The following is a 255,170-nucleotide window of genomic DNA, read 5'->3' as shown; positions in this document are numbered from 1 at the left end:
CTAATTGCGTATATGGTTTAATAAACCAGACCTAAGCCATAGTCCATCAGTTTTTCTTTTCTCCGCTGACTCACTCAATTTGAGATCATCTGCCCTGGAACTGGAATAGATACTCATACCTTATATAAGAGCATATTGGTCCTTTTAGCGGACTGTTGGCTCCTTTGTACAAGAGACAAGGAAAACCTTTTTCTTTTCAGCGAGTCCTTCTGTTAGTAATATATACATCACATTTTGTAAATCTATAGACATACCTACTATTAAATATTTGATAAGAGTCGATTATAAGGTGATGGCAGAAGACTTGACTAAAGGCCAGTCTGAAGCTGTATTCCTGCATAAAATGTATAGAAACTAAATGAATATAAAAGTCACACTGCAGTTTTAGTTCTGGTCTTTTTGCTTGCAAGGACAGCAGGTCATGGACCACTTTGCTTTGAAAATCACTACATTGGGCCAGCATGGTGTTCTCTAAATAGGCAATAAAAGTCTCTACTAGGACTGTTAGCCCATTGATCCCTACTGGTAGAATCCTGAGCATAGCAGGTATGCTTATCACCCTCCTCTAACAACCTACTACGGGTGATGAAGTCCACTCCCTCGTCTACCTGTCACCTGGGTCCCATCCCCTCTCGCCTTCTTTGATCTGTCTCCCTCACTGTTTGCTCCTATTTAGCTCACCTCTTCAACTTGTCTCTCTCCACTGGCATCATCCCCTCCTCCTTTAAACATGCTCTTATCTCTCCTATTCTTTAAAAAGAAAAAAAAAAACTAATTTTGATCCCACCTCACTCACTCACTCCAGCCCCATTTCACTTCTTCCCTTTGCCTCTAAACTACTCAAGCAGATTGTGTGCAACCACCTCACCAGTCACCTCTTGGACAATTCCCTCTTTGACCCTCTCCAATCAGGTTTCTGCCCCCTCCACTCCACTGAAACTACCCTGGCCGCAGTAACCAATGATCTCCTCTCTGCTAAATCCAGGGGTTACTTCTCCCTGCTTATCCTTTTGGACCTCTCTGAGGCCTTTGACACCGTGGACCACCCCCTATTTCTGCAGACCCTTCTTTCTCTTGGCCTCTCTGGCACTGTCCTCAATTGGTTCACATCATACCTTGCCAACCGCTCCTGCTGTTACCACTCCTGACTCCCCCTCCAACCTTTACGCTGCTCTTTTTTTCACTGTACACTACCTCCTTGGGCACTCTCATCTCTTCATTTGGTCTCCAGTACCACCTCTATGCCGATGACATTGAACTCTACATCTCTTCTCCTGACCCCCCGCCCCATCTCTCTCGTGTTTCTGAATGACTTTCTGCCATCTCCTCTTGGATGTCTTCATGTTTTCTCAAAATCAACATTGTTAAAACTGAACTTATTTATTTCCCACCTTTTTATAAATCCTTTAACAACCTTGATCTCTCCATCACCATTGATAAAACCACCATCTCTCCTGTCCCCCCAAACTCCGCTGCCTGGTTGTCACCCTTGACTCCCCCCTCTCTTTTGCCCCCAACATTCGATCTCTTGCCCAATCCTGTTTCCAACTTCGGAATATTGCCTGCATTCGGCCCTTCCTTTCTCAAGATGCCGCCAAAACTATTATCCACGCTCTCATAATTTCCCGTCTCACTCCCATCTTGACCCCCTTCGCTCTATTCTCAAAGCGGCTGCGAGACTTATCTTTTTTTCACCCCGCTTTTCCTCTGCCTCGGTCTGCACTGGCTCCCTTTCCCTTACAGAATTCTCTTCAAACTCCTCACCATTACCTACAAGGCCCTCTCCCATTCCACAGCCCCTTATATCTCTAACCTTCTCTCCATTCACACTCCTGCCCGTTCCATGCATTCGGCCAATGATCGTTGACCTCCCTCACTCCATCTGTCTAAGTTTCAAAACCCATCTCTTCCTCAAAGCCTACCAGCTATCCACCTAATCTTTTCCAGCCTTGTTCTCCTCCCACTTCCCTGTCTTCTCTTGCACCTGATCCCCTCCACTAACTCCTCTTGTGCCTGATGTCTATTTCCCCTCCCTTTAGTATATAAGCTCCTACGAGCAGGACCCTCTTCCCTTCTGTCATCACCATTTCTTCTCCAATGTCACTGTACTTGCTATTATTGGAGCTTTTATAGTCTAAGTTCAACTTGTTTTGCTCTGTCTTACCCTGTACTGTTTTGGTCTACTGTTTTGTTTGTTTTTTGTAGTGGTATGGCTCTGCAGCAACTTTGTGGCGCCATATAAATAAAAAATAATATTAATCATTTACCACCAGGACACATCAGATCTTTAGGGCCTCTGCTTTCCATATTCTCGGAGGGGCCATTCTCTTGGGTAGAGACATGCTTTCTGCATAGCTAGAAGAACCAGCCTCCCAGGCTGAGTTCTTTCATAGCTTAAATAGCCTTGCTCCTCATTAAGGACATTTGTTTTAGACCCAATTGTTCACAAATTACAATGTGTGTATGCCCAAAATTGCTGCTGATCCTGATTAATATCTGATGGAGAGCCATCCTCTATATAGCTCCACTAATTTTGCAGAGATGTACAGAGAACTCAGTCACATCAGTCCCTGCCCCACTGGAGCTTACAGTCTAAATTCCCACACACTGAAAGACACAGGTTAATTGGCTACTATTAAAATTGACCTACCAGTATGTTTTTGGAGTGTGGGAGGAAACCGGAACACCCGGAGGAAACCCACACAAACATGGGGAGAACATACAAGCGCCACACAGCTAAGGTCATGGTTGGGAATCAAACCCAGTGATGTGAGGCTGAAGGGCACCACTGTGACTTGGTGATTAGCACATTTGATTCACTCATCTCCTGACCGTGTGCTATTTCGCTACATTGAGAACTTGCAACTGACAAGCCAAACATCCATATGGGCCAGTGTATGGCCAGCTTAAACATCCACTGATGTCTCTGGGTGAGAAATCCTAGATAGTCATTAGTGGTAAGTATGCTGGGAAGTGTAACTTCTCCCCTAGTCATCAGCAGGAAGTGAAAATTGCTTTTGCACAATTATTAAAAAAAACATTTCAGGTCTCTGTATAGTTCAATAACATTTCATTTAACCCTTTATGTGACTAGAGATGAGTAATTCAACAGTGTTTGAAATTCACTTTATATAGGCAAAATTGACATCCTCAAACAAGCAACTTTAATAAAGTCTTTAGATTTACGTTTTTGCCAGCTACTAGAGATGAGTGAAATTACAGCGACATTTGAGTTTTGCAGGGGAAAGGGCTGTTTCACAAAGGTGGGATGTACTGCAGTACAATCTTTGAGTTCCACTTTAGCGTCACCATTTCACATAATTTATAGTCTATGAATAGAGCTGGGATGATGGTCCATTCATTCTGCTGTTTGAGGGAGTACTGTGAATATTTAAGGTCAAATTCTGCCGACCATTGGCTGGATTCATGTTTGAATCCAATCATGTAGCGTATCTTGTGTGAAATAGCCTTGCGCATGCTCCGAAGCATACTGCCTATGAACGGAATTGTGTGCAATATATGTCTGAACGCAAATCGCACGGCTGCCTACGGCGTGAAGGGTGGGAGGGGGTGGACTAATGTAGGTCATGTACAGTGGAGGCGTGTCAATGCAGATGTGGCATATTCATGTCCTGGGTTTCTCATAACTATGCCTGGTCTCAGAAATATCATTTGCCCCAGCCACAGGGCTGGTGTAAGTGCCAACTGATAGTGGTAGCGAACATAGTATAAATTTTGTTTTAAAAACTACTCGTATGCGTGTCACTAGCTAGTACAGAACATGTGTATGCAAGTAAGAAACTATTAAAACAGTGTATGTACAGTGCATGTTAAAAGCATCTTGATTTATATCAAATGTAAAAAATAATTCTTTTAAAATCCATATTTACATGAATGATACTGTTAATAGTAGTCCATTTATTTTATAATAGAATATTTTTTGTATGTGTACTGATGTGACCTTATATTGCACATAGGTTTGCGGGGACTGCAATCTTTTCTGTCTACGTTACCCAAGTACCATTTAGGCAGAGCAATACTTACAACCAAATTTAAATTGAAATGCATCTCGACAGCCACTACAATTTGTATACGGTCAGAACTACACTCACGTCCGGTGCTGTTTTTTTGGGGTTTTTTTTTTTCTTTTATTAAAAAACGCAATTTGCATGCCGCATATGTGCAAAATGTTGAGGGATGAGTGGAATACTTGGCAGAACAGTTTGAAATTTCACTACTCTCCGGTTCCAACACAACAAAAAAAAAAAAAATGTCCATTTGACTTTGGAAAGTTAAAACATCTTATCAATGTCCCAATAGCACAATGTTCAGTTCCTCTATTCCCTGCAGCTCTGCTAAGTGAGTGGTTTTCAGGAAAAGAACAAACGGTAATAAAACACAGCTGTAGCTCTAGACCAGTAAATTACACTGTAATGATGTTTGATACCAGCAGAGGTCACTTATGGTCAAAACAGCCAAAACGTATCATTATATCAAATGGAAATGTGTGAGTGGACTGGAAAAATTGTTCTGATATTGTAACTCTCATTCTGTGGTATGTTAGAACATTCTGCTGTAAAGTTCTATTGTTCTTGCACAGGTATGTCATAGTATACCACATAGATCCACACCTAGGACAGCATGAGTGCCAGGGGCAGCACCCTGCTCACTTTGTACATAAGTGGGTTTTTGTACATTAATAGTTTACCATTTGATTTAAGCTGAATTACTAACTGATTCAAATTTACTTTCATTTAAACATATATGCTGAGGATTATTTGCCTGTGAAGTGCTATGGCAATGGAGCGGTTAGAGGGTGGAGTGAAACAAAAAAAAAGTGGGCTAGGGAACTTAAAGTGGCCCTGGATACAATTCTGAAAGTGGACAACTCAAAATTAGGAGGAGTTGGCACACCTTTTGTTCTAGTCACATCAGTGGTAGGCAGCTTAATCCAACAGCAGGGAGTTGCCAGGTTTAGCAGTAATTTTAGAACTGTTTCTAATGGGCAGCACAGTGGCGTAGTGGTTAGCATTTCTGCCTCACAGCAATGGGGCCATGAGTTCTATTCCCGACAATGGTCTTATCTGTGTGGAGTTTGTATGTTTTGCCTGTGTTTACATGGGTTTCCTCTGGGCGCTCCGGTTTCCTACCACACTCCAAAAACATTCTAGTAGGTTAATTGGCTGCTCTCAAATTGTCCCGTGTGTGTGTGTGTGTATATATATATATATATATATATATATATATATATATATATATATATATATATATATATATATATATATATATATATATATATATATATATATATATATATATATATATATATATGTGTATATGTGTATATGTTAGGGAATCTAGACTGTAAGCTCCAATGGAGCAGGGACTGTTGTGAGTCAGTTCTCTGTACAGCGCTGCGCAATTAATGGCAGCTAGATAAATAGCTGCTGCTAATGCGCTCTCCCGGTGGTTCTAAAGTGTCTCTAGCAGTACAACATAGCCCCAACCATGGGGGTGGAGATGCCCTTAACTGCAAGAAGAAGATCCACCCTCCCACTGCATCTCTTCAGTGGTTTTCAGAGATAAAAAATAAAAAAAAAACACATACTTTTATATAGGCCTATATCTGGGATTACTGGTAAACGCTAATATTAACAGTAAAATGTTGTTTGTTTTTTACTCATTTGTTACTCCCATGAATGCGCTATGCAAGATTTATTGCAAGACAAAGCGGGTTTTACATGATAATGTGCCCAGTATTCGTGATAGATATAAAATACAGAGAGCATTCTTGTGACTGCCATACAATGCAGAGCGCGTCCTCGTGACCAATCTACAATACAGAGAGCTCTTTAGTGACCGATACACAATGTAGAGTGCTCCCTAGTGCCCACCATGAAATACAGAGATTGTCCTTGCCACTGCCATATAATGCAGAGAGCATCACAGTGACCGCCACACAGTCCAGATACTGTCCTTGTGACCACCATACAATGCAGAGATTGCAGGAGCTACAGGTTTATTTACTTACAAAACTTCAAGTGCAGGTTCCATGAAATGTACTCTAGGACTCTGACCCACATGCAGATTTGGATCAGAAAGTTAAGGGTGTTAATATCCAAGATTCAGAGTTCCCTTGGTTGTGTAGTGATCTCACTTGAGAAATGGCAATGTTGCATGGACTGCTGGCAGTCACACTGTCCTCAGTCATATGACCATGTGGTCGTGATTTATTGGCCTTCGGGAGCAGCATAATTGAATGCCAGCAGTGAGGCCCCAAAAGATTTAATTTCCAATATAGCAGCTGTGCCGGCATGGGCCCCCAGACAGGATGGGCAATGGACATGTGTCCCCCGCTGTTCCCCCTACGAGTGACCCTGCTTGGGACTGGTATGCAATGTAGACAGCATCCTATTGAACACTTAACAATACAGAGGGCACCCTAGTGACTGATATACATTGGATATAGTTCCCGAGGGCACCCTAGTGACTGATATACATTGGAGATAGTTCCTTAGTGACTGATAATAAACACACAGAGCAACCTAGTGACTGCCATAGAATATAGAAATATAGAAAGCATCCAAGTGATCAATCTCCAATACAGAAACCACTCTAATGACCAATATATAATGCAGAGGTCGTCCTTCCAACTGACATATAATACACATAACATGCTAGTGACCATCATGCAATACAAAAAGCATCCTAGTGATTACCATATAATACAGAAGGCATCCTAGTGACTACCATACAATACAGAGAGCATTCTAGTTACTACCATACAATACACAGAGTATCTTAGTGACTGCTATATAATACAGAGAACATCCTAATGATTGCCATAAAATACAGAAAGCATCCTAGTGATTGCCATACAATATAGAGAACATACTAGTCACTGCCAATCAATGCAGAGAGCATCCTAGTGACTGCCATACAATACAGAGGACATTCTAGTGACTACCATAAAAAGTATCTTAGTGATCCAAATGCCCAGCCTGTCTCAGATACAGCAATCTGAACAGCTGACCGTGACTGGCGTCACCTTAGTTACTTAGCAATGAATACTAATAATAATTATCTATCCCTAAAATATATGTTGGCACCTCAGAGAATCTCTCACCTCTGCTCTGCTTGAGTAGCTAGATGGTTTACAAGTTTGGGGCGTCAAACTCCTCTGAGATGCTTATCTATCCGGGGCCTGGCTAGTTTCAAGACTCATGGTCAATTGCACAGGTCACTTAAGTCAGTCAATAAAGCATACTTTGAGAGGTTACATAAATTGCATATATTTTCTGCGCTATATATGCAATAATTCCATAGTACCTCTAGAAATACCCCAGGAAGAGGCCGACAGAAACTCTGTTGGGATTGTTGACAAACACAGATCAATAAAAGCCCCAGCACTCTAATTGTAGATACCACACGTCCTGTCCCTCTGACTGAATGCTGCAAAACCAGCAAAATCTCGTACACATAGAAGTCTGTTATACCACAGGAAGGATGCACACATCACACATCATTCAGTATTACAGACATATTTATCACTTATACAAGCAAAAAATATTAAATCATATAACATTCCTAGACATGTACAATATATTTTTATGTCTGGAATTCGTTTTGTACAACAAGTATGACTACTAACTTCATGGAGTGAACAAAAAGTTATTTTTTTTCTGGTGCATTTTGTCAGGCCATAGGCCAAGGATACTGAAGTGGAGCAAACACTAACCGGTATTAGCACTACTGATCTAACAGGCGCGGAGTCTAACGTGCCCCTGGTGTTCACCAGTGACCCCCGCAAGGAGGTTTGGACTTCGCTGCACAGGGCACGCAGGTCGCGGTCCTATTAGTCAGTCACCAGTGTAGTGTAGAAGGGCCAGACTGTCTGGGTCACAGCAATCAGGAATATCAGGTACAGAGGGAAATCCATAGGAATAGTCGCCAAGCCGAGGTCACAGTACAGTATGGGTCACACAGATGAGTAGAATGGTCGCCAAGCCGGGGTCACAACAGGTAAACAGCAAAAGCAGGATACTCAGAAGAATGGAGAACACGGAAGCCAGGAACACTGGTGGTGAACCTGTTACTCTGGCACCCTAATGGCGCCAGAGACAGGTTTAAATAATGGTCATGATGCACTGATTGGCGGAGAGGAGGAGGCGGTGATTGGAGAAGGCAGCGGCGTCCCGTTGCCTAGCAACTGAACGAAGGGCAGGGCGCATGCGCCCGAAAATACAGCGGAAGCCGGAAGCTGCCACCGGGAGGTCAGACGCCCGTTCCCCGTCTGACAGAAGATCAGCGGGGACGGCGTCTGACACAAATATTTTGTTGTTGTTGATCTAATATTGTTATACTTTGTAAACAAGTTATTGTCTATCAATATTGCATTAGATTTAATTATGTTACGTGTACATTGCAGTCATTGTTTCTACATATAGGTGATAATATGTACTGTATGCTTTAGTTTCACTTTCCTGTGTAATTATTACAAGTGTTTGCATTTCCCATTGAGTACAGTTGGCTTAATTAATCCTTTTAGCATTATATGCAGTGTATAGTAAGATTTTGTATTACATATGGACATGATTGTCTGATAAGGAGGGCAGGGTGGTCCCTGAAATGTTATTTAGATGTGAGCATCCCGTCTATTGTTTTTTGTCCTGTGGATGAACAGGAAGGAAGCATAGTAGTGGTGTTTTGATGTGTAATTTTATTAGTTTACCATTATCACTATCACCAGAGCTGTTTCCATTGGGCAAGGCACAGTCAACTAGACGAGAGTAAGTCATTACCGATTGTTACAGATTTGATATGAATACTGATGTTTGCACAGTCTAGAAAACAGAGCAGAGAGTAATGGTGTTCACCAGAAATTCCAGGTAGGTGGAAACCGTTAGAGTGCTTTAAAATCACATGAAGACATTTCAAGTTGGTCATGAGGAAGGGATGTAATGCAGCTTATGTATTACTGTGCCATGACAAAAATGGGTTCAACTTAATTATGTAGTTGTGAGTTATATATAGGAGACATGGCCAGTGTACAATACAGAGCCCAGTCATTGCTAACCAATGTACAATACAGAGTTGGGTATCTGGTGGCCAGTGTACAATGAACAGCACAGTCCTTTGTGGCCAGTGTAATATACAGAACCCAGTCAGTCCCTGATGACCATGTGTTAAATATATTGCCTAGTCCCTGGTGTCCAATGTACAATTTAAACTCCAATCCAGATTGACCAAGTGTACAATACATTACTGATAGCCAGTGTAGAATTTGTAGCCCGGTTCCTGGTGGCCTAATACAGCCCAAGTCCTGATGGTCTGATATGCCTTGTAGACTCCAGTCAATGGTGGTACAATGCATAGCTCATTCCCTGGTGGCTAATGGTAGCCTAATACAATTCAGTACAGGGCAGGGAAGTGATCAAGGTCAGCCAATCATAAAACAGGTGCATAGAAATCGGCTTCCTGTCCCCACTGAGCTCCACTGTCAAAGTTCAATGAGGGAAAGGAGCAGCTCTGTGACTGTCAAGCTTTGAACCCAGGGCTATAGCTTCTGTGGACTGCTGCTCTGCTGACTGAGCTATTCTGGATGCTGGACAGGTCCTTTACTTCACTCTGTGTTCTAGCTCCGTTTCATTGATCTCCTGATGTTCCAGCTTGTTATGGCTCCTCCCCTTTGACTTCCTATAAAAGGCTGTTCCCGTCTTCCTTGCCAGATAATTGTGCCTCTGCTTGTAATCTAGTTCATGTTCCTGCATTCTGCATCAGTTATCAACTACTCGTGTACAGCCCTCTGCTAGTCCTTAACTGCGCCTCTTCCTGAACCCTTACTGTGTACCAAACCCGGCTATTGTTGACCATTCTTTATTATCTTGTGGCCTTCCTTCTTTACTGCTACTGGACTCCTATTCAGTCTCCGGATCATTACTGTGACCCAGCAGGAGCACTCATTCACTGATCAGCAATAGTGGTGAGGAAGGGGGCTCTGATGGAGTTTCCCAATCTCTACCTAACCATGAGATTTAATAAGCCATCGGGACATAAGACTAAAATGCAAACACTCCCATACAAATCAGAAGAGTTGGCACATATGTACTGTATATGGCCACTTTCTATTAAGTGGAATAGGAAATGATGCGCTAGAAGAAGAAATTACACCAACAGATCCAAATTTGCAGTAAATATGTAGTTTATAAAGGCATTTGGTTCTCTTTTCTCGGTTGCTAAACACATGAGTGATAGAGGTTAAGTAACAAACCAACAGTTAATTGAATTATTATGGTTTTTTTCCAAGCAATTAACCCGCATACTTCCAGGTGATACCAGTTCAACAATTGCTATGCATGGAATGCTCACTTGCAATTTCTAACTTAATAACATTGAGATGCAAAATCTCTGGATTGGGTAATGCTCAAAAGTTTAATTTACATACAGGTTTTTTTATATATATTTTAAAAATGTTCATTTGGTCATTATTCATTTAGTCAGCATTGGCAACCATTTGATTAGAATGTAGGCAGTTATATATTTTAATTAAATAAGCTTCACCACATTCTGAAGAGCTACAGGGAGACAAAATAGAAATGTATTACCCTATAAACATCGCTGGTACGGAGATTTACAGTATGTCTGGTCTGCCTCAACGTATAATGTTTTTGTTAAGTGGTAGATAATACGCCTGGCCACTGTCAATCAGGGATTTAATTGTGAAATGTTGGATGTCACACACAGAGCTGAACTTGACACACAATGCTTTGTTATCACTGTCTTTATCTAAATACACATACAAAGGATGTCACTGATGAAGCACATAGACAATGACAGCAAGTTGATAGTACAATTTGCATTTATAAAGGGACTAGGTGAAAATTCTGGTATAATGTGTTTAGGTTCATTAAGTCTTCTTTCCTTCTTTTCACTCTTATATTATTATTTCACACTTTGGCACTATGTAGTCATACTTACATTATTGTTATAGTGAGCTGCATTGTTTTGTTTTAGTTTATAATACCCATAGAGGTGGTAATGGCGCTATAGCTGTCTATAAGGAATATTTAGCCTTTAGCCTGTAATTATACAGTTAACATGTCTATCAACGTAATTAGCAACAATACAATTATTCTTATTATCTTTTATTTATAAAGTGCTGACATATTAGGCAGCTCTGTACATTGAGGGGCTCAGGAGACAAACAAATGACATACAATGACATGAAACAGAAAGTAAATATACGCTGTTATTGTGGTGTAAACAATAAAGCCCCTTTCTGATGTCTGTGGGGAGTCAGTGTCACAAGTTATATAGAACTATATATATATATATATATATATATATATATATATATACACACACACACAAACATTTACAGCTCTCCCTCCGCTGATACAATAACGACCCCCGAGAATATGCTTACAGCACAGCTTATTATTCACACTGTGGTACCTTTCTCCGGGGACCTTCCTGCAACTATCTACAATTTTGTATTACAATTTGCTGTCCGTTCATTGGATCCCAGAGATACAGGATCCAGCATTTATTGACATGTGGCATATTGTATAACTGTAACTTAATCAGTGAAGTACATCTATAGGCTGTGATAACACAGGCTTGTGAGGTATAGAAACACAGACAGAAGGATGATTGAAATGATCTCTGCCTTGTACATAATCCTACTTTCTGTTAGCACAGCATTTTTAATGGCCTGAATTTTTGTGATAATCTGCGTTTTCTAAACCAGACATGTAAGATTGTAAGCTGGCGAGCAGGGCCTTCTTACACCCCTGTGTGTCTGCATTACCCAGTATTGTTATATTACTGTGTTTATTCCCAATTATAAATCTCTACGGAATTTGCTGACGCTATATAAATAAGTGTTGATGATGATATTATTAGTACACCAGACTCTGAAATGGCAAACATGGATAACGTTTATGCCCTACACTTTGGCTAATGACAGATATCTTGCTAATGTTGACATTTGTCGCTTTACATAGCTATTCCCAAGGAATAAAGCTTTCTGACTCCTGTTGACTAATTATGTTATAGACGGTGGTAGTCAGTTTCACGATACTGACTACCCAATGGGGAGAGATAGGAGGGGGGCAGAGGCTGTAGAGATTAGAGGGACATTGAGAAGGAGGGGGCAGAGGAAGCACAGGAAGGGTTAGGGGAGGAAGATCAAGGCAGGTAGAAATATTTGTCCCATTATGAAAACTGGGTTTAATCCATCACATAGTCCCCACCTATGAGCTCATTTTAGGTAGTCAGGTGGCCAGAACTACTCTAAGATGGCAATTATGGGGCCAAGACTGCGATGTTGTGAATGCCCTTTTATGGGGTCCTTAAAGAGGTCTTTGCCCCACTGTAGAAAGCACTTCTCAAGCATAAAGAGGAGAATAAAACAAAAATAGCTGAGGAGAGGAGGGCTGCAGCTGGCACAGGGGGTGTTCTTGTGGAGTTTACTTCATACGAGGAGGAGCTGCGTCAAATCCTTCCCCCTGAAATAATTGAGGGGGTGATTGTGCAGGACACAGATGCCCATCCAGTACAACAGCAATCTGGTGACTGTTTTTTTTAAAAATATATACATTTTAATAAAAATAAAAAAATGCCATGCACCATGTTTTCTAATTTATTTATTTTTTATTTTTACGCCAACATGTTTAAATGCTGCTATATAAATGAAGCAAGTTTCTTCATTTTCTTCTTCTTTCTCATTTAACAGAGTCTTCACAAAGGATAAGTCCTCCTCCTTCAATCAGCGATGCTTCCCAGGAAGGGCAAGCTGGTGACTGTGACCTGTGTGATTGGTGACATTCCGGCAGCTATAGAGCCAGAACCGCCGGCATCGCTCTTTAATTGTCGGCATTATGACTGTCAACATTGTGAATGTCGACCATCACACTGTCGAATTTTTCATCTGTCACCAGAATGGAAGTGTCTGCATTTAGCCTGCTGATATTCTCATGTCGACAGGATAACTGGTGACATTTTCATTGTCGGAAAATTGAACACATCCCGAATAGAAATAGCATAATCAATAGCCATTTTCCAGCTACAACAGTCCAAGTATTTGGAGACACCAACTAGGCACATGTCACAATTTGTGACACATTTGAGGCATGGGTACCACACAAACATTGAAAGCAACATTGCTTTATATAGAATTGCTTCAGCTATTCAACAAATTTGAGCCATATCCACAGTTGAAGCATTACACACCACAGTGAGGGAGGTCAATGCAAACGTGCTACGGATGAGTTCACAAATTCATGAGGACATAAATTAATATGTTAATGCTCTTTTTTTTTTGTGCAATTTCTTTGTTAGGCTACCATTTATGCCGTCAGCAATATAGTGTGCATATTGCTGTGCTGGTGAATTTTACATTATTTGCTACTTGATCTTACAGATAAGAAAAAAAATAATTTTCTCAATTGCAAAAATTTATTTGTGATACTTAAACATCAGTTGTATTGTGGACAAATATAACTGACTGTTTATTCTAAAAATACATCACATATTTGTATGTCATTTAGCAAACAATATTCAAGGGTGCAAATGAAAAGGGGAACACCTCCCTCTGCTCAAAGAATCTTTATTCTAAAACTCATATTAGATTGCATTGCTAGCACCAGGGCCGGACTGGGACTAAAAATCAGCCCTGGCATTTATAGCACACAGGCCCATGTGTTGTGAGCTCCATGCACTATATTGTTGCGCACTGATGCTGGCGCAGTGCGCGTTGCTGGTGCAGTACAATATGATGTAGTATGAGTAGTGTGTGTGACAGGGGTATTTATTTCTCCTAATGACCCTCAGCATTACATTGTTAGCACCCCAATTACATCAATAAATACCATGACAATACATTCTTAGTGCCCAAATTAGAGCAATAAATAACCCCGCACACACTCATATCACATCAATCACCCCCACATTACAGCAACCGGCATCACACCCCACATTACAACAACCGGCATCACCCCCCACATTACAGCGTCCAGCATCACCTCCCACATTACAGCACCCAGCATCGCCTCCCACATTACAGCATCCAGCATGACCCCCCACATTACAGCATCCGGCATCACCTCCCACATTACAGCATCCAGCATCACCCCCCACATTACAGCGTCCAGCATCACCCCCCACATTACAGCATCCAGCATCACCCCCCACATTACAGCATCCAGCATCACCCCCCACATTACAGCATCCAGCATCACCCCCCACATTACAGCATCCGGCATCAACCCCCCACATTACAGCAACCAGCATCAACCCCACATTACAGCAATACCCTCTCCTACTTATTAACAATACTAAGCCCCAAACACACTAGAACATTGCCACCACCACGCCACCCCATACTACAGCAATACCTCCAATTATACAGGCGCCACTGTAGGAAACCAATGTTTTGCTTTTTTCAAATCTGCCACAAGATAGCAACAACAGAATACATACACACATATAGGTAACAGGTACCCTTTTCCCTCAATTAAATAGTAATGGCAGAATTTTCATCAATCATTCCACATGAAATAAAACTCTAACATATATCTAAAAAAAAAACACATAACTATTGAATGATCATTTGAACCCACACGGCCACATTAAAAGTATTTCCATCTACAGCAAAATGTCAGAGAAAAATATTTTTTTTTAGTAACTGGATATGCGTCTTTTTTCTATTCATTTTAAATAACACAGTATATAAATTAAGGGGGATATTGGAGGTGGGAGAGAGATAATTGAATGTGATCCATCAGTTTGATTAGATAGGAAACATTTAGATTATTTACCTGGAGACGTCTACCCCCTTGACTCACAGGCAGGGCCGACAAGAGGATTTTTGGGCCCAGATACAGCAACTTCTTTGGGCTCCCATCATATTCAACAATAAAAGACTTGCCTTTGGCAGAAGTTCATATTATGCCACACCATAGTCCCCAAATAACATTATGCCATAGTAGTGCCCACAAATCATTAGTAGTGCCCAGACAAAAACTCATTCACAAATAAAAATTGGTACAGCATATCAGATACTGAGTGTGTAAGTCCCAGGAGCAGCTTAATACACCATTTACAATGCAAACATAAATAGATATATTGACACAATCAGATAAAATGTATGACAAGCAATGTTTTTTCCTCTTAATTAAAAATCTTTGTACAGATAAATATGCAAGAAACATTACAGCGCAATAATGAGCAATACATAGTGTTTTAAACGTCATTGGATACACAGTAGTGCAACCAGTTCAAGAAAGGATGGTGAAAAACACATTGCACACGAGAAAATATTTGAACTTACCTGATTATGGCATCCTGTATTCTGTTCTCCTACTGGGTGCGCTGGGCGAGAAGGGATCAGCAGCTGTCAGCTCACACAGGTAGTCGGGAGCAGGAACAGAGGGCAGTGTTCGAAGCGGAAATTTAGAAGTGGGGGTATGGAAAATATAAGTGAATTGAGTATAAAGGCTTGATTTTTTATTTTTTTTAACACTTGTCCCCTCTGTGCATTCCCATTCTTCATTACTACTTGTGTTTTATGATGGCTGTATCCCTGACATTCCCATTCTTAAGATGTCTCTCCCTTTACACTTTCTTTTACCTATGCCGCTGCACCATCTTCTCCTTTGTCCCTCTCACTTAACCCCCTGCACCACCTTCTCCCCTGGCTCTCTCACACGTCTTCCTGCAACACCTTCTCCCCTGGCACTCTCACACGTCTTCCTGCACTGTCTACCCCCCTGGCACTCACACGTCTTCCTACACCCCCTGGCTCTCTGACACGTCTTCCTGCACCTTCTACCCCCTGGCTCACTCACCCCTCTTCCTGCACCCCCAACATCCCTGGCTCTCTCACCCCTTTTCCTGCACCCCCTACCTCCCTGGCTCTCTCACCCCTCTTCCTGCACCCCCTACCTCCCTGGCTCTCTCACCCCTCTTCCTGCACACCCTTCCCCCCTGGCTCTCTCACCCCTTCTTCCAGTGCCCCCTACCCCCTGGCTCTCTCACCCCTTCTTCCAATGCTCCCTACCCCCTGGCTCTCTCACCCCTCTTCCAGCACTCCCTGGCTCTCTCACCCCCTCTCCCAGCACCCCCTACCCCCTGGCTCTCTCACCCTCTACCCCCTGGCTCTCTCACCCCCTCTCCCAGCACTCCCTACCCCCTGGCTCTCTCACAGCACCCCCTACCCTTTGGCTCTCTCATCCCCTTTCCCAGCACCCCCTTCGGCTCTCTCATCCCCTCCCAGCACCCCCTTAGGCTCTCTCATCCCCTCTCCCAGCACCCCCTTCCCCTTTGGCTCTCTCATCCCCTCTCCCAGCACCCCCTTCGGCTCTCTCATCCCCTCTCCCAGCACCCCCTTCTCCTTTGGCTCTCTCATCCCCTCTCCCAGCACCCCCTTCGGCTCTCTCATCCCCTCTCCCAGCACCCCCTTCCCCTTTGGCTCTCTCATCCCCTCTCCCAGCACCCCCTTCGGCTCTCTCATCCCCTCTCCCAGCACCCCCTTCGGATCTCTCATCCCCTCTCCCAGCACCCCCTTCCCCTTTGGATCTCTCATCCCCTCTCCCAGCACCCCCTTCCTCTTTGGATCTCTCATCCCCTCTCCCAGCACCCCCTGGCTCTCTCACCCCTTGTCCCAGCACCCCCTTCCCCTTTGGCTTTCACCCCCTCTCCCAGCACCCCCTTGCTATCTTACCCACTCTCCCAGCAGCCCTTACCCCCTGGCTCTCTCACACTGGTGATCCCCAAGCGCAACCCGCGGCACCCCCGTGAACCCCCCCACGAAAATCACGGCACCCTCATGACCCCCCTCCCCCCCCCCCGAGATTCGTGGCCCCCATTCAGAAAAAAAAAATCTGGAAACTGTCCAGATTGCTTGTAAGTGCAACGGGGGAGGGAGCGCAACAGAGGTAGCTGGTTCCCGGGGAGGAACCAGCTATCATGAAGACAGGAGGAGTCGGGTCGGCCCATATAGCCATCGGCCCTTCTGGCATTTGCCAGAAGTGCCAGATGGCCAGTCCGGCCCTGGCTAGCACATTACACAAATTGCCAAAGATTGACAATATTATTGTTAAAATCTTTCATGTAAAGTAGTTTGCTATTAATCGGTCTCTAGTCGGCCTCCCCCTCTGTAGTCTGGTACACAGACACCTGCTTGTTCACTGTCTACTGCAATAGTGAATGGACTATGTTTTGTAAAGCCAGATTGTGCAGTAGACAGCAAACCAGCACAATATCGGACACCTTTGCAGGGGCGTAGAGAAGCACACCACCAGATTTAGGCACCTCAATCACCTGAAATGAGACATATATGTTAGCTTACTTTCAAAGCACATCTACAACAGGTAGCTCATGTGAGACATATGAAACAAGAATCAGGTTGTATCAAAATATGACTTTTACATACCCAAAAGTCATCCCTCAGGCATTTCTCCACTCTCCAACGTGACATAGAGGGCTGATGCCTCAGGATATAGGTGTCGTGACATGAACCAGGATAACCTGCCAAAACACTCATTATACGCATGTTAGCACCACAAACCACCTGCACATTCAAGGAATATAATCATCATCATCAACATTTATTTATATAGCACCAGCAAATTCCGTAGCGCTTTACAATTGGGAACAAACATTAATAAAACAATGCTAAGTAATACATACAGACAGAACAGAGAACCCCGCTAGCAGGCTTACAATCTATATAATAATGGTAGTGGTGGCAGTTAATGAAAACCTCTGCCCTGTGGAGAGGTGGTCTCAGCCTAATATGGGTATAATCTATAGCTCCCAAGACATTAGTTCTAAAAGCCTATATAGAGCTACCTCTAGCTCACGCCACTATGACTCCTGGCTGGGGATGCAGATACATGTATACAACACTTTTTAGGGCACTTAACACCGACAAAAGTGCTTGGAAAATGTCACCTACCACTCTTGAGGTCATAGACTGGAAGGAGCCTGTGGACATAAAGTGGACAGCACGCAGTAAGTTGTGCAGCCCGATTATTGCATTGTGATGGTTCTGGCTCTAAACCAATTCTCATCTGCTCATAAAGCATCAGAAGGTTAGTGCGGATGAGGCTAAACAGTTGCACTACCTCCTGATCAGACAGGGAGTCTAGGTTGAAACGAACATCAAAAACAAGTGTTGTGCGTGGTCTGCGTGGCCTCCGCAGACATGGGGCAGATGTTTATCCACATCCTCCTCCTTCCTTTTTGTCTCCATCGCATGAAAATCTGCACACATGCAGTAGATTCTTTAATCTCACCTCTCACAACCACCACTTTTGTTTTGGATGGCGGTTTGGCAAACCAAAGCTTAGTCAATCTGGCTCTTTGCATGTTCATCATTGTTAAAATCAAGATGGCAATCTGTAAAGTGGTGATTTTAAAAATGTTCATTCTGCCCACTTTAATGGCGGTTACCCCTTTAGTGAATGTGGCGGCTTTAATACCGCCGGGAAAACCGCCAAAATCCGCCCACTGGATCAATCGGCCCTTTAGTAAATATATCCAATAATGGCCATACTGGAACCTAACTAGGCCTTGTAAACCTCTGCTCCATAATGTCCCTCCTGATCTAATGTAACATACAAGGGGACCTGATAGGGTCGGTTTTAACTTTGCAATAGAGGTGGCTGTGCAGGTTACCCAACTCTAAACATAGAAGGAATGTTCAGGTCCTGAGATCTGCTCAGAACATGATAGTGGCCACAGCAAAAAAACTAAAAAAAAAAACCTTTGTTGGCGCACAGCAGTAATGACTATATCTAAATCAATGTCTGTGCAATGGTTTAAGCAGCTGTATAAAGGAGACTGTAATCCTCCACATGTGAATATAACACCTAAAAAAAAAAAAAAAAAGAATACAGCGCTATATAAAACAAAACAAGCTCTAAATATGAAAATGTATACATTGAAAAAGTCTCTCAGGAATCATCAGTATCACTATAAATAGATTTAGTATAATCACATGTAATGCATAAAATAACAAACATAATACATCACAAATATAAAGCAATGAAAACTATCACTAAATAATTTTAAAAAAAACTAAATACTATCACATGAGCAAATATTGCTATGTAAATCCTACAAACAACATAAATCAGGCAACAATTCTTATAATTCAGGAAATAAATATCCCCACAGTAATAAAAAAAATCAGTCAGTATATATTCTAATAGTAAATGTGTAGCGGCTACACATAGGAGCTGGAATATAAAAATCCCACTAATTGCACTGAGAAAAAAAGTAAATTGAATGTCATAAAGATGTTTGTAACCTCCAATAAAACGCCCAAGTTCTTAATGTGGCCACAAAAATAAGCAGACTCTTCGACTGTCAATGATCTGAATAAATAGCTTCCACAAATAATGGCATAGGCAAAACGAGGGGGGTTTCTAGTGCTTGGAAACCCCCTCCCCGTCTGGGGTACTGTATGCTTGAGGTGGCTGGACCCTGTCCCAGGACCAGCCACTTTGCAGCTTATGTGCAGATCGTTTCTGTCTGCACGTTCACAGCCATCTCTCCCCAACAAGTAATGAAAGCAGCAAGAACAGGTAGGAGAGAGCAGGACAGTCTGTCAACTATTCTGACACACTCAATCAGGACTTTGTCTTGGTTGAAGGGACAGTTGGGAGGTATGCCTCACTTCACACAGCTCTGCTCGAAAAGGGAGAGCTGCGTGCCCCTAACAGTAGTGCACGCAGCATTGCCCGTGTATATGATGGGGATAGTAAGAGTTGGAGAGCAGCCAAGCACTGTATAAAATTATAGCTACGCCCCCATACATGCTGGCCACGCCCACTGGCGGTGTGGCATGAAAGCCCCTCTACAAATCCTGCGTTTGCCCCTGAATGGAATAGTGGATTGCTAGATGGTCAATAGTTGACCGCAAGCAATTGAAATCCTCATATGTTGGTGTTTTAATCATGTGCACTGAACGGCTGCATAATACGAATAGCAGTACGGAGTCTGGTGGTTGTTAAAGCAAGATCTTCCAACAAAGCAGGTAGATCTGTTGTGGAAAACCTACTCTCCAAATACTGGGAACAATGCCGACACTGAAACCACTCCAAGGAGTGAGAGCACAGTCACAGTGATGGATTGTAGTGAGCAGCTGTAGTGTATCAATCGTTTCCACCTAGATGAAGAAATCTGCTTTTCACAATGGGTGACAAATGAACAAACTAGGAATCCAGATTCAGCAACAAAGTCCTTGTCTGATAGAAATAAACATGTAGTTTTTGCGACGCGTTTCATTACATGAAGTAACTTCCTTAGAGGGATGCTTTAGCCATGTTGGATGAATTATGGGAGGAAAATAATTTACCCCATGGGAAGAATATTCCCATTTTTGACATTTTAGGCACCATAAGGTACATGGTAAAACTAATCAGCATTGAGGATTCGGGTCCAATCGTGCCCGACGGTGATGTGTGCATGGAGTTGTATTCTCCCCATGTTCCCTTCATGTGCTCTGGTTTCCTCCTAATGCCCAAATATACTTTGGTAGGTTAATTATCTTCTGACTAAATTGGCCCTGGGGTGTGTATGTGTACATGCGGCAGGGAAGGTTAGGTCATAAGCTCCACTGGAGCAGAGACTAAATAAAAATAAATGACAGTGTTGCATAATTTTTTGGTGCTGTGTCACGATTCTAACAGATTTAGTGGAATTTTTTTCCGCCAACCTCTATTAGCACTGGCAGCAACAAAGGCGCCAAGTCTAATGGACCACCAGTTTTCACCACTAAACCTCGCAAGATGGTTTGGGCTTCACTGCTGGTGGGTTCGCAGCCCTATGCCCTGCCCCCAGGTGTGACAAAACTGGTCAACATAGCCAGGCCTCGTACACGGATTGTAGAGTGCCAAGTCGAACAACAGGAGGGAGTGTTAGAACAAGCTGGGTCAGCACCACAGGCAGAAGGGTGGCCATGAATGGTCCGGGTCAGAAATCACAGGAATAAGCCACATGATACACAGGAATGCTGGAGTACAGGTATGAAGCCTAAAACTCGGGCACAGAGTAAGTTTAAATAGGGTGAACAGATGGAATTGGGTGGGCTTCTGATGTCAGCAGTCATATGACCACAAGCTGCATATAGTGGAGCAGCAGTGCAGGAACCGAGAGTGGAGTGTGGAGTGTCGATGGAGCACAGTGTATATATATTAGACTCCAGCTCTATGGGTGCTGTGGATGCTTGTGCACCACCATATTTGTGCTGCCGCTGCAAAGTTAGGTAGGCCGTTTGTTGTTAATCTGTTGGAAAAATATCCAACTAGTGAGTCGCTAACTATACGGCTCCTTAATTGGTTTGTGTCACCACCGGGAAGTGTTCTTTTAGAAGTGCGCGTCTGCCTTTGAAGTGTGATGCTATGAACATATTAATCTCTTTCCTAATTGGAGTAGGAAAGGCTATATGGTACTTCAACAGAGCAGAGGTGACAAGACCCATACGCAGGGCCGGACTGGGACTAAAAATCAGCCCTGGCATTTAATACACACAGGCCCACCTGCTGTGGGCTCCATGCACAATATTGTTGCACACTGAAGTGGCGTTGCTGGTGCAGTCCAACATGAAGCATCAGCACAAACTTGTGTATCACACTTTGTCCTCTGCCCACCCTGATCAATTCCCTTGTTGTGCAAATCACCTGCAGCACAATGAAAATGCACCAAACCCTAATCTTTTAAAATATATAGTTAAAATACAATGTATAATGTTTCCATGCTACTTCCCCCTGAACCATATAAGACAGTAATTGTTTTGAGACGTAATGGCCATAGTAATTTATTGAATCATAACATACTATAAGCCACAGCATAAAACGTAAGTCTTTTAAATAACATAAGTATTTTAAATAACGTAAGAATTATAAACATAAGAATTTAAAATAACGTAACTATTTTAAATAACGTAAGAATTGTAAATAAAATAAGTATTTTAAATAACAAGTAAAACAAATATTGCACAGAACTGCATGCAACTACCTATTTACTACAATGTAAACAAACCAAAAGTCAGCAGATCCTCCATCATGACCCCTTCCACCAGGTACAAGAGGCTCAGCTATTTAACTTCCCACATCCTTTATGACTGCTGTCACCTTTGCTGTAACTTTTATTCGGTATATTTAACAGACTGAATTATTTTAAAATTTGAAGTTAATTTCAAAGAGGTTTTTGGGGAAATCACATGTTAAGAATAAGCTTATGCAATATCTAAAGGATACAACATTGTATTGAATTATATAGCAGTATAGTTATTTCTTCTGTTCTCTCCATTATGGGCGAGGAGTGATATAAATGTTGTATCCTTTACATATAACTGAAGCTTATTTTTAACCTTCTGACTTCCCCCCATATAAAAGCTAACCCCTAAAATCCCTGCAAAAACTCTGTGCATGGCGAGCTTTTAAGGAATAAGTTTACTTCGCAGCACTTCACTCCTTTCTGCAACTCTGTCTATTATGCCTTCCACATCAAGACTCATGAGAATGTATTTTTCTGTAGCCATCAGCATGAAAGAGTCCAAATGGTCCTGGGATACAGTATTCCTCAGTCTATTCTTGATAAACCTCAAGGTGAAGTTTCTCTCACAAGCAACTTGTGTGAATGATAGAGTCAGTATGTATTTGTAGGCCAGACCAATCACATTATAGGCATCTGCTAATAAATTGTATCGCCGTAGAATTTGATAGCAACGAATGGCACAGTTCTTACATGTCGCACATGGCTTATTCATCAGCTCCATTTCTATGTCAACACCTTCTTCACTCTGGTCTTCTGCAGGGATTTCTGTTGCCACTCGAACAGTATATTCTTCTAGCGCTGATGTCTTTAATTTTTCCCAGTGCAAAGCCAGATTAGTTAATTCACAGCGCAAATTTTCTGCTGTGGCGTTTTCAAATTTGATCAAGACTTTACTTAAGTCTTCCATTGCTGTGTTCTGAAGTCCTTGTTCTCTTATGATGAAAAAGTTCCTAGGGTCCAGACAAGCATAATCAGCGTACAGTGATCCACTGGCGAGAAAACGTCGATTTATGCTCTCAGTGATTATGTCAAGGATCACATTGTGTACTTGGATTTTATATGCTGTAATAGCATCACATATAACTTCATCTTGAGCAGACTCACCAGGCATGGTTTTTTTCTTCCTTAACCTTTTTTGAGGTAGAGTGGTCTGTACTTCAAGGTCACAGTCTTCAAGATCTTGCAGCTTGTGATTTGCCCACATTACAAAATTATCTGCAGTGTTCTTAACCCCATCAAAATCTCTTACAAGTTTTCTAAGATTTTCCTGTGTCCCAGACACCATGTGATGAGCTTTTAATATGTCCAAACCACTTGTTTGTAGATATTTTGACAATGGTGTTGTCAATTCAAATATACGAAGAAAAATTTGAGCTGTGAGAATGGTCTCGTATTTAAGAAGAGATTCCATAAATGTTCTTGCTTTTAGGCGCACTTCAGCTTTAGATTTTGGGTGCTCTTTAATCTTTGCCAATGTGACAACAAGGTCAATGTACAAAGCAGAATCAGGTTGTGAAAATGAGCCAAATACTTTTCTAAGTGCTGCATCTTTAGACCACCAGCGAGTTTCACCAATCACAGAGAGTCTTCGTTGGTGAGGGTCCTGACTGACACTTGGCCATGTATTCATGCGTTGAAAAGAGTCCCGAATAAATACTGCAACATCATTAATTAAAGCAAATAACGAGGCACTTTCAACAACACCTATTGTGGTATGTGCCAGTACTAAATTCAGTACATGCGCATAACACCAGACATGAACTTGGTGTGGTGATTCAGTTGACAACCATGTAGAGAAGCCTTTATATTGTCCTTGCATGTTTGCTGCGCCATCAGTAGAACTGCCAGTGCAATTATTTATGTTTATTTTGCATTTCTGTAGAACTTGCTTTACCAAGTTAAGAAAGTATTGAAGATTCACAATCTACCACTGCAAGGAGCTTCTCATGAATTTGATCTGTTACATAACGAACAATTACTGAACACTGTTCTTTTGATGTGATATCCTGAGTGGTGTCAATTTGTGCTGTGAACATCCCAGCTTCTCTAACATCACTTGCCACAGTCTCTTGAATAAGCTGTCGTATAGTTTCTATAACTTTGTTAAGAGTTGTTTTGGAGAGAAAAGTTATAAACGACCCTCTGCCCTTTCCTCTTGAATGCAACTTCTTGCTTTTTGCTATGCAATCGCTGATGTGTTCTCGTAGACAAGCATCGTACATGCTGAACAGTAAAACAAACTCTAAAAAATTGCCGTGATCGACAGAAATGTCCTCTAAAGTGTATGCAGCCTCAAATTTGTTTCCCCTATAGCTAAGTCCACGTTTAACAATCACTTTTATAATGTCTAGCACACGCTCCAATATCTGACGTCTTTTTTTGACTTGTTCTCTGTGTACAGACATTTGATTGCAAAGCAGTAAGTTATTGATATCTGCACTGCTGGCATTCAAAAAGTAAGCTTCAGCGCAGGATCTGTGCAGTACACTTTTTTCGTGTTCTTCAATTCTTTGATGAATATGTCTCATGTCTGTCATTCCTTCAATGAATGGATTTGTTACAGAAGTCTTTGAAAATGCCAGACAGACAGAGCAAAATACAGCGTTTTGGACCTCACAGTATGTCAGCCACTTGCGGATTGATCCATCTTTGCGAAGGACAGCTTTCTTTATGATATGATCACTTATATTTTGTTTTGGGTGATAACTAAAAAATAAAGCTAGTTGACTTGTTTTCGGCCGAACAAAGTAATTGAATGGAGACTGTGACTCTAAAGCTTGTGTACATGGAGAGCTACTGGTTTCCAAAAAAAATTGCCTTTCTTCACCCTCTTGTTCTGGAAAGGATTCCTTCATGACAACACTGACATCTTGTTCGGGTACTAGATCATATGTTAGTGCGGCAATTTGGTGCTCACACACAGATATAACTGACTGTTCCTTCTGTTGACTGGTGCTTGGGGATTCAGGAATACATAACTGAGTTTCACTTTCTTGATCAATTTGCATTTCTGAAACATTTTCTTCCGTGGATGTTTTCCCAGGAATAGTGTGACCTTGTTGATGACGACTGAACATATCAGTTATTTTAACGCATTTTTCGGCATCAGCTTCAAGAGTCTTCTTTTTCTTCTCCCTGATTTTTTCAGCTCCACCTTTTCGTTTTGGTTTGGAGTCCATACTTTCTTCCAACAGGGTACAAAAACTCTTCAAGGGAGACAATTTTGGGTTTATTTTTAATATTGTTGATAAATTAACCAATGAATTGTGTAAATTGTGAGATTTCAGTATATATATATATATATATATATATATATATATATATATATATATATATATATCTCACCTGACAAAGGAGCAAAGGCCACTAATTTTGTTAGATGCTCTTCTATTTTTGCTCAACTTTCAGTCCAATGCCTCCACTCAATGCTATGCTGTGCCTTATGAAAGGTATATTGACTGCTGTCTGTCTCTGGGATAATGGTGTCCCTCCTCTTCACTGATGGGAGATTCCTTCATGAAAACAAGTTAAGTGCATCAGCGAGTCTACTTTTGTACCAACATGCTAAAATTTTATTCCTTTGTGTGGGATATACAGAGCCAGATTAAGGGGGGGTCACAAGGGTACGTGCCCTGGGTCCCCCGCTTTCATGGGGCTGAGACTAAGGATTTACAATGCTGCAGCTCATTCCGGGGCCCTGACCTTAACTGTGAGTAGATGGCAGAAAATATTATAAAATACTAAGAGACTTTCCTTGCAACACTCATTCCTTGAACTTATCCAAAGATACCAGAAAGAGTAAAAATCCAATCAAAGCTTACAAAACCTCAACAAAGAAGAGAATACACCACTTTAACTTGTCCTGACCAATAAGCCTAAAATGTAACAAACATTACATAAATTAACTACTAATACAAGACTAAATGAGATTTGTCAACATATTAGTAATTTAAATTGACTATTTTTTTAGAATACATTTTAACACTCTAATCCATTCGGTCAGCCCATCCACTAAAAAATTGCATCTGTTCAATTTAGCCATCCACCAGAGAAACCAGAATTAAAACAGATTCAACCAAAAAAATGTACACAAAATATTTAGAAATCAAGTTTACCAAATAAAACTGGCTGATAAGTGAAGACAATAGCTAAAATAATATTTATCCAAATAATCCAGAGCATCTGAATTTGCAACACATAGAACAAAAAAGGTTAAGCAAACTGCGCTGAAGATGATTAATAAAAAGCATATAATAGATTATAAAAAAAAAAAAAACAATATACATACAGATGGCCAATTAGACATTCAGGGATACGTACAAAACGTTAAATTCATTTAATATTATAAATTAATACACAGTCACAACAAAATCATAAAATAACGGATAATAAAAAGACATTTCATTGCAGAGATTAATACGGACATATCAATAGGACACAAGAAAAGTAAAAAAATTAAAATAACCATCCTCAGCATAAATGGGTAACACATTTGAAAAACAATCGAAAGAACTGTCAGATACATGTAGTTGGACACGAACTAACCAAACCTATTCTGAAAATGTTTTGAGCACAGTCACAGATTAACAAGTACCAAGCAGTTTGCTACATTTACAAAAGCGGACTGTTCTGACTGCGTGAGACAACATAAAATGACTACAGTAAACCCAGGGCCTGATTAAGGGTTTTAGTCACCGTAGGGAAATACACCAACAGCGCCTCCCCCCCAATGTATAGGAATACTCCTAAATATAAATATTCTAAAATATTCTCCAGCATTCAATTTACATTGATTAGACAGTTGTCTCTTACCTGTTCTTGCTCTTCTCTCTTGCTGCTTTGTTGTCTTCTCGCTGACTTCTGGAAATTTGGAGTCCTGTACTGAAAATGCAAAAAATGTATTAAATTACAAAATGTTAACAAATCCAGAATGATTAGGTTCTTTAATTAAAAAAAACACCACCCCATTATTGCCCGATAACACTACCCCATTGTACAGGCATATACAAGTAATATCTGAACATTTGTGGTCAATAAAATATTAACCTCTACCAGCCCCATCTCACTGGTATTTAATATAATAGTGATAGTTGAACAGCCATGTAACTGCCACAAAAAAAAAATATCATGTCCCCCAAAACTGCCATATTTTTTAAATACCACCCAAGATATTGCATTAACCCTGCAGACATTTTCATCCCCTCTCCCCCCCCCCCTGCAGACATTTCATTAACCCTGTAGACATTTTCAGCCCCTCTCTCCCCCCTTCAGACATTTTCAGCCCCACCCTAACCCAAGACATTTCATTAACCCTCCAGGCATTTTCAGCCCCACCCCTGCAGACATTTCATTAACCCTGTAGACATTTTCAGCCCCTCTCTCCCCCCCCCCCCTTCAGACATTTTCAGCCCCACCCTAACCCAAGACATTTCATTAACCCTGTAGACATTTTCAGCCCCACTCCTCCCCCCCTTCAAACATTATCGGGTCCGCTTCCCCCCCCCCATCACATATTATCGGGTCCTGTCCTACCCCCCCTCCTGGCAGAGATAATCGGATTCTGTCCTCTCCCCCCCCCCCTTTTAAACATTATCGGGTCCTCTTCCCCCTCCCTTCACGTATTATCGGGTCCTGTCCTCTCTCCCCCCCCCCTTCAGAGATTATCGGGTCCTCTTCCCCCCCCCTTCAGAGATTATCGGGTCCTCTTTCCCCCCCCTTCAGAGATTATCGGGTCCTCTTTCCCCCCCCCCTTCTGAGATTATCGGGTCCTCTTTCCCCCCCCCCCTTCAGAGATTATCGGGTCCTCTTTCCCCCCCCCTTCAGAGATTATCGGGTCCTCTTTCCCCCCCCCCTTCAGAGATTATCGGGTCCTCTTTCCCCCCCCCCCTTCAGAGATTATCAGGTACTGTCCTCCCCCGTTCAGCGATTGACCCTCCATGCAGAGACTCCCCCTCGTTGGACCCATTTTGGCTGTGGAAAAAAAAAATGTACTCACCTCTGCAGCCTCCGGGAACCTGTGCGCCCTCTGATACAGTCCTACGCGGCCGCGCATAACGTTCTGACGTTACATCGCGCGGCCGCAAACCTGAAGCGCGGCCCCGCCCACAGAGCCGTCATGATGTGTGACGTCATGACGGCTCCACCGCAAGTAGGATTTTTTTTTTTTTTTATTTAATTAGCACAATGGTGATTGCAGGTAGCCGGACCGGCCCACGGTGCCATCGGCCCTTCTGGCATTTGCCAGAAGTGCCCGATGGCCAGTCCGGCCCTGCCCATACGTGATAGTCAACTTCTTGGCAAGCACTCTGCAGTTTGCTACCAACGACAGGAGACTGAAGTGAGGCTGGGAAGCCCATTGGCACAGGCAGGGGCGGATCTAGAAAACTACTGTACCCGGGGCGATTTAGGCCCCACCCCTTTCTAACAGTTTAGGCTGCCGACGGCTGCACAGTATGTGCAGGTCCGTCCAGCCGTGACAGGCAGGGACAGTGTGCTGCCCGGCTGCTCTGATTGTCACAATCAGAGCAGCCGGGCAGAACACTGTCCCTGCCTGTCACGGCTGGACGGACCTGCACATACTGTGCAGCCGTCGGCAGCAAGTGTCTGCTAGGGGGGGCGATCGCCCCCTCCTGGATCCGCCACTGGGCACAGGGAGGATAATGCTGCACACCTTTATATTGTCACTAGAGTGCTCTCTGCATTGTAAATTAGAAAAGCAAGCTGGGACTTGTAGTTTCACAACACCTGCAGAGCCACAGGTAAGCCAGGCCTGCCCTACACCTAGGTTTTACATTACTATAGAATATTGAATAAGTTTACAAAATGCCTGAATGCATTATGTGTTGTTGGCAACAGGTGCACTTTGAAAAGCCAATTCATCATATCAAGGTGCATTGCATAACATTTAATAGGAAACTGCAGCAAAGGCTACAGACATTAGAGTCCCACTAGTAACAATACGCAAGTTATAAATTCACTTTTGTATGGGAAAAAAAACACTTTCATGATGTAGTCAATAATTCCACATTATTTTCTCCTTTCATCCCTCAGTTAATGGTGAATTGTTTAAACTTTCTGCAAAGTGAATTTTCCTTTGGACAGCAACAGGTTTTATAACCTTGTCAGTTCTGTGACCTTGATGAGAAAAGTCCTCTCACTGCTATGAAAGTCACTTCTCCAGGCAGTGATTTAAATTCAGCCTGACTGTTCTCTTAAAATGTTCATGCATAAGAGAGTGAGATGAAAATATCCACCTTGCAGCAGCTAAGAGCCTTTCTGTCTGAGGTTTGGATAAGCTTTGGATGTGGAGCCCCTGAGAACTAGATCATGAATAATTCATTGTGGGTGGTCTTATCACATGAATGAGGATTGTCATTGGGTTGAAGCAGACCGACTCTCCCTTCAGTGGGTGCTCAATGAGAATGCAGCAGATAGACTCACTGCAGGCGAGAGAACCTAACAGCTAAGCAGTGCCACCGATGCACTGACCCCAGGGGGCAGATCATCAATGAAATAGAGCAAATTCCACTGCACACAGAGACTTTATTCCTTATCCTCTGCTGAGTGCAACAAAAAAAGAGAAGAATGATATACACTGGATTGGTCACAGGTAAGTCTGACACTTGTCTTTTCTGAAAGCACATAACACAGTACTGGATTTACAGCTCAATGTAATTCATTTTCCTAAATGGATAGAATCATATGATTCACAGGGTTCTATGACAAGTCACTATACAAGGTTGTCCTTGCTTGAGGACAGGTGAAATATTCTGGTTAGCTGATGCTCTGATTGACACACCTGCTGATAAGCAGTGATACTGACGGCTACATTGTAACCTGTTGAGACATCCTACACTGATTAATCAGATAGTGCCACCTTTTGTAGTTTGATGAGGGTGATTAACCCATTCTTTGCCAGACCACAATGCTTTCAGATAGCTGCCATGCCTTTTGGAAACAGGAAACAGGATTAAGTCTAATTCCATCAACCTGTTGTTTTACTGACAAGACTTGCTGTCTTACATTGATATCATTTCACGCTTGCTTTGTATCTGACTTTAAGCACAGTGAGTGGGATTGAAACCTAGAGACTGTGAGGGATAATAATGATTTGCTGTTCCCGCTTAGATCACATCTCGCATGCCAAGGAAAGCATTAAGGGTGGTCTGTTATTGACTGAGAGCTGTAACTGAGACTCTACCCCATTGACCTGTATAGTGACCTCCAGCCTTATAGTTGTACACCTGCATCAGTTGGTCTATGTGCATTTGTTCATGATTAACTCTTGTGCTGCCAGGGGCTGTGCACTGCATTGCTCAGATAAAATACAAATTGCAGTTGTTACATATAAAAAAAAAAGCAACTGCAACACAATTAGGCAGGAGATTTCAACAGATCTCATAGTGGGATCTATATTTAGCCTAATAGAATATGTGACAACATGACTCCTTTTCACCGCGTGATACTATTGATTCTGCTTTTTACATTTATTTTCCCAAATACAATAAGCCCAGGTAAAAGTGGAGTTAGGTCTCATTCCTCAGTCTGGCACATTAGTACTTTGTTCCCTTAAAGTTCTTGTACATGGACACAGGACTGTGCTCTCCGCAGCCCTCTCTGTGAACTTTAACAGGACTAATACAGGACTCATTTGTTAACTAAGGCTCATAGATGGTTTTGGTAACATTTAATTCTGACAAGCTCTGAGAAAAGGAGAAAATACAATTTTAAGAGGCACTAGATTGGCAGGTATGTAATAGTGTAAATAATATGGTATAAATATTATGCAATATCACATAAACTTACATACATAGTATAGAAACTGTGATCAACATCATCTTGCTGTTATTTGAAAATATACTAAATTCAATATACTTATAAGCAGGTCATAGGGTTAGGCTCTTATTAACTCAGTTATATTCATATAGGCAGCAAACTTATTTTCCTTGAAAATATCGGTAGTTTACAGTTGCTTAATCTATGGATCACTTGCTTATTTGGGTTGATAATTATTGTCTTATTGTTAATGATCCATGTGCTCGGTGTAAAGTATGGATCGTAAGGAGTGATTAACCCAGGGGTCACCAGCTCAGCATTTTTTTGCTATGATCATATGAATCCTGTGAGAATGTTATGAATTGATTGATGATCCCATGCTTATGTCAGAGGTCTTTAAACATAAACTGTGTGGGAGATGGCAGAGAGATTTCCTACGCTCAGTCAGTATTTTAAGGGAGCATTTTACAGAATGCTTATGCCAACATGTGTTACAGATCACACTTTGGTGTGGTGGGGTTCTAAACACCAAATGATACTGCTAATCCAAAATATAGTACAACCTGAACACGACATAAATACTGTGGAAGTGTAATTACATTTATTAGAGACAATAATAATTCCAAGTGGAATTTTAGAGATGGCAGTATGAAAAATGTAATGGGAATGTAAGTGAATGGAATATGACAGTTTTACAATGAAGGCAGTAGGAGAAGTGGCGGTATGACATACCACCGTATACACCCCCACTTCTACCACTGTATATACTGTATATATAATGTAAGTGACTGGAATGGGATAGTGTTACAATGAAGGCAGTAGGAGAAGTGGCGGTATAACATACCACCGTATACACCCCCACTTCCACCACTGTATATACTGTATATATAATGTAAGTGACTGGAATGTGATAGTGTTACAATGAAGGTAGTAGGAGAAGTGGTGGTATGACATACCACCGTATACACCCCCACTTCTACCACTGATTGTCGGGACAAGAGAAAACAAAAAATCAGTGGTGGTAGTGGGGGGTGTATACAGTGGTATGTCATACCGCCACTTCTCCTACTGCCTTCATTGTAACACTATCACATTCCAGTCACTTATATTATATATACAGTATATACAGTGGTAGAAGTGGGGGTGTATACGATGGTATGTCATACCGTCACTTCTCCTACTGCCTTCATTGTAACACTATCACATTCCAGTCACTTACATTATATATACAGTATATACAGTGGTAGAAGTGGGGGTGTATACGGTGGTATGTCATACCGTCACTTCTCCTACTGCCTTCATTGTAACACTATCACATTCCAGTCACTTACATTATATATACAGTATATACAGTGGTAGAAGTGGGGTGTATACGGTGGTATGTCATACTGTCACTTCTCCTACTGCCTTCATTGTAACACTATCACATTCCAGTCACTTACATTATATATACAGTATATACAGTGGTAGAAGTGGGGGTGTATACGGTGATATGTCATACCGCCACTTCTCCTACTGCCTTCATTGTAACACTATCACATTCCAGTCACTTACATTATATATACAGTATATACAGTGGTAGAAGTGGGGGTGTATACGGTGGTATGTCATACCGTCACTTCTCCTACTGCCTTCATTGTAACACTATCACATTCCAGTCACTTACATTATATATACAGTATATACAGTGGTAGAAGTGGGGTGTATACGGTGGTATGTTATACTGTCACTTCTCCTACTGCCTTCATTGTAACACTATCACATTCCAGTCACTTACATTATATATACAGTATATACAGTGGTAGAAGTGGGGGTGTATACGGTGATATGTCATACCGCCACTTCTCCTACTGCCTTCATTGTAACACTATCACATTCCAGTCACTTACATTATATATACAGTATATACAGTGGTAGAAGTGGGGGTGTATACGGTGGTATGTCATACCGTCACTTCTCCTACTGCCTTCATTGTAACACTATCACATTCCAGTCACTTACATTATATATGCAGTATATACAGTGGTGGAAATGGGGGTGTATGCGGTGGTATGTCAATGTTATTGCTCATATAGAACTGGGCTGGCACAAGCACTGTGGGAGTTGCCCCCCCCATCTCCACTGCTTCTTACCTTAGCAGATGCTGGGGGTGGCATCCTCTCCTCCTGGTACTGGCCGTGTGACATCATAGACAAGCTTCACCCTCCTAGCGTAACACTGACACTGAGGAGCAGCATCCTGCAATCCCACAGGTAAGGAGCTGCCAGCTGCTGAAACATCGTTTAGGGGAGCAGCATGGGCATTAGAAACACTGGCTCTGGGTACAAGAAATTCAATTGCACACTCTGTTTGAAGGTAATGAGGTTATATACTTAACATGGTCTGTAGGCCCCTCTTGTATACAGGTTACATCAGGCTGCACGGGAGTAGTCTGGCTCCCAACCTCCATCCCCAATACTGTCTGATCCTTATATCTGTGCACGAGGATGAGGGCAGGGGTGTGTTTGCCCTTCTGTCCACATGCAGCCAGATCCAGTGGGCGCACTGGTGTCACTATCTCTTGGCTGGGGGATTTTATCTTTAAATCCCCCAGCCAGTCTGTCTTCCAGGGGCTCAGACCCCAGGTGGACCACCAGGTGTTTGCTTTTCATTTTTAAATACATGGAAAATACATTTTAAACTGATAAATCCATATATTTGTAACTGCCCAGAGCCAGAAATAAGCCCAGTGCCTGCAATTACCAGACACTAGCACTGTACCTGTACTTACCCAATCTTCTCTTGGGCTCCTGTCCTGTGTACAATAGTGACAGGGAGGCACTAAACCAATGGATTATGAGCATTTACAGCCTGGGGCAAATAAAATCTGTTGTTAAGCTCATTAGGTTTATAGGGATGAAATGGGGATGAAGGCAGCCGTTCTCACCTCCCAGGCCCTCATCCTTGATCTAAATAGAGCAGAGCATGGGCCTCTTGTGCAATAGGCACATGCCCCGGACCACGCATGCTCACATGTGCCAGTCATCATCATCATCTTCACTGTATGATGTTGCACTAGTCCCCCAGCACCCAAGACACACGTCTCCTTATAGGTATGTCATACTTGCCAACTTTTCCTCATTGGCTTCAGGGAGATCCTGGGGGAGATGGGCATGGGGGGGCGGGGCTTGATGAATCACATCATTTTGGGGCTAAGATGACGCGATATTTGTGTCATTAAGCCCCGCCACTTATCTTTTGTGGGGGACTAGAACTGGGAGGTTGCCCTGTTCTCCTGGGAGGTCTCCCAGAAATGCGGGAGTCTCCCAGACATTTTGGGAGAGTAGGCAACTATGCGTTAAAGAAAAGCAGCTAATGAATCTCTAGAGACTGAAGTGTCTTTTACATTTCTGTCTCCATTACCGAAGTCATGTTGTCTTATCTGTCAGCCTTTGATTAAATCTTGGTCTCCATGAAAATGGCCACCTCCATAGGCATCAATACATGGACATGGGAGACAATTTCTGAACTGTGTCATCATGCCACAGATAACGAAGCCAAACACGTCTTGTACTGGCTCAGCATCAGGGAGAATGCCAGACTCTTCAGGGAGTGAGGGAGATCACCCCTATTTCAGGGAGTCTCCCTGACATTCAGGGAGAGTTGGCAAGTATGAGGTATATATCTGATTTCAGTCAGTCTTACCATACTCGTCTTATGCGTATGTCCATGTCTACACAAGCCAATGATTATGAACACAAAACTGCACCCTCAAACGATTGTGTAAAAGAATCGCTTTAATTGGCATTGAATTTTGTTCATAGTATTTATGTGGTGAATTATGTGTTAAGTGTTTTACACTTCTAGTCTGCTAAGCAGAAAATAATTCTTAAATCTAATGTCTCCATTTGCAGGTAAAACAGGATTGTTAAACGCACACATAATATTATGTGAAACAATAAATCTAGAAGAAATAAGATAGTATGTAATGAAAAGTCTCTCAGGGTGAACATTTCTCAATGTAAAAGAATACAAGAATGACAAATAGATTGATTTAATTGTAAATGAATGTAGTACAAACATCGATGAAAGCAAGTAGTTGTGTGCAGCACTTAGATTTTCAATTTGTATCAGCACAGGTTTACCTTTTCAAAATGACTCTAGGAAACAGCAAAAATAACTTTACAAATGAATAAATTTGAGCCTTTAAGGCTTAAAGAAATGTAAAATATGAGGTTATATTTACTTTTATTTAACACTATGGGGCATATTCAATTAGGTTTCTGGTCCGCGGGAACGCGCCGGAACGGGCTGCAAAGTCAATCCACGGTACAATCCACTGTTCCTCCCCCTACCCTCTCCCTGTAGGAGTCCCTCAGGGCTCCGTCCTCGGCCCTCTACTCTTCTCGCTCTACACTTCCTCCCTTGGTGCTCTCATCTCCTCCTTCGGTCTTCAATATCACCTTTATGCTGACGACATTCATCTCTACACCTCTTCTCCTGATCTTTCTCCCACCCTCCTCTCTCGTGTATCTGACTGCCTCTCCGCCATCTCCTCCTGGATGTCCAAGCGTTTTCTCAAAATCAATATCTCTAAGACGGAACTCATTGTCTTTCCTCTGTCCAGACTCCCATCCCGCCACGACCTCTCTATTGTCATCAACAACACCACCATCTCCTCTGTCACCCAACTCCGCTGCCTGGGTGTCACCCTCGACTCCTCTCTCTCTTTTGCCCCCCATATTCATGCTCTTGCCCAAGCCTGTCGCTTCCAACTACGCAACATCGCCCGCACCCGTCCCTTTCTCTCTCAGGATGCCACTAAGACTATCATCCACGCACTCATCATCTCCCGCCTGGATTACTGCAACCTTCTCCTCACCGGCCTCCCCCACTCCCATCTGTCTCCCCTCCGCTCTATACTCAATGCGGCCGCGAGACTCATCTTCCTCTCACGCCGCTCCTCCTTTTCCTCCCCTCTCTGCCTTGCCTTACACTAGATCCCCTTCCCCTACAGAATCCTTTTCAAACTCCTCACGACCACTTACAAGGCTCTCCCCCAGTCTACTGCCCCTTACATCTCTAACCTCCTCTCCATTCACACTCCTGCCTGCTCCCTGCGCTTGGCCAATGATCGACGCCTCTCCTCAACTCTTATCACCTCTTCCCACTCCAGAATCCAAGACTTTTCCCGCGCTGCCCCCCTTCACTGGAATGAACTCCCTCGTTCCATCCGCCTCTCTCCTACTCTGTGCTCCTTCAAACGTGCACTGAAAACTCACCTCTTTCTCAAAGCATACCAACCATCCACATAACCCCGCCACTCGCTCTCAACTCGCCCTCCCCCTTGCCTCATTTGGCTTCCCCTGTGCCTGTTCTGTTTTCCCTCCCTTAGGATGTAAGCTCACTTGAGCAGGGCCCTCTTCCCTCATGTCTCCCTACCTGTTCTTCTGCTCCGTTTTTTGCATCAGCCAGCCTGGTATATTTGTTTATTGTTTTGTACTGTTTCACCCTGTATAGTCGACTGTTTTGTACTGTGCACGGCGCCGCGAAAACCTTGTGGCGCCTAACAAATAACGGATAATAATAAAGGATAATAATACTGCAATAACGTGGATTTTTGTGCGCACCCCATAGGGTTACGTAGGAAAATCCGCGTTATTGCGGTACCGTATTACCGTCAATACTGCACAGGTTCCGCAGTGATGCGCATTACTGCGGACCGGAAACTTGAATATGCCCCTATATTTGGCTACTCTCATGGAATGTCCGGGAGACAACTGAATTTTGAGTGCTCCCAGACTCCAGGGAGAGTAGGCCACCCTCCCAGATCCCACTTCTCTTTATTGTGAAGTGAGCGGGACTAGATGCGGATCACGTCATCCCAGAACAGAGGGCAGGGCCTGATGATGCATCCCACTATTGCCCCATGGACCTCTGTCTGGGTTCTCCCTAGTGGAAAGGAGGGGGGTCCAAAAAGTAGATAAGTTTAACACATGCCTGTTACCTGCACACAGTGAGACAGACATTTTGTGGGCTGAACCAATATTCAGCCTAACAATTCACTAGTTACATCACTAAAGGCATAAGGCAAAAACTTGTAGTATATAAAATGTATAATGTTATATATATAATGTAATCATGCTATATTGATACAGCAACCATTTTCTATAGCAATTCAACATTTATGAAAATGCAGCCTCATCAATTTTATAGGAGTAGGTGCCTTAAGAGTATTTGGCCAGTAAGTGCCTTAGTAGCATCACTGAATACTATTATTTGATAGGCTGCATTCACATAAATTTTGATTCGCAAAACAAAATGGCTGCCTTCACTATGTATTTGTTACAGGTGCACTTTAGTATATAACTTTGTTGTGAAATAAAGCAGTGCATTGTGTGAGGCAGCAACATTCTACTACTGTTCCACTGATACTACTTAAAATTGTGGCTATAGGTGGGAAGCCTCTGGTTTTGAAAGTATACCTGTATGAATATGTTTATTTTTAAAAAGGATAACAGAGAGCAAGAATCGGGCCAAAGTAACATAAATACCTAGGTTGTTAAATACTGAAGAAAAAGAATTGAATTTAGCAGGAATTAATTTAGCATTATGGATTATGAATTATTAGCCAATGGGCATAAGGGGTTAGGGAGGGGTTATGCTAGAGAAGGCTAATAAGTGCTGTATGGGTCGGTTGGCTTTCTCTGCCTACTGGAAGGTTCTGTTGAGTACGGCCTGACTGGACTTGTTGGTAAGTATGTTTGGATTTCTGAATTGATGAGCCTTTTTTCATCATTTTTTTTCTCAATTTTCCATTTATTTTTTCCCTCTTCTACATATATTTCTTTCTTGTCTCTCTTCTTTTTCATTTATTTATCCTTTCCCTTTCTTTCCCTTGTCTATTTGACTCATTTATTTCATTTCATCACACTTTTTTTATCTCTTCATTTATTGTTTTTTCTCTGGCCAAACTTGTGTTTTTATTAGCTTATGCCCCTGTTTGTTTATCTGTTGCTCCTGTCAGATTAGGCCCCGCTCCCCACATTAATAAATTATGTTACACCCCAAGTGACCCAAGGTGCCTCCTCACCGCCTCCTAGAGGCTTTCTGGGGTTTCTCTGTAGTAAATCAGTGGAGCATTGGAGCACCCAGTCAACTGACACAGAAAACTGTCCCTCTCACCTCTGATTGTCCCCCCTTCCCTGTGGGCATAGAGCACATAGTCGCGGGGGGCTGTGAATTTGAGATACATCCCTGTTGCTCTCCCCTGACTACCAGCATTGGTGTTAGTGGGAAGCAAGGTCAGACAGTCCATAAACTATGTGACCCAGCGGACACCCCACACCTTAGCTTGACTGCACAGCCCACTAATTTCTCCAATGTTGAAGTTGGTAATCCAGCTTTAGCTACAAGTAGACAGTCATCCATTAAGGTGCAGGATGTCTCCCAATTACAGATTAGCTTTTTTGCCCCCTCCCCCTTTGCTCAACATTCTCGGACTTTAACTGTTAGTGGCCACTCACCTCATGCTTCAGTAGGATCTCTGACCTTTGGCCAGCTGCAATGGGTAATGCCTAGCTGAACCTTGCTTCCCCAATTGCCAAAATATCATCCCCTGTCTCTGCGATTGCCCTTCTTAGCACACCGCGCCGGGAGCTAGTCCTGGCTCGATTGATACATCTAAGGATGGGTTTGCCCCAGCGTCAGCTGAGGAAATTTCATTGGCAAATTTATCCCATTCCTTGCAAAATAATTTCCCATGGCTTGCTGGCACTGCTGCTATAGGCCCCTCCTTTTCTGATTTTACACACCCCTTTTTATGTTGGCTGAGTATTGGATCTGGGTGGCCCCAATGTAGCCTGGGCTTTAAACGTTTTACACTTCTTCATTTCCCCTTTCCAGCACTTTGGTTTTCCCCTTTTTACCAACACCTTTCAGTCCTTTGGTACTTATATTAGCAACACTGCATTTACTGCCAATCCGGATACAGGCTCTGGCAATTTGCAAAACACAATGGGAGCTTTTGGATTAGGGTATAGCCAAGTCCAGGGCCCTTGTTTAATCTTAGAATGCTGCAGTTTGCCCCTTCTTCGCCTGCAGCATCTTCTTTGACTTCAGTAAGTCCAAGTTTATTGCAGGCCTCTGGCTTTCCACCCCTTGGTTCCTTGGCCATTAATACTATGCCATTTATTCTCGGTGGAGCAGGTATGGAGATTGGTTATGCGTCCACCCTTGCTGCTCCTCCGGGCACTAGCGATGCTGTTGGTTCCCTGATACCCCTTGATGAACTGAAGTCGGGGCAGAATGTTTTGTCGGGGTCCCATGCTATTGTTACTTCTGCAAGGCCCATGGTGTCTTGGAGCGCTGCTCCTAAGACAGCAAGTGTTGTTTCTGTTTCCTCTGTGACAGGTTCTACAGGACGTGAATCATCTCGCCACAGGAGTCATCGGTTGGCGGGTATGGAAACAGTGGTTTCAGCTAGGCAGAGGACGACATCCCAAGCTATTCACGAGGAGCTGAGGGAGATTTGTACATCTGGAGAGCATGTTGTTGATGTGGTTTGTGAACACGATAGCCTGGGGTTGGGCTCTTCATCAGAGAGTGATGGTTCGTTTGAGTCCAAAAACAGAAATTAAATACTGATACGTTTTCTGGAGAAGAAGCTTGGTGATTACTGCTGTGGTGCAGAGGTTTTAGGGGAAGGCCCATTGGGTAATGTGGGTGATGATGTTGTGTGCTGTGCAAATACAGCAGTCCTTATGGACATCAGAAGTAAAGTGCATGATGATTAAATGCTTGCCATTGGAATGTCTAGTGTCTGGTGCCTTTTTTGAGTGCTTTATCTCCTTTCTCCATTGGTGTATAGTTGCTGCTACTGGGCATCAGGGTGTGGCCCATTATTTAGATGAATTTTTCTTCATTGGTCCTATGGGGTTTGTTAGAAACAGGAAGCAACTGCTGTTTTCATTTTGGCTGCTACAGTGTTGTTGCCAGCCAGGGTGTGATCACATGAACTCCACTCACCTGCAGCTCAATCTGACACCTGACCTGATTGGCTACTACTGCTTTAAATACCTGCCGGTTATAGCGTTCACACCCTTGCTTCTTTGTGCTCCTGTTCCTGAGTATATTCTGCTCCTGTCTGGTACTCTGTTTTGACCTCTGCCTGCGACCTGACTACCTCCTGATCGCTGCCTGGACAGACCTTTTGCTCGTGACCCCGACTACGTATATTGCTGCCTGGACCCCTTGCCTGTTGTTGACTTAGCCGCCCAGCTGCAGGATCGTGGTGCCCGCTATCTGCTCCATCCACTGACGGATCCAGGGGAGGCGATAGGGGGGGGGGGTTGCCCCGAACAGGGATGTTCTGTTTGCATGTGCGGTCCGTGTCTGCAGAGACAAGTATGCTGCCTGGTCGCTTTCAGAGCATACCTTGCCTGCTTGTCTCGGCAGACACGGACCCCTTAATAGAATGCGGCTGCAGACAGAACATCCCTGCTAGCAGGGGGCAATTGCCCCGGCACCCCATACTGTTAAAAGTTTTAAAAAAGGGGGCGGGGACGAAATCGCCTACCCTAAAATAAAAATTTAGATCCGCCCCTGGCTCCATCGGACACACTTGTGTCAGTGGTGTTTCACCATCCAGATTGACAGCTTGATCTGGATCCGGCACCTTCCCTTGCACTGTGTTGATCCCAGCTCCATTGTCTACTCTCCATTGCCAAACTGTTATACTGGTGGAGTTTGGTACTACATCCTATTGCAATTCAATATATTCTGGTCCAGGTGCATCCTGCATCCCTGTTGCCATATAGATCTCTGCTCAGCATCTCGCTGCCAAGTTCTTTGTGGTGCCCACCTACCTGAGTTATGTTATCAATACTTGAGATTAAGTCCTGGGGACAACCAAGTACCAGTGAACATATCTGGTTCCATGGGAAAGGGGGTTGCTAAAGGTGAATCTCTCGTCAACAACAGGTTCTGATAACTTAACTCGTAGGTTTATTCGTGACAGGGTCTATTGTGCGTCAGTTAGTATTGTTTTCCACTCAGTCTTTATTCACTGTTCTGGGAGTGCCAGTCGCGCCACGTAAGACTAAGGGCTCGACTGTTAAACTTTCTTACTTGGATATTGAAGTTAATACAGTGACTGGATGTTGCAGATTGTTAGGCTTTACGAGGACATTAGGGTGGATTTGGCTATGTGGCATCTTTACTTGCAACAATTCAATGGTGGGCTTCTCCTCCTGACTCTTAAGAGTCAGGCTTTGGGACGTTGAGTGGTGGCATCAGCAGAGGCTTATGAGGAATCTTCTTCTATTGGAATTGTTTCCAATTGCTGTAGCGGTCGAATTGTGGGGTGATTGCTTGCAAGATAAGAGCATTATTTTTTGTTGCGATAATTTAGTGGTGGTCCAAGCCATTAATAATCAAAAGTCCACTTCTCCTCCCACGTTTAGGTTGCTAAGACATCTGGTATATATATGTTTGTGCTTCAATATTGTTTTTAAAGTGAGGCATGAGCTGGGTTTAAATAATGTGATAGCTGATGCTCTGTCGCATTTTGATTGGACGAAGTTCCGTTATTTAGCGTCAGCGGCTAATGTTTTGGGGTCCCATGCCCCAAATTTTTTTGCCAGATTATCAGGCCTGGATAGAATATCTGGTTGGGCATGCAGGGGTCCCGTCTACTTTGAGAAAGTATAAGGAGGCCTGGCCATCTTGGTAAGGTATCTGTTCCAAGGGTGATTTCAGAGGTAAGATCAGAGCAACGTGTTTTGATTTTTGTTTGGAATGGTTTTGCTTCTGGTAGGTCTAAGGGCTTCATGGTGTCAACCCTGGCGGCCATTTCTTTCTTTTTTCAGTTGAAGGGGTACTGTGATGTTACCAAATCTTATCTGGTTCGCAAAGCCTTAAAAGGTTGGACCAGGCTCTCTCCAGCTGGGGAGGCTAAGAGGAGCCCCATTGATGGGGAGGCTTTTGGTTCGCTTGTTATGGGTTGTTTCAGAGATAGCTATTTGATATGTTTGAGGTTTCTTTGTTTCGTTTGGCTTTTTCAATGGGTTTCTTCAGAGCTTTTAGAATTGGGGAATTGGCTGCTTCTTCAAAGTGGGCATCGGGTTCAGGTATCTGATATATATAAGCCTAGCGGCGTGTATTAGAGTGTGTGTGTGTGTGTGTGGAAAAAACTATTTTCTCAGAAAGGTATACTCATCCAATTGGCCTGAAATTTGGTATACTGACATTATTTGACAAAAAAATTATAATAGTGAAGTCAGTTAACTTCCATCATCCCCCCCTTCACCCCGTGGGAGGGGTAGTAAAGGCTAAATTTACCAGTTCAGGGCTCAAACTCTTGACCGTGTGGGTATTTATTTACCAGAGCCTGTGTTTGGTCATGGACAATTGTATGTCGCATTTTCACGAGTACGGAGAAGCAGTGATGTGAAAGTGCAGGTTATGAATACTGCCCTTCAAGGAAGACTGATTGAGCACAGCGATAAGGTGTTTAGCAGAAACGTTGTGTATCGAGAGGTTTTAGAACAGTAAGACGATGGAGATTAAGGATGTGGCGATGAAGATGAAGGATGAGGTGATGGAGAAGAATGATGAGCTTGTGACATGTGGACAAAACCACGTTAAAAAAAGGCGCTTATGTTGGGAAGTAACGCTCTTCCCCTGAGGAGGCCTGGTCTAGCCCCAAATGCATGACAAGAACCTTTTTAACACCTTAAGTAGCTTGATTTGACTAGAATGCATGAGTATCATGCACGGGTTAACTTGTACTTCATAAGAATGTGGTTGCCAGAGGTGATTGTTTAGTTTGTAAGATCCACAGGTCTAAAACCGACCTGCACAGTATAGGCCGTTTGATCGCTTTGCCAACACAGGAACGATGTCACAGTTTGCCCAATGCAGTTAGCATCAGTATATTTAGATATGGATCCTTTAACCGTTAATTGGCTGAGGCATGATGATGGGTCTCCTTAAACTAAATTCCAACTTAAGGCGGTTTTCCAGAAATGTGTAATTAAGCTTGGTTTGCAGGTTGCTGATTAGGGTACTCACACTTTTAGGATAGGTGCTGCTACTGTTGCAGCTTCAGAAGGTTGTTCAGTTCAAGCTATTATGGCTTTGAGCAGGTGGAAATCGCGTTGTTTGAAGAGATATATTAGGTTGTCTGTGCCCTAGGGCTATTTTCTGTTCCGAGCGAGGCTGACCAATGACACACACGTTACTTGCTTTGTTCAAAGAAGGCATGGATGGATATGAGTAATTTTTCCTATAATTGGGGGCCTGATTGGCTTGTGGCTCTCTGAGGTTTTACCACCATATGGGTCATCTTGTGCGTGCGTGTTTCTGGCTATGTTCTCTGTGTTTTCATTATTTGTTCATATGTGGCTTTGGCCTTCTGCTAATGTCTTCTTTACCTCTATGTTTTAGGTCCACAGCAGGATGACAGGACGATGTGGCAGGTGGGCCATTCCTTTACATTTTGGGCCTATAAGAGTAGTCCTGCTCACAGCTAGAGCATTTTCCCTCAGGTTAGTTTAATCCAGTGGTTGGGTTTTATGGGGCTTTGTTGGGTTGCCCTTTTAGATATTCTTTTTGATAATGAGGCCAAATTTGGGCATCCTCATATTTTAGTGATTCACTTGGGGGGTAATGACCTGGGTGAATTGAAGGAATTGGACCTCATTAAGCACATTAACTCGGATGTTGAGGTGATTAGATCCCGATGGCCTTTGGTTCATTTAGTATGATCAGATTTTATCCCTAGACTACAGTGGAAAGGTGTTGCTAATCCAATTGGTCTAGACAAGGTTCATTCTAATGAAGCATTGGAAAGTTTTCTTTATAGGTTTTCGGGGTTCATTGGTTAGTTATCCAGCCATTAGGCCTAAATTCCCGCAGTTCTATAAGGCAGATGGGGTTTATTTTTCCAAGACAGGTTTGGCTTATTTCATTGAGCAAATTTTTCAGCTTCTTGTTAGGCTTTGAGAGATCATGGTAGTAGCGGGCTTAGGCTCCTAGTGTGGGGGAACCTAGCTGTGGTGGAAAGCAGTCCAATTAGCAGCCATAATGACATTCGGGTGGCATGTTGGGCACGGAGGTTCAGGTAGTTATACTACTCCTTGGGGAGTTATGGGGCACCACCTGATTGGGTGGGCTTCAGATAATGACCTAAAACAGGGTAGAGTTGGGCTCTACTACCTAGAAGTGTCTGAATATTTTAGTGCAATAATTTTATGGTTTATGGATATGACTGTAGGCGGATTCGTCTTGCCACCACTTCAATTCAATTTAATTTTCAATAACATTTGTGACTTTCCTTACACTAAACAAGAGTATTGTGTCTTTATTTTATGCAAAAGATATTAATATTCATTAATGTGCTGTGGGCTGCATACTTCCCAACTGTCCCTATTTTTGCAGGATGTCCAGATTCACGTCCCGCAAAAGGAGTGAGGATTAATGGGCAAGCGGGTGGGTCTTTGACCAAATATGGCAATTTGTGGGCGGAGTTTGTGTGTAGCTGGGCGAAGTTTCTGTGTCAGGAGTGAGCTTATTTTGTCCCGCTTTCTGGATCCTGAATGTTGGGAGCTATAGGGCTATATTGCTTCACTGTGAAGCTCATAAAGTGAAAGTAATGAAAGACAACTATCAGTTTGGTTTAATAAATTGTTGTGATCATGTGAAAAAATTTCCAGTTCTTACAGTTTGCGCAACAAGAAAAAAGTGACAAATATTAAGCGCTATTAAACAAATAATGTTAATTTTTATGAGGGCAAATAACCTTTTTTACTCTCTTGGTGACAAATAACACTCAGTTTTCAGTCTTACACACAATATAAGACAGGTCCATGTGACTTGGTATATCTGCCAAGAGCAAATGCATATTCAGTTTTATAGAAGTTTTATAGTAGAAAACAAAATAATTACTTATTATAAATATATTATTATGCTTTTAATAATCCACTAGGTTTACAAACATTGCAATTTTTTTGTGATAGCAACAGGCCTGATTAAGGGTTCAGGCTGCCCTAAGCTAATATGTATCTAGCTACCCCTCTAACGCCCCATGCCTGGCTGAAACACAGTAGGTAAAAATAAACGATTCTTTAATTTAAATCTGCCCCCCCCCCCCCCCCACCAGTGATTATGTTCCCATGTTTTCGAAACTTAGCTCTACTTAGCAAAATCAGAACTGTATAGCAGAACAGAGGGTGAAGAGATGTTGAGGGGGGAGAGGGACTGTCTCACCTGCACCTGTTGCTGTCCTTGTCTCTCCTAAATGCTTAACCTCAAGTACCCGCCAGTGAGGACTCGTTGCCTTCAGTCTTTTTGTCAAGTAGAGTATGTCAAGATGAAAACATTACTGCCTTCTTCTGTCATGGTTTCTTTTTACTTTGGAGAATAACTGTTCGCTTATATTTTTAAATGACTTTCAGTTTATACCTCTCTCTGTCACAATTTTGCACCGGCCAAAATTTTGCACCCTCTCCCCCCAGAAAATGCAGGTGACTGACATGAATTATGCACATTGTGACCATTTTGTTGCAGCGATATTGGGGGGAATTTTTTTTTTTTTATGGGAGTAAAAACTTTCAGCGAAATCCTTTTACAGGTCAATGCTTTCATGGACGATGTTCATTTTGAGGATATTTGGCCTCTATGTGGGGCTGTTTTATTGTTAGATTTTTTTTTTTTACTTAGAATTTCCCTTTTAAAATGGTATATTAAAAGGACTTATAGCAACAATTTAACATTAATTTACCACCACAGATGCCACGTTCTGCTCTATTTGTCTTAAAAATATAAAATTAGAAGCTTTTCATAAGAAGAAAGCATATATATATATATAATGTGTTAACCTGTGCATGATACTCATGCATTCTAGTCAAATCAAGCTACTTAAGGTGTTAAAAAGGTTCTTGTCATGCATTTGGGCCTAGCCCAGGCCTCCTCAGGGGAAGAGCGTTACTTCCCGACGCAAGCGCCCTTTTTTAACGTGGTTTTGTCACCACCTCATCATTTTTCTCCATCACCTCATCCTTCATCTTCATCGCCACTTCCCTCATCAAGCTACTTAAGGTGTTAAAACTCCCCACTGTCACCCCCGGCAACCACTAACCACTCCCAACTGTCACTTCTCCTTCAAGAAATATATAGGTCAGTGTATAACTCTGCCCAGCAGGTGGCGCTGCAGCTTGGTTGTTTTTTTTTTCACACACGCCACTAGGCATTTATATAGTAGATATATATGAGTAGCAGATCATCATCATCTATTTATATAGCACCACTATTTCCACAGCGCTGTACACACACTCATATCAGTCCCTGCCCCATTGGCGCTCACAGTCTATATTCCCTAATATATACACACACCCATTGACAGAGAGAGAGACTAGGGTCAATTTGACAGCAGACAATTAACCTACCAGTATGTTTCTGGAGTGTGGGAGGAAACCGGAGCACCCGGATAAAACCCACGCAAACACGGGGAGAACATACAAACTTCACACAGATAAGGCCATGGTCAGGAATCAAACTCATGACCCCAGTGCTGTGAGGCAGAAGTGTTAACCACTAAGCTGCCCACAGATTTAATATGTAAAATATCGCCCCCCCCCCAACACCACAACACATTTTGAAAGGCAAATGTGCTCCTTGCCCTTTGATAAATATGTTCCCTAGTCTAATATCATTTTTTTTTTGTGATGAATACATTAATCATTTTCATCCTGTGAAACACCCAGTCATTAGTATTACCACCATATAGGGCAGGGGTCAGGGAACTTTTTTACCTTTTACCCCAAAATATATTTAGATACGCCGACGTTACCCCCTTGATTTGAAAGGAAGGAAATCATATATTATTAATTATTGGAATTCAAAATTTTATTGAATCTATTCAAAATTTCTTTGAAAGCTTCAACTTCAAAACTCCAGGTTTTGGAGAAATGATGTTGCTTCATTTTTGATACGAGAGCATCAATATTAGGGCATTTTGATGTCAGAGTAATTTGGATACAGTCTTCAGCATCCAATTCCAATCGATTTCTCTGGTTTGTTTTTATGTTTGTTAGAGTGGAAAATCCTTGTTCGCACAGGTAGGTTGTTGCAAAAGGCAACAACTTTTTGACGGCCTCCTCATGTGTAATTTTGAATGCCTTTGCAGCTATTGACATCCAAAAATATGACAGATCTGCTTTGTTTTCAAATGCAATACTTGCTTCATTATTGCATCGAAGCTCAAGAAGTGCCTCTGCCAACCTTTGAGGCTTTTCTGGTACAACAGCAATTTCACATTTAAAGGGGTCTACAATCCAACTGACAGCATGTGAATCGGCAGCATTACCCCCAGGAATTTCATTTTTACCCCATTTGGGGTAATTTACCCCTGTTCCCTGACCATTGATATAGGGAGTATATAGTAAACGTCCCGGATATTGGATGGCGCCTCTGTTGCACATAATGTTCCACACCAGTGCACGTTACTAATGATAACCTCCCCAGTATCAGACATTAACATATGTTACTATAATGAGAGCGATTCTAAACTTATGCTTCTAAAAACTTCGTAACAGAGGCTTCTTTTGTCTGTGGGGACCATTGTCCGGGTAATCTCATGTTTGGAGAGGCTGCTTCCCTACCTTTCATCTTTTATCCTATTTCACAGCTGACCTCGGGGAGCATCAATAAAGGCATGCACTGTTTTACAATTTCATGTGGCTTTTTATTTGTGAAGAGACTTAAACTGATCTGTTCGGTGATGCCTTTTATGCAAAGAATTCAGTCTCCACTTTGTCTCCTGAATAAGATTATAATGCTGCAATGATTTCCACTGTCATAATATATATAAATGTTATGTTGATACACGTTGATTTTTATACTGTATTGTAGGGTTATTTTCAACCTTCTCCATGCTAAATTGTCAGCTCTTCAGGGCAGAGCCCTGTATCTTAGTGCTTCCACATATTTCACATGTTGTCCCCATTACACTGACTACAAAAATAACTCAATTATTGATTACATATGTATTCCCCCTCCCACCCCTATGCAGCTTTTGGCTGCAATTACAGCAGTGACTATATTTAGACAAATCTGTACCAGCTTTGTACATTTGGACACTGCAATTTTCACTCCGTCTTCTTTGCAATATTGCCTGTGTTCCATCAGGTTGGATGGTTACCATTATTCCACAGATTCTTGATGGGATTAAGGTCTGAGCTTCGTGCTACTCTGGGAGATTGATTTCTTTATTTATAATTGGAACACTCAACTGTATTTTTTGCCATATGCTTTGTGGTCATCCTTCTACTGGAATATACCGTATTTCCCCATGTATAAGACGCACCTTTTCCCCAAATATTTGGGGGTCTAAAAGCTGGGTGCGTCTTATACAGTGGCAGTGGTATTTACCTATTTACCTCCGATCACCCAGGGATGCAGAATGACATGGCTGACAGAGACTCAGCTTCCCGCACCCTCGCTCTAGTCTCTTCACCAAAAGTAACATGAGGTTGGGCCCCAAATTAAGGTGCGTCTTATACATGGGTAAATACGGTAAATCTTCTCCCAAGTCTTGCAGAATACAGTAGGATTTTTTCGAGGAGGTGTCTATATTTTGCTCCCACCATTATGTCCTGTATTTTCACAAGTGTCCCAGTCTCTGATGCAGACAAGTATTAGGCTAAGTCACTATGTTTGCCAGTTTCTGGGATTATGAGCAGTGTCAGGCTTGTGCCAAGCAAAGCGCCCAGAGTAGACACCAAAAAGTTAATTCTTGATCTCACCGACCATAGAATCTTCCTGGTAATGTTGGCCTGTCACGTCTTTCCTTCAACAGTTGTTTTCTTTTGCCAGCCTTGCTTCCATAAAGTACAGATTTGTGATGTACTAGGGCTGTTATTGCCCCAAAGACCATATCTCCCATCTCTCTCATGAAAGACTGTAACGTTGTCACAGTTGCCAGAGGCCTCTTGGTGGCCTTCCTATCCAGTGTTCTCCTTACACAGATGCTCAGTTTTGGAAAGTGTAGGCAAATTCCCAGTTGTGCCAGCTTATATCCATTACTTTATGATGGACTTGACAGTGGTCTGGGTGCTATGAGATCTTCAAACTCTTCTTATTTTCTTCCTGATTTGTGTTATTCAAAAACCTTTTCTCTGATCTGCTTTGAATGTTCTGAACCCGCCCCCCCCTTCCCAAGTGTGTACCTGCATCCACTCTAGTGTTTTTATCACACTAAATTAAAAACTATGGGGTTTATTTAATAAGCGGCGATGAGCCAAAAATCTGGAGAAAACAGCTGTTTTTTTTCCAAAGAATGGCCAAGAAAACTATTTGTTTAATTTAGAAAGGATTTAAAACAGGAGAAATCAGAGATTTTAAACTGTCACTGCGGTCCATGTAGACTTCTATGGGGACTGCGATGTGACTCAATTTAACAAGCTTTTCTTTGCACCATCAGCCTTAAATAAAACTACTGCCGAGATGGTGTTAGCTTACCTTTTTAATGGAGTCCATTGGACGCCACCAAAGAAGACGCTCCCCATCCATCGCTATGCACATGCGTGACCTCATCCACGCCTGCGCAGTAGCCACACAGGGGCCAGAGACTCAATTTACTGACAGCACTAGTCTGCCAGTGAAGAAGAGTTTAGTAAGTTTGGGAGGTGGGGGGGAAGGGGGTTCACCAGTGCTCGCCAATAAGCCCTCGCTTGATAAATTCAAGTGGCAGAGCATTTTGTATCACTGTGGTATGCAGCAATGCAAAATGATTCTCACTGCCGTCCACTAATGATAAATTGACCCCGATGTCTTTATTTCTATTCATTAAAAGATTTTTTTGTCAGACTCCTTCATGTATGTATGTTTATTTATTTTTTTTGTCCCAATTGAAATAGAAATAAAATAATGTAATAAACAGAACTGGAAAAGTGTTAAAATTTAAAAAGAGGGGAGAAGAAATTTCAATCCTTAGGCTGTCAGTTTGAGAGTTTCTATATTTTAAAAAATAGTGACTCCTACACAGAACTCTCTTTTTTATTTTTATTTTATTTTGTTGTTTTTTATTGTTTTTCTCTTCAAGATTTTGGAAATGCACTATCAACTGTGGGGCATTTTCTTACAGACGGGTGTATGTATATGGAGATAAATGTAAACACTTTTTAATAGTGCACAGATGGACTCCATTCAATTAATTTAGTGACGTCTGAAGACAACTGTTTGCTCCAGGGTTTACAGCCTTGTATCTTAGCATCCTAGTGTGAATACTTACGTAATCACGTTATTTTTTTGCTTTTTATTTCTAATTAAGACAACGCTTTAAGGGCTCATTTACAGGTAGACACATTTGCACTCCGAACATACGTAGGAAAAGATGTACCTAAAAATAAAAAGATGTGTATATGTTCAGTGAGGTGCATCTGAAGATATATCCAATTCTAAAACAACAAGTCAGACATAATAACTAGTATGTGTATACGTATGTCCGACGATTCAGTATAGAAAGCCATCATCAACAGCGCTTCTCAGTTATTATAATTTCCCAAGTATCAGCCTCTGGGGCCTATTTATGTAAGGGAGAAAAGCCCTTCTTCAGGTGAAGATAGAGTTTGTACCGAATTTAGGGCTTCTCCCCTTTTACCAGAGTCCCTGGGTTGGTGTTAGCTGTCACCGCGTATCGCCGACAAGGCATTGGGAAGCCTATTTACCAAGAACATCAGCAGTACAAATACTGACATTGCCAACCTACGGCTTTCGCCATCTCAAGATGGAGATAGCTGGGTGTCAGTACCGGAAAAAATACCTTACTATTTAAATAAACCAATTATTCCTTATATATATCTTATATATATATATATATATATATATATATATATATATATATATATTTATACATTTTAATGAAAGTGGAACTGCAAGCCCAAGTCCCAGCTTCCAGTTCTAATGTGCATGCGTCATCCAACACTGGTGGGTCATGCATTCATAGAGGCGCCCTGAGCTGGCTGGCGAAGCGGCAAGATGCTGCCAGCCAGTATTGCCAGGGAGCGGTATATCACTGTGCTGCGCCAGCAAAATTTCCTTCTCAAATTTGGGTGAAACAGCACTAAACAGCAAAACAAATTGTAGGTTAATGCCGGGGCACAGTAAATAGACTACTATGTCTGTAAATGTTTCCTCAATAAATGTTCATTTGTTAACAGCATATTGTTATTCGGAATTATGTTTAATAAGCTTTGGTACTTTATGGGGGGAATTCCGTTGCTGGTGATGTGCCGTCGGTCATGGCAGTGTCTGGCTGCACATTTTGCCGAACAATAAGGTACAGAATCTCTGCTCATTTTCTCCTCGCATTCCTATGGGACTCCAGGGAAAATGAGCAGATATTTGAGAAAAAATTCTGGCGCAATGTGTCTCCGCGTGCTGTTCCGTAGACACATCCGGATTGAATTCCCCCTTATGTGTCAGTTGCAGGTACATTTTATACATGTTGCATATATGTAAAGGGTCCCTGGTTTACTTACATTGTGGAAAGTATGAGACATGCTAGATAAATGTATGACTCATAATTTCTTACAATCCATCTGCTCTAAAGAGCTTGCAATCTAATTAAAATAATAGTTTGCAAAGTATGACAAAATACTCCCTAACATTAATGCAGCATTGCCTTATAATGAATATAAATAAAATATCTCGTTTTACTACATCCTTTCTGATATCCTAGGAGCCACTCACAGAGATGCATTCTTAATCTATGGATCTTAATACGGTTTTGTTTTTCTTTTTTCCCAGCAGTGACCTATAAGATCCTGTCTGCTAAATCCCTTCCTACCTCCAAATGAGCAGACATTGGAATTAGACACAGGACTAAGAACGTCGGCTGCTCTCTACAACACTGGTACAGCGGAGACACAGGGTTTATTTCAACCGAAAACATCTAGGAGGCCGATGTGGTTTTAACACAAATGGCTGTTAAACTTTATATACTGCTGCTGATCATCTGTGGGATTACAGTCTGTGAAAAAACCCTTTCTAATGACAAGGGACTGGCACCCTTGGATTTTGGATATGTTCCCACTGGAAGTTATGATACCAACGCGTACCATGAACCAGGGCCCATAGGGTTACTATTTCATATAGTGCAAGGATTCCTGTATATTGTACAGCCAAATGCATTCCCTCAAGGTAAGTGCCCCTAATTGCATTATTTATTATAGCTGATCCTACTTCAGATGTCACAATGAATTTATGCGCCTTTGTGATCTCTTGGGAGTGAGTTGAATAATCGACAGGACTTTCATTCAGTCATAGTTGTTAGATGCCTTGTTCATAGCACTAATAATAGCTGTGTGTTTTGCAGTCTGACAGTGATGCTGGTGGCTACAGTAGCAGGTGAATGTAGCTTCTACCAGTTCTTCTCTTGACGCCAAGTCTGTGCCAGCACGCACATAGACATGAAGGGGCATATTGTGCTGGCCACATTGGGCATCTGAAATCCATGAGTCCGAATGTGGAGAGACTCAACTTACCCAAATATATTTGTTTCAGGGAAAACTATCACATATATGCTTTTTACGTGTACAGTATATATTAGGCCAGTGGTTGCCAAATTGCCGCCGTTGCTCCCTGGGGTGCCGTGGCGATCTTACACGGGTGTCGTGGCCAGGGCCAGTGGTAAGCAAGGCCGGGATTACTTAGTAATTATTGTGGCTTAGGGGTGCTTTGAAAAAATTATGGAGACCCTTAGGGTGCCTCGAACTGAGAAAGTTTGGGATCCATAGCCAGTAAAAATACGGGCAAAAGTTATTTTGCACAGAAAACTTTGTGGTTATTGGTTTCCAATTCTGCCTATGAATTGGATGGCTACAGTGGACAGATATGACCATACAGGCCAAGCAAGCAGTTACTTGGGGGCATGTAAGTGCAGACAGTAAATAACACACAGACACGTAGAGGTTATATATGATGATTTACACGCACAGTCGAAAACATTCCAATCCTTCTCTGACCTCACTTTTATTTTGGGGTCATTCATGCGGTACGTCATGACAGCATTAATAAGTAATCTGCAAATATTACGTTCTATAATATATTATTCCAACAAGATTGCAGTGTATCGTTTATCTAATTATTGAGAAATATGTATGACAGAATCTATGCACTTCAGACCATCATAGAGAAAGGAGAATATCTGTTAGGAAACCAATGGAGACCTACTTTTAAAATGATTCTGTTGAAAATATACCACTTCTGAGCGTCTATTGTTCAGTATTATGTTCCCTTAAGGTACACAATAGGCATGGAACCACGGGTAAGAGCTGGACAAGCTGAACTTGATCTGACTCGAATAGGCCCCCTGGACAATGTATACAATGTACACAGTATTTGACTAGTGCTCCCATCATTTTGTAATGAAACACTAGAATATTCAATCTACCTTATACCTCCGTTTGGGTGCTAAGTGAGAGTGAATGGTTGAATGATCCCTGCCCATCATATAAATTTGGGTCCTTCCGGAGTTAGAACTATGGAAAAAAAGATTTCTAGTGAGAAAAATCGGGGAGCCCTATGACAAAACTAGAACAAGCCGAATACAAGGCCGGACAGACATTTCATAAGCGTTTTGATCGTACTTAGGGATCTTCTATTTTAGTTATCAGCTCTATTATGGCACGTTCAATATTTGATGAGCTCAGAGTATGTATCCTAGTACTTGAGCTTACTTACAGGTAATAAAAGGTGTGATATCAAAAAGGTGAATTTCAATAACTGAAATCACTGAGTCCATATTAATTCAGACTTTTCTTTGTGTTCTCAGCATCAACAATATACTGAGTACTGGTTTACTGTACCTTTAGGCTTCTAGTGTGATTAATGAAAATTATGCACATCTGCTTTATGCCTTGAATTAATGATATGTTCCCTGAAAAAAGTAGGATCACTTTGACAACTTGTTCAAAGACAACATTCCACTTAATTTACAAAACTTATATTTTGTGTTTTGTTCTTAGTACCATACAATTCCAAAAGAAGATGACAATCCACAATAATAATAATAATAATTATAATAATAATAAAAAACTCTCACCAAAATTCTGGGTCAGACACACATTAATGAACACGGTTTCAACCCGTCTTGCATCCCTTTACAACGCACTTTGGTCTCGGGTATATCCTGGGTTTCCACCTTTCACACTGGACCTGTGTCTTCAAGTTGAGTCATTAAAAGGGGACAGCAGAGGCTCATAGAGATGACGTAGCAGAGGCTAATGAGCTGCTTTTAACAGAACTGGGGTTGAATAACCTGGGAACACATTTCATACTGCAGCATATCCGGCTCCAACGCGGGAAGAACCCTGGTCGTGGACCCGGGTCGCATGACCAAGGCTGGCCCATTCACACCGACATACTACCTGGGTTATTCCCAGGTCCATGCCTCTGTGTGAGAAGGGTATTGTTGAATGTTCCCTTAACCACTGGGTTAAATTAAAATGCACAAAATTCTAGTAGTGTTATAATAAACAAGCAATGAGAGAAACACAACTACAAATGAGAAGACAATTACCTCATGTAAGCACCTTGTTTAATTGTTTACACTGTTTGAATTTGCACTTTAGGAACAACAGATTTAAAGCATCTAGTGTTCATATTTACTTCTCAATTAAATAGCAGTAGGGTTTAATGATTTTTTTTTTCCCGTAATCTTAATCCAATTGGCCGTACTAATGATTCAGTTTATTACACTGACCCCAAATCTCATTCATAGATAAATGCATTTCATGTAAAGAAGTTCAAGCTGTTGGAATTAATTTGCTAGATAATTAAAAGAGTTTATTTTGAAGATCCCTTTACAATTCCGTGGAAATTAGGTCAATAGCAGAAACCTTTTTATTAAGGCTAAGAGGGACATCTAAGGGGTTTTAGTTTAAGGCTGGTGCATCCATAATCATTGTTCTTAGTTGTTCAAAAATTATAACAGCCCCCCCCCCCACACACCCACACACACACACACACACACATGTACACACACTTTTGTTTATAAATATTTACTAAAATTTACTAACGTACATCATTATGTAGAGAACACTTAGTAAGTAAATATAATTCATGAACTTCATTGGAATAATGCCTCCAGTGACCACATTGTGATGAGACTTCAAAGTAGGGCTGGGCTATGCCTCTGACTTAGGTGCCGACTCCAAGACCTGGATCTGGAGTGGAGCTGATCAGTTTTGATTTTTTTTTCCAGCTATGCTCCAGAGCTGGAATAGAGCTGGTGCTGAAACCAGAATGGAACAGGGCTCTGGAATGTGACACTAAAGTTTAGAACAAAAATCAATGTATGTGAGCAGCCGTGAGATGGATCAGGGGTTTCTGGAGCTGCAGTGAGATGGAGCAGCAGTGAGATGGATCAGGGGTTTCTGGAGCTGCAGTGAGATGGAGCTGCAGTGAGATGGATCAGGGGTTTCTGGAACAGCAGCGAGATGGATCAGGGGTTTCTGGAACAGCAGCGAGATGGATCAGGGGTTTCTGGAGCACCCATGAGATGGATCAGGGGTTTCTGGAGCACCCATGAGATTGATTAGGAGTGTCTGGAGCAGCTACAAGATGGATTAGAGGTTTCTGCAGCAGTTGTGAGATGGAACTGACAGTTTGTATTGGCTTACAAACCATCCTGCATTCGGAGCTAGGCAAATAGAGCCAGTTAGGAGCCGGAAAATCTGGAGCTCTTCTAACACTACTTTGATGTGTGTGGAGATAGTCAATTTGTTCATTTTTCCACATCGGGGGAACTTGTGAGTGAAGGTGAGCCATTGATTTAGTTGGGAATGGAAATGTGACCAAACACAACCTTTTCTTATTTCCTTCTCCACAAAGAAATGAGTACATCATCTATGCAGATTATAATGAAGTCCCCAGTATGGTAGAAATGCAATGGGTTATTATAACTTGGCAGTATTGTTCACCTGTTAAACAAAATCAGTGCCCTATTATTAAACCGCAAGAGCCAGAAATATGGCATTATAATTTTTCCCACTATTAAAGTTCAATTAATGGTCTATTTAATATAATGAAAATAACATAGAAGGTTTTGTCAAAGTAAGCGTTTGGGGAAAAAAAACAAACAAATAAAACATTGAATGAACCATGCAGTGTCAAAAGTTATATTTAAATATCAATCAAGGAATCGCTCCAGAATACATATATTTAATTATGATATAATATATATTAGAACCATACCATCTTTCACTTGTAATTTTCACTGTCAGATTGCTTCCCTAAGTGGAGCCCTGAGAGCTGCAGACTGAAACCATTGTTCCTGGAACTGCTCCATTTCAGTAGTAGAGCGCCCACAAGACTTTTAGAGAGTTGCAGAGGTGGGAGGGGAGGGGAAAGGGCGGGGGGGGGGGGGAATTGGGAGGTTAGTGGGAGGACAGATAAGACGTTTCAATGATTGCAGCCTCTATGGCTCCAGTGAGAGGTGACATGGGTAGTGTGATTTATTTTGTGTTCACCTTACCTGGGAGTACATATTTAACAGTGTATTCTCAAACAATCATTTCTTCTTTCATGAATATACCATTAATAAGATGATATTTAAACTTTGTTTTATTTATTTTTTATTTATTCCACCCAAGGTCAGCTAAACTATAAAATGTAAATAAGTGAGTCCTTTCTCTAGTATTATGTAATTTATTTTCTAAATACCACATATATTTCTACTCTCAACCCACAACTTTGTTATCCAACCAAACATATAGTCAACATTTTGGTGCATGGTATAGGTTGCACAAGTCACACACCCAAGGTCATTTGAAGGTCTACCAGTCTCATAGCTGAACACTTCTTTCTTCTCAGTATAAGATGAATAGCCTGGAAACATGATTTGCACACATACTGTAATAACCACAAGGATACTGTTGCGTATGACACGACATCTGTATATTACATAACAGTTATTTATAGAGTGCCTACATATTCCGCCCCCATTCTGCAAGAGCTCACCAGTTCTCTTGTCACAACAAGTAATTGCTGGGCCAAAACTACCATTATGTATTACTGGCAGGCATCCTTCTATAGATCAACACTACTGCATATGTGGATCGCTTGGAGATTTAAGTCATGCGATTTAATTAGCTAATCCTTTAATCTTTTTTTTTTTTTTCCCTACCATATGTCAGTCAATTTATTCTCTGCAAAGATGAATATGTTCAATGCTCTGCACGCTTTTTATTTCATGTAATTGCTTGTATATTAAAGCGTATGTTAACCTTTTAAGTACTAGAGTATTTAAAATGAGGTTGGGATTCATCCTGCTCTTGTCTTCCTAAAAAACTAAAGAGGGATGGGAAAGAGAAGCCAGTTCTAGAGAAATATGCTGTTAAATGTTCAAGGCTATCAAGCTGGGTGGTCACATTGGTAATAAATAAAAATATTTCTTGCTCATCCTCTGAAATGAGGTTAAAGATTAGTCTTCAAACTCTATATGGAAATTCTGAGCTTCAAAAGAAAATATATTCTACTCAGCGCAGTAATTTTTTTACCATTTCATATGTGTATTTATTATAGAGATGTTCACTGACCACCCTTTTGGATTTGGGTCTCGGTTAACTTCGTGTTTTGGCTTTGGCAAAACCGCCCTTGCGTGTTTTGGTTTTGGATCCCGATTTGTTTTATAAAATACCTATTTTTTTGACTAGCATCACATATTCTTGCTTTTTTCCCCCCTACATTATAATTAACCTCAATAACACTAATTTGAAGTCCTTTGCAGTCAATTTTGACCACCTCACAGATCACAATATTATTTACAAACACTTTCAAACAAAGATTGCAGCAGTTCTTGCACGTGATAAGAAGAAGGCCATTGTCATGCCTGGGCCTAAGACCAAAAAATCCACCTCTTATGTGTGGAATTATTTTTACCCAAATCCTGACAACAGTTGTCTAGCAATTTGTAGTGTTTGTAAAGCCACAGTCAGTAGAGGTAGGGACCTTAACCATCTAGGAACCTCATCCATGTTACACCATTTTAAGCAAGTTCATGGCAAGCTGTTGGGAAAATCAGAAACTTATGCTAATAAAATAACAACAATCAGTCCATCATCAGCAAGTCTCTTCTTTCAGCTAGATCCTGATGCCTGCAATCTACACCCACAACATCGTCTTCATCAATATCCTCAGTAGCAATCGGTGTTAGTACTGCATCCACGTTGCTAAGGCAAGATGACTCCTCCACTATCCTGGATTCCTCAGAAGAATTCTTGAGCGTTAGTCCCCCGGCTGCTGCTGCTGGTGGTGAATCTTCATCCCAGAAGCAGACCAAGAAGAAGACTACTAGTAGTTTACAACAATTGACTGTTAAACAATCCTTTGCAAGAAGAAACAAGTATGAAAGCTGTCACCCAATGGCAAAGCGGATCACAGACACCATGGCAACTATGCTAGTATTAGATCTGCGTCCAATATCCACTATTAATGCAGCTGGTTTTAGACAGTTACTTGAGGTCTTATGTCCCCATTACCAAATTCCATCACAACACCAATTCACTAGAAAAGCTATTCCTCAGCTCTACAGGAAGGATTGTAAAAATTTAATTATTGGGCTACAAAATGCCATTCTACCCACCGTACACTTAACCACAGATATGTGGACAAGTGCAACTGGGCAAACTAAAGATTAAATGATTGTAACAGGCCACTGGGTTGATGATTCACCTTCACCAGCAGGGACAGCAGCAGCATGTACCCAATACCGTGGTATTTTTCAGAGGCAGGCTACTCTGTGTATCATCTGCTTCACTAAGAGGCATATTATTATTAGTAGTAGTATTATTAGTATTATTATTTTTATCGTAGATTTGTAGGGCACCACAGCGCTCCACAGCGCTGTAGAGTAGGGAAGATAAGGACATACGTAAAACAAGAACAGACAAGGCAGACAAAATGAATGGAGACATGAAAACAAAGGGCACGGAGGACCCCGCTCATTAGTGAGACACAAGAGGAGCGAGTGTGGCTCAGAGTGGAGATTGGGATAGTTGTGAGGTTGCATTAGTGTGAATAGTGTTATCGATGATAAGGTCACCTCTAAAAAAAAAAGATGGAATTTCAAAAAGCATCTAAAGATTTAAAGGCTGTGGGAAAGTCTAATTGAGCATGGTAGGGAATTCCATAAGGGGGGAGCAGCACGGGAGAACTATGCACTAGGTGGGAGAGAGAGGTTGTTATCAGTGATGAGACAAGGCGCAGGTCAGAGTTAATACCACTGACAATCTGTTTGAAAAACTAAGGGATGTCATTGCAGCATGGCTTATACTGCTTGGACTCTCCTGAGGATATGTGATTTTTGAGAACACCACCAATATTGTTAGAGCATTACGGCGGGGGAAATTCCATCACATTCCCTGTTTTGCAAACACAATCAACTTGGTGGTACAGAACTTTTTTAAAAAAAATGACAATGACATGCAGGAGATGCTGTCTGTGTCCTGAAATATTTAGGGTCATTTTTGGGATTCTACAACAGCATGTAGGAGAATGCAGCAGCTGCAAGAACAATAGAATTTAGGGGGAATGTACTTTAGTCCAGTGCAGTGGAGAATACTTTCCGTGTTGTGCAAGGTGCTGAAACCGGTCGAAGTAGTCATCTGTGATGAGATTGTAGACTCTGTTAGCTTGAGTCAAGGGGTTCCCATAATTAAACTTTTTGAAAAGCAGCCAGATAAATTAAATGAGAAAATGAAACAAAGCAATTCCGCTAATTATGTTTGGACTTGTAGATTATTATTATTATTATTATTATTATTTTTATTATTATTATTAATTTTTATTTATAGGGCGCCACTAGGTATCCGTAGCGCCGTACAGGGACAGACAGAAGCACGATACAGGGTGAGACAGCACGGTACAGTTAACAAAAAGCACAGTAACTCAGAAGCTCAATGTACAGCTAGATGAGAGGTGAGAGCCCCCAGCGGGGTAGAAGGGCAGGAGCACCTCACGGAAGAGACAAGGAGCTGGAGAGCAGAGTTAAGGTGGTGGAGAACAGAGGGAAAGGAGGCCCTGCTCAAAGGAGCGTACAATCTAAGGGGAGGGTAGGACGGACAGAGACGCAGAGGTAGGAGGATGGAATGGGGAGAACGGAGGCTGAGACGGATAGGGGGGGAGAGGAGAAAGAAAAGGAGGGGGACAGGAGGGAGGGCAGGAGTGGGAGGGGGGTAGGCGGAGACTGGGAGGAGGACAATTAGATGGAGGACTGGAGGGCTTTAAGGAAAAGGTGGGTTTTTAAGGCCCGTTTGAAGCTGGACAAGTTGGGGGAAGTTCTGATGGAGCGGGGGAGCTGGTTCCAGTGGAGGGGGGCAGCGCGGGAGAAGTCTTGGATGCGAGCATGGGAGGAGGTAACCAGGATGGAGGAGAGGCGGCGGTCGTTAGCCGAACACAGAGGGCGGGATGGACCGTGAATGGAGATAAGGTTGGAGATGTAGGGAGCAGTGGAGTTGGAGAGGGCCTTGAAAGTAAGAGTGAGGAGCTTGAACACGATTCTGTAGGGGATGGGGAGCCAGTGGAGGGATTGGTAGAGGGGGGAGACAGAAGAGGATTAAGAGTAAGATTAAGTACTTTATTAGCTTCACCAGGATCCAAGAGTTATCAACATCTTGAAATAGGATCATTACATTTGGCAACTGTGCTTGATTCTAGGTTTAAGAGTTATATCTTTTATTTCTTTCCAACTGACCCAGATCTCAAGAGATGTAATGAGCTCCTTGTCAGCAAGCTGACAGCTCAAGTGGTACATGACACAATGACGTCTCCTCCTTCAGCTTCTATGGAAATTGCTGCTAGGAAAAAAATAAGCTTTCCCAAGACACCCAGTGGTGATGCAGATGAGTTTGCACAACATTTTGACATTCGGTCTGGTCTAAAAGAAGTGCCCAAAAATCGTGACATCTCTTCTGTAAAATGAACTACAAATTCCATGAGGAAGGCCATTACCGGCAATTACATCAAAATACACAAACTTCTGTGCTGGTGGATTCCAGTGGGGATGAATTAGTATTGTTCAAGGATGATGTACACACTGATGAGGGTGAATATGATGACAGTGTAGATTGCAGGTGCTGAGATCTAGCTGAGAGAAGGGAGCTTGCTGATGCTGGTATGCTTGGTAATATTTTGGGTAGAATGGCATGTTGGCAATTTTATGTTTTTCTACATAAAACTGTCACCTTTATTAGACAGGTGTTTTTTTCTTTACAAAGGTACAAGGTTTTAATTTACATTTTTGTTTCCCTGACTTAAAAACACTATGCACTTGAACATAGACTTTAGCACATGAGGTAGAGGGATTAGTATCCTCATGACTGAGACTGGAGAGTGACAAGAACAATGCCACCCCTCCTGTTTCTGTGCAAGCTATGGCACAGTAGAATGTCACTGGAGACTTAAGAACACCGACAGCCCTATTATTACAATTTCTGTTTCAGCACTGAACCCTGCCACATCTCCTGCTTCTGAGTGACCTATGGTACAGTAAAATGTAACTGCAGATTTAGACCAAGCCTGCCAGCACTAGTATTTCTATTTCAGCAATGACAATTAGCAATGGAGCTCTCCTCTTTGTGTGTAACCTATATAACACTGTACAATTTGACTGCAAATTCAGAATACCAAGCCTGCTAGCCCTAGTATTTCTATTTCAGCAATGTCAATTAGCAATGGTGCAATGTCTTTGTGTGTTACCTATATAACACAGCACAGTACATTATGTGACTGTAGATTTAGAAGACCAAGCCTGCCAGACCTATTAATTCTATTTCAGCAATGACAATTAGTAATGGAGCACTGGAGCTCTCCTGAATGTCACTGGAGACTTTGAAGAACACTGTGACCCCTCCTCTTTCTTTTCTATCTTTTCTACCTATGATGCTGCCTAACTGCTCTAGAGACTGCCAAGAACTGTGCCACCCTTTCTGTGTCCCTCTGTAAAATGCGCTGGATCGCCGTGGAGGCCGGTACTTATGGAATCCAAAACTCACAAGATCCAATGATGTAACAATGACGGTTTGCCTCGTTTTCAATTCTGAGGGCGCGCGAAAGTACCAAGCCGGTATTTGGATCTGCTAGGTTCGGGTGTGTTCGGTTCTCGGGGAACCAAGTCTGTTCATCTCTAATTTATTTTTGATGATTGTGTCATAATTATTCCTTTTAATGAGAATCTCCTCATCCACTAAATGCAGTAGAACAATTTCACCCAACTGGAAAATTATCCTAAAAATTAATAGAACAAGTGCTTGCTTGGCACTACCTAGTAATAACTTTTGAAGCAAGCATCTCTCAGGCATGAGTCCACACTTGCTAATCGTATCAAAGAGGCTGAATGAAAGTTATTAGGACATATAACTGTAAACCATTGCTTTATTCAGCAATCCTCTATATGAAACCACCCCAGTCTTGTACTATAACTACTATACACAGGGGTAAACATATGATCCTGGAAACTGTTATGGTTGGGATGGATGCAAACATGTTACCAGTTTGTTGAAGAAAGGGATAACAATGCATCTGCTCCAGAGCTGATTTATTTGATAGTAGCCAGGATTAATCTAGTGGTTGCATGGGGTCTGACAACTCTCGTATATATTTGCAGGTCTAGATGTAGTACATTTAACTCTTTAGTAGGAGACTTGGCAACACTCTGCCCAAAATCATCCACTCATGCAGAAAATCTCTATAATACTGTCTCCTCCCAGGGCAGGTCATTTGCAGGAGGCCGTATTACACTAGTGGAGCCCCCACATTCTTAAAGAACCAGGCAAGGTAGCAATTATACTTCACCTTGGCAGGAGGTTGTTTCACTCATCAGGGACATCACAGGAATGACTGGTGGGTAGGGCAGCAATAGCTAAAGCCTGACAGAAACCACTGTCTTAGGGAAGAGCACCAGGGATGGTATGTCTGTTGTTTCTATATAGTAATATTTGTAATTATTTGAGGCAAATTCCCTATTGCAAATCAATTATCGACTTGTACGTTTATTTCTATTCATTTTGCATTTACCCTGGGTAGGAATTGAAGTCATTTGTGAAATATTGCACATGTGTATGTAACTTTGGCTTTCTTAAGTCTCCACCCCCCCACAGTTTTCACATATTTTTAATATCTACTCAAGAAGGACATTTTATTAGTTACTTATATTGGATTGCATTCCACAAAGAAAATATTTTCCTTTAACTATGTGATAGCCAACCCATCTTCCAAAAGTTGAGTGTCATTTCGTCTGTATCCATCCATGGAAACGCTTCAATGTATCTTCTGTTGTCCCAAGTCATTGTCTACACTCTTCTTATTTGTTCAAGTTTCCATCTACTACAGTACGTTGAATAGAAGAGAAAATCTATAGTAAACCTTTTAAAGATGTGTTGTGATAGGTATGGCTTCTATATTTATGAATGTGGCCTATACCTTTTACTTGACCCACAAAAGCCAGCCCTTGTTTCATTTTAGGTGCCAAATACTATAGATCAGAAATAGCATGTGCATTTTTAGAATTGGGAGAACCAGGACCACACTCTTGGAGTAATCCCTAATAACACTATCCCCTCTCAGGACAGGTCATGGATATCCTTTCTTTGGGTCTTTTGACAATAGATCTCGATATCCAATATGTCCTGCAGCATGGGCAAGGCTGGATTTTACTAGCTGAACCCTTACCTTCATAAAAGCAAGACAACAGCTATACTTTACCTTGGCAGGAGGAACAGCTAGTTCTCATTCCTACATAGCACACTGTGACAGTCATTTATCCGTGAGAGGTTGCAGGTGATAGGAGAGCTGAATAGGTAGTAAATAACGTAAAATCCTTGCTATCTCTTCTGCATCAAGATCATGTAGTAATTAAAGTTGTCAGGAGACCTGCAGAGCGCTATACTTTATATCTTACCACTGCAGTTTCTTGGACTCCGATACTATCTATGGTGAGCAGACAGATATTCTTAAAGACGATGGGTCAATTCAGAGTAACAGAATTGATTACTGGCAAAGAGCATGCATCAACAATCACATTTTACCGACTTTTAACATGTGAAGAAATATTGAGCGTACCTTCATTCAGCACAATAATATCTGTGCTTTATTCTATCCCCGTGGCAGCAAAATGTGATTTTTCAAACGGGTGTCTGATACAGTAGTTGAAACTATTAGTACTGTATGATTAAATAGAATGAGGAATGTTTGAATCTTAATACCAACTTGTTTGTTAATATCTACAGTCATCAGACTCATGAAGGCAAAGCATATATGTATACTATTATCCTCATTTCCAGATCCTTCTTTATTTATAATCAATAGGTATACGAGGTATGTCTGTTAAATAATGAGACTGATTAAATAACTCACCTTAATTTATTGCTATTACATATTTAATGTTTGTCCCCTTCAATATACTCCCCGTTTGCACTAATACATCGCTGTAGTCTTGTTTTCCACTGGTGGAAGGCATGGAGCAAATCAATTTCTGTCACTTGTTTCAACATATCTGTCGTTTTCTTCTTTACAGCATCAACTGACTCAAAATGTGTCCCTTTAAGCACTGAATTAACTTTTGGAAAAAGATAAAAATCGGAAGGTGCTAAATCGGGCGACTATGGAGGATGATCAAGTGTAGTAATGTGTTCGTTGGTCAAAAATTGCTTCACAGAAAGTGCTGTGTGAGCAGGCGCATTGTCCTGGTGAGGAAAGAAACCATTTTTCCACAGTTGCAGCCGTTTCTTTCTGACTCTTTCTCTCAGCTTTTGCAAAACTGCCTTATAATAGTGCTGATTAACTGTTGTGCTTTCTGGAACACATTCTTCCAAAATTACACCCTTGATATCGAAAAAACCAATGAGCATTGCTTTGAATTTTGACTTGCTTTGACAAGCTTTTTTCATTCTTATTCTTGGTGATGACGGTGTTTTCCAGTGCATTAACTGTCTTTTGGTTTCAAGATGGTGCTGGAAGATCCAGATCTCTTCACAAGTGATTACTTTATGATACAGGTTTGGATCTGTGTCAAGTTGCTGCAGAATGTCAACACAACATTCCTTGCAACATTCTTTTTGCTCTGGTGTGAGAAACCTTGGGGCCATCTTTGTACAAAATTTCGTCATGTTAAGATCCTCACGCAAAATTTTCCATACGGTGTCTTTGTCAATGTTCACAGATTCAGCTATCATTCGAACAATCTGATTTTTTTTTCTACATTTTCTTCGGGTTCTTGAAGTGCAAGGTCATCCAGGGTGTTCATCATCTTCGACATTCTCATGTTCCTCGCTAAATCTTTTGTGCCACTCAAACACACGCGCATGAGACAGGCAATCATTCCCATAGGCCATAGTAAGCATTTGAAAAACATTCTGTTGGTGTTTTGTGCAATTTTACTAAAGATTCCAAATTGACACGTTGTTCAACTTTTAAACTTACCATTTTTTCGGCACTCTACAGAAAACACAACCAAACTAAATGACGACTCACAATCAACTGAACGTCATAGAGTGTTGCAGCTTGTCATGCAGGTTCAGACTGTTTCAAGGTTACTACGTATGCAGTTATAACCGGTTCTGACTGCTCTGTTTACTAGGTGGAATCACAGTCTTGTTATTTAATAGACATACCTCATATATTATTTTAAATATATTCATTCCACTGTATGTAATTAAAACTGGGTTCCCGCTCCCCTGGAGTCACATGATGTGGGAGACTGTTTATTTGGTGCATTACGGAACTCGTTGTATATAATAATATATACTTATTGAAGGTTATAGTGGGATCTGCAAGGGCCCAGTGGTGTTTTACTGCAAAGCCTTGGGTATCGAGTCTGCGGACTGTAGAGAGCCAGTGTCTGAAACCCTCACAGTAGTTTCAGGAATCCAAGCACCACAGTGGAATTCAGTGAACTCTGGCTGCAGTTTTTTCCAGGCTGTGTCCAGTGGCGTACCCACCATAGATGAAGTGCACATGGGCCCATGAGTCAAGGGGGCCATTTACTTCTCGGTCCACCTTGCATCCAGAGTTGTATAGCCATTATCCAGTGATTCCTTTGTCACTCCTCTTGTGGTCTCAGATGGACCGGGGGAAGGATCTTCCGAGTACCACCAGGTTCCAAAAGTCCCTGTCACAGTCACTTTAACTGCAACACCACAGACTTTGTGGTGTGTGTGGCTCTCTTAACAGTGCTGACGTGCTCAGAGCAGATGAAAGACGGGCTGGCTAATGGCAGTGAGCCTCACATGCTTGCTCCTCACCACTTGAATGGCAGTAGGCACCCCTCTGTCTGTGACTGAGGATTGAATGCTGTAGCCTGCGAATTGGTCAGACAGGACTTCAAAGTCAGACAGCTCAAGGTGGAGTCACTATATATTCTTCCCTTTGTTGACTCTTAGCATTGAATATAGAGATGAGTGAGGGGTCAATGAGGGAGTGATTATGATGATAGGAGGTTCATGATAAATTCTGGCAGAGGTTAATGAGGATGGGGATTAGTTATAATGCAGATGAGGGTTAATGTTATGGTCATGACTGCAGCAGAGAGACTGCCATGGGTCCCACTGTATTGGATAGGCAAGAAGAATTTTGCATGGTAAACAGGATAGTAGGATTCCAAGTAGAGGTAAGGGAGGTACTGCGAGGGGAGGCGGCAGAAGTGAGAAGGAATGGAAGGGGACAAGAAGGAGGTGATCTGCGCATGCCCAGCAGGGGCTGGAATATATAAATGCACTCCCATGTACCCACACACTGTAGGAAACTTTATCTGGCACAGTACGGAGCCTTGTTTTATATATTGAGATATATGTAGAAAACAAATATACTCCCTTGGTAGTCTAGTGAAGTTTATAAGTGGCCGGCAGCATTTGGGTGCAGGAGGACAGGCACTCTCTTCTGCCACTATAGTAGCTGAATCTGCAATGGGATGTATTTAAACTACCATGAGCTTCACCACACACGTTTTTGGGGGTTTGCTGGTTTTTAGCACTTATTCATTACTGTTTACTCCAAGCTTGACACTTGTCAAAGTCAGTCACTCACTCAACGGGTAACATGGTGTAGCCAGTTGTATGATTGTAACTACTGCCACAACCAGACTCCTTCACTCACACCTGGAACTAATCACATTTCTTGGGCAATATGTAGCTGCTGCAGCGCCTCTTTACTGCGATACCTTTAGATCAGATCTGTGTGGTTGCTGGTAGGGCTCAATCTAGAATAGCCAAGGAATAAAGTGTCATCACAGTGATATAGAAAATAATACCACTAGACGCAGAGTCAGATGAGAAGCAAATCCTTCTTTATTGTGTGAATACACGGATGCCTAGTTCATACAGGAATAGACATACAACTAGGAGTGTACCTTCAGTTTATATAGCCCACTGCCTGCCACCTATCCAAGCTTTACTAGTTATAATCAATTTCCAAAGTGAACGAAGCATGCATTAGTACAATATTGTGAACTTGTACCTGTGACACATTAATCCTATGATAACAAATTGTTTTACTTTTATTGACTATTCAGAAGTACATATTCCCAGACACAGAACAATTGTTAACCATTGTAAACATTGCCAGATTTATTAAGAAAAATAAAGCAAGAAAATGAGTAACTTTGAACCTTGGCAAAACCATGTTGCAATGCAAGGGGTGCAAATGAGTTTATTTTAAATACTGTCTGTTTTTCATGTAGGATGCAAATACTTGATAGCTTTATTTTTACACTGACATTAAAAGTTGATCTAGGACATGCCCTACCCCAACTATAAATATGTCCCCACATTTTGAATTTACCTCCCCCTCCAATGCAACATGGTTTTGCCAAAGTTCAAAGTTACTAATTTTTTGGCTTTACTTTCCTTAATGAATTAGGCCCTATATCTACAGATTAAGTAAATATTACCATGGACTTCTTATAATGCTAACTTATTCCACCTAATATGGCTTATACATAGAGCATCTTTGCTGTAGATAAGAGGTTCTTTGTTCAGGTCCTTCATGACCAGAGTTCTCCCTTCAAGCATGAATACATCACAATACATACAGTCATGTAGCAGGAAGAAGCATATGTCTGACATCTTTTAACTCACAGAAGGGACATCAGCGGTCATAAGTTCATCATGTCTGTAGTACATTTGATAAGAGTACGATATAAAATAATGTTTCTAACCATCACCTATTTTCATTCAGCTTCCACAGCCCATATTTCTCTTACAACAGAAAGGCAGCAGTCTGAAATCAGGGGACTCAGCATTCAATTGGCACTTCCAGCACTTAATCTGAGCTGGGAGGTTTCATTTTCAATTCGGTTTATCCATCCACAGGGATTAGACTGGACACTTTACTTTAGCCATATTGACAGGGGGGAATTTGCACCATTGTCCACGGCTATCAGAGGCCAGGGAACTCGGCCTTCTCTTGACACTTCTAGCATTTAGTCTGGGCTGGGACTTCTAATATTTTAGATCTCCCACCCAAACTTACTTTTAAAGCTATTTTTGAGATTAATATATTTTTCCATGGAAATATCTTTTAGAGTTAGTATTTTACAATAAAACCACTATAAAGGGTTTATACAAATCAATTTATACAGCTGATATTGCTGACGATACATTTGATGTACTACTAGGGTAGGCTCAATAATGAATGCTCCACAGCCCTCTGTAAACAGTAATAATGATTAGTTCCTGGGCCATCCTGCTCCTGCCACTGTTCTGCAGCATGTGTACCTCTTGCTATGCTCAGAGAGGAAGTGTGATTAGACACAATTCTTCTCTAAACATCTTTTAAAACCGGAGCTCTAGAATGACGGTCTACATGCACAGCAATCGGGGACATTAGTTTGATTAATGTGTCTGTGATCACGCTGTCTTGTCAGAGGGGTCAGACCGATCCGAGGATAGATCCTGCAGCCATATTAGACTCATAATCTAAGTCTAATCCCAAATTTGCGGTAAACCGGTTTATGTGGAGGCTCTGAACAAGAAGATGGTACAGCATAATGGGTCATAGCATTTTACTTGCAGCACTGCCTATGTTGTGGATGCTAGGTAACGGGAGCTAGGCCAAGGGCAGGCACAGGATTTCTAGTGGATGGGTTTCCAAATACTTGCAATAAAGAAAACTTGCAGTATCTAGTTTCCATTTACATTCATACAGGTAAAGACATTCATGTATATTTAATAATCTCCATCTCCACGCAGAGGAATATGGCAGTGGTGCCATGGTGGGGGGCATACAGCTGAGACAACACTGAATAGATCTACACAATGTGCTGCATGTGCAAATGTAAAAAGCCCAGGCCCAGGCCTCCCCAAGCCCCTGGCATCTTGCTTCCAGATCGGCAGTGGCGGATCCAGGGGGGGAGCAGGGACAGCACACTGTCACTGCCGAGCGGACCTGCACATAGTGTGCAGCCGCCGGCAGCCTTAGAAATCAGAAAGGGGGCGGGGCCTAAATCCCCCACCCCCCCCTAAGATCGCCCGGGGTAAACCAATTGTCTAGATCTGCCCCTGCAGATCGGACTCTTTGCTGTAGTAGCAAGTGTCCAGCTGCCACCAAGTGGTGTAGCATCTACTAAGTTGCCCCTTCCTGAGGACAATCAAACAAAGGGCATGACCCACAAATAGTGCAATAGATATGCTAGACCTCCCTCCAATCCCTTCCTCTCTCTTGATCAAGAATTCATAAGAAATTGGTTATGTTGATGAGAAGTTGGTTTATTGATGATGGTGGTGAGTTGAACTCATTATCAAATCCTGTATTCTCATTAATAACTGCCATCTTTATTATTAACCCCCATGAGCTTTATCATTCACCCCCAAAGATATAACTAACCCCCATCCTCATTAAACCCCATCAGCACAATAAACCCCTACCAGTTGGCTCCTTGCTGGGGCTTGATTATTGATGGAACTCATTCGGATGATAGTATTAGATACTGTCATCCGAACTCATTCGGATGACAGTATCTAATACTATAACATTTGGACCTACTCCATTATTTTAACTTGTTCTTCTGCTATAATGTACTGCTCATTTGTCACCTACTTATTTTATATACTTATGAGAAATAGACCTGATTGATAACTCATATTATATATGATGTAACGTTCAAGACCAGCACTGTGCAACAAGAGAATTGAAGGGATTTCTGTGTTACATTCATACTACAGCAGCCACTGTAAATAAACTACTCTCAATTATGAGGTGGCTTCTGTTTAATTATTTATAACACACAGTTAAATATAGTACAGAGGACATGAGCAGATAAAAAAAACAATCCTGAAACAGTATGTTAATAAACCAATTTCCATACAGCAGTTTGGAGATGAGCGAAAGTGTCCTGTGGAATATTTGTTTTGTTTCCTATATCCCCAGGCCAAGCTGTTTAAAAGTCCAACTTTCCCTGGCCCAGTTGTAGAAATGTTCGAAATTTTCAAACAGATTCAATGGCCACAAACATGTCCGTGCTATAGGTTGACCCCGATTTCTAATTTATGTTTTTAAAATTGCAATTTCATTCGAGGTTTGCTGCTCACGTTAAGAAATATTTAAACACTGTTTTAAATAACATTTTTAAATAAAAAGTTTTTTAACATTCAAGAGGAAATAGAAGCATTGAATTGTCTCTGACATTAAAACAAAGTATGCTACAAACTAAATATGACCAAATTCATAATAAATCATATTTTTATCATTTCATATTTTTATCATTTCATCATCATACATCATAAAAATGCATAAAAAGTAATAAAATGGAAAAAGAAACTTAGCAGAGCAATTACAATAAATTCTGATATATCATTTCAGAACGTGAATCAAGTAGACCTGAAATGATTCATCTTATGAGATAATTGACACTTACTTCTGGTCACAGTCTATGGGGTCTATTTGAGAGCTAAAATGTCTTTATAAACACAGGCAAAAGACTCTTTCGTTCGCAGCCCATAGGGTTGCGTATGAAAATCCACATTATTGCGGTACCGCAATACCGGCAATAGTGTGCGCGTTACCGCGGACCGGTATCCTAATTGAATATGCCCCATAGTGTGAAATGGCCAGTGCCCATTTCACGGAACGGCAAAGCAAAAGCGAGAATATATTGGTGGAACTTCCCACCTCTGCGTAACGCGCTGTTCTGTTACAAAATTCGATTTACTTGAACATTCACCAAAACTTCGCTCATCTCTATTGCTCTAAAATAAATATGATTTATAAGCTTATTGAATAGAAACAGATACTAAGAATGTCATCTAACAAACAAACTATAAAAATTGAACTTTACTGTATAGTTTTACTGAAAATATCCAGGGATATAAATTCCCAAGGACAACTCTTTAAAATCTGGGGCTGTCCATGAAGATTAAGACATTTCTTTATTAACTCTAAAGATGTACATTAATTCTGCAAAATAACTGCGAAGTCTCCAGTAGATAAACCATCACGAGCAAAATCTGATACAACCATCCCAAGATCCTATTTATTTGCAGTTCTGTTACCATCAAAGTGAATATACAGCTACTTCTGTATCTATAGCAACCAGGTGTTCATCTCAGTCAAATAATGTTAATCCCAGATTAATTTGTCAGCAGGAAGTGAGCCACAAATCAGCAGCTTTGTCTCCCATTTTATCCAAAATGCACAAAGAATGGGATTAGGGAAACAAACACGGCGACATTTGTGGCTCTTCCATAGACAGATGAGTTTGCTAGTTGTGTTCCCTGTGCCAGCTCCTTTGTGTAAGACGGGGTTAATCATGCAGTGTTGTGTGTTTACTGGAGCATGGCCGCTGTTTTTATTAAGTAACTCTCTGCTGAATTTCTGGTACTAATTAATGCATTGCTTTGGTACTTCCAGAATATTAATACATTCCAATAGCAGCCATTGCATAAGTCTGTATTTCCCAAATCTAATTTCAATAACCTTGGCTGAATCAAAAAAATGGAGTTGAAGGATTTGTTCAACAAGTGTCACTAACAGTGATCAAAGTGGGAAATTAGAAGTGCTGGTATGGAAAATCAAGTGAATGGCCGGGGGGCTTAGGGCCGCCTTGGAACCCCAGGAGCTTTAGTGATTACGATAGTATGTAATTCATTTTAGATGATTTTAGTACTCCTGAAAGTGTAAAAGTGTAAATGCGTGACATAATGTGAGAACGCAGATGTGTGTAATGCAAAAACACATTTTTATATGAATATCCCAAGATAGAGTATTTGCTCAAAAGTAAAAATTATAAATACTTTAGACTTGTGCAGCTGCAGGATGCCGTTTCTGCCAACCATGCTTTAATAGACTTCCCCCTTTGGCCAGTGTAAAGAAGTTCCTGATAGATTTGTTACACTTCTACACCCCCCCCCCCATATCTTCCATTGCTTCCATGCTTTGCCAGCATCGTCTGCAAACATGCTCTGCAAGCAAAGAAGAGCATCTGCTGGAAAGGAAGTGGGGAGCATACTGCCCCACTTCGAGCACTGGTTACTAACAGCCACAGTGCTGCCACGTTTGAAGTAGAAATGTGATGTGGGACATGATAGGACTGGGCCACGTAGCACTCCCTACCTTTCACACCCCTGGGGGTAAATGTATCAAGCTAAGAGTTATCTGGTGGGTTTGAAAAACCAATCAGATTCTAGCTATCATTTATTTAGTACATTCTACAAAATGATAGCTAGAATCTACTTTTTTAAAACTTGCCGGAAAACTCTCAGCTTGATACATTTACTCCCTAGAGCGAGCTTCATTGGGCAGTGTCCGTTGATACTGGACAGACTCTTTAAAGTTTTACTTAATTCCGAGCAAACTGTTGTAATTGGGAATTACCAGCAGACCACTGTTTCATAAGTCAAATGGCGCTTTGGAGATGCATAATATGCTATTGTTTAGATTTATATATGACAGCACTCCTTACTGTAAGATATATGGATATTAGAAGTCAGGGCCAGTTCATGAATTGTGGGCACCCTAGACATTCCCCCTCTCAGTCAACAAAACGGCTCCCCTTGTCTAGACGTCACCTCGTCACCCTCTTCTTATCTAGTGTGGACTGGAGGCGGGGCTCTGCTATTCTCTGGAGTACGGTGTTGGGACTTCATAGCTTCAAGAGCCAGACCTCCAGCCCATTACAAACATGGAGAAACAGCAGCCGCTAGCTTCACCACATGTAAGGGCAGCCGGCGCTCAGTGTGTTGGCACTCCAGTGATTATTATGAAACCGAATGAGTGACATACATCATTCATTCAGTGCTATAGGCACCACCTACACCCTGTGCCCTAGACAGCTGCCTAGATTTGCCTAGTGATAGTGCCCTTGCACAGAAGAGTTATATAACCATATAATACATACTGGCCAACATGGGCAAGATGTTTCCCGGGAGGTCCAGCGTGCACATGGGTGTGTGGAGGCTGGGCTCGAAGAATCGCGTCATTAGTCGTCCCCCCAAAACGAATACCACTACTATGGACTGTTATGCACGTCTAGTTGCTATCCAATAACGATTGTCGATTGCCGAAATGTGGTTCTAAAGCACAATGTGATTTAATAGCCAAAAGTAGCAGAATAACAATCAGAATAAAATAAGTACAGCCGTTACTTATCGCAGGCGCCCTGGATCCAGTGTACAGTAATACAGGTCTGAAGGCTGTGGTCAAGTAGACTGTCCACTAGGTCCAGAGCCCCTGCTTATATACAGTCAGTGAATGCAGTAAAACAATGCAGATGATGTGGCTTGTTTCTATAGGTCCAGGCTTCAGGAGGGTCTAGTGTAATGTAGGTCATAGGCCAGTTCAAACGAAAATATCCAAAGGTGGGGGTCAGCTCTCCAGGGGATGCACTTCGATTTTTCCGCCAAGAATCCAGTTTAAACTAGTCTATTTACATTACACAGACAATATCATTTTAAACATTTATTCCCTATCATCGATAACTAGAGTATGCAATGTGCGATCCTTTCAGCAAATGAACCGGACAACTGCGGATAAATAGGGGATTAAAATGATGCTAAACATATGTTTCCTGTAACCTGAACCTTTAATTTCACTAACGTGTATATAACTTATAATATTAACCGTAAACATTGCTACATTTCGACATAAATAACTATGTGTTGCAACTACTATTAGTGTGTACTAATTTCAAATGTGTATGTTCGTGTGAATGCGTGTAAATGTGTAAAACCTGTTATTGCCACGTGTCGCAGCTGTATTCACTTCTCCACGCCGTAGCGCGCTCTACGCATAATTTTCAGACAAAGACGATCAAGTTGTTAGATATTAATTGAAATGATTATCCAATTAGTTGACTTCGACAGGATCAATAAAAACAGGGGGCAAGGCCACGATGGCGCGTCAATTACGTCACTAAGCCCCCCCCCCCCCCGGGTTTAGTTTACACAACCGGCCAGGATCAGGGAGAATTGCCTGCTCCCCCGGGAGTCCGGGAAGACTCCCAGAAATTCAGGAGTCTCCCGGTAGGCAACTATGATATAAAAGCACAAGGCTGTAAGTCTGTGAATTTATGAAGGTCACAGAAATCTGAGGTGCTTTCTAATACCTATAATTTACACTAGAGAGTGCATTACGTCTTACAATGCACAAATGTTTGTAAATGCACACTGAAAAAATGACATCAGGGGGTAAATGTATGAAAGTCCGATTTCTGCAAGTCGCCGGAAATCGGCGACTTTGCAGTGAAAATTTAAAGGGGCGATGGCTTGTAAAGGCAAACTTTACAAGCCATCGCCCCACAAGCTTTTGTTTATTATACCAGCCCCTAGTGGCAGCCATCATTTTGCCTTCGGGCGTGGGTGGAAGAACATGGAGGGATAGATGAGCACAAAGTCAGGGGAAAAACAAGAATAAAACTGCTAATTGCTGTTAATTAATCAGAAACACTTGATTGTTGTGATTAAGACGAAGGACAGAGGAGCAAGAGCCAGCCAAAAACCATGTAAATTTATGACTCAATGGATCAATAAAATCACAACGAATAATTAAATTAATGTGATTAATTATTATATGAGTACTTGAGGGCATGTGATAAAGGGAGAGAGCGATGAGCTAAGGCCCAGCATATTATTGCTAAATGTAAAAAGGATATTTATCAATTGATGTGAACAATGTCTGGCAGTGAATTAAAGGGATAAAGGATAAAAACAAACCAATTTTTTGGGCTTGTCAATACTATAAGACAAATTTCTTATTTCCTCACATTATTTTTCTTTCATAAATAATTAGCATTTAGGGAATGAACAATGAGAAAGTATATACTATTCTACATTGTGATGAAATTGGTTTAAAATAAAACAAAAAACTGTTTTTTGAAACCAAAGGAGAACCCAGGTATTATTAGCTGGTTAATTGAAAATGGATACACTGTCAGCTCCTAGCCAAGAGATTCTGCAGTCTCTAAATTAGGATACAAGCAATATACATATATATAGCAGCACTAATAAATGTGTGTCCACATATTTGTTAGAGTGATAATACATTAATTGTTTTGATATCGGTCTTGTGCAAAATATGTGGATACACATTCATTAGCACTGCCACCTATATGTCTATTGCTTATATTCAAGTTGAAACTTGTATATTTTATAAAGCAGTTAGAGGCAGTGTCGGAGTTTAGCAAATAGCTGAAGCCTGTAACAGACACAAACTATGACTTACCACTGGAACCTGGAATATATTACATAATAAATAATAATATCTGAATAATTCTGCATACTCACACAATTGTCAGAAAATATACCTAATAATTTAGCCAGTGGGCAAGTATACTACATGCAAAGCAAATTATTTGCCCCTTTATCCCCCACTTCACAAGGACATTGTACTTTGGCGGTACTAATGCATGATAATTATCAGTGTAGTATTGTTTCAGCAAATGACTATTCTTTAAGTCAGGTAATGGAACAAATAAATAAATTATATATAAGAAATAATAACTTGAGGGCACAGCAAACTTTATCCTAATTCTTAAAGCTAATTCCAGCGTGTCACTGCATTGGTTTTCCAAATCTACTCATTTTAAAAAATGTTGAAACAGTGTTTTGTGCACTGTGGGTAGTGCTACTATATAAGCACACAACTGTGTGTTCCATCTTAGTACTCTTTACTGCAAAGAGTAACTATATGAAGCTGAGAGATTCTGGCAGGTTTAAAAAGTGGAGATGTTGCCTATAGCAACCAAACAGATACTAGTTATCATTTATTTAGTGCATTCTAAAAAATGACAGGTAGAATCTGATTGGTTGCTATAGGCAACATCTCCACTTTTCAAACTCGCCGAAAACTCGCAGCTTGATACATTTAGCCCCAAGTGTTTCATAAAGCTAATTCTTCTGTAGCATTAGGTATTGTTTTCTAAATCTAATACAGAAATGGTTCCTGAGTGTGCTGTATAGGTGTAGGACCTAAGACTACTGTATAAAATACTTCTCAACCTTTAAAGTTGGAGAATTGGGATATTGTGTGTGTGCGGCTTCACCCAAGAAGGGTCATGGGCACATTGCTCCAACCCCCCTGGGGTATGTCCATTGTCCCAGTGGAAGGTGTGTTGGCACCCGTTCGTTGCTGCTCTACTATGCCCAACCTTTCCACCATGGGAAAAAGCTGTCCATGGGGGGGAACAGAGCCCTCAAATTGGGACAAATGGGAGATATGCTATATAAGCAAACAGCTGGTTGTTGCATCTTCCTCTTCAATCCAAGGGTTCCAAAAAGCAAATTCCTCCTTGCAAGCTAGCTGCCTTTTCTTGTACAAGACAATAAGATATGCATTCACTCATATGGATTAAGAAACCTAGGGGTATATTTACTAAACTGCGAATTTGAAAAAGTGGAGATGTTGCCTATGGCAACCAATCAGATTCTAGTTGTCATTTTGTAGAATGTACTAAATAAATAACTAGAATCTGATAGGTTGCTATAGGCAACATCTCCAGTTTTTCAAACCTGCAGTTTAGTAAATCTAGCCCCTAGTCTAATCACGCTTTCCCATTTGTCACCATTAGGTTTCATCACACTTGAAATTTGCAAGTCAGCTATTCTGTAGTCCCTCTTTTCCCTACCTCGTTGTGTGTTCACCTATTGTGGTGGCAGCTAGAAGAATATTGTCATATTTCAGTGATACTGCAGTGCAAGGCTTTACTGCTGTCATAGATTACTTTAACAGGAGCATCCGAGTAGTACAACTGGAAGTAGTACACCTGCCACTAGGAGGATCGTTATGAAAGTTTCATAAGCAAAGGTCTCTTTTTTGTCAAACTGAGTGCCCACTGTGGTGGTGCATCTCCTGAAACTTCTCATCCATCACCTTCTAGCTCTAAGTATAAGCCTGTCACCTCAGACACGGGCACATCAAAGAATTAGAAGAAGAAAACGGATGCTGAAGAACCAATTGGGTTTTTACAGAATCCTGTGGAAAGTCTCAGGTGTCCATGAGTTGTACATCTGACATTTCTGACTTCTGAAACTGTACAGCCTCCTGCACTCACTCCCCAATTGTATTAATAAGTTGCAATTGTGAGTACGCTTAATGAATTAGAAATGGAGGATGCTACTTTGGAAGTTCCTCCTATACTGGAGCTTGAAGAGGATAATGGTGGTGATGATGATGTATGTGTTGAGTTTTAACAAGTTGATGAGGATGATGTTGATTCTGTTGAAGAACTAAAACAGCCTCCAGTACCAGCACATGCCCTATATAAGCACATTGTCATACCTGGTCAAAAGACAAACAGATCCACCTTTTGCACGTAGAACTTTCTACCCCAACTCAGACAACATATCTAAAGGTATCTTTAGCCTTTGTAAGGGACTCCTACCTGTTACATAATTTACAGCAAGTTCATTCCAGGGGGTAAATGTATCAAGCTGAGAGTTTTCCAATGGGTTTGAAAAGTGGAGATGTTCCCTATAGCAACCAATCAGATTCTAGCTGTCATTTTGTAGAATGTACTAAATTTACTAAATAAATGATAGCTTTAATCTGATTGGTTTTTCAAACCCGCCAGAAAACTCTCAGCTTGATACATTTACCCACAGGCGATATGCACAAGCAAAAAATATATATAGTGACAGTCAGTCCAGCAAAAACTAGCAGCAGCATCTGCAGATGCCTAACTTCAGCATTAACAACACCATCCTCATTCTCATTATTATCAAGTCCTGCAAAGTCGCATTTGTAAATATACTCTCCTAAAGCAACCATGTGTTCCCAAAAGCTTGGGCTTCAGAGCTGCTGTTGTAAAACCGGAACCTCCATGGGAGAAGGGAACATCTAAAACTAAGCATTGTCTACATGTGAGGGTCATGTTATAACTTTTAAACAATTAACTGCAAGATGAATCCAGTATTATAGTCAGCATCATGTTGCACAACAGATCACTAAAGTCATTGCTATTATGTTACCAATGTGTGACATTAACTCTTCAGGTTTCACAGATTAGTTGAGGTCAGATGTCCACACTACTAAATTCCATCTCAATTACATTTCTCTCAAACTGCAATTCCTCAGCTGCACAGGGTGGTTAAAGACAAAGTCAGGATGCCCCAACTATCCACGGAATATTTGGACAAACGATACTGGTTAAACTAAGAATTACTCGACCATGACAGCCCATTGGATAGGTGTGTTGGCTTAAACAACAGGAGCAGCAGCAGCGCCTCAAGCATGCTCCTATCAGTCTAGTACTAGCACACAACTGGTCATTAACAAGTAAGATACATCATTTATCTATGTCCTTACTAAGACGTATACTGGTGTCAAGGTGTTGGAAAATCTCAAGAATGTCTTAGCAAAATGGCTCACCCCCTTGGACTCTCCTCCTTAAGATACGTCATTTATTGGAGCAAACATTAAAAAATTAAAGGATAATGGAGCAAACATTGTCTGTGCCTTACAACTGAGCAAATTTCAACACATACCATGTTGTGCAAATACAATAAACTTGGTGTTCCTAAAGTTTCTAAAAAATAAAGATTTGTGCAGGAAATCCTTGTTGTGACCCATAAAATTTCTTTCCATTTTTGTCATTCAGCAGCCACATGCAGAACACTGTAAGAGCTGCAACACATATATAACCTGCCTTGCCAACAACTGCTTCAGTGACTCGAAGAACAGCGACAAGCTATCGGGAGCTACACAGCAGGCCTGGACCAAAGAGTTGGCAGCATATTGAAATATGATCACTAGCTTTTGGCAGCTATGTTTGATCTTAGATTTAAGACACATGTAATGTCTTCATTTCCAATAGACACAGATATAAGGAAATGCAAAAAGCTCCTTATGAACCCGTTGTTAGTTCAAGTGGGACATAATGTACAAGATGAGATGTTCCGCAGGTAAAAAACTGAATTATAGTAAGAATCGCACTGATGATGATGAGTCGGCACAGCATTCACTCGTCAAAGATTAGAACATCTCGTCATGCTTAAAAAAGATGCCCCAATATCTCAAAAGCAGACGCTCTCTGTTGCTTGAGTTTTAGAAGATTATTTTAATGATAATATAAAAGTTGGGGCGAAAATAAGTCTCTTTGAAACCTCTTGTACAGACTGGTTATGGTCTCGGCCTCCACTGCAATAGACCCTACTCGCATATATTCAAAGGTTATGGCCCTTAAATGCTAATAGCTTTGCATAGAGATGAGAGTACATTGGTGGTCTTGAGCATGAATCCTATACATTATATTGGAAAGTAGTTCCACATCCGAAAACTAGGTAAGGCAGCGTATGTCAAAATAGATGGCATTATCAATAATAATATCTTACTTTGTGTACTAGTAGAAGTAGAGAACTTTTTATTCAATAGTTGTAGGAAAGGATTATATCTGAGTCTTCTACTAATGCAAAGGATACTCATGGCCTGTTCTATGAGAGGAGGGTAGAATCCAGAGATGTGTATTCAGAGTTTGTACTTCAAAGAAAGATAAAATGCCTGCCACTGGTTCTTGTATGGATGTCGTGTTCTTCCAGATGTTGACTGTGATGTCCAACATAGTAGTTCAAAAGTGTGCCAGCCCACCAGTGTGATGGACTGATGAGAACAACACGGCTAATTCTTTAAGCTGATGTGTTCCACACACTAACATTATGTACTTTCTGAAACATAATTTACAGGTTGGGTGTATTGGAACTACACAACTTGATAACTAAAGCTGTTCTAGAACATATGGCTATGGACACTGTTTTATTCATTTCATTAATATTTAGCCCTCGCCTAGACCTCTTCTATAGCAGAATATAATGAAAGGAAAACATTGTTTATTATTTAAATACATATTTTTCCCCAAACTAAAATATTTTTTAATTATTGTCACGAACGCCCAGCCTGTCCCAGATACAGTAATCTGAACAGCTGGCATTGACTGGTGTTACCTTAGTTAATTAACAATGAATACACCTTTTCTGCCACCACAAAGGATTTATTATGGTGTCTTTACGTTCACCAGAACCATTTATTAATGTTTCACTATTAAATCACATACATATGTAGCATTGCTTCATAAGCTCACAAAGAATCACGGAGAGTATGCTAGATAAAATATGTTTAATCTGAAAAATGTATTTACAAAAAGGTAATAAACAGACATACAATAGGTTGCACAAATGAGATTCAGAAAATAAAACAAGAAATAAAACCAGAATCCCTACTTACAAGTTCAGGAATTGGCGTGTGAGGAATACACATTGAAAAGAATAGCACATTTCAGTTGTGGTAGACCCTCCTCAAAGAAATGGACAATCTGATGTCTGAAACAAGGGATTTTTAAACCAGATCGTGTTGGCTCTTTACCCCCCACCTTAGGAATTTAGTTTGTCAGTAAAGACAGATTGATCTCCCAAATGTCACAGAGCTTTCTGAAGTAAATTATCTATCACTTAGATATATGTTTGGGCACCTCAGAGAATCTCTCACCTCTGCTCTTTCTGCCTGGCTGAGTCCAACTTCTCTGTATACACAAACTACTCCCAGATCTGTCTCTGGACCTGGCTACTTTCAAAAAAACATTGACACTTTGCCTAGGTCAGACTCAGGTCAGTTAACAAAATACACTTTTTGGCAGGTTACATAAAATATTCACAGTGTTATACAAAGATTCAACAGAAAATAACAATCAGTCATTAGATATACTACATTTCGTCACAATTAGGATTTTTTTTGTTTTTTATAATCTCTTTTTATGCATTTTTTTTCTACCAAATGGAACTGCATTCCCAAGCCACAGCTTTCAGTTCCGCTGCCCATGTGTGAGCCGGAGCTAGCGTTGAAGCTCATGATAAACTGAGCACTGGTAACATACAGCCTTATATAACCAAATCATTTACTATTACAAGTTTCACAAATATTATATATGAAGTGAAGGCTGCAACCATTGTCCCTTTACTAATATGAATTAATTAATACCTGAATAAGGGTCATCTGACTCTTTATGTCACCTGAACTTTTTGTATTTGGTTTATTTTATCTGTATTTGGTAAAAGCTAGAATAGGTTTGTTAAACCATAGGGTCAGACAGGCCCATTTTCCACTTTTGGCCACCAGCCCATTGTACTCATATGCAGTTTATAAAGTTGGACACAAAGACGCTAAAAAAGTTACAAAAAATGTTACTGGACTCCTCGGACATAAGTGACCCCCACTGGGACAAAATGAGAGCAATGTATGTAAGGGAAATGTTTGCTCTATTTTATTTTTAAAAAAGGAAATAAATAATAAATACATAAAGAAACTATTCTATATACAGGACCTGCATTTGAAGTAGTATGCAGAGCTGCATGTAATTCAACATACTTGCAACTCCGTATACTATGTAAAACTGCGTATGGTAGAGTAAGATATGCCTAAAAGCTATCATACGCTTAAAGCATATCATGTGGTAGAGCAAAGACAAGCATCGTGATCAACTTGATGGCGATGACTGGAATGTTACTGCTACTTGTTTTAGATAAATAACGCCTATACCCCCCCCCCAAATAAACATACTACCAGCTCTAGTCGGGGGAGCAACAGTGTGGGGTCTCCCTGTTTGAATGTCCACCAGCCCTAGCCTGTTCAGCACGGGCTGAACTCCCTAAGGGAATGGGGCCAGCAAATAACAATAAGCCCTCCACATGTTGAAATCGTTAGAACTCATTATACAACTCTGGTGTGGTGGGTGTACAGGGGCAAACGCAGGATTTGTAGAGGGGGGTTTCCACACCATACCGCCAGTGGGCGTGACAAGCATGCATGGGGGCGTGACTATAACTTTAGACAGTGTTTGGCTGCTCTCTAACTCTTCCTATCCCCATAATATACATGGGCACTACTGTTAGGTGAACGCAGCTCTGCCTTTTCAAGCAGAGCCATGTGAAGTGGGGGCAGGGTCCAACCACCTCAATTATACAGTGCCCCAGGCTTGGAGGGGGGTTTCCAGGCACTAGGAAGCCCCATCTCGGTTTGCCTATGGTGTAGGGTAATTACTAGTTAATAAATAGAAATATTTAGTTTCTTGCTGGTGCACAACTGGTCCAAGCAAACCCTGATATGCCTAAAGTGTTTGGGTCTGCTGCCACTTGTAGAATTACAAGTGTCAGCATAGCCATGGCTGCCAGAGCATGCTGTCATGTAGAACTACAAGCACCAGCATGGTACTGGGACCAGTAGAGCACCAGTAAATATCCAGTACACACAGTATAAACACACACACACACACACGTTACTTAGAGAATCCTATATTACAAAGAAAAACTCCTTACAACCTCATTAACCATTTTTTAGCGCACAATCCAAATTCCCTAGGGGAATGGGGTCCCCCAAAAATTGCGGCTTTATTTACTAAAATTGCTCATGGATATTTTTTTTACATTTGTGGTAATGTTTATGTTACACACTAGTATGACTATATAACTGAATATTACATTAATATGGATATTTTAAGAAAACATTTTTGAATCCTTGCAGCTGAATGAAATGTTTATTAACATACATACATTACATACATTGAGGGCAATGTCTATCCCCACAGCAGTGTAAACAAGACTTTACATGAAACACATATAGCAATGATATTACCGTTATAGGTCTATAACTCATTCTTTGGTATAACAAGAAGATGTATTATGTACACAGAGGTTGAGAAGACCTATTTGTTTCTATACCTCTTGGTTATGAATTGTGTGTGAGTAACGGCAGAGCACCTGAGCCTGCCAGATGTAACTCACAGACTGCACACAAAATGTGAAGCTATGCCCAAGTCATTACTCTGCCAGATGGTGTAGTATGTGCCAGCTCATCCGTCTGAACAATGATCTGTATTGTGAGCAGACATCACACAACATGGAGCCTAACATGACAGGAAGCATAGTAACCAAATTCTTCTCAAAGAATATATATATATATATATATATATATATTATACTTACAGATGTGGAATCTCCTGGTATTCAAAGCTCCTTAAGTAAATAGCTTGTGCTGCTCGGTGATGCACACAGACATAATCACTGAGCGCTACCTCCTACAGTCACCGAGAGGAGCCCTGCATCCAAAGAAATGAGAAGGGGAATGTCAAACACACAGATATAATGACTAAATGCTACTACTTAAAGCCACTGTTAGGAGCGCTGCCATACAGCGTAATGATGAGAGGAATGTCATACATATAGACTGGTTCACTCAGCACCTCCTCCGTCAGTCACTTTGAGGAGCACTGCCAGTGGTAAACTGGCAATATAAAACTAAGTGGTCTAATGAGCAGTGCAAAGTCAGAATTACCTATGTAGTCTTAGGGCTAGATTTACTAAACTGCGGGTTTGAAAAAGTGGAGATGTTGCCTATAGCAACCAATCAGATTCTAGCTGTCATTTATTAAGTGCACTCTACAAAATGACAGCTAGAATCTGATTGGTTGCTATAGGCAACATCTCCACTTTTTCAAACCCGCAGTTTAGTAAATATACCCCTTAGTCACTTTCCAGGCATTTTGAACACATGTAAAATACTCTAAAATTGAACGAATCGACTTATGGCACAATTCCCCTCTCTGCATTGAAAAAATATTGTGCTGTTCTATTTACAACATAGCACTTTGTATTCTTTTTACCTTCCCATTCAATTAATTGAATGGTTTTGAAATCAATACGTAAAAAGAAAAACACATAAAAAAGTTCACCTTCTATTGGGAAGCATTTTTCATGCTTTGATGGGAATGCATGAACAATACATGTGTGAAGGTGCCAAGATGTCAGCTCCCAAGTTCATTGTATGCAGTAAAGCTTTCATGCCCACAGATTATATTACCACTGCCATGCCCAGAGTATACCGTTGTGTCTCCCATGCCCAAAATATATACTATGGGCCTGATTCATTAAGGAATGTAAAAGCCAATAAGTGCCAAATTTTGTATAAAGTATATGTATTTCATGGGGGGAGGGGTTAAAGTATTTTTATAATTATATTATTAGCAGGTGTTTTATTTTTAATCTGTGCGTTCCGATGGGACATTACATATACATATGTAGTGTGTGTTTGTGTGTGTGTGTGTGTGTGTGTGTATATATATGTATGTATGTATATATATAGGGAGTGATGAAGCACGGCAGTCTCACACAGCTTGGCTGAACCATTTCACTCTGTTTATTGGCAGATGTCAGGATGGCTTAAACTGTTTTAGTGGTGGTTACAGTAGACATATCCAGTGAAAGCATCTTAATTCTCCCACAACCCTAAATCTGGCTAAATAGTAGTTCCCTCACTACTAGCCGGCCACTAACTGGCATTGGTGACCCTACCCACAAATACAAGATGTGTTTTTATCCTCCACCCCAGCACTACTAACAAATCATTATACAACAAACCAATTACTAATCCCATGTGGAACACCTGTGTGTATATGTGCTGAAAGAGGAGCCCAGGAAAAATGTAACCCTATGTGCAGCTGGCTCCTGCAGACTGCCTGGGTTTGTGCCTCTTTCCCAATAGGAGAGGTGTGTGACAAATAAGACTCTTTGCCACAATATCTTCCATGCTCTCAGTACATAATACAGGTAACATATCCACAGTATACACTACTGCTCTAAAGTATATATAATACATCCATACTTGCCAACTTTTATTACCTCCTCTCCAGGAGATTCTGAATGGGAAGTCAGGTGGTAAGTGTGGGAAGGGGCATGGTGACATGACTGCATCACCGTGGTCCGTGGTCTGCCCATCTGTAATGCCGAGATTCACAGCATCACATAGTGGTGGGGGGGGCATGGTGACGCAAACTGCATCATTAAGACCCTTCCGCCGGGATCCAGGAGGGTACCTACCAGGCACGGGCTGACAGGTTTCAGCCTGGGGGGCGCACAGGTGGCCGCTTTCCATGACACGGGATGCGGCCGCCTGTAAAAATCGTCGATATTGCACCCGGGGAGGCGGCCGGCAGGCCTTAACAGCGGTGAGTCTGAGCGGCCCGGTGGGCCGATGCCCCCCGGCCCAGCCCGCCCCTGATACCTACTCTTCCGAGAGTCTCCTAGACATTCCTAGAGGGTAGGCAAGTACAAGGCATCACAAGCCCCTGTATATAGTAGTGCTGTCATGCCCTCCGTATACAGTGCAGCTGTCACACACGCAGTATAAGGTGATACTCCCATGCACACACTATACAGTGCACCTTTCATGCCCAGTTGCATGTCTCATTATATAATAAAGGTTCACATGCCCCTCTATACAATAAATCTCCATCATGGGACCCATTTACAGTAAAGCTCCTATGCTCTCAGTATAGATTACAACTACCATGTCATGGAATTAATCACCCACCCATTGTGCTGCTAAGAAAGGGCCACGTACAGCATTGAGCTGTTATCAAAATGTAGTGTAATACTTAACTTGTGCTCTAGCTGCTGTTCATTCACTGCCTCCAATTTTCCACGAGCGAATCTGAGGCAGCCAGAGCACTAATACCTTATAACAGAGCAGGATACTAATGGCCTCTGACTGTCAGCACCCAGTGACTCCTTTCCTGTTTAGTAGCAGGGCCAAGGCAGAGGGTGAAGTCTTTGCACAGTCTTAATAAGAAACACTGCTCTCTTGCTTTGCCCCTCAGAAGGAATACGTGCTGCCGCTTGTGTGTCCCGCTGTCTCTTGTCTGTCTCTGCTCATCTCTAATCAGACCCACCCCTCTCTGACCCCATGTCTCATATCATGTTGTCACACTGTTTGTCTGTCCCTTTATTTCATTGTATACCCATTGTCTGTACTTCTCTGCCCCTCATGACTCTTGTCTGCTCCGTGTGGCCTAATTATTTACACTTGTCTGTCCCCCGTTGTCTTTGCCTACCCTTTTCTCTGTCTCTTCTGCATATACCCCATGTTTCATAGATACTGTATATATCCTTCTTTCTTTCACTGCCGGTGGCCTTGCCTACCTCACCCAATGTTTCATGTATTTGCCTGCCTGTGCCCTTGTAGGTCTTAACTCTCTGCCCCCCATAAACTCTTGTCTGTCCCCACCTAACTGCTTATCAATATTTGACCCATGTCTGTTGTTGTCCTTGTGTGCTTATCAAATCCTTAATAATATCAAGCCGCTCATTACTACATATTTAGTTTTTTTTGAATGAGAAGAAACAATGAGGGCAACTTACAACATGCACCTGACACACCACAAAAAGCGTGTTAAGTTACATGAAGGCATGTTACATGACGGCACCTTACATGACGGCACGTTACACGACGACACGTTACATGGTGACACATTACATGGTGGCAAGTTATATAATGACACATTACACGACGACAAGTTACACAACTGCAAGTTACACAGTGACGCACTACACGGTGACAAGTTACATGATGACAAGTTACATGACGGCAATTTACACAATGACACATTACACGGTGACAAGTTAAACAGTGGCATGTTAGATGATGACATGTTACATGGTGACACGTTACATGAATGGACATAAGGAACAGGTCACAGCTAACCAACCACTGACTAAACCAAAATCTTTAGAAACAATAATGGATTGAAATGCAGCTAAATGTTGTATGATAATTAGGATTGTTCACTGACCCTCATGTTTTGGTTTTGGATCTGTATTAACTTCGTGTTTTGATTTTGTTTTGGCAAAACCGCCATCACAAGTTTTGGTTTTGATCTATAATTTTTTGAAAAAATTGATAATAAATGCTAAAATCACATAATGTTTTGTTTTTCTTTGTTTTTGTCTTTTTTTGTTCAATAACACTAATTTCCAGTAATTTCCAGTCAATTTTGACCACCTGACAGGTTGCAATATTATTTTCATCCAGTTTAGGCCAAACACTGCAACGAGCTGGCTGGTTACTAAGCGACAGAGCTATGGCACAAACACATGGCAGTTTATATCACATCTAGGAAACATTGCCACACAGCAGTGGCAGAAAAGAAAAGTGGTGCAAGATGGAATTGTATTTGGGGACTCCCACCCACCCTTATGTTGGATTGCCATAATATTACTGATGGGCAGCAGATTAGACAAGGTTATAAAGTCGACAGTATAATGACAGCAACAGTATTATTAATACAACAATTGAAATGTAGACAGTATTTATTAGGTTGATAATTCAAATGTAGACATTATTATCCCTAACTCTAAACCTGTCTCTATATCTCTAGACTTGTCGCTAACCCTGTCCCTATTCCTGTCCCTAGACCTTTCCCTAGACCTATCCCTATCCCTAGCCCTATCCTTAAGCATATTCCTAACCCTTTAATAATACTGTCCACATTTGAATAGTCTACCTAATCATACTGTCCACCATGTGAATTGACCTAATAATACTGTTTCTGTGTGAGCAATGGCACTGGAAACTGGAGAGTGACTAGAACCCGGTTAATGATACAAAGTACATAAAATATATGTTACAATGTACATACATAAAACACATGAAACAGAAAGTAAAGGTGTTCCTGCCCAAATGAGCTTACAATCTCAGAGACATAGAAATGATTTCCGACTTCTGAATTAATGATGGCAGCAATCACCCCATCAAGAGACAGTTGTGATTTTTGCTGTATAATGTGCAGTGCCACCTACTCAGGGAGGTTTGAAAGCTTAAGATTCAACACCATTTATTGAAAGTAGTACAAGCTAGTTCCATTTTACAGAGCAATTACTACTCTATCTCTCTCCCTCTCTGTATACTGTTATATCTACCTCCCTCTCTCTTTGCCTCTCTCCCTCTGCCTCTCTACCTCCCTCTCTCTGTACTGTTATATCTACCTAGCTCTCTCTACCTCTCTCCCTCTGCCTCTCTACCTCCCTCTCTCTGTACTGTTATATCTACCTCTCTCTCTCTACCTCTCTACCTCCCTCTCTCTGTACTGTTATATATACCTCTCTCTCTTTACCTCTCTCCCTCTGCCTCTCTACCGCCCTCTATCTGAACTGTTATATCTACCTCTCTCTCTCTGCCTCTCTACCTCCCTCTCTCTGTACTGTTATATCTACCTCTCTCCCCCTGCCTCTCTACCGCACTCTCTCTGCCTCTCTCCATCCCTCTCTCTGTACTGTTATATCTACCTCCCTCTCTCCCTCTGCCTCTCTACCTCCCTCTCTCTGTACTGTTATATCTACCTATCTCTCTCTACCTCTCTTCCTCTGCCTCTCTCTCTCCCTCTCTCTGTACTGTTATATCTACCTATCTCTCTCTACCTCTCTCCCTCTGCCTCTCTACCGTCCTCTATCTGTACTGTTATATCTACCTCTCTCTTTACCTCTCTCCCTCTGCCTCAACTACCGCCCTCTATCTGAACTGTTATATCTACCTCTCTCTCTCTCTGCCTCTCTACCTCCCTCTCTCTGTACTGTTATATCTACCTCTCTCTCTCTACCTCTCTCCCCCTGCCTCTCTACCGTCCTCTATCTGTACTGTTATATCTACCTCTCTCTCTCTTTACTTCTCTCCCTCTGCCTCTCTACCGCCCTCTATCTGAACTGTTATATCTACCTCTCTCTCTCTGCCTCTCTACCTCCCTCTCTCTGTACTGTTATATCTACCTATCTCTCTCTACCTCTCTCCCTCTGCCTCTCTACCGTCCTCTATCTGTACTGTTTTATCTACCTCTCTCTCTCTTTACCTCTCTCCCTCTGCCTCTCTATCACCCTCTCTCTGTACTGTTATATCTACCTCTCTCTCTCTTTACTTCTCTCCCTCTGCCTCTCTACCGCCCTCTATCTGAACTGTTATATCTACCTCTCTCTCTCTGCCTCTCTACCTCCCTCTCTCTGTACTGTTATATCTACCTATCTCTCTCTACCTCTCTCCCTCTACCTCTCTACCGTCCTCTATCTGTACTGTTATATCTACCTCTCTCTCTCTCTACCTCTCTCCCTCTGCCTCTCTACCGCCCTCTATCTCGCTTTCTCCGTTCTCTTATTCTTTCACACTCCTCAGTCCCCTCCACCCCCATGCCACAATTACAGACATCCATCGAGGTCAGGCCTCGCCGTTTGAATTCTTTTATATGTAACCCTCATCTCCACGCTTGAAGAGCTAGCAGATATGTACTAGTTACGTCAGGATCTGCTTAACGACCCTCCTCAGTGAATTTGTTCTTTGATTATTATGTCCTGAGATTGTAGAGTTGTGTCCATTGTACTGGGGGTTGTGAACCAAGTTTCCTAGGCCAGTGAATGGTTACAAACGTCAGGGTCTATTCATTAATATGTGACGATAGGGCTGATTTTTGTTTTATAGCCATATATTATTACTAAGATCTTTCCGTGGCAGCTGACCGTTGCTCAGCTGTCTCAGCGACACTGGATCAGAGCAGTTATCCAGTTTACGCAGAGCGGGCTGATTAAGGGTTGAGGCTGCTAGGCTAATACACTCGTAGGGCTCCCTCGTCTTTCATGTCTGGCTAAAGGTAAAAACAAACTCGCCCGTAATTTAAAATCATGCCTCCTTCACCCTCTAAACATTAGTAAACACTAATGTTTACTTTTCTGTGTTTTCAAAACACAGCTCCTGTTGGCTTTTTAAATGGGTCACTGCAATATTTGGAACTCATTTAGTTTTCATTAAAATCTGAACTGTATAGCAGAAGAGAGGCATGAAATAGCGCTACTGAGGGTGAAACCATGAAAGTAGAGGAGGGAGGTCTGTCACATCTGCACTTGTACATCAAAGACCATAAGAAAAGTTTTTTTTTCACAAAAACATTTATTACGATATAATGAATGTCTACAGTACATAAAATGCATTTTTACAGTTGCTCCTGATTGCAAACACATGTTCTAGCATTCTTGTCATCACTAGTAATCGCCTGTAGCTGGTGCAAGAGATACAACAGAAAACTCGTACCTTTGAGATACCCAAAACTTGAATCGGACATTACTGAGTGCGCTTGAGCTTGGCACACCCTTACTGTACATTGACTACCTACATACCCTTACCCCTTCCCATTCCACCACTGAAATTGTAGGCTGTAGTAAGGGTTTTTTGCGCTCAAGGATGAAGTGTATGTTGGTGCTTTCACTGGCATATGATCCAGTTCTGGGCTAGCGCAAAGCGATTTTACACAAAATACAGCATGTATTGGCATTTATGCCCCTTAATGAATCAGTCCCATTGTCTATCCCGTTTACACTTTTTTCTTTCATGTGTTCTTTTTAATCTGACAAATTTTGGTTTCAGTTCCACTAATTAAAAAAATAAATGAAATTGTAAAAAATAGCTAAAAATATTTTAAAAAAATATTAGCAAAATATTGGCCATTAAATCATTGCTTTATTCTAAGAATGAAGTATTTTTTCATTCAATTTATTCTGCTACCTTCATCCTGAGATGGTGATAATAGAAAAAGGATTGCAGCAATACTTTAACAAAAGTTGTTAAATAGCCTTTCCTATGCTTTGCACGGTACCGGTTTCTAATATGAAGCTGGTACCATACATCACTTCATGAGAGGCAGTAGACGCAGAGAGAATGGCAAACACCTTCAAAATAGTGGTGTTAGGGCAATGCGGCAGGAGAAGAGCAGCAGGAAAGAAGCCAATTAGGAGGTGTGAATAACTAGCAATATGCCCCATAATCAGTAATTGCTACTGGACCTTACTACGAGCATATTGCTAAGCATCACTACTACTGGCATTTTACTGGGCATTGCTGCTGGCATTTTACTAGACATCACTACTACTGACAAACTACTGGGCATTACTGTTGACATATTTTCTGAACATTACATCATTATTGCTGGGAAATTACTGGGCAATAGTGTTGGCATACTGTACATTACTATATTGCTGAGGACTAACTAAGCAATAAACATAATAGTAGGTTAATTGGCTATCAAATTGACCCTAGTCTCTCTCTCTCTTTCTCCCCCCCCTCTGTCTGTGTGTGTATATTAGGGAATTTAGATTGTAAGCTTCAATGGGGCAGGGACTGATGTGAGTGAGTTCTCTGTACAGCGCTGCGGAATCGGTGGCGCTATATAAATAAATGATGATGATGATGGTGGTAGCATATTACCTAGCACTGCTTTTTGGTGCATCACTGGACACTTTTACATGTTTTTCTACTGTCCATTTTTGTTGTCATATTACTGGGTATCACTACTGTGGACATTTTACTGAGCATTACATAACATATTACTGTACATTTTTACACCCTGCATATTAGTTGACACTAATATTTGCATGTTACTGGCTATTACTGCTTTCTTCTTTTTAGGTATTATTGTTGACTAACTACCGCCCCATTTCATTTCTCCCTTATTACTCTAAATAACTTGAGTGGGTTGTCTGCCACTGCCCCACCAGGCAACTCTTGGACAACTCCCTCCTTGACCCTCTCCAATCCGGCTTCCACCCCCTCAACTCTACTGAAACCGCCCTGGCCCACTGCCTGGGTGTCACCTTTGACTCCTCCCTCTCTTTTGCCCCTACATTCAATCTCTTGCTTAATCCTGTCGCTTTCAACTATGCAATATCGCCCGCATGCGGCCCTTCCTATCTCAGGATGCCACCAAAACTATTATCCATGCAATCATCATTTCCCGTCTTGATTACTGCAAACTTCTCCTCACAGGCCTCCCCCACTCCCACCTCGCCCCCCTTTGCTTTATACTCAACACGACAGCAAGACATATCTTTCTTTCACGCCACACTTCTTCTGCCTCCCCTCATCTTCCTCTCACGCCGCTCCTCCTCTGCCTCCCCTCTCTGACTTGCCTTACACTGGCTCCCCTTCCCCTACAGAATCATTTTTAATTTCCTCACCCTCACCTACAAGGCTCTCTCACACGTCACTGCCCCTTCAATCTCCAACCCCCTCTCCATTCACACTCCCTCTCGCTCCCTGCGATTGGTTAATGACCATCGCCTCTCTACTACTTTGATCACCTCATCCCACGCCAGAATCTAAGATTTCTCCTGGGCTTCCCGCCTCCTCTGGAACAACCTCCCACATGCCATCCGACTGTCCCCTAATCTGTGCTCCTTCAAATGGGCACTCAAAACTCATTTGTTCCTCAAAGCCTACCAGCCATCCACCTAATCATCTTCATGATTGATCTCCTCACCTCTTTCTTCCCCTGTCCCTGTACTTGCTCCTCTTGCGCGTGATCCCCTCCACTAACTCCCCTTGTACCAGCAGTCTGTTTGCCCTCCCTTTAGTATGTAGCTCTTATGAGCAGGGCTCTCTTACCTCCTGTCTCTATATCATTTCTTCTCCTCCAACTTCACTGTACTAGCTATCTTGAAGCTATTGGAGTCTTGGTTTTACTAGTTTATTGTTCTACTGCTTTACTCTGTAAGGTCAACTGTTTGTACTCTGTGCGGCAATCTTGTGGCACTTTTTAAATAAAGGATAATAATAATAATAATAATAATTACTGGACATTACCTCTGACACATTACCTACCTTACAATTTTGGAGCACTCCAAATTGAGATAGACTGTGAAAGAGGAAATGGCCATGTCAAAATGACCTAGTGCTAGGTCTCTCCTTACCCCCCTCCCTTCAAAACACTCATTCATTGCTGTGCACATCAGTAGTAGGTGCGTGCGGAACCCGTTCACCGCTGCTTCATAAGCAGAGCAGTAGTGAATGGCCCATACCTCCCAACTTGAGGGCTCTGTACCAGGACTGCTGGACAGTGCCCTCAAATCATAACTGTCTCATGGAAATCGGGACCGTTGGAAGTTATAACATTACTAGGAATTACCTTTGGCACATTACTGCACATTGCTACAATAGGCATTTTACTGGACATTACTGCTAGCATATTACTAAACAAGAATGTTGGCATATTACTGGGAAGTACTGTTGGAAAATACTTGGTATTACTACGGCATATTACAGGGCTCTGCATTTACTTGCACCAGCTACTGCACAGTTTATTGGTCATCACTACAATTTGTAGGGCTGTGCTTTTTGTTACATATATTACTGGGTATTACAACTGCTGTACTTTTACAGGGCTTAACACTGGGTATTACTACTGCTCTATCTTTTTTTAGGGTGTCTCTGATTCATTAAGAAACGTAAGTAAAATCAATCTGCGTATGCGCAAAACCAAGACTTACGCCAGAGAATGCAACTGCATGTAATTCAAACTTATATGCAAATTACACTTCTGATTGCCTACAATTTGACTGTGAAACGGGGAGGGAATGGGACTAACATAGGCAATGTACACAAAGGGCGTGCCGAGGCCAAGTGCACGCACATGCGCCCATTTCAAGCTCTGGGCATCTCGCGGGTACATGCTTTTTAGCCGTATTAGTTGCACCAGCTACAGCGCAGATGTGAGAGCCAATTGATAGTGATGATGGATGTGTATGAATGCCACATGTGTTTGCAATTAAGAGTAACTGTATAAATTAATTTTATATACAGTATACCTTAAGAACATGTATTTCATGTAAAAAAAAAAAAAGAGGAATTTTTTCCCCCCAATATTTATAACTACTGATTATATTATTGACAGGTATATTTAACAGTTCAGTTTCTGTGTGTTCTGATTGGACTTTATATATATATATACATATGCATTCATATTCTGCAGTACTTTGTGTCTGTCTGCATGCAGCAAATGCCGTATAAGCAGAGCGCACTTATATCTGTATTCAACTGGAAATGTTTTTTTCAGGTATGCTTGTACTTGGATACGGGCGTACGTGTGTGGTGGATTCAAGGCCTGATATTACTGATGCTGGAAACATGACTTGGCATATATAAATACTGTCCTTATTACTAGGCTTATATAATATGACAGAGTTTATTAACAGGCACTTTCCTACTGCTTTGTATGACATTATGCATTGTATATTTGCAACCAGAACTATCTCTGTACTGTATACTTGTCTTTATATTGTACTGTATATTGCATACATTCATCCGTGTAGGGCATCAGTGGTAGGGAGCGAAGGAATTCCACACACTACAAGTGTACAGACACCACTAATATCTATGTCCACCACTGGTTGATGCCAACATTTCTTCAACTCATCACCAACTACTGGAAATTGGTAAAAGTGTTGCTTAATTTGGCTTCCACTCCTACGTACAATAGGAACAAGGTGGATGTTTATTACTCAAAGCAAAAATGCTGAACTGCACCTATCTCTTTCATCCCCCCCCAACATGTTATAATGACAAAGTTGTTAGAGTAACGCTACGTGTCTTAAATTGTATATCTGTTGGTACTCTGATGGCCTTAAATTAATATTACCAGTCATGTTGATGCCAGTCAGCGGCAGCAGACATCACACTGAAGACACAGTTCTCCTGCTATTGCACAGAAGCCTCACAATATGTTTGTATATTCGGTGTTTGACTTGTGCCTCCAAGCCTACCTGCACCCAGAGCGGCTGCCTTCTCTGACTACCTCTTGGTCCAGCCCTGGCTGCAGTCTCATGAATGTTGGTTCAAACCAAAAAAAATGCTGATTCTGCATCTGAAATTAGAGTTTGATGTAAGTCAACTTGTGGCACTTAAACGTACGCATGCATACCAACATGCGGCCGTATATAGAGTTGGGGATAGCATAGATGGGTGGCCCTTTGCGCTTGCTGAGGGGCCACGCATAAGTTGAGTAAAGAAAGGACGTGGAGATATAAGTCAACCACGACCCTTATAGATTTGTCTGATGTTGACTTAGAAATCATTTTAGGCTGCGTATTTGTGAACGTCCTATAGACATGGCAACTTTCTATGTTGATGGCGACATTAATTCATGCACTCATCATCTCCCGCATCGACTATTGCAATTCCCTCCTTACTGGTCTTCCCAAAGTCAGACTTGAACCCCTACAATCTATTTTGCACGCAGCGGCTAGATTGATTTTCCTTACTAACCGTTTTTCCTCTGCTGAGCCACTCTGTCAGTCTCTACATTGGCTGCCTGTATTTCAACGAATCCAATATAAAATTCTTCTACTAACATACAAGGCCATCAACAAAATTGCACCAACATTTCCTCACTGGTCTCGAAATATCTCCCTACTCGAAACCTCCGTTCTGCACAAGATCTACGTCTCTCCTCCACTCTCATCACATCCTCCCATTCTCGGTTACAGGATTTTTTTTCCGGGCGGCACCCACTTTGTGGAATTCCCTCCCACGCACAGTAAGACTTTCCTCTAGTCTTCAAACCTTCAAGCGTTCACTGAAAACCCACCTCTTCAGACAAGGTTATGATATTCCTCAACCACCTTCTTAATTTCCCTAGATTATCCTATCACCACCCTCTACACAGCTAACGCAAGACAACAACCCTCTGACCAACATTGCCACACACACAGCCCACTCAATACTTTTACCTTTGCGTTCTAGCTGGTCCATTGTGCAATATGATGTAGCACATGCCCTTGTGTTTCTAACTCCCATTGTCCTATAGATTGTAAGCTTGCGAGCAGGGTTCTCTTACCTCTCTGTCTGTATGTATTACCCAGTATTGTTTTGTTAATGTTTGTTCCCAATTGTAAAGCGTTACGGAATTTGCTGGCGCTATATAAATAAATGTTGATGATGATGATAGATTACAAAATACACAGGTTCAACCGCAATTTTGTGGCCGTATTTTTATGCATATGTTTGTCCTGCGTTTTATGGCCCACTGTAAATAAGGCCCTCTGAGTTCAAATTATTTGTGGGAACATTTTACATCTATCTTTTTTAATACCTTAATATCCTTTAAATTTTTTTGGACAAGTTAGTATTTTAGCTATCATTGGGTATACTGTATTTAAAATTGATAGGAATAATGTTTCTGTTACATAGTATACGAACAACAGGCCATGGGGCTTCATTCTCATTCTAGAAATATCTAACATGTACAAAGCGCAACAGCTGGTTTGAAGTTAAGCTCCCTATTAATAGACTACACAAGTACTGATCTAATCAGGTTATGTCTGGTCAAGCTCCTTTGTATTGTGTTGATGCTCAATAGTTGCTTCAGACAGAGCGGTTTTTGTTCACTGCTCGGCTTTGATCTGATCTAAACCTGTTATGAAGCATACGCTCGTGTTCCGTTCTATTATCCATCGCTGGACTTCTGTGTCATTCTAAACACTGCATATGGTTCACAAAACTGTATGTTTTTGAATAGACATTTAAAGGAAAAAATAGTTTACAGTGTAAGCCTGTTATTAATGTAATGTTATCTCTCATGAATCTTTATTACAACATGAAACTTCTTTCGATACACACTGCTGGTTTCCAATTGCTTTATCTATGGACCTATAGGAGATGCTGTATAAAAAAAAGCATGTTTACCTGAATGACTAGGGGCCTGGTTCATTAAGGAACTTAAATTAAGAAGTTTCTTATTTAAGTCTCCTGGACAAAACCATGTTACAATGCAAGGGGTGAAAATTAGTTTTCTGTTTTGCACATAAGTTAAATACTGACTGTTTTTTCATGTAGCACACAAATATCAACTTTAAATTTCAGTGTACAAATAAGCTATCAAGTATTTGTGTGCTACATGAAAAAACAGGCAGTATTTAACTTATGTGCAAAACAGAAAACTAATTTTCACCCCTTGCATTGTAACATGGTTTTTTCCAGGAGACTTAAATAACAAACTTCTTAATTTAAGTTCCTTAATGAATCAGGCCCTAGGTATTTAAATATAATAACTCCAAGGGCCCACTATATGGTAGATAATAACATGTTTTATGTTCATTAGGGCAAATACTAGATGCCAGTTAAGTCCCTAGAGACATCTAGACGATGTCTTCACCTACAGCAACCGCTGTTTCCTTGGAGCGCGATGTGCTCGCCGGTACTTGAATGCCCCCAGCCCTTAATTTGGAGTCATAGAGACTTATCTTATAGCCAGCTTTGTGTGGAAGAATAGGAGACAGTGCCCAATGAACAGGGCCGCCATCAGAAATCATGGGCCCCAGTACAAATGATGCAGGCAGGCCCCCCCCTCCCCAATGAACCCACGCCCCCCCCCCCCCCAAACAGAAAAACCTGAAAAAAAAAATCTTTAAAATATACTTACAGTTTGAGATGTTGCAGATGCTGCTCGCTGCTCCTTCTTCTGCGGCGGCGGGAACAGTGGTGTGACGTCAGGTCACACCACACAATCAGTGAGAAGGGAAGATCACATGATCGCAGGGGCGGAGCAATGATTCCCCTGCGATCATGATTGCCAGCTGCCTGGCTGTCACAGGCAGATCACATGATCGCAGGGGAATGATTCCTCCGCCCCTGCGATCGCATTCTGCTGCCTGACTGTCAGGCTGACTGCCAGGCTGAAGACAGCAGCGCAGAGCAGCAGAGACAAGCGGAGAGTAGCAGAGACCAGCGAAGATGCAGTGGAGACCAACGGAGACTGGAAGACAGCGGGCCCCCTGGTAAGTTTGTGTTGCGCCGCCATCAGGCCCCCTGGTGAGCCCGGGCCCGATACAACAGTACCCCCCATACCCCCCTGATGGCAGCCCTGCCAATGAATACAGGGACAAGAGAACCAGACCTCAACAAGAGAGAACTGGAATAAGCAATACTGATCAGTGGTCCGGACTGGCAGTGGACAAGCGTAAACCAATCATATATCCAAGGTCAGGACAGTCAGCGCACAGGAAAGTTCCAGCCAATGCAGCCAAAAGTCAGGACAGTGGACAAGAGTATTTCAATAAATGTAACTCAGGATAGACAGCAGACAAGGGAGTTTCAATAAACGTAACCAGAGGTCAAGAGTGATGGAAATATAAACATAAACGAACAGCAGGATGTGCAACACATCGCTGTCACCCGCAGAGAGGCAAAACATCTCAGTGATGCCCAATGTCAGGCTGCAGCTGGGAGGAAGAAGACTGCAGTGGCTCTTTGGTCTTACTGTAGCTGCAGCTTTAAATAATGCAGCAGATATACTTTAAATCATAAATACATAATAAGTAAGTATGGGTAAGAATGCCTGGTCCAAGCCTAGCTGCTGCTCATAGTTATTATATTTCCAGAAGGCATAATACTCCTCACATATATATTTAAATTGAAAATTCACAAGGGACACAAACAAGTAAACTTATAAATAACCCTTATTGTGACAGACTCACAGAATTCTGTGTTTCAGTCCATCACTAAGTATATCACTAGATTATTATTTGTAACTTATACTTGATGTATATTTAACTTCCTAAATTGGTTCATGTAAAACTTTTTTGCTGTAACATTTTAATTGTCTTTTTGTGTCTGGTGATTCTATATGCATTGCATTGTGATTCTCCAGGGGGAGATTAGTGTAGCAGACTGGCAAAATAACTGATGTTTTGCCAAATATATTCCTGACCTTGCAAAGCAACTGAACCATACAAACATGGAAGTATCTCTGATGGAGAATTGAAAACAATAGGTTACCATATTTGAAAGATCTATATCCTAGATCCAGTTTATTTCATCCATACTGCATTGGTAGACATGTGGTATAGGGCGTATTGTTCCGCATATGTGAAAATTATTTAAATAAGTTGAATGCATGAACTAAGTATTTAACAGTGTTTCTGACAGCACCAGTTTGCCTGAAACCTCTCATCACTACTCACTGACTTCATTGACTTCATGCTATCCTAGCCCATCCAATTTCGGACTTACCTATACATGGACATGCAGGAGATGGCTGAGCTGAAATACACTATGCTGCAACTATTGCTTTGTCTGCCTACATGATATTTTAGCTTCGCCCATACTCCCTCGGTGTATCCCCAATTTTGAAAAAAGAGATCAATAATGAGAAGCATGGTGGCACAGTGGTTAGCACTGTTATCTCTGCGGCCATGAGTACGATTCCAAGGCCCTATCTCTGTGAAGTTTTTATGTTCTCCCAGAATTTGTGTGGGTTTCATCCGGGTCCTCCAGTTTCGTCCACACACTAAATGCTGGTCGGTTAATTGGCTTATGACAAAATGGACTCAGTGCTTGTGTGTATGTGTGCTAGGGAGTTTAGAGTGTAAGCTCCAATGGGGCAGAGACGGATGTGAATAATGACATATTCTCTGTACAGTGCTGCGTAATATGATTAGCGCTATATAAACAATAGTAATAATCAATAGGTACTTTTTGACTCATTAACTCATTTCTAAAAGTGATTTTTTTTTTCTTTTTTGAAAGACTATTGATTTCTATTTTGTCAATATTTCATTCCTCTTTTGGAAGATAGTGACATAATTTATAAATAGCAAATATTTGTCGCAATGACTTTGCAGAGGTTTCATGTCTATCCCTAAATGTTTTACATGCTAGAGAACATTTGCCTGCAAAGGGTTAATTCTTTTTTCCAGACCCAATCACATGTCCTGAATCAGCATCTCATGGCATGACCTGAATATATGTCCACAAAAACACTTAGCTGGAATACCTGTAACTAGAAGACCCACATTGGAAACCAGATCAGATATCTTATTGTACTACCAACATGTCCAGACTAATCATAAGTATTTACATGTATAGCAGTACGCAGTGTTGGACTGGCCCTATGTTGTACTCTCTAGTGGACAACCACGTCAAATAGACCCTTGGTTCTTTCCATGTTCCACGTCTCTCTGCTACGTTATACAGATTGCGCAAGGTGAAGTCAGATTTGGGGAGAAATCTGGCACCATCCAAAAGGAAGATATTGTCACATTAGCCCACTAGCCATTCCGTAGTACTACTATGGCATAGAAATCCCTGCTATGCTATTTTAGGGCATTTAATGCATTTTTAATTAAATATATGTTTATTTGATTTTGCAAAGTATAATATGAAAATATTGAACATTTGCTTTGATTAGCATTTAACAAGATAAAGTAGACACATTATAATTGTTCCCTTAAGGCAGCAAGGGTAAAGGTTGGCTGCTCTGAAATAATTTTCTTTAAATAAGGTTTGTGTCTGCAAGTTTGGTCTTTTGCAGCCAAATTTGTATGTGATTGTGATATGCCTGTAGAGTCACAATACATTCAGTTCCGAATTGATCTGCCAGGGTGAAAAATCCTGTCTACTGATAAACACATCTTGCTGTCTGTTTGGTCATCAGCCTGCAAATAAAAAATCCGTTATTCTGATTGGTACACAATATTTCCCATATTCTTGTCAAAGGAGCACCTGAGTGACAGTGACCGAGCTGTCTGTAGTGAACAATGCTAGAACAATCCACAGCTATATTGCTTTGATTCAATAAAACATTCCAGTTTTTATTGCTGTATATAGTAAACACAAACGATTTGGGGTCTGTCAACTTATCTTTTACACTGTCTTTTGCTAGCCCCAGTATCTTCTCCATGTTTTCCCTAGTGTCTCCCCCATGCTTGCCTTAGTGTCACCCCCATGCTTGCCCTAGTGTCCCAGTGTCTCCCCCATGCTTGCCCAAGTGTCTCCCCCATGCTTGCCCAAGTGTCTTCCTCATGATTGCCCTAGTGTCTCCCCCATGCTTGCCCTAGTGTCTCCCCCATGCTTGCCCTAGTGTCTCCCTCATGCTTGCCCTAGTGTCTCCCTCATGCTTGCCCTAGTGTCTCCCTCATGCTTGCCCTAGTGTCTCCCTCATGCTTGCCCTTGTGTCTCCCCCATGCTTGCCCTAGTGTCTCCCCCATGCTTGCCCTAGTGTCTCCCTCATGCTTGCCCTAGTGTCTCCCCCATGCTTGCCCTAGTGTCTCCCCCATGCTTGCCCTTGTGTCTCCCCCATGCTTGCCCTAGTGTCTCCCCCATGCTTGCCCTAGTGTCTCCCCCATGCTTGCCCTAGTGTCTCCCCCATGCTTGCCCTAGTGTCTCCCTCATGCTTGCCCTAGTGTCTCTCCCATTCTTGCCCTAGTGTCTCCCCCATGCTTGCCCTAGTGTCTCCCTCATGCTTGCCCTAGTGTCTCCCCCATGCTTGCCCTAGTGTCTCTCCCATTCTTGCCCTAGTGTCTCCCCCATGTTTGCCCTAGTGTCTCCCTCATGCTTGCCCTAGTGTCTCCCCCATGCTTGCCCTAGTGTCTCTCCCATTCTTGCCCTAGTGTCTCCCCCATGTTTGCCCTAGTGTCTCCCCCATGCTTGCCCTTGTGTCTCCCCCATGCTTGCCCTAGTGTCTCCCCCATACTTGCCCTAGTGTCTCCCCCATACTTGCCCTAGTGTCTCTCCCATTCTTGCCCTAGTGTCTCTCCAATTCTTGCCCTAGTGTCTCCCCCATGCTTGCCCTAGTATCTCCCCCATGCCTGCATCATTGCCTTCTCCATATCTGCCACAGTGTTGCCTGCCTCACTGTCCCATTATCTTCAACATGTTCGCATCAGCTCCTTCATTCCTGGCCTGGTATACAGTCTTCCCCACACATGACCCATTGTCTGTGCCATATTTGCTAAACAGTCTCCCCCTTGCCTGTGTCTCCACCATGCTTGCTCTAGTGTCTTCCCCACTCCTGCATAAGTCTTCTCCATGTCTGCCACAGTGTTGCTTCCCTCACTGCCCGATTATCTTCAACATGTTTGCATCAGCTCCTTTATTCCTGGCCTGGTATCTCATCCCATGCCTGTGCTGCTCCCCACACTTTCTTTTTTCATGCCTGCCCAACTCTCTTCCCTGTGCCTGCCCCACTAACCCATACCTATACAGTCTTCCCCTCACATGAGCCCATGCCTGTCCCGGTGTCTCCCACATGCCTGTACCGGTGTCTTTCCCATGCCTGTCCTGGTGTCTTTCCCCATGCCTGTCCCGGTGTCTTTCCCCATGCCTGTCCCGGTGTCTTTCCCCATGCCTGTCCCGGTGTCTTTCCCCATGCCTGTCCCGGTGTCTTTCCCCATGCCCGTCCCGGTGTCTTTCCCCATGCCCGTCCCGGTGTCTTTCCCCCATGCCCGTCCCGGTGTCTCCCCCATGCCTGTCCCGGTGACTCTCTCATGCCTGTCCCGATGTCTCCCCCATGCCTGTCCGGTGTCTTTCCCCATGCCTGTCCCGGTGTCTTTCCCCCATGCCTGTCCCGGTGTCTTTCCCCCATGCCCGTCCCGGTGTCGTCCCGGTGTCTCCCCCATGCCTTTCCCGGTGTCTTTCCCCATGCCTGTCCCGGTGTCTTTCCCCCATGCCTGTCCCGGTGACTCTCATATGCCTGTCCCGGTGACTCTCCCATGCCTGTCCCGATGTCTCCCCCATGCCTGTCCCGGTGTCTCCCCAATGCCTTTCCCGGTGTCTTTCCCCATGCCTTTCCCGGTGTCTTTCCCCATGCCTGTCCCGGTGTCTTTCCCCATGCCTGTCCCAGTGACTCTCCTATGCCTGCCCCGGTGTATCCCCTATGCCTGACACACTTTTTCCTTCATGCTTGCTTTAAAGTCTCCCAAACACCTGTCCTCAGTGGTTCTCACACCATTGTATTATTTTTTTAAAGCACCATCTGATTTCTTACAGGATTTGAGAACACTCATTTTGCATAGTTTTTGTATCCACCGGGTAAAAATAACCGTCTCTCACTTTAAAAGCTACTATTATAAAATATTACTTAAATTATTTTGCAGTATTCTGTCTGTGTGTTTATTTACTTCTGTTACTGGAATGTATTAATGACAGTCATGCTGCTAGTAGGATTTTCTGGCCACACATTTCTGGCCACAGAACCTGGTTAGACAAACCTACTGTTATATAGGTAACTGCGTCTTGTATAACTCGAACAGGGCACCAGCATAAAAAGCTGATCTAAGTACCATGATTACAAGGTTATAGCTGTCACTCACATTGGAGACTGGTAAATATTACTGTGACATGTCAAATATTTAGGATTTGATCTGTGCCTGATAAGTTTACTGTAAGGGCAGTCCGGACACATACTGGTAAGTTAATTGACTTCAGACTAAAACTGATCCTTGTGTGTGTTTGTGTGTCTGTGTTTAGGACATTAGATCATACGGCAATTGGGGTTGATGTTGCATAAGATTCTCATAAATCTCATCAGGAGACCTCTAGCCTATTGCACTGGAGGTTTCCTTGCATTGCAGTGAGTGAGTCCTACATCCTACCACCTTTATCAGTGCTTTTATACATTCTCTCATGTAATGCATTCATTCTTTCATAACACCCGTATTGAAATATTGTGATTAATAAAACAGGATTCATGAAACAATACGAGTAACCAGGATACATATTGGCAATGTTGTTTCATTTTCTTAACTTGACATATTAGTAATCAGGGCCATTCTCAATCACATCAGTGATTCCCAGCCTTTGTGGTGTTGGTACTCATCCGCCGGCACATACAAACATGATTGTTTTTTCATCCAAAGCCAGCTTTAAAATATATATATATATTGTAACAAAAGGAGGCATTTAGCTGGCAATATGCAGAGAAAGCAGGGAAGTAGAGTAAAACATTGGCACAGTTATGTACCTAGGTGGAGATTAAACCAGGTAAAAACATATGTGTAGTTTAAAATTGGTTTACTTACATGATTTAAAAGCTGCTTCCTCTCAGCAAACAGACAGGGTGGGTCTGATAGTCTAAACAGAGCCAGGGATGGGCGTTTCCTTTTAAAGAGAAGGTGGGTGTGTCACCTGTCCATCAAGCTAGGCCTGTGGGAGGAGTGTCAGGTATAAAACCCTGCTTGTTTCATTGTTCAGGGAGATCAACGCTGGGCTAGCTGGCTCATCTGGACAGACAGCTGGACTATGTATAGTAAGCGTTGAGGGTTTCCATAATTGCTGTGCAAGTATACGGTGTCAAAACATTATTACCATCCTGACAATAAAGAACCATAAAAAGGAAGAAGTTGTACGCGTGTGCTTCTGCAGTAGCGGGCTCTTGCCACAATATCTATAATATAAATGCCTAGTGGCGTGTGTTAGTCTGTCTGTGTGTGTGTGGAAAAAATAAAACCAAGCTGCAGCGCCACCTGCTGGGCAGAGTTATACACTGACCTACTAAATTCTTAGTGTGTGTGTAAAAAAAAATTCAGAAAGGGCTGAAATTTGGTATACTAACATGTTTTTAATTTGTTAATTTAATTTGTTAATTGTTAAAAGTGTTTATAAAGATTTTAAAAAAATATATATATATATTTCTTGAAGGAGAAGTGACAGTTGGGAGTGGTTGGTGGTTGCTGGGGGTGACAGTGGGGAGTGGTTGGTGGTTGCCGGGGGTGACAGATTGAGAGGAGTGTGATACTCAGGACCGCTGAGAGAGATCCCTGTGTCTGGATAGACATCTGGATAGATGTGGCGATGAAAATGAAGGATGAGGTGATGGAGAAGAATGATTAGGTGGTGACATGTGGACAAAAGCACGTTAAAAAAGGGTGCTTGCGTCGGGAAGTAACGCTCTTCCCCTGAGGAGGCCTGGGCTATGGCCCAAATGCATGACAAGAACCTTTTTAACACCTTAAGTAGCTTGATTTGACCAGAATGCATGAGTATCATGCACGGGTTAACTTGTGTATATATATATATATATATTATATTGTGATGATGGAAGTGGTTTGCCATAGGCTTCTGAAAGAGGAGTTAGGTATTTAGCTGGCAATCTGCAGAGAAAGGCTGCAATCAGAGTGCCATCTGTCCATCAAGCTAGGGCTGTACGAGGAGTGTAAAGTATTTAGACATGGCTATTTCTTTTATGTGTGTGAACGACGCCAGACAGTGGCCGGTAACTAGGGAGCTGGTCTCTGTTATTTTAGCAGTAGTGTCACAAGGAAAGTGTGTGCAAACTTAATGTTATCAATTACTTTGCCATCCTGACAATAAAAAGCAAAGTAAAAGCAAGAAGGTGTTCGGGTGTGTATCACGTGAAGTTTGCCCGTGTCACAATATATATATAGAAAAGAAGAAGTTTGTTTGTTGGCAAATATCTTCGACACCCCTGCACCGATTGGGATGAAACCAATGCGAGGTTGGATCCTGGACAAGTTTTAGGGGGTGAGGGTTCCGACCGGACCTCTCGTTGGTGTATGCTGGCCAGAACTTCAGCAAATATATATATAAATATTATACAAAATAAAAAAAACACAAGTAGGTGCCAAATTCAAATAAAGTCCAAATATAGTTCATATATCGCATCCAAATCACTTCTCATGTACAAGCGGCAGCTGTGTTGCAATCACCCACATGGTAGGTTCGGCAAAGATTATCTACGAAGAAAGAAAGCACAGCGCCTAATAGTGTAGTATTTCCGGAACCGTTTCCAAAAAATAAAAGGTTGTATTATATATGTGTACCGAATATATTCTTTGTTAGGTGTATAAAGGACACTTAGCAGGCCAAAGGTTACATTCTTCAGCTTAGGACTGACTGACCATCAGTGTCCTTTCACTGCTGAGGGTCCAAGGAGCAGCCAGGGCAAGAGGATTTCTGAGAGAATCGGAGAGCCTTTAACAACCACCATTGTCCCCTGTTGGACTGCCATAACCTCTAGCACAGGTGCAATGTATCCTAAGCCGGAGAAAGTAACCATTGGCTTGCTACAGGTCTTCAGTGTTGTGATGCCCTTCTTATACATAGGAACTCTTATCAGCATGAACTTTGCTGCCCTACTAGAAGAGCATGATATTTTTGTTCCAGAAGATGATGATTAAAAAGTAATAAGGAATATCCAGAGGTCTGAGATTCAAGAGCCACCACAGATCAGCTATATCTGTCTTCTATCTGGTATGCATAAACACATCCACAGGGTGTTTTGGTGCTGGGAATTATCCTGAAGCAATATCACACTATTGTTGTTTTCCATATGTTTTTTACATACGGTTTGGAGCCTTGGATAACATCCGGGTATAGTTCGTGAGGCTCACAACTTTAATACACCGGTACGCATATATAATACCACCTTTTATCTTTTGTATGTGTATATATATATATATATATATATATATATATATATATATATCCCTCCCCTAATAATTCTGTAGGGGCTTAGGGTTGGTGAGGCCCCATACTGCTGTACTCCCTGGACCCCAATAATGTGTTCTCTCCACACGTTGACCTTATTTCTATATCTTGTCCTGCACAACGAATCCCATTCCTATTGTGGGTGTAAGCAGCAAAGAAAAAAAGAAGCAAAGTTGCACCTTGACATAACCATGTTACACTGCTGGGGGCAGATTTAAAATGTGTGAACAGTTTTAGAGTTGGGAGGGAGGTGTCCTAGCTGAACTCTAAATTGCACTGTAAAATTCAGCTGTCCAGTATTTGGGTGCCACATGCAAGAGCAGACAGTATGTTCCCTGCATGTAAAAACATAAATACATGTACATGCCTTGCATTGCAGCATGGTTTTTTCAGAAGCAAATTTGTACCTTTATTTTTACTTTGCGCCTAGCTCTAAATTATGCCCTTTGTTGTTAATGCACAGGGTCAGTTTTAGACAAAATGGGGCTGTTGCAGAGGTCACCCCTAATGACTGCCAGCTACATTATTCAGATCCCACTGTGTAACCTCCCATTGATGTGATATTTACTATAGGTTACAAATGTTAATATTAGTTTTTGCTGTCATTGGAGAGGGGACACATTTGCATCATCTCCTGCAGCAGCTGCCAATGACTATTGTCTTGCTATATGTTTGTTTGTTTCAGTAAACAGCAAAGAGCATAGGCTCTAAAGGCACTTACAGCATACTTGCCTACTTTTGGCAAGTTATATCCGGGAGTGGGCGGGAGGGGGTGGGCACGGCCAAACGTGTAATTTTGCCCCCCACCCCCCCCAACAAATATGTCAAAATGCTTCACCGCAAATCGCGTCATTTTAGCCCCGCAATTGCGGGATGTGGGAGACTTGCCAGCTCTCCCGGGATTCCATGAAACCGACCCGAATTTCGGGAGTCTCCCGGACATTCTGGGAGAGTTGGCAAGTATGACTTACGGTCAGAGCCGGATTTACACCTCATGGGGCCCTAGGCAAGATACTGGTGTTAGGGTATCGGGGTTCACCGATACTTCTATCAAGCACCTTCAATGTCAGTCAGATCTTTCTTTGTTTTCAGTCGACTGGTGAACAGAAAATACTCAACACCTGTATGATATAATGCTGAGCAGCTTTATTCTGTTCCAATTTGAGACCACTTCAGCACTTATTTTTATACATGTAAGTCTAGGGGTATAGATTCTGAACAACCAATTATAAGACAGTAAAATAATGAGAGAAAATCAATTAACAATATATATATTTCAGTTTTACATCAAAGATCAAACAACTCTTTCTTCTTTGTGTGTTATCTCTTTCCAAGCTTTTTGCCAATATCCTTGTGCTGCCCCCATCTTTGAGTCCTTGGGTTTTATCTTATCAAGAACGTTGCTACATGTTCTTGGAATGTTTTCGTTGATGGGAACATGGCGCTGCGTGGCCAACCTTGAATAATTTGTCTTTTTAAACTGAAAATAATATCTGCTTAATTTCTCTTAAAGTCATAGCATAACATATTAGCATCTAAAGCTTAGCACATGATAGATATTAAATCAATAATCATACAATTCCACTCTAACATTCCCCTCTTTGATTAAATATCAACTATTAACCTCTACCTATCAGTCATGGCGATACTCAGCAGAAGACAGTTAGTACCTACATTTAAACATATGGTATCATAAGGACCCCATATGATTAGAACAAGAATTCATTAAGCACATATCTCTGGTACTTTATCACCATAACTTTTCTTTCCCTACTTAATGTTTTATCTTGTTGCATAGAGGGGAATACTTTGCTGATATCTATTTAAAAACTTTCTTGTATTACATTTTAAGTAGCAGTTCCATATAATCATTATAGTTAGTACAAGAAGAATTAGTATCAATGGATGAATCAAGATATTCATTGCTTTCTATATGGAATAAGATTGTTTAACAAATATGTCCCACTAATGAATAGGACATCAATTTTCATTCTGGTTTCTCGATGGTCACTGTCAATCTCTTGTTGCAGACTTTGCAGGTTTTTGGTTTGATTGTTGACCATTGCTGATAATGTTCACTGTTTGTCTCAGACATTAAACTTGTAGAAATTTCTGTGATCATTACTGGTTCTGGAAGCTCATTATTTTTCCTGCAGGAACAACAATCAAGTGTCAGTAATTTCTTAATCAGCCATATAACAGTTTTCTCTACCACATATACAATGAGCTGGATTGCCAAACCCTTTGCTACTAATGGCAATATTCCCAATATTCAAAATGAATCATTGCTGACAACTTTGCCAACGAGGTTATGTATTCACAAAGGCATTTTCAAAGTTTATTCTCCTATGAGTGCAAATTGTTGAGCACTCCTTCCCCTTCTGTTTCTCACAGTGACATAGGCAATTTGTCACTTATCTGTCTGTTTCATACTGGGTTAGGGAGGCCTTGACCCCTACTTCAGGCAGAAATATTCTGGAAAGACATATCAATACCATAAGACAGTCATTTCTATTTATCAGAACAAGACTCCCCTGATTTGAAGACTTTGCAGTGTGATGCGTGAATCCAGGTGTCTTTTTCCTGTACTTTCACTGCCATGGGAGTCATCAACAGGACTTGATAAGGACCCTTATATCTGGGTTCAAGACGTCTCCTGATGTGCTTTCTTATGACCACCCAGTCACCAGATAGCAGTTTATGGGTACCTGTATCAAAATTAGGATCTGGAATGGAGGAGAACATTTGACCATGTATTTCAGTTAGTTGTTTCTGTAATAAAGCAACATAATTCAACAAATCACCACGTACATGCTGTAGTTGCTATGGAAAATAACAGCCTGTTCTGTGTGCTGTGCCAAACAGTATCTCATTTGGTGCTAAACCTGTGTCTCTTCATAAGTGTAGTTCTAATGTTAAACAGAACTATTGGTAAATATTCTAACCAAGTCTTTTTGGTTTCTTGCATCATTTTCTGTAGTTTCAATTTAATGTCACCATTAAGCCTTTCTACCCTCCCACCTGCTGGTGGCCTATAAGGAGTGTGAAAAGCTTGTGATACTCCCAAGTTCTTCATTACATGCTTCATTATCTCTTCTGTAAAGGTTGTACCTCTATCTGATTCAATAACTTCAGGTATGCCATATCTATAGATGACTTCTGAGATTAATTTCTTTGCTGTATTTTTGGCAGTAGCTTTTCCTTCTAACACATACTCGTAGGTACCACATTTAGGAAGTTGTATATAGTCGATCTGAAGTCTCTGAAAGGGATAGAAAGCCTTTGGAATGCTTCCTCCTGGGGTCTTTACTCTTTGCCCTGGATTGTGTATTCCACATATCCAGCAAGCTGCCACATAGTTTGTGTCCGCAGAGTTGAATCCAGGGGCAATCCAATTTTCCATACCCTATTAGTCATTGCCTCTTTGGAATGATGTACTTGTCCATGTGCAATCTGAGTCATTACTGGGTATAAGGCTCTTGGTAGGCACCATTTATTTTCTTTTGACCATATTCCTTGCTCATCAAGCTGTGCACCTTCTTTTTCCCACTTATTCTTTTCTTCCTTTGTTGCTTGTTTCTGAAAGTCTTTAAGGCTTTGTAGGTCTGGGAATTGAAATTTGTCTGTGTCACCTTCTGTTGAGTCTACAAGAAATGTAGTATTCTTTGGTTGGAGGGCTGCCTTTTTTGCTGCTTGATCTGCAAAGTTATTTCCTCTTGCTTCTGGAGTTTGTTCTCTAGTGTGAGCTTGAACCTTTATAATTCCCACTTGTTTAGGGAGTTCCAATGCTCTAAACAGTTCATTAATCAAGTTTGCATGTTTGATGGGTTTTCCATTTGATCCTTGGAAATCTCTGCTTTTCCAAATGGGACCGAAGTCATGCGCCACTCCCCAGGCATAACGTGAATCTGTATATACATTGGCTTTTTGTCCTTCTGCATATACACAAGCTTTAGTTAGAGCTATCAATTCTGCTTCTTGTGCTGATGCTCCATTAGACAGTGTTCCTGAGTCAAGCACCTCTTCCTCAGTTGTGATGGCATAACCTGTATATGGAACTCCATCCACATAGTATCTAGATCCATCTACATAAAGAGTTAGGGTTGCATCTGAAAGTGGTGTGTCAGTAACATTATGCAAAGCTGAAGTCTCTAATTTCATAAGTTCCAAACAATCATGTGAAAATTTTTGTGTGTGTATTTCTTCAGTTTCTTCTTCAGACGCTTCACTCAGGTCCTCATATCCCCTGTCTGATGATTCATCTTCTTTGCGACTCCCCTTACTCCCCTCTTCTGAATCATCAATGGGGAGCAGGGTTACTGGATTGAGGACTGTGCAATTGGTAATTGTTACATGTGAGGCGCTGAGCAAGGCTACCTGATATTTAGTTAGTCTGGCTGCAGACAAATGTCTTGTTTTTGCTGGATTAAGAATTTCTGTGACTGTATGTGGAACTTGAGTAATAAGTGCATGGTCCAATACCATATCTGCTACCTTTTCTTTCAGTATTGCTGCTGCTACTGCTTGTATACATGATGGAGAACCTCTTATAACTGGATCGAGTTGTGCAGAATAATAGGCCAGTGGCCTTTGCTTCATTCCATGTTTCTGTGTGAGGACTCCTAGAGCATGTCCTGACTGCTCATAGCAGAACAATGTGAAAGGCTTCAGATAGTCTGGTAGTCCAAGTGCTGGTGCAGTAGAGATAGCATGTTTCAGGGCTTGCACTGCATTCTCTATTTCAGTTATATTGAGTGGTTCTGTTCCCTGTTGTTTCCTCAAGCATTCATACAGTGGTTGCATAAGAATTGAAGCTGAAGGAATCCACTCTCTGCAATATCCGAGGAGTCCCAAAAAGGCTCTGATTTCTTTGACTGTTTTTGGTGTCTTCATGTCTCGTATAACTTTAACTCTTTCAGTTGTAAGATGTCTGGTTCCTGCAGAGATACAATGTCCTAAGAATATTACTTTTTCCTGTACTAGTTGCAACTTGCTTGGTGATACTCTGCAGTCTTGTTCGGCCAGAAAACAAAGTAATGACAGTGTTTCTGCTTTGCATTCTTCTTCAGCTTCCGCAGCCACCATGAGATCATCTACATATTGAATGAGTTGAGTAGTTGGATTGATAGACCTCCATCTTAGGAGAATTAGTGCCATTGCTTCTGAAAATTCTGATAGGCTGGTGGCTCCTCCTTGAGATAGTCTTGTCCAACAATATTGGTTTCCATCATGGGTGAAGGCTAGAAGAAGTTGACTATCTTCTGTGATTGGGACTGAGAAGAAAGCATTTGCCAAGTCAATTACTGAAAACCATTTTGCATTTGGCGGTATCTGATTAAGCAAAGTGTGGGGGTTGGGCACAATGGGAGTGTTGATCAGAAGTCTTTTGTTGACCTCTCTTAGGTCATAAACCATCCAGTATTGCACCCCCTTGTAGACAGGATGTGTTCCTGGCTTTAGTGTCAGTTTTACAGGATTTACTTTAAGTGTACCCACATCCTGTTTTCCTTTGGACCATAACTTGTCTGGTACTATGTTCAGCCAATCTGGTAGATTAACAGTCTTATCCTTGTGACATGTGCTCATCTGCTCTAGCATCTAGATTGCTGCTGTAAGATCTTCTTGGACTGGAGATGGGAGTTGACTTGTGAGTTTTACTCCAGTTGGGGTGTATTTGATGCTGGCTTGTATCTTGAAAGTACATCTGCTCCCAACAGATTATAGGGACAAGATGAGGAAGTGAGAAATTGTATTGGTACTTCAATTGTCTCTTCACCTACTAAAAGTGTAACTGGTTTACTTTCTGTTAGTTTTACTTCTTTTCCTGCTAGGCCTGTAGCAGGTAAATCAATTTCTGTTAATAGTTGTTGAGGTACCTCCTGTTTTCTTAATACAGTGCGGCTTGCTCCAGTATCAATTAGACACTCACATTCTTGACCATTATGTAATATGATATTCACTAGGCCTTTAGTCAAGTTGTCTTTCAGAGTTTGGTTACAATCTCTTTTCATGTGCCCTCTCTGTTTGCAAAAGAAACAAACGCCTTGCTTTTTCATTTCTTCCAGAGTCATGTTTTCTTTTTCCTTTTTTTGTTGCTTTGGTGCACCTCTTGTGTCTGTACGAACCTTCCAGTCTTGATTCTCTTGGACCACATGAATGGTAATTTTCTGAGTTTGAGATTTGTCTTTGGCTTTCCTTTGCTTCTCCTTTTCCCGGTCTTCTATATCTTCCAGAACTTGGAGCATGGATTGCATTTCCATTGTTGCTGCTTCTGGTCTTATAAGGAACAATTGTTGATGATATGTTTCAGAAAGGTCATTAAGGAATCTGGTCTTAAACAGTCTGCGATGTTGGGCTTTATCTCGAGTAAAACCTTCAACTTTGTGTGCTTGAGTAGCTCTGTCACAATCTGGCAAAGCCAGTGCTGGTGCTGAAGTTGCTTTAGCTTAAAATTGGTTAAACATTTGGTTTTGCTCAGCAGAGAGTGTAAATATCTTACTATCACCCAGAAATGCTAATGCAAAAACACAGATAATAGCCCATAAAGTCTTGAATCTTTTTCATTTCCGTACAAATATTGAATTCCCATCAATACATTACCATACCCACGATACAAGGAAGGACTTGCAGTATATTACTATTATAGCACAGTAAATAATGGCAGTGAATGCGTTTACAACACTGATTGACTCAAAATTGTTATGAGGATAAAAATAAAAACCTTTTGCTTTCTGCACATACAGAAAAACCATCTGGTTCATGCATTTGCTATGCGAATAGCACATAAACTCTAATATCTCTTTCCAAAACAAGGTAATCATTACTCAGCAGAGTCTACGGTTTTTAAATTCTTGATTAGTTTTTACTTATGTTTGTTGTAGCTGTGGATCAAAACATTGCAAACTTCTATTCATTGGAAGTTGGATAAATTCAATCTGGATTGAAAGGGTGCTTTGTAGCTGGAGAGCTTCTGTGAAGAAAAAACTTTTGCATAGAGATTAACATTTATTCACTAGGAATTACAGTAACTGTTATTAATTCACATTGAACAGCTGCTAATACGACACTTGTTTAAAAGTTTCTCTTTGTAGCTTAACTGTGACGCTATGCGTTCCATGCAATGAAAAACTGATTTCCTCAAAGGGGCAGTCCCTAATCTCACAAACAGGGAATGTCAAAGTGACGAGACCTGGGCGAGTGTTCAAAGCCACTCCTTTCTCATCATCTCTTTGTAAACCAAATATTCACACATATTTCCAGATTCTGTGATTTCCATGTTTAAAGTACAAATATATATTCACAATTCTCGCTCACAGACGACATTTTATCTCGTAACATTTCTTTATGGGCATAACAAACCCTCCTGATTTCTGAGAACATTCATCAGCGCCATTTTCACACAGATAAAAACAGCTTGTAATATATATCTTCATGTAAAGGCTCACTCCCACAATTCTCAACTTCATTAAAGAGAAAGCTATTTTTCTCAAATTTCAGAAACAAAATTATTTTGTTCAAATACAGAAACGGCTTGTTGGACCCCAGCCAACTTGTCCGTCCACTGAATCGTGTAATGACGGACCAAAACATTTCAACACTTGTTATGCATCTCTTTAAAAGCTTAGAATTAAGCAGGCAGGCATTATATTATTTACAAAATGTACAACTTCTTTAACCTTGAAACATGTCTCTTGTAAAAAAAAAAATAAACAGACAAGACAGACAAACACAGATCTCCCTCACACGAAGTAAGACGGAGAAAAAAAAACTCACATACAGAGAAAGAAAAATCAGCTGATACCTTCCAGCCTACTGCTGTGGAACTACAAGTCCCAGCATTAGACTAAATACAAGTTAGCCTCAACATGTTATTATCACTCAGCACTCCGGACATATTTTATCAGCATTACATACATTGTCAGATAACAAAAAACAGAGTGCTTCTTATCTCAACACACTGAAATCTTTTACACAGAATAAGGGAGGGGCACATCTCACTCATTCAGCTGCGCAGGATCAAACATACATTTAGCATATCCACACATTGACCTGATCTTCATAGCCAAGCCTTTTTATCCATTCTTTATTATTCAAATAAAACCCATACCATTTCTCTAAGTCTAATGTCCCTTCTGGGGGAAATCCTGCTCTCTTGAGTACTTTATGAATTCTTTTAAGAGCTTTACTACCTTCTCTCTTTTTCATTATATCCATAGGCTTGCCTATAGTAGGCATCTTACTGTTCTGTGCCCCCATTTACTGGGTTACTGGTCACAGTACTGTCAGTATCTGGGATACAATGTCTTATAAGTGAAATAAGGTAATACAATTTTCCCCTTTGTACAGACTATAAGTATCTTTAATCCTTTACCTCCTAGTCTGCCATAGGAACACCAGATGTGAGTTTTATCGGCTGTAGATTAAAAGGCTGGCACTTATGGCTGATCCGATTCTTCCCCTCAAGTCAGTGTATGGACATATAGGTTTATAATCTGGTAACATATGATTTTGTGGCCAATATGTAGTATTTCTTCATTCAAATGCACCCTAACGTAAAATATAGTTCTTTTTCATTACTTACAAAACCGTAATATGCATTTGTAGTTGTAACACCCTTTAGTCTAGGTCCCTTGCAACCTGAATATTTTCTCAGAACAATGCAGCAGGTACAATTCTTACATACACCTCTCTTATTATCTTCTAACTAAAATTGTCTACATCCATCATAATCTACAGTATCCATACATTTATCATTTCATTATCCTTTCCTCTGACTGTACATTGGGTTCATAGAATACCCTCTAATCACCTCAACTGACTTTCCTTAGACATACAAAGAAATACTGAACTGAGTAAGAAGGTAGAAATCTACACTTTTCTTACTCACCGGATTTAGTTCAGCAGTTCTCTGGACATCAGTGGAGTGTGGCGTCAGGTGTGGAGATATTGGAGCATCCCGGATCTAGCCCCCAGAAATGTTAGGGTATCGGGGTTCACCGATACTTCTATCAAGCACCTTCAATGTCAGTCAGATCTTTCTTTGTTTTCAGTCGACTGGTGAACAGAAAATACTCAACACCTGTATGATATAATGCTGAGCAGCTTTATTCTGTTCCAATTTGAGACCACTTCAGCACTTATTTTTATACATGTAAGTCTAGGGGTATAGATTCTGAACAACCAATTATAAGACAGTAAAATAATGAGAGAAAATCAATTAACAATATATATATTTCAGTTTTACATCAAAGATCAAACAACTCTTTCTTCTTTGTGTGTTATCTCTTTCCAAGCTTTTTGCCAATATCCTTGTGCTGCCCCCATCTTTGAGTCCTTGGGTTTTATCTTATCAAGAACGTTGCTACATGTTCTTGGAATGTTTTCGTTGATGGGAACATGGCGCTGCGTGGCCAACCTTGAATAATTTGTCTTTTTAAACTGAAAATAATATCTGCTTAATTTCTCTTAAAGTCATAGCATAACATATTAGCATCTAAAGCTTAGCACATGATAGATATTAAATCAATAATCATACAATTCCACTCTAACACTGGTTTGGGGCCCCCCCGTCCTCCGTGAAACAATCCATAGCATATATTAATTTTTGGTGAGGTATGATACAAGAGAGAAGAGGATGAGACCGAGTAGAGGATAGAGAAGAATGCGGGAGATCTGCGAAGCTGGGGTACATAAATAAGCATTGCAGGTGAAAACTTTTTGCAGTTCATAAATTAACATTCATGTGGGAAGTATTAAACATAGTGGTTGATGTATTAGCATAGAAAACATTGTTACACATACTGTATAACCAGAGATGACAAAAATACTAATGAAAATGACTTCCTGATAATCTTTTATTACTTTGCTACCTGACAACCAGGGGCCTCAAAGGGGGCTTGACGCAGTGTAGTAGCAGGCGTGCATCAGAGGCATATCCACAGTGCTTTTCTTATCCAGGGGGTGCAGGGATTGCAGCAAATCACAGATGCTAAGGTAATAGGAGGCATAGTTATACAAGAAGGGGAGGGGTTTAAGGATACATTCAGCACACAGACACATAGAGATACCAATCAGTAAATCACATCAGTGGGAAAAATGGCGGTATGGCACACCGCCGTATACCGTCCCACTTCCAGCACTGTATGTGTATGTATATATATATATATATATATATATATATGTATATATATATATATATATATATATATATATATATATATATATGTATATATATATATATATATATGTGTATATATATATATATATATATATATATATATATTATACACACACACACATATACAATTACATTTTATTATGCTAATATCATGATAGTAGTAACGGGACCAACAAATAAACATTCATACAGAAGTGCCCTAGTTCAAATTATGCCACATCTAAGTGCCCCCAAAACATATGCCACACTCCTGAGAGTGAAAGTGAAAGCTGCTTTGGAGTGCCAGGGATTGCTGACCCCTGAGTTAGGGCAAAGTTTTTCTCCCATGATGCTTAGCACTCTGTTGCCGTGTAGAGCATTATGGGCTATGAAGTTCTTTTACATTGATTTAAGTAACTGATGTTTTCTCTTTTGTATATTTGTCCTCCCCACACACTACAAGCCCCCCTCTATTAAGACACGCACAGAAAGGATTCATGTGACCCGACACTTAGCGATTATAAGCAGAACATCCTGCCTCGGCTGCCGGCTACAAATAGGTGCAGACAACCCAGCAAATCGGGGTGAAACCTCGGGACACCATTTATTTTGTGCTTCCTGTCTCAATTAAAAACACGCCGTCATGTGACCGGAGGCTGGAACCTCCCCTTACAGAGGCTGCAGCCGGGACAGGCGAGTTATCTGCCGCATGTGGTTCAGCTCTTAATCATATTATCTGCAGTGATGTTCTATCCTTGTGTTCTCTTAGAGAGTCAGTCATGTCTATATATCATACTTGCCAACTCTCCCGCATTGTCCGGGAGACTCCCGCATTTTGCGAGAGTCTCCCGGACGAGTGTGGCAATCTCCCTGATAGGAAGGGGGAAAAATTTAGTTTAAACGCCGCGATTCACCCGGAATCGCGGCGTTTAGCCCCGCCCCCACTGTAAAATGACGCGATTTGCGTCATTCCGTCACGGGGGCGGGGCCAAAATGACGCGATTTCGCAGCCCCGCCCCCTGCACGCCCACGTCCCAGCCGGCATCTCCCGGAAGAAAAAAAAAAAATGTTGGCAAGTATGCTATATATATATATATTATATAGACATGACTGACTCTCTGGAGAGAACACAAGAATAGAACGGAATTTAATTACAGAGACGGATGTCGGGGGAGGGCCCCCCTAGTACCACTGGGCCCTAGGCAGGTGCCTAGGTTGCCTAGCGGTAAATCCGGCCCTGCTTACGGTGTGTGTAGATATTTTGAGCAAAATGTTGAAAATCTAGGAGTAGGCACCAAAAATTAGAAGCTGTCAATACTATGCTGTGCCTGGTGGCTAGTATACAAACATTAACCATACCTGATACCTAGTACAGGGGTGGATTTATCACAGCGCAAAGAGTCCTATTACCAGGGTTTTCGCCAGTGTTAAGGCTCGTTTTTGGTTTTGTCTAATACAAAACAGGGGTTATGCCAGTAGTATCCCTGCCAGCTGTAAGACTTGTTGGATTTTCGACAGCAAAGGCCTTCCCGTATTTAACAAGTGATGCCGCTGTAATTGTAATGTAACCTGTTCTGTTGTCTCTATCTCAGGACAGCAATATAAGTATATAAGAACAGAAGCAATAAAAACAATTCTTCCAATGCAAAACTTATAATCCATCAATGTTTTAAAAAATAAATGAAAATCTGATTTTAAACATTAATTTTTTCCGCACATTAGTTGAACTGAAAGCTGACACCTGCCAACACACATATTCCATACTCACCCACTCTCCCAGAATTTCTGGGAGGCTCCCAAATTCCAGGTAGGACTCCCAGGAGAGCAGACTGTTCCTGCGCGTCCAGCCTACTTTCTAGTGAAGGCGTCAGTTTGGCCCCAACCCCAAGCGGTATGGATGTGAAGTACGCGATAACTCCCGGAGGGGGACAAAAAACAACGTTGACAAGTATGACATATGTGCACAGTGCAAATGGGTAATTTAACTCTTACCGCTCCAGGCCAGTATTGCCCGTGTTCTGTTTATCACCATTCTAAGATAGCGATAACAGAACAGTAAAATCACTCACCCCATGCAAAGGCCGAGAATATCACCAATGCAAGGTGAAGTATAAATAAGCCCAATAGGGCTTTTTGCCCTTTGATTACCCTTTTCTACTTCAACAAGTCTGTATCTTACTCCTCTGTTCCCAGGCATAAGAAACTGCATGGAGTCTGCACCAGAGCAGGACTTGGATCACTCTCCTAACATCACAGGCACTGGGAGCAGCATTACAAGATCTCTCTAAATACACAGTGCCACCTGCTGGCACTACTTCGATACACACCTTCGATACACACAGATGTTAAGACACATATTGGAACAGCTTGCAAAAAGAGATAGAAGACACCTCTCTTACACAAGGCTGACAAGTGTCTGCAGCAATTAGCATGAGAAATATACTTTCCAGGTTGAGATCATGCTCTCAAATGGAAGGTATGTTAGCTTGGGTGGGGTACGAATGTACGGATCTGATGAAAGTGACAGTCAGTAGTACGAAAAAAATACACGAAACTGACTTGCCCGACACCTAATAAATGCTGACTGACCTTAAGAATGACAAAAGAGGTCCCCGACAGTGTTTTAAGAAATGACGAGCAGTAGTAATAATGGCATACTTACCAACTCCGAGGGGGCGTGATTGGAGGGCGGGACGAGGCCAATTTCGTCATTTTGGCCCTGCCTCCCGCAAAAACGTAATTCACGTCGCGGGGTGGGGCCAAAATGACGCAATTGGCCTCGCCCCGACCCCCAAAATGGCGTGATTCACCGAGAATCGCGTCATGTGATTAGGATGCGGGAGAGTTGGCAAGTATGAATAACGGCAGCCTGTTTGTAACACCCAGGAGATATAGAGTGACTACAATGCAAGGACTTTCTTATTTTTCTTCTATGCTGTTCTTCCTCCTTCCTTGCAAACTAGATTCAGCTGGTATGAGAATGAATATGGGTGACAGAGGGGCAATGGTACTGGTAGGACTCTTTCGCTTCCAACTCAATAACCGACAACAAGAACCTTTAACCTTTTATTTCTGGATCAAAAAGGTTAAGGTGGAAAAAGAAACACATGGGATAGACAATGCATTTAGCACATGCTTGCCAACTCTCCCGGAATGTCCAGAAGACTCCCGCATTTTGCGAGAGTCTCCCGGACTCCCGGGTGACTGTGGCAATCTCCCAAATTCTGCCCACTTCACTAGGAAGTGCCCACTTCCTAGTGAAGTGGGCAGAATTAGGTCCCAAATGCTGCGATTCCCGATGAATCCCCCGCTGTCAAATGACGCGTCATGAAATCACAGGGGGCGGGGCCAAAATGCAGTAATTTTGGCCGCCCCACCCCCCTCATGCCCACCTCCACTGCAAGGCTCCCAGAAGAGAGCTGAAGAAGGTTGGCAAGTATCATTTAGCATAGACAATTAATAAAAATAAGCAAACAATCACTGCAAGAAACAGACAGCCTAGCTACCTATAAACCAGATAAAGATAGGATTCCCCACAATATCTGTCTTTTACTTGAAATTAAGGTAAAGTCGAAACAGTCATTAATTCCGTTAACAAATGGATGAAATAAAGCAGTTTCTGTAAATAACTGATTGCTCCTTTATCATCACAATAGTTGCACAGATTAATACTCTTTATCTGCTAGTCATTGTGTTGTAACTAAATAGTCTAGTGATAGGACAAATAACATTCCGGGGCTGGCTGGGATCTGTAGTTCCACACAACTGAACTGTATCCAATAGTCACAAGGTTCTCATAACAAAGCTACTGTTTTGTGTTTAAATGAAACTCCAATTCAGGCTGAGTCTTATAATCCTAGTAATCCGAATAAAGTTCTGACAGATACTTCAGTCTCTGCACCAAACTAAATGTCTGATCCTGGATGCTTTATTCACCACTGGTAGAGATTAACAAACACGATTCCTTTAACTGATGGGCAGTCTTAATTAGTTCTAGAACAATGATATCGCACTGCTACTGAGGTAGTTTCCCTTGTGATGTACTGCAAAACATTTAATTATTAGTGCTTTTATATCCTAAAGCTGGCTGTGACTTCTAGTGCCACACTGTTGCACAGACTCTCTATCATTCTGTGGCTCACTCTCTCTGCTCCTCTGACTAATAATACAAGGGTTCCAAAGATAGTCTGATGATTTATGCTTAGAGCTGTACTCTTATTTCTCACTACTGTTATGTCTCAAACAGTACAAAGTCCCACTCTTATAGGGTATAGTTTATAAACTCACCCCAACACTGGCCTGCTGATATCTCTGTTGCTGCTTTGTCTTTCAGGGAAAACTTGTCAGTATAGCTGCTGTTAAACTCCAACCAGCCTTTTACTTGTCTGTTTTTTGTTTCAGTTTTCTTTATACAGTACCTCATATCACACTTCTTCTTTTCTCTGAGCAGAAGTTCCTTGCCTAAAAAACACACCCACATCTCACAGGATTTTGACTGTAATCTCACTCTGTCTGTCCCTCCTTGACCAATGAGCAGCAAGAGCAGGGACACTCCTGGGTCCTATGATTCCTGAGCTTGCACAGACTTTTTTTTAAAGGGACCATACACATATATCAAGCTCTGGTGCACTACATTTTTAAAAAAATACATCTTTTTCTTCATATATTCCTAGTTAGAAGGTCAAATATATTCATATATATTATAATTTCATACTAACTTTTTTTTCATTGTCTTTTTCAGACCTTGTGAGACGAATAGCACAGCAGAAATTCGGTGAAACGCGTAATAACTATCAAAAGGTAATTTATATCCATCTACAGTTTTGGTCAAGGTACATGTAGGGTGTCCCTTATGAGGACACGGAGACAGCCATCTCAAGCAACAAGTTTTGGGGGCAGCAAAGCATGGTGAAACAATTTAAAAAAAAAAAATAACTGAGTGTTTTTAGTGGTTTCTACCTTGTTGATAGATCTAATAATGAACACTGTGTTTATATTAATCTTTGAGCTTGTACATTACTAGTATACAAATGTTTATTTTTTTGGGGGTAAGGGATGAAACAATTGGAATTTTCTTTGCTGCTTCTGGTAACAGAATATTTGTGCACACTTCTTTGTATACAACACAAATAGTTTATTATGCAATGTATTTATTTTTTCTCCAATTTTTTATTTATGTAAAAAAAAAATAATGTTAACTAATAAATGATTACATACTGCTAATTATAAAAGCTTGTCTTTCATGTTCTGTTTCATTGTAAAACTATTAAGTTCCATTGACTTTACATTTTCACACTTCTAAATTTCCACTATTCGACCATTGCATACAGCCGTGGTTCCCAAACTTTTGCAGTTTCCCAAATAATTACCGAGTAGTCCCGTTTTATAAGCAGTTGGGTCAGAAAAACATAATAAGTATTTAGGTCAGGACAGAAATACTTATTTAGTTATATGCAAAAATAATACACATAAATCCAAGGGAAAAGAATATTTTTATATATTTTTTTAAATTATATTTCTGTCAAAGATTAATTTACAGCTAACTCACACTGTGCCCCCTCTGCATCTCCACACACTCTGTGCCCCCTCTGCATCTCCACACACTCTGTGCCCCCTCTGCATTTCCCCTCACTCTGCTCTGCCCCCTCTGCATCTCCCCTCACTCTGTGCCCCCTCTGCATCTCCCCTCACTCTGCCCCCTCTGCATCTGCACACACTCTGTGCCCCCTCTGCATCTCCCCTCACTCTGCTCTGCCCCCTCTGCATCTCCCCTCACTCTGCTCTGCCCCCTCTGCATCTCCCCTCACTCTGCTCTGCCCCCTCTGCATCTCCCCTCACTCTGTGCCCCCTCTGCATCTCCCCTCACTCTGCCCCATCTGCATCTCCACACACTCTGTGCCCCCTCTGCATTTCCCCTCACTCTGCTCTGCCCCCTCTGCATCTCCCCTCACTCTGCCCCCTCTGCATCTGCACGCACTCTGTGCCCCCTCTGCATCTCCCCTCACTCTGCTCTGCCCCCTCTGCATCTCCCCTCACTCTGCTCTGCCCCCTCTGCATCTCCCCTCACTCTGTGCCCCCTCTGCATCTCCCCTCACTCTGCCCCCTCTGCATCTCCACACACTCTGTGCCCCCTCTGCATCTCCCCTCACTCTGCTCTGCCCCCTCTGCATTCCGGGGGCCAGGAAGAGAAAAAAAAAACAACCACAAAAAACTTACCAATCCAGCGGCGCCTGGAACCCAGCATCCAGTACCCAGCATCTGCCGCTTGTCACTGAATGTTGACATTCAGTGAGAAGCGAGGAGGGAGGATGCTGGGTCCCGGGCGCCGCCGGATAGGTAAGTTTTTTGTTATTGTCTTTTATTCTTGTCTTCCTGGCCGCGGCACCCCTGTGACAGCGCCGTGGCACCGCAGGGAGCCGCAGCGCACACTTTGGGAATCGCCGGCATACAGTTTAAAGTTGTGTGGGTCTGTTATAATATCTTACAGTTTTACAGTTTGTTCCATCTTGTTTAGCATTCATTTATTCACTGACATGAAATTTTGTTTGATTTATTTTTTGGGTGATTTCTATAACTTGATTTTGAGATTGCTGCCTCTTCATTACATGCTTTCCACATCTGCTGTGTCTTCTGCAGCCGGAGAACGTAGTCCTGACTCTGCAGGTAATTTCTTCTTGCCAGACTGTAGGCAGCTGTTACCCTGGGCGATTCGATATCATCCTGAGCTTTCTCAGTGGGAACCTCTGGGATATCATTTAGATTTCTCACTTATTGCTTCAGTTCTAAATTTCCAGGGGAGAGTTTTATAGATACTAACAATATGGATGAAGCCAAAGAATTATTAGTGGTTGCTTATTTATCCATCAAGATGTTTTGTTGTGACATGAAATTTCAGACGTGGTCAGGGCATTTAAACTAGAGGTTTTATAGTTAATTATGTTATATTAAAAGTTACAATAACTCGTGTGGGTTAAGTGAACAGAAGGCAGAAGAACACAGAAACATACAATACATTGATTGCTTTTGCACCTTTCTCTCCAGACTGCTGGCAGTCTACTTTTATATAGCAGTATTTATCCGTAATAATAAATCAGAAGTTTGTGCCTTAGTTGTGTAAAATATACTTTGATTGCCTGTTTCAGAAACTCTATCTCTATGCCAGATATGTTAATATTTGATAGATAGATAGTGCCAATATTCTTGTGGTGCTCATGTATAGTGACAAAAGGGGGTAATGTCTACCAGGAAGGTGTATGCTCTTGAGAAAAATGGGCAGAGATTATATTGTCTTGTCATTATCTTAAATATAGATATAGTAGACATTCAAGAACTGAATACAATTGTGTGCAGATTATCGAATTATAAATTTGGGGAAATCAATTTAAAAAAACAAAGCAAAACCCCCCCCCCAAAAAAACAATTAAATAATGTTCCTTCTTTTCCCTATACTCTTTCCACTCAAGCCAAATTGCAGAGCCTCTCTCTCCTCTAATAGAGACCTGTGACTATCCTCTCCCCAATCTGTGTTTTGGTAATGACTGTAATGGCTTCCACACTCAAACACCACATATATGCCATAGTTGCCAACTCTCCCGGAATGTCCGGGAGACTCCCGAAATCTGGGTCGGTCTCCTGGACTCCTGGGAGAGCAGGCAATTCTCCCGATTCCCAGCAGGCTCTGCAAATCAAACAGAGGGGGCTCTATTTTTATTGGCTGAAAAAAATTATGACGACTCTGGGCGGCGGGGCTAACACCATGATTCTTAGAGCCCCGCCCCCACACACCCACCTGCGTCCCGGACCTCCCGGGACACAAGTTGCCAATGTTGGCAACTATGAATATATGCTCTGTGGTGCTTCCTCTGGTGTTTTGATGTAAAACACACTGACCATATGTAGTTATGGACACAGAATAACCTGGTAACGCTGGTCCTTCATACAGCGGGTTCTAATGGTCACAGACCTGACTCAGACCCTCCTTCTATAAATAGATTTTACCTCAGTTTGAGAGTATGCTCTTTGATGACATTAAGTCTACTTCAATTTGGTTCTATTTCCCCTTTAACTAGACCTATTCGTTAATGGATGTAGGTCATTCAATGTACTGAAGGAGAGAGAGTTTGTTCCAAGGCAGAATAATAAAAATAATAATTAGTATCACCTTAATTGAAACAATGACATAGTATAGGAGCTTGATCTCTGGACAGGATCCAGCCATGTCTATTAGATATTACAGTGCTACCACTCATTCATTTTACTGCCAATATTAATCACTTCTCATTGTGATGAATCACTTTTGACCTTCTCCTCTTGAAGGATGAGTCTGTAGAGCAATCTTCTCAGATTGTACTAGGAACTGAAGACCTAGTTACATCAGGGTTATTCCGGTGATCCATTCTAATTCATCTATAGTGGCAGTATGCTAGATGCAAATATATGTGTAGTAATATGATCATAATAATAATAATAATAATAATAGACTATATGAATATTAGAAGTTACAGAGACCTTACTATTATTGCGTTTTGAATATATGTGAAATAACACCTCAGTGAACTACTTTATAATAGTTATAGTTTTGGGGAAAATAAAGCTAACTAAAAAAGTGAATTCAAAATAAGAGGGTGTAATGTGCTGTGAAGGAGGATTAATAAGTGTGACACCTTAGTTTATGCCTGAACCTACCATTTCAAGTATGTTCTATTAAAGGCATACTGGAAACTGTTTGTACTTGTGTCCTATTGCTCATATTATGGTGATATGAGCTATGTTCCATTTATAGAACTGTGTAATGTTATGCTATAATATAGCTTGTTACTGTAAGAACAGAGTGCACTGTGGGAGTGGGAGGGGCACTGGATGTGATGTAGGGGATGTCCACTCTTAATAGAAGTCGTTCTTTTCCTTGTAAAGTAAAGCCTTCTATAATGTACATGTACTGTTGATTCCTTGGGGTAAATGTATCAAGCTGAGAGTTTTCTGGCGGGTTTGAAAAACCAATCAGATTCTAGCTATCATTTATATGGCACATTCTACAAAATGCTAGCTAGAATCTGATTGGTTGCTATAGGCAACATCTCCACTTTTCAAACCCGCCGGACAACTCTCAGCTTGATACATTTACCCCCTTGTCTCTAACGAAGAATAACTCCGCAGTTACAGAGCTATAGATATGAGGAGAATATTGGAAACATAATGGGCCAAAATGTAACTTACAGATAATAAAACTATCGATGAATAAAACTATGGGCCTGAGTCATTAAGGAGAGCAAAGCATAAAAAAGGAGTAACTTTGAATCTGGGCAAAACCATGTTGCATTGGAGAGGGAGGTAAATTTAAAATGTGGGGACAGATTTATAGTTGGGGTAGGGAATGTACTAGATCAACTTTAAATTTCAGTGTAAAAAATAAATCTATCAAGTATTTGTGTGCTAAATGAAAAAACAGCCAGTATTTATCTTATGTGCAAAATAATAAAGTAATTTGCATCCCTTCCATTGTAACATGGTTTGTCCAGGAGAACATTTACTCCTTTTTCCTGCCTTACTTTCCTTAATGACTCAGGCCTTTTGTGTATATGTCTCATAAGAGCGTCTACTTCATGTGTGTCTATCTATCTATCTATCTATCTATCTATCTATCTATCTATCTATCTATCTATCTGTTTTAGAGGTCTTAAGTGTCTTTATTTACTCAGTTATTTAAATGCTGAGAAGCGATGTCGCCATCCGCCCTTATGAGTATTAGGCCACCAGACGGTTTGTTATATATTTACACAGCTTTCAACATATGAAATGGTCCAAAAACACAGATAGCACCACATCTTTACAGACCTCATGACACAAATTTGGCATAAAGCAAAACAAATTGTAATTTGGGGAACTAAAGGATCAATACACCTCTATATAAACATGGGACAATGTCACTCTTACCCTTAACATGTATGCTCTGAAATTGATAGTGTTACTAAATTTAATAGGAAAATGCTATTGTGCATGGTTACACTGAACAGCAGATTCTCAGTGCAAGTCTTAAAGTAAAGTTCTCATTGAAGTAAATGTTTAATTTTTCTTTTCAGTAACAGAGCAAACACCTTACAGAGAATAGTGGGTAATCGGCAAGTTAAGGGGGGTTTGAGCATATTGACACCAGTAGGAGAGCACATGTTTAAAGTAACAAGGTTTTATATATACTACCACTGTAAACCTTTCTCAAGTCACACAAGTAGAATGAATGTGATTTTGGATATAGATGATCTGTTTCTGATGGTGTTTCAGGCAATACACTATGAGATTGGCTTTATCGTGGCGGCTGTGCTAGGAGTCCTCTTCTTCGTGTTGATGCCTCTGCTGGGCTTGTGCTTCTGCATGTGTCGGTGCTGTGAGAACTGTGGCGGAGAGATGCATCAGAGACACAAGAAGAACGCCGACTGTCAGAGAGGCTGCATCGCCACCTTCCTCTTTGTGACGTCTTTGCTAATAAGGTGAGTGCTGCCGACACACGCAGCTTGGGCTCCTGCTAACGATCACCTGTTGTAAGTGTGATGTTAGAACTGAGTTGTCATCTGACTTACAGAGCATACTCTCCCATAGGAATATAACCAGCGGGGAGCAAAACACATTGTTAACTTTTCTGTACTGCAAACCCAGTGTATTCCAAGATGTAGATGATGTCATTAAAGATTTATTCTAGAAGAGGCTCCTTGCGCACAACTTGGTTTGGCATTAGTTCTGTGTGATCAATGAATAAACGTAGATGTCCTGAAATGTTCTTATCTCATAAATATACCACTCAGTAAATTCAGTGACAATGACAATAGGTTGACCTATTTCCTATGCTTTTTACAGAACAGGGCTTCTCACCTCTCTCCTCCAGTATCCCAAGAGGTTATGTTTTAATAAGAATGGACTTCCTATAAGCAATACATAGCAAAATATATAAATAACTGTCCCTCCCCCAGTGGTCTTAATACCTGCACTTCTCTTCACCCCTGGTGCCTCTTGTCTCACTGCACCCCTCTGTATGGTGGAGAGCATAGCAAGGTCCAGTGTAAAGGACTGTATGACATCCTGCCCCATAACACCCGTCTTGCACTATTCTCCAAGTTGTCTACAGAGAGCTGGGTCCATTCTCCAAGCTGTGTCTAGAGGACGGTACAGAGACATAACACTAGCACTAGCTCCTAAGGTTAATGGCATATGGGCAGTTTACACCCATGTATATTAGCCTAGGGAGCTCTGTACTATTACACTGTGTTTTCTTGCATATAGCCGGCAGTGTAAGTAATACATTGCTGACATGCGAGCACTGCTTTGCTCTGTGACTCAGTGATCATCATGGGTGCCAAGAGGGGAGTGGGGCAGGAACCAAGTAGCGGGCCTGGGCTTTTCAGAGGGCGGGACCAGTCTGTGACGGGTGGTATGGCCTGCTCGCCCCCACTATAAGAAAAAGGAGAGTGGAGCTGCTGAGTCTAAAGAGAAGATTTCCATGCTGGAACACATGGGTGCTTCCTGCCTACAGAAGCCTGGTTGTGTCAAACTAGTGGGGAAATCAAATGTGTGCTGCAAATATATAAGCACTACTAGGGAAGCCTGTTAGAGTGAGTTCTTAGAGCGAGCTAGAGGCTCCTTGTATGACAAGCTTGAGTGCAAATTATTTGGCCCAGCTGATCTTGCAGAGATGAGACCAGACAGAAACTAAGGGCCAGATTCATTAAGAAACGTAAATGTCTATACGTGCCATATTTTCTTTAATTTGCTCTGCACATGCCCAGAGACAGATTATAGGCCACCGCAGGACGCAAGTGCATGCAATTCATCGTAGTAAGGGCACTTATGACAGACTGCGATTTCATGGGCGTAGCGGGGAGGTGAATGGCGTATGTATGTAGTCTATGTACAGTTAGGGCGTGCCAAGCTCGAGTGCACGCAGTAGCGTCCGATATAAGCTTTGGGTATCTCTAGGTATGTGATTTTTAGTCTTATCACTTGCACCAGCTATAGGTCAATCGTAAGTGCCGAATGATAGTGGTGACGGCTGTGTATGCATGCTATAACATGTGTTTGCAATCAACAGTGACTGTAAAAATGCATTTTATGTACAGTAAACATTGATAACATCCTAATAAATGTATGTAACACCCCCCTAGTGGTGTTCTAGTAAAACCCTGCAGCTCAGTGAATTCAGGAGGGGTCATCTAGAGGGTAAGCTAATAGTTTATGAAAAGTTACATAAACAGGTTACCATGGTGATAACCCATCCCCGCAGAGGAGAGACAGAGGAGAGGAGAGATGGAATCTGGGGACCTGGGGTGGAAGCTCCCAGGCTCCCCCAGCATTGCCTGGCTGTCTGAGTGTGGTGACTGAGCCAGAGCAAGGAATGTGTGCCCTGGATGAGGGGGAGAACTCCATGTCACTATAGAAAACCCAAGATAGAGGGGGACATTTCGCATGGAAGAGACCCTGGAGTGAGGGCTGCTACAAGAGGCATGGTAGCTGTAGTGTCAGATCCTGAGGCTGGGAGTACACAGAGTGAAGTGTCAGAGCCCACAGGAGACATCATCCCCGCAGAGGAGGGGTGAGCTGCAGTTGAGAGTTACACAGCGTGTGTCAGAACTGCATGGAGGAGAAGCTGCCTGCCTATTAGCATCCATGTGAGTGCCCCTGCAGAGGAGGGTGATCTGCAGTGACGTGTGGAGTGTAAGAGAGACCTATGATTTATGTTATATAACATCTGGATAACATTAAGAACTGTGCAGGAGGAGTAATGAGATATATTTGCAACCATATTCGTATTGCTCATTAAGAACTGTACTGGAGAGAGTAAGGAGATCTATATATTTTTCTTTATTGCTGCAACTATTATGATTATCGTGCTGGAGGAAGAGGAGTGTAAATAAAAGTTCAGCTTATCATAGAGATGGTCTGGCGCCCAAATTATTGTGACTTTTACACTGCATTACAAAGTGACATTACCTGTGTCCCACTAACTACAGAGAAACACCTGCATGTGCAGGGACCCCCTGATCATTTACACCCATGCCCATCAGCTAGCCAGGGCTTGTGAAGGAGGTGCACTGTGTACCCTTTGCACCCCACAATACACACAGTGACAGGGGGTTACATGTATTTTATGGGGTTCTGTGCATTCTGAAGATATTTTATATTGAGTAGGTATTGTAAGTATCCTGCAGTGTGTTGTGTCTGTCTCGGCTGCCGTATATGAATAGGGTACCTAAACCAGTATTCAACAAAAGACATTTCTTTAGATCTGCTTGTAGTTGAATACGGACAATAACAAAAACGCACAAAAGAAAAGTAATTGTTGCAGACAATAGACATGATAGGGGCACAGGTGATACACAAGGGGAGAAAAACCATATCTACAAAGAAAATACAATTGGAGTTAATGAAAGGGGTAAAATCGAGGGAATTATAAATTTGTATGATATATATGTGTATGTATATGTATATATATATATATATATATATATATATATATATATATATATAGTGGGGCATCTTACTGTGTACAGATAGAGCATGACCCCACCCCCAGCACAGTTTGGCCCCACCCCCTCAGGCTTGGCAGTTGTCCTATGAAGTTGCTCTACCAGAGCCCCAAATTCCTATTGGCGGCCCTGGTGATCATGTGTCGGTAACTTATGCTGCATAGAGCAGCATCTTCTCTAACTTCTCCAATATGTACTTTCATTGTTCATCGGTTATGTTGCCTATATCACGCTGCAATTTACCTCTTGTTGGCAGATTTGTACCTTGAAAATTTTACACAGAAGTTTTATATACAATCGTGAACTAAGGCCCTTAGTAGAGATGAATTGATCAACATAATGCTCATTTCAAATATTATTTGTTCTCATTTATAGACTACATAAATTAATTGCAAAGAAACGCAAGATGATATTTAGGGTCTGAGTCATTTGCACCTGGGCAAAACCATGTTATGTTGGAGGGGGAGATAAATTTAAAATGTGGGGACAGATTTATTGTTTGGGTAGAGCATGTCCTAGATCAACTTTTAATTTCAGTGTAAAATAAAGCTATCAAATATTTGTATGCTAGATTAAAAAACAGCCAGTATTTTCCTTATGTGCAAAATAATAAACTAATTTGCACCCCTTGCATTGTAACATGGTTTGTCCCAGAAAACATTTATTCCTTTTTTTGCCTTACTTTCCTTAATGACTCAGGCCCTTCATGTTTAAAAGATGATTACTCCTAATCTTCTAATCATATTCTCTACAGTCTGGGGATCGTTTGTGCTTTCGCTGCAAATCAGAATCTTACTGACCAGATTCGAGGATCAAAGAGACTGGTTCAAAGCAACTTTAAGGATTTGAAAACCTTGCTGGCTGATACTCCAGTGGTATAGTACTCTATTCTCTTGTACTCTGCTCTGTAGAATTTGTTATGTAAAAGGGAACATACTGTAACATATAAACCAATAACAGTCTTTAAATGTTGTTAGTTCAAACTGTTTTGGCTATAACATTTAAAAATTAACTCTCCACATTCTACTGTACCTGTAACTATCTTTACTCTAATTAATCTAATTAATCTGCCTATACTGTCATAATAGCACCTGAATGTATAGACTCGTACATTGTACCCTCTGCCTTCTTTAGGCTGAGTACACACTACAGAATTTTCCAACCAATGTGTTATCTACACCGATTGTACCAACGACTGAAGAAAAATAATAATTCTGATTAGCATGTTGATTCATGCGTACACACTATACATGCTTTTAAAAGATTTACCCTGAGTTCTGTGCTCTTCATCTGTCATAACCTTCAGCTGAAAAGATCATGACTCTGTAAACTCTATGGAGATCCTGATTGTGAGTGCATACACACTTCAGGATTAGAAGACCACCGTTTCATAGCTGAACGAGACTAAGGCTAGGTACACACTGAAGCATTTTCGTCCAATAATTGGGCAAATCAGCCGACATACGACCATTTGTTCAGAAGTCAGGTTAGTGTGTATAGAGACACAATGGTCGAAAGTCGTGCCAAAGTGTCGATTGTCTGCTCATTTGGTTGGTCGTACTGTTTAATATTTTTCGACAAATCCACCTAACGATTATGTAGTGTGTATAATTTTCCGATCGATCCACGACCAATTATCGATAGTTCCCAAACTGCGACTCCTTTAGTCCCATGTGTATGTTAATTTCTGACGCCTGTACCAGTCCCACGTGGTGTGGTGTCTGCATCGCGCAGACTTATAAGATGCCACCTTATAAGGGGACATATGAGACAATGAGTCTCTCCTCTTGAACCACTCTTTGGTCCAACAAGTTCTATTTTTCTCCTTCCTTCCCTTTGGGTCTGTACTTGCAATCTTCTTGCCACAGTGAGCAGAAAAAGAGAAGTTGCTTGTCGTTCTTCAAAAGTATCCATATTAGTAAAAATTATTTTTTTATGTGCGGTTGAGAATGAACGTACAATGTACACGTGCTAGCAAATGTATGAAGAAAACATGTTGTCTTCGCTTTTTTATGAGGTTGAGGTGGTTACTATTGAACATGCTCTGCCACTCTTTTAAATTTCTTGGGGCTATACTCACAACAATATGGCGGTGAAAAGTCGCTTCCCGGACAGTCGGTCTTTCGTTAATCATCTAAAACGTGACTAGTGTGTACACATTAATGATCCGAGCAATTGGACCTTCAGTCGCAGGGAAAGTCCTTGTAGATAACACGTTGGTCGGAAAATTTGTCAGTGTGTACCTAGCCCTATCATTCTGCTGAACAATCAAATCAAACGATGATCTGTGCTCTGGAACGATCCCCGTTCATCGCTGGAACATACACACTAATACAATATTGGGCCGAAAAGTCGTTTATTGTTTGATTGACCCAATACTTGGCTGAAAGCTTTGTAATGTGTACCCAGCCTAACATGGAGGCAGCAATTTTGTGAATGGACACTTTTTTTTAAAGAATACAGCCTATCAGTTGTCTAGGAAAAAGTGACGTTACTGTGTAGAGTCGATGCACTTTAACAGTAGTGTCACTCACCGTACCGTGAGTGCCTCTTCCCGGACATTTAGGAACCGTGGCCGTCCTCCATCCTGAGGGTCTGCGCATGCGCAGCCCTTTCCTATACTTCAGTGTATGTCCCTTTAACTCAATTGGCAGATCAGGCAACACTCCCTATATTAAGCACCTGTGGTCAACACCACGTTGCCTGATCTTGGAGTCTCATTCCCTATGAGTCTCTGAAGGTGTTCCTGTATTCCTCGTGTTTTCAGCGCTGCTGATTCCTGTGGTTTCCAAACCACTTCTACCTCTGTGGTTTCCAAACCACTTCTACTACTGTGGTTCCCATACCACTTCTACCATCAACTGTATCATCGTGACTGTTAGCTGATTCTTATCCGCTGCCTCCGTGCGCTACAGTCTTCCAAACCACTTCAACGCTATTACTTATCATTGTGACTGTTTGCTGATTCCTATCCGCTGCCTCCGTGCACTTCAGTCCTCTAATCCACATCATCGCTATTATATTTCACTGTGACTGTTTGCTGGTTCCTACCCGCTGCCTCTGTGCACTCCAACCGTTACTTTACATCCACTCACCTGTTTCTCATCAAGTCCGTGAGCTGATTCCTATCCGCTGCCTCCGTGCACTACAAGCCTTCAGCCTGCAACTCGCCTGTGTTCATTATCGTGACTGTTAGCTGTTGTCTATCCGCTGCTTCCGTGCACTACAGCCTCCAGCCTACAACTCGCCTGTGTTCATCATCGGGATTGTTAGCTGATGTCTACCCGCTGCTTCCGTGCACTACAGCCTCCAGCCTACAACTCGCCTGTGTTCATCATCGTGACAAGTTAGCTGATTCCTATCCGCTGCTCCTGTGCACTGCAGTCTCTTCTCAGCTCTCCTGTGTTTCCTCGAGACTGCTGCTCTCATTGCCATTTGCTACTCTCCGTGATCAACAGCTCCTGGTCTACTCTGCTCTCCCGTGTTCCATCGCTTCTGACAACTATTGGTTGCTACTGGTTACCTCCGTGTACCGCAGAGCCCTGCTGCTGCTGACCGCGCTATCATCCATCTACTGCTGATCCGCTCTCCACGCCTTCACGTGTCCCGCAGGTCTACCCTCCTTTCTGCATTGGATTTATATCTCATCTACTACTCCTCTGCTGGATCATCTCCACTCTCCTGGGTCCTGCGTGAGTCCAGTTCCACGTGTTATTGATTCCTGTGGATTCGTGTCCCTGTTGGTCTACTTATCTGTGCGCTGCACCTACTGACCGCTGCCTCAGGTATCCTGGGACTTCTCATCCAGCCGGCCTCCTGCCGCTCAGGTATCCCTGCACTCCTATCTGACTGCCTGCTTCTGAACCACGGTATGCATACTTCTCATTGACTGTGCTGGTGTATTGCATATCTTGCTGGACTGTGTTGGTTCTCCTCTGGAGTCTGCTATCCGCTGAGTCTATTGCCATCATTGACTGTGTTAACTTGTGCTGGACTACTTCAAGAGACTTCCTATATTTGCAGACCTGTTCAGTCATTTATATATATATTGTGCATGTTACTGTGGATCGTATATAAGGTGCCTGTGTATATCCTGTGTTGCAGTCTCTCCCCGTGCACCTCCTCACATATATATTCAGTGGTACAACTTGCTGGCAGCAGACCACTGATCCCTGTTTCCAGTATCACCTGTTCCAGTATCCTCTCACATAGCAGTGGTACAACTTGCTATCGCAGACCACTGACTCCCCGGATACCTCCACTTGGATTCCACTCCTTCACTCAGACAGCGGTACCACTTGCTATCCGCAGACCGCTGACTCTCATCACCTCCTCGTTTCTGTTGGACATTCCTCCTCACTATAGCAGTGGTACAACTTGCTACCGCAGACCACTGACTACCTTCACGTGTCCTTGTCCTACAGTTCCTCGTGTACTATTACCTCCATATTACCAGTGCTGCTAGTCATAGACTTTCCTGAGCATCTCATCATCTGCTGTTTCCTGGTCCGTGATCACCCAGCTACCAGAGTACCCTATTACCATCTATATTGCTCTGGTAAGCCTACCACCTGGTGATCCCTGGGTAAAGACTCCTAGTGCCCGTGACAAGTAGCCTATATAATTAGTTGTTCTAAAAATATTGTTCCTCCTATATCACTATTTCACCATGAATTGATTAGCTGTATTCCAATGAATATTGGTTCGGCTGACAAAAATGGCAGTGTGGTTAATTTATGAAGTGAGCGAACAGCTGTGGAAAATCCGCTTTGGTTCTGCCATGTGCCTCGTTCTGCTTATGTGCGCCTAGATTGTCTGCCAAAGTGCATAGAGTTGTACAGCAGGGTGGCGGTGTTAGTGGAGTAACTGAAGTTTGCATCAAGCGATGGAAGAAACTGGGGGTAAGTGAGGATAATCCTTGGAAAGTATGAACTAGACACCAGCACGGTTAGCGTTGCAGAACAGTGAAAAATTGAGATTTCATTTTGTGTAGTATTGATTATCGAAACAAGATAAAGAGATGGAGAGTGCACTATTTCAAGGGTAGCTGAGTGGAAGGGGACAGAGACATTTTCACTTTATAAAAGGAGTAAATTTTTTAATTAGCTCATAGCTGGAAAAGATCAAGGGGTATATTTACTAAACTGCGGGTTTGAAAAAGTGGAGATGTTGCCTATAGCAACCAATCAGATTCTAGCTGTCATTTTGTAGAATGTACTAATAAGTGATAACTAGAATCTGATTGGTTGCCATAGGCAACATCTCGACTTTTTCAAACCTGCAGTTTAGTAAATACACCCCCAAGTTTTGTTCTAGCTTTAAATATTACCCATTTTTTTCCCTCCATGTTGCATCTAAGCAGTAAAGCATGTTTTTAGATACACTAAAAGACAACACATACAAAAGTGATAAATGTAAAATCACAGTCCAAATGTCCCCTGGCTTTCATGATTACTATAAGCCATCAATCAAACTAAGGGGTGTTTTTATTAAGGGGGTGAAAAGCCATATCTCTGGGCTTTGTTCTATACATTAAGGGGGTAGCGCTGCCAGTGGTAAGTTTTGCTGGGTCTTCCCGACGATTGTTTGTGGGAAGTCTATTTAACAAAAATCAAGGCTGTACGAGTACTAATGCAACATTTGTTCTTGGAATAAAGCATTATTTCAATTATTAATATTTTAAAAATATTTTTTATTTGACATATTTGAACAATATTTATGTTAACCCTTACCACCCCTGGCCAGTATTGCCATATGAGCTGAGTTTTGCTCAGATGCATTGACGAGATTGTAATGGTAACTTGCATCCATAGATAGAGATAGAAAATCAAGCAGTATTTAACAGAATAAATGGAATAGTTTAACATCATTAAAGGGCTATTAAAGTGGTAGGAAGGTGGACTTTCACGTAATATATTTTACCCAGTGTGGATCTAAATGATATTATTTTTCAATGCTTTTTGCATTTTTTTAACTGTTGTGTTTAAAAATGAAAAGTGAATGTGCAGAAAAGTCAGGTTTACACTATTCTCCAAATTGTAAGTGACATTGGTAAGAAAAATATCCATGTTCTGTGGCAGAATATAATTCATGCATTTTATATGGTCTGTAAAAAGTAAAAGATACGCAGACAATCACTTCTGTGTTAGAAGAACTGGACCTGAGTCATTAAGGAGAACAAAGCAAAAAAAGGAGTAAATTTGCTCTTGGACAAACCATGTTACAATGCAAGGGGAGCACATTAGTTTATTATTTTGCATGTAAGGAAATTACTTGTTGTTTATTCATGTAACACACAAATACTTAATGGCTTTAAAATTAAATTTAAAGTTGATCTAGGACATTCCCTACCCCAACTATAAATCTGTCCCCACATGTAAATTTACCTCCCCCTCCAATGCAACATGGTTTTACCAAGGTGTAAATTTGCTTTACTTTCCTTTTTATCTCAGGCCCGCTGTGTGTAATATGGTTGCAAATCAAGCAATGTATTGTACTAAATAGTTCACTGTGTATGCCCTTCATCACCTTCACCATACCTTGAATAAGATAACCAACTTATATCAAATAAAGACACGGAGACATGAATAAAGTGGCAAACTGACGTAATTTATTGGCCTAATTAAACCTGGTGGCGGAGAAAGAGCCCTGCTGATCAGCTCCAGCGATACCCAACCAAGCGTGGACATGGCAATATAGCCTTAAGTCCACCCACTTCTCTCATAACCCCACTGCTTGGCCGACCCTAACCTGGCGTCTGAGTAAACTGCACTCACCTCACTACTCACTCCCCCTCCCTCACTGAGCCGGGCGAGGCCCCTCCCCACGGAAGGGACAAGAGTTACCGATTGCCTTGTAAGGGGACAGATACCTGCGGCCAATCACGATAGAGCCGTATATATCAGCCGCTGATCACAGTGCCTTCCTCCCCCACTAAACTACCTAATAAGCCGTAACAACCAAGTTAAACAAACTATCATTCCTTAACATTAAAAAATGGCGTGGGTGGGTGGGGATTTTACCAGCCGAGTGACTCAGACAGGAAATGCAGCATACTATACAAAGACACAAGACCCTCCCCCCAACATCACTGGTCGGGTCTACAGCCCTGTTAACCCCTTTAGGTAAGTACAAGCTCGAATGCAACACTGTCACTATTTAATTGCGTTCGTCTATAGGGGACTCTCTTGTAAATTTTTAAATAACCAGCAGATGTCCCTATTGGGCTTTTAAGTATAATGTTAGTCTACAAGTCTCACCAAATGATCTGGCTGTAAGATGTATTTATATTTTAAAGATTTTTTTTAAGTAACCCTATTTACAATTGTCCTAAAGATGTTTTATTTTACTGAATGTCAGTAAATTGTACTGCTTAACAAAAATGAAAGTAGTAGCATCTAGAGGGAAAAAGGACAAAGGAGTAACCTGACTGACTGTCAGTAAATTTTGCTAACTGTTGGCAACCAGTATGTGGTTTTTCAATAGACTTGAAATGGAGGAAACTGATGCATATTTGAAGCCTCTGACATTAGAGACACCGCATTTTATAGATTATACCAGTGGTTTCCAAACTTTTGCAGTTCGCGGCACCCTTAGAGTCTCCAAATTTTTTCAAGGCACCCCTCCAAAATAATTATTGAGCAGTCCTGTTTTGGAAGTAGTTGGGTCAAAAAATTGTAATAAGTATTTAGGTCAGGACAGAAATACTTATTTAGTTGTATGCAAAAATGCCCCCTCTGCATCCAGACACTCTGCCCTCAGGCACTCTGCCCCCTCTGCATCTAGACACACTGTCCCCTCTCACACTGCCCCCTCTCACGCTGTGCCCCCTCCACTGCCCCTCTCACGCTGTGTCCCCCTCCTCTGCTCTCTGTCCCGCTCCTCTGCCCCGCTGTGCCCATCCTCTGCTCTCTGTCCCCCTCCTCTGCCCTCTGTCCCCCTCCTCAGCCCCGCTGTCACCATCCTCTGGTTTCTGTCACCATCCTCTGCCCCGCTGTCGCGATCCCTCTCACTCTGCCCCGCGCCAGGCGCCAGCAATAATAATAAAAAAAAAAGAACACAGAAACTTACCAATCCGCCGGGCGCCGGGACCCAGCAGCCTCCTCTCTCCTGCAGCTTGTTACTGACGTCGATATTCAGTGACAGCTGCAGGAGAGAGGAGGCTGCTGGGTCCTGGCGCCAGGCGGATTGGTAAGTTTCTGTGTTCTTTTTTTCTTTTTATTGCTGGCCCGCGGCACCCCAATGACAGCGCCGCGGCACCCCTGGGAGCCGCGGCGCACAGTTTGGGAACCGCCAGATTATACAGTAGTCCCTATGACTTCTGTCCTCTGATCCTTTGATTGATGTGTCTTATTAGGAAGATTTAAACTCTAACAGGTAATGCATAATCCTATGAGTCTGTTTTACTGTATACTGTATATTCCTTGTGGTGTGTCAATGCCTACATTGTATTTGTCGTTTTCTTTTCTGCAGCAAATTGATTATTTATTGAACAAGTTCAACATTACCAAGGACAAGGCACTGTCAGAGCTAAACAGTAAGTAAAACAACCGTCCTCATAAATCCACACCACCCAACATTAGTCCCTAAATCTCAAAGAAGTCTCACTCATCAACAATTGAATGAATGATATCCAGCATGTCATAAGCTTTAGTGGACTCCATGGGAACCACGATATCTATGCTGGTGGGACAATGTCACAATGAACACTCTTACAGTCAATCTATTGGTCTTTACATGTATTGCAGCATCAAGAGGCACTTTGTAAGCCAGTGCCTCCCCCCCCCCCCCTGATATTGGGTAAAGCAAAGCCATCCAAGGCTGTATTGACAGCTCATCAATCAGTTCTGTCTCTTTTAAAATACCAGTCTTGCGTTCACATTCTGAAATAGCCTTTATTACCATTGTTTTCGGACTTAGGAGTAGCTGGTAACCTTATTTAACAAGTGTTGCTTCAAAAGTATTGGATTCCACTATATTCTCTTGAGAAGTTTCTTTACATTATAGCCAGAAGTGTCAGTCCTGGAGGATTAATCAGAAGTTCCCCAGAAGTTACAAATTGGGGTACTGGATAAAGAGCAAATCTCCTTTGGCTTATCCCTCGACTTTGCTGCTTGCTACTGATCCACGACCTTTGGCCTGTCCCTGGTTCATGCCTCCAGTATTCCGGTTTTCACCATCCTGCGCTACGGTTATACTGAGAAGCTTTTACTATCCTAGGGCCTGATTCATTAAGGATCTTAACTTGAGAAACTTCTTATTTCAGTCTCCTGGACAAAACCATGTTACAATGCAAGGGGTGCAAATTAGTATTCTGTTTTGCACATAAGTTAAATACTGACTGTTATCTCATGTAGCACACAAATATCAACTTTAAATTTCAGTGTACAAATAAGCTATGAAGTATTTTTGTGTTACAAATACATGTAAATGTAGTTTACATGCATCTCTCTGAGCCAATGGGTATTCAGAGAAAGAATGGCTGCAACATAGGTAAACATAGGTTATTGTTATAAAAAGTTTAAAGTTATGTTACTGTGAAGAAACTTTTATCAATTAATTTGCATTTTCCCTTATTTTTATAATAGTCTCTATACACAATGTTAACTAATAGAACCATTTCCAATTTCAGATGTTGGGCCGTTACTGGGTGAACGTGTGCATGAGCAGCTTGGAAAAGGGGTGCGTCCGGCTTTTGATGCTGTTCTCAACATGGCTGGAGGTAAATTATACTTTAAAGGGATCCTGACCTATATTTTTTATTTTGTCTATTGTAAACTGCCTAGTTAGGATCTCTTCCTGCAAATGTCACCATTTAGGGCAATTACCTTCCCTTCTCCAGGATCTCTTTATCTTCTCCCAGAGCTCTCCTGTCAGTCTTACTGAGCGTGAGTTTACTCTTACAGTAGCTAGCAGACATGGCCTGGTTGCAAGAGACTATTGGTAACAGGGTATGAAGTAATTGGGGGCATGGCTGGGTTCAGAGAAGTCAGAAAGTATTACAGATAGAAGACACAAAGGTAGCAAACCAAACCCTTGAATTTGCTGATAGCCTGCACATAGGAATAACATAAAACTGTGTCTAGCATATACAATCCACTATTCCCCTATACTAGGCACAGTTAAGAAAATAATCATATTGAGATGACAGTCCCTTTAAATCTCTACTTCTTTGAGATGTATTTAAAGACTCTGCACAACCTTATATAAGCAGTATGACTCACACGTGAAATGCCAGTCTACTGTATCTTTATCCGTTTGTTCTTTACTGATGCTGTATATCAGTGACGTCACCCCAGTAAGCATAAGAGCCCCAGAAAATATACTGATGCTATGAATATGGCTATTTACACGGTGTCAGCACAAAGTAAACCTGTCAGCAACCATGACTTTCATACTTTGCTTTGTTTTCCTCTCATGTCAACTTGAGAATGTGAGACCGAGGACTGGGATCCCCATGTTATCCTCAAGTCAACGAATCAAACACAGATTTTAATTTTGCTGCCAAGTGGAACTGAAAGCTTGAAGCCTGGTCTTCTTTTTTTCCCCCCACTGTTCATGAGTGCGTGCGTCGGTTAGACGGTTAGCTCATGCGCTTATCAGCAGAGATCGGCCCGGTGAAGTATCTCTTGCTGCTCTGGGTGTCTCCGAGGCAGCTGAATAAAAAATCCTACTTGTTGATGCTCTTTCATCATCATCACCATTTATTTATATAGCGCCACTAATTCCACAGCGCTGTACAGAGAGCTCACTCACATCAGTCCCTGCCCCATTGATAAATAAGCCCCTATATCTTATACAACCGTCTACCTCTGCTTACAGGTAAATGGCTGGTGTTGTCAGTAATACAGTTGCTTTAAATATTTCCCTGAATGCAATAACAGAGGGCTCAAACAGATAAAGTAATCCCCTTATGCCATTTTAAGACATCAGTCTCTTCCTCGTAGTTCAACAACAACTTGAACTTTGCTCTTGTTAATTACTGTGTAGTTGCTGCCCAGCCGGCTCAAGAGCTTTTATCATAAGTGGTTCTGTATAACTAACTGTTCATATCAGTATACATAGCTCCTACTATGTAATAAAAATAAAACTGACAACTGGTTTAAAACTACTTTAATAACAAACTAACTGTCATTTATTTCTATAGTTTGTAACAGTGTTGCTTGTATTACAAAGAACTATTCTGTGTTATATAACACATTCATCCTAAGGTGCACAGCAAAGGATCATTTCATTTATAAAGCAGATACCAATATCAAAGAAAAACTCTTTAATGGAAATAAGACCACTGCATTGTTCCCAGTGCTCTGCATATGCTTGACGAACCTCTGTTTCTGTGATATTAATCATATTATTGAGGTGTTATACTGTGCTGGCAGATAATGCAGGATCTGTAGGAACAGGCCTATGTGATAAGACCTGATACAATTGTGTCACACCTGCAGGGCTCCAGCATTCATTTTCTGGTGATTTATCCCTGTTTTCTGACAATTCTTTCTGAAATAAGCTCGGCGTTACTCATCAGTGCAGCATAATGTCAGCATGTAGGAATGTCAGATCTTCTTCTACCTCAGGTGAAAACATGGACATAACTCACAAAGAATGTAGAGGAGGAATCTCTGCATTACAAAACCATTTTTTTTTATGGGGGAGAAACGTCAACACTTTGCTAAAGATTCTTAAATATTCAGTTCCTGTTCACGGAACTCTCAGACCTGCCTTTTGGTAAAATAGGTTTTGCTCTCCCCAATTTAAGATCTGATAAGCGACAGCCTTTGTTGCGAGAGGATGCAGAGATTAGTCATTTAAAGAAGTTTTAGATCCTCAGATGATTGATTGGCTTGTACATACTGTCCTGCATTTTTCTTCTAAATTCAATTGCATTTTCTTGGCAGCCTCCTTCTGGGTTTTTCAGCCAAGTCTTTATATGAGCAGGCAGAGTTGTACATATTTGTTGCCCACGAGATACTACATCAGGTCATTTTCTGGGTATAACTGGATTCAAGTTCATATCCCAAACCAGCAAAAATAAATACCCCCAACTGCCCCCACCTCTCATCATCTGGGGGATTGAATTCACTGGCACAAGTAGCTTTTCTTACTTTCGATTTTAAATGCACCAACATCAGGCAAATGGCAGAGGGGTGCCTTTAGCTGCAGTCAATGGGACTGATGCAGAATAGGACGTGCACCAATTCGTACAGGGTATCTAGCGTGAATTCATGCTCATGCCCTGAAAGTTGGCGCACACATATGGGCCTATGTATACTTGTGTGATTCTGCCACTTATGCTCGCCCAGAGAGGTGGGACGCAGAGCTGGATTAAGGGGAGAGGGTGGGGGGGGGGGGGGGGAAACGTGTCCCAGGCCCCTCTCTGTCAAGGGCTCCCCAGACCAGGTACTCTAAAAGGATGCTAGCAGGGAGACAGTACAGTATTCGCCGGTATTTAAAGCGGCAATGCCTAACCCCAATGTGTAACTGAGATGTTAAAGTCGTGGGGTTAGGCATTGCCTCTTTAAATACCGAAATATGTGTCTGGCTATGGAGAGTGACGTAATTTCAAAGTGCCGGCTTTCAGAGGAATCGGTATGCAGCGTAAGCATGCCGAGGATGTCCACTGTCATTTTCATTGTAAATCTATATTTTAGTTTTGTAGGCATTGTTTCATTCAGGTTTTTTTTTTATAGATGTAATCAGTGTCGGAATTACAGACATCGGAAAATGGTACCCCACCCTTAGGAAAGGGAGTGGGGCCTATGTTAATATAATGTGTTAGGGAAGGGAGGGGGGCCTATGTTAATATAATGTGTTAGGGAAAGGAGGCGGGGCTATGTTAATATAATGTGTGAGGGAAGGGGAGAGGGACTTAATATACTGTGTGAGGGAAAGTGGGAGTCTTAATAAAATGTTGGTAGGCTACTAATTTAGTGGTGGAGTGTGGGTTGGAGCTAGTTATTTAATGGGTGCTATTTTATTTGTGGGGTGATGGTGGGGCTATTTAATTTAATAGTGGGGCCTGATAATTTAAGGTGAGGTGACGGGACCTTTAATTTAATGCTGGGGTTCATAGGGGCTATTAGTAGAATGTGGGGCTGAGTTTGGGGAGGAGGGCTATTTATTAAATGTGAATATGAATTATTTAATGCTGGGGATGGTTGTGGGAAATGGTTATATTTATTAAACGTAAATGTTATTCATTTATTGCTGGGGCTGTTTGGAGGGAAGGAAATAGGATTACTTATTAAATAGGAGTACTATTAATTTAATTTAATACTGGGGCTGGTTGGAGTGAAATAGGTAGATGTCAGGTGCGAGTACGTGCTGATGATCATAACTTATCAGAAAGCAGGGGCATATGCTACTGGTGCAGTGATGGACACATGGTGAGGTGCATACGGTTCTGCATATGGGATGAAATACACTGCTTTTCTCTGCTCTTTTTAAGAGTGACTTACTTCTGTTTCCATCCAACTCTGGGCCTGATTCGTAAAGGAACGTAAATGCCGATTTTCTGCGTATAATCCAGAAATTTGATCTGCCCAGAACCGGACAATGCGCAATTAAACGCAGCAACGTTCAATTCATATTAGTACGCAAAGGACACTTACTATAGCTTATGATTCCTTGGAGGGGAAGGGGTGATTGCCCATAGTCAATGTTCAGTAAGGGTGTGCCAAACTCGACCACACGCTGCCACACCGGATTCCAGCTTTGGGCATCTCAAAAGTACTTGTTTTTCTGCCGTATCTCTTGCTCCAGCTACAAGGTAAGTACTGAGTACTAGTGATGGCAACTGCTATAATGTTTTTTTTTAATAAGGAGCAAATGTAAAAGTATTTTATGTTCATTAGACCTTAAGAAAATCCTAATAGAAGTATTTCATGAAAAAAATATATATTAAAAACATAGTTCTTTTTAACTGTTTTATCCTTACTTCCTATATTATTATTATTATTATTATTATTATTAACAGGTAAAATTAATTGTTTTGTTTTTTTGTGCTTTCTTTTGTGAATTGATATTCCACATTGGACGTATCCTGAGTGTCCTGTTTAGTAGAACAGAGTAGACCTACACCCGAATTCATTAGCACATGTATCTTAAGATCCACTCCTTGTCCGAGGTGGACCAAGACTTTTTTTTAGGGGGGGTGATTTAGCATAGTCACGCCCCCCCTTCAGTCTGACTGTCTAGTCCCGGTTGGCCCCACCCCTTGATCGTGATTGGTCGCGACCCCTTTGATCGGCATCTTGACATTTTAAATGTTATGCTTCTGCTGCTAGGGGGGGTGATTGCCCCGATCGCCCCACCCCCCCACCCCTCCTGGATCCACCACTGCTCCTTGTTGAATTTGGGCTTGCGTGTGCCCGAATTCTGTGCCATTTAAAACAAACGCACCTGGTGCTCATTATAAGTACCTAGATGTTAGGATTATAACCAATTGTAACATATAGCAAGGGACTTATATTTGCATGATTAGGTCTATTAAGGCTTTTTAAGTTAAAAATAAAAATGAAAAATTGCTGGTACATAGCCTTTAAACGTACCGAAAGTTGGACACCCCTTATAAGTGTTAAAATGTATTAACACAGACTGGATTCCAAGCAGCTCTTATAGTACTCTTAGTAGCTCTTTATAATACTACTACTAATATAATAACTTTTCATATAAAATGCAAGAATGCCAATTAAAAACATTGGATTTTTTTATATATATCCCAGTAGATCTATTTTTTTTAAAATAAAACTGGATACACTTGGTTTATTATACCCTGGTTTATCTGTCAGTGCGCTAATAGTAAAATGTACTTATTTGTGCCAGTTGTTTAAAACGAAGCAAATATGATAAATACATGCAGCTCGGGTACTTAATTCAGATGCATGTTGCATGTGAGGCAACGTGTTAAAGGTCCCAATCAGCATAATAATGGGTTAAAATATTACCCCCCAACCTGTCAATAAGAAGTAATATATTTACAGTTTGGTCCCACCCACTGTATTTGGACAATTCTGCATCATAATTGAAAATACATTTAAAATAAATAACAATTGATTTCAGAATGTGTTCAGTGTGCTTCTACTCACATGCCGTCTTGATACAAAGGTTTTTTTAAGTCTTACCAACGTTGCAAAGGTCTTAAAACCTCTTAGGACCAGAGGTTTTACTTTAGTGAGTACATCAGTTCTATCATTTTTCTTACACTTAAGTTGAAGTAGAACTCTAAATTAAGTTAAAGGCTAACGCCACCCAACACTATATATGTAGTTTATATATGTAGTTTTGGATGGAGCTCGATGAGTTACTATATAGATTACATACTAGTTAGTAATGAAGCTGCCACTAGTGTTGCTCTGGGCCGTCTTCCAGTTTGCCGAGTTCCGCTCAGAGGAGGTTATCTTGGTGCCTACTGAGCTCCCTGTTGAGTGACACTGCATTTGATGCCTCACAATGCTGTTGAGAGTGTGGATACTTTATGTGCGTAGGGCAACGTACACACACTTCTGTATGTGTTTCCACAAGCGTTTGTTGTGGACAAGCGACAACTTCCTGTTATGTTACTGACACGTTTTTAAAAAAAAGCAGATTGGACATATTTTTATATGCATCTAAAAGCACGTTAAACACATAAAAAAGGTATATTAAATGCATACATGAATAAAATGTGTTTCATATGTGTTTTAAAATGCAATAAATAAACGCCTCGCAACTACCAGTGTGTATGTAAGCTAAGGTTGCTGTTCATCAGCCTGATATGTTGTAGTTTCATAGTTAATTTTTACATTGGTTCAGTGTTTGTTTTGTATATCTTTTATGTTTGCTCATTACTGTTATAAAGTTGTCTGTTTTATTTCCATTTTTGTTCCTGGTTTCTTTTCTTTTTTTTTAACTTGAAGTCAAAGTGGAAAGGGCAATTAAAGGTAAACGGTTTGTTACAGTAAATTAGTCCTGTGGTGTGAAGTGTTAGTGGAATAAGCCTATCTGTGCTGTGTCTAGCCTGCGTATGCTGTTCTGTGGGTTCCTTAATTAAGAGGCGTTCAATTATAATTCTCTTCTGAATTCCACTAAAGTCACTGGGGTTTATTAACTAATAAGGTGTGAAAAGTGTAATGTACGAAACCACATAGCATTCTATTAGACATTGTGCTTTCATTGTCTAACTTGCATTAGATTGCTCAAAGCTGATTACTGAATTAAATAAAAAGATATGCAAAAATGTAAAATTATTCTTCAATGAAGCCTCAAGTCCTTTTGCAGTGATGTCCACATAAATGCAATCTCTGCACCCCTTGTAACTCGTTTAAATGTCTTGTACAGCAACACAATATACAATTCTTCCAAGTGGGCCAAAAACAAAGCATATACACGTGTCTTGCCCACCTTCAGCAAAGAACACCCCTGTCCGCCATGCCATTTTAATTGTACTATAATATAGAGCAGTGATGGGCAGCTACAACCCTTAATCTCCTAAACAGGTTACTTCCTCTTCCTAGTAATTGATGATGAAGACTTCTGAGTAATTGCTGCATAGTCTGAACTATTGATATATCAAATGTGTGGTGGAGAGATGAAATTTTTTAAGGCTAAAGCCGCTTTCATATCTCCCAACTTGACCAATTACATAATGATCTGCTTATGTTATTCCAACTTACTTTTCAGCTGTAGTAATCATTGTTGCATTATAATGAATTTTAATTATTCACCATCTTTTAATTAAGTCAGTCCAGATTGCTGCAATAGAAAAATAATTAAATACAACAGAAGCAGAATTTATTGAGTAATGTTAGTGGCACGCTGCTGCTATACGGGATTAATTTGTTCCAGTGTTTATCTGCTACTTTTGTGATCAGCAATTATAGTTCTTATCAGTGCTACAGTGACAGTATTCAGGTGTTTACTCTGCCTGCAAAGTGCAGGGAATCAGGGGTTTATACTGTCTGCGATGTGCAGGGAATCAGGAGTTTACACTGCCTGCAAAGTACAGGGAATCGGGGGGGGTTACACTGTCTAATGTGCAGGGAGTCATATGTTTCATTGTTTACACTGTCTGCAATGTGTCGGGAATCAGGTGTTTACGCTGTCTGTCAGGGGAGGGCTGGCAAATATTAGCCCGGGGGCAGCCTATTATGAACATTTTAAAGGAAAAAAAATGCAGGTGGCCTAGTGACTCAGCCCAAGGTAGCCCACTATGGGACCGGCCCGGGGGTCAGATGCCCCCTTACCCCCCAGCCCCTTCTGCCTGCAATGTGCAGGGAATCATATGTTTACACTGCCTGCAAAGTGCAGGGAATCAGGTGTTTACACTGTCTGCAATGTGCAGGGAATCAGATGTTTACACTGCCTGCAACGTGCAGCCCTGGTAATGGCTAAAGCTATTACCAGGGCTGGCGCTGGATAAACCAAAGCAGTCGTCTAAGATGCCAAAGCTTAGGGGGCTTCTAAAACACTGAGTCACTCATTCTGTGTTTTTATTTTTCCCTCTGGCGCTTCCACGCTGAACGCCTGCTGTCCATGGATTTAAATTAGACACACCCCCTTCCTCACTGGCTGACAATGGAGCAATGGGTTTGTGTTTAGCTATGTAAAAACTTACTGCCTGATCCTCATCTCTTGTCCCCTAGCCTTTCTTACCTTGTAGAGCAGGTGGGCAGAGGAGGAGGCTGACACATCTCGCTGCTGCTCCTCAGTGTCAGTCATTGGCTGAGAGGGAGCAGGAAGTGTGTGTGTGTGGGGGGTGGGTGCAGAATCTGAGAAGGGCACCAAGGTAGCACTGTGCCCGGCTGTTACACGCAGTTGCAGAAAGTTTTAGCTTGTTTTCTTAATGTGAAACATTTCTGCTTTTTTTTCAACAGTTTGTTTGCAAAAAATGAATGGGAAAAAAGACACATAAATTGTTCTATAATAAAACACAACAATGCACCATGTTCTCATATCTGATCCCTAATGGTCCAATGAGACTCCTCCTGATCTAATATTTTTCTCTTCTCCAGGTTAGACATTAGCTTGGGCTATGGAGGCGATTAGCTGCACTACTGTATCGCCCAACAGACAAGCACACATGTAGAAGGTCCCATAGGGGACAGATCTGACCTGTTTGATATGTTGTGCAGTTATATATGATACTATCACATAGCAAATCCGTTATGTAGTCCTGGCCTTATAGTGTAGTATTACAGAATATTTCTATGTGAGCTCAGGTGAATTGATCAGAGGATCAGTAATTAATCTACCTGTCTATAAACTGGTATATTTGAAACAGCTTAAAGCAAGCAGTCCCTGGGGAGGGAGGTTGAAAACACTGCTATAATCTATCATTTATTCATGTTAAATACCCATCTAAATGCTAAAGTGTTCTTTGCAAGAGTGATATTTCTACAAGTATAAATGATGAAGGAAGGACTTTTTATGATGAGATAGATTTGCTTTATAAGCATTAATTGCTGTGGTCCGGAAGCAGCAATAGATTACACTAGACTTTCCTACTCCACAATGGAGCAGTAAAGATGATGTATGTGTCTGCTCGACATTAAATGATAAACACAGATTATCTCCATAAAGCAGAATAGAAGTGACAAAGTATCCCCGAGAGAGTTCTATCACTGCAGTCCTGCAGCATCAGGAGAATATTCAGCATCATTATTCACAACTTCAGTAAGATAATAATTGGGGTTAGTTTTGAAGTCAGAAAAAAATGTGAACGTGCATCGTTGTTTTTTTCTACATTACACTTTTTGATGGGCATCCACACACAGGCTTTGGACAACATTTTATGGGATTGCAGAGATGAAGTGAAAATGTCACTTCCAGGTCCTGCTTTCTATTAGTTTTGGACCATATCGTGAATTAATAACAACATTTTTTCCCCTAAATTGTCCTCCAGCTGCGGTTTTTCCTTTATTCCAATTATTCTTGTGGGTGGTGGCGAAGTCGCCGCAGCGTCCTGCACCATAAACATGGGATCAGTAACCAGACAGAGCTGATTAGCGCACCATTACAGAGACAAAGAAGGAGATATATAATTTACAGAGGACTGACACATGCATACATTATAAACTACATGTCCTCCATAACAACTTCGGCTGCTTCTCTCAAAATAATGTTCCTTGGATATATGTTTATGTCTTATATAGGCAGGAAAGTAAGGGCAGGGGGGAGGGGAGGGCAGGGGCGGAACAATGCATAATCTTGATAGAGGACTAGCGATGAGGTCCCGGGCCCCCCTCTCTGCTCTCAATAGTGAAAATCATTGGCCTCTTTTGAGCATGCATGGTCCGGCATATGCACCCAGTGATAGAAGACACCGATTTGCTGTTTTAAGAACAGAGCGGAGGACTGGGGGTGGTGCGGGAACCTCGGGGGTGGGGTTGACCCAGGACTCTCTAGGCCCAGAAGTCCCTGCACCCAAGGGGGATGCTTTAATTACATTGGCTCACGTGTGCATGTGAATGTGCTGTCTTCCATAACATGTGCCTTAATGCACACTAGCCTGCTGACCACCATCTCCTCTGACACTCCCAGTAGCGGATCCAGTTGGGGGGGGCGATCGTTATCAGGGGCATGCTCCCTGCAGCTGCACAGTATGTGCAGGTCAGTATCGCTGTCTACACAGACAGGCAGACAGAGGAACCTGCCTGGCCACTCTGATTGTGTTGTAACACAGTAAGAGCTGACGGGCCGCATACTCTGACTGCCTGCCTGTGCAGCCGCAGGGGGCCCACTGTTAGCAGGTAAAATAGGGGGGGATGGGACCTTAATCACCCCCTTAAAAATACAATCTAGATCCGCCCCTGGACACTCCTCTTGTGGCCCAAAGGATATTGTGTTCCTTAGTGCATTATTGATTTTCTGTTGTACAACTACATTTTAAGGCATCTTGTCATCAATGGTGTTAGGTAATTCTTGGCCTTGGGGATACCTGTAGATGGCCGTGGTACAGAATTACACACATGTTCATATAAACTAACTGTTATGGGGAGGGAAGCAGAGGCATTACCACTTGAGCCAGCAGTCATGTCCTCATACAGGATAATTATACAAGTAAAGGCCAATGAGCCCTGTAATTTCCTCTCTTCCGGCAATCATCTCCGAGAGCTGCCTAGCAGACAATGCCTTCCTGCCCCTTTTCTATCTCTCCCCTTCTAGTTATGACTACATTGAGTAGAATATGGGTAGATGAACAACAGTTTGAGTCGCCCAAGTTGCCTGTGATTGCTTATATCTGCAGGCATTGTAAAATGTTTATATGCCAAAGAACTGAATGGTCAGACAGACCTTGTGCTTTATGGTGTTTTGGTGAAAGACATTTGGCTAAAACATTTCTTTTATTGGCTATTGCAACATTTTACCACCAACAACAATCATTCAGGTTCTGTTTTTTCTATCTTTTTTAATATGTATGTTTGTATTCCCAGCAATCAAGGAGACTAAAGAAGCTTTAGAGAATGTCAGTGTATCTGTGGAAGTCCTTCAAGAGGCAATGGACAGGCTGAACGCAAACCTCACAGATGCCAAGTTACAGTTAAACAGCACGCTGACTGACCCAGCTTGTTTCACCAATGTAGCATTAACTCACTGCATCAAGATCAAGAATTCACTGTCTCAGCTGAAGGTCAATGCAAACTTCAGTTCGGTAAGAGAGAGAAAAATCCACAGAATTAATGAACCTCATAAATGGAATTTGAATGAAAGTGCGGAGTATGCTGTCGCTATATAAATAAATGATGATAGTAATAATAAAAATAATAATGTGTATCAGGCCCAGACTGGCTGTCTGGAGATGCTGGTATTTACTAGCAGGGCTGAACTTTTTGTCTGGCTGCGACTTATTAAAATAGGTTGATTGTGTGGTGTTCGGTCACACGTTATACTAATGGGCAGCTATGTGGTCAAACTCTGTCAGTCCTGCGGCCCCATCTATACTCGGCAGCTTTGGTCAATAGTCGTAGCAGCCAATATAATGTGGTAGGAGTCAGACCAGCTGTATGACATAATATATGATGGTGGCGCCATGATCATGGCATTGATGGATGCTCCCAAGCACTATGTGGGGCTCATTTAGAGATTTACTAAAGCAGGTAGACAATGAGGGTTGGGTCCACTTGCTAAATTGTTAACCAGGATTAGGCTACACAACCTGAGCTGGTCCTCACAATAACATGGAAACACACAGCATGGGGGTCCCTTATCTTTCTGTGAACCAGGACCAGCCCGTTTAGTGCTGGACTGAAGCCGCTACAGGAGGGGCTCCGCAAAATATTGCCACTGAACATCTCTGGGGCCCTTCCCAGCACACCTGGGCGGCTGATGCCGGGGCAATAGTAAAAAATAAAGGCTCCTAAAAAACCCTCTTATACCACTTTATTAAGAATTTTTCTCTCCCATGGCATAGTGCAATGGAAATCTTAATAATCCAGTGGGAACTAAATAAATAACTGATTGCAAGGAGTACCCAGCAGTGGACGGCTGACTGTGGATGACCGCTCAGCCAATCATAGTGATAGATATATTATATATTATACTCCTTATAAACGAACTACTATTTGTTGTGATAAGAAGGAACTGTCTGCTACAGACCACTATTGAATGATCTGTGAATTAGGAGTTAAACAGTGTTTGTTTTGTTTAGTGCTAGTGCCATAATTACCTGTTTATGGTTATTATTGTTTTTAATTGTATTTTGTGTATTTTTAAAAAATAAATTTTAAATGTATTGTAGTTTGTGGCTATCAAGTGCTCCACTGATGCTATAAGGACTATCATCAACTTTTTGTGATTTTCATATATGTTTAACTGATTTTTTTGCCAGACAGAATGCAAAACATGTTTCATAATATGAAATGTTCTGGGAACTGTTGGCACTACTGGGTAATGCTGGGTATTACTTTGGATGTCCGCTTAAGAATGCTAGCCAAACATTTATGTGCGCTAGAGTTTCTTTTCAGTCCCAGCCCAGCCCTGATCTGTATACATTGTTTTATTTTATGTACCCCTAATGTGTGTCCCACAACGAAAAACCTGTATTTAAATGTAAATGTATTGTTTTCAACAGTTACCGGACACGAGCCAGCATCTTGGTAAATTAAACAATGTTCTTAAAATTGATCTCAGCAACTTGGTGCAAAAGGTAAGAGGGGCTATGCTTAGGGCTTTTTTTTATTAGTTGATTATGACATTCTGTAATATAATGTTATTTGTTTATTTCTATGCATTTTTGACTTTTTTGTTTTACTTTTTGCTATGCTATGTACTTTTTGTTTTATTTTTTTTCCCTTTTTTGCAATTGTTAAGTAGATTTCTGTAACATGAATTTGGCTTTCTATATCTATAATACTGTCAAATTATTGTGCAAAAAAATAATAGCATACCGTATACTCAGGATATGTTTCAAGCTGTATTTCTGAGCATGTTTATGGTGGATCAAGTGAGAAAACACAACATTTCGGAGCTTTGCTTACCTTTAATTTTATATATGTATGGTTACCTAATGTGGTTAAAGTGGTTAAACAATCAGTGGGAGTCTATGTTGTTATTTGAGGTTTGAGGTTTAGAGTAATTGACTTTACACAAGCACTGACATATTCATTAAATCTATTATGGCTGCAATATACTACATAGAGGACAATGACAATAGCCAGACTACACTATAGCCTCAAACCAGTTTCCAGTTTTGTAACTGGTCCCTGGTTCCACGTTTAACACTTGTCTATATTTCCTTTCGGATCATCAAGTTCTGATCCATCCCTGGCCCTTGATTCCTGCAGTAAATGAAGCACTTTGCACATTTTTGTTGCATTAATAGTAGTATAGTTGTTGATCTTATAAATAATGACATTGGATATAATATAAAAACAATTAGAACTTCTCTTTTTTTTTGTTTAATTTATCTAGGGTTATGCTGCTTTCAACAGGACTCCGGAAATGGTACATAACCAAACCAAAAATATAGAGGAAGGTGAGTATTTCTGTTTTAATGATGAAATCTTGATAAATTGATTGACAAGTTGTTAATGAAGACGCTATACAAAATGAATTGATAATAACGCCTGGTAATGTGAACCAGTGCTTTGTTATAAATTTTATGTCTCCTTTGATAATAAACGCGTTATAGACTGGCTGTCACGGGTAATATAACAAACAGCATTATACTTTTTAATATCAAATGCAAAGTAATTTGAAACTAGACTTTGAAAATAATTATGAGCCTTATATTTTGTTTATGAGCTCTAGGGTTGGGAACGCGTAAATGAAATAAGTGTATACTAGATTAATAACAGTTTGATCACTTTTACTTGCAGTAACAGTAGGAACGATATTTGCAATTACTTTTTCATGTAAACAGTTAGAGCCAGTGAAATATAAATTGTCTGCACATTACAAGCCAATAGCACCTTTGTAGTATATCAGGTAGCAATTAAAGCAGCAATATCTCAAAGATGGTATTACCGAACTTTGTTAAATAGCCTTTCCAGTGTGAAACTCGACTCATCTATACACTTAGAGGTCTATTTATGGTTAGTGGGCAGCAGTAAGTATAATTTTGTATTGTTGCATACCACAGCTATACAAAATGTACTGCTGCTGGCATGTACCATGCCAGTGCCCATTGGCAAGCCCTGGCGAAAATCCCTTCCTAACATAATAAGAAACTGCTCCACCGGCATCCTAACTCTGCTGGTGGAAGGAGGAAGTAACACCTGTGTGGCTATTGCACATACACCTAGCGATAGGACCCGGTGATTTGATCCACAGAGGCTTCTGGGACAGTGATGTGCAGCTATGGGCTCCATTAATAAGGTAAGATAATGCCATCTTGAGATGACGTTAGTTATTAAGGATGGCGGTAAAAAGCTTTTCAATACTTGTTAAATTGGGGCACATTACAGTCACCATAAAAGTCTATGGGAACTGCAAAGACCAGCGTCAATCAGGTTAAAACTTGGGAAATCTCTGATTTCTACTGCTTTAACCCCCTCGGCCATTCTCTGGAGAAAACGGCTCATCAAGGCTTAATAAATAGACCCCTAAGTCTCTAATTCGATGCCAGAAAATGTTATATATCCATTTACAACAACTGCATCAATTCCTTCATTTATGGTTCTCTTGATAGTATAAACTATATTAATGAACATATCTATGCCAGAGAGGTTCTAATCGTCTAAACAAGCTGAACCATTGCCTTTCTCAAGATCCCTATTTTAGCCCTTTGGTTACACTGTAGTTTTTAGAATCTTTCTGTAAAATCGGTATATTTAGCTGTACATGACAAACGACATGACTATATTTAGTACATGACTAACAACATGTTTTATTTTCCATTACTAACAAAAAAATCTCTTTGGACCTGTTTTTGGGATTATAACTCAGCCATTCCCTGTAAGTTGCTCTTAGATGTTATCTGTTCACAGGAGGCTGTGTACTTCTCTCATACCTACAGTACAGTCAGAACTTTCTTTCATCTAGACTGCTACCTTTGTAGTTCATGAGGTCTGGTTGACCTTACGTTGTGTCCAATTATAATATTCTGATGTCTATATATATATATATATATATATATATATATATATACATACACCTTTCTTCTCTAAGTAACATTATATCATTTATTTAAAGAATTACCAGCATATTATGCTGCATTATCAAATCATTTTGTTCTGATTTTCAGTTCTTGCCCAGTGGATATTTCCCTAAAACAGATACATACACCATGACTAACATAGTCACGAGATAATTAACCTACAAGTATGTCTTCGTATGGTGGGTGAAAACTCATATATAATACACAGATAGTACTATAGCAGCACGGTGGCGTAGTGGTTAGCACTTCTGCCTCACAGCGCTGGGGTCATGAGTTCAATTCCCGACCATGGCCTTATCTGTGTGGAGTTTGTATGTTCTCCCTGTGTTTGCGTGGGTTTCCTCCGGGTGCTCCGGTTTCCTCCCACACTCCAAAAAAAACAAACATACTGGTAGGTTAATTGGCTGCTATCAAATTGACCCTAGTCGCTCCCTCTGTTTGTCTGTGTATGAGTGTGTGTCTATATTAGGGAATTTAGACTGTAAGCTCCAATGGGGCAGGGACTGATGTGAATGAGTTCTCTGTACAGCGCTGCGGAATTAGTGGCGCTATATAAATAAATGATGATGATGATGATGATGATGATAGTTAGAACTTAACCTGGTTATGTGCTATTCTCTGTGCCACTGAAATCATCATCATCATCATCACCATTTATTTATATAGCGCCACTAATTCCGCAGCGCTGTACAGAGAACTCATTCACATCAGTCCCTGCCCCATTGGAGCTTACAGTCTATATTCCCTAACATACACACAGACAGAGAGAGAGACTAGGGTAATTTTTTTTTATAGCAGCCAATTAACCCACCAGTATGTTTTTGGAGTGTGGGAGGAAACCGGAGTACCCGGAGGAAACCCACGCAAACACAGGGAGAACATACAAACTCCACACAGACAAGGCTCAAATAAAAAATGTATTTACTGTAATAATGTATGGTGCATCGGGTATGCTTGATTAGTACAATATTCCGAAATACGTTTGTAGTACAAGCAGTCCTGTGAACACTATCTGTGTTCAGGTTTACTAGATGTGTGTAGGTCAAAGTTTAAATATTAAAGAGCATGGCGACTTCTCCTGACACACACCTCTTTCATGTCTCAACATCACAAGCAGAATATGACAGTTCTTACTTGAGTATTGACCCTAGGGGCAAAAGGGAAAAAAAATACCTTACATTTCAAAACCTGAAGTCAAGAGCTGAAGAAAAAAAAAAAATACTTATGAAATATACAGTCTGGAAGGAAAAGAAAATTCTGACTTTACACCATTAAACACCGGTGTGACAAGTGTGTATTTTGATTTGCGATTCATCTTGTGCCTTGTTTTGCCTTCCTCATGATATATTTGTGAGTTCATTTTATTTGAATGTATAAAGTAGTTTAAATGTATACCAGGAATGGGCAGCCTTTGGATCTTTAGCTTGTTGATGAACTACATCTCCCAGCACCCCCATGTTAGGTATGTAGTTCAGCTACAGCTAGGATGCCGAAAATTGTCCAGTATTGATCATAAATAATGACGTTATTTTATTCTATAATGTTTATGTAGATGTGAAGAAAATTCTGGATTCCATTGGAGCAAATATTACTCACTTTTCCAAAATGATCCCAGTACTTCATATAATGTCCAACTTCTCGTCATATCTCACTCAGAGTGAAATGTATGTCCGGGATTATTACCCTGTAGTTGAACAATATGACTTTTACAGGTATGTTCCACTTCCTAGTCTATTCCTTTTAAGGGATATATTTATGTGTAAAATAATTCCCTCATATGTACTCGTAGCATTTCAAAACATGTATATTTTAAGTTTTATAGTTTCACAGGTTTTTTTTTTTTAAGACTACAAGGAAAGTCATGAACGTTTTACCTTTCCATTTACTGAGCCTTAGGATGGCGCTATTACTGTTCCATGGACTTTGTAGCTATAACAAGGATGATCTGTTTCCAATGTAATATCAACCAAGTTGCAAGTAATAAATCATGATAACAGTGGTTCATAGATTTATGTCAGAGCTGACATTCAGAGTAAAGGTAGACAGGCTGACCACCCATCTAACTCTACTCTGTCTCTCTGTCACTTGTTCTCTCTGTCACTTGTTCTCTCTGTCACTTGTTCTCTCTGTCACTTGTTCTCTCTGTCACTTGTTCTCTCTGTCACTTGTTCTGTCTCTGTTCAGTTCCCGGGACTTCGCTGCTACATTAAAGTAACCTATTTCTGCACTCTTTCGGCAACTCTACTCAACAGTTTTGAACTTAGCGCACATGCCCGCTAATCGTGGCCCCTTCTCAGCTCCGCATAGTGCTTGCTGAGATCCGGAGCCTTTGCATTTTAGGATTGGTTATCTCCCTAATATAGCTCACTACCCTTACAACATGATTTAGGTCAGGACTTTGTCTCCATCTGACTACTGATAAGGTCAAAACTATTTTAATTGGCTTGAACTTGACACTCTACTCAGGTCCCGGACATCAGTACTCAAAGGGAATGAGTGATTGGAATAATCATTCAATTTCCCAAGATCACCCAACACGCCCTGGGTTGACAGTCTCAATTAAGCCAACAACAGGGCCCCTATCTACTAAAAAGTCGTCATGCTAAGGGGTAAATGCATAAATAAAGATATTTTGCACAGGGACAGTTTTAGAACATGATATAGGGTAATTTGCCAGGGGACAATAGTTGTAATAAATGGTGATCTATACTATCTTGTTAATAATAGATTGGCAGAATAAATCAAATGTACTCATTAAAAGAGAGAGTAATGTACTAATTCTGCTAGTGAAATATTACTCATTTTGCAGTGTTTCATAAAGAATTCCAATAGTTTGGGTTATTAAATGCAAAAATGAAATGTGACGTTATCCTGTAGCAACCAATCAGCAATTCATAGCTTTGCTCAATCTAATGTAAATTAGACAATGTAAGTAAATGTCATTCAGCGACTTCTAAATTACTTGTTTAGTAAAAGAAAAGGTTCTTTCATGTCATTCGAAATGTAAAATATCTTTATCACAGCAACTTATCAAAATATATCGCCAGGACCCCTGCCCCGGTGGTACTGACCCCGAGCAATAAGAGTTAACGTACCCCCTCACTGGGTCAGTCTTGGCTGATGGGTGCACGAGTGAGCTGGCGAGCCGGCTCCAGTGTGCCGATGGGTGCATGAGTGAGCTGGAGAGCCGGCTCCAGCGTGCCGATGGGTGCATGAGTGAGCTGGAGAGCCGGCTACAGCGTGCCGATGGGTGCATGAGTAAGCTGGCGAGCCGGCTCCAGCGTTCCGATGGGTGCATGAGTGAGCTGGAGAGCCGGCTCCAGCGTGCCGATGGGTGCATGAGTGAGCTGGCAAGCCGACTCCAGCGTGCTCTGTGGAACTGAAGGCCCAGACTTGTTTTATTCACAGAATAAAACATTATAAATGATTTGAATCTGGTACTGTCATGAGTTGGTGGTAACAGAGCAGGTTTTGCCGTGATACTTGGTAAACAGACTCCCCCCAGTGTTTTTCCAGGCTGTAACCCCCTTGATGTATTAGGCAAAAGCAAAAAGCGGCAAAGGGCTTTTAAATCAGCCCCTACATCACAAACACGTGTTAAATATTAGTGTTAAGACCACAGTTGGAAAATATAAAATGTGTTTTCAAATGATCCATCTCATCAGAACAATCTCAAAAAGAGATGAGTGAAATATTCATTCCTCATTTGGTCACAAACCAGGCAGTGGAATGAACTGACTGTAAGATTGTGTCTCCGGAAATTCCCCTGTCTGAGAAACTGCCCGAGGACCTTGGTTTGCGTGAAGTTTGTCTGCACTTTCACGCATCTGTATTCTCAAATTTTAACACCGCCTCTGACTATTACTGGAATTTACTTTTAGGGAGATCCCAGAGAAGTGAAGTATTGGGGATTATATATAAATACTTTAAATTCCAGTAAGGTCATGCTAAGATTGATGTAAAAGTGTCAGAGCTATGGGGAGTGAGGAGGTTTGAATCATGTTGTTCAGACATGTTGTGGAGTTGTTATTAGTAATAGTCATATTCTCTTCCTATATAGCGAGGGACTTAGCGTGTCTGTTAACTTATGAATTCTATGGACAATTCACTTTCTAAGTTATTTTGTATTGTATATCATTTTGATGAATGTGGGACTCTGCCTCTTATTTGTCTGCTTGTTTGTGCCTTACTGGTTTATCCCTACTTGTCCTCTGTCTGCCTCCCTGTTCTCCTATGTGTGTTATTGTCTGTGCCCTCATGTCTTCTCCCATTGTATGTTCAGCCCAAACTAGGGGCCTGATTCATTAAGGATCTACATGAAAAAACAGTCAGTATTTAACTTATATGCAAAACAGAATACTAATTTGCACCCCTTGCATTGTAACATGGTTTTGTCCAGGAGACTGAAATAAGAAGTTTCTCAAGTTAAGATCCTTAATCAATCAGGCCCTAGGTCTGTATGGGAAACGTTTACACTGTGAAATCTCATTGTGAGATGACAGTTCCACAAAGAGCTCCGCCAACATTTCATACTGTGGATGTCTCCTATATAGACCCCACCAGTGACACATGTCAGCCATGGCTTGAACATATGTCCCCATAGCCCCAAGTGCATCTTGGAGAGACTTGTGGGTACTCTAAGCTGCTTACGATGAATCTCTTTCGTTATATATGTCTTTATGTGTGTGTAGAATAATGGAAATATATTATGATAATTCTGCAAACTCCAGTTGAAAAAGAACTGTCTGCTTTACAAAGGGGTATCTGACATATAGAAAATTCAGCACTTTTCTCAGAGGATTTCATATTCTTCATGTAATTCTTCTATATACTGGGTTCAGTCCTCTGTTCTGGTCTAATTCTCTATGCTGTACATGTTGAGGACTATGAGTATTTCAGAAATGTATTATGATCTTATATTAGCAACTCTGAATATGGAAAAGAAAATGTAATATTTTTCAAGTTTGCATGCATTTTGTCAATATGTAATTAGTATGTTTGTTTTAGATGCTTACGTGATCTAGCAAATTTACCAGTGAAAATACTAAGCTTTCTTTTGTATTAATATGCGCCATCATCCAATCAGCAGTTTGTCTCTCATGCTGCAGTGATGTCACTAGTTCCTAGTGAATTTATAGGTTGAATATAGGTCCGGCCACAAAATGGTTGCCTGCATTATGTCATACTTGCCAACTTTTTGTAGTTGGCGTCCGGGAGCCTCCAGTGGGGAGGTGGGCGGGGGACGGGGCTCCGAAATCGCCCTAATTCTGCCCACTTCACTAGGAAGTGGGCAGATGCGGGAGCTTGCCATACACTCCCGGGAGTCCGTGAGACCCATCCAAAATGCGGGAGTCTCCCGGACATTCCGGGAGAGTTGGCAAGTATGCATTATGTGTAGGTGTCAGGTACACTTTAAATCCTATTTTCCCTATTGAGCAGTACAATCTTGTATTATGTCATCAGGTGCACTGTTTATCAATTGTACAAAGTGGCCGTATACTTTGCCCTGTGTACAACCAGAGGTTGCCGCACGTGTAACAAGGCTGAGTCATATAGTATTCATTCATTAACTCAGTGTGATTAGTGACATCAACACCACCACCACGTGGAAGTCTGTTTGCCCCTTTGGTGATCCTAATCAGAATTGGCCTGTTCATTTAATGGAATATTGATACCCACGACTGAAAATTACATCTTGTAAAAACACATTTGGTTGGAAATTTAAATTTGTTAAGTATAACAAAATGTTATCTTTAAACTTGTCGGTACCTGGGAAAATGCAGCCATCACTATATACTGTATGTACAGTATTGTGTAACTTTATCACCGTGATTTACTGCAGTGATGCAAAACAAACAACTACTGTATACCAATATAGCTACTACTACAGCAACTTGGTCCGGGTAATGCTTGTGGAGTAAAATGAACTGTAAATTTAGGTAAAGGGAGTGTAAAATCTGGGAAATTAAATGTATTAAAGAATAAGGGGACTGTGAAAAAATAGTGTAAATAGTGTAAAGTATAAACTCATGGAATATTACATCACTGTATAAAATGCAAGTTAATAATGTATGTATTATTAAAGTTATTTCATTGTTTTCCAATAATTATTTTCTATGCGATTTGTGTGGTTCCAAAGCACAAGCAATTTATTTAGGAAAAGCAAATAGAATAACAGTTCAATAAATAAGTACAGCCGATACATACGCTGCGCGGTGCTGGGCTCTGCTGGGTCCAGCTTGACAGTCCTTCAGTCCTGAAGACTGTGGTCAGAGTGACTGACTAGCTGATTCCAGGGAGCAATATATATACATTTGGTGTTACGGTAAATACAATACAAATGACTTGGCATGTTTCGATAGGTTCAGGCTTCAGGAAGGTCCAGTGTAATGCAGTCCAAAGGTCAGTTCAAGCAACACCCTCCAAGGTTGGGGGTTAACTTTCCAAGGGTGTGGGTCAGCTCTCCAGAAGATGAATAATAATCTTCCCGCCAAGAACTAGTTCAAACTGGTCTTATAGCATTACACAGACAATATCATTCCAATCATCTATTCCATATCATCCATAATTAGCATACGCAAGGAGCGATCCTTTCGGTGAGAGAACCGGACGTCTGCGAATAAATAGGGGATTAGAATGATACCAGACATGATATGTTTCCGGTGACCTGAACCTTAGATCTCACTAACATGTACATATAACCTTAATAAACTATAACTATAAACTAAATAACAATTGTTCATAAATGACTGTGGATTGAAACTATTATAAAAAATGAACTATATACAAGTGAATGTGTAAGTGCGAGTGTATGTGTGCGTTATTTATCGTGTGATTGTGCCATGACACGTGGCGTACTGATCGCAATCACACAGTAAAACAATATTAATCAATATACTTTCTTTCATCCAATTATTCGACTTTGACAGTATGTTATAAGCTAGAGGTGTAAAGTCTAATAGTAAAACCCAGCAATCTCCCCTCTACTTTGCAGATGGTTGGGGTCTCTGGTCCTCTGCTGTATGCTGGCGCTTATTGTTGTCTTCTACTTCCTCGGCCTGTTGTTCGGTGCTTTTGGCTTTGACCAGCATGCTTCTCCAACCACTAGAGGCTGCGTCTCCAACACTGGAGGAAACTTCCTAATGGCGTGAGTATACTTTGTACAGACCGGGCATTACTCCCGCGTTCCACTGTATGTGTTAGATTGCTGACACTTCACATATAAAAAATAGAAGAGTTTGGGTCAAACTTCACATAATACATGGAAAGTGTATCCAGCGATACGACCGGAGACCATTAGGGTGCGCAGTGAAGAGGAGGGCGACGCTGCACCACTACATCTTGTGAATCACTGTCAGCTCATCGGAATGCCAGTGGTACCGGTAGTTTTACAGTGACAGCATTCAACACACCTGGCAAACCCTGTGCATATACCTATGCGAGTGACACATGGGTGTCCTGGTTCCTTTTTAAAAATTACAGCAGCCCTAGCCTGCTGTGCATGTCATAAATATGGAAAGTATAAGCGATTGACCATTCCCATGTTGCCAACAATATTAACAGATAAATAAAAAATAAATGTTGATGCTGCCTCCCGAAAAGAGGTGCTGTAGGCATGTGCCCGGTTTGCCTTTATGATGAATACAGCCCTGATTTATAGACTGGGCCTTTTTGCTGCTTTGTCTGCTTGTTAATACCCCGTCTTGTTTTATTAATGTGCTTGTTCCCTGTCGTAAAGCTCTGCAGAGTGTGCTGGCAGTATATAAATAAATGTTAATAAATAGAATTTAAAGATTTAAACTTTTTCATCTTGTGGAAGATCTTCTATGCAAACAAAAACTCAGGCAGCTTTATAACTTGTCTGCGTCATTTTCTCACTTTCCTGTTATTGACTTGGCACACATTTCATTGATCTCTGGGTAAAAATCAATACATTTCCAGCCTAAACTATTTCAGTGTTTTCTCATGTTACATTTTGACTCAAGTACAATGAAAGAAATCTCTCCTCTGGGCTAGCCCTTAATATATTTATAGATTCTGGATCAATAACTGACAGCACAGTTGATTCCTGTTCTCCACATTTTTATCTTACTTGTTTGTTGCCGTTAAGATCATTTTTTGTCGTTCGGTTTGTTCACCTATTTGTGATATTAGGTTCTATTAGTTCTATTTCTTTGGATTGATATGGGTATATTTTATTTCCGACACAAAAAAAATTCCCTTTTTTAAGACAGTTTAAGGTAAAAAGTCACTTATAATGTACATTTTTCAGTTTGTTATTTAATTTCAATAACATCTGTTGTTCAGAAATGTAACCATTAACCTTGCTGAGGACTGTTTTCAGAGCAAACCCCTGCTTTATGTTTAGCAAATTGATTCAAAACCCCCTAATGACCAAAATCATAAGAAGATTGAGGCGCACAGATAATTTCACTGATCTCTAGTGAAACGCGTATAGTAAAACAAAGCAAGAATATATGTTGTTATCGTGTACACAAATATATGCTCATCTCTTTCTGCATCTTAATATTAATATTTATCACTCTCTAGTGGTGTCGGATTTAGCTTCATCTTCTCATGGATCCTCATGCTTATTGTGATTGTTACATTCCTGGCTGGCGGAAATGTACAAAAACTGGTGTGTGAACCTTTTCAAGACAAGTCTTTGTTTAAGGTGAGAATTATTTTATAAATGTAACCCTATAGTGCCAACATTGGGAGTGTAGGTGGTTCAACTTCTTTTATCTGTACCAAGCACTGCATTTATTGTTTCCTGTGCCCCATTGTTATAAATATACATATATAGAATGTAGGGAAAGCAAGGGGAGGGAGATTCTTAACAGACAAACAAAAACAAACCTCATTCCCCAGTCATTCCATATGGCTAGTGCTTAATTCTTTAATAATTTTCTAGAATAAATAAATATCCCAGTAATTTCACAATTTATGAGTTGATTCTTGACAGATGATACATTCACAAATGTTCCTGCTTAATCATAGACGGATCAATCGAAAGGGAATAAACTTATTATTTTAGCAAGACCAGACATTCTATTAAGGCTGAAACATTGTCCATTGGCTCCCACACGTCAGCGTGTATCGTGGACAGTGGTGAAACTAAATATTTGGAATTGGTGCTGTGCACATAAAAAGTGTTTTACACTCGGGCGCAAATTTCTTGATCCTTCCCTTTTTGTACATATCCTTGTTCTCTGGCGGCTATTAGTTAGGTGCATTATTTTAAATTGTGTCCACGAGTCTGCCAACGTGTGTGTGTGTGTGTGTGTGTGTGTGTGTGTGTGTGTGTGTGTGTATGTGACCAATCTTCTGTCTTAAGTTTGTAGGCAGACATTTGTGTATTTCACTATAAAAAAAAATCCCATTATCTTTTTCCCTCAAAATATTGTTACTACCAATAACCAAGCTAAAATTATTAGCTAAATGGTATTCAACTACTGTGGTCCACCTGCCACATTTTAATATACTAGATCGATTTGGCCAGTCAGTAATTAGTAAACTGTTTATTAATTCAAAACTGAATTAAGCCTCAAGCTGACACCTAGGGGTATATTTACTAAACTGCGGATTTGAAAAAGTGGAGATGTTGCCTATAGCAACCAATCAGATTGTAGCTGTCATTTTGTAGAATGCACTAAATAAATGACAGCTATAATCTTACTGGTTGCTATAGGCAACATCTCCACTTTTTCAAACCCGCAGTTTAGTAAATATACCCCCCAAGACTTAGGGGACTTTTTATTAAATGGTAATAAGCAAAAACATCCAGAAAAAAAGTCTGTTTTCACCAGACAAAGACTATCTCACCACTTTGTCCAATTTATAAAAGAGTTGGCGTAGTTAACGCTGATCGTTGCCGTATCCATACACCTCTATGGGGACGACGAAGGAAGCCGATTTCTGACTAAGCTTGACAAATAGGCCCCTTAATCTGGATCTCAAAATGGTTAAATGGGAACTCCAGGGAAAAACACATTTTTCATGCTAAACCTTCTTTCATCCATCTAGTAGATAAAGGTGGGTTCCAGGACCCATGACCATCACTCCCCTCCCTACAGGAGACATGCCCACCAGAAGCTGACTGGACATGTCGTAGCTCTGTCCTACACAGTGTATACAATTCTCCAGGCTTTTAAGCCTGGAAAATGATTCATTACAGGTGTTGATAGTTGTATGCATATCCTAAAGTACTGTGCTGTGAAATGGGGCTAAGAATGATAAATGATCTATTTGTCTAGAGTTGCACTTTAAGAACCACTCTCAAGTTTGATAAGATCTAGTGCTCTCAATCTGCTTCTAAACCTGCTACACACACGCAGATTATTGTATTATGTGAAAATATAAAGAAATAACATTTTTGTGACTCACCCATTCCTCCAAGGTTTGAAGTGTTCTAGACAAACTTCTAAGATTAGCATAGAATAGAATTTGGTCATCAGAATTTTTCTGTTAAATTCCAATTCTTCAAACTTTTGACAGATCTTTTAAATTCATTTTACACTGTTTATTCATTTCTAATGTCAACATGGAGTCTGCATTGTTCTGCCTCATTGACTTGAATTTTGTGAAGACACCACATGTGCAGAGAGGCGACGTGGTCAAAGTGTTCAAAAGATAATCTACCATTACACTTAGCACATGTATAATGCTGCACAGATGTTCCAGCGGATCCCTTACCCTTGGAGGTGCCTTTTTCAGACATATTGCTATGTTATAAAGGTGTCACTTTCTAAATATCTTTTTCTTTTTTAAACATACAATATATAGGCATTGTAAAATGTTTCTGACATGTTATCTTCCCAATACATAAAGAAGTACTTATAATCCACACAAATATGACGCTCCGGGGGGAAATCCCATTTGCCTATCCTTTCAGCTCATTTTGTTGTGCATGCTTTCTCAAGCCACAGCCTGTATGACAGCCGAGAGCTGTCAATCGCTAATTCACGCTGTGAGCTTCAGGCACCAGCAGCCGCCTTGGAATTTTCTTTCGCACTCAAATAAAAAGTCTCTGTTGTTACACTAGATTAGACTTCACTTGTAATGGCATATATAACAGTGTGCTATACAGTGTGTTTGGGTGCTTGTTTGCTTAAATGTCTCCTTGTGGAAAGGACAGAATGTGTAACCAATGTGATTATATTATAATGGTTCTATTTCGTTACCTGTAAATTAGCAGTACGCTTGTTGTCATGGATGGCATACATAGACGTTCAAAGCGCAGTCCTGTAGCAACAGTGTTATGTTATATAACCTCCAATACTCGGTTATATAATATCTGGTGAATACTATAGGACACAAGAATCATAGGCCCTACAGCACCATTGTCAGGTTGTCATGTCATTCACTTACAGTAACAGCATGGACTAGTGGGTCGAGATGGTGACGCTGACTGACGAGGAGGGGGGGGGGGGGGGTGTAAGAAACTTTGTTCTTTTTGGGGCTTCTTCCTCCTGCCAGATGACCTGTTTTTATGGTTGCCCTGGATGTGTTGGCGGTAATAGGAGCATCCTATTTTACAGTGGAACAATTTTGCTCCTTCCGTCAGGCATTTCTACTCCCACAAACCACAGTGTAATAACACTAATATGAGATGAAGTCAATGACTTGTTTAAAACATAAATAAGGCTTGAGCAGGAAGTTATTTTGAAGAACAATGGAGTAGTAGTTATTATAAGTGGGAGATGTGAAAGTGATAGTTGGCAAGACTTTGAAGTAATGTTTTTCTTTTATGTTGTCCCATCTGGCCCTGCAAATGGTTTTCCCATGCACGGGGAAATGTGTCCGAGGTGGAAAAACTGACGCCTTTGTGCAACATCAAATGCACTGCATCCCTGTATATTTTGTGGTTAGTGAATGAACTTTACAGATTGCAACATTTGTTGTGGAACTGCTACAAGGACCATGGTATGCTGGGATATGTAGTTCCACATCAGCTGGAGAGCCACAGGTTGTGCAAGTCTGATTTAGAAGGTAATAACGTATCATGACATCCATTTTCCTGTAATAGCATATTTCGTGCAATACCAATGCCACATTAGAGCCTTTGGTATCCTTAAAATGCATCTTTGGAAGACATCAACATTCACAGATTACCCTATTACATAAACTATGGCAATGTACTGTGCTCACACTTTGACATCAGAAGGACCAGAAATAGGGCAAAAAAAGGGGACATTCCTCTGGACCAGAGGGCTGAATATGAGCCCTTTGGGAATGGCGGCCAGTTCTACTTTTTGGCCTTGTGGATTATCCATTGTGCCCATCCAACCTGAGGGGGTGTGGTTATTGCCATTAATCACTTATTAAGCTCTCATTCTCCATCGTTAGCTCTTCACCATTAACCCCTCCATTAATTATCTTTATCTTTCTCTATCATTCAGCACTAACTCCTCATCCTCCACCTTTAACCGCCATTCATATTCAACATGACTTTCCAATAAGCCCCCTTTCATCATTATCATTTTCCATTACCCTCCTCATACTCATAATAGCATCCACCTTCCCCCTCACTCACCTGGACCACCCCTCTGCTTCTCCACATTGGCTCATAGTTTAGTGCTGGTATTGGTGCATTCCAAAGTCACTCAATGAATTATATTGTAGCAATGTACTTCATTGAGATTATGCCCCTCGTGGGGTGTAAGCACTACTAGGCAATACAGAGCGGCTTTCCCTCACTCTGGACAACCAGAATAGAATTGTTTGATTAAGAAGCCAACAGACAGCGTGGTCTGCTCGCTTGGAGTATGTCCTCGTCACTCCATATGGAAGAAAGAAGGGGATCCCCCCAAGATCCTTCAGGGAGCCAATAGAGCAGTGAATGAGGGTCTGTGGGGGAGTTTATTTTAATGTATTTTTTACAGGTGCACTACAGATCCCAGCGAGTCCTGAATGCCACAGCATGTTGTTTAACAGCCTCATACTGAACAGGCTAGACCTGAGTAACTTTATGACAGGGGGACCCCACACTGTTGGTGTCTCCAGCACAGCCTGGGGAACGCCATACTGTTTGTCAAACCAATTTTGCCGCTACCAGCCTAGGCTATGAGCACTGGCGCTGGAAACCCTCTTTTGGGATGGAGGGCACGCTAATTAAAAGAAAAAAAAAAGATAACTTTATTTTACACACTGCAAAGGTCCATGCTGGTAGTCATCATCATCAGCACTGATGTTTGCACCAGCCCTCAGGCACCCGCAAAAGATATGCCAACTGGCGGACATACCTGCAGGTCTGCATCTGTCCGCAGTTCTGTGAGCATGCACTTATTGTGCATGGCCAGTGTTTGCACGCCCCTTCCCCCTCCCTTTCCGCCTCTCTAGATGTAAGTATTCTTTTTCACTATTAATATATCAAGCCAAAAGGATAAAAATAAATGTAGGAATGAACCCAAAAATTAAGGGATTGTATTGTGCAGTTGGTCAGCATAGAAAAATAGGTATTTTTCTAGGGACAAATCTTAAAAATCTGGAAACACAACAAGTGCTGTGTGACAGAGCACATTCCAGCATTGTGCACGGACACATGACACCAGGGGGTGACCTAGTCCATATGGTGCTATCCACTGGGCACTGCATTCCAACTGCCACAACAGACTCTTGATGCCATTGTTGCTTTGTTTTGGGTGCTAGAATAGGCACCTTTTGTATTTGTGTCCCTCTTCTTGGTGTGTGATACTTGCCACTGTTCCTGCCGCTTAAAAACGAAACAGGCACTCCAATTAAAGCACTGGAACGGGTACTTAGCGTTGTAGTTGTCCTGATACAAGTGGCAAAATGGTTCACTTAGCTGCTTGGGTGATCTACTCCAGGTAGGGAAACAGACAGAACAGTGTGTGTGTGTGTGTGTGTGTGTGTATTGTAGTAGTAGATACAAGTCACAGATAGAACTCGATTTGTATAACATGTGCTTAATATTATAACATAGGTAAAACAGAGGCATAAGAGTACATAATGTAGCAATACCAATAAAGTGGAACACCATGAAGCTAAGGTGGGCAGTCTGTGGCTCTCCAGATGATTTGGAACTACAAGTTCCAGCATGCTGTGGGGCATAGTTCCAACTGGAAGCAAGAAGTGGGTGCGCTGCTGCTGTATGTAAATGGCGTTTTTATTATCTTACTAATAAAGCTGTAACTTGACCATCCTGTCCAGAATACGTAAAGAAGAGTTGTTACTAACACTGGTTTTACATTGTAGTGATATATGGTAACATTTCAATCTGTATGTTCCCCAGGTCCTGGATACCCCTTATCTACTGAACTCACATTGGAAAAATTATCTGTCTGGTGTCCTGTATCAAAATGCTAATGTGAATCTCACATTTGAAAAAGTTTACAGGTAAATAATCCTCATTTGGTGTTTGGGAAAACTCGGGGGAATGGACACAGAGATTAATGGGAAGGGAATAAGTGGAGGGTGATGCTTAGTGGGGATTAGGGTAAGTGAGGACAGTATGGTAGAAAGGTGGAGGGAAGGAATTGGAAGGTGAGGGAAATATTTCATAGAGGTTCCCTAAACGGATCAAATAAATAGATAATTTGGAGGAATATCAGTTACTTTTGTGAGATCCCATTATTTAATTTCTCATATCACAACTTTAATACAATAAATTAACATTATTATTAAAATTATTATTATTGATATTATTATCCATTGTAGAATTACTGACCTAAGTATTTATATTTCTCTAGTGATTGCAAGGAAAACAAGGGGATTTTTACAGCACTTCAGATTGATAATCTATTGAATCTTAATGAATTCCTAAACATCAGCATGGTAAGAAAAAATATTTGTATGGAATGGGATTCATGGGGCATGTTGTGACTGGTACTCACAGGGCACGTAATGAATGGGATTCACAGGGCACGTAATGACTGGGATTCACGGGGCAAGCAATGACTGGGATTCACGGGGCATGTAATGACTGGGATTTACAGGGCATGTAATGACTGGGATTTACAGGGCATGTAATGACTGGGATTCACAGGGCATGTAATGACTGGGATTCACAGGGTATGTAATGACTGGGATTCACAGGGCACGTAATGACTGGGATTCACAGGGCACGTAATGACTGGTACTCACAGGGCACGTAATGACTGGGATTCACAGTGCATGTAATGACTGGTACTCACAGGGCACGTAATGACTGGGATTCACAGGGCACGTAATGACTGGTACTCACAGGGCACGCAATGACTGGGATTCACAGGGCATGTAATGACTGGTATTCACAGGGCACGTAATGACTGGGATTCACAGGGCACGTAATGACTGGTACTCACAGGGCACGCAATGACTGGGATTCACAGGGCATGTAATGACTGGTACTCACAGGGCACGCAATGACTGGGATTCACAGGGCACGTAATGACTGGTACTCACAGGGCACGCAATGACTGGGATTCACAGGGCATGTAATGACTGGGATTCATAGGGCATGTAATGATTGGAATTCACATGGCACGTAATGACTGGGATTCACGGGGCATGTAATGACGGGTTCACGGGGCACGTAATGACTGGGAATTACAGGGCACGTAATGACTGGTACTCACAGGGCACGTAATGACTGGGACTCACAGGGCACGTAATGACTGGGATTCACAGGGCACATAATGACTGGGATTCACAGGGCACGTAATGACTGGTACTCACAGGGCACGTAATGACTGGTACTCACAGGGCACGTAATGACTGGTACTCACAGGGCACGTAGTGACTGGGATTCACAGGGCACGTAATGACTGGTACTGACAGGGCACGTAATGACTGGGATTCACGGGGCACGTAATGACTGGGATTCACAGGGCACGTAGTGAAAGGTATTCACAGGGCATGTAATAACTGGGATTCACAGGGCACGTAATGACTGGTACTCACAGGGCATGTAATGACTGGGATTCATAGGGCATGTAATGATTGGAATTCACAGGGCACGTAATGACTTGGATTCACGGGGCACATAATGACGGGTTTACGGGGCACGTAATGACTGGGATTCACAGGGCATGTAATGACTAGGATTCATAGGGCATGTAATGATTGGAATTCACATGGCACGTAATGACTGGGATTCATAGGGCATGTAATGATTGGAATTCACAGGGCACGTAATGACTTGGATTCACGGGGCACATAATGACGGGTTCACGGGGCACGTAATGACTGGGATTCACAGGGCATGTAATGACTGGGATTCACAGGGCACGTAATGACTGGGAATCACAGGGCACGTAATGACTGGTACTCACAGGGCTCGTAATGACTGGGATTCACAGGGCATGTAATGACTGGGATTCACAGGGCACGTAATGACTGGGATTTACAGGGCATGTAATGACTGGGATTCACAGGGCATGTAATGACTGGGATTCACAGGGCACGTAATGACTGGGATTCACAGGGCACGTTATGACTGGGAATCACAGGGCACGTAAAGACTGGTACTCACAGGGCTCGTAATGACTGGGATTCACAGGGCATGTAATGACTGGGATTCACAGGGCATGTAATGACTGGGATTCACAGGGCACGTAATGACTGGGATTCTTAGGGCATGTAATGATTGGAATTCAGATGGCACGTAATGACTGGGATTTACGGGGCACATAATGACAGGTTCACGCGGCATGTAATGACTGGGATTCACGGGGCACGTAATGACTGGGATTCACAGGGCACGTAATGACTGGGATTCACAGGGCACGTAATGACTGGTACGCACAGGGCACATAATGACTGGGATTCACAGGACATGTAATGACTGGGATTCACAGGGCACTTAATGACTGGGATTCACAGGGCATGTAATGACTGGTACTCACAGGGCACGCAATGACTGGTACTCAAAGGGCACGTAATAACTGGGATTCACAGGGCACGTAATGACTGGTACTCACAGGGCACGTAGTGAAAGGTATTCACAGGGCATGTAATAACTGGGATTCACAGGGCACGTAATGACTGGTACTCACAGGGCATGTAATGACTGGGATTCATAGGGCATGTAATGATTGGAATTCACAGGGCACGTAATGACTTGGATTCACGGGGCACATAATGACGGGTTTACGGGGCACGTAATGACTGGGATTCACAGGGCACGTAATGACTAGGATTCATAGGGCATGTAATGATTGGAATTCACATGGCACGTAATGACTGGGATTCATAGGGCATGTAATGATTGGAATTCACAGGGCACGTAATGACTTGGATTCACGGGGCACATAATGACGGGTTCACGGGGCACGTAATGACTGGGATTCACAGGGCACGTAATGACTGGGATTCACAGGGCACGTAATGACTGGGAATCACAGGGCACGTAATGACTTGTACTCACAGGGCTCGTAATGACTGGGATTCACAGGGCATGTAATGACTGGGATTCACAGGGCACGTAATGACTGGGATTTACAGGGCATGTAATGACTGGGATTCACAGGGCATGTAATGACTGGGATTCACAGGGCACGTAATGACTGGGATTCACAGGGCACGTTATGACTGGGAATCACAGGGCACGTAATGACTGGTACTCACAGGGCTCGTAATGACTGGGATTCACAGGGCATGTAATGACTGGGATTCACAGGGCATGTAATGACTGGGATTCACAGGGCACGTAATGACTGGGATTCTTAGGGCATGTAATGATTGGAATTCAGATGGCACGTAATGACTGGGATTTACGGGGCACATAATGACAGGTTCACGGGGCATGTAATGACTGGGATTTACGGGGCACGTAATGACTGGGATTTACAGGGCATGTAATGACTGGGATTCACAGGGCACGTAATGACTGGGATTCACAGGGCACGTAATGACTGGTACGCACAGGGCACATAATGACTGGGATTCATAGGACATGTAATGACTGGGATTCACAGGGCACTTAATGACTGGGATTCACAGGGCATGTAATGACTGGTACTCACAGGGCACGCAATGACTGGTACTCAAAGGGCACGTAATGACTGGGATTCACAGGGCACGTAATGACTGGGATTCACAGGGCACGTAATGACTGGTACGCACAGGGCACATAATGACTGGGATTCACAGGACATGTAATGACTGGGATTCACAGGGCACTTAATGACTGGGATTCACAGGGCATGTAATGACTGGTACTCACAGGGCACGCAATGACTGGTACTCAAAGGGCACGTAATGACTGGGATTCACAGGGCACGTAATGACTGGTACTCACAGGGCATGTAATGACTGGGATTCACAGGGCACGTAATGACTGGGATTCACAGGGTACGTAGTGACAGGTATTCACAGGGCATGTAATGACTGGGATTCACAGGGCACATAATGACTGGTACTCACGGGACATGTAATGACTGGGATTCACAGGGCACGTAATGACTGGGACTCATAGGGCACGTAATGATTGGAATTCACATAGCACATAATGACTGGGATTCACGGGGCACGTAATGACTGGGATTAAAGGGGAACATAATAACGGGTTCACGGGGCACGTAATGACTGGGATTCGCAGGGCACGTAATGACTGGGATTCGCAGGGCACGTAATGACTGTTACTCACAGGGCACGTAATGACTGGGATTCACAGGGCATGTAATGACTGGGATTCACAGGGCACGTAATGACTGGTACTCACAGGGCACATAATGACTGGTACTCACAGGGCACTTAATGACTGGGATTTCGCAGGGCACGTAATGACTGGTACTCACAGGGCATGTAATGACTGGGATTTACAGGGCATGTAATGACTGGGATTTACAGGGCATGTAATGACTGGGATTCACAGAGCATGTAATGACTAGGATTCATAGGGCATGTAATGATTGGAATTCAGATGGCACGTAATGACTGGGATTCACGGGGCACATAATGACGGGTTCACGGGGCATGTAATGACTGGGATTCATGGGGCACGTAAAACCTGGGATTTACAGGGCACGTAATGACTGGGATTCACAGGGCACGTAATGACTGGTACTAACAGGGCACATAATGACTGGTACTCACAGGGCACGTAATGACTGGTACTCACAGGGCACGTAATGACTGGTACTCACAGGGCACGTAATGACTGGGATTCACAGGGCACGTAATGACTGGTACTCACAGGGCATGTAATGACTGGGATTTACAGGGCATGTAATGACTGGGATTCACAGGGCATGTAATGACTAGGATTCATAGGGCATGTAATGATTGGAATTCAGATGGCACGTAATGACTGGGATTCACGGGGCACATAATGACGGGTTCACGGGGCATGTAATGACTGGGATTCACGGGGCACGTAAAACCTGGGATTTACAGGGCACGTAATGACTGGGATTCACAGGGCACGTAATGACTGGTACTAACAGGGCACATAATGACTGGTACTCACAGGGCACGTAATGACTGGTACTCACAGGGCACGTAATGACTGGGATTCACAGGGCACGTAATGACTGGTACTCACAGGGCACGCAATGACTGGTACTCACAGGGCACGTAATGACTGGGATTCACAGGGCACGTAATGACTGGTACTCACAGGGCATGTAATGACTGGGATTCACAGGGCACCTAATGACTGGGATTTACAGGGTACGTAGTGACAGGTATTCACAGGGCATGTAATGACTGGGATTCACAGGGCACATAATGACTGGTACTCACGGGACATGTAATGACTGGGATTCACAGGGCACGTAATGACTGGGACTCATAGGGCATGTAATGATTGGAATTCACATAGCACATAATGACTGGGATTCACGGGGCACGTAATGACTGGGATTCATGGGGAACATAATGACGGGTTCACGGGGCACGTAATGACTGGGATTCATGGGGCACGCAATGACTGGGATTCACAGGGCACGTAAAGACTGGGATTCGCAGGGCACGTAATGACTGGTACTCACAGGGCACGTAATGACTGGGATTCACAGGGCATGTAATGACTGGGATTCACAGGGCACGTAATGACTGGGATTCACAGGGCACGTAATGACTGGGATTCACAGGGCACGTAATGACTGGGATTCACAGGGCACGTAATGACTGGTACTCACAGGGCATGTAATGACTGGGATTCACAGGGCACCTAATGACTGGGATTCACAGGGCACGTAATGACTGGAATTCACAGGGCACGTAATGACTGGGATTCACAGGGCACGTAATGACTGGTACTCACAGGGCACGTAATGACTGGGATTCACAGGGCACATAATGACTGGTACTCACAACACATGTAATGACTGGAATTCACATAGCACATAATGACTGGGATTCACGGGGCACGTAATGACTGGGATTCATGGGGAACATAATGACGGGTTCACGGGGCACGTAATGACTGGGATTCATGGGGCACGCAATGACTGGGATTCACAGGGCACGTAAAGACTGGGATTCGCAGGGCACGTAATGACTGGTACTCACAGGGCACGTAATGACTGGGATTCACAGGGCATGTAATGACTGGGATTCACAGGGCACGTAATGACTGGGATTCACAGGGCACGTAATGACTGGGATTCACAGGGCACGTAATGACTGGGATTCACAGGGCACGTAATGACTGGTACTCACAGGGCATGTAATGACTGGGATTCACAGGGCACCTAATGACTGGGATTCACAGGGCACGTAATGACTGGAATTCACAGGGCACGTAATGACTGGGATTCACAGGGCACGTAATGACTGGTACTCACAGGGCACGTAATGACTGGGATTCACAGGGCACATAATGACTGGTACTCACAACACATGTAATGACTGGGATTCACAGGGAACGTAATGACTGGGATTCATAGGGCATGTAATGATTGGAATTCACATAGCACATAATGACCGGGATTCACGGGGCACGTAATGACGGGTTCACTGGGCACGTAATGACGGGTTCACTGGGCACGTAATGACGGGTTCACGGGGCACGTAATGACTGGAATTCACAGGGCACGTAATGGCTGGGATTCACAGGGCATGTAATGATGGAGATTCACAGGGCACGTAATGACTGGTACTCACAGGGCACGTGATGACTGGGATTTACAGGGCAAGTAATGACTGGTACTCACAGGGCACATAATGACTGGATTCACAGGGCACGTAATGACTGGTACTCACAGGGCACGCGATGACTGGGATTTACAGGGCACGTAATGACTGGTACTCACAGGGCACATAATGACTGGTATTCACAGGGCACGTAATGACTGGTACTCACAGGGCACGTAATGACTGGTACTCACAGGGCACATAATGACTGGTACTCACAGGGCACATAATGACTGGTACTCACAGGGCACATAATGACTGGTATTCATAGGGCACGTAATGACTGGTACTCACAGGACACACAATGACTGGATTCACAGGGCAGCATTGACATGTAATAATTGGAACAATAGAGTAGATAATTACACTAATACTTACATTGCTGTTATATAACGGACACAATGAACCCACACATCCCACTAACCACGGCATATTTTAAAACAGTACAATACGTTTTTCTTATTACTTATAATTTAACGTTTTCTTTCTATCTAGACTATTTTATATTTTGCTGAAAAATTATATTATTAATAATTTTGGAAGCAATGATAATAGTACAATTAGAAAAATGAAATAAAGATGAGCTTTTAATTTAATTAGATGGTGCATTCTACTAAATTGACTTCTTCTCTATAATAACCTTTGACTTTTAATATTACAATGTATTACTTACCAGTAATTCTTCTTTTATCCTGTGACTTGTCAAGCAGGTACATACATAGCTGGTGTATGAACACTGTAATGTTTATTGGGTCTTTTTTTCAGTACGTTGATGAAATATCTGACCGGATTGAAATGATCAATATAAACCTGAAAAATATTGTTTTGCTGGATGAAAAAGGAAAGAAGAATTTAGAAGATTTTAGTTCCATGGGGATTGATGCCATAGATTTTGATGCATTTTTAGCAGAGGTATTTACATACTTAGGACACTACCTCTCTCCCTACCCTTCATACCTTGTACGTATCAGTTAAGCTACATCAGATATACACCACTTTACAAATGTCCCAGTTGTATGATATCACTCCCCCCTAACCATTACCATGCTATTTATACCTGAAATTATTTTCAATTAACAACATAATCCATTTTCAATAAATGATAAAATGTGACTTACAGTATTCTAAACAGTTGTTTTACTTTTCAAACACAAACATTGGAAGATAGGAACTTTAAATTTCTCAAATCTAATTTATAGGTGGGGAAGACCAGTACAAAGGTTGATCTCTTATCATTTGCTAATGACTTGGAAGGAAATGCGGACATGTTGGTAAGTCTTATTTTTGACTTGTTTTTTGGTACATTATTTCATTGCAAAATTTGATGGAATGTCATGTGTATCATTTTCACTGTGATAATCCTCATATAAAGGCAACAATATACACAGCACTTAATAGAGACATATTTCAGGCTTGCATGCAATCTAATATTTGGTTTCTAGGATTCCAAATCTAGGATACAAAGAACGCTAAGAGCATATACACGTTGGCATAAAATATACAAATGTAGATAATAATTTTAAAATTATGAACTATTTAAATTTAAGTTAATATTCTACTTATTATAGTTTAGATTCTTCCATTGGAGCAGAAATAGAAGTAGGGGTGAAATAGTAGTTTAATTTATGCTTGTGCCCAATGTGCAAAGATGGGAATACACCTAATAAATACATTGTGAGTGTAACAAGGTATATGGCTGATCCCTTTCTCTTTTCTTTCCTCGTGTATTTATCACACTTATATTCTAACCAGCTTGGGGGAGATGTACAGATGTAGCCTGTCTTATTAAGTCATGTTATTTATCTTTATCCGGATGCTGGTGTTTCACTTTTATAACCACAGTATGATGCTCTCATGTGATTATCAGAAAATATCATTCTGATGAAAGGATATTAGATACTTGGAAATAAACAGTAGGCAAAGTAAACACAGGTCTGTCCTGAGACTAAACCATTAAGCAATTTGTGCAGAGTAGATGGAGTGATTGGTCTTCATGTGCTGTAGATATTCTGTGCTCAAGAGTGTTATGATCCAGGTGGAAAAGATGAGCACAGTGTCCTTTACTGCTGAATACAAGACATGGAATCCCGCTGCTGAGAGTGAGATGGTTCAAAGTTACTTATTACATCCCAAGCTTTATACCTGGTGACTTGTAGTAACATGTCATTAATTGTCACCAGTCAGAGGGGAGCGTGGGTCACCCCCACCCAGACACATTATGACACCCCCACCCAGACACATTATGACACCCCCACCCCGACACATTATGACACCCCCACCCCGACACATTATGACACCACCACCCAGACACATTATGACACCCCCACCCAGACACATTATGACACCCCCACCCAGACACATTATGACATCCCCCTAGACACATTATGACACCCCCCTAGACACATTATGACACCCCCTCCCAGACACATTATGACACCCCCTCCCAGACACATTATGACATCCCCCTAGACACATTATGACACCCCCCTAGACACATTATGACACCCCCTCCCAGACACATTATGACACCCCCACCCAGACACAATATGACACCCCCACCCAGACACATTATGACACCCCCACCCAGACACATTATGACACCCACCCAGGCACATTATGACATCCCCCTAGACACATTATGACACCCCCCTAGACACATTATGACACCCCCTCCCAGACACAATATGACACCCACCCAGGCACATTATGACACCCCCTCCCAGACACAATATGACACCCCCCAGACACATTATGACACCCCCCTAGACACATTATTACACCCTCTCCCAGACACAATATGACACCCACCCAGGCACATTATGACACCCCCTCCCAGACACAATATGACACCCCCACCCAGACACATTATGACACCCCCCAGGCACATTATGACACCCACCCAGGCACATTATGACACTCCCCTAGACACATTATGACACCCCCCTAGACACATTATGAAACCCCCAGACACATTATGACACCCCCCTAGACACATTATGACACCCCCCTAGACACATTATGACACCCCCACCCAGACACATTATGACACCCCCTCCCAGACACATTATGACACCCCCTGCCAGACACAATATGACACCCACCCAGGCACATTATGACACCCCCTCCCAGACACAATATGGCACCCCCACCCAGACACATTTTGACACCCCCTCCCAGACACATTATGACACCCCCTCCCAGACACATTATGACACCCCCACCCAGACACATTATGACACCCACCCAGGCACATTATGACACCCCCTCCCAGACACATTATGACACCCCCTCCCAGACACATTATGACACCCCCACCCAGACACATTATGACACCCACCCAGGCACATTATGACACCCCCTCCCAGACACATTATGACACCCCCTCCCAGACACATTATGACACCCCCACCCAGACACATTATGACACCCACACAGGCACATTATGACACCCCCTAGACACATTATGACACCCCCTCTAGACACATTATGACACCCCCTCCCAGACACAATATGACACCCCCTCCCAGACACAATATTGTCAGGCCGTAGGCCTATGGATGCTTGAAGTGGAGCAAACACTAACCGGTATTAGCACTACTGATCTAACAGGCGTGGAGTCTAACGTGCCACTGGTGTTCACCAGGGACCCCCGCAAGGAGGTTTGGACTTCGCTGCACAGGGCACGCAGGTCGCGGTCCTATCAGTCAGTCACCAGTGTAGTGTAGTGTAGTCAGACGGTCTGGGTCACAACAATCAGGAATATCAGGTACCAAGGGTAATCCAAAGGAAAAGTCGCCAAGCCGAGGTCACAGAACAATATGGGTCACACAGATAAATAGAATGGTCGTCTAGCCGGGGTCACAACAGGTAATCAGCAATAGCAGGATACTCAGAAGGATGTAGAAGCACGGAAGCCTGGAACACTGGTAGTGAACCTGTTACTCTGGCACCCTAATGGCGCCAGAGACAGGTTTAAATAGGGGTTAGGATGACCTGATTGGCGGTCTGGAGGAGGCGGTCCGGGTGGAGACAGCGGCGTCCCGTTGCCTAGCAACGGGACGGGAAACAGGGCGCATGCGCCCGAAGATCCAGAAGTGCGTGGACTCCCGGAGCCGCCTGACAGCAGGTCAGACGTCCATTCCCCGTCTGACAGGAGATCAGCGGTGACGGCGTCTGACAAATATGATACTCCCCAGACACATTATGACACCCCCAGCCCACTGTACTTACCTGTGCTGTGCTTGAGCTGCTGACATCCATCAGAGTGAGCAGGAAATCTTGCGAAATTTAGAACTCCTCTGCTTGCTCTCCAGGATGTCACACTGTCCGGGGACCGGGATCTGACAGCTCAACCCGGCTCCAGTCCTCCCTCCCCCTTCCTGTTCACACAGTTGAAGAAACAAAGGTTATTATAAAAAATATTTGCCAGGCAGCTTGCAGGCACCCAGCCAGGCCCAAACCCCCAGTCCTCCCCCCGCCCTGCTCTCAGCATCCCTGGGCATATTTCCACTGGAAAATTTGTTGCCGGTCCTACTCCAACCACATTACAGAGCAGGATAGACTGACCGTCATCATCCTAGGTCTAAGCTATAAATCCTGTGAAATGTGAATTTATAAATACAGTACAGAATGTCCGAACAAATGCAGAACGTTAAGAGTTTATTGTCAGAACTTCGCACCTCTGCAAAACTGTTTATTGTGCTGCAAAGCTCAGTCAATGTTACATTCTGAAGCAACTTTGCTCATCTCAAGGTGCAGGTGCCATGCTTCATAACGCAGGCTACATCTGTATCAGTTCATGACTTATTCTATTTGCAGCTTTTTTCTTGTTGTCAAAGCAACTTAAAAGGGTTATGTCACTCCATCTCCTATTACTGCTCTCGCGGGGGTCCGGGACCCCAGCTTGTACCTGATTGCAGCCGCAGTCACAGTAAGAGGAGATCCAGTACTTCTGATGGTGGACGGGCATGGCTGTCATTAGCATGCTGTGATGGGAGGTGTGTAACTAATGCAGGACTGGATTGAATTGGCATCAATTCCTGTTCATTCAGCTGCTGCAGCCCATCATAGCTGTCATCAGGGCCATCTTAACAACATTATGGGCCCCGGGCAAAGCAGTGCACCGGGGCCCCTAGATATAGATATATAGATGTATACGGATACAGATATAGATATATATATATATATATATATATATATATATATATATATATATATATATATATACAGATAGAGATAGATAGATGTACTTGCTCAGTGACCCTTGCAGGTTTTTTTTTGCAGGTTTTTTTCTTTTGCAGGATTATTTATTCTCATTAAGAGCCTAGCCTATGGGGCCCCCTTGCCCGTGGGGCCCCCGGGCAGCTGCCCATCGTGCCCAATGGAAAAGATGGCCCTGGCTGTCATCTGTCCTTAATTTCTCTGACAGTTGTAGGCTTATCCTGTTTTTCAATATTACAATATTTGTAATGTCTTTTATCCTGTTTTATTATCTCTTGATATTTTCTAAGACATACAAAAGATACATTTTATTACATTTGATTATTTAAAATGAAAATAACATTCTAATCAATTCTATTAATCCTCCCGGAAACGGCGGCTGCAAGCAGGGAACGGAGGGTGGACAAACCCTTTAAGCTTTTTTTGTTTATGTTGTTGATGCTTTCAGAACACAGAACTAATGTCAACATTATCCTAATAATCCTCGGTTTTGTAAGCCTGAGGGTTATATACAACTCTGGAGATTGCAGTAGGAAGACTCAAGTCACATGACAATTTTTTATTGAATGTTTTGGAATATTATACATGACCAGAGTCAAATAGCACTAAATACATAGCCCACATTTACTACAATATTTATTTCTGCTGCAGTTTATTTGACATGAGAACTACCTTGAAAAAATAGCCATATATAGCCTGGATAATGTAAACATTATCCACTTTCAGATTTATCTATAATATAATAACTGCTGTATCCATCGAAATACATATGTGACACACATGATATTTACATGTTGTTTGTAATAATCGCAGCTATAATAACAACTGTTATGATAGAATTAATGTTTGTTACTAAACCTGCTTTGAAAAGATGTTTTGTCTTATGTACAGTGCAGTGTATATCTAGCGTTCTAGTTTTGTAACTGTTACACAGCACTTTTTAATTTTAGCAGTTTTAAATGTCTGTGTTGAAGTTTAACTTGTGTTATAACAGCTCTGTGTTCATCTTCCCCATTGTACAGAAATAACTCCATGTCTCAGAAACCTTTCTATTTATTTCTAGCCAAAAGGAGCGTTAGGAAATGCGTTAAAAGGACACGCTAATAGTATACGGATGATACATATTCAGCAAGTTGTACCTATGGAGCAGACAATGGTAAAACAATAAGAAATACGGGTGTGTGCGATATAATGTACAAGATAGTTTCTCTAGATGCGTAGATCTATAATGTAACACTAGCCGTTAGATCATGGATTTCAGCATGCAGCCACAAATAGACCGGATGTTTGCGATACTCCTACTGGATGGGGTTCTGTCACTGTGTCCTATACAACCAATGTTTAGTTTCCTTCATTATATTACAAATCAGTTCTATTTAAAAGACCAGTATCATAAACAAATTAAACATGTGCATTTTCCTACCATCAAATACATCAGAATATTGCTATTTGTTCTGCCAGTTTCTAATACTATCTATCTATATCTCTGTCTCATATCTGTCTATCTCATAATTATCTATCTATCTATCTCATATCTATCTATCTATCTATCTATCTATCTATCTATCTCATATCTATCTATCTATCTATCTCATATCTATCTATCTATCTATCTATCTATCTCATAATTATCTATCTATCTATCTCATATCTATCTATCTCATATCTATCTATCTATCTATCTATCTCATAATTATCTATCTATCTATCTCATAATTATCTATGTCACATCTCTCTCTCTCTCATATCTTTCTCTCTCTGTCATATCTCTCTCACCTTCATATCTCTTATCTCCATTTATCCATCTCTCTCATCTCTCTCTGGGGTCTATGCATCAAGCTTATTTGGCACTTAAACGATGTGTAAACTACTGTTTCCGCATCTTTTAAGTACGTTTCCTATGCATTAACTGCCTAACGGAGGAGATTTCTGTGAAATCTCCTCCGTTTAGGCAAATACCTTGCAGCTTCACAGTCCCCATAGATTACTATGGGGACTGTGATGTTCTGCAATGCATCATGCTTTGATAAGCTTTGCATTGTGCAGACAGGTAACACCATGCCAGGATGGCGTTACCTGTTATATCCTATGGGATTCTGCTGAAGCCTCTCTGGCTTCGCACAATCCGGTATATGTTAATGCAGTGCGCATGCGCACAGCACTTCCTCCTATCACTGGCAGCGCTAGGCTGCTGGTAAATAGGAAAATTAGATTGCAGGAGAGTGATCACTTCGCCAGGGCTCCCAGAGTAGACCCGGCATGATGCATTCAAACGGTGCATAAATATGCATCACTGCAATGTGCAGCGATGCATGTTTAGTTGCACCACATATTATTGATGCATAGATCTCTCTCTCTCTCTCTCTCATATCTCTCTCTCATATCTATCTATCTCTCATATTTATCTATTTCTCTCTCATATCTATCTACTCACAAAATACTTGATTTCATATTGAAGCTACTACTAGATGACACTAAAATGATTCTCACTGTTTGTTATGTGTGGTTTTCACTCATATTTCCAACCAGTATAACAATTTTATGATTCATTGTTACTGAAACATTATTTTTCCAAAAGTGAAAGTCAAGAAAACCAGGTTTAAAATAACATTGAGGGATTCACCCAAATAAAAACTTAAAGTAGTGTAGTGTGTGGATGGACCCACACTTATCAAATGTTCGCACACTACGCAGAATTTGGCGCTGTCTCAGCAGTGCGTCCAGCTCCTCCAGCACTGTGCTGTCTTCCTCGTTTGACTGGCACTTGATGCAATGTCCCTTTTTTAGGGATGGAAATGCCACTATGCAAACTAGTGAAAGACAGTATCAGCGACGTATTGTACACCCATATGCAGCTGCCGAAACGGTTAATTTAAATCTCGTACTTGTAATTCTATAAACACACTTTACTTTCCCCTCTGGTGTGTAATTAATTCCCTAAAATTTTTGATAGCCTCTTTGCCTACCTCTTTTTGTGTCTTTCCATCACACAATATTCCTCAGAGGTTTTAGGTGTTCTGGCTGATAACAGTACATGTCTCATCAAGGATGTGTACACTGCTGCAGGTAGTATGGACGGCTCTCTACATTGTTCATGAGTTCAGGAAATGGTTTAATGGTTTTAGTCTTAGGGCTGTAATGTGATGCTGCGTGCTGGTATGTATGAGTGTAATGGTTTGCTCAAAGCTATGTGAGTCGTAGAGCAGATTAACTTTTATTTCTCATAATGATTTCTTATTCCTCCTCTCTGCATTTCAAGAAATATGTCAAAGCCAGGGTAAGCATAAGTGGCATGTTAAAACTTCACGGTGTCTGTGGTGTTCAATGTTGTTTGAGATATGGATAAGTAACATGTAATTCTATTGGTACTTGATGATATATGTCCAAAAATTAAATAACGAATGAATGCCAGAATGAATGCCAGCCGAATGTTCGGCCTTGTTGGGGGGTCAGGCAATGGACACACCATATTGCAGCACCATAAGGAGGACAGTGGCTGCTCCATGCACGAGGGCACTACCTCTGTGATGCCACTGGTTCCTAGTGAATTGATAGGCAGCACATTCATGAATACTGGCTCACGTTGTGCGAGTTGTGGACTTGTGCGACTGATGCATAAAGACACTTGCTATCCATCGCCCCTTTTCTGCTTACTCTGAGCTGTCATCATCCCACTTCTAACACCAAATGTGAGGACCGCACGTCCTAGTGGGCTCCTTGAAATCAACTAGGTGGATTGATGCAACAAAAATGCAGTTTATTCCATAGATGTTACTACAGAAGGGTGGATATACAATCACCAGACAGATGCATTTCCTTGTGGGCACAGCGTACATGTGATGGGAGCGCAGTTCCTAGTCACTAATCCACGAACACACAATACAGTCAAAAGACATAGATTATATACCCTTCATTATTCCCACGGTGATGGAGGTAACGGTGGGTGGATTAGGGTGGTAGCCATTTTGTGATAGGTGGGAGATTGATAATGTCTACCCCTGAGTGTGCTCCTCCATTGGTTCCTTTGGGAGAAAGTGGGTGGGAGTCTAATCCAGGGTACTTTATACAATGACTTTCTTGGCCAGATGACTCGTATGAAAGCATTATAGTTACATACGCTAATTATTTAACCCAGGGATAAGACTTGTTCTGTCTTATCCCTGATTAAATCCTCCTAAACTTAACTGGTCTAATTTATATAACAAGTAGCATAAATACGACATACAATAACATTTGTTACCAAACACATAGGAACAACAAAAGACAATAAACTAAGGCAGCGATAAAATGACATCTCAGAGTACACAGACGGAGCGATGGATCATAAGTGTCTTTCTGCATTAGTCGCACAAGTCAAAAACTCGTTTACAGACCACAGTATGGGTGCCTCTACTTTGATAGGCAACGTGTGCAGTGAAGTAACATGGCATTCGGCTATGTATGACACTTTTGCTGTAGAAAATATTTTATACAGTTAAAGAGAAATTGTCACATTTTAGATAATACTTATCTAAAAGAGTAAAAAAACAAAATTCACAGTATTTCTGTACACTCCCCTCTCTGAAGAGAACATAGGAAAAAGGCATGACCTTATTGCAATTGCTGGGACTATGGCCAGGAGTTGTCCCTCCGTTCTGCACTGTTCTCACCTTCTTATGTCAGCAGGAAGGCAGCTCCCAGGGTAGTGCAGATTGAGGGAGCGTAGAGAAACATGACAGCTTGTCTTTATAGTTAGAAACTTAAAGGGAGACTAAAGCCAGAACTGATGTACCAATTTTAATATAGCATAAAAAATATCATTTGCAAGAGAGACATTTGACAACCATGGTAAAGAACAGAATATTGCCATGGAGTAAAATGCAAAATCTCCCTATCCTATGTAGCTTTTGGGTTACTCCTTTGACCGATCCAGATTCTGACAAAATACAATACATGACTTCTGGAGAGACAGCAATGGTGAGGGAGAGTCATTATGAAAACCTTATATCCCAATGGCTGCAATTCTGGAAACTCTACAGCCAATCTGTGGCTCATACACCCGGACGTTAGAAATAAACGACAAACCTTGCATTTTGTCCTCACTTTTAAGGGTGTTAGAAGAGTTATGTTACTGAATGTCTCTGCACTATGTCTATGACAGAAAGTATGAGTAATAATTTTACTTAGTAGAACAAAATCTGCTTTATGTATGTCATTATTACTAAATGACCTACTTGCATGTCACCTTTGTATTATTTGTATGTGAATGATTCCATCACCAATTTTCTATCAGCACAAACATCATTATGGGGCCAACAAAATCCTGTTATGTTGTTAATGGCGTAAATTGTTTTCCAGGGTCTTTTAAATCAGAGTATTAAATTGCTACAGAGGACATCGTTTGATATTGAGGTACGTGAATATTTGTGACAGATATTGTGACATTTCTTATAGTTTGTATACAATTGTTCTAAAGAATAGCGTCAGGGTGGTGCAGCCACTGTGATGTCAGGAGGGGAGGGGGGCCCGACACAGGGGACCCTCCATTTCCTCAGTTCTCCACAGAAGATGCCCCATCCCTGCTCTTATCACAGCAGATCAGGGGGCCTGGGAGGTTATAGCGTTATCTCGCCCCACTGCTTAAACTTTGCTATGGGGCCCAGCGATACAGAGTTCTGCCCCTGCACACAGAGAAAGAGAGACATATATATACAATAACATTCTCCTGCATGCCTTGCTATACCTTTGTAATATTGTCAATGATCCCATTAGAACTTCCTTGGGCTGGGTCACTGAGCTACCTGTATTAACTACAACATGACTATAAATACAATAATTGTATTGTATGGTTATTATGGATTACATGTTCTGTCACACATAGACCATAACAGGAGGTCTGGAATCATTCCACCACAGTTCTGTGTCCTGGAGTCTACTTACTCCCAATGACAGAAAAGTCAGGTCATTGTAATATCAATGATAAAGTTGTCTCTTTATAAAATAAAATTGTATATGCCTTACAGATATATATGATGTGCCCATTAAATGTTCCCTACTAAACATTGGTGTCTTCCGCTGAAGTTGCATTTCCCATAATTATATTCAGACAACGCTTTCATACAGTGTTGTTTGGTTAATTTTCAAACAGTCATTATCTAATCGGAAGCTCGTATTTTCAATACAGCAAATATCCCTTATTTCTCTTGACGTCCATCAGTATTCATATCAATAAAGCAACATATAACCTATTATTAGACAAAATATTCTATTTTTCTAATCCAAAGTTTGTCATTTAACAGCAGAAGCTACAGAAATGTTTCCTTATTAATAACCTTAAAATATACAGCATAGGCAAACCGAGGGGGAGTTTCCTAGTGTCTGGAAACCCCCCTCTACAAATCCTGAGTTTGCCCCTGTACAGTACATCAAACTAAAGATGTTCAGTTATAACTGATGCATAAATCTATTTTTCCTTCCAGGGAAAGGTATTGGATGTAATCTCAGCAATTGATGCAGCTCAGATGTTAATCAATAACAATGCTTCTTTAATCATGAAGCAGGTAAGTTATTCAATGTATTTGTCCTCTTGAGTAATAATGATGGGTATTTCTTTAAAAGATGGATTCTTAAAGGGTTTATCCATCTGTAGATGACTTTTCTGGTATGTTCAATATAATGATCTGCCCCTTATTACTACAACGGCCCATGTGAATTCAGAAAATACGGATGAATAAAACATGTATGATAAGAGTAATAGAACAGTGAGAACTCTGGAGTGTAGAGACAGTTATTGAGATTGATGGACATAAGTATATATAAATTCTAAGGGGCATATTCAATTAGCCACAGAGTTCGGATGAACATTGCGGCTGCGCATTTTCTATGGTAATATGCTACCGCAGCATTACAGATTTCCCTTCGCAGCCCTATGGAGGGCGAAGGGAAATCCGCGTTGTTGCAGTAACGCGGCGTGCCTTAGCGCTCTTTACGGAGGCACTCTGCACTTAATTAAATATATGCCCCTAAATGTGCAGATCCAGGGAAAGGAAAAATAAAATCCCCAGAAGCACGTAACAGTTATTACTACCTCCCTTGTAGGAACAAAAGAAAAAGTGAACAGCGCAAGGAAAAATCTATAAATTGTACAATTAATTATAAACTAGGTGATGGACGAAGAAAAAAATGAAAAAAACCCCCAATAAATTAAATAGATAAACAATTTATTCAAATGATTGTAATAAAACCAAATTGCGCTTATAGAATTAATACATAGACAATATATAAAAAAGACCGGTTGTACCAGTGGAACATTGATCAGTGCTAAAAACTGCCGTTTGCATAAAATTAAGACTTATCTCCCTTTGATAAATAGAACCCTAAGGCTGGGTACACACTACAGTGTTTTCAGCAGATTATCAGACGATAAACAACTGATTGGCCTGATATCACAGTAGTGTGAACGATTATCATTCCAAAGCACATGAAATCGTTGATCAAGATTTTCAAACTGAACTAAAAATCTCGTTCAGCAACAGAACAATGTGGTTCAAATTCTGTATATACTTTGGAATGTAATCTTCTCTAATGAGAAACTTGGTCATAAACAGGGAGAGAATCTTTATCGAGCCCACCACAAGTACACTACATATGCACAGACACACACACATACAAAGATTGATACAGAATCTCACACATTCTTTCTGAAGACATTTCATGTATTATATGTATTGTTCAAATATTACCCAATACATCCTCTATTTAATTAAAACTGTTATTTTTTTTTGCTTGAAACAAACTACATACTAATTAATTAGCTTTGTAATGCTAAACATGGATGATGAAACTTGCAAACCGATCAATTACTTGTTTAGACTCAATACTAGCTTGTTTTCCAGCACTGAACCTTGACCAATAGGCCATTTAAAGCAGTAGTCCTTTTAAACATGCATCTGCTTCCTGCTATCCTCCAACAAATAATTATCTCATTTTCAAAAGCTCTCTGTCTGGCAAACACAAAAGGCTGCTAGACACAGTCAGTCTGCTACACAGACACAGGCTCAAAGCTCTCAGCATGTCATGTGATGACAGAGGGGGAGAAGGTGGAAGTCAAAAAGCCTTTCTACTCACTACATTATGTGCCAAGTGTCTGTGGTTGCCATGGTGGTCCAGAATCATAAATCATTAATAACAGCCAGCAGAAAAATAACTCCAGGGGAAATATCAACATTCTTCTTATAGCGTGCTACAGTGATTTTTAATGAGATTTCTGCTTTAACTTTTCTGTACTCCATCCTCTTTCTGCTAGCCGGGTGAGGAGTGGGGGCGAGAATGTGTGAAATAGAAGCACAGACCAAGTAATACAAATTAAATATATTATTAATTTATACTAAACCTCGGGTCCACTTGCTTACTTGACTTGCTTTAGGTCTTCAAAGACAAGGTCTGGAACCTCTTATTTAACATGGACTTTTGTTTTAGGAATCGAAAAAGTTCATGGATACAGTCATCAGCTACTTCGTTCAGTATGTTCAGTGGGTGAGGGACTCTGTAAGTAACTGCCACATTTGTAATGATTACATGTTAATGTTCACATTGTATAGTACACAATGTATTTATGAAGTCATGTAAATAATATCTGTATGCAGTAGGACAGCTTGGGAAGTAACAGGAACCATATGATCCTTGCTATTTGGAAATGCATTAAGTTTAACAATAAGTAGGGATGTTAAAAAAAGTTACCTTGGAGTTCCATGACCCGTATAATAATGGTCACGAAAATCCTTGGAGACTGCTCATAACCTTAAAATTACGTAGAGGTACATTTAGAGTTATGAACAATGCAAAAAATAGAGCAGATTTGCCCCTGAACAACCATCCTCAAAAGAAAGGGGAGCAGATGCATTCGTTTTTGAATGCAGGTAAAATACTGGCTGCATATGTAAGTAGCACACAATACTGGACAGCTTTCATGCAATCTGTCTGAACATTTTAAGTGTCTCCGTTCCTGCAGTGCCTCAGGGTTATGCTAAGGTGTAACTTTGCTCCTTTATTTGCTTTATTCCTAAATCAAAATGAGACGATAAATGTTTAAACACTAAGGGCCTGATTTTGAGTTAGGAGCAAAGCAACGAAAAGGAGCAACTTTGCTCCTGGACAAACCATGTTACAATGCAAGGTGTACAAGTTGACTTATTTTTATTTTTTTTTGCAAATAAATGCAACATGGTTTTGCCAAAGTGCAAATTTGCTCCTTTTCTTTGCTTTGCTCCTAACTCAAAATCAAGCCTTAAGTATGGATGTAATCACATAGAATGTCTGAATATTGATGATCCCCTATGTGTTTGTAGTTTATAGTGAATAACATACCCCCAATTGTTCATTATAACGATATAAGAAGTACCTTGGTGTCTTGGGCTCTTTATGGAAGCACTGTGGCTTCTGCTATATTTTAGGATACATTGATACCTATAAATATTTTTTTCTGTTCAAAATGTCTCTGCATTGCCATGAAAGCAATTTTAAATGTAAGCACAAATGGCATTGAAACTGTCTCTTAACCATGTTGTCCCAAAAAAAAACATGTTTGTGTCATTTGTTTATAACCAGAACACCTTAGTAGTTGTCTCTTACTATGCGTCCTCTAACATCCTCTTTTCGAGTGCCTACGAAAATGTTTTCTGTAGACAAATTGCAGACAAAAATCTCCATATTTCATATAAGAATGTGTTGTCTTTAATATGCAACTCATGGTTGAATTTTAAGTACAAATATTTTTTCTGTTGAATGAAAATGGGAAGCTGAAAAGTAAATGTACAAAGGGTGTATTCGGCAAACATAGAAACTCAAAGCCTAGGTGCATAGTGATACTCTCTCTGACTCTCTCTGTTGTCTCAATGAATCCTAAACCTACAACTTTCCATCTGATTAACATCCTGCTCCCACAGAGAGTGAAAGATGCTTTTGTTTTTCACTAGAACTGTGAATCATTGGTTAGAAGAACACTTTAGTGGAACTTATCTAACACGTACCTAAACATTTTATAAAGCAGCCTGTCCTACACATGGCAGGGGCGCACTCAGGATTTTTAGGGGGGGTACCCCCACCCAAAAAAAAAAACAGCGAGAGAGCGCGGACATCTCCGTTTCAGCAGCGCTGTACTATACAGCAGCCGCGGCGCTGTCAAAGAAGCGTCCGGGGCGGTGCTGTAGCCGCTGCTGTTTAGTGCAGTGCCGCTATGTGGGGCACTTCGTTAGCGGAGGGGAGGGGTTTCTGGAGACCCAGAAACCCCCCCCCCCCTGTGTGCGTCCCTGCATGGGGTGAGCTTTTTGCTCTGTACTGTCCTAACTTACAAATGCCAGGCTGATGACAATGTGGGTGGTGGGAGGTATAATAAACCTGTCCTGTCCAAGTACCTGTTTGATACACTGTAGTCATGTATTCAGAGGGACAGTTCAAAATAATGTATGTTTTTATGAAGCGGTAGTATAGAACTGTTGGTGTGATAGAGGTGTAGAGGGGTAAGATTGTATTATTTCAGGGTGTGTGTGTGTGTATAGAATGTATTTTATGATGACTAATGTTTAATAGTGTGGGTGGCAGCATAGTGTAGGTTGCGGCATAGGTTGAGTGCATTGAAATTTGTGGGGTGGCAGTGTAGTGTTTGTTGTATCATAGTGTGGATGTCGGCATTGTGGAAGTTACAGTGTAGCCTAGGTTGTAGTATTGGGTGGGTGGCAGTAATCTGTGGGGTGACAGAGTACTGTAGGTTGTAATAAATTGTGAGTGTCAGCAATGTATGGATTGGCAATGCAATGTAACATATAATAAATTCTCAATTCAGATGAGACAGTCCCGATTTTAGGGGATTGTCCCTACGTAGGTTAGCACCTGTGACAGCCAAACATGCTTACACCGTATAATCGCTGAACATTGCCTGCATCAGTCTGACATTCAGCTGTATATAACCTTGTGAGAAGTAGTGATCGTCAGTCATCATACATGAACACAAGCAAAAACTGAATAAGCAGAACACAGTCCACAGAAACCTTTCTATACATTGTGACCAAATACTAACATATGAAGCCAGGCGATAGTGTGCAGTCATAATAAACTGTGTGCTGAGATTGCTCAAGTAGAATAGATTCAGGGATATAGTTGTGATAGCACTGGTGGGAGAGTTGGCGTAATACGTGTAAATAATGTTACAGTGAAGGATAAAGCTTCAGGTTGCTTGTGACAATTGGAATGGAACTGGGTGAAGAGTTTGGATAATAATCGAAATAAGGTCAAAGTGAAAGTCAAAGCTTGATGTTGGTTGTGACAATATGGGGTGAGAGATGAGTATAACTTTTGCCACAGTAAAGGGGTGTAGAGATTGCACAATGGGGAAAAATAATTTTACATTGTTTTTAATGTGTTTATTTTTACAAGGGAGCCTATTTCAGATCTCCTCTATTATTATTTTTTTTAAAATTCACTATATTCCCGTTCCAAAAGCAGATGTCATCCACAGTTAGAAGCAGGTTGCACTGCATCTATCAGTGCTGAAAGGCATATCTTAAGTTAATACCCTTGCAACAGCCTGGGCTTCTTTACACTTTGGGGAATCCCTGATGACAGAGAATTTCCTCTTATTAAAGTAGGAATAGACTTCTGCATTGAACTGTACAAAGTGTTCATTTTGAACCCTATGCACAGCCATTGAGTGTCCAAGAACCGTAAGTAGTGTTTATTGGCCAACAAATATATCACTTGTAAGTACAGTAACACATCTTTGTTAGAAAACAAAAAAAAACCAAAAAGTAAAATATAAAATTAAAAAAGTGCCAGTATTGAGGGAAATGTAAGTTGACAGTTGAGTAAGTTGCATACAAATGCAGAGAAATATATTTTTCCGTGTAAAGTAACTTAGAGACCAATTTATCAAAGGGTGAATAGCCCTGTTGGTGGCGGAAATGAGTAGCACTAAGTCCGGCACAGCGGTAAGTTAACTCTTACTGCTCTGGGGCAGTTGGGTAACGCTCAGCTGCCTCTGTGCTATGTATGTGAATTTTTGTATTGATTAAAAATTCATACCACTGTGGGGCTGGTAATAATAGACTTCTTAGTCTCACGTGCTTTACTAAACATAATTATATACATATATTTTATACTATATATGTAGCTTTTATTATGATAGGATTTCATTATATGTCATTTTTTTAAGACATTTGAGTGTTTATAAGAAATCTTGGAAATAATTTTAGTGATTTTACACTTAATGCTTTAGTAAAGTAAGTTCTTGATGTTTCACACTGTAGAGTGATACTGTTAACTGTATTTTACATATATATCTTGGAGTACTTTCAGTCAACTTCTTGATGTAATCCTAGCGTGTGTCTACAATGTGATGAATGTCAGCTTGCGTGACTTATGGTAACTTGTAAGGTAATTCTGTTATTCATGGAAATTAGAAACAGCCATCATGTACAATAGGTTTAGAATGTCATGGAGGATGTAAATCAGACAAGGATGACAAAGAAATGTAACGTTCTCACACTAAGTAATAATAATCTGTTTTATCTTTATTTCAGATAGCCTTGGACGTTGCAGGATGCAAACCAATCGCAAATGTTGTAGATACTGCTGTAGATGTGTTTTTATGCAGCTGCATAGTGGATTCAGTGGTAGGAAATGTTCTGTTTTCTTCAACAATATTTATTTACACTTTGAAATATTTCTAAATCACTAAATCTAAACTACAAGTTGCACCAAAATGTTTGATGGTGTATTTAGATTTGCAGTGCAGTTGAATGCAACCTACTCTGTTACCAGTAGAGGCTCCGACCCCATCTGCTCATTCACAGCCCCATTTGAGCGGCTTTATGGGCGGGGTAAAGTGACTGTGTGGACCAGTAGCTTCCTATTGGTCTGCAAAGTCCGAACCCTTCTATTTTGTATTTAGCAGTTAACTTCAAAGAGACTATGTTATGCATTGCCATTATTCTCTGTGGGCTTGTGGCAGTGGTCAGATTTGATGATCTTGTTTCCTCTTTTCACATGCAATAAAAGGTCATGCTACCCCCCTGCCTATAGCGCTACCTAATTTATTTAATATTAGAGACCCAGAGAGTCTGAAGCTGCAGTATTTTATTGTAAAATAGGGTTTCACTTGATTTGAGACAATCATGTGATTCTCACACCCATTCATGTGCCCTCTTGGGCCAGGTGCTTCAGTGCCTCTCAGCCAAAAACAGTTATTTCAGACAACAGGTTTCCAAACCATTCGATTGTGCAATGGCATACAAAGTGTTTGTGTCATTTTCCAACATCCTATTAGGTTTAATATATTTAAAATTTCATACTGAATATGTTGCATATTCATGTCATGCCAATCTGGGGAAAAATTTCACGAGTAAGCTCTATGGACTGAACTATTTCTATTATTTCTGAAGTGCTAACAATTTTTAGTTTACATTAATTAGAAAATGATTTCCTTGATTTTTCCTTATATTACCCTAGGTTATATACTACACTTCTTAATACACTACTGCACCCATAGGTTTCTGAAAACATGGTGATTCCACATGGTGTTGCCAAGCAATAAAGTGTAACATTGAAATAATTCTTGGTAACGCGTAATGATTCAAAGTGACCACCCTTCATGTTAACCTCCAGCCCTTGCCATATCACAGTAAGTAGAGGAAGCTCGAAAAATTTCTAAATGGTTCGAAATTCAATCAAGTTGAACCAGTTCAGTAGCCACAAACAATCACCACCTGACCCAGATTCCAATTTATAGTTCACAGCTCATTTGAAGTTCGCTGTTCACGTTCTAATGAGAGATTCTAAATATTTTTATTTTTTAAACACTATTTGAAAAATATTTTTATATAATTAAAAGGTATTTTAACTTTTTTTAACAAAGAAGACTGGAGGTACGATTTGAACTTGCACCATCGGTCGCTAACTCAATGAAAAAGTTTTACATGGTTACAAGAAAGCCCAACTGGAGTTTGCCAAAAATTCATCTGAACAAGCCAAATTCCTTCTGGGAGAATGTCCAGTGGACTGTTGAGAACAAATTAGAGCTTTTTGGTAAAGCATATCGTCCCCATGTTTACAAAAAGCCAACCGAAGAATAGAAGACCTTCAGTACAGTCAAACATAGAGAAGGTTCAGTGATGCTTTGGGGAAAAAGTGCAAGGGCGCCAATATTTTGGGGCACTATTGTATATTATACCATATATGAATATATGGATATAGATACATAAATCATACAATATATACAGACGTAGGTGTACGTTTTTTTGTGCAGGTCTGCAGTATGAAAATGTGTATGTTATACAAAAAAAATATTTAAAAAAGATGATGGGAGCCCCTATGTATCAAAGATTACGCAATTTAGAACCTGCTGACATGTTCTCTTTAATTATAATGATTTGAACCAGTTATCATCCTGTCTTAATATTTAAATTTACTGTGCAGAAGGTTTAAAATAAGTGAATAATAAACTTAAACATGTAAGATTTCCATTTGGAATAAAAATGATTTTCCTTCCTTCTTCAGAATTCCTTCTGGTTTGGTTTAGGAGGTTCTACAATATTCCTTATTCCTGCCATCATTTTTGCTGTCAAGTTAGCAAAATACTACCGTAGGATGGACACAGAAGATGTCTATGATGAGTAAGTACATAAATACATTTGTAAATTATTGACTGGTCTTATTCATTTCAAAATAGGTTGATCCTCTCCCAGAAGTTTATAAATTAAGTTGAGCAACACATTATTCAAAAGATTCAATGAATGCAAATTTGATATGTAACTGAACTATAGCACTACCTCCCAAACATCTAATTGTTTAATTGGATAAACCAGATTTTATTCAGTGCTACGATGAATTTTCCAAATTCATTACAAGTTTATTCACGTCATTTGATAGGACAAGTTCTAATGACCAGAAAGTTCAGAATTTAACAAATATTTTTCAGAATATTTTATTTATTCTCCTATTTCCCAGTGACTGCTATCTACCATTGTCTGAGAAGTAATTCACAGTCACTTCAGTGATATTTGGTGGTAACTATGGAAAGTGAGCTGTTTTACTTTATGTATTCCCCTGGCATTAGAATAGAATCAGACATCAGTAAATAACATTATTAGTCCACCTAGTGTCTTATTTGTACTTGTAATGATATTGTATTTATTAATGAGGAAGGTATATTTGGGGCTTTAGCCTTATATTTGTCCTATGTATTTTTCTTTACTTCATTATACTGTATGGTATGTTTTTAAGGGAGTACCGCTTCTAAGGTACGTGGGGGAGGGATGGTGGAGGGCATGCCCTTGTCCTTTTATCTTCCATACTCTATTGGGACTGTGGAACACAGAGTAATAACATTAAAAAACAACACATAAGCCCATCTTTACTAATAAAAACCTGTGGAGAGCAGCAATTTGGGGAATCACCTATCTACGGGCAATAAGATTACTGTTAAGATCGCATAAACGTTTTTCCTTTTTGATGGACAATTATACCTTACTGGAACACAGTACTGCCTGCTTTGCCAATTGAAGACGTTTCGAACTATAGAATGAACTTTATGGATGGACACTAACTGTATAATTCGACTAATTTCAGCAAAATGGTATATTTTACGTTTGACATTGTAAACACTATAGAGGTAAAGATTTAACTGTAGTTACAGGTAAAAGGCACATTATCAAAATCTTCTCCACTTCCACTTATTAACCTTTACTCACCACATTCCGATATCTGCGCCTTAATCCCAAACAAAATAAAAATTCTCTGTTCGTTATTCTGTAGTTGTTTTGGACAATCCATTCCAATGTTGCACTAAATGCACTAGCACCTGTTTAGACACGGATACTGTATTATATCGAATGGTGGCTCAGTGGTTAGCATTGATTCCTAACAGGATGCTCTCTGTGTGGAGCTTGTATTGTTCTCCCTGTGTTTTGCGTGGGTTTCCTCAGGGTGCTCATGTTTTCCTTCTACAGTTCATACTCATACTGGTAGGTTATTTGGCTTCTGAATAAAATGGATCCTAGCGTGTATGCATGTGGTTGAGAATTTAGACTGTAAGCTGCAATGGGGCAGGGACTGATGTGAATTATTAAATAGGACATCAACTGAGCCTGTCCATACTGGCAGCCTCACCGTCTGCAAAATATGTAAAGTGCTTTGAGTCCTATTGAGAGAAAAGTGGTATATAAATAATAAAATCATCATCCTCAAAATCATCAGAATCATATTAATAAAAACAGTTTGAGCTCCTGATTGACTGATATGCTTTATTCATAGTTATTGTTAAATTTAAAGCGTTTATCATGCTTTTCATATTCTGACCATAGGACACATTGTTCATCCAATATCAGCTGCAGAAACTAATGGAACAAATAGCTGATATCAGCAGTTCATAAATGCTCCGATTATTCCGGTTATAGACTTGCTTCAATTTGTTTTGTTACACTGATATACAAATTTAGACTTTAATACAGTATTTATTAAATGACTCTCGCACATGTTTGGATTGTAGACATATTTAGCCTGGCCAGGTAAGAGTTTGTGTTTCAGCAAAACGTTGATGGCTAGTACGAATGAATGCAGTTTGATTATAGGCTGTTGATTCGTGACATCACTTCTAGTTCACAGCTTGTAATATTGTGTTTATTTGTGCACATTGAGTGCTAACATTCTCAGAGGTTTTAGAGAAGGAAGAGACAATGATGGCGGAGGGGCATATACTAGTTTGCTTTGCGCTCTTGGATTTTTGGTACCCGTATGTACTGCTTTGGTAATGAAAAAAGCAGGATCTGAGGTTACAGTTACAGTTCACATAACTAATCTCTACAGGCTTTATGTTATCTTTATAGTTCTCTGCTATGTAAACCAAATGTACCTTGGTGTTTGTGTAGCATCATGCTATAATTGGTAGAGTGGTAGAGAGAACTCTGTGGGAGTATAAAGCTAATCTTTGTCTTCCTAGTGCAACCATCACAAATCCTGATGTTTATACTAACAATATATTACAGAATATAACAGCCAGGGTTGGATTTCGCTATAACAGGGAGACTACAAACCCTTCTATAGTTAAAATCAGCCCCAGGCTTAGTGAGCATGTGATGGTTTCCACTATAACAGAGAGACTACAAGCATGTTGTTCTCCAGCTATAGTGAAAACCAGGCTGGTTAGTGCAAGGCTGTTACCTCTTTGGAGAGGTGGGTGCGAGGGTGCAAAAAATAACGTGCCATTACCCCTGGCTGTGGGATTAGGGTAATTAACAAGATTGCGAACCAAACTTGGATTGGAAACTTTACCAAACCAGTGGTCCCAGTCTGGTGGAACTGACTGTGATATATTATACCACAAGAGTAAAATAAAATAGACACACACAAAATTTTCAAATAAAGTTTAATTAAATGAAAGACCCCTCCCCTCAAAACTCTCTATCACCATTTTATTAAATTAAAACAAAACATCTTTCTTGATCCGTAATTGGACCAAATGAGGGGGGAGAAAACAAAACAAAAACCTGAGAAATCATCATAATAAAATAATACAATCACACACTCAACCAATGACCACAGCCAACCGATCAAAGTTGGGAATAACCGGGACCCCTCTCCAGCTAATCACAAGCAGCCAGTGTTGGAAAATGCTTTTGAAAGGCTACTGGTGGGTAATCCTGGGAATCCCAGCTGTGATAAAAGGTTTGTAATGTGTGGAAACATTTTCATGTTTTGTTTTTCCCATTGAGTCTATGACGGATCAAGAAGAAAGAAAAGAAGATTTTATTTATGTTGCCTCTGTTATACTGTAATGGTTCAGAAAATCTGGTACTGATTGTACCCATAATTTACCACCAAATATCTATGTATTAGCGGGATAATGTTTCAAAAGAGAGGTTTTTCTCTAGACTTTTATCTGATTGTTTTCCTTAACTACTATGAGATATTTTTGTTTTTTCAGATATAAATTTAAGATTCAGATACCATTAAATCTAACACTGTAGATTTGAAATAAGGATGAGACCTTCTTGTTTTGTCATTAATTGGTCATTAAACATCACATTTGATGTAATAGGAAATGTGTAACTTAAATCTGTATATGTAACATTTCCAATGACCTAACACACAAGTGTCTTTTACATCGTCTCTCCTCTGTTCCTTTTTTCGACAAGTGCAAGGAAGAGATCTGAATACTTACTCAGAGATAATTGCACTCTATGAAGCAACAGTGGTACAATACATATAAGAGATCTACCAAAGTAGATGACAGTGTAGCATCCATCCTATTTTACCTGTTCCTTTTCTGCCAGCGGCACGTGCACGATAGTGGCATCTACAGAGATTAATGAGTATACATTTCGCCTATGTTCAACTGTTAAACCAAAATAAAACGCAGGAGGGAGATTTTAAATGACACTCGTGTGAACATGGGAACAAGGGTAGGACAGTGTGCAGGATATAAAGCTTGTTGTCCTCTGTTAGAAGAAAGTTTAAGCTCTGAAATATACCCAGCAGTGTGTTTCAGCCAGTTACAGAGATGATGTCAGGTGTGTATATATTTAAGTTATAGGGGGGATTCAATTGGCTGCATTACTCCGGAAAGTAACGCAGCCTGAGCACTGTTACCGTTCATACGGTAATTTCAACCCGGATTTCTGATCGCGGTTCCCAGATCCCCGAGCAAAAATCAGCGTTACATATTGCCGTACTAACGGTAGTAGTGCGCAGGTTGTGTTACTTACAGGAGTAACGCGACCAATTGAATTCCCTCCTAAGAGTCTGAATATAGTAATTTGGAAATGCACATAACAGCTTTTTTTCTGCAATGTTGCAAACATGTTATATTTACTGATCCTTTATAAGGTACATTCACTCCTACAGGCCTAATATTATTCTTTGATGGCCAATGTAAATTGTGACAAACACAATTATTATTACTATATTCTGGTTACTATCACAGTCATAGGTGTTTAGGGCTCTGAAAAGGTCTTGTAATTTTCGGTAAATGATTTTACCATTTCATCACAACTTTTCAGCATATTGGTAAATATATTGACTTAGAATATTGGAGAACTTGATCTTGGTGATGTCATCTGGTCTAACTAGGTTTTCTTCTCTCATCTACAGTACTTCTGTTTCAGGGACTTGGCATTTTACTTTATGATAACTGTTTTTACCATTGAACTTCCAATCATGCCTGTTTGTTTTGTTGATATTCACTCTCCGAGGACCTTAACCTTTCTAACTTACCCATATTTCTTGCATTTTGCATTCACTTATACAAACAACCCATAATGGTTAACTGGAGTGTTAATAGTAATATGGGTACCTGGTGCATTGTTCTCAAAGGTGCTTCTTGCACTTAGGGTTAGCGTTTATTAACCAAACAGAACAGTCAAGGGTTAAACTTTAAACCCGCTAACCAGCACAAAATAATTTTTTTTTTGCATACCTAACTGATTCAACTTCTTTTAAAGTAATTTTCCCTCTTTTTATATCTTGTAGTGTTGAAACTGTCCCCATGAAAAAGTAAGCTTTGTATGTTATTTTCATGTTTTTATTTTTATATATATTTTTTTGGTAATCTTAGCAGAGGGGCAATCTTGTATTTTGTTATACTTTTAATGTGTTAGTCAATGCCAGGTGCATTTATTTTTTACTTGTATGCACGCCGTAAGATTACGATAACATTCCTATATTTATTTTTTAATAAATATTAGGGGTTTTATTGCATGCCATTTTTTATTATCCTTTTATTGTCTCACAGTGTCGCAAACATATAATATTTCACGTCCAGAGTTATTTTATATTTACACATTTCCCCCATTTTTTTTTTTCATGATTGCATCTATTTATTTTTCTCATGCAATTGTTTTATTACAGTATGGAAAATGGTAATAATGGTTATCATAATGAGTATTTGTATGGTATACGCAATCCTATAATGACAAGGTAAAATATTTTCTTCACATAGACAATTATTGATGCATGCTTTTCTTTTATTTGCATGACATTGAGATTGCCACAATGGCGGTCAGCATGAACATAGTGTAATATATATTTACCCCCATTGTTTAATTTAGGAATGCACATATTTCTGGTTAATTACTTGGAAGTTGTAATGGAAAAGCCTTAGTTCATCTTTTAATTACAATCTGAAAGAAAATGTTTGCATGATTTTTTTTTTAAGATGTGTGCATTTTTTTTGATCTGATTGATGTGAAATTGCATTGAAAAATATGTTGATGATGTGAAAATAACTTGATTGCCTGTTTATTATTTAAGATAACATTTTTTTTGAGTAGGACTGATGTTTTAGTGCATGCCTGTTATGGTTTTATGCAAATGAAGCATGAGAATTTAAAGAACGTGTGGTAGATTGATAATTTGCCTCTCTGTTTGTTTTCTGTGCTTTTGTATGAATTACAAAATTTATGAAATATTTGTACATATAATCCGTTAAAAAAAGGTGGCTCAATATACTATTATACCAGTAGTTACTAAACATATAAAAACTACTTAAACTCACAGTAGACATTTCAGTGTCAGTGTCAATGCCTTCTGTAAAAATCTGCCTTAGATTATTCATTTGATGACATTTAAAAAAGTAAATTGTTTTAAAAAATATTAGTAATAGAGCATAATTAGATATGATCTTATGATCTAGTACTTCAGGGGGGTCAATACCAAGGAATCAGGGCAGGAGCCAACAAACTCTGCTTAATGTTGGTTTATTTTCTCTTACTGCTTTAACTGGCTTTTTGCATTTAACACGCACAAAATAAAAAAATATATCAGTCCTTTGACCAAAACATTTTATAAAATGATATTTTTAATTTGCCCCCATGAACAGAATAACATACAGTGTACTATATCTAACACCCAAAATAGTACCATTCTTGCTCACTTCTTATATTATTTTTGGACGTCTTCCTCTAAGCATAATTTTGAATGCACCACTCGATTAAACAAAGCAAGCTCTCAGGGGCATCTCCTGGCGTATGTTCATGGTATGCATCTGCATTTCTATCTTAGCCACAGACCCCGGGAAAAAACGGCTACACGGAACAGCTCGTGAGGCTGATGGGTTTGCCCCACAACCTCGGTCATAAAACAGCCAAGGCTGTGTGACACTGCACTGGCAGTGAAAGGGAGCAAAGGACCAAACAGTAGCCACAATCACAAAGATTTCAGGTTCCCATTGGTCCGCTGACTCACTCTCTGCTATCCTAAATGTTCGGCTACTTGTCTGGTAGTACAGTTTTTAACAATCATTATTCCTAAGTTTCTAATATGGGCTCCTTTTGAGCTTTCATTTTAACGCATGTTTTTTTAATATACACAGGCAGTCGGCTTCATAGTATTGCTTAATAAATAGGAAGATCACTTATCAATGTTCATTGGAATATAAAGCACATCTGTGACCTTAAACTCACTCACAACATCTTGTTCTTATCCAAACATGCATTAAGTTTGGGTGTTGAACTTCAGAGTCCCTTTTACAGCCTTAAGCCCATGGACTACCTCCTAAAACATCTTTGTTTTATTTTGCCAGTGGTCTTGCCATGCCAGCTTCTGCTGTGTGAAATGTAAGCTGCATGAGTTTCAGTGTTGCAGCATTTAAAATATCGTTGATTTTTCCTAAATAAATGCTAGCCTGTGACTAGTGACCTTTCTTTTCTATACCACGTTCCTTGACTTTCCTGAATAGCTTATCCTCATTTGGCACCCTGAGTAAATTCCCTCGAGCTTCTGCCCCACCACGTCAAGATGATTGGTGAGACTTATCCAGTGGTTTGAGAGTTTGGAGGTATCATAATTGTTCAGTGTACCTTAACTCTTGTTTATCGTGGCTCGAGCTTTCACTGCTGTCCTTTACTGTGTTTTACTGTTACTAAATAATATTCACTAAACTTTTTCAAAACTTTGTAATATTCGTAATTATTCTCAACTATCATAACTGCACATCATTAACAGAAGAAACTATTATCTGTGGTAATATTACTAAAACATATGCAGTAAATAGCCATAATTCATGTAGTGAAACATAGTCAACTAAAGATATGTGCTTTGACTAGAATATATGTGCACTATATGGTGCATTTAATTTTGTTATATAGTGAAATATGAAAATAAAAAAATAAGGGATTTGTAATTGGCAGTTGAATTTACCCCCCAATAAAAACAATATCAAATATCAATTAATGTTGATGACAAATAAGTAATTGTTTTATAAAGATTTACATCAATTCTACAATCTAATACATTGCTAACCCACAGTGGTAACCACAAGTTGCTTTTACTGGCGAACTGTCTAAAATGAGACAGGCATTTGGTGGGGACACATATGGATCCCATGGTTGTTCCCACAAACATAAAAAGTAGTAATTCCATAATGTCAAAGCATTCTTTTAGTTACAAGCTTAACAACTGTGTTTTTTTTTTTTTTTTTTATCAAATTCTTGCTAATGAACTGGAATGTTGAGAATATTTATGTTCCTTTTAAGACCATTGTTCTGTTTCTAGGTAAACTTAACCTACAAAAACATTTTTGTCAATACTATCTTTAAATACTGATTAGATATTTCTTGTCTTTCCTATTGCAAAACAAGTGTCAGAACTGTCTGTTTTAATGTTTACTTGTAAGCTACTTATTGTTCTGTTGCAAGTTATTTGCTTTATATTTTGTTGATATCACGTTTTATATTGCCATTTTTATTGAAATGTATGATATTTTACAACATTTTCATAGTTTAAATAACTCTAGTGTAAAAAAATAGCTTGAGGATAAGGCACATCCATAAATACAGCTATAATACATGTTAGCAGACAATAAAGAATATAAAAAGATAAGCTACTGTGAAGTTAACTGTAAATTGTGAAATGTTGTCACTTTTATAGGACTGGGATTTTAATATACAGACTTGGCATTTGTAATTTTGCTTAAAGTCATCTTTGGAAGTAAACTTCAAATACAAAAGTTAAAACTAAGAAACATTTGTTAAATAAACCAAAAACAAGTTCAAACATAATCTGTTCCTTATCTGTAACGCCCATCTTTGTTAGTCATCCACTAGTTTGGGGTTTTGCAGGTTGTATTGTAGCTCAGGTCTGCCACAAGACTTATTTCTTGGCTATAATAACTTTTCCTTTTGGAAATACATATATGTCTTTCCAAATGTCTTATTTCGGATGATTATGCAAATACAGACTATAAGAAATGCATCATTGAAACTATTCATCTAAACCTTTATGAAAGATGAACATGACTTTTGTTAACTTATTAGTAAATTATATTCTCACTTTGTCACTTTAGTGCTGTTGAACAGTGGTAGAAGACAGTGAAGACCAATTTGGTAAGTACAGCTGATTAAGTTTAATCAGACATTTATAGTAAGTATTCTAGGGTGAGACATATAAGTGTCACGATGAATGCAAACATCAATCCATTGATAAATATGTGTCAAATACCGTCAGATACTTGAAATCAACATTTGAATAAGCTTTCTTGTTCCAACTTGGATGGATAGAAAGGCACTACTACAACCCCCAATGTATGTGCCAAAAAATCACCATAAGGATACTTTTCCATTTGAGCAATTGTGCTAAAAACATAATGGAGTGGAGGGATCACAGCCGGATTAAAACCCCGTGGGGCCATAGGCAACATGCTGGTTTTTGCCTCCTTCCACCTCCGTTTGTCACAAAAAGTCAAAACATAAAAGCAGGTTAGGAAGTCTGGACCCCTAGGTAGCCACTGTGCTCTAGCGGGAGCCTAGGTTGACTACTGGCGGAGTCGTAACTTAGAATTCTAGCGCCTGGGGCGAGAAAGACAAATGCCGCCCCCCTAGCCCTCAATTTTAACCAAATGAACCTAAAACATTCCTAAATTGCGCCCTCCTTCAGCATTGCGCCCTGGGCGGTCACCCCTATCGCCCTAGTTACGGCCCTGACTACTGGAACATCCAGCTATGGGAGGTAAATTAGTTTAAAGAGACAATTATGGTTAAACTGTGGAGAGGAAAGAGTCTAATGGAGAAGGGGGGTATTAGAAGTGGGGTTTATGAGTAGGATTAAGCTATGGGGGAGCTGTATGCTGCATCTAGGCTCTAGGTAAACAAAGCAATTGGTTGTGGAGCAATAGTGAAGGATATTATAAACGTGAAACAATGGCAGAGATATAGAAATGTGCAGCTGGGCCAATCGTAAACATAGGACACAGTCAGGGATTTCTTTCATCGTCTGTAAAAAAGATTGTGTGTTTTTTATTTTTATATATCCAACTAGTGTTATGGGAATTTATAAATATTGATTGCTGATAACTTTATTTGAAAACAAACATATAGATAGCCTTAACCACCTTCAAATATTGATTAAATACTCATATAAAGTATTTTTTTTCCATGATCAGTGTATATTTTAATTGCAGTGTCTTCTACTTCTAGGTGCAGTATTATACTCTGAGAAAACACTACTTCAGTCTGTGCAGAATGTAAGCTTTTTGTAATACGTGTGACACGTTACTGCCTGACGCACAGCTAAAGTTGACGGATTTCCCGAGGATTAAAACGTCCTTTCCAAGAAGAACAATTTCACGTGGACTGTAGAGAAATCTTTACAAATTATCGACAAAAATTCTTTTAAATATGACTATACAGAAATCTGTCACTTCCAAGAAGTAATGCTATGCACAGCGGAACCATGGGGTTATTAACCAGCGATTACACTAGAAATAATTTTTGTATCAATAAATTTTGTATTTATATTCATTATTTATTATGGTATTTTAGTTGTACATGTTCTGTATAAAGAAAAAGAAAAGGTAATCACATACAGTTTAAGTTTGTAAACTTTCACTTGTATAGTCAGTAAAAGTAAACCTTGTTTAATAAAATCTATTGTGCTCCACTTGTTTGATGCAGATACTTTAACAAACCTTATTGTTTATTAATACGTTACTAAAGTGATCCCACTGTCCATACACAGGCAATGCAGCAATTTGTTTAAGCTGAAGCAATATTCATTAGAATGCAATCTATCCATTCACTGGAAACCAGCATCAACACTGATGCATGGGGCTTTGTGTCATTGCTATTCTACCTCTTGGCTAAGATTGTGTAGAGTAGCATCCTGGAAGGGATCTGAAGCTCATGTTATCATGGACAGTCTGGCCAAGGCCAGCAGCAGGAAAGTCGGAGGAACCCAACCTGATGATTATGGTGCTGAGCACTGCATTATACTTTACTGTGCTGCACGTCGCTGTCATTGCCCGAGTTTTCTGACTTACCAAGTAAGAAATATTAGAATTCCGGCCAGAGGTTGAGGCATTACTTCAAAGCACTTAAATATTTAATTTATATCCTGACACTTGTTTGTTCACTTTTGCTAGCTTGTGTATCTTTTTCATGGATTGTCGGGTGCTGTTGTGCCTTGTGGGCTCTGTCTTCCACATCTAGGGAAGGGGTATCCCTAGAAACGTCTTCTTCCCCCATCAGAAATTCTCCCTTGCAGGGAGCTGAAGATTTTCGCCCCCTGGTGAAGCTCCGGAGGATCCCAGGGTAAAGGGGCCACACTAGTTATGTAGCAAAGTGGAGGTCTGAAGACCTTTGTCTCCATTGGAACCATCTGGTTCTAGTGCTCGGGGATAAAGAGGTTTTTCTTCTTTGTAGGAGAGCCCAAACAACACACTCTCTTCAGCATTATCTGTTTTTGTACTGGGAGGAGAAAGCACCTATCCTGACCTGTGACCTTTCTATAATAAAACAAAATAAAAAAAATGAGGCTTTGTGATCCCAGTGAACTGTTTGTTTCCCTGCTCATGATTATTACTTCAGTTCAAAAAATGTCTGGCTCCACAATGTGTAGGCAACAGGTGCACGTGCAAGCACATTTAACACCACTCACCTCTCAGTCTCCTTGAACAAATGTATAGAGTTGTCTGGTCTTATATTGAAATGGTAGCACGTATGACACTTTTACATCTTTTACACTGATAATCCTTATCAGTCACCCTGGATTGTTGCAACAGTAGTATCCAGGCCTTGTTACACTCACATGTTTGTTCCTTGTATGTCACTGGCATGTTCATCTAAACAAAGAATAGAATTACATAAATGAGGACACACATCTTACAGAACGATGTCATCCTGGCTCTTCGACAAATAAATATCCAAGGTTAAGTGAACTCCAGCACCAGTTCCATTTGATAGCAAATACACAGATTAGCCGGCCTTGGAATTTTTTTTGCAATATAGATATTATTTTCTCATTGTAGTAATAACAATATTATTAGATTATTAATGAGAACAATAGATTAACACTAAAATTGCTTCTTAATCCACTTGAATGGTACAACCCCCTCCCCAATACAAATGCTTAAGAGTGTTTTCCTTTAGAAAATGGGAGTTAGGGGAATGGAAAAATAGGGCAGCCTCATTCTACAAGCTCCTGGACAGGATATGAGGAAACCAACACCTGTTACATTTCAGTAAAAATGTCCATTGGATGTTGCATGATATCAGTGTGTATTACACTTTGTAATGTTTGCTATATAGTTTTACCACGTTTTGTGTTGTTTTTTTTTACCTTATATGCTATCTGAATAGGTAGATTTTTAATATCAAATAATCAAGACACAAATCACCAATATCATCAAGACAACGATGTATGACATATACTGTATTCACCGGAGTCTACTACCAACCTTGTCTACTTTCTCTTGGATCTGACATGCTGACTTATTTTATGTTATCAACCATGCAAACAATACCAAACTTTTAAAACATCACATATCAAAATGCTTCCAATCACAAGAAGATGTTTGGCCAAGTACAGTCTGTTCCATATGAATACTATGCACTTGTGTAAACAGGAGTCAAAAAATATCAACATTCCCAGATGACATCAAAATTAAAGGTAAAAACACTTATTACATCTCCCATGTATGATCAACCTAGACTACACCCATAAATCAAAAGGCCCCACTTGTTGCTGGGTATGATAATAAATAAGGACTTCCATCACAGACTTTGCCTGCTGAGAGCTTCTATTATGATCTTTCTTATTGTGGGCAGTACTAAAATAGCTAAATTATTATTTGATAATGGACTTTCTTTGCTTTGATTGTGTAATTTTGAGAAGGTAGATCTGTAAACTATTAAGAACCGTGGACCATCCCCTCCTTCACACCCTCCAGTCCATTGGCCTCTTTGGCAATATCCTTTCCTGGTTCACCTCTTACCTGGCTGACCATTCCTTCTTTGTTTCCACCTCTGGTTCTCTCTCCCCCTCTTCCACCATCCCAGCAAGAACCAAAGGTTCTTTGACCCTTACTCTTTTCGCTATACATCCCCCTGGGTGAACTTATCAGCTCCTTCGGCCTCAAGTATCACCTTTATGCTGATGACACTCAACTGTACCTCTCATCTCTTTCTCCCTCCCTCCTCTCTAGGGTGTCCGCCTGCCTCTCTGCCATCTCCTCCTGGATGTCCTCTAGATTTCTTAAACTTAACATTGCTAAAACTGAACTCATTGTCTTTCCTCCATTTTGAACCTCCTCCTCCTCCGACCTCTCTATCACTGTTGACAATTCCTCTATCTCTCCTGTTCCCCAACTTTGCTGCCTGGGTGTCATCCTCTCTCTCCTTTGCCCCACACATTCATTCTCTTGCAAAATCCTACCATTTTCAGTTACGTAACATTGCTCACATTCAGCCCTTCCTCTCCCAGGGTGCCACCAAATCTCTCATCCACTCCCTAATCATCTCCCGCTTGGCCTACTGTAACTTTTTCTTTATTGGCCTCCCCCATTCTAATCTCGATCTGTAGTCAACACTGTTGCTAGGCTTATCTTCCTTTGTCGCTGCTCCAATTCTGGAGCACTTTTGAGCAGGGCCCTCTCTCTTGTTTTCATCACTTTTAACTTTTCTCTCCAGCTACCCAGCCCACCTCCATCTTGGACCTTCTGCCCTCTGACTCCTCTCTCGCTTTACTCTGCACCTGTCAGCTGCGTCCACCCCTTGGGCACAGGTTTGCAGCTCGTGCTGAATATCTCTCACCCTTTCTCTTTAGATGTTATAGTTTTTATTGTTAATTGTACTGTGCTATTTTACCTTGTATTGTCTTATTGTTTGATCCTGTACGGCGCTACGGACACTTTGTGGCACCCTATAAATAAAAATTAATAATAATAAAGAAATAGTCTTTTTCAGCAACACTGCTTACAAGGCAATCTGTCTAATCAACCTAGTCATTGTATAAGTAAGATTATGTTTAGCTTCTCTATAAGAATATCATTGCCAGGCCTGGGAACTAAATTGTTTTCCCCCTTAGCCTGCTTTTACTTGTGCCTCTCTTACCTCCTTCTGCCATCACTGTTATGTCCTCACCTGTGTAACAGAAATACATGTGTTTATCTTATAATTAAAAATAATTAAAATATAACAGATCTTGTTTTATGTGGACAGGTATTTGTGCCCCACCGCGCTACCTCACTTACAAGAGGTGTTCACAGGATTTCTAAACCAAGCTTTCAAAATGTTTATTTTCAAAACAAATCAATAAAACACCATGTGGCAAAGTAATAATAGAAATGGACAAGATAAGAAACTGCAGAAGAGCACAGGTCCTTTTAAACCTAAATAAGAAAAATATTCTAGCGATGAAAAATTAGTGAGGCTAGTAGTGGTGGTCATTTCGGGAGAGTAGGGTGAGGGTTTGGGGATCCCTAGACAACAGCAACCCACAGTCCTAAGTGCTCTCAGCAAAGTATAGATATAAAAAAGGTACGAACTAAAAATGAAGAAAGACACATTATTATAAATCTTCTACTGGTGAAAGTTTAATAAAAAAAAAATCTCAAAATTGTATGAAAACAAGCAAAAGGTGGCCTGCCACTCCTGCAAGTCTGCAGCCATAGGCCTGGACCTAGGTGGCCTCTCTACAAATGCCATCCTAGGGGCCTATTCAATTAGTCACAATGTTTGTAGGAACATTTACAGGTATTACAGCACCTCGATATCGCAGATTTCTCTTTGCCCCCCGTAGAGGTGCCGCAAAGTGCCTTCGTGACCAATCCAGAGGCACTCCGCAGCTAATTGGATATGCTCCCTGGTGTCTGCAATTTCCTAGCTATGTAAAAAGCTCACCAGTATGTGTATTGTGTCAGGGAGCCATTAAACAGCAACAATTTATCTTCTGTGTGTGTGTAGAATGGTGATGAAAGTGCAGTTAAACTGATTAAATGGTCTTTTTCTATACCCTTATATATTTCATACACCTGGGTGTCTTTTAGTAAACCACCAGCAGTAATGTTCTTATCAAAATACTTTCTATTTCAATTAATAATTTTATGAAATAATGTCAAATGAAACATAATAACCTGCATGTGATTTAATAAACACACTTTTTCCATTATTCATTTCTATGTGAGTGCTACAATGATCTGCTGCTGTGAGCCACACTGGTTCTTGCAATGCACAACTGTAATGTAATTAATCATGTCTGAGATTCTAAAGCATAAACATATTCCACATAGAATTGTGGTAATATTAAACTGCAAAGAAATAAAATATATTAGCTCGAGTATACTGCTCATCTAATGTTATTGTAAAAAAGTTCTCCCTGTGTTTGCGTGAGTTTGGTTCAGATGCTTCCTCTCACACTATAAGAACATACTGGTGGGTTAACTGGCTTCTGACAAATTGGACCAGTGTGCATGTGTGGTAGTGACTACCACACAAACACAGGTAGTCACTACCACACATGATAAGGCCATGAGTTTGATTCCCAACCATGGCCTTATCTGTGTGGAGTTTGTATGTTGTCCCTGTGTTTGCGTGGGTTTCCTCTGGGTGCTCCGGTTTCCTCCCACACTCCAAAAACATAGTAGGTTAATTGCCTGCTATTAAATTGACCTTAGTCTCTCTCGGTCTGTGTGTATATGTTACAGAATTTAGATTGCAAGCTTCAATGGGGCAGAGACTGAGTGAGTTCTCTGTACAGCGCTACAGAATTAATGTCACTATATAAATAGCTGCTGATGATATTCTCTGGAAACTGCTGCATACTGTGGTGGCGCTATACAAATAAACTATAATACTAATCATCCCAAACAGCTTTTGTGTGTTCTCCATAATCCTTGTGGAAACACCAAAGTTGTCTGTTTATAACCCAGTGTGCAGCAAACAGTGCAGGCTGTTGGTCATAGTGCATGGTAAGTACACTGATGTGTGCAATGGGCTGGGTACTGGGCATCAACCAAACTATAATGTTAGCTCCTTGGGAGAGAATGTTGGTATTTGCTTGGTTGGGTGATGGGAAGTACAGTTTGTAATCTGTCTCGAGGTCCAAAGTGTCTCGTCCCGTTACTTGCCCTGCTTTGCATTATCCCTGTCCATATGATATGACAACAGCAATTGCTCCAACTCACATATCCCATATTATACTTTGCTCCACCTGTTTCACATGAATCTTCTTTATGGTAACAAATGTGTTATATATAAGGGTGCCCACACTGTAAATGTAATCCTAACACCATGTGTAACATAACACAAGAATATACTGTACATTTTACCTGCACACATTTTACATCAATCTCTTTACAAATTGAGAATAAATCTAAGGGGTAAATGTATCAAGCTGCGAGTTTCTGGCAGGTTTGAAAAGTGGAGATGTTGCCTATAGCAACCAATCATATTTTAGCTGTCATTTTGTAGAATGTACTCAATAAATGATAACTAGAATCTGATTCTGATCTGATTAGATTCTACTTATAAATGTTTGGATTTGTAGATCTGAAGAAATATTTCTATTTTTAATGTCATTTAAAAATGGCTCAGAAAATGGACCATAATAAAAATTGTTAATCACGAACTTCATCTTCTGGTGTTCTCTTCATATTGAGAATAAAAAGGTAAAAATAAATAATTTTGTTCTAACATCAAATGGGGAAAGTGATGAAATTAGACATAAACAGGGCAAATTCTTGTATGATGTTTTTTAAATACATACATTTTGTATAAGGATTGCAGATCTGCTACAAAATACTCATAATACATAAAATTGGAAATTGCCAATTTACATTGCATCATTTTTTTCAGTAGCCCTCTCTAAAACAAGGTCTTAAATATTACTTGTTGTCAGATGAGCAGTTTTGAATTCTGTGTCTTTCCAGCCACAAAATGATGAAGGAATCTGTCAGAGACTGTTATAACGACACAAAATTTCAAAGGTAAATGTGGTTTCCCCGTTATACAAGAACACTGGTATTCATCATTATTACAGCTGACAGGGAAACAGCATCTCCCATTAAAAGCAATGTCTTATTACACAAGCTTCTGACAGCTTCAGAATTGTTGTTTTACAATGACGTGTAATCTCAATCTTTGCTATCTGACAAAGCAGTTGACACAGGCACTGTCCTATACATGCTGAGTGCAAATACAGTGGTGTAATAATAAAAATAGTCTTTTCTTCATATCTATTTCTTATAATGGAATGTTTTCTGCTAAAATGGATTTCCATTTGCTCTAAGCATACAGTACATGTCACATATATCGCTCACACTAAGAGAGATCCTCATGACAGTATTCAATGAGAAATGGTTCATCATCATCATCATCATCATCAGTTATTTATATAGCGCCACTAATTCCGCAACGCTGTACAGAGAACTCATTCACATCAGTCCCTGCCCCATTGGGGCTTACAGTCAAATTAATGGTTGGGATTTTACAACTAGGGACCACAATGACAGGACAAGGCAGAAGCACAAGAGGCACTGACCTACAAAGGCTAAAAAAAAAATCAAGAAATGACTTTTGTTCTTTCCATCTATCACAGAGGTTGTCCCCTCTCAGGAAAAGTCCTCTTAGTATATCTGGTCCCCATGTAGAAAATGGGGAGTCCACCAACACAGAGTGCCCACTTATCTGAAACCAGGAAGCAGATTGCAATGTGTATCCCATTGCTCGGTGCTTCAGTCCATCCAGTCCTGTGCAATAGAGGGCTCATGAGACTGTAATACATAGCCTGAAAGTCAGCTCCCAGCTTCATGTAAGTTTGGATTCCTGGGATATTGGAACCAAATATTTGGTACATGGGAGCAGCTAGTTATGCAACAACGGTAAGGCTGCAGGAAACAGAAAGTTCATTTCTATGTGCCACCTCTGGGCACCACACTTAATTGGCAGACATATCTGGCTGGTAAACAATTAACCAGCCCAGTAAGAGAGGACCCATATCACAGAAACAGAGGAGCCCCAGGAAAAACTGCTCCACGGCCACACCCATTATGACAAGAGCCACGCCCTTGCCAATGTCATGGAGGGGCACAATGGATATCAGCCATAGCCCCACATTTGCGAAGGCCATCCCTGCTTGTAACTTTATCATTTTCAGGTGCATGGAGAAAATACAAATGGGGTGAGATTAAACAGAGACATTAAATTTTGTTTGGTCTTTCCGCAAGACAAGTGCTTTTGTGTGTCCCAGTCTTACTAGGACTCCTTTTATCCACTAGACATCTTTAAATAGCAATAATATCCCACTATTCAAACTATTATTGCACCCAAATTAACAACAACTGTGGGAATAGGTTTTTATTAATGTTTTGCATTTGGTACTGGTACCCAAAAGGTAGTATGGTATAGATATAATGACCGGAGAAATAGATATCTAAGATATCACATAGATATCTTGGATTTTTCATTCTAAAATGATGGGAGCTCTAGGTCTTTGTAAACCTAACAATATCCTGCACTCCATTCACCGTGTGAGAATGTTCTGCATTAACTGAGTGCTTTGCACTGAGTGATTTGTACTTATGGTTCTTCTGCATTATAAAAAACTGCGATTTTTTACTACATATGTTGTAGAGTACAACTTCTCCCTAGATAGCAACATTTATAATGAAAGGTGTTTGGATATTGACAGACAGAAAATAAAGCAAAAAAAATCAATTATTATTGTTACAATTGTTAAACTCAAAATGACATATAATCAAAACCATACTTCAGATTACTTAGAATGTCTTCAAAAAATTATAGGAAAAAGCAGAATATATTATTTGTAAATTATACTTTCAGCCACTTGACAATTTACAGAATTTAACAAGATGTGTCTTGTTACCATTCACTCAGATCACATTGGGTCATTAAATACAGCTTTAAGCAATACATTACAGGCACATTCTTGCTGTGGACAAGCTTCTCGTTTTTTCCTGAAAACATTACACTTTTAGACTCAGGCATCAGAGCACATTTATCACTCACACTAAACACAGCTGTTCAACTTCAGCATCGCTCCACCAAGCTCCACCAAGACACAAGCTTTCAACCGGACTTTCTGGCCATGAAGTGTGGTGCAGTCATTATCACAGTGTTGGCTTTCCTGGTGGGAACCTTGGCACAGAACCCTGGCAATGAAGAAAAGATTCCCTTTCAAACTAAAAACAGAGATGCTTGTGTCATGGGCATCAGTGGTCAAGGTGAGGTCAGAGTAAAAATCGAATGTAAAAATCAGGGCAAAACATATTCATGTGAGTTTGCATCAAAACCGTCCTACTGCCGCGCGTACAACCAAGATACAAAGGGTTTCTGGAACCAGCTCAGCCAGGACCTCAGAAAGGTTGGGAACCCATGTGAGCCTCAAATGTTTAGACACAGCAAGTGTCCAAAGGCTCCTGCTCCTTCTCAGTTCAAGCAAGTAAGTCCTAGTGGAAACCAACAGAATGATACATCCAAATCTGAGAAGAAACCTCCACCAACGAAGAAACCAACCACCAAAAAACCTGCATCTACCAAGAAGCCGGATCCTCCAAAACCCAAATCACCAGATCAAGAAAACCCCAAGGCCATGAAGATTGCAAAAGATCACTGTTCATGGTTCTTCCAGACATTCTGCTCCTACATCATAGAGATTTTCTTATAATCTACAGGTAATATCAAAATATATCTTGCTTTTCTAAATAATTATTTAATATATAATATATATAGATACAATTATGTAGAGTAGATAATAGTATTGTCTTTGAATACATTAGGCATTATGTGGAATATGTTCTTAAAACCTGTGACAATACCCTACCAGAGATATCACAGTCTACTTCTATAGAGAAGAGTTAGGCTACCTGTGATTGGCAGTAACTGTGGAACTACAAGTTTCAGAATGACCTACCAGCCTCTGACTGGTTTGTGGATCCACAAAAGCTGAAGGACCTTAGGCAGCCTACCTGTCATCTGGAAGAATACATTTATCACAGGAAGACAGAGCAGCTCCAAGAATGTCACTGTATTCAATATATATTTCACTTATTATCTCAATGTAATCACTGCTTGTCCAGGATTTATAATGATCCATTAAAATGTTAGACCTTTTTTTTCTCTAAGATTAAACTGATCCATGTTCAAAGTTTGGTCCACCATATCCACACAGTAGCATATCATAGAACCCTGGTTAATTAATAAGTGTTATTTAATGGAGGAAGTCTATATTTCACCATTTGTCACTTCAAGTCTGTAACATAGATCATTGTATTATTCCTTATCCTGTGCAGTTCTTATCTATACTAGTTAAAGTTTAGTATGTATGATTGGTTGCAAAAAGTTTGTCACACTCATTACAACAGATTCACTTAACCACTCAGCTATTACTTTTGAAGACCTTTTCATTGTTAATAAGAAGCATGTTTGCTGAAGAATTGTGGTGTTCTGATAAATGTTAATGTGTGTTATGTACACCTGTAAGGGTCATTTTGATAGTAGGAGCTCTCTGGAATTTTCACGTTGGTAACAAGAGGATCGCAGGGTTCTATGGTACACATTCTCCATGGTGATGGGACTATAGGCTAGATTTACTAAACTGCGTGTTTGAAAAAGTGGAGATGTTGCCTACAGCAACCAATCTGATTATCTCTGTCACTTATTTAGTACATTCTACAAAATGATAGCTAGAATCTGATTGGTTGCTATAGGCAACATCTCCACTTTTTCAAACACGCAGTTTAGTAAATCTCATAAAGAAAGGAGGCGACATTTTACTTACATAAGATCCAAATTTTCCCATTACCTTCTGCTTTCTGGCCTCAAAATTAATTTTTTCTCCTTCTATTCTTCTCCTCTCCTACTGATTTCCATTGAAATCCTTAGAGATGTGCAAGATATGCAGGTGTTTGAGGCTATTAGTTTCCTATAGATCCACCATTGCCTATTCTCCTTTACCAGACAAGTCAAGGTCAGAATGGATTTAACTTTTGTCCACAAAAAGTTGGCTAGCATTTTGTATATATATATATATATATATACACTCTGTCTATGTAAAGTATTATCTCCCTGAGTTGCTTCCCCTCTTCACTTTTACTTCTTCAATCACCTGTTGAATGTATTATTTCCAGTGTCTGGGGATGACTGCTCTGGGAGCTGTTAGGAAGTGCCTCAGTAATCTTCAGAAGCTGGACTAATGGAGAGCAGCACAATCTCAGACTTGTTGACAACCACCTGACCACTAACTTTATTTTAAACACTACCCCAGAACTGAATTTACAACATACATACCCCTGTGTTTGTTACACCAACAGCATGTATCTGAAACATACGAGTATATCCAAGGCAGAAGATTAAGATACCTATCATCATCATCAGTTATTTACATAGCGCCACTAATTCTGCAGCGCTGTACAGAGAACTCACGCACATCAGTGCCTGCCCCATTGGAGCTTACAGTCTAAATTCCCTAACATACAGAGAGAGAGAGAGAGAGAGAGAGACTAGGGTGAATTTTGATAGCTGCCAATTAACCTACAAGTATGTTTTTGGAGTGTGGGAGGAAACCAGAGCACCCGGAGGAAACCCACGCAAACACAGGGAGAACATACAAACTCCACACAGATAAGGCCATGGTTGGGAATTGAACTCACAACCCCAGTGCTGTGAGGCAGAAGTGCTAACCACTAGGACACTGTGCTGCCCAACCATCTAGATAGTATTGTGAAATTGTTTTCCTGTGCTTTATATGCTACCTAAAGCTTGTGATAGTAATGCTTTCTGCAAGTACTCCCCAACGAAAACCTTCCCAGCTAGGAGGTATGTGTACAAGGATGTTAATGGTCTGTGGAGGTCTGATTTCAATTTTAACAAACTGGAAAATGACATAAGCTGTCTAAAGAAGAGCCAGTTGTGTTATGCAACTGGAATTGACCCAATTATCTCTCAGCCTCTGTAAGGATATGCAGTGTGTCTCAGTTGAGGATAGTCCGAGGCTGGACACCTCTGTCCCTACCATCCTGGAGGAAACCCAGAATTGTCTGGCACGGGAGTGGGGGGAGTCTATGTGAATGGAGACCTCAATATATGTAATTAGTTTGTTGCAGCTTGACAAGAGATGCACGGCTGGGAAAGGTGATTGCTCACGTTTGGGTCTCATTGAGGCTCAAACCATGATAAGGATAATGTGCTAAGAGGGGCAAAAGTTTCTCCCCTAAATGAAGCCTGTAGTTTTTGTGGGGTCATGCTGAAACAAATCCACTAATCTGACTTATACTGTCACTTTATGGTAAAGTTTAAAGTTTGGGAGTTTCATACTGGATCTGTTCATGGCTCATTAATTCCCTAGGATCGCCTCTCCATATGAATTTGAGAGATACAGATTGCAATAATTTAAATGGGTGTATCTGAAAGACCTATTGCAGGAAGGACAAAAGAAATCCATCTTCAAAGTGTGTAGTCTCCCAAACCATTAGAATGGGGTTAATATCATTTATCTAGATCTGCCACTATCTGTGTTAGCAGAGGTGTGTTTTATATGATAAATACAGTGGAGAGTCCAGAGAAGATATGTGCCCTTCAATGATGATTAAGGAGGTTGTCTTAAAGGTAACATATTTTCCCCTCCAGTAAGGAAACCTTTTACTTGTTAGATTTACCTTTATTCAATCAAGGTGCTTAATTCCTTAATTATCAATCGAAGGGAAATACAAGATGACAAAATAAAAAGAAGCCAGTCATCATTAAAAAGGCCATTTTGTGGTGTTATTCCCCTACTGTGAGACCTCTGACCAAGTAATTTTGGCATAAAGCTACTGCTAGATGTTCCTTCACCAGCTCTATGGTGCCATTATGAAGGCACATTCTTTAAGATGCCTTACATACGTTACCCATTGTGTTGTTTTATAGGGCCAGTTATTTATTTTTGATAAGGGCATTTAATTTAATTTAATATTCCATGAAGGGTCCTATTTTGATCTGTCCCAAAGTCACCCTCTGAAATTGTCAATAAAATTAGTCAAAGGCTTTCTCAACGTCACGTCTACTGAGAGAGGGTACATAGGAATAATGTGTCTTTGTGTGTAAGCCTGTAAGTCATGGTTTTCATAGTGTTATCCCATGGCTCCTTGTATGGGACAAAGCTTACCTGCTCCTTGTTGACAAACGATGATATGTAAAGTCATGGCCAAAAGTTTGGAGAATGACACAAATATTATTTTTCACAAAGTCTGCTGCCTCAGTTTTTATCATGGCAATTTGCATATACTCCAGAATGTCATGAAGAGTGATCAGATGAATTGCAATTCATTTCAAAGTCCCTCTTTGCCATGACAATGAACTTTATCCCAAAAGCAACATTCCACTGCATTTCAACCCTGCCACAAAAGGACCAACTGATTCTCTCATTAACACTGGTGAGAGTGTTGACAAGGACAAGGCTGGAGATCACTTTGCCATGCTGATTGAGTTAAAATAACAGACTGGAGGCGTTAAAAGGAAGGTGGTGCTTAAAATCATTGTTCTTCCTCTGTTAACCATGGTTATCTGCAAGGAAACACGTGCAGTCATCATTGCTTTTGTACAAAAGGGCTTCACAGGCAAGGATCTTGCTGCTAGTAAGATTGCACCTAAATCAACCATTTATCGGATCATCGGGGACTTCAAGGAGAGAGGGTCAATAGTTGTAAAGAAGGCTTCAGGGCGCCCAAGAGCGTCCAGCAAACGCAAGGACCATCTCCTGAAGTTGATTTATCTGCGGGATCGGGGCACCACCAGTGCAGAACTTGCTCAGGAATGGCAGCAGGCATGTGTAAGCGCATTTTCACTCACAGTGAGGTGAAGACTTTTGGAAGATGGCTTGGTGTGAAGAAGACCAGCAAAGAAGCCACTTCTCTCCAGTTAAGATATCAGGGACATACTGATATTCTAAAAAGGTACAGGGATTGGACTGCTGTAAAGTCATTTTATCTGATGAATCCCCTTTCAGATTGTTTGGGGCATCTGGTAAAACACTTGTCAGGAGAAGGATAACTTAGCGCTACTGTCAGTCCTGTGTCATGCCAACAGTAAAGCATCCTGAGACCATTCATGTGTGGGGTCGCTTCTCAGCCAAGGGAGTGGGCTCAGTCACAATTTTGCCTAAGAACACAGCCATGAATAAAGAATGGCATCAAAACATCCTCCAAGAGCAACTTCTCCCAGCCATCCAAGAGCAGTTTGGTGATGAAAAATGCATTTTCCACATTAATGGAGCACCTTGCCATAAGGCTAAAGTGATAAGTAAGTGGCTCGGGGATGAAAACATGGAAATTTTGGGTCCATGGTCAGGAAACTCCCCAGACCTTAATCCAATTGAGAACTTGTGGTCAATCTTCAAGTGGCGGGTGGACAAACCCCCTCCCCCACAAATTCTTACAAACCCCAAGCATTGATTAGGCAAGAATGGGCGGCCATCAGTCAGTATGTGGCCCAGAAGTTGATTGACAGCATGCCAGGGCGAATTGCAGAGGTCTTTGAAAAGATGGGTCAACACTGCAAATATTGACTCTTTGCATAAATTTTATGTAATTATCAATAAAAGTCTTTGACGCTTATGAAATGCTTGTAATGTTACTTCAGTATACCATAGCAACATCTGACAAAAAGGTCTAAAAACACTGAAGCAGCAAACTTTGTGAAAACCAATACTTGTGTCATTCTCAAAACTTTTGGCCATGACTGTAGGTGAGTAAATAAGCCTGTTGGCAAACATTTTAGAATAGAGTTTAATATCTTGGTTTATTAGGGAAAGGAGTCAATAGCTCCTACAAATGGAGGCATATGTACCAGGCTACCGGAGAACAGGTCTGTGTGCCTATAATGTTTGTTCTGGGAAAAAGGAATGAAGAAGAAATAGAGTTATATCAAATAAATTGAAATTGTCCGGTCTTTTCTCCGTCCGATGCCCGTTATATATCACACAATGAGCAAAAATAGTCAACTGCCATTAGTGGACGAATCTAGCTATGAGCAACCCACACCTATGGCTGTATTTGTAGAGATATTTCCTACTCTGGTCAGTAAATCTAAAAGAGATCTGACCCAGTAATTGAAGTAGCTGATGCCTTCTATTAGCAGGTTCCACTAAAAGTTTTTCATAGTTTTTGTGCCATCTCTACCTGATAGATTAAGGGGGGAGATTGGAAACATCTGAAATCCTATAGTTTGTTAGATTAGCTCCATATTGTATAAGGTTTCCCTTAAAAACACATTGCAATGATTCCCTCTAATTGATTTACCTCTCACCACCTCCTTACAAACTGATACTATTAGGACGCATAACAGATAAGAAAGGGGCCATGATCTGACCACAGTATGGGTTCTATAGTGACTGGTAAATTCCATTTAAGGGATAGTAAGCGACAAGGAGGTAATCCAGCTTGTTTTATCATGGGCCAGGGAATAAACGCTATATTCCCTATCCCCTGGATGAAGAATCTATCAGATGTCTACCAATTGGAGCCCATGTAGGGACTTGTTAATGTTAAGATCAGTGTACGATGATGAGGCTTTGCTTAAAATAGTATCTAGTAAGGTGTCTAGTGGGAGGTTGGGCCTTCCACCCACTATTAATGTAACTTCCTTGAATGTCTCCAAGGATTCTTTGAATGAGCAGAAGACAGTTATGTAGTCTTAATTAGACAGATATTATGTATCTACAGTATGTATCTGTACTACGTATTTATGCAAGCCTGGAATATATTACTATATATGGGACACATTTATGAATAGCTACAGTAACACCTTTGGATTTGGAGTCAAGATAGGCACCACTATACCAGTTAGGAAAGTATCTATTTCTGGACCTATTTTAAGATGTGCCTCTTGAAAAAATATTAGACCGGTCGGAGGAGAGGGGCAACAAATCAGTATCTTTCCAAGAGCCCTTGGAGACATGCCTATAAGCAGACTGTTATAGCATTAGGTTTCGGGAGGAGAGCTACTTTGGTGCAAACTTTGCTTTTATTTGTTTTTTATTTGGAAAGTGGCTTTAAACATTAAACTGTATTGATACATTTTTTCATTTTTGTTACATACCGTTGCTAAATTCCAAATGTGCAGTTCAAGGAAATAGCTGATCAGGTGAGATGTGCTGCAATACAACTATTTACCCGAAATATCATAAACATGCCCCTATTTATTTTTCAAATTACCTAATAGAATTGGAAACTCAAATGAAATTTTTTAGTAACGTTTTCCCTTTCAAAAGTGATTGCAGCCAAAGAAATATTTAATATGAGTCTTCAAACTGGTTGGTCGTGCCGTTCAATATTTTTGTTCCAATCTTCTTTCCGTTGTGTAGTGGGTATAAATTTCTGACCGATCCACAACATTCCTCCGATACTTCCTCGATCTGTGGGGCGTGTGTATGTAAATTTGTGATGCCTGTACCAGTCCCACGTGGTGCGGTATCCGCACATCCCTGACTGGTGTTTTGTATAGATGTGTATTGCACTTGTCTGGTTGCAGACCATTACACTTGTGTAAAGCACATGTGTTATTACCCTTTGCATCTATATGGGGAACCTATTCATATTTACCCTTTATGAACTTATACCTTTATAAACTATTAAACTTATAAAGTCATATCAACCTTTATTAACTAATATTTGTAAAATACCCTGAATAAACCCACACAGTGTTCATGCAACAGTTTTATTGCAGGAAAAAGTACAGACATTTTTTATTGTAGAATATGACAACTGAAAAAAAATAGTAGTACACTTTAAAGGTGCTACTGGTTTATGACAGAACAGTTCCAAACAGCATATACATTTCGTATCTCCTGTATTAGGGGCATATGAGAGAATGTGTCTCTCCTCTTGAACCAATATTTGCTCCAACAAGATCTAGTCTTTCTGCTTATTTCTCTTTGCTTCCGTGCAGTCTTCTTGCCACAACAAGCAGGAAAAGTGCAGTTGCTTTTTCTTCTTCTACTGTATCCATTGTAGGTTAAAAAATAGGAATGAATGTAGAGACAGTGCTGCCTTCTCTTTTTATGTGGTTTTGGGTGTTAACTATAGTGATAGCTCTGCCCCTTTATGCTAATGTCTTTGGTATATCGTTACATGCCCCGCAAATGTTGCTTCAGTGTGTACGAAATTAAAATCATTGCTCACGACAACATGGCTGTAAAAAGTCGCTAGCGGCACAGCCGCTCGTCCCTTTATCGTCTAAAACAAGGCTAGTGTGTATGCAGTCCATAGACCGAGCGATCGGACCATCGATCGGATGTAAAATCGATCGGCATAAAAAGTTGGTGAAAAATACTGTAGTTTGTACCCAGCTTAAGGAGTTGTGTCCTAAACTGAGCGTTGCCTACTCCTTAACACCTGGCATGCCTTTTTCCTGGAGACTTCCTGGGTTGGACTGGATTCTGCAGCCTTTTCAGGTCATGTGATCGGGACCCTTGACATAATTACTCATAACCCACCTTGCAACATAACAACAACAACATCGAAAACAAACACATGTCCTACAAGATAGACTAAACATAGTTTCGACAATAAGCCCCATAGAATACAAGTACACATATAGGTTAGAGTTAACATGAGTACATACATTTCAACATTGCAGCACTGTTATAGCAGTACCTTTACACCACACTTACATAATGAATACATTATAAACTTATCATCTCCTGGCTAGATTATAGTTGCAATCTCATTTGTGGTTTTACCTTTGTGATGTGACTCCACGCCAATCTGTTATGAACTCTACAGTTCATTTCATACACTGCATTTCATGCACCAGTAGCTTCCTAGTGGTCCGTGTAGTCACAGCCCTCCTAAGCTGGCATCTGCAGAACTGACTATTTGCAGAAACAGCACACACAGCCTGGAAGGGATCCACACGGACACACATCCTGAGGCTGCGCACCCATAAAGTGGCAACACAAAAGAGATTACTCTCAGAGGCCCTAGCAATGCCCCCTCATCATGAAAAAGATAACACTCTCTCTTTAAACAAACATGTAACCCATACTTGCCAACTTTTCCTCATTGGCTTCAGGGAGATCCTGGGGGAGGTGGGCATGCGGGACGGGGCTTGATGAATCCCATAATTTTGGCCCCACCCCTAAATAATTGGCACAATTTTGGCCAATTATAGCATGGGGCGGGGTTAAGACACAAGTCATGTTGTTTTACCTGTCAGTCTTTGATTAAATCTTGGTCTCCATGAAAATGGCCACCTCCATAGGCATCTATACATGGACATAGGACACAATTTCTGAACTGTGTCATCATGCTACAGATGGCGAAGCCAAACACGTCTTGTACTGGCTCATCATCAGGGAGAATGCCAGACTCTTCAGGGAGATCACCCCTATTTCAGGGAGTCTCCCTGACATTCAGGGAGAGTTATCAAGCATGATGTAACCTGACCCCATTACACCCCCCAGCCCCACTCACCTAATCTATCAGAACTTCTCAAACCACACTATGATTTACATGCAATGTATTAACTTACATGTTTCATTACTTCTTGTCTCTAGCCTTTCTCATTAAAATTGTAAGTTCTTTGATCAGGGTTCTTAGTCCTGAAAAAATCATGTCAATATTTTAATACTATATATGTATTACTATGCACAGCACTACAGAAGATGTTGGTGCTTTATAAATAAATAATTAATCTTATATAAAAGGTAGCATGGAAGCACCCATATGTATGTAGAACAGAAGGCACCTCCTTCATTTAACTGTATATGTGTACCAATAAGAGGTCATATAAGTAGATGGTTATCCAAGGACTTGGGAATATGGAGCCATATAGGTATCCTAGTAATTGCTACATGCTACACCAAGGTGTGGTACATCATCATCATCATTTATTTATATAGCGCCACATCAGGGGGTACAATAATAATTAGAATATTGGAGTATATGGAGCAATAACAGTGTAGTATTTAAATTGAAAATGTATTATCATAAATTTAGGAATTGTAGGATAAGGCAGCAGAAGAGTGACATCAGCAGTAAGGTAACTAGAAGTCACCCAGGAAACAGCACTCCTACTGCAATAATCTGACCTTACTGTTTCGCCCCGACTCTGACCTTACTGTTTCGCCCTGACTCACCTGATTACACCCCTGCTTCTAATGCATAGACAGTCACGTTGACAGTTTAAACTATATTTTTAATGATGACACATTTTCACAACCATATCACATGTTTTGTTACAGATGATAACCAACGGATGGAGGAATTCCATGCATCACGGTGTTCTACATTTTGCAATGGGACTTTCCTTGTAAATAAAGATCAAATGGAATGTGTACCTCACACAAGTCCAACTTAAATGGCTTCTATACATCTATGTCTACCGAATACATAGAAGACGTGGAACTTGAACTATATTTACCGTATGCCTTTTGTTGCGTCTCAAGTATACCATGAAAAAAATGCTTTTGTATATATAAAATGTTTGACATGTTTTTAGATAGCAATTTGATTGCTTTTGTGTTTTTTTTAATTCAGGATGCACCATATTAAGTGATTAATAAAACTATAATTACACCATTGTTGTTGTATTTAAAAAAAAAACAGTAAGATATTGATATATAATCAATGCATATAAACAGGCACTGAATGATTGGAAACTACCTTAGCAATTTGAACAAGAATATAAAAGGGAAAAAAAGGGTCACAGTTAAGAGACTGATTTCAGTGTATGATGCCAAAGTCAATGTAATATCGTCAACTCCAGTTCTCCTGATAAATTCATATATTCTGCATTGCCTTACAGAACAAGGGAATAAACCAGAAACCACATTAAAAAATAAAGACTGGAGAAAATTGATTTTAATATGCACACGGCACATGTATCTATATAATCTGCTCTAATTAAAGGTAACAACACGGAGGAAAATTTATCAAGCTGCGAGTTTCCGGCAGGTTTAAAAAGTGGAGATGATGCCTATAGCAACCAATCAGATTCTAGTTATCATTAATACATTCTACAAAATGGTAGCTAAAATCTGATTGGTTAATATAGGCAACATCTGCACTTTTCAAACCCGCCAGAAAATAGCATCTTGATTAAAGTACCTATATGTTAGGATCAATTAAAATAATTGTTTTACATCAGTCTTCTCAGTAGGCATCACTATTATTATTATTGTCACTATCTATCTGATATAAGGCTGCAGATTAATTGCCATCTTAACTTGTGCCCTTAAGCTATAGTAAAATAGCTCAAAGTCAACAGGTTATAGTTAAAGTAACGCAACCATGCGGGTCTAGTCAGTGGATTAGTCTGAAAGGGCACCTGAACTACTAATGCTACCCTTATTAAACAAAGGAGCTGGTTCTGTTAACAACAGGAATGGTGGAATGGAGCGTAGACCAGGGCCGTAACTAGGGCTGTGCGACAGGGGCGACTGCCCAGGGCGCAACGCTGAAGGGGGGCGCAATTTAGGAATATTTTAGGTTAATTTGGCTAAAATTGAGGGCTAGGGGGGCAGCATTTGTCTTTCTCGCCCAGGGCACTAGAATTCTAAGTTACGGCTCTGGCGTAGACCATGGCAAAATCAGGCGATTCTTTGCAGTTCAGGGTCCTCCCCTCTGTATATATCAATTGTTAAGAAGATAAACCATTGAAACCTAACTATATGTTTAGGTAAATTTTCTCACAAAAAAATATTGCAATTCCACTAAGCTTACTGGAGAAGAATTGAAGCCTGTAACTGATCACCTAAATGTGAGACAACACTTGGTGAACTTTGTGATGAAACATGAGAATAAGTTCCATGTACATGTGCTTCAGAAATAAACCTAATCTGAACTCAATTTTTCTTGAGAGGGAACTTTGTTTCATACATAGTAGGCTGTTTTTTTGCTCATTATATTGTAAAAAGATTTAATAATGTTTTTGTTGTTCTTTGGCTGTTCATTTTAAAATTTCACCTGCTGTTTCATTTCAGACAATAAAATACAGCGTCTCATAATTACTTTCCTGATATGATTATTTGTTTTATCAGCATTCATTTCTTTTTGTGTGATTCTGGTTTGCCTCCAACACCTCTGGATGCAGAACTAAGCGATGCATCTGAAGAAAGTTGATCTGTCTACTGAGTACTTGGGACAAATAAGTAAAGTTATAAAGGACCTAGAAAGCAAGTAAAGGAGTTCATAAGAAAATCAGAAACAAAAAAAATACAAGTACATTTGACCGGTGGAAGTCATTTTAGCAATGCAAGTACACGCCAATTCTACCATGTACAAGGCTTTAGTAAAAAGCAATGTGCCTATTTGCATTGCCCCTTTAACACCAATAATAATACTGTCGGCAGTCAAACTGACGTCATTCTATGTGTGTCAGGATATTAATCAGTCTAAATTGTTAAAGGTCACTTTGTCAAGCAGTCGTGAATATGAGAAAGTCAGCAATGAGATCTTCAGCATCATCATGTCGGTGCTATTATTCCTAGTGAATTCAGGACATAGCAACAGAAGTAGAAAAACCTTTATTTAGGCAAAATATATGAACAAGGAGTCAGTTCATGGAATATGTTGATTTCAGGGAGCAGAATTAACAGGTATACTCCAATACACAAATATGAACAGGTGTGATGAATGGCAGGAATAGTAAACAGAAGCAACAGGTTCCAAGCAATTATTCAAATACAGTTCAAAAATGCAGGATCAAGTAGATTAAGCTACCCAATTGCCAGGAGGCACAAGGCACCAGACTAAAGAGGCAGGGTTCAAGTTTTCAGATAGCCAGAGGCACGAGGCAGTCTAGGGAAGCAGACAGAGTAGCTGAGTCCAGTGACCAGGCAGAGGTCAGGGCAACAAGAGTTCAAGCAGAATCCAGTAGCCAGGCAGAGGTCAGGGTCAGAAGCGAACAAACATAATCCTGTAATCAGGCAGAGGTCAGGGTCACAAGCGAACAAACATAATCTGGTAATCAGGTAGAGGTCAGGGTCACAAGCGAACAAACATAATCCGGTAATCAGGCAGAGGTCAAGGTCACAAGCGAACAAACATAATCCGGTAATCAGGCAGAGGGTCACAACAAGAGATCAAAACAGCAGTGAAGCAAACTGGAACCGGGCAAAAATCAGAAGACAAGCAGCAACCAGATACAAACAATGTACTGCACACAGACTGAGGAAGATATATGAAGCTGTGAAAAAGGTGCTGGTACTGGTACTTAATCAGGTAAGGGGATTAACATCTCCAGATGAGGTGTAAAGTTATGGGGCAAAACAGCAGCACCTCTGGTGGAATTGAGGTACTGCAGCCACATACAAAGTATAGGCAGAGTCGTAACAGTAGGTGTAAGTTGTGTCAGTGTTTTAAAAGTCGTTATTTAGTACCCAACCCCATTTGACACCAGCGGAGAGTTTATTAAAATATCTAAAAAAGGAAAAGTGGAGGTGTTGCCCGTAGTAACCAATCACATTCTAGCTGTCATTTTCTAGAATGTAGTAGATAAATGATAGCAAGAATCTGATTGGTTATTATGGGCAAAACCTTCACTTTTCCTTTTTAGAAGATTTAGTTAATGTACCCCCAGATATTACTGTATCATATCGCCAAGTTCCTTTTGACCTATTCAAATTTAGATAGAACTTGCATATATCAGTCAACCATAGTTATGTTTGACATTGAAATAATATATATAAGTACAAAAAAAGGACCATAACTAATTGTGGATGATGGGCATGAAGAATATGTCTCTGTATTAAGAAAAACTTTCAACACTCTTATTAAAGTTGAATTAGAAGATTGTAATAATACATAAACAGATAAAGAAATAATCCGAAAGAGGAGAAAATATCAGGTCAGGACACTTTAAAAAAATCAAGAAAGATAAAAATGGAGAATTTACAGTTTTTATTTGCCTTCTGATAGCCAAACCTATAGATCTTGAGATTAGAGAGCAAATCCACAGCCTAGGCATGAAGTAAATGAAGAACCAGGTAGTAAAAGTAGTTAAAAGTGAGACATAATCGTCAGCTTTTAGACATGATTCTCTACATCCAGCAATGTGACAAAGGACACTGCAGGTGAGATACAATTTTCAAACTTTAAAGAACATAAATGTGATAAATCCTATCAGAAACAATTAACAGAGGCTGTATGTAAAGAAGAGACACCACATCTAATACATCTCACAATATGTACCAGTGACTGATATAACAACATAAACTAAGCTGAGTGCTAATGCAAAATGATCTGTGTTTATGTATCAGAACAGACTTTGTGGGCCTGATTCATTAAGGAAAGGAAAGCAAAAGAAAAGGAGTAACTTTGCACCTGGCAAAAACCATGTTGCATTGGAGGGGGTGGTAAATTTAAAATGTGATGGCAGATTTATAGTTGTGGTAGGGCATGTCCTAGATCAACTTTAAATTTCAGTGTAAACTTAAAGCTATCAAGTATTTGTGTATTAAATTAAAAAACAGCCAGTATTTAACTTATGTGCAAAATAATAATCTAATTTGCACTCCTTGCATGGTTTGTCCAGGAGAAAATGTACTCCTTTTTTGAATCAGACCCTATATCTTCATAATCAGTGAATCCAAATCATGATTTCACTGTTGAAATTTGAAAACAATGTGGGAAAAGTTATAGTAATATTACACCTCCCAATTGTCCTGATTTTCGCAGGACAGTCCCGATGTGCAGACCTTGAGAGCGAAAGCAGAATACTACAGGTAAATATTCTACAAATCAAAGTCACATATAAAACGTGCTACAGATAGATAGATACTGGGCTGCCATTAGAAATTGTGGGGCCCAGTACAAATGACACAGGCAGGGCCCCCCCCTCAAGTGCAACAAGAAACATTTACTTTGAATGATGTTTCAGTATCTACTTCATGACACAGGTCTGTGCCTCTTCAGTAACGTGGGTTCAGGTCCTTAGAAATTTCATACTATCAGCAATGAGAACGGCCACAGAAAGTATAACAGGCCACTGTTCCCGAAGGCTCTGCATTTTTACAGAGAGTCTTAATGTTTGCTGCTCTGATTTCCATGGAAATAGATCTTGACTGAAAAGTCTTATTAGCCTCTTCAAACTTTGCAAAATTTTGATCCAAAGTCAACTTTCATACGTCCCGGTAGAGGGTCATTCTGGTTTTTGTTGGGTACTTTAGGGATGACTTTGGTAACTGTTCCTTCAAAGTGTTTAATGCTGATATCTTTAAAAATAACAGTACCTTGAGGTAGGAGCCTCACATCAGTTGCTGCTTCTTTGAAAGAAGTATGGATTTGAAGCTCAAAAGTAATCTCTTAGACCTTCTGCCTCAGAATAGGCCTCACTTGAAAGTTTTCTGGATAAAATGATTTTCTTCAATGCCTCAATGATACCTGGTAGTTTCTGAGTTATTGGGCGAACAGCTTCCACTCTTGCGCTCAACCTGGTGTCACTTTAGCCATACAAGGAACCTCCGATTTCTTCTTTCAAAATGTGCCATCTCTCAGGGCTTGAACTAAAAAGGACATATAAACAATCTACACACCCAAAAAACGTCATGACATTAGAACAGCACAATGCTGCATGCACACCCACAAGAATCAAGGATGGGCAGCACAAGGGCAAAATGTAGCTGTTGGATACTTCTCCTCTATACAACTCTTACTCCTTTAATTTTACCAGACAAGTTGGCTCCATTGTCATAGCCATGACCTCTGCAGTCTTTAACATCAGTGTCATGTTCATTTAATCTTGACAACAACTTTTGAGCAACCTCTTCTTCTTTTTTGTTGAAAAAGTCAAAATATTCAATGAACCTCTCTTGAATGACCCATCGTTCTGTCAATGAATCTCTAAGGACCTACCATAGAACAGTCATGTTCTGTTCTCTATGTGAAACATCTGGAGTGGCATCACATATCACAGAAAAAAAGATTGCCATTTGGTGTCCAGAACATGTTTTCCATAAAGATTTATAAATTCGTTTGGGTGGCCCACAATAAATAATGTGCTTGCATTTTTTCCCTTCTTGCTGACTGTGCTTCACATTTTCTAAGTGCTCCGTATAAGTGGATCGTAATGTGATACCAGCTCCAGTCTACCAAGGAAATTTCCATTGTTCAAGTCTCCGATCCTTTAGGAGTTTCCTCTGAATCCAATATTCCTTGATGCCAAATACAAGGTCACGTCCAGCAGTCTTTCTAGTAACGCAGCAAACTTTTCAGTTTCTCTTTCCAGATTTTTTTGTATGATAGAGTCCAGCCCATGTCCGGTAAGAGGCATCTGCAGTGTTCTCCAGCTCCAAAAATGTTGCTTGTGCTGAATACTCCTCTCATGTTCTGGCAGTCTGTTGTATAGTTGATGCCACTTGTTCTTTGAGGGATCAAATCCATCTTTCCTGCAGAGAAGACTGGAAGCCTTGCTGTGGTCCGAAACATATACAAAGCAAGTGATGCAATACAATGCATGTTTCCTACATCTCCATCTAAGCCAGTCCCTTATAAACATCTCACGTCTATTAGATGATTTTGCATATAAAGAAAAATCAGTAAATTAATGATCTTCACAATCTTTTGGCATACATTTAATCGTTTCCTTAAATTCACTTTGTTGCTTAGGCCATTGAGTACGATCCTGTCTCTGTCTTTGTCCTTCAGTATATCTGGTCATAGTGGATCTTTCCAATATACATCATCATGAACATTTTCTTGAATTACAGAGGTGCTGCTTGACGCTGGGTCTTCTACCTCGGGTGTATCTTCTAGACTTTCAGTAGTTCTAGACTCCAGAGAAAGAGATGTAGTACAGAAAGGACTCTCCTCTTTCACAACTTCCCTAAGGTCTTCAGCATCTGCCTCAGCGGAAACATTCTTTTCCACAACATCTTAGTGGGTGGCTTATTGAAGTACTGTAATATCATTATCTTTTCCTCTTCTTGCATGCGTTCTTTCCTTTGCTTTATGTTTGACTGGGCCAGATATATGGTGATACATTGTGCAAGAGTTGCAAGTACCAAAAATGTAAAAGTCAGTAAAATGCGCAAAAAACTTCAGATCAATAAACTGTAAATAATGACGTTAAGTGCAAACAAGAAAGATAAAAATGAAATTGCAAGAAACAAGAAATTAAAAAGTGCTAACGGCAAAAATACTGCAAACTAGAAAACAGTGTATGTAAAGAAACACTGGACAGAGAGTCTTAGTTACCTGGTTGTCACCTAGGCTAGATGATAGGGATTGGCAATAAAGGGATTGGTGGGGGATTACGTGCAGGGGGCACCAAATTTAACAAGCCCTGCTATAAATAGAAAATGCTGAAACAAGAATGCACGTATAAAAAAGTGCAACAAACAAAATGAAGAACCAAACTGTGTAAAAATGTGCAGATTACAATTTGAACAATGAACAGGACACTATCTATGTAAATAAACTTAAAATATATGAATTATTGCTCATGGTTGCTTGCTTGCAGTCTTCTGCAGGGGGCTCAAGGCTTCAACAAATGGACATCTGTGTGTCTACTGAGTCTGCTGCTTCTCCTGGGAAATGGCACTGGACCAGGGACCTAGAAGGATCACACTTACCCTAACTTTGGAAAGGGAATGCAGTTGTCTGGGCTAAGAAAGGATGTGTGACTGTGAGAGAACAGCAAGGGAGAGATAGAGAGAAAAAGAGAGGAAGAGAGAGTCAGCAAGAGATGGTAGCAAAATAAATTAGGAGCGCTAAAGGACAAGGCTGTTGGTGGACTGTGTTAAGGGTTCCAGCCGCCCTAGGCTAATACACGGGTTGCCGCCCCCTTCCCCCGCCAATGTATAAACAGTGGTCAAATACAAACTCATACACAAAATTGTAAAATATTAATTAATACACAAAACACACTTAATTCTGCAAACATATTAAAATGTCATTACAGTAAGATTCCGCAGTGAAAGCTAGGCAAATTGCATCGTTCTCTCTTATCTGATCTTGCAGCGTAGACTACCTGATGTTCTCTGTTGCTTATCCTTGGAGCGTTGTTGCTAGTTGGCTGCATTCTGAAAACTTGGAATCCTGTATTGAAAATGTGCAAAATTTTTATTATAGTGCAAAATGTTAACAAAACCTGAATGATACACACACAACGCTCCATTATGACCAAATAAAACAACCCCCTATTACAGGCATATATAGACAATAAAATATATGAAAATTATTTATAATCATATACTAACATCTACCAGTCCTGTCTGTCTAGTATTTAGCATTCTAGTGACCGCTGAGACCGAAAAGAGCATCCATGTCGCCACCACACAATACAGAGATCATAACCCCCACAAGCTATTTCATCACCTACCCCAGCTACTTTTGACTTCCACATATGCCACCAGACCTCATGCCTTTTTAAGTACATCAGACCTGCCTACATACCACCCAGACTCCCATATTTGCCACTTATATGCCATCAAACCACCCCACATATCTACCCCCATGCTCGTTGCATGCTCACCAGAGCTCCCAACACGTCCCTTAAATAACCAAAATAACACTGTCACACTAAACACCCTCAACCTGCTCATTTATAAAAAGTAAAATAAAATTACACAGATTACAGAGAAAGAATGTTGCTGCAGCCTCTCCTTTGTCTTGATAGCAGAACGTTCCTTCCTACAGCAGCAGCGGGAAGATGAGTGACACCATCAGCTGACAGCGAGGGTGCGGGTCACATGACATTGGTGGGAGGAGCAATCTTTCCCCTGCCGTTCATATACGATTGGCGTTTGACAGCTGCCTGTGACTGCCAGGCTCACAGCAGCAGCGGCAACACCAGGGGAGAATACAGCAGCGACGGACAGCTCATCGGTGGACAGTGGACCCCCTGATGAGCCCGGGCCGTGGGCCCCTGGTGAGCCCGCGCTCCATACGCTAGAACCCCCCATACTCCCCTGAATTGCGCATCTCCATGTAAATCACCAAAAAATAGCAGATTTAATCAAAATGTAATTTGATAGATCTCCCCCTTAGAAAGCAAATAATAACATGTCACAAGTGGGCTGCACCTGCATCTCAACTAATCACACTTACAACATTTTAAATATGGCACATAAGCAGTGATACATGCTGTGCAATAAAAATGAGCAATTAGCAACATAAAAATACGGCACCATTTTAAAAGTTAAAATACCGGTACATTTTTGAAGACCCAATAAAATACAATCTAATGGCTGAGTTTCTGTACCTGTTGAATTATCTTCTCAGTTCTCACATCTAGCTGACACAAAACATTGCCCTACAGGGAATACCATAAGTGGAATTCTACCCCACAGAGAAAACTCCTTTCCCAAGCATGTCTTTGTCGACTTGTAAAGTCACAAAAACCATTTCCTTTGTCTCATTGAATGAAACTTAGGAGGATATTGCTATTACCCACACAAGCTAATGACTCTGTTTCTTAGCCAACGCTTCATATACAAGTACTTGAACAGTTACCCAGATGCTTTCTGACTTTCCGATGCAAATGGTAAGGAGATAAATATGAATAATTATAAACACTTCAGTGACATTTCAGCACCCTCCACCTAGGGCAAGTACAGCATTTTTAAGTGCAGACCCATAGTCAATCTCAAACTGTTTTGCATTACAGCAAATCCACATATTCAATCAGAATAGATGACACCTGTGTTCTGTTTAGCTAAAAACAAGTCTCCCAAAGCAGCAATAATGTCAAGTAAAGGTATTTAATAAAGGGCAAAATGAGTAGTTATTCACACATGCATACAAGCATTTATTATATTCTTTTATCTTTTGCAAACCTGTCTTCTTGCTGACAATCAAGTAAAATCTTAAAATGCAAAAGGAGCTAACATAAGTTGATGAAGTTGAACAAACTATAGCAAAGATTATTTTTCTTTCAATTTGATGTACTGTGTAAAAAGTCACTTGTTAATGTGCTCAACACATATTGTACACTGAGTATTGTACATAAAATACTACATATAAAAGAAAGTAATATGCAGTTGAGGCTACACAGTAGGAGATAATACCCCTGACAAAATAACTCACCACATTAGGTAACTCATACACTAGTGATACTAACATGTACATTTATAAAAAGTAATATAAAATGACTTACATAAAGGGTCGGACCGGGGAGCCAGGGTATTCCCCAGTGGGCCCTGACACCTGATTGCTCCGCCCCTTCATTGGGGGTGGGAGCAGGGTACTTTTTAAAAACAAAAAACATTTACCCCATCGCTGCGTAAGCGCTCTTTCTCCCTACTCCGTTCGCACTTAATGTCGAAGGTGATGTCATCACGTCCGACATTCAGTGAGGAGCGACGCAGAGAGGAGCCAGCACGCAAGAAAGAAATCAGAAGACAAGAAAAGAGATGAAAGGAGCCAATAGGAAGGTAAGTAAAGGAACGGAGTCAAGGAGAGGAACGCAGCATGGCACAGAGTGATGAAGAGGGGGGGGCAGAAAGGCAGAATGATGAAGAAGGGGGGCAGAAAGGCACAGTGATGAAGAAGGGGGGGCAGAAAGGCACAGAGGGATGAAGAGGGGGGTGCAGAAAGCACAGAGTGATGAAGAAGGCGGGGCAGGAAGGCACAGAGTGATGAAGAAGGGGGGACAGAAAGGCACAGAGTGATGAAGAAGGGGGGGCATAAAGGCACAGAGTGATGAAGAGGGGGGGCAGAAAGGCACAGTGATGAAGAAGGGGGGGCAGAAAGGCACAGAGGGATGAAGAGGGAGGAGCAGAAAGCACAGAGTGATGAAGAAGGCGGGGCAGGTAGGCACAGAGTGGTGATGAAGAAGGGGGGCGGAAAGGCACAGAGTGATGAAGAAGGGGGGGCAGAAAGGCACATAGTGATGAAGAAGGGAGGGCAGAAAGGCACAGAGTGATGAAGAAGGGGGGGCAGAAAGGCACAGAGTGATGAAGAGGGGGGGCAGAAAGGCACAGAGTGATGAAGAAGGGAGGGCAGAAAGGCACAGAGTGATGAAGAAGGGGGGGCAGAAAGGCACAGAGTGATGAAGAGGGGGGGCAGAAAGGCACAGAGTGATGAAGAAGGGGGACAGAAAGGCACAGAGTGATGAAGAAGGGGGGGCAGAATGGCATGGATAGATGAAGGGGGAAGCAGAATGGCACAGAGTGATGAAGGGGGGGAGCAGCATGGCACAGAGTGATGAAAAGGGGGAGCAGCATGGCACAGAGTAATGAAGGGGGGAGCAGCATGGTACAAAGTGATGAAGGGGGAAGCAGCATGGTACAGTGTGATGAAAGTGGGGAAGCAGCATGGCACAGAGTGATGAAAGTGGGGAAGCAGCATGATACAGAGTGATGAAAAGGGGGGAGAGCAGCATTGCACAGTGTGATGAAGGGGGGCTAGGTGAAGTGGGGAAAAGCAGCATGTAGTGTGTGTGTGTGTGTGATGGCACAGTGGGCTTGTGGCAATGTAGTGTGTGTGTGTGTGTGTGTGATGGCACAGTGGGCTTGTGGCAATGTAGTGTGTGTGTGTGTGTGTGTGTGTGTGTGTGTGTGTGTGATGGCACAGTGGGCTTGTGGCAATGTAGTGTGTGTGTGATGGCACAGTGGGCCTGTGGCAATGTAGTGTGTGTGTGATGGCACAGGGGACTTGTGGAAATGTAGTGTGTGTGTGATGGCACAGTGGGCTTGTGGCAATGTAGTGTGTGTGTGATGGCACAGGGGACTTGTGGAAATGTAGTGTGTGTGATGGCACAGTGGGCTTGTGGCAATGTAATGTTTTTGTGGTAGGTGGTGACTAATTAATGGGTGCTCTTATGTTTGTGGTGTCGTGGTGACTATTGGGACTATTAATTTAAGATGGGGTGGTTTGGGGGCTATTAATTGAATGTGGGTGTGAGTTTGGGGAGAATGAGGTCTATCTATTAAATGTGAATATGAATTACTTAATGCAAGCGATGGTTGCGGGAAATAGGTATATTTATAAAATGTAAATACTATTAATTTATTGCTGGGGCTGTTTGGATGGAGGGAAATAGGTTTATTTATTAAATGGGAATACTATTACTTTAATGTTGGGTTTGGTTGGAGAGATAAAGATCTATTTATTAAATGGGAATATTAATATTTTAATGTTGGGGCTGGAGGAAGACCTAATTATTAATCGTCGGTGCTATTGATTTAATGCCAGGGTGGGTTGCTATTTTCTAAATGAGCCCATTTTTTTCCAAATAGGGCCTCCAACATTCCAGGATCCAGACAAGCCGCAACTAAAGAAACCAGCAGCCACAGGTGGTGAAAGTGACAAGAACAGGTAGGAGAGGGCAGGACAGTCTGTCAAATGTTCTGATTCTAGTGGGACAATCCCGATTTTTGGTGACTGTTCAGCCCAATCTAAGGGGTAGGCCAAGACTGTGTACTGTTTATATATACACACTGCATACTTTATATACTACACTATGGCGCTAGCTGTGCTTTGTGGGCTTGCCACACCCCCTTGAGTAGTTTGGTTACGCCTCTCTAGTGGCTGGCCACACCCCCTCTGGTGGGCCTCTTCCATTGTATTCCCCCTGTGAGCTCCTTCATGCCCTAGTCCAACACTGCTTACACGGCCCAGGTTACAGAAAAATATGCTGATTGCAGCAGCCTCTCTGTTTTGATAGCAGAGCGCTCTTTCTTCCTACAGCGGCGGTGGAAATATGAGTGTGACGTGAGGCCACACCATCAACTGAGAGGGAGAGGTGGTGGATCACGTGGGCAAAGCTATCATTCCCCTGAGGTTCATCTCCAATTGCGTTTAACAGCTGCCTGTCACTGCCAGGCTCACAGCAGCGGGGACGCCGGAGAGGAAATAGCAGCGGTGGACAGCTCCTCCGTGGACAGCGGGCCCCTGGTAACTTTGGGCCCACGAGCTTCCAGATGAGGCCAGGCCCCATACACTAGTACCCACCTGAAAGCGGTCCTGGATAGATACAATGGATTATCCACCCCTAGTGTCCCGCACATTGTAATGCTTATAAGCCCAGCTTTCCAGGAACGTTGTTTGCACCTTTTCTGCTTCATAAGCTCTGTGGATGGAAAACAGCTGGACGGAAGTGAATGGGATGGCGTCTTTCTGTGGTGCTGGCTGCAGTCTAATAAGTCAGTGAATAACTTAAATGCAGTGATGTCACCCACAACAGGCAAACTAACCAGGTTAACGCATAAGATGTGCAGCATTTAGCGGCTTTGGATATAAGCTTAATTATCCTCGCGGCCGTTGTTAGTATTAAAAAAACTAACAATGTCTAATTTAGAGTAGTTATTAGTAATTTTTTTACCTGGACTCAGCGGTGCCTCCTAGAGACAGGAGCCTTGGCAGCTGCCTAATGGAAGCGCCGGGCCTCATATTAGGGTAGGAAACCCGTACACGTCTCCCTTAGAGTGAATTCTAAGATTTAAAATGGCAATGTGCTCAAAGGCAAAACTTGCCTTTAAATAAATTGTCTTTTTAAATTTGACTGACCAAGTCACTGAATACCGGCTATTTCCTAGAATCAGAGCTTAATACATTTACCCCTAAGTGTTTTCTCTCACAAGATGTTAGGAGATGCCTAGTTGCATTACTTTCGTATAATAATCTGTATGCCTGGGGGTAGGCAGGAAAGATGGACAGTCCTTCAATTAGATTGATCCCCAAGAAACTTTGTCTGAGGTTCTTAAGCCAAATGAAATGGGACAGCATTCACAGGGGCAGCGTTAATCCTAATAGTGGGCAGGGATGTACCCTGGGTGTCACTTTAGTTTGCTCACAAATATTCCAAAAGTTTTGACCTTTGGGTAACTCTCCACAGATATATCCCAGAGACATAACTCCCCCTTCAAAAAAACGGTCATAATCTCCCGCACATTTAAATACAAAACATGATGGAATTATCACAATGTGACATACCTTTCCCACAAACATGTGATTATAGCTTTTCCCTGAAACCGCTAGTGCCTGTAATTCACAACCCTGATCTGATTTCTGCTCCTCAGTATGGAGAGGCTCACAGATTTCCCAAAATATGAAATTTGAAGCAATCTTCTATGCGTTTGGTGATCTGCATCACTGTGCACTTCTACCCGCAGTCATTGCTAGGTAGGTCTGTGATGCGGAAGAGAGAAAAGGGATGTGGGCAGTGGGTAGAGGGTGCGCCAGGTGGCATAGGGGACTGGAATGATTTCTTTTTGTATTAGAAATTGATTATTCTGTGCCAACAAAAGTATATAACAATGCAGCATCTTCGCCACATTTTAATAATGTTTTAATAATGCTAATAATGATAGGAAGCATCTAGAAATCAAATCAAGAGACTTTACATAAACTGAGAAGCAAAAGAAATCTAGAAATCACAAACCATGAGGCTTTAGATACAGCTGGTGAATCCAAGTGGAAATCAGAGCTCTTCACTAATTGGGGGTGAGGAATAAAGAGAAAACATTCCTCTATGACATGGAACACAATAACATTATCAAAATTGGAGATGTGAAAAGCGCATTAAGGGAAACGCTGTGTATAACTAGCAGTTGTTCTACAAAGTTGTACAACATCTTTAAAACTGACAGACCAGACATATGGAAGACAAGCAGCAACTTTATTGTCCTCCCTGAGTAAATTGAGAGTAAGCAGGCCCGGCGCTCCCATTAGGCAAGGTTAGGCACTTGCCTAGGGCGCCGGGCTCTGGAGGGCGCCTGGAGGGCGCCACAGAACTGGAAATTAATTTTAAAACTCTGCGGCGACCGCTGACCATACCTGTCACGGCCGCCGCACAGCATTCAGATGCATGGGGAGGGGGGGAAGAGGCTATTGCTCACCACCGCCGCCTCTCTGCTCCGTCTTCTCCCCTCCACTCACTAGTGTCAGTGAGTGGAGGGGAGGAGATGGAGCAGAGAGGCGGCGGTGGTGAGACAAGGTAAGAAAAGACGGGGTGAGGGGGGAGGAGGGAGGTGGGAGGAGGGCGCCGATTTTTGCGGGGGGGGGGGGGAGAGGGCGCCAATTTTGCCTAGGGCGCCATGGACCCTAGCACCGGCCCTGAGAGTAAGGAAGCAGGTAAACCATAATAATTTGGGAAAGTTGCCATAATTAGGGGAATGGGCCACCACATGAGCACTGGTAGGCATTGTGTAGACAACTTTGCATATCAGCACATAAAGAGCACACAGCTGTTCATATGTCACTCATCAAGAGGTGGATTTACACATACAGTGCATGTACATATGGGCAACAGCGTCTTTACAGGTCAGAGCATCCAATGGGTATGGTCATTAAGGTTTATGGGCAACGTTCCACAATGCATTACACGCATGAATTATAATCTCACTGAGCACATCCTAGTATTGCATGTCCGCATTGTGCTTTTCTTTGATGCACTTCGTGGATTAAGGAACAAGTACAATTTTCTGAATGTTGCTGCTCTCTGCCACTTTAGAGGTGGTGGACATTTCTAAAAGATCTGAAGTGATCAAATAAAATCAGGACCACTTTCATAAATAAGCTCAATCCGTGTCATCTCATTTTGCTCCGCATAAGGAAATGTCTGTTTCTGGTTATTTTAAGCACAGTATAATGCACCATCATGTCTCTCCCATCTCCCTTATGAATGCCCACGAACAGCTCAGGGTTTGCACGTAATCCTGCGCAAAATTTACAAGGTCCATATTTTGCACATGCATTCAAGCGTGCGTTCTGTAGAATTAGGTGCACTGTCTGCAAACAGACTTTATTGATGCCTCACTTGTGGGACACTTGCGCTGCGCCTCCAGTTTTACAATAAATTCAAGAAAAAAATAAAACATATTTACAGTAGCTGAAGGGAAAATAAATACAATACATTAATAAAGGAAAGACACAAGTTCCCTTAGAGTGTGCTGAAATGTGAGAGAGACCTACCACATGCCAAAGAGATGGGCTGAGTTTTATACTATACGCTTTCTCTTAGAGGAGGGACAGGCTCTGTATGGTAGACGCCTCAACATTTATCGAGGCATCCTTGCAATAAGGTAGCAAAGAGCTAATGCCTAAAATTGTTTTTGCTAAATTATTCATTGCAAACACTGTGAGTGGTGTAAGTCTGCCCTCTGGTGTGTAATATATATATATATATATATATATATATATATATATATATATATATATAAAAAATATATATATATATATATATATATATATATATATATATATATATTTATTTTAGCTTCAAATAAGTAGCAGCAGCCATAGATTGTAATAATGTTCGGTCTACTGCCAATGATTAATAATGTAAATATGACTTCTACTCACACTTTGGGACCCATTTCATATTTTGCAGTTCCATGTTGCAGATTTTCAGGCAAACTACAACAATGTAATATAACACCTCAAGCAAATAAGATTCCCATCTGTAATAGTCCCTTACTCTACACCCTACTGAATAATATAAGCAAAATCTGAGGCTAAACCGAGCAGTGTTTTAGGAGAAAAAGTGAAATTGAAACAGGTGGTACCAAAGGGCCTATTTATCAATCCTTAAATCATGGGGAAATGTCTGTTTCTGTACGGTTTAGGAAAAAATAAGTTACCGGGCTATTTAACAGTAACATATATCAGAGATAACAACTACCGCACAATACAGCAGTTCTCATTATTCTCAATGGAGACTGAGAAGATTACCACTTTATCAAGCTTCAAAAAGCTTAACTGAATCTGAAGCTGACGTTAGCAGTTCAAGCCTATAGGGAAAGCATTGCTGGAGGGAGGGATTTTATGATACCTCCTGTAATAAAACTGTCTATGTGCATGCGCTGACCTACAGCCTTTTATGTTTTCCACAGTAAAACACTCCACCACTGCACCAGAATGTGCAAGTTTGTTCTTTCACTGCTGCAGTGAAAGAACCCCGAGATAGCCTGTTATCAGATGCGATGTCCTGGCATGATTTTTATAACAAATAGGTCCGAAAATTCATCCATTGCTGCTACAAAGAGCGGTGATAAGGGATGCTAATTAACGGGGCAAATATGTATAACGCCCCCTAGTGGCGTTTTAGTAAACCCTGCACACCAGTGATTACAGGACGGGTCACCTAGAGGGCAAGTTAGGTGTTTGTGAAAAGTGACACAAGCGGGTTGCTATGGTGATAACCCAGCCCAGTCTGATAGAGACAGAGTGAGAACAAAGAGGGGCTCTCAGCAAGGGGGGAGAGAGACACCCAGGGAGAGAGACACAGGAGATATACAGAGGCGACAGGGCGAGAAGAGATGTGATTTAGTAGCTGGGGACCTGGGAGAGTGGGGGGGGGGAAGCTCCCAGGCTCCCCTGGCATTGCCTGGGAGTGTGAGTGTGGTCACTGCGCAAGGTCAAGTACTGTGTGACTGAATAGGGGGAGAGTCCCCAAAGCAGAGACCCCTGGAGAGAAGGGGGGGGATTGCTGAAAGTGGCAGCATGCATACACTATGTGATGTAGGAGCTGCATATGTGCTGGAGATGAGCTACACTGTGACTCTGGCTGAACTGTGAGTAGTAGTTGTGGAACTACTGTGACCAGGAAAACCTGGTATGTACTGTGATAAAACCAGCAGTGTGGCTGCATATACAGAGGGGAGGAGTCCCTAATCTCAGAGAGGGGGAGAACCCCATACCACTAAAGAGAACCCCAAGAGAGAGGGGGGACATTTTGCATGGAAGAGACCCTGGAGTGAGGGTTGCTACAAGAGGCATGGTAGCTGAAGTGTCAAAGCCAGGGCTGTGCATACACAGAGAGTAGTGTCAGAGCCAGAGGCTGTGCGTACACAGAGAGAAGTGTCAGAGCCAGAGGCTGTGCGTGCACAGAGAGAAGTGTCAGAGCCAGGGGCTGTGCGTACACAGAGAGAAGTGTCAGAGCCAGGGGCTGTGAATACACAGAGAGAAGTGTCAGAGCCAGGGGCTGTGCATACACAGAGAGAAGTGTCAGAGCCAGGGGCTGTGCGTACACAGAGAGAAGTGTCAGAGCCAGGGGCTGTGCGTACACAGAGAGAAATGTCAGAGCCAGGGGCTGTGCGTACACAGAGAGAAGTGTCAGAGCCAGAGGCTGTGCGTACACAGAGAGAAATGTCAGAGCCAGGGGCTGTGTGTACACAGAGAGAAGTGTCAGAGCCAGAGGCTGTGCGTACACAGAGAGAAGTGTCAGAGCCAGAGGCTGTGCATACACAGAGAGAAATGTCAGAGCCAGGGGCTGTGCGTACACAGAGAGAAATGTCAGAGCCAGGGGCTGTGAGTACACAGAGAGAAGTGTCAGAGCCAGGGGCTGTGAGTACACAGAGAGAAGTGTCAGAGCCAGGGGCTGTGAGTACACAGAGAGAAGTGTCAGAGCCAGAGGCTGTGCGTACACAGAGAGAAGTGTCAGAGCCAGGGGCTGTGAATACACAGAGAGAAGTGTCAGAGCCAGGGGCTGTGAGTACACAGAGAGAAGTGTCAGAGCCAGGGGCTGTGCGTACACAGAGAGAAGTGTCAGAGCCAGGGGCTGTGAGTACACAGAGAGAAGTGTCAGAGCCAGGGGCTGTGAGTACACAGAGAGAAGTGTCAGAGCCAGGGGCTGTGCGTACACAGAGAGAAGTGTCAGAGCCAGAGGCTGTGCGTACACAGAGAGAAATGTCAGAGCCAGGGGCTGTGCATACACAGAGAGAAGTGTCAGAGCCAGGGGCTGTGAGTACACAGAGAGAAGTGTCAGAGCCAGAGGCTGTGCGTACACAGAGGGAAATGTCAGAGCCAGGGGCTGTGAGTACACAGAGAGAAGTGTCAGAGCCAGGGGCTGTGAGTACACAGAGAGAAGTGTCAGAGCCCAAAGGAGAATTCATCCCCGTTGAGGAGGGGTTAGCTGCAGTTGGGTGTTACACAGCGTGTGGCAGAACTGCATTGAATAGAAGCTGCCTACCTGTTAGCATCCATGTGAATGCCCCTGCAGAAAAGGGGGGGCTGCAGTGAAGTATGGGGAGTACTGGAGTGTAAGAGACATGTGAACTATGTTATATAACATCTAGATAACATTAAGAACTGTGCCGGAGAAGTACGGAGATATATTTGAAACCATATTCACATTGCTCATTAAGAAATATACTGGAGAGAGTAAGAAGCTGTATATATTTCTTTATTGCTGCAACCATTATGATTATCAGGCTGGAGGAAGAGGAGTGTAAATAAAGAGTTCAGTTTCTGATAGAGATGGTCTGGTGACCAAATTATTCTGACATTTATTGCACTGCACCAAGGTGACATCACCTGTGTCACCACTACTTACAAAGAAACACCTTCATGTGCAGGGACCCAACAGTCATTTACACCCATGCCCATCAGCTAGCCAGGGCTTGAGAAAGAGGTGCACTGTGTAACTTCGCACACCACACCACACACAGTGACAGGGGGTTACATATGTAATTATTAATCAATGGGTGCCTAAAGATTTAGGAGGTTCAATTTGGTTATGAAGTTTTGCCTAGTGCGCTTCTAAACAGTTTTCTGCCTCTCCATCGAGGCACACTACATTGCAGAGATGCCTACAAAGCGAGGCCGGGGTGGGCTGACAAATTTTAGCCGGGGAAGGGCAAGACCCAACTCAGTAGCCTATTTTAAAGGAAAAATATGCAGGTAGCCCAGTGACCCAGCCCAAGTTATGGGACTGGCCTGGGGTGTCCCCCTGCCCCTGAAGAGAGGACTCACCAGTGCAAAACCAAGGTGTTTTACTATGAGCATTGAGTGTACTTTATAAATAACGGCCATTGTATGTATAAAATAAGAGTGTTCCATCGTGGTGCAGTATGCAGCATAGCAGGTACAATATTTTGCAAGCTCTCTCCTGGGCAAACACAGCAGCTATTTCTTTTATAGACATGCATAGTGCATGAGGCACAATGCAATGCATAAATAGAATGACAATTCTGGACCTGCTGTCAGGTTCTCTTTAATGTATTTAGTATACAGAATAAGAAAATAAATTGAGAATCCTCTCCAAATGAGAGAACAAAGGAAGTTATACTGTGTATTTTGTGAATAGTAAAAAACAGGATCTTAATCAAGAGCACAAATTACAAGAACAATTTACAATTGTCTCTGGAAACCAGACAACTATAAAGCTCTTTACATGTAGTGCGCATCTAGCGTTATTTCTCTCTGCTGCTTCTTCATTACGGAGTCTTTAGCCGTCTTCTATCTTGATCCTGCAGCTCTCTGGCTCTGCGCTGACTGTCGCCGGTTTCTTTCTTCAAACAGCATCTTCTTTCTTGATCCTGGTGTCTTCCTGAAGATTTTCCCGACTTGACTCTTGCCGTCACATTGAAACTGCGCCGCATGGGACAGCTATATAATAGCCATTGAGTGGGCGTAGACTGGTGACATGGTGAGCCCTGATTGGCTCAAATGGCTGAAGGTGAGCCTTGCTTGGCTCACCCATCCACCCACTGCTTCGCTGGCAGCAAATCGTTTCCAAATCGCTGTCCCCAGCGGCGGGATCTGGTAGATAAACCTACCTTCGTCGGATCCCTAGACAGATGAGTCTTCTTAGCTTCCTTTCTATGCCCTATCCACGGGTTCTGGGGGGTACCATTCAACACATGTAATATGCACAATACAGAATGCAGGCTGGGAATGGAATACTTTAATAAATATTGTCAAATATCTAAAACACATTTTATTTCAGATTGCTTCTATAACCATGACCAAGAAGGGGCTTCCAGCTCTGCCAGCCATAAAGATCATGTTAAATTGAAGTACAACTGCTAATTCATAAGCCCTAAATGGGGACAAACATTATTATGCCTGAAATCTGACCATCAAACTTTCTGCTGTCACATCTGCTTTCCTTGACTTCTTAGCCACTTCCCACCCATACACTGTAGAAGCTATGCCCTGCTGTGCAGGCTCTTAGCATTACTGGGATCCCTAGTTGGAGGAAGAAACCATGGGTCTAAGGCCCAGGAAAGACTCCCACACCGCTACAATATGTGCTAAAATGCTGTAACATGAGCTTAAATATCAGCAACATCTAAGTGTATGTTACTGCATTCTATTATTATTATTATTACCATTTATTTATATAGCGCCACTAATTCCGAACCTGTACAGAGAACTCACTCACATCAGTCCCTGCCCCATTGGGGCTTACAGTCTAAATTCCCTAACACACATAAACACACACAGACAGACTAGGGTCAATTTGTTAGCGACTAATTAATCTACTAGTATGTTTTTGGAGTGTGGGAGGAAACCGGAGCACCCAGAGGAAACCCACGCAAACACGGGGAGAACATACAAACTCCACACAGATAAGGTCATGGTTGGGAATTGTACTCATGACCCCAGTGCTGTAAGGCAGAAGTGCTAACCACTAAGCCACCGTGCTGCCCTAACACATGTTCTAACACATGTTCTTTTAATAATAATTTTTAGAAAATGAAATAAAAATGTCTTCCCAAAAATAATAAATAGAAAAAAGTGAATAAAAAAGAAAAAAATAATCACAAATATACCTGCATGTCTAAACTACTACTAAAGTAATATAAAGAAATATTTATTCCACCATACTGCTGAAAGGCAGCCTTATATGCCCCATAAAACAATGTAAATTTGCCTTGAGTACACATAGTAAATAAATTAAAATTGAATGAAATTCTCCAAGTCACTGTCACATAGCTAATGCGTGATATCTGCCTTAGTCATGAAGGTGTGAAATAAACAGCACTCATCACTGCAACAATTCAGTCAGTGCTAGCCTGTAACCAGTTACCTAGCTCACTATTTTAAAATTTAAATCAAATAGGCAGCACATGATGTATCCAGCAGCTAAACAATGTTTATTCTTTTTGGCAAGCACTATACTGGAAAACAGCATTCTGCATTATTGTATAATTATAAATGACACATATTGCATAGTCTGGAGTCCACTAGCAATCACTCTTTTTCAAGAGATCTTTCCAAAATGTGAAACACGGCATAAAACATATCCGGGTTCAAAAACTTGCTCTGCATCAAGGTACAATCCCACAAAACAAACACCCATTTAACAAAAAGCAGTTCTATAAATCTGTGGAGGGCTTTATATGTCTGCCACTGAAAAAAAAAAAAGTGTCTCTCTCCTGAGCTATACAGTCAGACGGCCACGTAAAGACAGAGGAAGGGGAGCAGGTTTTATGCTATGAATGTTCCAAAGAGACTCTGCTCGCTAAACCACATATCATGTGACTGGTTGCCAAGGCAATCACATGACGCTCAGCAAACAATAAATCATTAGTAGCAGCTGGAATCAAAACCTTAAGGAAAAATTAACAACTCTATGGGGTATATTTACTTAACTGCGGGTTTGAAAAAGTGGAGATGTTGCCTTTAGCAACCAATCAGATTCTAGCTGTCATTTTGTAGAATGTACTAAACAAATGATAACTAGGATCTGATTGGTTGCTATAGGCAACATCTCCACTTTTTCAAACCCGCAGTTTAGTAAACATACCCCTATGTGTCTTTACAGGTAATTAGACCTTAGTGGGGATTGCAGCTTTTAACAACACAATTACTATTTAATTTAAATGTATCTTTCAACAAAAGACTGTGTTTCCAAAATATCTATGGTAAATAACATATCTACTTATTTGCCTTGTAAAGCTTTCTCACTTGTTAGTTTTATTGCATGACTTTAAAAAACAAAAACAAAAAAACAACAACCAAGATCTACGCAGGAGAAGGCATTTCTTAAAAGTGTAGGTTACCTATACACTGACACTAAAATGTTCCACTAAGAAGGGAATTCAATTGGCTGCTATGTGTCTCTGGAACACAGCGCGGTGGAGATTTCACTAAAACTCCGCTCATTTTCCCTTGTGTCCCACAGTCATACGAGGGACAATGAGTGGAGATTTCTGTATCGTATTAGCCAGCAAGGTGTGCAGCTGGACATCGAGGCGATGACTGGCATCACATAGCGGCTAATTGAATCTGCCCCTTAATGTGTGTCTTTAACACACATTAATTGTAAACAGATGAGAAAATAAAAATCATTGTACTAAATGAGGCTGTGCATATTTGTGTTTTTAGTGCGTCTGGGGCGCATCAACGCAGTTGAAAACTTACATTCATCCCAATGAGAATGCATTGTAAGCAAACTTTGGAGAAGAAGCATTTCCACATGAGTGTGATTTGTACAAAATATAAACTTCCTGTTTTGTCTCAGACATATGTTTAAAAAATGCAAAATGAACATACATCTAAACACATCTAAACCCATACATAACCCATACTTGTCCATTCTCCCAGAATGCCCGGGAGACTCAGGAATTCTGGGTGTCTTCTAGACTCATCTCCCACATCCTGCCCATTTCATAGTGAAGGGGGCCTCGATGACGCTATTCACCATAAATCACATAATTTTGGCCCCGTCCCTATGACTGAATGACGCAATTGTGTCAATTTTGTGCTGGGGATGGGACCAAAATGCCCCACTCCCCTTTACACACTAGCAAATCACCTCTCCTCTGGTAAGTATAGAATGTAATGAAATTTATGCAGAATGAACTGACAGCGTGGGGAAACCCTCTAGCTTATAAATAGACCTCGTGTCTTTCATTATTTCAATCAGTGGCATGTGTTTCTCCATAGAGGAACTCATTTCTTATTTTGTCAAGCCGTATCCAGAGGAAAATTTTGGGTTTTTCAATAATGAAAATAAAATTTCTTTCAACTACCTGTGGAATATATATATATATATACAAGTTAACCCGTGCATGATACTCATGCATTCTAGTCAAATCAAGCTACTTAAGGTCTTAAAAAGGTTCTTGTCATGCATTTGGGCCTAGCCCAGGCCTCCTCAGGGGAAGATCGTTACTTCCCGACGCAAGCGCCCTTTTTAATGTGTGTTCATGAGGTAAAATTACCTCACGAAAATGAGTTTGACCCCTCAACTCATAAATTTAGCCTTTACTACCCCTCCCACGGGGGGAAGGGGGGATGATGGAAGTTACTTCCCGGCGTAAGCGCCCTTTTTTAACGTGGTTTTGTCCACATGTCACCACCTCATCATTCTTCTCCATCACCTCATCCTTCATTTTCATCGCCACATCTATCCAGATGTCTATCCAGACACAGGGATCTCTCTCAGCGGTCCCGAGTATCACACTCCTCTCACTCTGTCACCCCCGGCAACCACCAACCACTCCCCACTGTCACCCCCGGCAACCACCAACCACTCCCAACTGTCACTTCTCCTTCAAGAAATATATATATATTTTTTTAAAATCTTTATAAACACTTTTAACAATTAACAAATTAAATTAACAAATTAAAAACATCTTAGTATACCAAATTTCAGCCCTTTCTGAATTTTTTTTCCACACACACTAAGAATTTAGTAGGTCAGTGTATAACTCCGCCCAGCAGGTTGGTTTTATTTTTTCCACACACACACATAGACAGACTAACACACGCCACTAAGCATTTATATTATAGATATATATATATATATATTTTATTTATTTTTTTTTAAAGATAACTGCAGGACCTAGGATGTGATTTTTTTGGGACAGCAACAGGACTTTAGAATGTTTTGGTGTTTATTATGGACTCAAGTCTTAAGGATTAAAAGCTTACAAGACTGGATCCATTACAGATGAAAAAAGCAGATGTTGGTAAGTATATCTGGGGTTTTATTATTTTTAATAAAATGAAGTGGTATGAAAGAGGAGTGAGATTCATTTACATTTTATTTTATTTTTTTATTTTTAATAAAATTATGTAGTTTGAATGAGGTGTGTGTTTTAAATTTTAGTTTGTGGTACTCCATGGCTCAGTGGACCCTGGGAGTTAGGGCATGCTGGCGCTTGTGGTTCTACAAGCATCAGAATGCCCAGACTGTTAATGGCAGCCTGGGCATTTTCTTTACCTCACTCCCACCTTCCAGGGGTGTGGGCAGATCCCTAGTGCTTTAAGCACAGGGCTGAGTATCCCTAGGGGGAGCCCGCACATATTTTTTGCAGCCTCCAATCTCTAGGGAGTCCAGCTGAACAGTCTGGGGCTGTAAGTCATTATGGCAGGGTGACCCCACTCTGTGGCTTACCCTGCTATATAGTGCCACCGGTCCTTGTAGGGCTTTTGTTTATATTAGTAACTGTTGTTTTAATGTTTTTACCAATATTTGTAATCTGTGTAAACCTAGGTTGTGTTCTTAATAACAAGTGGAAGCGTAAATCAAGTGTTCAAGCTGTCAATAGAAATACAACAAGGAGATCTTGGTTCATTTTTGCTAAGTAAAGTCTATTCCAAGCTTGTAGCCCAAAAATCTTCCCCTTACTCCCCACAGTTCCCATGAAAGAATGACAGATAGAACACAAGCTCAATATATTGTTTACCACACAGCGGCTCCATCCCTCCCCACCAGCTCACTGATCCATGCCAATGATTCTTAAGTGCAAAGCTCTGACATGTAATGGATCAGGGTGGGCTGTGGAGGGAGGGCAGTCGCTGTGATTGGCATGCTAGCTGGATTGATTGGTATGTTAAATAGCCTGACTAGCATGCTAGTCTCCCAAACAGCAAAGACTCGCATGGGGAAACAGTGAAAGAGAGTGGGGATTGGCTGCAGACTTTGAGTAGCATCTACTAATCAATCTAGCCTGATCCAGAGAAATGTTAAAATATTAAATATACATTAATAAATACAATACATATAACAAATATGAGATCTGATTGGTTGTGTAATGTGCAAATTGTATAGCTATAACACAGGAATGACTGATATCCATAGCAGCCATCAATATCATGTAAAATTCAGAAGCAACAGCTAGCTAATAAATGCCAGAAGAGATTAACATCACTTTGCATGAAAGTTCCCACGTGGATACCAAGTACATTTTTATATCCATAAGCAAATCATTTTTCAGATGAATCAAGAAACCATACACAAATATATACCTGTACACTGGATTTTATATTGAAATTTTGAAACTTGGAAATCATTATCAGAATTCTGCAAGTGGAATCTTCACATTTCCCAGCAAGTGGCAGAATGAGACTGCCTGTAAGACAGACATGCAGGTGCCGGGGATGTAGAGGTAAGAAAGAAATAGAAGGATTCTAAACATATTGCGTGTTCCTGAGTTTCCCTTTGCATTGATGCAACTTCCAGGTGAACATTGGGGATATCTATAAGCACACATACCATACAAAGGGTATTGAATGATACGTTTGAAATGTGTTCTTTAAAGCCATTCATACTCAACATGCAAAGAACACATCAACCCAGCAAAAAAACAGATTTGAGGAGCTGTGAATGAGCGGGGGTGAAAAAAATCAGCAACCCCTTTATCACGGGGAAAGAGAACACCAGACACTAAAATGCTGATGTCTGAAAAGAAACACATACATGGTTTATATTGAACAAACATGTAATAACAAGACTTCCATAATTGCATATCTGCATGCCGTCCCTAGTATCCGGAGAAAGTCACAGATTCTTCTAAAGGTTAATTCCAGCTAATAATGTTTTTAGATGACATCACCCATCCCAGTGCCATTTATCTTAATTCTGTAAGCTTGATGGAAGACTCTGCTATTACTTTCTGCACAGACTATGTTAAGATGGGAAATATTTGAAATACAAAAATATGCTATGATTATTTCCAGTGGTCATGTCACATTTGACTGTATTGTATTGATTTGTACAGATGTCCCAGATTAATAACAGATCATCCATGTAAATGATATTCAAATATCGGCAAATATGTCATTAGATATATAGGACCTCATTTAGAGTCGGACGCAAAGTCTGATTTAGGCGCAGCTAACCAAAAAACACTCCCACGCATGTGCAGAAAGCTCCAAATCCGCCTGCATCTTGGACGCAATTAACACTTGCGACTCACTACGAGAGAATGGGAGGAACGCGCAATTGTGAAGGCGTGACCATGTAAATGCATCCTAGTCGCAGTGAGGAGCGGACGCAACACTCGGCAAAACAGAGCTAAAGCTGTGTGGCAGGAATTAGGTGGCACAAGCGTTAGCTAGCTGCAGGAACTGCTCGCAGCTCCATAGGGTATTATGAGCGGGACACAACTGTGGTTTGCTTGCAACTCGTAATACCCTACCAAGCTGCGACACACTCCCACTTCTACACTCCTTACACGGACTTTGCTTCCGGCTCTAAATGAGGTCCATAGAGTCACTGTGGGATGTATTTATCAAGACCCTGCTAAGTTGGTGATTTTCTATTGCTGCCTAACGCACCATTTATCATTGAAAAACCAGGTCAGCTGAGCAATGACTGGCAGCGGTAAGAGGAGTTTTATCACTCGTCAGAGCATTTTTTATTGTGCATGGGCGCTGGTAAAGCCATCCAGAGATGGTGGTAAGAGGACAGAGGTGACATTTCACCGGACAGACCCGGGGATAGCAATCACCGGCGACAGACGGCAAAAGCAATCATCCAGAGTGAGGGCTTCATCAATAGGGAAAAGTCCTAAATAAAGCAAAACTCCCGTTTTTACTGAAATGAAAGCTTTTTTATAATATGATAAATAAACCCTTTTCGTTGCTTTTTAACTCCTAATTTCAAACAACCAAACGTAATAAAAACGACAATACTAAACAAAGTAACAAAATAAAAACTGTTCAAATAAAACCCAGCTTTCCTGCATGGTCAAGCTGCCTGTATTGTGCACAGCCCGGAAAGTGCTTATGGTGGTGGAAAGCCAGCATGATAAAAGAATTCCTACAGCAGCAGCAAAGCAGGTAATTTGACATAGAACAATTACAGAACAAAAGGGAAATGCAGTACTACGTGGTCAGGTAGCACATATTATGAAATTATACATATAATGAGCCCTAGCCTATATCCAGGAGGTGTGTCACACAAAAGTCTGTTGGAACAAATATTGTAAGACTGAGTCATAATCCCTTCCTTAGGTGTGTCCTCTACACTTTATAAATACCTCTCATTTACAACTAGTGACACATGTGACAACACACTGCAACAGAAGACATCCAAGAGGAAACTTAAAAGCTTAACACTCCTACCACAAGGTATGCCCAGCCATTCTTCTCTTGAACCACTTTTAGTTTCTAATTGTAAATGACATAATAATGCTGTTCTCTTTAAACTGATTGACACAATATAAACTGTTCATTTTTTAAGCAACTATAGAAGGTTTGGTTCCACCATATATTGTCCAAATTGTATATAAAACTTAATTTACTATTATAATTTAGCAGCCGACTGAAAGCATTCACAAATATTTGTTTTAAAGATACTTTAACTTGAGATGAGAAACACACAATTTTGTTATAAATCAGCAATAAGAGATCTCAGATGACTTCATATGGTTTTATTTGATTGTATGTTTCTTTGACTGTATGTTAAAGATCCTAAGGTTTACTTCATATAAACCTCACATGCTCTATAGGTTTATTGTTCCTTTAAATGATTTCAGTATCACAGGGTGAAAGGACAGGTTACGCTGTCTAGACTCTACACAACATATGTGTCAATATTTAGGTCTCATTCACACAGCAGGAGTGTATATTGAGCTGCATTCATTATGCTAGAATGCCTGTTATAAACTTCATTCATTTATATATTAAACACATTCTTCAATACTCACTGTAGTGTGATACATAAAATATAGAACACAGTGGTGTGTCCGCTTCATTGATTATAGAGGACATGTTTAGCAAAGAGACCTATGATCTCTAATCAGCCGCATAAGCTAACCGCACTGCAAGTAAAACAAAATGCTCTTGTCTTGGCTCGTGCGCAAGTGCCCTTACGATGCATCTTGATGCTTCAGAGACCCTTTTCCAAAAAAAATTAAGGATCCCACAGAGATAACATTTTCACTTCCAGACTGGTCAAGGCGGATGGAAGATATAACTCAGTAATAAAAGGTCCAGCAGGTGTAGGAGGTGTGAGCACTAATAACTCCTGAGAGTGATCATGGTGATTAAATACTGATATAATATTGACTTTACGTACCATATAATATAGGTGCCTTATGAATTGCAATAGTTATGTTCATCGCTGTTTCATTTCTGCTTACTTCAGGGACACAAATAACCCACCATGAGGCTGAAGAAGATTTTCCTCCTAAGCGTGGTGATCATCCTTGTATCACAGACCCTCCTGGTTGAAGGAAATAAACAGAGAGAAGGAAAGAAGAACAGGGAAGGAACTGCAGAAGAAAAGCCAAGAGGGGCAGCCAAAGAGGAAGGAAAACAATCTCCCACCCGTAATGGTAAGGGGAAAGGGTCAAAAGGCTCGCTTCAAGGCAAATTTGTTGCCAAAGATAAAGCAGACTGTGTTTGGTCCGTATCTGGTACTGAAACTATGGTTCTAAACATTGACTGCACTAATGGGGAGACTAGAGTATCCTGCACCTTTGGGGGAACTCCTACAGCATGTCCAGGATATGCCGGAAACCAGAAGAACTACTGGAAACAAATCACTCGGGCTTTAAAAAAGCAGAAAAACATCTGCCAGGACCAAAAAGCTGTCCTGAAATCTAAGGTATGCAAGTCAGGACCAAAAGAGGCGCACTTGAGTTACATCATCCACAGAGTGAAAGCACCAGAACATGGACACAACAACCATGGACAGGTTAGACCAACAACTAAAATCGACACCAATGAGCGTAGTAAAGAGTGTATGGAGGACCCAGAAATCATCGAGGCCCAAAGAGCAGCCAAAGAATATTGTGGGGACTCGTGGGGTTCACTATGCTCCTTTTTCTTTTCAATGGTGCAGAGCAAAAATTGCTAAAACCTTGTCTTTCTTGTGACTTATGCTTTTTTTTATCAGTGCTATATAAATGCATAGGTATTTCAATGTAAGCTCAAAAGGCTTTCAGTGATTCATATTGCATATCTTCAGAATCATTTATGGCTTAAGAATTTATTAAAAAGAAATGCCTTTTTGATTTGAGGACTGGAAAAACACAGTGCTCCCCATTCATCAGTACTATGTACTTTATATTATTTTATATTTTTTTTATTAAACTTTTTGGTTTTTGCTAATGATGGGTTTTTCATTTTGAATTTACTGTTTAGTTTTTATTGTAACTATAGTTCAAATATGTACAGTATGTAAAAAAAAGGTATGGCATACAGTATGTACTTTTTGCATGTCTATTCCTGAGGCCATATATGTCCTTATAGCCATCAGGAAACTAGACCATATATCGGTCAGGTTTCAGAGGCTCGTCATCATATATGTATATTTAATTGTTTGTACATTTTTCCAAGTTTACGTTCATATCATGTGGTTTGTAAATAAATGTGCTATAATATTGAATATAAAGGATACAAATGTTATAGGAGCTGCGCATGTTAATCCACTTTTTAATGCTTTTCTAAATAAATTGTGTACCAAAAATAAGTGTCAATTGCACAATTTCATCTACATTTGGGTGTTAAGAAATTCTGTTTTAAAAGCAAAGTGTTCTTACTGGTAATTTGCTTTATAAAAACAGCTAAGTGGGTAACTTACCCCATATATCCTCATACAATAAGACACTGTATCACATCTGACTGGCCAATATAAAAATATTTTTATACAGCTTTTTAAACATTCCAAGTAACACTATAAGATGAGGAGTGATAACTCTCACGCTGTGTACTTGCATGCAGCACTTTTTTTTTATAAATCAGCAGAAAAACAGAACATGTCAAAAGACGGTAATTATACAGGGAAGTGTGGAATCATATTTCATCTCTAGAACAAGCGGCTAAGAACACATAGTTTAAATCATTGTCTTGTTTCTACTATTGTTTCCAGGTCTTGAGTTCAATTGTACTTTTACCCTTTGGTCTGTTGCACGCTGATTAGTAAGTTATTTCAAGCCCTTTGATGCAGCGTATTGTGAAAGAACCTTATTCTGAGGTCGTCAATTGAGATTCAATAGCTCTTTCAAGTGAGCGTCTTACAAAGAACCAAATTGAAGGTATCACCCAAAGGTGTAACTGCTGACATAACAGCCCATGTTGAGCTCTGGTTACCGGTGTCTGTTTTTTAATTTGAGACTGTCTGGCTTATTGGCTTAGACAAGTGTTATGATTTGCCACTGCCCTCCCACTGAACGTCCCCATGCTCTCTGCTTTAAAAATAGGCAGAAGCGGGAGAGAGGTGGGTACTATGCCACTGTGGCTGCTGTTGGCACACAGCTGCAGCTGAATAGGGGTCAATACTTTGAATGGGGGTCAGTACATGGTAGCGTAAGCAACATGGCAGCATGAGGCTATTTCATATACTCTCATATGTCCCCATATAGTCTCTCTACTAAATAATACTATACTGGCTATCTCTAAGGCTCG

General features: G+C 41.0%; 3 protein-coding genes across 16 annotated transcripts; all 3 read left to right on the top strand.

The window, feature by feature from the left end:
- Window positions 1-29,466: 29,466 nt before the first annotated feature.
- Window positions 29,467-205,582, top strand: PROM1 (prominin 1). Of its 14 annotated transcripts, none has more exons than XR_012687505.1 (31): window positions 29,468-29,677; window positions 51,631-52,023; window positions 121,044-121,102; window positions 122,939-122,965; window positions 126,581-126,786; window positions 130,568-130,688; window positions 138,286-138,349; window positions 139,445-139,534; window positions 145,707-145,730; window positions 150,222-150,439; window positions 151,859-151,933; window positions 152,698-152,761; window positions 155,937-156,096; window positions 161,379-161,531; window positions 162,935-163,058; window positions 168,639-168,742; window positions 169,096-169,180; window positions 176,231-176,377; window positions 176,665-176,736; window positions 181,749-181,841; window positions 183,945-183,962; window positions 186,023-186,076; window positions 187,144-187,224; window positions 189,143-189,211; window positions 193,237-193,329; window positions 195,212-195,327; window positions 200,180-200,203; window positions 200,558-200,626; window positions 202,386-202,484; window positions 203,991-204,030; window positions 205,120-205,582. XR_012687505.1 is itself a non-coding variant. In XM_075194685.1 (31 exons), the coding sequence occupies exons 2-30, from the start codon at window positions 51,804-51,806 to the stop codon at window positions 204,007-204,009; spliced, it is 2,715 nt and encodes a 904-aa protein (XP_075050786.1). In that variant the 5' UTR covers window positions 29,468-29,677; window positions 51,631-51,803; the 3' UTR covers window positions 204,010-204,030; window positions 205,120-205,582. The 14 variants fall into 14 exon arrangements, 12 of the variants coding, with proteins under 12 accessions (XP_075050792.1, XP_075050786.1, XP_075050787.1 ...); XM_075194685.1 differs by having other exon boundaries at window positions 202,386-202,451; XM_075194686.1 differs by lacking the exon at window positions 183,945-183,962 and having other exon boundaries at window positions 202,386-202,451.
- Window positions 205,583-214,024: 8,442 nt separating this feature from the next.
- Window positions 214,025-214,603, top strand: FGFBP2 (fibroblast growth factor binding protein 2). The gene has a single exon (XM_075188980.1). The coding sequence runs from the start codon at window positions 214,025-214,027 to the stop codon at window positions 214,601-214,603; it is 579 nt and encodes a 192-aa protein (XP_075045081.1).
- A 37,208-nt stretch (window positions 214,604-251,811) lies between these two features.
- Window positions 251,812-254,219, top strand: FGFBP1 (fibroblast growth factor binding protein 1). The gene is made up of 2 exons (XM_075188968.1): window positions 251,812-251,888; window positions 252,907-254,219. The coding sequence occupies exon 2, from the start codon at window positions 252,925-252,927 to the stop codon at window positions 253,618-253,620; it is 696 nt and encodes a 231-aa protein (XP_075045069.1). The 5' UTR covers window positions 251,812-251,888; window positions 252,907-252,924; the 3' UTR covers window positions 253,621-254,219.
- The last annotated feature ends 951 nt before the right edge of the window (window positions 254,220-255,170 follow it).

This window comes from Mixophyes fleayi, chromosome 1, assembly GCF_038048845.1.
Source record: "Mixophyes fleayi isolate aMixFle1 chromosome 1, aMixFle1.hap1, whole genome shotgun sequence".
NCBI classification, from domain to species: domain Eukaryota; kingdom Metazoa; phylum Chordata; class Amphibia; order Anura; family Limnodynastidae; genus Mixophyes; species Mixophyes fleayi.
The sequence above is the reverse complement of the archived record's forward strand: the minus strand, read 5'-3'. Positions and strand labels throughout refer to the sequence as shown.

Coding starts and splice junctions, on each gene's coding strand:
- FGFBP2 (XM_075188980.1), top strand. CDS start 214,025: ATGAAGTGTGGTGCAGTCATTATCACAGTGTTGGCTTTCCTGGTGGGA.
- FGFBP1 (XM_075188968.1), top strand. CDS start 252,925: ATGAGGCTGAAGAAGATTTTCCTCCTAAGCGTGGTGATCATCCTTGTA.
- PROM1 (XM_075194685.1), top strand. CDS start 51,804: ATGGCTGTTAAACTTTATATACTGCTGCTGATCATCTGTGGGATTACA. Junction 156,097..161,378: donor GAACAATATGACTTTTACAG/GTATGTTCCACT, acceptor TCTACTTTGCAG/ATGGTTGGGGTCTCTGGTCC. Junction 176,378..176,664: donor TTGATGCATTTTTAGCAGAG/GTATTTACATAC, acceptor TCTAATTTATAG/GTGGGGAAGACCAGTACAAA.